The following is a 288,358-nucleotide window of genomic DNA, read 5'->3' as shown; positions in this document are numbered from 1 at the left end:
GAGATTAATTGTAGTTTTCCAAGGAGAATTATGAATATCTCTTAGGATCAGGTTGGAGAAACCACCTCTAATTCGAGCATCCGATGCTAATAGGTGGGAGCTATAGGAAATGGCTCGACTCCATGCTCGTTTTTCAATTGAGGGCTGGGCGAACTCAAGTCGTAGGGCTGCACCTGAGACACATCTCGGGACGCCGGAAAGAGATCTCAGAAACATGTGAAGTGGGCGATCCAAGTTGCCTGATATTGCTGTAGTCCATACTTCGCAGCCATATAGTAATTTAGGGACAACTTTAGCATTAAATGTTGTTGTAATAATAATAATAATAAAAATAAATAAATAAATAAATAAATAAATAAATAAATAAAATGTATTTATACCCCACATTTTTCTCTGACAGGGACTCAAGGTGGCTTTCAGATAAAAGAAGAACAATTATAGTGAGGACCACCAGGATGAGGGTGGGAGGGGAATCGATCAAATTACAAGGGTGAATATTTCTGTGCTAGACTTTATTCTGATCTGAGAAAGAATGAGCATTAATGAAGCATTTGTCAGAGCTCATGTGTCTGATTTCCCCATTAACCTATGCGTATTTTATAACATCGCAGATCTTGCGTGCTTTTAGTACAAGCAGAATATCAAAGGTGACTTATAAACAAGGTACTCGATTGCTAGCTTCTTCACGTATGTGGGCGTAGATGGATGTGCTTTGCTATGGGATAATGTTCATCATTAGCACTGCTTACACAGAGGGTGGGAAGATTACACAGCAGGAGGGAGAAACACACATTGACAGAAATGGTAGGAGAAACCTGCATGACACAAGGGTTTGGGAGATATTCCTTGATTTTTATGCCAAAATGGCCCTTCTTCAGGCTCATTTTTCTTCAACTATTTACTTTTTTTCCTTTTTGGTCTTCACAGACTGACACATCTCAGCGCTACCAAGATGTTAGTTCCAATGAACGCTAGTATCTCCCAAAGTTGCAGAGCTGAACGGTACTGAAGTTGTTCTATGTGGCTCGTGGTGCATTAGGATCTGTTTATTACTGAAGAGGGATGCGGGTGGCGCTGTGGGTTAAACCACAGAGCCTAGGACTTGCCGATCAGAAGGTCGGCGGTTCAAATCCCCGCAACGGGGTGAGCTCCCGTTGCTCGGTCCCAGCTCCTGCCAACCTAGCAGTTCGAAAGCACGTCAAAGTGCAAGTAGATAAATAGATACTGCTCTGGCGGAAAGGTAAACGGCATTTCCGTGCGCTGCTCTGGTTCGCCAGAAGTGGCTTAGTCATGCTGGCCACATGACCCAGAAGCTGTACGCTGGTTCCCTCGGCCAATAAAGCGAGATGAGCGTCGCAACCCCAGAGTTGGCCACGACTGGACCTAATGGTCAAGGGTCCCTTTACCTTTACCTTTATTACTGAAGAAGGCTTTTACCTGTAGTAGCAGCAGCAGCAGTAGCAAACACACCTATTGCCCTGGAAGAGACACTGTGATGCCACTCTATTTCTTTGTATTATATAGCCACTTTATATTTATTTATTTGCCAATTTTTTTGACCAAAAGCAAGCAGTGACCAACATATTAAAACAATAAAATATACAACATTAGAAACTCCCCTGGGAGGTTGTGGACTCTCCTTCATTGGAGGTTTTTAATTAAGCAGAGGCTGGATGGACACCTGTCATGTATGATCCAGTTGACGTTCCTGCATTGTACTAGACTAGATTCCACTTGGGGTCCCTTCCAACTCTACAATTCTATGATTCTAAGTTATCCCAACTTCTCCCTCCTTCACCAGAAAGTTCAATGAAGTTCTTCCTCTGCCCTGGCCTCTTTGCTGGCAACTTCATTTTGCCCCAAACCCTACCTGAAGGAGAGGGACCTTTTGAAAGGTTCAGCACAGCACTAATTCTGTCTAGAGAAAAACAAAGCCAGTCTGAGAAACTTGAAACCTGGCTGGTTTATAATCTAGCTGCCTTCCTTTGTGTCTTTGAAACAGGTTTGGCAGAAACATGTTTTGAGTACTGTTTTCTAATGGAAAACATGCCTTTCGAGTTCTAATAGATGGAATCTAATCAAATTGTTCACAAAAACCTTTAGGTATCGGTTTCTGGAGACATTAACCAGTACAAATCACCTATATGAAAGATATTAGGAGAGGGATGTCATTTCCATTGGACAAGGCTTCCTACAGTGTCTACTTGTTGTTATGGGAGTAGTGTGACTTCTGCCTATCACACTCCATATAATTTTGATAAGTCATTTTCTCGTTGCTTCATTTTATTTCAGGTCACTTGGGTTTTTTTGGCACAGAATACTGAATCCATCCATTTTACCTCATGGGAGCAAAATCTATTGTCCTAATTATTTGCAACTATCCACTTTTCTTTTTTTTAAAAAAGACCCTTCTTTTAGCACTTATTGATCCTCGGAAAGGGACCTGCAAATTAACTCGACAACGCAACAAGCCTTCTCATAGTTGGATAATTTCTCCACTTGACTCATGGTGTGTGTGCTGAACTCTTAACCCCAGCCAAATGACCATCTTTCAGAAAGGAGTTTACTGAAATATTTGTACAATCAAGTAAACAAGTATGTTTTAATTATATAAAAAAGGACAAAGTGAATAGTGGCAAACCCTTAACATGGCAGTGGAATTCAGTGAAAGGACAAAGACAGTACTGGATTAAATGCAGTCAGTTCAATATATTTTGTGGTCTGTGAAAGAACAGCAAATGCTATTCCCACACCCAAGTCAAAGTACAATGCCCAAGGTTGGCTTAGTTATTTTTGTACCTTAGGCAGAGAATCCCACACGTGCCTTTCTCTGGCAGTAAAAAGACAATAGTAATAAATTATATAACTACCAGTTTGATGTCTTTTCATTAAAAAACCCCCAATTTATTAAAATTTCAAAATAATATACATACATTGTAATAAAAATCTAATAAGAGGAGGATGGTCAGTATTCAGCCATGCTATGTTGTTGTCAGGGTCTGTTTCCTCCTTTATATTCCTGCTTATCCATATGGCCCCCTTGGATCTGAACTTTGCTATCCAACAGGTATCACTTTTCTCTGAATGCTTAGTTGCGTGATTTCTTTTTAACATTTTACCTGTTTCGCTGTGTTTTTAGATTTTTAGTGTTGCTTTTAATTGTTTTAATGTACAGGCAACCCCCCCCCCCACTCTTATGTACATTCTACGCACGACACTGGGAAATAAATAACGAGAATCATACCCAGAAATGGAGGGAAAGAGCTGGAGAGTCCTCACGACTCGCAAGGAGACCCTCCCTGGAGCCTGAAGAGGACATCATTGTGGGCAGAAGAAGCCCTGAAGAGAGCTGTGCATCAGGGCTTTGTTTAGGCTGCTCAGCCTCCCCATCTAACAGCTGGCACATGGAGCAGTGCAGTAAAAGGTAAAGGTAAAGGTACCCCTGCCCGTACGGGCCAGTCTTGACAGACTCTGGGGTTGTGCGCCCATCTCACTCAAGAGGCCAGGGGCCAGCGCTGTCCGGAGACACTTCCGGGTCACGTGGCCAGCGTGACAAAGCTGCATCTGGCGAGCCAGAGCCGCACACGGAAACGCCGTTTACCTTCCCGCTGGTAAGCGGTCCCTATTTATCTACTTGCACCCGGAGGTGCTTTCGAACTGCTAGGTTGGCAGGCGCTGGGACCGAGCAGCGGGAGCGCACCCCGCCGCAGGGATTCGAACCGCCGACCTTTCGATCGGCAAGTCCTAGGCGCTGAGGCTTTAACCCACAGCGCCACCTGCAGTAGCAGCACCCAATTTCCTGTGCATCCTCCAACCGGTCCCAGAGCTTCAACTTTAGATAGTTTGGTCTGGATTGGGGAGAGAGCTGGAGAGCAGGGAAAAATAGGCATTTGGAGGTTTTGTAGAGGGTGCTGCCCACTTTACACGAGTTCTCTTATACAAGAGGGAGTCTGGAATGTAAACCCTGTGTAAGTGGGGGCCCCCACCTGTATGTCTAATGTAATTGATCTTGGTAAGAAAAGTGCCAACAGATATAATAATAAATAACATTGCAAAGCAGTTCTGAGCAGCATATTCTGAGAGGCAATGAAAATTTTGATACCTACTTTGGGAGGAAATATGCATTTAAATTATGTATTCTTGAGATTAACTGCCGGGTGGGTGGGTGGTGGAATGCAGATTCAGGTGACAATGAGATGGGATGGTGCTATGGGTAACACATGCACAGAAGCGATATGGACTAGAAATAGGCAGATTTGTCCATCTCTGTGAAATGGTCCTTTCCCCTTTATCTACCCACTAACAGGGTACGGAATTTTGAGAGGCCATTTGTGCACAGCTCTAGATTAAATTGTCTGTTCTGGCACTGGACTGAAAATCTGCCTGTCTGTATATCTCTGTAACACCTCCAGTGACTTCCTGCAGGCTTCTTTTAACCACTGTTTGGTTTCTTAATTTTCCATGCATTTTTCATCTTCGCTTGCCTTCCAGCCACACATGAATTTTCCAATATGTGTCAATTTATAGCCACACTTAGAGAAAAGATGTGCATGTTTTGTAGAGCTGAAGAACTGCAGGCAAACTTTTCCTGAAAAGGCTCATATGCCCTGTGGACTGTGTTCGTTTGCTCAGCAAGGCTTATTAACTGCTTTGTGTTTGTCTCCCAATCAATTCCTCATGTATTAAAAATTGGGGTGGGGGGGGAGAGAGAAGAAGTGTTTCATTAAACGTAAGTCTTCTAACTGACCCTCTGTGCTTCCTGGAGCCCTGAAGACCCCATTCCTCTGATAGGATATAAATTGCAGTCTAATAGGCAAAGAATTAGCCTGGGAGGAAAGCAATGACAAACCTAGACAGCATCTTAAAAAGCAGAGACCTCACCTTGCCAACAAAGGTCCATACAGTTAAAGCTATGGTTTTCCCAGTAGTGATGTATGGAAGTGAGAGCTGGACCATAAAGAAGGCTGATCGCCAAATAATTGATGCTTTTGAATTATGGTGTTGAAGGAGACTCTTGAGAGTCCCATGGACTGCAAGAAGATCAAATCTATCCATTCTTAAGGAAATCAGCCCTGAGTGCTCACTGAAAGGACAGATCATGAAGCTGAGGCTCCAATACTTTGGCCACCTCATGAGAAGAGAAGACTCCCTGGAAAAGACCCTGATGTTGGGAAAGATGGAGGGCACAAGGAGATGGGGACGACAGAGAATGAGATGGTTGGACAGTGTTCTCGAAGCTACCAGCACGAGTTTGACCAAACTGCGGGAGGCAATGGAAGACAGGAGTGTCTGGCCTGCTCTGGTCCATGGGGTCACGAAGAGTCGGACACGACTAAATGACTAAACAACAACAATAACAGGCAAAGATTTGCAAGAGTGACTCAATGGCAGGGGTTCTCAAATTTTGTTTCCTTGGGACCCACTGAGGTTACAGGGGTTTGCCATTCAGAAAATGATGACACAGGAGCAGGTCTTGTTGAAAAATGGTGACAGATTCAAGGCGGAGCTCGGTTGAGCCATCTGGCAATTACTGCAATCATTTTCTATTGATACCTAATCCCTATTTTGAAATTGTCTCCTTTACCAGCCCCCCACTCCATCGGCCACTTTATTCTTCTTTCCTAATACCCACCTGGCCATTTTCTCTATTTCCCTCTCTCTTTTCCCTTTCTTCTTCTCAAGTCTTGCTCTCAACTCATTCCTGTTGTACACATGTCTGTGAACGATGCCTGCATTGTGCTGCAGCTGCTGTCATTAGGCCACAGCACAACTGCTGATGGGGCAAGGGGGTTATGTCCCTGAGGCCCAATAGTGGTTCCTGGATCAGTTTGAGAAATGCTGCTCTATGGACTTGTCAAAGCAGCGTAGCCTGCCCTAAGTTAATACTGCACTGGAGGGGAAGCTCTGTTCAATTATTAAAAGCACAGAAATATCACACCCATGTGGAATCTGGACAACATAGGGCAAAGAGGGTTTGTTTTCCTGTGTCCATGAGCAACTTTAAGAGACCTCTTGGTGCAAGAGCATCTGAGCTATGGAATCTGCTGCCCTAGGAAGTAGTGATGGCTTTCAAAAAGGACTGGACTGTCGGAGCCAGCCATCAAAAGTGGTTTAGCATAGCAAAGAAAGAAGACACAATGAGGCAGCGAGTATTTTCATAATACTGGAGGGCAGCTCATTCCAGCCTTTTTCCTCCGGCAGCTTTTTATTATCTCCTTTGTTCTCCCAGCCGCATGGCCGTTTTCCAAAGTCTCCTGTTACCTCATCCGGTCAAGGCTTGACACTCCCCTCTCCATATAAGGTAATCATTGCCCAGAGGAATGTCAGGGGGCACCCTGCAGTATTTACAAGCCTCTGCCTTAGCTGTATTACTCCCACACTGGACAAATCCACAGAGGAGAAGGCTATTGCCAGCTGTTATCCGTAAGGGCTAAATCCATGGTTAGAGGCAGTCTTGCTTCTGAATACCAGATCCTGGAAACCACAAGTGCTCTTTTGGTATTTAAGGCATTTATATACTGCTTAATTATTTGCCTAAGTGATGTGGATGAGAACAAGCCATACAAACGGGATAAAAAATAATAATAAATGATCATAAAACCGAACACCGACTTAAATGCCTGCTGGAAAGTCTTAGCCGTCTGCCTGTGGTTCAGCAAGAAAGGTGCCTGTCCAATCTCATTTGGGAGGGGATTCTGCGGGCTCAGGCTCACTATACTGAATAAATAAATTAATATATTTTCAGCTGTGTTTGAGGTACACTTTTTACTACAGTTTCATGGGCACAGCCAGGATTTTTGTTAGGGGAGGGCAGGACTTTTTTTTTGGGGGGGGGGGACAGAACCGACGTGATTGGTAAGTTAGTTTAGTATTTCTATTGTTTAACTTGATGGGGGAGGAGGGGGCGACTGTCCCACTGCCACTGGTTGGCCACTGGAAGAACAGGATGCTTGACTAGATGGGCTCATGGCCTGATCCAGCAGCCTCTTTTTATGTTCTTAAATGAAACACCATGCCGAAGGCAACATTGACATTGCAGAAGTCTTTGGGTACCTTCTCTTGCAAAAATATACCGTATTTTTTGCACCATAACACTCACTTTTTTCCTCCTAGAAAGTAAGGGGAAATGTCTGTGCGTGTTATGGAGCGAATGCCTATGAATGGCGGGGGGATCTGCTGCAGTCGTGAGCAGAGGATCCATGGTTCCCCTTCCTTCCCTCCTCCGTGGCTCGCTTTGAAACAGCAAAGCGGGAGAAGAGCCACTGAGTGGGGAGGAGAGAGGGACAGAGAGCCTGCTTGCTTTAAAGGAGCAAAGCGGGAGAGGAGAGGAGCCTTCTCCTCTTATACCCCTCTTCTGCATTATTAACAGCATCCTTCTCCACCCACCCCACGCGTGTCCCTTGTCCCTTGAGTGCTTTTCCTTCCCTCCCCACTTACAAAGCATGGATCCACATGGATCCTCAAGATTTTTGCATTGGGCTACCCCAAACTCACCCTCAGATCACATGTCTGTGGCCACAGCATGAACCACAAAAATCATACACCCACTGTTTCGTTTAGAATATTTTTTTTCTTGTTTTCCTCCTCTAAAAACTATGTGCGTGTTATGGTCGGGTGCGTGTTATAGAGCGAAAAATACGATACTCTCTGTTTGCTTACTCCACTGACCTTTGATGACACTGTGCTGGGGTTGGGGATGCTCAAGTGCTGAAGAAGGTAGCCATCAATGGCACAAGCTTTTCTGTAGGGAGGTGGTGCCTTGACATTCAAACCTTTTGCTATGGAGTTGTGTTAGACTGCCGACTGCCAATTCTATGAATCCTTGAAAGGAGTAGATGAGGAAATGCCAATACATTGAATGCAATATAAACTACCTGTTCCGTAATTGGAATTAGATGCTGGGTAGAAGTGGCAATGCTCATTTACATAAGCATTATGCAGGTGATCTACTCAAAAAGAAATTTGAAATAAATGACAAGTTGAATTTCAAAATAATAAACAAATGAGAATATAAGAGCCCTGCTGGATCAGACCATAGGTTCATCGAGTCCACCACCCTGCTTTGCACAGTGACCAAGCAAATACCTCAGGGAAATCCATATGCAGGGCAAGGAGGTATTTGCCTTCTCTGACTGCTGCTCTCCAGTGGCTGGTATTCAGTGGCCTACTGCCTCTAAACCTGGAGATTTATGCAATAAAGTTGTGTAAACTTCCAGAGTATCCAAGCCACAACCATCTCACTGACTGGGTGAAAGAGGACAAGAGGCCAGCCTCAGTCCATAGCGATCTTCAGCTCCTTTTATGCCAATTGCTATCTGTTATGCTCACAAACAGTGTTGAGCATCCCACCTAGAATGGAACCAGCAGGTAGCAGTAACCAGGACGTATTGATGTAGCCTGCAGCCTGGCTATGCTGGTCTGTTTCATCATTAGCAAGGCTAGGGACTTCCCCACTGCTTCCCCCAGATTTTCATGGAAAGATCCTCAGTGACAATGGTCCTTGGAGTTCTGTCTTCTCCTATTTACAGCAGGATCCTGGGAAGCAGGACTTCTGGGTGCCATTGTTGGCTTGGATAAGAATGACCAGGGCTCGAACAGTTAATGCTAGCAAATTTGGGAAAGCTCAGCAGAACCCTTCTGCTTGAGGGCTGAAAACCAGTCTCTCTCAAAAGCAAAAATGCTTTTGGGAAATGATTTATAATGAATTGAAGAAAATGTTGAAATATACGTTTGTTAAGAAACCAGAAGCATTTTTACTAGGCATTACAGGTAATGAGATAAATAAGAAAGAAAAGAAGTTATTTTTATATGCAGTGACAGCAGCAAGAATATTGATGGCCCAGAAATGGAAACAGGAGGAAGTGCCTACGATAGAAGAATGGAGAACTAAAATGATGGACTATGCAGAATTGGACAGAATGACAGGAAGGATCCGGAATCAACGAGATCAAAGATTTACAGAAGATTGGGAAAAGTTTATCCAATATATGCAAAAACTGAGTGATAATAAAATTACGTTCGTAAGCTTTAAGGAAGCTCTGTGAGGGGAAAGGGTTAAAAGGGCAGAAATGTGTAAAAGGTAACAAAAAGAAGGAATGGCAGACAAATTGAGGGAAGTCAAAAAAGAGAAGTAAGATGTAATTAAGATGTATGGAATGTATAAATTTGTTTTTGTATTTGAAAACTAATAAAAATATTATATATATATATATATATATATATATATATATATATAGAAAACCAGTCTCTCTCTATTAAGGGCAACAGATGTTTCCCTATGGAAATAGATTATTCTGCATCTGTCTAGTGTAGGGTCCAAGTACTGTTCTCTGAAGCATCATAATGCTCCCTGCTGCCTCTGTGTGAGGCAGGACAGCAGGTTAAGTGGGTCAGCTAGGGTGTGTTTGCATGTAGAATGCCAAGGAGCCATTGTTGGCTCAGGTTTGAAGGGGGCCCCTGGTGGTTTACTTGGCAGGAATGGATTATGATTATTATTATACCTACGCACACCTGAAGATCACAGGCAGTTTACAGTATAAAAACACAAAAAATACCATTATAACAAAACAAACAAAAAAAACCACCCGCCCCCACCCACAGTTTAAAAGGCCATAGATGGTTTAATTAGCCAAAGGCATGGGAGAAGAGGAATATATTTTGTACATTCATAAGAAAATACAGGAAATGTATGCATTTTGGATAACATGTGAACATCAATTAAAAACTCAGCACTGGTACACAGGGGTGTGAGCACAGCCTGCATTATCTGCTTTTTATCTGTGCCTTGGGTAGCCTGGAAAAGAACCCAGACTATACAGGGATTGAACTAGCTGCAGTAATTTGTTTTATTCTAGCACAAAGTGTCTCAGTTTGACAGAAAACTAGAAAGGTTGGGAGATCATAGATCAACTCACTGAATTATCTTCTTGGAGAGAACAACACAAATGTAAGCCAAGTTTCCTAAAAAGCAAAACCAAGAGCAGGTGATTATTCCATTGACATGTTCCTCTCCAATACAGGCTACAGACACAGACTAGTTTTTAGTATTAGCATTCACTTCCCTAACAGGCCTCTCAATAACTCTAATATTTCCTTTTATTTACCTTCACATCTTCTGGTTTTTCATCAAGAGAAATACAATGCCTTCCTGTCACTCTTAGTAAACTCTCCACAGAAAAACAGACCTCCCATCTTTCTGACATCTAACCACCACAACGGTGCAAGCCTATACATGTCTACTCAGAAGTAAGTCATGCTGAGTTCAATAAGGTTTAACCCCAGGTATCTTCCATTGAGATCAGTGGGGTTTACTTCTGTGTAAACATGCACAGGATTGTGCTGTCAATCTGTTCATCTTTAAAGTACCACAGGCATCATTGTGGTTTTTTTTTCTATTATAGATTAACACGGCTACCTGTCTGGAATTTTAAAACCTCACATTATCTCTCCCTCTTTGTTCCCCACGCTTTCAATATTTATAAGGGTCACAGAGAGGAAAAATAAAAAATTGAACTGAGTCTTAGAATTAATTAAACTTGGTACATTTCTCACTCTGGAGAAGAAAATGGAGAGCTGGAAACAATAATTGAAATGTACCAAATCCATCAGAATGTAGGAACAATTGATTTGCATCAGAAATGCAGTTGCTTCAGCTGACAGTTCTGTAGAAACAGATAGCTTCCTTCCCATCTTCAAATTGTATTGCTATGCATTTACATGCACCCCGTTTTTCCAAGCTGAAATAAGTTCTAGGGCACACTACCTACCCAGGTTTAATTTCATTTGGAAGGCCAGGAGTAGGCTGTTTGCCTGAGCCCCCTTCTAATTCCTGGATCCAGCACAGATTCAAATCCTGGAATAGCCACGCCAGCTTCCTGGTGAAGTAGCGGCCCTCTAAGTATGGGCCATTAAGGTAACTCAGGAAGTGGTTTTGTGCCAGGTGGCAAATGGGTGGGCCCCCATCCTTCAACTCACTGGCGGTTAGAAATGCAAGGGCCAGAGTTGAGGTGTGTGAGCTAGAAGCTACTAGAAGCAGGAAGCAGACTGGAAAGCCAGGGAGAAACATGGCCCTCTTGGGATGTTAATGCGTGAATCTCTCCATCATAGTCTCAGGTTGTATATATGTGCAAATAAACCAGTTATCACAAGGACACCACAGTGTCTGCTGTACCTAATTTTGAAGGAAACCAAACACTGGGTGAGTGCCTGGAACCCCTGGAATCTTGAGGTGGCATGCAACAATATGCTGTTATGTAATATTTGTGTTTAGTTACAAATACTCAATTTGAACATAGATGGGTGGAGAAACAGCTTAAACAACAGACAGTGAAATCCACTACTTCATAGAGACAAGTTGGGACATATTCTGGTGGGTAGGAAGTGATGTGAGAGTTTTGCAAGGAGTCAAGATAGAGTGCCTGGGAATCAATGTCAAAAACTGATTTGAACTGACCAAGACAAATCTTTGAATATAGACCTTCTAGATTGTTTTGGACCACTGGTCTGTTGCAAAAGAAGCAACACAACCTTCTTGTTCCATTCAGGTTCCATTTGGATGTCACACGTAGAAAGGCTTCTACAGGGATTATTATTACTCTGTTCTGAGGGATACAAACCAAGGGCTCAGTGAGTGCCTCAATCTATCTCATGGGCATATAAAGTCATTAGCTTCCTGGGCACTGGAAAAAGAACTGGATTTGCAAAGCACCGCACTTGGATGTGATATCATCACTTACAGTAATGAAAGGTTAGCAGAAAATATGTTCTGTGGCTGCCCTGTTGGATCACTTCTTTCCTTGTGGGGTTGTAGCTGCTACTAGTTTAATTGCCAAGTATTTTATTGCTTTAATAGAAGTTAGCTAAGTAATAACATTCCCTCCCCTTCCCGGTTCTCTGTAAAACGCTTCCCTTCTGGAAAGCAAACTCAAATCGGGAGGTTTTATATTGTTGTAAATTTGGCTGCCTTGATTACTGTGATCAAGCAACTCACGGGTGGTCAGAGACGTAACAAAAGGGAACATTTAATGCTCCTTCATGACTGGAAATCTCTCTCTCTCTCCTTTGGAAGGTAACACTTTTCAGCTAGTGGGAGGGACAGAAAAACTAGCTTGTAGCTGTTTGAGTTTGGACACAGATGGAGAGAATACTGTAATATGTTTAGCTGGACTGGAAGCAGCCTGAGGGACTGAGCCACACTGTTGGTTTGGGACTCTGATTCAAGATCAAAATTGCTGCTTTCTTGTCTATTTGGAGCTGGGGATCTGTTTATGGGCTGTCCGTTCTGGAGCAAAATGTGGCACATCAGGGCCGTCTTACCCATAGGCACTAGGGATGTGGGGCACCCAGGCGCCAGGCTCTCAGGGGCACCAGGCTGAGAGTCTGGGGCCTGAGAGTTGAGTTCGGAGAAGAGCTTGCCTGTTGGTCAGAGTGCCACGGCGGGCTCTTCTGCTGCGGGCGGCTCTGCACTGCGAGTTTGGGGGCGACCGAGCCAGCAAGATGCTTAGGCAGCCGACCGGCTCCGCCCTCCTGTGTGCCTGGGACTGGGCAACCTGCGGGGGGGGGGGGGCATTAATGTAGGGGCATCCACACAATGTCCTCTCTATCCTCGTATTGTCCCAGACCTTTCCCCACTTCAAATACAATCCTGGCTGGTCATTTCAGACTTTCCAAGGATTAGAAAACCTGACATTTAACAGGGGAAGGGTCCAGAACAACACTGTGAAGAGGAGAACATCACGTGAAGGTCCCTTCATTAACGGGTGCAAATCCACATTTTGCTCCAATATAGGGAAGCCCTGAGATAAGTAAAGCAGAAAATTGCAGGCAACTTTTCAGTGAAAGATTCAAAAAGTAGTTTACAACAGTGAATACTAACAAATAAAGCAGCAAGACTTTGTCAGCATTTCACTCCTCCATTGCTGGATGTGTGATTGCTATATCATATGTCTGTGTTTACTTTCCAGGCTTGGAAAGTGTGAGAACAGAAGCCAGTCTTATCTCACTTCCGCTTGTACTGTACTTTTGTACTCTCTCTCTCTCTCTCTCTCTCTCTCTCTCTCTCTCTCTCTGAGAAGAAGTGAGAAGACGCCATGATTGCTTTGTCCTGTATACCAGTATATTGCTTAATATATCACTTAGAATGCTACACTCACGCTCCACAATTGTTTCTGCTATACAGTGGTACCTTGGGTTACAGACGCTTCAGGTTACAGACTCCGCTAACCCAGAAATAGTATCTCGGGTTAAGAACTTTGCTTCAGGATGAGAACAGAAATCGTGTGGCAGTGCAGCAGCAGCGGGAGGCCTAAAGTGGTACCTCAGGTTAAGAACAGTTGCAGGTTAAGAACGGACCTCCGGAATGAACTAAGTTCTTAACACTGTACTGTGCTGATTGAGCGTGCACATGTCTTTTGATATGTGTCGCTGGTGCGCACTGGGATTCACTAGGAAGACACCTGGAGAGATCTGTGTCATTCTGGGGGCTGCGTGTGCCTCCACTGGCATGTTCCGGCAACCTGACCATTACAAAAGCCAGGACATACCCACAAGTTACCCACTATAAGCAACAGCTTAATAAGTAGGTCTTTGAGACTTTTTAAAGGTGTCAGGTTTATACTTTCTGTAAGCTTTACCTCTGGATCTGTCAAAGTAGGTTTCTCCTGCTCTCTCTCATCCAAAGGAAACTAATTCCTGGAGCTTTGCCTGTGGAATTCTCACCAATTGGGAAAGAGTTAGCAATATGCATATGCATTTCAGAAGCAGGAAAAATGAGGACATGCTCTTCTTTGTTTGCTCAGGTCTTGTTTTGTTTTGTTTTCTTGCCTTTGCCTGCTTGGTTTTTCTCCTGACAGCTCTGAAGGTCTTCTTGATGGAGCAAACTGGTCTTGTGCGTTGTGTTAGGAGCAAGAGAAGCAAAATTAAATCCAGGCAATTTAAACAAGCGTATTACAAAGCTGCTATTGTAATGGAACAAGAATGGGGGATAATTTCTTCGTTTAATTCTTTCTTAATGGCTGGTTGGCAAGTGTAATCACAGGCTTTTAAGCTTCAGATAGGTATTTCTGCCCACATAACATCTGGATGAGCTCTTAACTCATCTCCCTTGAATTACAAAGCAACAACAGAGCCTCTCAGGGGATTTGTACAACAGGGGTAGGAGGGACGCTTCAGTTCTGGGGGGGCGGGTAGGTGTCAGAAAGAAAAAATGCGTCAATGGGGTGTGCGCGTGTGAGAGAGCATGATTTTCTTGTGTCCTTTCTGGATATCACCATAGTTAATCACAAAAATCCAATTCTCTAGGAAAATATTGCTGCTGCAGAACTTTATTTACTCAAAGCCTCTCTCCCCACAATCCATGACTGTAAAACACTGTTTGCAACACATATGAGCACATGATGTTTTGTGACCATGTATTGTCAAAGGATGGGATTGTGTGTGTGACTTCCCTGGAACCTGTGACGTTATTAGTGATCACTTTTTACGCCATGGGAAAAGAGTTTTGTGCATTTTTTCTAATCTTTAGAGCTTTGAGAGGCCTCCGCTGTACTGCAGCACCGGACTATAATTCCCATCATCACTGACCATTGTCCAAGTACGCTAGGGTTTATGGAAGCCCAGCCCATCTTTTGGGGTCTAACTCTGGAGGACAGCTCTGGGACACTGCCCCGACTCCTCTTGCACAACCAGAAGCTTCTTAATTCCTCCTTGCAGCTGTCCCAAAGCTTGCTAAACCACTGCTTAGCATTACTTCGGAACCAGCTCTCTGTCTTCTACCTTTCTGAGTCTTTCCACTCTGCCTTATTCTCCCTCATTCCTCTTTCTTCTGTTCATTCTTATCCTTTATTGTTACCTTTCCCCTAATGTGTTTATGGAGCAATATGATGTGTTTTTGCAACTTTAACAAAACTGTAATTTATTTTTACAATTCACTTGAGAATCTGGTGTGGTGTTCCAAGAACATGCCCTATTTTGTTTTGCAAAAGTTCAACCATAAATAAGAAAAGAAACCAATGTTGGTGGCTCAGGCAACAGAGAATGAATCATTCTCACTGTGAAGAATTTCCCCTTTATGCTAGTTTTAAATCTTGCAGATACTACACACACCTCGGAGCTTGTTCTTAAAGGAGACTAACATCTTGGGCCAATTAGTAAAAGTTTCACTTGGAAACCACTCCATTTCACTGGATTCATATATATATATATATATATATATATATATATATAGGCCCATTGTATACTGGTTCTACAAAGAACAAGTGTTTTTGTCATGACTTTCCGTTAGTGGAGCAGCAGCAACCAAGACCGAAAATGTTTTTAAAATTCTGTTCAGATTTGCAGGTGGAGGCTAAACCAGGAGTGGGGAACTTTTTTCAAACCTGGGAGTGGCATTCTCTTCTGTACAACTTTAGGGGGGAGGGAATCAAAAGTGAATTTTGCTTTTATGCACACACTCACCACCCACCTGTAGCAAAGCAAGATGCACAATCAGAGTTCAAGGAAACCTACTAGCCAGGCAAAAGTGCTCAGGGAGGGTGTGATTCAGGACCATTAGGGGTGTACGGCTAGGAATGGGGCGTCGTTTGGGAAGAGTCCTCCTGAGGGCCAGATAGAGAGCCACATTTGGCCCCTGGGGACCAACCTCTGTGCAAACCCCTCTCAAACATAGCCCATTATCCAACTTCATTGCTTATTGTCCCTAGTTCCTTTTTTGGAGCTGGACTTACAAACCCCTCTGTGGTCTGTGGACAAAGTGAGATGCTTAGTCTTTCAATTAGCCACCAATGTGCTGTGTCCATAGCTCTTGTACAACTTGAGGCGGGAGGGCTGCACAGCTGTAGAATATCTGCTTTGCATGCAGAAGGTCCCAGGTTCAGTTTGGGCACCTCCAAAGAACCCTGCTTGAAATCTAGGGGAGCTGTTGCCCGTTAACTTAGATCAGAAGTGGTTAACTTGTAGCCTGCATATGCCATCCTGATTTTTTTTTTTTTGCAGCCCTCCAAACCCAAAATTTTCATTTTAAAAAACATTTTTTACTTCTTCCATAGATGCCACGATGGCAAAAGCTTTCTTGTGCCCCCATAATTCCCCTCTTTTTAAACCCACAACTGCTTCTATGTTTTGATTCCACTGTGATGCCAAGACACCACCCCTGAGAAGCCACCCCAATTTTACCACTGAAAAGGGATTCTTTAAATTACTTTAAAAATTATGGGGAAATTTCCATGTGCTTCCATGAGCTCATTTTGGGAATCCTAGTGTGATAAAGTCTAGGCATCTTCAAGCAGCATGGGAAAGAGAGAGCTGTCAGTAGAACAGACTGCTGCAGAATCTTTGCCAGACCATTGGCTTCACTTTCTGGTTATTTCACAGAATCACAGAGCTGGAAGGGTCTTAAAGTCTCATTAACCCCCTGCCTTGAAGCAGGGCCTCCTTAAAGTACTCCTGTCAATGCCTACCCAACCATGCTTGAAAACTTTGAAGAGGAGGAATTCCCACAGCCTTCCTAGGCTGCTTGCTCTTAATAATGAAACAAATGATTGGCGATGAGCTAAACTGCAAAAACTGGTTTTCAAGCTGGGTTCATCCCACTCTCGTACTGTTTCTTGGTGTTTTAACTGCCTCTCTCAGCATCCCCTTAAGGGATGCATCCTAAGTATGACACAGCTTGTATCAGCAGTGGCTTTCCCGTTGGGTAGAAGGTACCTTGCTTTGGCATAGCAGACCTTTCATGGAGTAAACACTGCATTTGTTCATTGCATCATAACATGAGTTCTCATAAAAAAATATATTTTAGAATGAGTGTTTCAGTGACAATAAAGAGGAGAGGGCCATTTCTTGCCCAGCTGAAAAATGTGCCCATATTTGGGGACATTTTCTACAGTTTTCTATAAAATTCAGGTGTCTCTATGACCTCTGCTTAGCTCCTTGGGCATAAGGAGCTAAGCTGAATTTTTAAAGACTGCAATCCTATACTAACTTACATGAGAGTAAGCTTCATTGAATTCAAGGGGACTTAATTCTGTATAGGATTGCAAAATCAAGCTGTCCCTCTGGTTTGTTCAGAAAGTGGAAAAAGATGATGAAATAACAGAAACTGAAGGTAGCACAAAGAAGATAAGAGGTTCTCTACCACCTAGTATAAGCCACCCTGATTTACCAGGCTACTAACTTATTTCCTTGTTGGCCAGTCTCTTGTCTCAACCTGGGTGAGATAATGACCGCTCCCCGCTTATAACGGGGGGGCGGGCGCCCTTTGCGTGGACGCGCGCAACCCCTGGATCTGGAGCAGCTCCATCAGCATAGGCTTGGCTTTGCCTTCCCTCAGGTGGGATACCTGGAGGTCTCCGCCTACCTCAGTCAATTGTCCAATCCCATCTGGGGGAAGCGTTGCCAAGGAGACCAGGCCAGGTAGGAAAGGGATTACCTGCCCACACAATAGAGGGAGGATCTTACCTGGGAATCCTCACTTGGCTCCAGAGCTTAATTCTGTATAGGATTGCAAAATCAAGCTGTCCCTCTGGTTTGTTCAGAAAGTGGAAAAACATGGTGAAATAACAGAAACTGAAGGTAGCACAAAGAAGATAAGAGGTTCTGTACCACCTAGTATAAGCCACCCTGATTTACTAGGCTACTAACTTATTTCCTTGTTGGCCAGTCTCTTGTCTCAACCTGGGTGAGATAATGCCTATTGCAACCTATCCCTTGTAACACAAGGCATTCATGGTTCCTGCTCTAAAGAGCTTGTAATGTTACCTCTAAAAATAGACCTTCCATCAGAGGTCTTTCCCAGTCCTGCTACCTGAAATCTTTCATGGGAGATTGGTCTTTTAACTGCAATAGCTAAATGGGACCTCCTTATGAAGAGGCAGTGTTCCAAGGAATTCTGGGTATTGGAGATGGACAACACGGAAGGGCTATCTGCATGCTTGGCATTTGGGCTTCTCAGTGGCACCAACTGGCCAGAGTTGGAAACAGAAAGCTAGACTAGTTGGACCCTTCATCTGATCCAGCAAGGCAATTCCTTGCTTGGCAGGGGGTTGGACTCGATGGCCCTTGTGGTCTCTTCCAACTCTATGATTCTATGAATTCTATCCATTTGCATTTCCTGTCCAGGATTATGTAGAGCAGCTGCTACAAAACTGACGACTTAGAAATGTGCGTTTCTAAATGAATGGCAGTTTAGATTGAGCAGAAAAGAATATTTTCCCCAAGGAACATTGTGTCAACAGTCTGTTGCAAATGACAGGGCTTTGACTTGCCCACTGGTGTGCTAGGTCTTCATATATATATATATACAGAGAGAGAGAGAGAGCATACAAGAATTCCAAAACCACAATCTTTACATCCTGACCACATAACCTATTAAAACAAAAAACAACCAAACTTGGTAGTGCACTGAATGAAACAATGTTTCATCACTTTTCCGGACAGTTTCAATTACTGACTTGGAATCTGCAATTATTTCCATGCTTTGATCAAGATGGATGGTGTTGTTGCATGAACTCATTTCAATTTGCAATAACATAATTGCATCTCGAGCCGGCAAGGATCTCATGGACACTTGGCCGCATACATGCTACTGGCTTAAAACGCAGCAAGGTCGTTCTTCTTCTCAGTTTGGATAGAAACTGGTTTGGGAGGGGACGTTATCAGGATGCAGTATTTCAAAAGAAACAGCATGATAGATACAGGGCAGTTCTAGACTCCAGCTAATGTCATCTGTACACTGCTTTCCAAACCAGCGGTGAGAGTGCACAGGCCACAGAGGAAATGGTAGTGTGTACACAGACAAAGAGAATTTTTTTGTCACACAGATTGAATTTGATGCTGGGGGCTGGGTGAGTTTTATGCAGTTAGCTTCTACTCCTCAGGATAGGACAGAGCTTTACAATGCAGCTAAAAAAGAGGTTTTTCAGACACAAATATTAAGCTTATGCTGAGCAGTTTCTTTCTTTTTTAAAAAATTATCCTTCCTACCAGAGGCATTGCTGTCTCTCAGGGCCCATGGCGCAAATTTGATTTTGGGCAAATTACAATGGTGGGTGATTGGGACTTTGCCCACACTGTGATTTGTTACCCTGAAAACTAGGGTTGAAAAACTTTCCCAGCCTGAGGGCCGCATTTTGGGGGGGGGGGTCACCTCCCAGTGGTGGGCAGGGCAGGAGGCAAACATGGGCTGAGCAATGAAGCTAAATGTTACCTTTGCAGACAGTGCCAGATTTACATATAAGCTAAACAAGCTACAGCTTAGGGCCTCACTCTCTACATACAGCAACAGTGTTTTGTGTTGTGTAGGCTCCTATGATGTACATATTTTGTTATGTGCAAATGGCTTTAGATACCTATTAGGTCCATAAATTACCATAGATTCAACTAAAAAAACGGTGACAATTTGTTGTTGACAAAGGACAGCTGGACATATAAAGGGCCCTATTACCTTCAGTAGCTCAAACCTAAATCTGGCCCTGTTTGCAGAGTAGGCTGGTTTCTACACACACTTGCACACACCCTTAATCATCCACATGGACAAACAAGAGGCACTGTCAGAATTCAAAGACAAAGGCAAATAAACCCGGGATGCAAATAGAAAAGTCTTGTCAATTTCAATTCTCTGATTTTGACAGAAGTCATAACTTCATAGCAAACCATCCTTCTCTCCCATCTATTGCCTGCTATGTGTTCTGGAAGGAGAATAAATGAATGTACATAAGAGGCTGCTGTATGCTTTGGTGAATCATGTGGATAAGTCCGGCTTCTTATCGTGCTCATAGAGATGCCATATAAATTCTACAGAGGTACTGGGCTCCCTCCAACATCTTTTACTCACAGAACAACACGACAACATCCAATGAGGAAGCCTCCTTTTTGTCCAGGTCATATGCTGAAAAATTGTGAAAGCATTCTCCTTCACAGTGGCAGTTTCAGAAGAATTTCTTGCAGGATGAATCACCAAGACCATGCAGATTTGCATGCTGAAGAAGGCTGATGTGCACATAGCTGGTAATAATGCATAATGTGAGATGATGATGATGATGATGATAATAATAATAATAATGCATAATTTGATACAGATGTGAATTTGCATTCCCACCCAGCACAATTCCTAGTGGTACACGACTTAACATTGCAACTCCAAACATGCCTACTCAGAAATAAATCTTGCTAAGTTTAAAAGGACTTAACCCCAGGTAAAGTGTGCATTTAGGATTGCTTGCACTGGAGCAAATGAATCCTATGCATATTTTCACTCCCTGGGAAGTGTTATTAGAACTGCAGCCCAAAAAACTTAAGCATGTCGCAGAATGTAAATAAGCTATGCTTGCAGACTTGCACTGTAAAATGCAGAAAGCAGGAAAAGGAATGACATGCAATAGGGCAGGGAAGAGACAATGGAGGAGTGATGTTCAGGGGTCAAATGTCTGGTAAACAAAAGGGCCCTTTAACCATTGCTTGATTATAATAATGGTCAGGGCAATGAGAGTACAGCAGGTTTATCTTGGGAGACTGAAAGGGATTTTAGATGTAGTCAGAGAGATAAAAATTAATAATTTGATTTTAGATGGCACTTAATTATCAGATTATTGGTTTGATTAGTGAAGGGCAAAACTTGGAACCGGCAGAACTATATCTAGGTGGCATGACTTCCTTCCATTTGTATAATCCCACAAGTGCAGAAATTGGGTGCATTCAAGTAAATCTGCTCTTATCTCCATGACAGATACCTAGTGACCTGGAATTAGATGCTATAACCATGGCAACAAATAGGTGATGGAAGAAAATTACTGCTATTAACTCAAAGATAGGGGTCAAAATAAATAGAAATTACCAATTATTATCTTTTCTGATGAAACAGAGAAGCCTATTATTAACTCCCTTAATTGGTCACTTAAACAGATTACATGCTTAATAGCCAGTTAAGTTTTCACAATGCAAATGAGCCGCTTTTGAGTCACAATCTCCCCTGAATAGCTCAATTGAAGAAGAAGAAATGTGAGGCTGACTGAATACCTAACAGAATGGACAAATCCATTAAACAATCTATGAACTAGGGTAGGAAGCAGGGAGGGGAGATTAGAATTCCTTACTTGCATGCAGCAAAGCCAATTACTCACATTTCGCTGTTAGCATAACCTAGGTAATACTGTCTAGGTAAGTGTATGCTTAGGTCATTGACACAGAGACAAAATTTCAAGTGATTGTGCAATAATTCCTACTGACTGTCACTTATGGTGACTGTGCCTTAGGACAGTTTGCCATGGCAAAAGATTAGACTTTCCAATCTGAAGACTTTCACATCCGTTAGTCACTTTTGAATAATCTGAATTCCTCAAAGTTCAGTCTTGGGAGAGCTTCTGGACAAAGTCTTGATCCTGGATGCTGAGGTGGCTGCTGTGGCCAGCAGAGTGTTTGCCCAGCTTTGTTTCGGGTGCAAGTTGCTCCCCTTCCAGGATAAGGCGGGTCTAGCTACTCTCATGCATACTCTGGTTGCATCCATCGCAAATCAATTTATGTGGTACTGCCACTGAGATATGCTTGGAAGCTTCAGGTGGTACAAAAGCTGGCAAGATTCTTGGAGCCTGACCAAGATTCACTGACCATATGCCAGTTTTGTTTCATCTGCACTGGTTCCCAGTTCAGCTCAGCTCAGTTCAAAGTGCTGGGTCCTACTGAGTGGTAAGATGTTTGGAAGAGGATATTTGAAGCACTGCCTGCCTATTGTGTTCAGCATCAGAGTATCCCTCTGCTTTCAGCAGCATGATTATTTGGGATGTGAGACAAACCTTTTCTACTCTTAGGTTGTGGAATTCTCTTCCTAGAGAGGTTTGACTGATTTCCTCCCCCCTCTCCTCCTTTTTTTATTATACACTTTTGGGAACTCTCAAAGCTTTCTTTTCGCGTAGCTTTTGGGTTTGGGTTAAAGTTATTTCTCTCCTCTTTTTATGGCTGAATTGTTTTTATATTGCTGTTGGTTTTGCTGCATGCAATTGATTTTAGTTGGTGTAGGTTGGATTCTCTTAAAAAATATTTTATGTGCTTTATATATAAAAAGAATATAACCACTTTCCAGCTTATTTTATAAGAAAAAGTAGCACACACATTTCCAAACACATACACACACACGTTAGTCTTGCTGGACTTCTCCCCTCGCTCCTAATTATATTTGTGAGTTAATTTTATGCCAGCAATGATTTTCTCCAATTAAAAAAAAAAAGAATATGCAATTTTAAACATTTCTTTGAAACTTGTTTTATTTTAAAGTTAGTTAATATAATTCTGTGTTCCCACTCCATAGATTAGTTGAAGAGTTTGCAAAATCATATATGCGATTCTATATATAAACACGGCATGTTCCTATTCTCAGAGCTTTTCTTCCCATTGGACCCTTAAATTACATCTCCTTTCTCCTGCTGTGTAATTCTACAATTCTTTCTCTCTATCTGTGGCCTGGGAGTTTGCTGTGTTTAGCACACCCCATGCAGGTCTGATTGCTATTATCCAACTAGAAACAGAAGGAGCAAATATATATTTATTGCTAACTGAAAACAAGCAGCTTACGAAACCTTTGACATTCCCTTTTGCATTCGCTGAGGACAATGAAGGAGACACAGTTCACAAACATGCTGCATTGAGCAATACTGCAGGGAGTAATTTTAACTTTGGTTATGTGTTTAAAGATGTCATAACAAAAGGCTCCCTTGTATTATGGGGAGAGGAAAAAAATGCCCTAAATACAGCAATCCCATTCAACGGAATCTTTCTCTGTATTTAGCGGAAAAGCTCTATGGAATAAACAGGACAGCCCACATCAGAACCAGCATGTATGCTGCTGTCTCCGTGCAGTGATCCCACATTGCCTCTGTAATTATGGTCATATGGTTGTTTATCATTAGCGTAGTCCACTGGTGAGAACTCTAGCTGCTTGAAAGTTCATGTGCGCTGCAGCCTTGAAGGGAAGGGAAAAGGGGGTGGGGTACTCAGCAAAACTTAACTGCCATTAGAGCTTTGTGCTTGGTAGAAACTTAGGCTGTCTAAGCAGCAGCTTCAGCCCCAGTGCATTCCCACCTCTAGCATTTGAAGCCATGCATGGATGATGTTAGCCACAACCCACAGGCATCCTGTAGTTTCTTGACAAATATTGCTGTTTGGTGCACTTTCCCTCAAACCACCCAATTTGAGAAAGTAAGCCACATTCCCTTTGCAGTTAAGATGTGGTGTGTCCACTTGAGACAGCCATTGTGGGTGCTCATATGACAGCTTCATGGACAGGAGTTCAGGGTGTGGGGAAACAAAACAGGGAATGAGCATTGGGTGAAGATATCCACACACCCCTCTCTGTGGCGTGGACAGCAAATGTGACTTGAAATTGTGTGTGTGTGTGTGTGTTGTGAAACTGCATTTGTACGCAATTGTTTTAGCCTTTGCATCTTTCTCCAGGAGAGTTCAGCAACACGTTTCTCACAATGACTTGTTTTGCTGAAAAGAATATGGCGAATGATCGCTCGACAGCTGACAGACTCAGTGTCCTTGGAAAGCATTCCTGACCACCACCCCTCTCCTAGGACCGGGAGGGCATTGAGGATATTAGAACAGAGAGCTCAGAGAGCTCAATGGGGCAACTCTTTGGTGCAAGATTAGCTGCAGGTCTCTAATTGCCACATTCCCCCCTTTTCAAGAAGCTTAGGAACTGGTTTACATGTTCCTCAACTTAAACACCTGCTCGTTGAACTGGAGACCTGTCAGCACTATATCTGGGTCCTTTGAGTAACCCTGGAATAAAACACATGTCTGCTACCTTACGTGGGTATACATAATAGAAAGAAACTTTGGTTCTGTGTGCACCAAACATTTGTTTTGTATGTTCTACGAAGACATTTCCATATACCTGGAGGGAAAGATTCAAAAACACACTTGATTATAATAAGCATCATTCTGGGAGTCTATGGACACCTAGGAGTTGATTCAATCCTATTGGACGATCAGGGGCTCTTAGCTTAGTAAATATGCAATCTGTCAGTTGCTTGCTGACTGGGGTGACTAAATGCACAGTAACAGGCCCGTTGGTATAATACACATGCACAATAAGCATTACTAACTAAGCTTTGATTTTCACCGAGATCAGTTACATTGTGTTAGTATGCATGTTGGGAACTTGTGTTACGTGTAGCCATTTGCACCTTGTATCAACTTATGTTCTAGCTTATGAGCTATATCTTTGCGATTTACATATTAGCTGTCCTGTCCCAGTGAGGGATGGCGTCTTGCAAAATCATCAGTTTCTTAAAGCAACAGGTTACCGTAACGTCTCTATTAGAAGCATATTCAAGGGTTTATTTACAGATTGTCACCTAAAGTTGGTACAGGGTTGGTACCATTCCATTTAGCCAATAAGACCGGAGCCATTCCCCCTACCAACATCCAAAAATGTATATAATTGCCATTGCCCTATTTGGATGGGGCCACTAATAATAAGGGAGTCTTTTTAGATTTGGAGGTTAGGGTCAAAGAATCCTCAAGATTCCCCTTCTGCGTAGAGCAAACCAGCTGCCAGAGTGTGGTTGCAGCAGAGGGCCGTTGTCTCGTTGCCCGTGGCCAGGTTCTGTTTCCAGGTAGACCTGACGCAGGGGTTCTGTGTTCCTTTGTTCTTCTCATGCAGCAGCGTGGTATTTTCCTTTCAGCATTTGCAACAGCTACAGTGACATGGTGTTGTCCATGGAAGGAGTTAGTGCAGTATCAGGATGTTGATTTTATATGGCTGAGGCTGCATATTTGTACATAGCTGGTATTTGTACATAGCTTTAGTGGCACACACTCCAGCGAAGCTGCAGCAGGGAGTTTGCTTAAGGGATAGTTCTATCCCTTGGGGAGGAAAAATTCAAAGGTTTTATGCCACTTCAGTGAGATGACTGGAAAAGCCCATTATCTCTGTGGGTCTGGATTCTAGATTTTTTCTGTACCATATTTTGTCTCTAGCCTTGGCGCAAGAGGATTTTGATCTGATCTGAAAATACATCATTCAAAAGCTTGAGAGCACATCAGTATGTGTGGCGATGCAGAAAGGAAGTTAGCAAGTCACTCCACAAAAATATTGGATCATTTTAGCGTGCGGCTAAAATCACCAGAGCCCCAGCAGTATAACTACTCATTCTGGAAGCAAGAGATGAGACCAACTCCTAATGCAAGAATTAATGTTGCCTTTCGGTGTACTTTTACAATGAGAAAAATTTCATTTAATCAAGTATAATTTGGCAGGTGTTTGGACCATGTCATTGCCTAACTCAGTAGAGCATAGTAAAGGGTTGGAGATTCTCTAAGCTGCCACACATACACACAACACAATTATGTATTTCAAGAAAGACTGAGGGTGGCTTAGAGTCAAAATAAAAATAAATGGTAGGAAAACATTGAGGGAAACATCACATTCGAGAGCAATGATGACACAACCTCATGGGTTGCGAGTACTGTAAGTTACAGAAATTGACTTACAGAAAATCTTTTTCCAAAACCTTTAAAGATTATTTACGGAAATACTGTAAAATTAATGAATGCTAGAAAAATGTTGGAATGAAGTTATATGGCTTTAGTAGAAATGTTATAAGGAATTAAGTATAAATAGATTAATAGAGTATTAAAGGAAAAATAAGGTTAGAATGTGCTAAGATAATTATAGGATAGAAAACAGAGGAAGATGGAAAGGAATTGCTGAAACAATTAACAGAAGTGGAATACAAAAAGGGAGATGTGAGGAGGTTGCGGAAATAAGTGAATGAAAGATAAGATACTGAAATTATTTGATGTGTTTTAAACTGTTTTTGTTTTGTTTTGTTAGTTTAATGTGTTAGTGTTATGTAGTGTTTTTGTATTGTATTGTATTGTATTGTTCTTCTTTTTTGTAGTGTTTAAATTGTTGGAAAAGTAATAAATATTATTTTTTTAAAAAAACAAAACAGAAAATCATTTTCCAAAACTGATCTGCACAGTCATTTCTGACCAGAATGGCGGTGGTGAAATTCCATTTAATGTAGTTTAGTTGGGAACATTCAGGCAAAAAATAAAGGCATTATACAGTGGTCAATAGGTCAGAAATACATCACCCAGATCAGGTATTCAAGAGTTCATGAAGTCAACCCTCAGACAGTCCTAAGAAAAAAAGAATAGTACAATCTCAGAACCTGACATTTCCAAGGGTGAACCTAAATGAGATGGTAGGAGATTCATGAGTGGGTCTCCCACACTTTTTTGTTGGTTTTTTTAAGTTTAAAAGCAGGTGTGGAGGACCCAGACCTCACACTCTGTGGCTCCTGGTCATTGTGTCTATTCTACCTCCAGGATCAGAGCAATGTGCTTCTGAATCTCAGTCACTGGGCAACAACAGTGGGAGAGAGGTTTTGCCATCATGTCTTGATTGTGGGCTTCCCATAGACATCTGGTTGGCCACTGTGGGGGACACGAAGTTGGACTATAAGTCTTTGGTGTGATCCAACAGGAGTTTATTTATATACTTAAGTGGGGAGGTTAACCTCATGCTGCTTTCTAAATCAAGAATCCCCTTCCTCTGGTTTCTCTTCAGCTCATATAAATCTTCCGCCTTTTACTAAATAATTCCTTTCCTCCAAAGCAGATATTTGTCCTGTGGCTGAACATGCATTATATCTGTGTATTTTCTCCTGTGAGGCAGGGAAAATTTCAGGGGACCTGGGGAACATCCCATCCCTTCCCATACCTCACAGCACTGTGGCCCTGACTCTGATCTGGGATGAATCACAGACTTTTTAAAGCTTTAAAACAAACAATGGTGGGAGATCTGATCATTGATCTGACATCTTGTCTAGTTTGACATGTCTGGATAGCAGCTTGTGCAGCCAAAAATTGGTTGAAGACCCAACTTTCCCCTTGAAATACATCACCAAAGGGACCATGCCAAATACATTTTAAAAAGTAAAAGATCTGTTATGGTAAAATAACAAAGTATCCATTAATGGAGTGAAATATTTTGTCATTGTCTGCTACTGAAAATGATGGTCAATGCTAAGTTTTCTCCATGGAAAAAAGCATCTTTGCAGCCTGATCTGCCTTTCCAGTCACAAAGCTCACCCACTCATGCATGATTCCTCTTGGATTGGCATTAAGACAAATGTCACTGCTTTTCTTTATTTGTTTCCTTCTAGGAATTGTTGGCATTTGTAGCAGTGAATGCCATTCCTCTCACTAATCACAAGGAAATGGAGAGATGGGCTGATTTATTGATCTGAGCATCAACATTCAGATGGACAAAGTGGATCTAAGATGCACAAGTCCCTTGCAATTGAGCTGCCTTGCAGGCCAAATTGAATTCACAAACGTGATTAAACAAAGCTGTTGTGACCTGAAAAGCTTGTTGCCTATTTTCTCCATGACAAACAGGGAAGGTTGCAGAGAGATGCTTCCTGGGTATTGCTGGGAATAGAAAATGGCTCATTCATTCTACACAAGGAAGCTGAATTGGAAGGCAAAAGACCCTGAATATTAGCTCTGCTACACAATGGAAAGAGAAAAGCATGGCTGGGGATTGTGGCAACCATGAAGTTGATGATTTTCTATGTTTGCCCTTGGGTGTTTTTGGTTGATGCATAAGCAATATTTGTACAAAGATGAGAACCTTTCTGCCGGTCCTTTCCACACTGGCATTATTTACCGTAATTAAAAAGCAACAGTACCCAACTTTTAGCAGTTTTGGAAGCAGTCAGCCGCAAAGAGTAAAATATCAATTAATACAAAAACAGTACAATAACAGTAAAAGAGAAGCAAACAAAGAACATGATAAAAATGAAGAACAGCACACGCAAGCATATAAGTGGAATGGGAATAGCCATTCTGGGGAAGTTTCTGAAGGGCAGGAAGTAACTCGTTAAAACAAAAGAGGAGCAAGATGTCGATAAAAGCACAAAAACCAGAGCAAGCAATAAAAATAATTAGTTAGAAACCAGAGAGAAAAGCAACAAAAGGTAAATGTTAGACCTTACAATAACAGTGCCAGTAAGGCATAAGAACGAGCTCCTATGGGATTAGGTCCATTCACCACCTCCCATAAAATATTTGAGGCTCCCCTCCCCCAGTTGATGAGCATTGCCATTCAAATGGTGATCAATTATGTGGGGTGGGGCTTACCTGCTCCCCCCAATATTTCCTTCAAGTTGGCACCCCTGCAGTAAAGTGAGAAGGGTGTTCTGCCCTCTGGGGTCTCGCTGTGAAAGTGGATCTACCACTGGTCACCATCCACCTCACTTCAGATGGGTGGAGCACCTGGAACAGAGCTGCCAACAAAGATCTCACTGCTCAGGAATCTTCATGAGGCAATATCTTCTAAGAGTCAAAAGGAACCACCATATTGGCCCTGCTCTGAAGTGTTGAGACAGAGAGTTAACACTGGAGTTTTACTGATCAGCCCAGATCCTGCTCCCAATGCAATTTTAACGAGGCTCAAATAGCCCGAGCACATTTTAATAAAGAATTGGTAGGAACGTTTGTTCACAATTTCCTTTCCTCTTTCATTCCTTTATATATAGGGTTTATAATCTGCCTTTTGAGAACCATGCCTCACAAAGCAGTTCGCAACATATATAACATCTAATCCAAGTCCAAATCCGAGGCAATATAAAAAGCATTTTATATATCCATTTCATAACACTAAAAGCTTAACAACAAGCAGAGGCCATTGGAAAGTGGGGGAAATGCTAACTATGCTTTTTCTTGCAATTTTATCTGCAAAAAATAGTAATAAATAAAGAAATCATTTTTTAAAATGCACCCCCCCCCCGAGTGGCTACAGGCCTAAAATAACGCCTTAGGAATCAATCCCTTGTGCGCATGCTGACCTGGGAGAAAGCTCAGTTGAACATAAAGCCACTTCCGACATCAGGAGGAGGTGGTGTTGCAGGCTCACACCCCCAACACACGTGCAGAGGCTGTCTTCCAGCTCCACACAAACAGGGGAATCCTCGGGGCCGCATCATTCCCAGAGCCAGCCAATTGGCTGGCTCTGGGGGTGTGGCTTGCCTCATTTAAGGCAAGTGCGCCCCTGGGATCTTCTTCTTCGGGTTCGCTCAGCTGGTAAGGTTTTTCCCACCTACCCACCCTTTAAGGTTCCCTTTTGACCTTGCTATGGACCTCAGTTGGTCGCTGTTAAGGGGCCTGGTAGGAATTTTTTCCACTTGGCAAATTGGCACCGGCCATTTGGTTTTTCGCCTACCTCATAGCAAATTGTCACAACTCACTTGGTATTGGTGGTTAGGCATTGGTAGGGGTATTGTTATGCAGATCTGTTGGGGGGGAGGAGCGCCATCACCTCCCCCAAATATTGAAGGGTAGTCTGGTAAAGGATTCCAGGGGCGTAGCCTCGTCCAAAGCCTATGGAGACCAGGGCATAAAGCGTGCCCCCGAGCGGTGACCCTGGGGGAGTCCCTAGTTGATGTGCATCAGCAGGGCTCTCTCTCCCTGCTGGTGTTAACCCTTCCCAGCTTTCAAGCAAGCAGGCTGAAGCCAGATAGTCTGATAGGACCAATGCCTAAGCCAATACCTCTCTTTACCTGTAACCAATAAAGTTATGGCCTAATTTCGCCCATTAACCTTAAATATCTGTGTCACGTGTCTTTATTTCTACTGGTGGGAGGCGGGAACTCGCCACGCAAATGGGATTTATGCAATAATCAGGCCAGATTAAGATTGGTTGAAACTTTATAACTGTAGTAAGGGGGGAGGAGGCAGAAAAACATGGAACTTTGCAATACAAAGGTTTACCACTCCACAAGAATGGAGTCTGAAACTGAAAGCGTTTTCCTATACCAATAGTTTAGGAACTTTTACCTTTTGTAACCAAGCTACGTTTTACTGCCTGTGCAACTTTTTATAACTGCTGTGCAGAAAAGCAGATGACTCTGACCTTGGGAGAGTTTGTAAGTAAACCATTTTTATAACTTACCAAATATGTGGTCTATCTGTGTGTGAGGGGAAGTGGAAAACTTAGCAAGTGGGGTACTTAGCAATTCACTGGAAAGGGCCCATTTTAAGGTTTTATGGCCTATAATTCCACACTTTTTTTAGCTGCTTGTAGGGATGCAGGCGGCACTGTGGTCTAAACCACTGAGCCTAGGGCTTGCTGATTGGAAGGTCGGTGGTTCGAATCCCGTGATGGGGTGAACTCCCATTGCTTGGTCCCAGCTCCTGCCAACCTAGCAGTTCAAAAGCACACCAAAAAGTGCAAGTAGATAAATAGGTACCGCTCCAGCGGGAAGGTAAACGGTGTTTCTGTGCACTGCTCTGGTTTCGCCAGAAGCGGCTTAGTCATGCTGGCCACATGACCCGGAAGCTGTATGCCGGCTCCCTCGGCCAGTAAAGCGAGATGAGCGCCACAACCCCAGAGTCGGTCACGACTGGACCTAATGGTCAGGGGTCCCTTTACCTTTACCTTTTTATTGCCAGGTTAAATCTCTGCTGGGATTCTCTGACCAGAGAATTCTTCACCCAAACTTGGATCTTGGCATCTTGATTCTCCAACACATTGCTACTTATATTCCAATATGCCCCTGGTTAGTTGAACTCACATTCCACACACTTCTAACCATTCTCTACTTTTCAAACTCCTTCACTGCTTTGCCAACTGTATTTTTGTTGGATTAATGTGTAGTAGTGAATCTTTTGTGTAGTAACATGTACCTTACTTTTGCACATGAGAAAACTGGTTCAGAATGAATAGATGTTAAGGACCATTATTTTTGCAGGGGTGCAACCATATTCTCCTTGCCCCATGGTACGGCCCACTAGGGATGGGGAAGAAATTTGGTTCGGTTTGCATTTAAAGGTGAACCTACCTAATTCACACTTTCTGAAGGAAGCACAGGCATCCTTCAAAATTTACACTTCTTGAATTTTTGCAAAACAGTTCTTCAGCCAAATATGAAGATGGATATACTGGGATAAAGTGTCCTTATAAATGCAGGTATTTGTAAAAAAGGAAAATGCAAAAATATATTGTTTGGGGGGGAATCATTTTGAAAAAATATGTACATTAGGCAAAACTGCACACAAAAACGTGTGTCAGGAGAAATTTGCATTAAAATGCTGATTACTTTTCACAGAAACTTAAAAATCAATAAATCACAAAGTGACGTGGAAATGTGGAGAACTGAACTTAAGATTGGAAAACTGAGGAAAACTGAGAAAAACCAAATTATCCAGATTCATCCATCCCTACTGCCTATAGGATTCATCCAGCAGCTGTGGAAATCGTTTGGATTAACATGATAGCAACAATGCCTTCCTCCAGCTGTTGCTCACATGTACTGGCGGAGAAAGGGGGGTGCGGTGGGTGTGGTCCGCCCCCGGGTGTCATCCCTGGGGGGGTGACATCACCCCCCATCCCCAGGATGCTCACCATGGGCAGCACCTCCCTGGGACACTTGTCCTGCCCCCACGGGTGGCTAAGCCCGCCCCCGGGTACACAGCATGTGCACCACTCCAGGTGCCAGAGCAGCTAGCTCTGCCTCTGCTTACATGCTCCCACTCAGGATCATGTGAGAGGGGGAATCCCAAGATGCTGTTTGTCTTCCAGCATTAGTGACCCTCCCCATGCCCCCAAGTCAAAGCACCCTCAGCCCCACTGTTGATATCTCACATAGAATCATAGAATCATAGAGTTGGAAGAGACCACAAGGGCCATCGAGTCCAGCCCCCTGCCAAGCAGGAAACACCATCAGAGCACTCCTGACATATGGTTGTCAAGCCTCTGCTTAAAGACCTCCAAAGAAGGAGACTCCACCACACTCCTTGGCAGCAAATTCCACTGTCGAACAGCTCTTACTGTCAGGAAGTTCTTCCTGATGTTTAGGTGGAATCTTCTTTCTTGTAGTTTGGAACCATTGCTCTGTGTCCGCTTCTCTGGAGCAGCAGAAAACAACCTTTCTCCCTCCTCTATGTGACATCCTTTTATATATTTGAACATGGCTATCATATCACCCCTTAACCTCCTCTTCTCCAGGCTAAACATGCCCAGCTCCCTTAGCCGTTCTTCATAAGGCATCGTTTCCAGGCCTTTGACCATTTTGGTTGCCCTCCTCTGGACACGTTCCAGTTTGTCAGTGTCCTTCTGGAACTGTGGTGCCCAGAACTGGACACAGTACTCCAGGTGAGGTTGTCCCCAAATGTTCTGGTCCACCGTTTGAAAATATATGACTTATTCCATCAGTACGCTCAATGAATAAGAGAAGTGAAAAGTGTTAAGTTGTGATAGACTCTTAAATGTTCAGGCTTCCCGCACACAGCATTCTCTTCACCTTCATGTAGGCAGCAGTCAAATGATTACTATTCATTACATGATCACAGATGCTCCTAAATAGCACTTGGTCTGAATTCATGTTTCTGTCTGAAAAAGAGCTCCATGGAACATGACAGGTTACAATTCACAATTCATTAAAACCCAGGCTGGATGACTTTTGTACTCTTGAAATATCATCATCCTCATCATCCTCATCCTCATCCTCATCTTCCTGAACTATTATTGACAGAACCAGAGAGGTCAACCCAGGCCTGATGATCACTAAATGGCCAAAGCTGCTCACTATACCATAGGGACAGGTAGTTGAAATGGGATTTTAATTGCTATCCCTGCAATTATGGTGAAATTACTTCTTCTTAAAAAAAAAAAAAAATTCTCAGGAATATGCCCTTGGGTCCTTTTGGTCCTGCTGATAAGTTTTCTTGAACAGACAAGATGTATTACTTCACCCTCTGGCTCCAGAAGTATATATAAGTATGTGTTTGGATTCTGTTTGTGAATATTTTTCTTTGTTTTAGTACCAGGAAAGTTTCAAATTGAATTGTGAGCACAGAAACCCCTTGGCGGGGAGTTAAAGGCTGGGAAGAGTTTTCTAAGAATAACTGTAATATTACACCTTTATTATGCATATATGACAAACAGTAACACCACCAGAAAACCCCCGAGGAACGTCCCTTCTCTTAGCAAAGAGCAATAGAGATCACCCTTACACAGAACATTACTGAAGAATTGTGAAAGTACACAACATGATGAAAGGGTGGCTGTCTAAACGAGTTTCATTAAGATGGCATACACAAGACATAAAGACTTCAGCATATTTTAAGGGCCATTTATACATGATGGAGGTGTATAACATTGTGCATGGTGCTTAGAAAATGGCTAGGCCTCTCTCATAATACTAGAACGGGGCAATCCCATGAGGCTGAATGTTGGAAGGTTCAGGACAAAAGAAAGTACTTCTTCACAAAACACAAAGTTAAACTTTGGAACCTGCTCCTACAAGATGTTGTGATGGCTACTGGCTTGAATGGTTTGAAAAGAGGATTAGACAATTTCTAGGCCAAAGAGGTGCCAGAACTCACCATGAACACTGCCCTCATTCTCTTAGAATGGCAATGGGGGCCAATGGCTCCCGAGAGGGGCAGTTAAAGTGCATTAAACTGCTCTTGCACAGGAACCCCACTCCCACCAATAAGATTTCTTGTGGAAAGGGGAAAAAAGGTAAAAAAAAAAAAAAGGTAAAGGACGATTAAGTCCAGTCAAAGGCGACTATGGGGTTGTGGCGCTCATCTCACTTTCAGGACAAGGGAGCCGGCGTTTGTCCACAGACAGTTCTCTGGGTCATGTGGCCAGCATGACTAAACTGCTTCTGGCGCAACAGAACACCGTGATGGAAACCATAGCTATTTACCTTCCCGCTGCAGCAGTACCTATTTATCTACTTGCACTGACATGCTTTCGAACTGCTAGGTTGGCAGGAGCTGGGACAGAACAATGGGAGTTCACCCTGTCACGGGGATTCGAACCGCCGACCTTCTGATCGGCAAGCCCAAGAGGCTCAGTGGTTTAGACCACAATGCCACCCACGCTGTATAAAGTATGGACTATTGGGAAGTGATGCATCTTCCACACAAATCAGAATTGAAGACTCAATAAACAGCAGATGTCACATAACTTCCATGCAAACAAATCAGAGTGAATACTCAATAAACTGCAGACATTACCACAACACAAGCTTTGTGCAAACATCAGTGGAAGCTTTGTGCAAACAACTCAGGATGAATGCTCAAAAACCAGTTTGTCTGGCGGTATCCCAGGGTATCTACATAAAATCAGCATGGAATAATAATCATCCTACATTTTCAATGTGTTTCTTCCATCCTTTATCACACTACAGAAAAGCTGGCTTTTTGTTAAAACTGGAAGAGCAGTGCAATCACCATGGGTTATGTGTGGGTAGCCTTTCATACTGCTCTTCAGTCTTCTTTAAGTGGCCTGCTTCAGCTGTGTACTGTGGTGTGTCAGAGTATGGGCCATATGGTCACACCTGTTTAGGGGAGCCAAGATGGGAAGAAAGGACTGCTTAGATCCCTGTATTGCTGGTGGTTGGACTAGATGACTCTTGGGCCCCTTCCAAGTCTACGATTCCACAATTCTATTATTCATAAAAAAATAACCTTACAAAAAATGCACAAGGAAATGAATAGCTAAAAGGCAGCTACTGACCTGCCTAGAGCTGGGTTGGTACGTGGATGGGAAGGTGGGAAGGAGGACTTGTGAGAGATTTTCAAATCCTTTCTCAGAGGAGATAAATGTGAGGGGAGCTTTGCTATGGAGAATCTTGGAAAGCATGGAGAGTGTTCGCTGCTTTGCAGGCTCCTTCACAGCCTACTGTTGCTATGCATCAAGTCCCCCACCTGACTCCCCGGCTCCTTGATCGAAATAGCTCAGCACCAGTCAAGTGCTTCCTTGCCTCACCTGAATCAGGGAGCTCAGAGGGAACCAAGGCACCTTTCTCCATCCTCTGGACCATGGAGGGTGTTTGGGGAGAGCTCATGATGGAGCAAATCTCCTGTCTCCCACCCCAATTACACATAAGCAACTCATATGCTACGTTTTTAAAGATCCATTCCAGTTCTTCCATAAGCTCCCCTGCTTAGCCTTACTCCCCTTTCAAAAGTCAGCACTGGGAAGAGATTGGATAAACCCCACAATGCTCTTTCCCTGTGCTGCAGAAACTCTTTTATAAAAATCACACATGTTCGCTTTGGGGAAACCGTGCAAATAATTAGATACTGTCATATAAATATGCATTTATAATAATTTTTAAAACGGTAACGTTCAAAACAGAGTGCTGAAATGGCACTGAGAGCAGGAAGGAGGAAACTGCTTCAGGAAACAATGAATTGAAGCAGTCACATCAAATGTCAGGAAAAGGGGAGGGGATGGAAAGCCCACCAGGGTTACAGGACAACACAAAAGTGACACAATTTTTCGGTTTCAAGTTAGGCCGCCTTTCCCACATCCTTTTGAAGAATTAACTAAAGCAGTGGCTTCCAAATTAAACTCACCATGAATGGTGGTGGAAAAGAGAGGGGACAAACTCTGCCCACATGGCTATGTTGCACCCACTGTGCAGACTGAACATAGTAAGATGCAAACATCAATCAATCAATCAATCAATCAATCAATCAATCATGGTACATCCCCTGAATTACTGGAGTTATTTTTGTACTTAACTGCAGAAGAACCATGATTGGCTAACAGCAGGAGTTGTTTATCTGGAAGCACCTTTGAAAGAGGGTGAAAAATCAGAGCCCATAGACCAAGATCCAAAGAGCTATTTGTGGACTTGGGCACACACCGTGACAATTTAGAATGAAGGTCCTCATGCCGTATCACAAAAAAAGAAAGAAGATTGATTGTGCAGCACAGAGAAGTAAAACATTTGATAAACACAATGTGTCCTGTTCTCACAATCCATACACCTGGCCGAGGGTAGTTCATTAAATACTTCAAGGCACATCATTATGCTACAGACAATAAAATTCATGTCTCTAAGAAACTGTGTTTGGACAAAGAATATTTGGAGTTAAGGTGAGGACAATGGTATATCTTTATTTCCAGTAATAACAGTAAGAATTCCAGCATAACTTGACAGCACCCCACATTAAGCCACTACAGGTCCTCTTCACTGATGTCTCTTAAGCCAGGAGCACACATGCTCCATGTTGTTGTTGTTTAGTCGTTTAGTGATGTCCGACTCTTTGTGACCCCATGAACCAGAGCACGCCAGGCACTCCTGTCTTCCACTGCCTCCCGCAGTTTGGTCAAACTCATGCTGGTAGCTTCGAGAACACTATCCAACCATCTCGTCCTCTGTCGTCCCCTGCTCCTTGTGCCCTCCATCTTTCCCAACATCACGGGTCTTTTCCAAGGAGTCTTCTCTTCTCATGAGGTGGCATTTCCCATCTGGATCTAATATCACTTTGAGCTTTTTGAGAGTGCTGCATAGTTTGGAAGCAACTGTTTTTAAAGGCAAAGAAGCCACATCAAGGGCTGAGATCTCTGGGAAGTTACAGAAAGATGAGGGAATCTCAGTACACAAAGCATAAAAGATTACAAAATCATTGTGCGTTACAAAAGTGGGTGTGTGGAAAGAGATGAGTTTGAAAGCTTTTGGCCTTGTACATTTGGATAATTCAGATTCAACATTTGTAAGTGAAGTGCTGCTATACTCAAAGGATCTCAGCTTACAGCTGCAAAACACTCCCCCCCCCAAGTGTGTGTAGGAGGTTCTGTAGCTCTCCTCTCCTCATAATCCAGCTCGCTACACTTCTGGTCCGACAAACCTTTCTTACAGTTTGTTTTCTGGGAACAAATTGTCCTCAGCACAAACTTAGCTATCATCTTACACATATCTGCCATGCACATGAGAAGCTACCTAAACCTCCCCACAGACCACTGTAAAAACGTTCTCAGGTTTGGAGGAAAAGTGATCTTGGTGATGATTAATTGCTGATTTTTTGTTTAGCTCTAGTATAACAGGAATGTAGAAACAGCTGTAAAACAGCTGGGGTGATGGTGGGGGAAAGAAGAGATATTTCAATTGTGTCAATTTCAGAAGTGATGCATACAACCATCTAAAGGCTCCATAAAACCATTAAGTCCAAGGTCTAAAATGGTCTAACTGCAGCATTAGGGACAAGGGAAACATGGGGTTTAAGTATCTTCCTTAATACTGTTTACTGGAACGTGCTAATCATTAAAATATACCAATCTGGTGGCAAAGTTTCACATCCAGCAGATATAAAACAGCTGACCTCTGTGATTGTGCTTTTACCAGCAACTGCACGTGCAGATACTACAAGGCAGCACTGGGCTGGGTGGGGTTCTATGCCTGCCTTCCAAACACCAAGTGTTGCTTCCACTTACTAAGAGATTTAATAAGGATTTGGTTAATCAAGATATTGGTAGCAAAGCAGCCAAAGTTCCTGTGCCTGAACTGACTAGCAAGTCATATTTTTTAAAGTGATATTACAGCATAACTCTCAGAACAAGGACACTGGAAACAAAACAGGAAAATAGCGTTAGAGAGAAGGTCGCTGAACATGCTCTGCTCTCATCCCTCAGCCCCGTGGGGATAAAGCACTTTCACGCTGCCTTGTAAAATTCCTGCAAGAACTCCGGCACCTGGCTGCAGCACAGGCCATTTCCCCTCCGTAACGACCCAGCGTTCTCTTGCATTGCAAGGGAAGATTAGAAGTTATCATTCTTGGAAGCTTAACAAATTTAAATAGAACAAGAATTCATTTTCAAATCTAAGCCTGGGAACACTTACAGATAATTAATGAGCTATAGCAAACATAAGGAAAATATTAATTATATCTGTCTACTGTGTTCTATGAAGGAGGTGATTTAATTTGGAGACATTCTCTGCTTTCATTTCAAGTCTTACATATTTCTAGATCCAATTGCTACAGCAGGAAAGCACCTCGTTTTATTCCCTGTGGCCTTATATTCAGGTGCTACTAAACCAAGCACTTCCCTAAGTGATTTCCATGGGGAATCAGCACCATTTGTTTAAAGAGCTTCATTCTAAGAGGCATCCATTTATAGCTATAGCTGTATGAAAAGTATTCACGGAGGACTCAGAAAGCTTTTTATGGACAATTAGGCCCTCCCCCAAGGAAGGGTTAAAGGATTGTGCCTAGGACACATGTAGAAAACCTGTGGCCCTCCAGATATTGTTGGAATCCAACTCCCATCAGCTCCAGAAAGCATGGCCAAGGGTGGGGGATGACGGGAGTTTGAGTCCAGCAACATCTGAAGGGTTATGGGTTGCCAATGTTCCATTGCCCCTGCCCCATTTATAGCAGCCTGGTGCGCAGAAATTTAGTGACACTTTTTGTCACTATATCTGTGCCAGAAAAAGCTGTACCTGCTTAATCTCTGCATGCTAACCTGCTAAAGGGTACTGTAATAAGAGTTTTAAGGTCTTAGATATATAATAAATGTCCATAAATGTATCAAGCAAATACGTACATAAATATATAAACCACATGTCTGAAGCAGCACAGGAAGACAGTCCTGAAATCATTTTGACTCCCAAGCTGACCAAATGTTTCTCTGCAAGGAGGGAGGAGGTGAAAAAAAAACTTCCTTGTTACAGGAATTTAGTAATCACCATTTCAAAGGGTGACAGACTACCTAGAGAGACAATCAGATAAGGCATTATTAGATAACCTGGGAGACAGGAAAAACAACAACAGTCAAATTTCTGTTGTAGACCACCTTTTCTGTGATGTAGGTATGATGTTTGTGGGGGGTGGTCTTGGGTTACACCCCTTCTGTGATGTATGTATGATGTATGGAGGGGTGGTCTTGAGCTCCAGGGCAGGGAATTTAAAATGTCTATATAAGGGCAGGCACACCTTGGTTCTGGATCCTCCTCCTTTCCTGCATGTGAGGGGAGCACCCTGTTACAACAGATCAGGCTTATTAGCTGCTTTGCTTCTTGATATTCTCTGGTTGGCCTCTGTTATTTTCTCCTACCAATAGGGAACCCACGTAAGGACTCTATATGGGCCCTTGGATACCCCATAAGTGAAAAAGGGCAGATTTTTATTGTTTACAACAGTGCTTAAAAAGTAGCAGGGCTACTAAATAAATGACCCCTATAGCTGCACTGTGCTAAGGACTGCACCTCAGGAACACAGAAACAAAGGAAGCTGCCTTATACTAAGTCAGATCATTGGTCCGCCCAGTTCCATATTGTCTGCACTGACTGGCAGCTGCTCCTTAGGGTTTCAAACAGGAGCCTTTTCTCAGCCCTGTTCAGTATAATTGTTTAATTGACACTGAAATGCATAACGTCTAAGCATTGCTAACATTGGGGTTATTCCATGGCAGCATATTGAGAGCTCTCTGAGCTCTAACGAGTTGATAATTAACTGTGAACGTTATCTGCTCTGATACTGAATGTTTGAACATGTGATGAAGATGTTGAATTGGAAATTCACCATCTTGGAAAGGTAGTGGCTGGAGCCTTTTGTTCCCAGCCAGAATGAGAGTAACATGTCTCTCCAGGAGCTGTATAACCTTGGGGCTGGAATGCAGGCTAATGGAGCCTGAGAGAGAGCGAGAGAGAGTGAGAGCGCGCGCACTATGTTCGTCAGCTCAGATTTTGTTGTTGCTGTTTAGTCATGTCCGACTTTTCATGACCCCATGGACCAGAGCAGGCCAGGCACTCCTGTCTTCCACTGCCTCCCGCAGTTTGGTCAAACTCATGCTGGTAGCTTCGAGAACACTGTCCAATCATCTCATCCTCTGTCGTCCCCTTCTCCTTGTGCCCACCATCTTTCCCAACATCAGGGTCTTTTCCAGGGAGTCTTCTCTTCTCATGAGGTGGCCAAAGTATTGGAGCCTCAGCTTCACGATCTGTCCTTCCAGTGAGCACTGAGGGCTGATTTCCTTCAGAATGGATAGGTTTGATTTTCTTGCAGTCCATGGAGTCTCCTCCAGCACCATAATTCAAAAGCATTAGTTCTTCAGCAATCAACCTTCTTTATGGTCCAGCTCTTACTTCCATACATCAGTACTGGGAAAACCATGGCTTTAACTATATGGACCTTTGTTGGCAAGGTGATGTCTCTGCTTTTTAAGATGCTATCTAGGTTTGTCATTGCTTTTCTTCCAGCTCAGATTAGTAGTTATTTTATTTCTTGTAAGGTGCTGAGCCTGTGCTGGACATGCACAAGATATTGTATGGAATTATTAGGACGTACCGTATCTTTGATGTGTTTGTTCTATCTTGAAGAAAGTTCTGCAGGTAAAGCTTGGATTATACCTAATGGGTCTGGGCAATGTTTATTAAAAAGGAGTCCCCTTCTTATGCATCCAGTTGCTTCAATATTAATATTTGCAATAAGTCTACCTGGAGATGTTATCAGGGATTGAACCTGGGACCTTCTGCATGCAAAGCAGGCGCTCTCCCACTGAGCTTCCCCATCACATTGCTCAGCGTGCAAGCTTGAGCAATTCTGGAAATGCCATAATGCACCACTGAATTCCACATGTACATAGGGGCCAAGCAGGGATTTTTTTTACCATGCCTTAGAAGAAGAAGGAACAGTCTGTCCATAAAGGGTTTTGTCTGTGCTAATATAACTGCTGATTTGCAGCAACTACACTGGAAAACCTCTTACAACTGACATAGATGGCAATCAAAATTGAGCTTGCCTCTGCTGGCATTGTGAAGTACTGGCAAAACATGATGAAGTTTTGGAAAAAAACAACATTTAACTCACTTTCACCCCTAAATTTACAGTTCAGCTCCAGTGTAAGTTTGAAAAGAGGGAAAAAACATTTTCAAGTTGCACACTTTGACCAGGAGAATATTCCTGCCAAAACATGACAAGGTGTAAAAATGTGTTGAAATAGAAATGGTGAGTTAATGCTATACTTGACTGCCAGGGCCAGCTCCAGGTTTGAGTGGACTCTTCATAGTGCCATCCTGTGAAGAGCGATCGACTGTTAAGTAGGGTTGCCATATTTTAAAAAGTGAAAATCTGGACAGAAAAGTTGTTTGGCAAAATTGCAAAAAATGATGTTTTTGAGCTTTTTTTAATGGAAAATCAGCAAAAATGACACTGTCAACATGGTTTGCCATTTGTCCAGATTTCCCTGGACAATTTACCAATTTCTGCCCGGACACTGCTTCTGACCACAGTATTCCAGATATATCTGGGAAATTCCAGACGTATGACAACCCTACTGTTAAGCCACTCTGAGAATTGCAGCTCTGTGAGGGGAATACAGATCTCCTAATACAGTCAAACCTCGGTTGTTGAACATAATCCATTCCGGAAGACCGTTCGACTTCCGAAATGTTCAACAACCGAGGATCAAACCGAGGCATTTTTGTTGGGGATCGTACAGAAAGACCTGCCAAAAAAGTTGAAAAACATCTTCATGTATGCGACAACGGCTGCGAGAGTTCTGATAGCACAAGGATGGAAGACTGAAGAAATCCCAACTAAAGAATGATGGCAAGAAAAATTGATGGATTATGCAGAACTGGCAAAATTGACTCATAAGCTACGGATAACTGTGACTTTAAGGATGAATGGGAACCTTTCACAAAGTATTTGAAGACGCAACAAAGCGAACTGGACTCCTTGGCAGGTTTTGAATAAACATCCACAATTAATTTTTTTTTTTACTGATAATAATTAGCTAAACAGTTGGAGGATATATACAACTCTGTAACATGCAGAAAATAGCATTATTGAAGAAACCAAAGACTGGAACTGAGGGAAGTCGGGGGGTGGGGTGATGGGTTTTGTGGGGGGGGGAGGAAAAATGGGGAGGGAATAAGGATATGTTTTGGGAAAATATGTTTTGTTATAACATTGAATAAAAAAAATAAAAAAAACAACAACTGAGGATCAATGGGTGGTCAGCAAAGTCAATGGAGAAGAAACAAACACTCCCTGGAAGCTGTTTGGCTTCTGAAAAACCAAAAACTGAAGCATTTACTTCTGGGGTTTCAGTGTTCGGGAGCTGAAACATTCCAAAACAGAGGCGTTCAGGAACTGAGGTTTGACTGTAACTCTCAGTACCCTTAACAAACTACAGATCCCAGAATTCTTTGGGGAAGCCATGGCTGTTTAAAGTGGTATACAAATGTCTTTTGACAGCCTGGCCACTATTTGGCATCCTCCACAATGCCTCAGATTTAGCATCGTTCCAGGGTGCCACCAAGAGACAGACAGAGACAGACAGAGGGAATATTTAGATAAAATTCTGCAAAGTGGACTTTTTCCATGAGACTGAAAAAGAGAGAGAAATATTCTTAGAAAAATGTGCTCAGAGAAACTTCAGCTCGTCTCTAATGGAAACCTCATCAATGCTCAAATCCTCCACAGCATACAAGACATAACTACTCTTACATTTCTTGCTGCCGATTTGATAGCTGACTGAGACCTAATCACCAACAAGAAAAACAGTTTGTTCCCTCTTGGGAAAACCAGAGATGCAGCCAGCTAATTTTTCAGCTGGGGACACAATAATGCCTGTTATTTGCAGCCGGTATGGACCGCTTTGCCTCCATCTCTTCCCTGCATTTGCGATGGCATTCTTGACATGGTCTTGAATGAAATTGCTTAGCTGTAATGTTTTATTTAAATTATCTCATGGAAGATTTCCTTATTTCCCCCTTGAGAGGACCAGAAGTAATAGAGCTTTGGCTGTATGATTTTAAATGGATTTCTGTAGCAAGGCACCTAGAGAAAGAGAGAAGGTTTGAGTTTAGGAGGATGGCAAAAAGAGCCCTGGGAATGGGAGCTTCTGGTTCACTGTAATGATTTGTTAGATTAACCCAGCTTTCAAATGACAGCATTCACATGACAATGCTCTGCGAAACAATACTGTGCCTATAGGGAGGATGGATTATGGGCAGTTGGCTGCCCAATGAGTGATTAAAAAAACCAAACAAGCAGGCGAAAGGAAACTTGCATTTTGTCGGGTTGGTTGGGTTATTGAAATGAAAGCTTGTTGTCTTGTAATTAGTCCCTTGTAATAGGAGAAGTTTTTCTTGCCAGAATCTCTGCCTAATTCTAACTATGCTGGAGAAACTATGGAGCATGCTCCTGAAATGGGGATGAATCAGGGAGAAGCTGTTCCACATTCATCTGGAAGGAATTTGCTGTGGCATGCAAGCAAGCCAACTGGCATTGAATCCAGAGATTCCAGACAAATCTCAAGCCATTAGTTTGGTGCTAATAGCGCTGGCCCTCGGCCTCTTGAGTGAGATGGGCGCACAACCCCAGAGTCTGTCAAGACTGGCCCGTACGGGCAGGGGTACCTTTACCTTTAATAGGAAATGTGGGGACTAATTTAATAAATAGTCCATCTCTGTGAGAATGTCAGGTTTAGAAGAGGTCAGGGCTCCTGCACCTTTAGTAGCCATGTAGAAGAGAGAATTTGAGCAGGTGTAGTAAGTTACACAGCTGCTAAAGATACAGGAGACCCACCTTCTTTTTAGTTTATTTTTTCAATTTTTTAATTGATTTTCCATTTTTTTTAAACAAACAAACAAACAAACAAACAAACATACATCTTGACTGTACTTAATCGAATCTTAGTTGCATTGTTAAGTGACTTCCTCAAATCCCCCTGGCTGAGTTTCAGTGTATATCATTGTAACAGTTTTCCAAAACCAAATTTCTCATAAAATTAATCAATTAACATCTTTCTTCCATTTCATTTTAACTTTAAACATATTAGTCTCTAACATCACATATTTAAATCCTAAGCCAATCTGGTATTTGCAAGTTTTTCCAATTAAGTTATCTTAGCGTATTTAACTAAATAGCCTTTAAATTTCATCCAAACCTTCTGGTACTCCTCCTCCTTCTGGTCGTGGACTCTTCCAGTCAGGTCGGCTAGCTCCGAAAAGTCCATCATCTTCATCTGCCATTCCTCTACTGCTGGGACTTCTTGTGTTTTCCAATTCTTAGCTAACAAAATTCTAGCTGCAGTTGTGGCATACAAAAACAATCTAACATCTTTCTCGGGCAATTCCAGACCTATTATTCCAAGAAGAAAGGCCTCTGGTTTCTTAATAACCCCACCTTCTTTTTAATTTGGCAACTTTATTTCCATGTCAATCTCTGCCATTTCCAAATACGTTGTTTCTTAGCATTGCAATTCTATGCATGTGTACTCTAAAATAAGTCCCACTGAGTTCCGTGGGAATTCTTAATGTAAGTGTGCATAAGATAGCATCCTAAATCTATTTTTGTTTCTTAGAGGCAAGAAACATGCATGCATCGTGGTATGTCTCTGAATACCAGTTGCTGGGGGGAAAGTGAAAGAGGGCTATCGATCTCATGCCCTGTTGAAATCTCAGAAAAGTTCACATAGTATACAGGGATTACCTGCTACAATCTGTTTGTTTTGCTGATGCTCTGGGTATGTTGCTCAAAAACCGTGGTCAAAAACAGTTTTCTTAGCGTTCAGATGTGTTCCTACTTTGGAACAACTTAAGTATGACAGCTAAGTATGTGTTTTGTTTGACGAATTTACTCAAATTTGTATAATCTGTGTAATCTACTCAAAGGCCTTCGTAATGGCTTTGATGTCTCTTTTCCATGGACAATGAATACACTCTTTCTGTGTGCCTTTAATAAGATATTGCTTGAAGCATCTCATTATCTGGTCTTTGAATCTCACAATTACACTGGAGTCAGTTGTGATTTGCTGTTGTTCCAAATATTACAATTGGCAGCTGGAGCAAAGACATACTGAGTACTGTGTTTATCCCTCTAAAATGAACAGCTTTTCTCATGGCTCTAGAAAATGTCATGGCCAAGGCTGCCAAAGGCTATAGAGAGAAACGGCTATTCTGCTATATAGCGCTTAGTTATGGACTAATCTTTCCTCCTTCGTTACTCTGCTGTGAGATTTACTTCTGAACGTGCATAGGGCTGAGGTGTTTGAGTTATTATTTTTCAACGTTTAGAATTTTTGAAGGGGAAGAATGCCCACATTTTGGAAAACTGGAGGTCTTCTTACATATTTGTTTCCAGCGATTTTTAAACCTTTCCGGGATGGGTGAAAACCAATTCTAGGGATTCGATACTGGCTCCTGGAACTGTAACATTTCCAGGAGCCCAACTTTTCTCCATTGTAGCTGGATCTCAGATATTTGATGTCTGTGCCTGAGGATGGTTTAAGTATCCAATGTTTATTTGCAAGGGAGGAGGATGGGGGGGGGGGACTGAGATGACTCCACCTCCCGTGACCTCCTGACTCCTCGGCCTCAGCTAGACTGGTAGAGGAAAAGCGATTTATATGTGTTGTATATGCGATATAACATTGTGCCACCAGAGGACGATGTGGAGTCCCATTTTTGTCTACCTGTTTTCCCTGTTTAAATTTACAACACTTTAAATTGAAACGCTTCTTTGATGTGTCTAGATCCAGCCCTCCTCTCATTAACTGCCTTGCCCATTGCCCCAACAGCTCTGCTGGGCTGTGTACACATTTTACCAGGCATCCCCAAACTTGGCCCTCCAGATGTTTTTGGACTACAACTCCTATGATCCCTAGCTAGCAGGACCAGTGGTCAGGGATGATGGGAATTGTAGTCCCAAAACTTCTGGAGGGCTGAGTTTGGGGATGCCTGCACTATACCTTTAAAGCACAAAGCACATTCTTTCCCTCATGGAATTCTGGGCACTGTAATTTACCCCTCACAGAGTTCTAATTCCTATCAACCCTTAACAAACTACAGTGCCCAGAATTCTTTGACTGGGGTGTTTCGCAATGTACTTTAAAGGTGCAGTGGGGACACTGCCTTAGTTTCTAGCCACCCCCGTTTCTGAGATTGTACAACAATAAGGTGTCATTATGGTTATTTCCATGGGTGTAGCCAAGCGGGGACAGGGGGGGCAGCTGCCCTTCCCAAATCAATGAAAATCTGAGGTCCTGCCCTCCCCAACAAAAATCCTGGCTACGCCCATGGCTATTTCTTCATTAATGATTGCCCAGTGAGATGGTACATACTGAAATCAGCATGCAGCCTGCCCCATGAAACAACAACCATATATATATATATATATATATATATATATATATGAGAAGATACTCTAATGATTATGTTAGCTTTCAGCAAACTCCAGGAAGCTCTTATGAGCCCTTTTATGGATGCGGATGCCATTAAAATGTTCTCATTCCATTGATTTAGAGCCTGTCTTTTAATGAAAAATGCCATCTTTAACTGTCTTCTCTCTCTATATATATACATACACGTACATATATATCATTATCATTGAAAAGAAAACTACGGACATATTAATGACTTATTTCCATCCTACACTGCCATCTGAAGATTAACTCTGTGAAAAACTATCATTTGTAACCATGTGCCAATGCCTGATTTAATCTTTCATGATGTCTTTTCACCTCCGCCAGGCACCTGTCGGGTCCTTATGACTGCTGGGGATGATGATTCAATAGCTCTGGATGAAGCAAGCAGTGATAACAAAGCGACTGGATATTCTGGCACTGAGGTTTGGGGATCCTATTGCAGATCATAAAATTAAGATGCAAGTAATTAAAGAATCCCTGTGACGGGGTGAGCTCCTGTTGCTCGGTCCCTGCTCCTGCCAACCTAGCAATTCAAAAACATGTCAAAGTGCAAGTAGATAAATAGGTACCGCTCCGGCGGGAAGGTAAACGGCATTTCCGCGTGCTGCTCTGGTTCGCCAGAAGCGGCTTAGTCATGCTGGCCACATGACCAGTAAGCTGTACATTGGCTCCCTTGGCCAGTAAAGTGAGATGAGCGCTGCAACCCCAGAGTCGGCCACGACTGGACCTAATGGTCAGGGGTCCCTTTACCCTTTACCTTAATTAAACAATTGGGAAGGAGTGGGGAACAAGATGTGAATAGTTAAAAGATTGGGTGGGGGGAGTGGAAGCTGAATTTTCAGGAGAACTATGTGAGATAACCCCATATAAAATCAGTTTCACACCCTGCTACTAATAGTGCCATTTCTGACACTGACTTCAAGTGCTTTCATTTCAGCATTCAGCTAGAGTTATATTCCTCTCCACCCTACTCCACATGTCTGTGACATTTTTGCATGTCCTTTTGACATCTGATTCACAGGATAATGTTGGAATACTTTTCTCACTCATGAGAATTATCTGCACGATCCACTGTTAATCTGGAAGTAAGTACCATGGTACTCCATTGGGCTTACTCCCAGATGAGTGTGCATAGGATTGCAGCCTACGTGGAATACTGTGTACAATTCTGCTCATCTCAACTCCAAAAGGCATCTGTTTGACCACTGTCAGAAGAAGATGCTGGATTAGAGGGGCATTGGCGTCACCTAGCAAGCGCTTCTAATGTGCTTGTAACTTATATTGGCCATAGCAACTTCCATGATCTCCAGTGTTTCAATCTCTGCTGCACTGAGAGAAATACTGTAGCAACTCATCTATGACACCAAGAATGCCCCAAACAGTTTCACTGGCTATTTGTTTGAGTCCATGCCAAGCAGCTGACCTTTAAAGCCAAGAGAATACATCTCTCCATATAGTTCCACCTGCCCTTTAAAATCTATGTAAAATCCCTGAGAATGAGCATGAAGGCCTTTTCAGTGATGGCTCTGACATGTAAAGTGCCATGTGAAGAAAATCTAGTCTGAGGCCAAGCCTAGAAACCATCACTGCAAACATTTGCATTTGTCTTCAGTGGGATTGTCGGATTTTGTTGTAGACATGACCTGGCTCTGATAAATTCATTTGACTGTTCTTGGTTTCTATGAACTTCATTGTTTGCATTTCGCTTTTGTGCAACGTGAGCTTGATAATGTAACTGATCAGCATGTAAATGTACTAAACGAAATAACATCCTGAACTGTGAACATTGCATTGCTTTCAGAGTTACATTTGCAATAGCCGCTGAAAATAAATCCACATAAAGATTCATGGCACATAAGTGTAAAAATATGCATTTGTAGACATTAAGAAATGGACGCGGGTGGTGCTGTGGGTAAAACCTCGGCGCCTAGGACTTGCCGATCGCATGGTTGGCGGGGTGCGCTCCCGTCGTTCGGTCCCAGCACCTGCCAACCTAGCAGTTCGAAAGCACGTCAAAGTGCAAGTAGATAAATAGGGACCGCTTACCAGTGGGAAGGTAAACGGCGTTCCATGTGCTGCTCTGGCTCGCCAGATGCAGCTTGTCACATTGGCCATGTGACCCGGAAGTGTCTCTGGACAGTGCTGGCTCCCGGCCTATAGAGTGAGATGAGCGCACAACCCTAGAGTCTGTCAAGACTGGCCCAAACGGGCAGGGGTACCTTTACCTTAGACATTAAGAAAATGCACATCTTTCCCCCCAGTCCTTCACTGGGACACACCAGCTCCCATAAAGGAGTACTGCTCTAGTCATGGTTGTTTTCTAGCCCAAATAAACAGACTGGCTATTATATTCATATAATAAAAGTCCTGGGTTCCTATTTTCACTTTTGATTAATGTTGAAGGATATGTTTGGTTTCCACATATCCTTGCAAAACAAAGCGTTATCTTACTGAGATGGAAAATTATAGGGCTCTCATTGGCCTCCTTTACCAGGTCCAGGAATGGACATAATTACTTTGCCACCTACAGCCAGTCAGCAGGAACGCAATTATCCCAACTCCAGATGCAGAGCAGTTCCAGAAACCCTGCTGAGAAAAGGCAAAGAGCCTAGTAATTAAAGTCATCATTAGATAAAGCAGAGATTACACAGCAGCTATCAAAAGCTCCCGGCTCCCACAACTATCTCAGTCCCATTCAGGCGCTGGTTTCACTCCAAACTCTGCTGGATTTCACCACCTTGATGGCTGCTACCCCCAGGAGTCTATAACCTGAAGCGTATGTAACCTGAAGCGTATGTAACCCGAGGTACCACTGTACTTTTAAAATACCAGACATTATAATTCTACAGCAAACCAAGTTATACATGATGCATTTTATGTCCCTAAAGTGCTTTTTGATATGTAGAGTGCTAAAAATTTCAATTTTCTTTTCAATTTTTCTGGAAAACTTATTTTTTTCTGGTAAATCTCTGCAGCCCCATGACAACTAGCAGTTGGAGAAGAGTACTCTTCATAACAGAGTTGGGTGGAGTGGAGCAAATTCCCTATACTTCCATCTCTGGCTGATGGAACCATGATTGGGGCTCCTAATTTTTGTACAATGGAACATAGGAAGGTACCCTATACCAAGTCAGAGCATTAGCCCATCTAGTTCAGAATTGTCTACACTGACTGGCAGCAGGGCTGTCTTAAGCATATGCGGCACCGGGGTGCAAAGATCTGCCCAGTGCTCCCCCCCCCAGTTGCCCAGTCCCAGGCATGCAGGGGGGCAGAGCCTCAGTGGCTCATTGGCTCAGTCGCCTCCGAACTTGCAGCACAGAGCCCATTGTGGAGCTCTGCCTGACTGGTGGGCTCTTCCCTGAACTCAACTCTCAGGCCCCGGACTCTCGGCCTGGTGTCCCTGAGAGCCCAGTGCCTGGGTGCCCCACACCCCTAGCACCTATGGGTAAGATGGCCCCGACTGGCAGCAGCTCTCCAAGATTTCAGGTAGGAGTATCTCCCAACCCTACCTGGAGATGCCAGGAATTTAACTCAGGACATTCTGCTTGCAAGACAGACACTCAACCACCGACCTATCAGTAAACAATGATGTGAAAATAACTGGTAAATACAGAATGAGCCTTTCATACAGATTACATTCCAGGGAGCAGCTCTCTTAAGCAGCATAAAAATGATTCTCTAGTTAGTTAAAGCGATCAGTAGTAGAATAAAATGATTTAGCTCATTTATGAAAAGGAGATGCCTTGTATCTGAGCAAAACCTTCCCTGCTCCACAACCACTGATTTAATTAAAAAATCAAGAGTCATTTGGGATCTTCTCCTCTCTCTTATTCCTTTCCCATCCCTGATGGCAGTAGAATTTATTTATTTTAATGGAAAAGCGTGAGAGCACTAATAGAACATTTAGAAAATGTTTTTCACCTCAGTAGCAATTAGCAATCTAGAAAGTGTTTACACCTGTGAACTTGATTTGTAAGCTGTTCCCTTTGCAGAGGTTTCCTGTAGCAAGTATCTTGAACCTTTTCACGCCCAGGATCCACTTTTAATCCAAACATAAATTTGGGGACCTAGTTCTCAAACAGTTATGGTATATTTGCATGGTGGTAGTGCTCCTTTTGCAACCATCCCCACCTGTGGGTCCCAACCCACCTGTTGAAGACCAGTACCCTATAGTATATGTTTGTGTGTGCTTGAGTGCATATATACTCAGATCATATCATGTGATCTACCATTCGTTCCCATCAACCACTAGATAATACTATACAATCCAGCTTTACTTAGTACCTCACCTAAGATTAATCCCTGGCTTTGCAAAGCTGAAAGACTGCAATGGTTCATAACAACAACAACAACAACAACTTTTTTGTACCCCGCCCATCTGATTGGCTTGCCCCCGCCACTCTGGGTGGCTTCCAGCATATGTAACAACATAGTAAAACATTAGACCTTAAAAAGCTTAAAAATACAGTGGAACCTCAGTTTTCGAACATTGCAGAAGCCAAACAATTCAAAATCCAAATGCCAAAAACCCGGAAGTAATTGCTTCCATTTTCGAATGTGCCTCAGAAGTCGAACGGTTTCTGAGGCACGTTTATCCATTTTTTTCAATGGATTTTGTCGACTGCCTATTGATCCTTGGCTTTCAAATGTTTCAGAAGTTGAACAGCCTTCCGGAACACATTACGTTCGAAAACCAAGGTTCCACTGTACAGGGCTGCCTTCAGATGTTTCCTAAATGTTATATAATTGCTCATCTCCTTAACATCTGATGGGAGGGCATTCAACAGGGTGGGTGCCACTACCAAGAAGGCCCTCTGTTTCTTTCCCTGTAGTTTCACTTCTCTCAGTGTGGGAACTGCCAGAAGGCCCTCAGTGCTGGATCTCATTGTTTGCGCTGAATGATAGGGTGGAGATGCTCCTTCAGGTTTACAGGTAAAGGTAAAAAAGGTATACAGGTATACAGAGTCAAGGCCATTTCAGGCTTTGAAGGTCAGCACCAACATTTCGAATTGTGCTCAGAAACGTACTGGGAGCCAATGTGGTTTTGGTGGCTGCTCCTAGTCACCAGTCTAGCTGGCGCATTCTGGATTAATTGTAGTTTCTGAGCTCTCTGCCTACCCCAGGAATCTGTGTCTTTTGTTTAAGGAATGGGATAGATTTGGGTTACAAAGCCACAGAAGCTTACATTTCTTCTTTAATTCAGAAATTCAGATGTGTTGCATGCTATCTGTAGTACAGTCTGCAATTTCCAACATGGAACTGTGGCTACTTCCAGATTGTCACTATTCTGGGATCACAAACCAGTAAATTCAGGTTGCGATGTTAAAGTTGGCTTGAGCTCTTACACGACAAACCTGCTTGCCTCCCAAACTGGACTAGCAGGACTCGAGAGCAGGCAGGTGGAGTGGTAGTACTGCAAATCACATAGTGCTCTGGAGCATTTAAAACAGTGTTGGGGAAACACATCAGATGTTGTTTGATTGCACCTTCCATCATCCCTGGAGCATGGGCTGTGGTAGCTCGGCCTGGTGAGAGTTGCTGACAGGAATCTAATAAAATCCTGAAAAGTCTGCCCTGAGAAGAAATGTGTATTTTTGGGTGTGCTATTGCTATAACCATAGAGGCCAGCTCCTAGGGGCTGAGGGAACTTTGTCCCCCAACAAAATATTTGAGGGGGTTGTCCCCCCCCCAGTTAATGGGCACTGCAATTCAAATGGCATGTGTGCACTGTGTCATGTGGGGGCTTACCTGGCCCTCCCAAATATTTTATTCAAGTTGGCACTCCCGGATGTAACTATCCATTTTTCTTGTTTGATAGGCTGCTCCTGATGCTTCTTGCTTTTCAGTTGACTCAGAAATTGTGGTGCCAAAAGCCTTCCAATCAGTAGTAGCTGCTCTTAGTCATCTGACTCCAATTCTTCCCACCCCCTAAGTAGTATTCTGTTGACAAGTACCATTTTTCAAGGACTGCTACACTAGTAACCTTTACAGCTGGCTTTTCATCTCCCACCTTGGAAGCTTACCTAGCATACCGGTAAGTACCGGTAGTCTACTTAAAACTTTTCAATTCTGTACTTTCAGCTCCAAAGAAATTACAAGGTGGCTGACAACAATTATTATTTTTGTTTAAAAAAATCCATTTTTAATTAAAAACACATATACAACATAATAAAAATATCTACATTTTCAAAACATCATCAAGTAGCACAGCAGGACTTAAAGTATAATAACAAGCAATTGAATTATTTAGTTTTCCAACTTCAGTAAAATAGTATTGTGTTCTCATGACTGGCGACAAAACAGACTCTCTGGACATCTTCAGTCAAGGAGTTCCAGGAAGCCTGGGCATCTTGGCAGAGAAAGTACTACCAAATGCATTCACCTTCACTGGTGGTGTTGAAACAGGAATGAGAACCTCCCCTTGGATCATTTGGATGGGCAAGATTATGAAGGAGGATGTAATCCTGGTCCCAAACTATTTAGGTTGCCAGCATGCTGAACTGGATTGAGATTAAGAAGAACCCTGCAGGATCCGGCCATTTAGCCCAGCATCCTGTCTCTCCCACACCAGATGCCCACGGAAAGCTCAAAGCGGGACATGGGTGCAATAGCCTCTCCCACTCATGATTTCCAGCAACTGATATTCAAAGGCATACTGCCTCTAATATTGAACCTACTATGACCATCCTAGCTAGTAGGCTTCTCCTTCTTTGTCTGATTCCCTTCTAAAGCCATCCATGTTGGTGGCCATCACCACATCCTGGGGTAGGAAAACCCACAGTTTAACTACACGCTGTGAAGAAGTACTTCCTTTCCTCTGCCCTGAATCTTCCAACATTCAGCTTCACTGGATGACCCTGGGCTCAGGAACATCCTACTGTAGGAGCTAATGAAGCCAGCATAGCAGTGGAGCTACATGAATTGAAAAATACGAAAACCCCCAAACCCAGCCCCAGTTAAAACTCTCTGCTGCAATTTACACCAATTCAGTTCCCAAACACTTTACGAAGGCAGTTTCACATAAGCGGTGTTGCAGTAATTCAGTCTGGATATGATCACAAAAATATTTCCCAGGAGGAAATGTGGCCCTAAGGCCGAGAAATATTCCCCACACATGATTTGCATCTGTCTTCTGCTGGAAAAGTCACAACTGGCGTACCAGCCTAAGTTAGCCCTGCAGCTACCTGGATATGCAGGAGCCGTGGGAATTTCAGAACTCCCAAACAGTGAGTCTGCTTCTTCAAAGAGAACACAACCACATCTGGAGGAGGCTGTATGCTGCCCCCTAGAGTCATCCTCCAACTGACCAAAAGTTCAAAGAACAGGCAGAGAAAATGCAAGTATTTCCATATCCATTCATAACAAATGCTATTAGTAAATCTGTAAATGCTATTAGGATTTGGATGGCTCCCCCTCCCCCTCCCACCACCACCGCAGGTTTGACAGGCAAGATAGTTCTAAAGTTCATGTATACTATAGCCATAATTTTATAATTATGTAAGAAAACTGTTACATAAGCCGAATCACTTATTGACATAGCTTCTAAAGAGGGAATAAATTACTTTACCCTTCACAGTTACTCTTACAAATTTGAATCTAGCACTTCAGCAGATGAGCAGATGGAAGGAACTGATGTTTTGGGCCTGAATTGCCATAAATTGAGTTAGAATTGCTTCCACTGCACACATTTCTTTAACACATAGCAACTAGCTTAGGTGGCTTTTAAAAAAGGACCCAACAAATTCACAGGACGTAAAGCTATCCATTGCTATTAGACATGAACCTCCATAGTTAGCAGAGGAAAATGATGGAGCAGCCAAAACATGGTGGAGGGCTGAGGTCTTCATGTCCACTCCTCGTTGTGGGCTTCCTGGGACTGATCTGGCTGGCTACTGTGGAAAACATCAAGTTACTGCTGTAGATGGATCCTTGACCTCGAACGGAAGCATATCACACCATCAGACATTGCACAAAAGCAGAGGAAATGCTTTTCCTGCTTCCCAAGAGCTCATGTTCCCATGCAGCATGCTATCATAAAGCAAGCAGATGCCATTGCAATTTCAGACTCTTCATATGTGGCAATATAGGATATGTGTGTGTAAAGTTTTTCTTCTCTACATGCATATTATGAAAATGCTGTAATGTGTGAAGTGGACCTGAAAAATCTGCTGTAGTTGCATGACTTCGTGCCTTTTCATATTGCAACCACAACAGAGTGGTGGATATCGTTTCGACCTCAAGCACTTATTCCAGTGAATAACTCTGTTCCTTTTAGCACTATTTCATGCATTTGTTCAGCACGCAACTCAAAGGTCGATGTAGATCTGCTACAGTGGATCTTCCCACTAAAGGGAAGTGTCCTCTTGGTGACAGATCTCACCCAGCAGAGCCAGGGGGTGGCTTTGTTTTGCCTCAGTTAGTCAGATTTTAAAATAGATTTCTCTGCAGAAGTAGATAGGAAAGGGCATATGAGGACTCCACATTATTACCACACAAGACGAAAAGATAGCTGAATAGAGTCTCTGCCCTGCAAGTTTCCCCCCAAAATTACATCATTAAGAGTTATCTTAATTATTGTGTTGTCCAGTCAGTTCGGTTCTTGTTTTCCTATGAGTGAGCTGTTGTCACTGACAAATGTTAAATAAAGGTAGATGAGTAATTTATACTGCCTTGGGCTTCTGACTTTTCCCAAAAATTTAACACTCTTCAGCATACCTTTTGGGTGGCTTACCCTTTGTGGCCCTTTCAGATCTGCATACTATACACTAGTCTTCCATGCTAGGCCTCTCCTCTTTAGGAGAATGCTGGGCAGGCCGGAGGCCTGGGCAGGGTGGGTTGTCCTCTTATATACCTGCTGGGATTGACAAGGCATCTGACCCTCCCCTGAATCTCATAGCTCTCCTGTAGCTGCCTCTGATTAGTTATCATTTAACTCTTGGGGGAAATAATTAGCATCACACATCATGTGCATGGAAGTTGCCAAACCAAGTAACCAACTAGAAGGATTACTGTTAATAGCACCAGCTTTCCTATAACTTGATATTGCTGGCTAGTTTTGATGAACTGCAAAAGCATTTTTAGTTTGCTTTCTGTTACCACCCTGGAACTTTACTTTATTAGTGCCACTTTGTTTTGTATGATTCCTTGCAAACGAAGGAAAACAACTTTTCTGCTTGTATATGTTGATAATATAATTTTGGTTACTGAGGACAAACAAGATTGTACAAAAACAAGATTGGGTGCAGGCCTGGCCAAGACATAGGCGTCCTGACTATGAGAAAGGTTGCTTGCTTGATTAACAGCTGTTGGGAACTTCAAAGTCCTGGCTCTCCCTTCTTATGGTCTTTGTACTGGACCTGGAGACTCCAGTAGAGAGCATTCCATGTCAAGAAGGAGGGCAAGTGGGCACTCTATCAAATGACAGGGCAGGAATTACATGGAGCAGGGCCTTTTCACTGGTGGTGCTCATTGTATGCCTCACTCTTCCCAGACCTGCTCTCTTTGGCCTGTATTTTGGAGCTTTATAATTTAGGAAGACTTTGGAAGAACTGGTTGACAAGTCTTATCAGTTGCTGACGTATGAGTGGATTTTATTTGCTGCTATTCTATGCTTCTGGTGCACCAGGGTTTACACCAGCGTAATAAAGTTGGCCAGGATGCCAGAAGGGATACAATTTATGAGCTTTCTCCATTATCTGCAAAGCAGGGGGTGTTCAGTCAACAGTGCAAAGGCTGAGCTGAAGCATTCCCTGCTGGTTATCTGCTTTCAGCAATAGGGGTCGCTGTTTGGTAGTAGTACCCAATTGGTTAGTTGCCAGATTCTAGAGCTCCCTATTGGTGGCTCTTAGGTAATTCACAAAATACAGAGTCCATTCATAAAAACAGTGTACATTCATTTTTATTTTTTTAAATAATATTTTATTTTTTACCAACCACCAAAACACAAATTATTTGTGCTTCCTAATTTTTTTACAGTTTTGTTTTTCTCTTGATATATGATGCCTTTTCTGTTCTGACCAGAAATTTAATTTTAAAGGTCTTTTTACAGACAAGGTTGGACCCTACTTTTCCATTCAAGGCAAACAATGTATATATTTTGTAATGCGGTGTTGCCAGAGATTATCCTATATATTAATAGTGAACTCATTCTCTCTGTGGGGTCCTCCTTATCTAGTCAAAATGGAACCATTCATTCACAAAAGAGAGGTATGGGGGAAATCTTATGAGTATGGAAGCCTCCATGAATATAAAGGAAGGCTGAGCATGCTCAATAGTCGTGTTTCTGCACACATTCCCTTTAATCATATACTGGCAGGGACTGGACTGAAGGGGACGAGATTTAGGAGGAATGGTGGAAGGCAGTGGTTTGAGGAATTACAGCAGTGGTTTGAGGAAGGTGAACCTCAGAGAAAGGCGAACAGAAGAGTTGGGAGGTGTTGGGAAAAGAGAAAGCAGAGACAGCGACAGAGCAGCCAGCTGACATGTTATCACTGGAGAGTATATCTGACCCCCTTTCTCCCACAACCCAACGTTCATTGAGAGTGTAAGAGCAAAGGACTCATAGACAATTAGCCCCTGGAAGCCACTGTAAGGGGAAGGGCTGTTGTTAGAAAGGGAGGGGGAGGAGCTCAGCTGGAGCGACGCCATTAACGGGAGGCAGACTGCATTCCTTTGTTTCTCGCTGTGATTGAATAAACTCATTAGTAAAAACTCTTCTCTCGCCCCCCTCTGTTTCTTGCTGCCACCGGGGGAGGGATAGAATTCCCTGAAGCCTGACATATACTCAGTTCTGGAAAGAGCTTAATGTATAGGTTTTTACCAGCAACTTTTCCTGATATTGAGGATACAACCACATGGTCTCTGGCCTCAGAAAGGTTATTCAGGCCTCAGGTGAACACAGGATGCCCTGATAAATCTATAAACAAAATATTAACTGGTGGGCTACACTACTTGCAAAGTTTTTTACTTTTATTAATGATTTTCGTAAAATCATATCTGATTGGGAATCTAGTATTGTTATTGCACCCATTCCTTAGAAAGTTGCCAAGAGTGATCCCAAGAATTATTGCCCTATACAATTTTTGGTTGTGCAGACCTGGGCAGACCACTCAAATATTACTGTGGATTTTGCAAGCTGGATTTTGTAAAGGGAAGCTTCAATTGTAGGGTTGCCATGTGTCCTCTTTTTCCAGGACATGTCCTCTTTTTCAGGGATAAAGTGTGAGACAAATTGCATTTATTTGCTTTGAACGGCTGTCATAGCATCACAGCGTCCTCTTTTTTGCTCTTCAAAACATGGCAACCCTATATTTTTCTGCCCTTGTAGGAGAGTTTCATACCATTTGTATTTAGAAAACAGTAGGCTACCTGCTAACTAGGCAATTTAAAATCTGCAGTGAAAGAGGCATACCTATTTTATTTTTATTATAGATTTTAGCAGATGTTAGATTGACAAGAATATTTAAGGAAAAGGGACTTGAAAAAACGTCATCAAAATAACAAACAATATTTACTGGCTAGCAAGATATGGCATGAAAGCGTAGAACATGCATACAGAAACAAGCACAAAATTGGTCACTGTAATAAACAAAACTACATTTCAACAGCTTTCTAAGAATTCTGACATATCCAGCCTTTCATTAAAAGAAGTAACTCCAATGATCTCTCTGGGAGAAGAGAGAAAGCTATAAGGAATTAAGACATCAAAAGCCTCCTGAAATTTTCTCTGAACTGGGCTCTAATAGATATATACTTAAAATGCATGAGCTTTGCTTGTAACATCCATCTTGAAAAGGTATATGATAAGCATTTTTAACATGCAATTATTTAATACATGTTATTAAATTATATTTGCTTCATTTTCATGTCTCTTCCCTGATTATGTTAACCTGCTTGAACTTTAGAAATATTTTAGTTTTTATTTCTCGAAGTTACTCTTAAACAACGAACTCTCTGAAGTTCACATAAACACACACCAACATTTCCAGACAATAAGTTTCTACAGGCTGAATCTTCTAAAAGAGGCCACGTGGAACATGTGTACTCTGTATCCAAGGGGCCTCTTTTAAAGGACTCACCCTGTAATAACTAAATACTTGACTTCAAATCATGTTTGAGTTCCCTACCTGTGACTCTCAATATAACTGTTTAGATGATCCAGAAAATATTTCCGCTAAATGTAAATTTCCCTTAATTATATTTTGGGCTCTTAACATATTCATGTTCTCAGTAAAAAAAACACCCGTATTACCGGTATTTTAAAATAATAAAAACAATCTAACTGGTGTGGGTTTTTTTGTTTGAAAAGGATAAAAATTTATTAGGGGTACTAAAGCTGTCATAGTTTCATAAGGGGGAGGTTAAAGGTGCAGAATCATTTAACATTTATCTTTCTCTGCTGGTGGCTTTGGTTAGTTGTGAGGAAAAAGGAATAGAAAGGGAAAACAAAGAAAATCCTTCTCATGGATATCAGGATTTCAACCTATCTGAAATTTCTCTTGCCTGGTAGAAGCAGATGTATGCAACTTGTATTCCCCACACAAGCCCTATTAAAAACAGTCTAAATGTGAGTAGCAGAGTAAATAAATGTGTGGAGTGAATACACATGTGTATTCAACTGCCTAATGTTGTCCACGTCACCCAGAAGATCTCAGCTGCAGATATAGGTAAAGAAGAGTCATTCCGTTGTCTGGAGAGATCACTTCCTGGTTTGCATGGAGAAGCTGTTTTCTAAGGATCCCAGTGACGGAAGAGTGCAGCTTTATTGAGGCACCCCTGGTGTTGAAATTTTGTGTCCCTAACAATTTTGCTCCCAGGGCAACCACCCCTGTGGCCTTCCCCCATGATACACCACTGTGAACACCATATTGCATGTACAGAACCTGTTCATGCACAGAATGAATGTGCAGATGCTCAGCTGCCAAGATGTTGGCCTTGTTTCAGCCCCAGAACATCTGAATAGTACTATGAATGTTGCCACAGTTTTCAAGGTAGAGTCTTGCAATACTGTTAGCACTCTTGTTTAGGCTTACTATACAAAGTATAACTCCTTATGGGTCATTTGCATTCCCCAAAGAGATCTACCCTTTCCTCTTCCTCCGATTTCTCAGAACACAGCAGAGGCTGTCCTTCCCCTCTGGGTGGTTTTATTCAGCTTTCCAAAGTCTAGCGGACTGTTTCATATGAGTGGATATCATTTGCTTCTTAACCCAATTCTCTTTGCCTTACCCAGAAAGGTCTCCCATCCACCTCATTAACACAACGAAAAGGCTCCCTGCTCTGGCTTTAATAATCAACTTTAGATCCCCAATTAGACAGAATAGTCCTGCTTATAGCTGCCCTTGTAGGAACTGAATCAGCAGAGATTTCAACTGCTTCATCCTAACTGCTGCTTAAATATTTGCTTCTTTGATAACAAGGCTTCTTGTAGAAGCTGTGCCAGCCGTTAGATTAGCTTAAGAGTATCCATGTGAAATGCCTTTTAAGAGGGCAGTGGGGTTAACATCTTTCTCCTGACAGAAATCCTGTGCCTTTAATGTCTGCAAGGCAAGCAATAATGTAACAGATCCAAGAAAGCTGAACCTGTTGGATTTATGTCTAGACAGCAGTTGCCAAGAAAGCACAGAGACACAGTTTTGATCATAAGCAGTGGCAGCTCAAGAGTGTATGAAAGTTGTGACATGTAGCAGATTTGAAACAAAAAGATTGTTTTCCATATCTGGTCTGTAGGAACCACAGTGTTTGCTGCTGTTGCGTGGCGATACCCGCCCCCCCCACAGATGAAATAAATAAAGACACCGGAGACCAGAATTAAGGTTGATGGGCGAAAATGGCCACAACTTTATTGATTACAGGTAAGAGCGGTATTGGCTTTTTAGGCATTGGCCCCTAACAGAATAACCGGTCTAACCGGGGAGGGTTAATCACCAACAGGGGGAGCCCCCCAGATGTACATCCGTAGGCGCTCCCCAAGGGGTTACCGCTCGGGAGCGCGCTTTAGGCCCTAGCCTCCGTAGGTTTCGGACGAGGCGACGCCCCCCGGAGTCCTTTAACGAACTACCCTCCAAGCATTGGGGGAGGTGATGGCGCTCCTCCCCCCCGACCTCATTTGCAAAACAATACCCTGGCCAATGCCTAACCGCCAAAACCAGAAAGTTGTGACGTTTGCTACGAGGTAGGCGAAAAAACCAAGTGGCACCAAATTATAGCCAATTAGCCAAATGGAAAAACTCCTACCAGGCCCCTTGCGGCGACCAGCCGAAGCCCATAGCAAAGTCCGGAAGCCTGCCTAAAGGGTGGGTGGGTGGGATATCGCTGAAGCTGCCGAGGAGGAAAAGGGGCGAGCCTAGGCTGCCCCGACCTTAAGTGCCCTCCCGCTAGTCCCGCCCACGGCGCTCGCGATTGGCTGGTGCTGCCAGCAATGAATATGCATGAGGCCATTAAATCCCGCGGGGCTGGTAAAGCCCCGCGATAATGCGGGTGGGGGCGTGCGCCCGCAACCCCCCCCCCTCCGTAGATCGGGAGGGGCTTTGCGTGGCGATACCCGCCCCCCCCACAGATGAAATAAATAAAGACACCGGAGACCAGAATTAAGGTTGATGGGCGAAAATGGCCACAACTTTATTGATTACAGGTAAGAGCGGTATTGGCTTTTTAGGCATTGGCCCCTAACAGAATAACCGGTCTAACCGGGGAGGGTTAATCACCAACAGGGGGAGCCCCCCAGATGTACATCCGTAGGCGCTCCCCAAGGGGTTACCGCTCGGGAGCGCGCTTTAGGCCCTAGCCTCCGTAGGTTTCGGACGAGGCGACGCCCCCCGGAGTCCTTTAACGAACTACCCTCCAAGCATTGGGGGAGGTGATGGCGCTCCTCCCCCCCGACCTCATTTGCAAAACAATACCCTGGCCAATGCCTAACCGCCACACGAGCCCCGCTCGCCGCCAATACCCTCAAACCTGTAACCAATCCCTGATTCCCTGGAAAATGTCAGCCAACCAAATGTCGTTGCCTGCGTCGGAAAGGTGCACGCCATCCTTCCGGTAAAGCGCTTCATTGCTAAACTGGATGCAAGGGTGCTCAATGACTCGCCCACCCATAGCAACCACTCTACGTGCCACCGAGCGCTCCAGGATCCACCTGGCTCTATTCACAGCCAACGGTTTAGCTGCATCCCGCCAGCAACGCCTCTGGAGCAGAGATGACCAGATTAGTGTAAGATTAGGATGTAAAACCCGCAACTCCTCCAAGTCATTGAATATGTTCCACTTCAAGTCCAGACCCTTTGTATAAGCCAGATCGTTCTCGCCCAGCTGAATGACCAACGCATCAGGTGGGCCTTCAGCCGCGATTCTTTTTGATACTACTGGGAAAAATTTGGCCCAGCGCATACCGCGCCGCGCAATCCAGGATACTATGACATTTTTTGGGAGTTGCGAGCCCCCGAGCCAGCCTCTGGCAAATGCGCGTTGCCTTGCCCAATGCACGATACTGTGGCCAACGATCCAGAGGCGCACCAAGCCAACACCTGAAGGAGAGAAAAGGAAAACCGGGTCAGGAAGATCACGGGGAGAATAAAGAGGGGGGTTAACGGGATTTCCGGATGTAACCCCTGTATGCGTTTGACTTCCACCGCCCCAGGTCCATGATCCTCTCGGCCGGTAAACCCATGTGGACGGCGGTGGTTGCCGCCCCGATGCGAAAGGAGTGCGCGGCATACTCCTCTGGTGGGAGTCCAATGGCTGCAATTGTCCTGCGCATAACCCTTGTGAACTGGTGCTTTGACAAGTGAGAGCCATCAGCGTGTATGAAAAAAGGGCCATTTACTTTTGGTCTCAAGCACATAAATTTTTTAGCGTCCTTTACCGGGCACGGGCCGGAATTCTGAGTTGCTTGCAAGCGAATTAAAGCCCCTCTACCAAGTTGATCGGTTTTAGAACTGCGGATTTTTAACATCACCTCATCGCTCCCCAAGGTTACATCCTCCAGCAGGAGACCCTTAATGATGGAAGATGGCTGGTTATCGCACACCACTTCGCCTATGCGCAAGGCGCCAAAAAATGCGAAGGAAAACGCTGTGGAGAATAGCCTCGCTTCGTACTTGGACCAGCAGATCACCCTAAGCTTCTTCCGGATCTGGGTGAGGATGTCGAACGTTATGGGCCTTCTGCTGTCTAAGCTAAGGGGACGGGACCTGCGCCAACCCTCGAGCATCTTTCGGACCACAAAATGAGAACAGGGATCAACAGAGAACAGGGCTTTTGAGAAGAAGGATATTGCTGCCGAATGAATATTGAGGGTTTTTGGGGCCCGCCCGAGGTCACGAAGATGTACCAGGTATTCTATAACCTCGGGCTTCGAAGGTGGCCTGCCTGGCCTCAGCTGCCCCTTCTTTTGGCGAAACGAAGCAAAATCCAACCAAGCCTTATTATACGACCTTAAAGTTGAAGGTGCTATTGCGGACAATACTCCCTTTATAGCTTCTCGTTGCCAATATTCCAGAGGTGCTCCGGAAACGGCTGCGGCAGCTGCTGCGCATCCGGCGCCAATGAGCGAAAGCGATCCATCTGGAAACGAGATAGAGCATCCGCAATGTTATTATCAATGCCTGGAACGAATCGAGCCGATGCGAACAGGTTCAGCCGGAGGCAAGAAAGAACAAAATACCGCAGCAGGGATGCTACTCTGGGTGAACGTGCTGATTGCTTGTTAAGGACCGACACTACAGCTTGGTTGTCTGTCCAAAAACAAATCCTATGATCTCTAAATTGATCAGCCCAAATGTGGATAGCGACCACGATGGGGAAAAATTCTAAGAATGTTAGGTCACGCAGAATGGGTTTTCCTTGCCATGATGCGGGCCAACGTTGCGCACACCACTGACCTCTGAAGTAGACGCCGAATCCCAAGGAACCTGCAGCGTCGGAATGTACCTGGAAATCCGACTGCAAGGCGATGCTGTCTTGCCAGAGTGAAATACCGTTATAGCTTTCCAAAAACTGCCGCCAAACCTGAAGATCTGATTTCACTGCCTTCGAAAGACGAACTCTATGATGAGGAGAACGCAGACCCGCTGCTAATCTCCCCAGCCGCCCGCAGAAGGGTCGACCTGGCGACACGACACGGCATGCGAAATTGAGGTGACCCAACAGAGATTGAATTTGTTTTAAGGTGACCTTCCTTAGGAGCAAAGTCTGATCAATCAGACCTTTTAGGGCAACTAACTTGTCTGCGGGTAGACGGGAAGTTTGGGCTATCGTGTCGAGTTCTATGCCCAGGTAAGTCATTACGTTGACCGGGCCCTCCGTCTTGTCGTTCGCTAAGGGAACGCCCAGCTCCCCAGCCAAGGACTCAAAGGCTTGCAGCAAAGCCCTGCAGTCATTTGCCGTGCTTGAGACCAAAATAAAGTCATCCAGATAATGCCCGACCCCTTCAGCACCGGTTTTTAATTTTAGCGCCCATTCTAAGAAAGTGCTGAATGTTTCAAACGCAGCGCAGGCAATCGAACACCCCATGGGCATCGCCTTGTCTATGAAGAATGCACCCTGAAATTTGAAACCCAACCAACGATAGTCATCTGGGTGAACCGGGAGGAGGCGAAATGCCGACTCGATGTCGCATTTTGCCATAAAGGCACCCTTCCCGAAACCCCTGACTAACTTCACTGCCTGGTCAAAAGAAGCGTACTTCACTTTGCACATTTCTTGGGGAATAGCGTCGTTAACCGAAGCTCCCTTGGGGTACGAGAGGTTGTGTATCATCCGAAATTCACCAGGGGCCTTTTTTGGGACAATGCCAAGGGGAGATATGTGTAACCCTTCAATTGGGGACTCAAGGAACGGACCAGCCACCCTGCCGGCCACAATCTCCTTTTGAATCTTCTTCAAGGCAATGTCTGGCCTCTCTAATACTGACTTTTGATTGGGGGGGGAACCCGAATTGGGGGCAAAGGACACTGGAATTCTAAACCCTTGGGAAAACCCTGCGTCCAGGAGAAAGGCTGCTTGTCTATTAGGGTATTGGTATAACAAGTTTCTAAGGGGTTGGAGCTTGACCGGAGAGAAAGCTAGGTCCAGGGACAAATTAGTAGCGATTTGCTGCTGGCCCTTGGGCCACTCCTGTGGAAGCTGAGGGGGCACCTCGATTTCCTTGCTGGAGATGACCCCTGCCGCCCCGAAAGGGCTGCTGTCTACCTTTGAAGCAGTTAACGGCCGAATGGTTGCCCATACACTTGTCGCATTCATGTGCATACTTACATGAAGCGCGCTGGCAGGCCCCTCTATTGAAATCCCAGCATTGTCTACGACGCTTGGCCTCAACCTTACCGGATTTCGCTTGGTCAAGTGTTTTCTTTTCGATGTTAGGCCCCACATGCTCCATCCAGCAGTTATTGTCCTTCTGATCCCAGCGCGTTGATGACAGCATTGAGGCATTCCTACGGAACTCCTCGTCGTACGAAATGGCAGCCTCATCACCTGCTAGCTCGCGAGCCCTCCTCACATGCGCCAAGTAAGATGCAAGATGCAACCCGCGTTTTGGATAGCCCCCAAGGACTATTCCCATAAATACTTGGTAACCATTGAGCCAATTCTCAAACGTACGCTCAACCCGAGGGGACCTGTATCTTTTCTTACCGTAATACCTCCTTTTCTCTCCTTTCCCCTTTACTTGGACCGGCGGCAGCAATGTAAACATGTCTACGAAATCCCCGTTCAGTATCTTATCCCTTTTTTTCTTGGAAAGGTGGTTTCCCAAAATAAAATCAGTGGGTGAGTGAGTAGAAACTTTTACGTCCTCCACAAGTGCCCCGTCCTTCCACTCAAGAGTGCCATTAAATGTTTTACGGTGCGAGTTGGCCCGCCTCTCGTGGACCCACAAAGGGGCACCTGTCTCCTCGCCCTCCCCCCAATACGTCTCCATGGGGGCATCACTCTCGTCCTCGGAAGAAGAATTACCTGTCTCGTCCTCAGACTCCGATGTGTCCCTCCTCCTGCTCCTTTTGGATACGTGCTTCCTCTTCGCTTTCCGCTTTCCGCCTCGGTCGCTACTTTCTTGAGGTGCCGGACCGGTGGGAGTTGGTGCCGCCTGCTGAGGTGGCAACTCGTCATCCGAAGATGACGCCTCTGAAGGGCACTGTTGGGCTGCAGAATCCTGAAAAACACTGGGGACACCAATAGCCTCCTGGCTAGCGTTAGAGTGAGCGACCCGCGAAGATCTGGCCCTCTGGGTGCTTGCCCTAGACTTCCCTGCGCCGGACCCGGCCTTCCGGGCACCAGACTTAGATTTCTGAGCCCTTGCAGTTTGCAAACGTGTTTGGGGCCGATTGGTGCCCTGGTGCGATGTGCCAGCTACCGCCGACGAGGGCCCTGCCTGGCCCTGTTGGCCGGGGGGAGTGTCAGGTATGTAATCTTGAGATGGTTCCATTATCGAAGTCGTTGAGGCAACCGGGGGATTGCATTGCTCGTAAAATGATTGCAGGGCCGAGAACAGTTGCGCCAGGGCTTGAGGGTTGCAGGGCCCAGCAGGCATTAGGGCGCCGCCTGAAGCGGTTGTTGCTTGAGCTCTCGCCCTATTCGCCATGAGTGCGGCCTGCCCGGATGTGACGAAGTGTGTGTGTAACTGTGTGTTTATAACCCCCCCTTTTTTTTTTTTTTTTTTTATTTCAGTATTATTATAATTATTATTTATTTATTTATTTATTTATTTATTGCTTATTTCTTTGTAAAAGTTTATTTATTTATTTATTTATTTATTTATTTATTTATTTTATTTTGTTCTATTTTGTTTAAAAAAATTTTTTTTTTTTAAATTATTATTATTATTATTATTATTATTATTTAATATATATTTATTTATTTAACTATAATTAAATTCAGCTACATGTGCGTTGTAACTGCAAAAATGCAATGCAAAATGGTGCGGATACGCGCTAGATCCTAGCAGATAAGCTGACTCTAAATTGCAGTGCTAGGCCAAGCAGCCAGGACTAATGGGTGCCCCTTAAAGTTGCCAAATGACAATCCCACGACTAGTGGTTAGGGCGGCGTGATTGCAGCAGCAAACCTAAATTAGAGAAGCACCGAACAGCAGGCGCTCTGGCAAAACCCAAGGGACACTCCTCTCTTCCTTGAGCTACCATACAGCAAGGCAACAACGCTTCTGCAAGCAATAAATCAACTTCACTTATTTGCACCAAAACGCCCGGAAGTCAATGAACTAAGCCACCTAAACAAGCCACTGATAATCCCCTTAAGAGGCTGGGCGAAGCCTAGTTGTACAGCCGGCAGTTCGATCACAGCGAAGAAAACAAAGAAACAACTGAGTAATTTAGCAAACCATGATATATCTATATATCTATATATATATATATATATTTTCTTTTAATTTATTTATTATTATTTATTTATTATTATTTTATTTTTATTTTTATTTTTTTTTTTTATTTTTTTTTTTTTTTTTTGCGAAGCCGGCGAGCCGGCAGTGAGGACGCCTGCAGCGAGGTTATGCCTCGCCTAAAATGGCCGCCGCTGGGACCACGTGGCCAAGGCAAAATGGCTCCCGACTCCCCTTTGTTGCCCAGGCAACCGTGGACGCCCGGCAATAGCTCCGCGCACCGTTTGAGTTAGTCAAGCAGGAAGTAAGAACGCTAAATTAACTAAATTAGAGTCAAGCAGGAAGTAAGACACTACAATAGAGCTAGCAGTCAATACGGCCCACCGCCGGAGCGACCGCGGCAGCGTGTTCCCTGCCCCAAAGCGGTTGCGGCACCACCGCCAAACAGCTGATCCTCCCGCCTACCAGCTGATCCCCCCCCCGGCTCCCCGAAGGCTGCTGGCTGCTGCAGCGCTCCTAAGCTGCAAGCGGCACCCCCCGATCACCTGCTGTGAGCGCTGAGGCAGCTCACGCGAAAACGCTTCTTCCAGGCAAAAGGTACCAGGTGCGGCTGGGGAACGAAGGAGCGCGCGATCTCCAGGGGCGCCAGCGACGATCCTGCGTTGCACGTTGCAGGGGGTGTCCCAAAGGCTAGAGAGCCAGAGGAAGGGAAAGGCCGGGCTGGTTAGAGAGAGGTCCGAGAGCGCTAAGGCTGAACGCTGAAGCTGAAGCTAATATCGCTGAAGCTGCCGAGGAGGAAAAGGGGCGAGCCTAGGCTGCCCCGACCTTAAGTGCCCTCCCGCTAGTCCCGCCCACGGCGCTCGCGATTGGCTGGTGCTGCCAGCAATGAATATGCATGAGGCCATTAAATCCCGCGGGGCTGGTAAAGCCCCGCGATAATGCGGGTGGGGGCGTGCGCCCGCAACCCCCCCCCCTCCGTAGATCGGGAGGGGCTTTATAATAATGTCAACAAAATGTTGGATAAGTTATTGCTGAGGCTGCAGGCAGGGCTGGCCCAGGATGTTTCACCAGTTGAGGGAAAACAGAGAATGCCACCCTCACCTTCATCTCTACAGCTCTGCCTCCTCCTCCTCCTCTGCAGCTGCTGCCACCTGAGGTGACTGGACGTTGCCTGGGGAAGCCCCAGCGCATTGAAGGTCGCTGGGGAATAAATGAAGACCAGACAGGAACAGGCAGTGGCAGGTGGCACTGGTGGCCAACAAGCACAGAAGATGGTGAGCAGGATGCTTCTCGGATTCTGTATCGGCCATCTGAGGCAAGGGCCTCATCATGCCTCTTGGCTAGCCTGGCCCTGGCTGCAGGCAGTTGTATACACAATATCAGGGTGTTTCCTGCTTGGCAGGGGGTTGGACTCGATGGCCCTTGTGGTCTCTTCCAGCTCTATGATTCTATGATTCTAAGGGGGGAAAAGTTTTGGAGTAGAACGGAGGCCAGCTTGGCCCTGTGGCTGTGGGTGCCCGGGGCTGTGGGCGCCATGCAGAATGCATGGCACTGGCACCAAAATTTGTGGATGCCCAGCCCCTTCATGGGGAATTTAGTGGGTGCTCAGGCACCCAGGGCTCCAGAGAATTGGCACCTATGCAGCCTTCAGAGAACACCATAAGCTGTTTTTAAATGTATTTTTGCAATGTGTGTTCCTGGGTGGATTTGTACACCTATCTCCTTAAAAATCTGTCTGGAAATGGGATGGGGTGGACTTAGTCCCATCCCCTCTGAACATTTCAATGGGTTTATCCATCCCTACCTGGGACATCCCCTTCATGGATCACTGCCTTGCCGTGGCGAAGGGGCTTGAAGAACTCAGAGAAGCTATGAACTATGCCGAGCAGGGCACCCAAGATGAACAGGTCATAGTGGAGAGTTTTGACCAAACGTGATCCACCTGGAGGAGGAACCGGCAAGCCACTCCAGTATCCCTGCCAAGAAAACTCCATGGACAAAGACAACAGGCATATAAAAGTTATGACGCTGGAAGATGAGCCCCTCAGGTCGGAAGGCGTCCAACATGCTACTGGGGAAGAGCGGAGGGCAAGTACAAGTAGATCCAGAGCTGATGAAGCGGCTGGGCCAAAGCCGAAAGGACGCTCAGTTGCGGATATGCCTGGAAGCGAAAGGAAAGTCCAATGCTGTAAAGAAAAATATTGCATAGGAACCTGGAATGTAAGAACCATGAACATGGGTAAGTTGGAGGTGGTCAAAAATGAGATGGCAAGAATAAATATTGACATCCTGGGCATCAGTGAACTAAAATGGACGGGAATGGGTGAATTCAGTTCGGATGACCATCATATCTACTACTGTGGGCAAGAAACCCGTAAAAGAAATGGAGTGGCCCTCATAGTCAACAAAAGAGTGGCAAAAGCTGTACTGGGATGCAATCTCAAAAATGATAGAATGATCTCGATACGAATCCAAGGCAGACCTTTTAACATCACAGTAATCCAAGTTTATGCACCAACTACTGGTGCTGAAGAAACTGAAAATGACCAATTCTATGAAGACTTACAACACCTTATAGAAGTGACACCAAAGAAGGATGTTCTTCTCATTATAGGGGATTGGAATGCTAAAGTAGGGAGTCAAGAGATAAAAGGAACAACTGGCAAGTTTGGCCTTGGAGATCAAAACGAAGCAGGGCAAAGGCTAATAGAGTTCTGTCAAGAGAACAAGCTGGTCATCACAAACACGCTTTTCCAACAACACAAGAGACGACTCTACACATGGACATCACCAGATGGGCAGCATCGAAATCAGATTGATTATATTCTCTGCAGCCAAAGATGGAGAAGCTCTATACAGTCAGCAAAAACAAGACCTGGAGCTGACTGTGGCTCAGATCATCAGCTTCTTATAGCAAAATTCAAGCTTAAACTGAAGAAAGTAGGAAAAACCACTGGGCCGGTAAGATACAATCTAAGTCAAATCCCTTATGAATACACAGTGGAAGTGAGGAACAGGTTTAAGGATTTAGATTTGGTGGACAGAGTGCCTGAAGAACTATGGATGGAGGCTCGTAACATTATACAGGAGGCAGCAACGAAAACCATCCCAATGAAAAGGAAATGCAAGAAAGCAAAGTGGCTGTCCAATGAGGCCTTACAAATAGCGGGGGAGAGAAGGCAAGCAAAATGCAAGGGAGATTGTGAAACATACAGGAAATTGAATGCAGATTTCCAAAGAATAGCAAGGAGAGACAAGAAGACCTTCTTAAACAAGCAATGCAAAGAAATAGAGGAAAGCAATAGAATGGGAAGAACCAGAGATCTGTTCAAGAAAATTGGAGATATGAAAGGAACATTTTGTACAAAGATTTCCATAATAAAGGACAAAAGTGGAAAGGACCTAACAGAAGCAGAAGACATCAAGAAGAGGTGGCAAGAATACACAGAGGAATTATACCAGAAAGAAACGGATGTCTCATATACCCCAGGTAGTGTGGTTGCTGACCTTGAGCCAGACATCCTGGAGAGTGAAGTCAAATGGGCCTTAGAAAGCACTGCAAATAACAAGGCCAGTGGAAGTGATGGTATTCCAGCTGAACTATTTAAAATTTTAAAAGATGATGCTGTTAAGGTGCTACACTCAATATGCCAGCAAGTTTGGAAAACTCAGCAGTGGCCAGAAGATTGGAGAAGATCAGTCTACATCCCAATCCCAAAGAAGGGCAGTGCCAAAGAATGCTCCAACTATCGCACAATTGCACTAATTTCTCGCGCTAGCAAGGTTATGCTTAAAATTCTACAAGGAAGGCTCAAGCAGTATGTGGACCGAGAACTCCCAGAAGTGCAAGCTGGATTTAGAAGAGGCAGAGGAACCAGAGACCAAATTGCAAACATGCGCTGGATTATGGAGAAAGCTAGAGAGTTCCAGAAAGACATTTACTTCTGCTTCATTGACTATGCAAAAGCCTTTGACTGTGTCGACCATGGCAAACTATGGCAAGTTCTTAAAGAAATGGGAGTGCCTGATCACCTCATCTGTCTCCTGAGAAATCTCTATGTGGGACAAGAAGCTACAGTTAGAACTGGATATGGAACAACTGACTGGTTCAAAATTGGGAAAGGAGTACGACAAGGCTGCATTTTGTCTCCCTGCTTATTTAACTTATATGCAGAATTCATCATGCGAAAGGCTGGGCTGGATGAATCCCTAGCCGGAATTAAGATTGCCGGAAGAAATATCAACAACCTCAGATATGCAGATGACACAACCTTGATGGCAGAAAGTGAGGAGGAATTAAAGAACCTTTTATTGAGGGTGAAAGAGGAGAGTGCAAAATATGGTCTGAAGCTCAACATCAAAAAAACGAAGATCATGGCTACTGGTCCCATCACCTCCTGGCAAATAGAAGGGGAAGAAATGGAGGCAGTGAGAGATTTTACTTTCTTGGGCTCCATGATCACTGCAGATGGTGACAGCAGCCACGAAATTAAAAGACGCCTGCTTCTTGGGAGAAGGGCAATGACAGGCCTAGACAGCATCTTGAGAAGTAGAGACATCACCTTGCCAACAAAGGTCCGTATAGTTAAAGCTATGGTTTTCCCAGTAGTGATGTATGGAAGTGAGAGCTGGACCATAAAGAAGGCTGATCGCCGAAGAATTGATGCTTTTGAATTATGGTGCTGGAGGAGACTCTTGAGAGTCCCATGGACTGCAAGAAGATCAAACCTCTCCATTCTGAAGGAAATCAGCCCTGAGTGCTCACTGGAAGGACAGATTGTGAAGCTGAGGCTCCAGTACTTTGGCCACCTCATGAGAAGAGAAGACTCCCTGGAGAAGACCCTGATGTTGGGAAAGATGGAGGGCACAAGGAGAAGGGGGCGACAGAGGACGAGATGGTTGGATAGTGTTTGCGAGGTTACCAGCATGAGTCTGACCAAGCTGCGGGGGGCAGTGGAGGACAGGAGTGCCTGGCGTTCTCTGGTCCATGGGGTCACGAAGAGTCGGGCACGACTAAACGACTAAACAACAACAACACCTGGGACATGGGCTGACACCCTTAAGGCTCTTCCATAGAGCTGAACAGAGGGTACCTATCTCCACTACCTAGGACCCATTTAAAAAGACTTTGAGCGGTGCAGAAGAGTGAAACAAACATCAGAGTATATATTACACAGGAGAGATTATACAGCAGAAATGAGATTAGTCTCTTCTTATGTTTTCGGCAGCTAAGTGCTGACCTATATGTGGTCCCTTGTGATGCTTGTGGAGATGCTTGTTTCTGTCTCTTTGTGTTTAATTCTCCTGCATTATGAAGCTTTCCACTCTTTTTGTGGTCATTAGTATATTTTGCGCGTCTTGGAGGTGACCTGAAGCATGTCCTTCGAATGTCTTACAGCACTGTTTGTTCTTGCTGATGTGAGATGAAAGCCACTCTGGAATTTCTAATTTCTGCTTTTGGGATTAAAATGCATCGTGACAAGGCACTACAATGGTGTTAGACATTGTAGTAATGGCTGAATAGAATTCACTTCAACACTCTTATTCTTCCCACTTCATTTAGAATCACAGAATTGACTGCTATAGAGCATGGGTGCTTTTCAGTGGGGGTTTCCTCAGAGCAGACCCACTGCAATTAGTGAACATGACTAAGTTAGGTACATTAATTTCAACAGGTTTTCTCTGAGTAAAACTTAGTTGAATACCACTGCATGCCAGCATCAAGTTAGTACTATATTAGCTTAACTCTTAGTATGGCGGTTAATATTCCATGAATTTTTCTAGTCCTAATTCTGAATTGATTTCTGTATTTCTTTAGTTGTCATTTATTTGATAGTCAGTATTGGTATTGGGACGCAGGTGGCGCTGTGGGTTAAAGCCTCAGCGCCTAGGGCTTGCCGATCGAAAGGTCGGCGGTTCGAATCCCTGCGGCGGGGTGCGCTCCCGTTGCTCGGTCCCAGCGCCTGCCAACCTAGCAGTGCAAGTAGATAAATAGGGACCGCTTACTGGCGGGAAGGTAAACGGCGTTTCCGTGTGCGGCTCTGGCTCGCCAGAGCAGCGATGTCACGCTGGCCACATGACCCGGAAGTGTCTCCGGACAGCGCTGGCCCCCGGCCTCTTGAGTGAGATGGGCGCACAACCCCAGAGTCTGTCAAGACTGGCCCGTATGGGCAGGGGTACCTTTACCTTTACCTTTATTGGTACATATAGTTAGTTAACCAAGCCAAATTTAAAAAATCACCCTATTATGGATACCATGAGCTAAAAAGTAGCTGGCACATGGATTTAATAGAGCAGATAGCATTTCACCAATGAGAAGCAAGGGTGCTTCTGCTAGGTGTCTATTTTTAGGTGGGATTCAAGCACAAACTGGAAAATTCAGATTGCACGGTTATAGTCAAATGGAAGTTCTTGCACATCAAATCCACTTCCTTTCTTGGTTTATTTCTTGCATGTAGTTTTATGGAAATTGTTGCTTTTTGTTGTTAATTGTTGGTGCCTTAGAGATTTGGTGCATCAAAAAGCCAGGTGCAAATATTTCAACAAATAATTAATGTATAACTGTTACAATTCAGCTGCAAACATCTCCCTTCTTGTTCCATCTGAAATTTGCTCCATGGCTGTCCCCCCACTCCCCCCAAACAAGGACCAAAGCTAAAACTATGCTCAAAGTGGCTTACAACATATACAAAATGGCATAACTACAAACATAAAAAGTAGGCATAAACAATAAACAAAACAACAAAAAGTACACAACCTAGATGAAAAAATTCCACATAAATTATAAGATCCGAAATAAAGATGTAAAAAATTAGCAGCAGCAATAGCAGCAACACCCTGCCAACAAACACCCCCAAACAATACCCTCGCTTAATTTTCTTTTCACAGCCTCATCTTTTGCAGCTGGAGTCAGTCAGGGACCTGCTTTCCCAGGCCAGGTAGAGAAAGGTTTCCAAGGCTGGGAGGAGGTCTTCCAGGACTCACAGCCAAGATGCCCTACCATAGGAGGAAAAGGCAGAAACCGATATATGGACTCTGCTTGTAGCTTCTAAGAGAGAGAATAACAGGGCCTTGGTGCAAACTTTCATGTGGACCTGGGAAGAAGATGTTTATAGCTGTCTGCTGAGAGGAAGTTCATTCCTGTGAAGTGGAGATTAAAAACTGAAGCTTTCTACTGAACGCCATGTTTGTTTCAACTATGGTAAATCCCAGATTACAAGAGAAATGGCAATAAGGCAGAGATTTCGCAGAGAACAGATCCAGTAACCTTGCAGCCCATCAAGGAAAGGGGAGGATATAAAAGGATATAATTAATCATTTTAGTTGGCAGCATCTAGACAGACTGCTAAGATTAGACATGAAGCTTCTGTGGGGGCTGGAACACCCTGAGTGGCCTCATCTGCCAAGCAGTTTGCTTTTACTAAATAATCAGAGATGTTAGATCAGTCGATCTTGGACTCTTTGATGCCTTGGGTGGGAGAGCCATCCAAGGACATGACGCCTTCAGGAAACTCTTCAGAGGAACTGGGATGTGTGCATCAGCCACCTCAGCTGGTGAAAGCCCAAGAGGCAGCACCCATGTGGGTGCCCAGCCCACCCTGGCACTTCTGCTGCCGGCAGAGAAGTGGCAGTGGCGCTGGCTTCCTGAGATCTCATGAAAACTTGTCAAAATCCCACCAGAACCTGTTGTTGTCGTTGTTGCTTTGCAGGTGCCACTGCACAACCCAGGTAAGAGAAGTCTCAGCGGGGGGCAGCGGGGCGAGGGGGGGAAGGGCAAGGTGGCACCTTCCCATTTTGTTTCAGGCAACAAACAGGACACACTGCCTCCAGATGCATGACCATCCCCTGGGACGTACCTGTTATTCAGGGGTTGGCAAACTATGGCCCCTGGGCCAGATTAGGCCCACCTGGGTCCTAAATCTGGCCCGCGCCGCGAAGATGGAACCTGCCACGAAGCCAAGACTCCCAGCGATGGCGACGGAAGAGGCTGAGCAGTGGTGGTGGCTCTGCCAATCAAATGCCGCACCTGATTTACCTCAGCGTGGTGCGGGGACATCTCTGCCAATCAAATGCTGTGCCTGGTTTACCTCAGTGGTGTTTGATTGGCAGAGATGTCATCGCGCCACTCTGAGGAAAACCAGGCATGGCGTTTGATTGGCAGAGATGCCGCCACCATTTGGCCTCGGCCTCCTGCCACTGCCACTGCCCTGGTGTTCCTGTGGGCCAGAGAGCAGAGTGGATGAGCTCGCTCTGCCTACCCGCTTCACGAGAAGCAGCGGCAGCGGAGGTGGTGGTGGCAGCCCCTGGGAAGGTAAGCACAGTGCCTTCTTTCTCTAGGCGGAGAGGAAGTCTGTTTCACACCACCACTGCCAGCTCTTTGGTGAATGAGGCAGGCGACAAACCGAGAGGTGGCTAGGGCTGGGTGGGGTGGGGTGGGGGGGAGGACTACTCACCCCCCTTGGTGTGTGCATAGGAATTCATTTTTTAAAAAATAAGAATAAAAAATAGTTTGGTCCTCCACAAGGCCTGAGGGACTGTGGACTGGCCCCCTGCGGAAAAAATTTGCTGACTGCTGCTGTTTTTCATGGCCCAGCAAAATTCAGTGTTTGTATCTTCACTGCAGACATACTAGCAAATCACAGGCTCCCACATGGATGACAAAAACTTTTACTATTAATTCCACCATGCCCTGTGGCAAGATCCATCTGCTCTACTGTCCTGGAACCAGAGAATCCAGTTCTTTGAGGTGTCACCTGCATTGATCTCAAACAGACCTTTAGCAAGGGAAACTTTCCCCACCAATTTATCGCCATTCCAGGAGATGCCACCCTTCCTAAATTAATCGATTGATAAATTAACCACCTCCCACATATGTCCCAAGGTGATGCACAAAATATAATAAAAGCAACTAAAAACCAGTTACAAAACAGCACAAAAATAACAAAGGATAAGTTTTGAAAGAGTACAAAATGGAGACCTATGGAAGAAACCTATCGTTCCAGCTGAGATAGGTATATATATGCAATTGTTTATGAAAAGCACAGGTAGTGGGCACCTGTTGTACCTCAACAGGCATGCTGTTCTACAGAACAGGCACAGCCACAATGAAAGCCCTGTTCTGAGTTACTGTGGAGCATAAATTTATGCATTTCATACAGCTTTAAAAGGCATAGGAGCTCTGATCTGTTAGAAAATACGGATGTGTAGGATGAAGGAACCGTTGAAAGCAATACCTCAAATTTCCCCTTGTAGAGCTCCTGGTTGGTATTTATGTTTTCCTAAAATCTACACCAGGCATAGGCAAACTCGGCCCTCCAAATTTTTGGGACTACAACTCCCATCATCCCTAGCTAACAGTACCAGAGGTCAGGGATGATGAGAGTTGAAGTCCCAAAACATTTGGAGGGCCGAGTTTGCCTATGCCTGATCTGCACTCAAGTAGGATTGAATTGAAATGCCAAGATCATTCATTACACAAATGATAAGCCCTTTCAGGCATTTCTCTGCTGACTGTATTTTGTACATTGTATATCCTTTTAATGTAGTCTTATTGTATTGTTCATATATTAATATTAGAAACCTCAGTGGACTTTTGTTTTGAATGAAGGGAGGTATTTAAATATTTTTTAATTAAAAATAAAAATGGAGTTGGGAAGTAGTTCAGAAATGCTTTTGAGACACTTCTTAAAAAACAGTGGTGTTTCCTTTTCTCTTCGTGACAGTCCAGACCGCTACAGAGGAGCAACACCATTATACATAGCACACATGGTGCAATCTCAACTGTAGCTTTCATCTTGCTTTCAGCCTGGCCTTTATTCAGTGGGCATAATGCTTCCTTTAGCAACAGATGGCTATATCACTGATTCTATAAAAAATATACACAACTGCTGAAGACAAGCGATTCAAAAAAGTCATTTTATTAGATTGATGCTCCTGTTGCATGTGGCACATACAGAGAAAATTAAGACACAAGGTGTGGTGAGGAGCAAGAACAAATTAGTCTATCACTGAACAAAATTTCCCTGCAAAGTTATATACACGCTTGGAAAGTTTAGATCAGTGAATCAGAACATTAAGGTTGAAGTAAAGGGCGTTATTGTTGTTCAGTTGCTGAGCTTTGTTCTCAGTCTAGCTGAACAAAAATGTACAATGGCAATTTATGGACACTTCGGCCACTCGAGGCAATATTGTTTCAAGTCAAAAAGCAAAATGAATCCAAATTATTACTTGAAAGAAACAGTATTGTTTGAGGTGCTAAATGTGAGGTGAAAAGCATTAAAAAATCCTTTAAGAAAGAAGCTAGGCTGCAATCTATGTAATAGTTAGGTCCCATTGAAATCAATAAGCACAAACATGGATGACAATGTGGTTGATTTTGTTGATCAACTGATGGCAACTGAATTTGGCCAGTAACCACTAGACAAGTAATCAGTGTTTTCAAGTCTGGTCACATTGATCATCTACTCGTGCATGAGCAACTGAGTGCTGGATACCAAACACACACACACACCACCACCCCGGAAGCACAAGGGCTGGCCCAAGACATTTTGCTGCCTGGTGGAACAGCAAATGTTGCCTCCATTATACCTCAGTCAAGGTACACAGTACCCAAGGCTAGCCAGCTCAATCTGCTACCTGAGGCAGAAAATCCCACAAAGTAAAATTACAATAACCATACATTAAATAACAAAGAATTTGCTGCCCTTCTGTGACACCTAATGCCAGCTGCCTGAGGCAACTAAAACCTAATGTGAGGGACAGTACCTTTCTTGTCTTTGACGGATCAGATCCAAAATGGTGATTCTTGCATAGAACTTTGCTTCCAAGCATGGATCACCTTTGCTGGATTATATCAGTGTGTGGAAATTCAGAGAAAGCACGCACACCTTAGTTCCTGTTGAAATCAGTGGGATAGTAAATTTTACCAGGGCCACTCAGTTCCACTGATTGCAATTAATGCTAAGTGCACCCAACTTTCTCTAGCTAGTGCTCCTGTCTTTAAAAATTGCTATTGACCTGGATATTTATTATGTGCAATGAAAAACTGATGAGAAATTGTAAACCTTTTATTTGGAATCAGCTGTATTGGAATATTTTAAAAAATTAGGGTAGGATTCACCTAACCAGCCCTGTCAGCAGAAGCCCTGCGTAAGGACTTCTGTTTGCTCTTTGGGGATTTCCCCCATCTCCCCATACACACACAGAATTGGCTTGGGGGGGGTTAGGAGAACCCCCACTACAGCACATAGGAGCCATTCCACCTGGCAAGCTGAAATGCTTGTGCAGATTGAATAACTGGAAGAGTGCAAAGTTGAATTTCACCCTTAGTTGTTATTTCCCCCACCAACAGAACAAAAAGGCTACATCTAAGCCAGATCCTCTCATGCTCTTTCAACCCTGTTGTTGTCCACATTGACTGTTTGTCATTGGCCAGTGCTGCAGAATATGTTACCTGCAGACTGATAATGCTAGGTTTGGGAATATTGTCACCACTACCCTGCCTATTTGATTATTAATGCTTTTCTGATGTTACAAGCAATGGCTGTTACCAGAAGCTATGCCGCAGAGGTTCTCATGTTGTTGAAGGTAACGAATGTGCCAGTCTTTTGCTGAAGTAAATTGAATAGCATCTGACTTTCAGTATTTGCGCTGAAAAAAGCACTTGCTAACACTTCTTGCAATCATGCTGTTTGAGTATGGGAAGGACTATGCAGGTCTGCAGGTCTCCTGAGAAATGGAAACATGGGAAGCTGACGTATACTGAGTCAGACCAATAGTTCTTCTAGTTCAGAACTGGCAGCTGACTGGCATTGGCTCTCCAGGGACATTCCCCGCCTTATCTGGAGATGCCTGCGATTGAGTCTGGGACCTTCTGCATGCAAGAGAGATGCTCTACCTCTGAGCTATGGCCCCAGTATATAAAAAGGCATTTGAGGAGGAGGACAAGGAAGTTCCCAGAGATGCCCATGTTAGTCTTGAATAATCCATATGGATACTGCATGTGGACAATAAGAAATAAGAACACAAGAACTAGAGGAAGTAGCAGAAGAGGAGAAAACTGTCAAAGGCAAACACTTTATAAGCTATGCAGGTCAAAATGGCACTGGACTGAGATTGCCTGCAATGTAGACATGCCATTATTAGCACCCTCCACATCAGCCCAAGATTAGTGCCACATGACACAATCTTGTGATTTTACAAATAAAGGAATTAGCATTGGAAGGAACTATTTATTTTTGAAACATTATCAGAAAATAAGTAACAACTTTCAACATTTCCCCCCAACAGGGGACCCCCCCATTCCCCAAATTCAAGCAATAAGTTAATTTTAAAAATACTCAAAATGTTGCAGCTTTCAGTAATTTTGGCAAATGATTCATCTTTTTTAAGTACTGTATATGACAGACAAAATCAAAATGCTTCTAGAAAAACCTGCTAGACAAAATAGTTTTGCAAATCACAGACTCTCAACAAATATAGCTGTTTTCACTACTCTCACGAAGAAGAAATATGGGTGTGAAATAGATCTAAATAGATCTTTAAAAAAAAAAGAGAGAGAGGAGATAGAGATTTTGTTAAAAATTGCAAAGCTGGGACCAGCTCTAAACTGCAGCAAGAATGAGCTGCACCTTAAGCAACTGCGCTCATGCAAAAGGTTCTCCAGAGAACATAAATACAGAAAAAGTGTTATTTTTTTCCCTGAGGAATTCGTAACTCTGTAAAACACATCAAAGGGCAGGCTGGGTTACACACAGCACAGACTCCATGAACATCACAGTATGAGTAAGAATTTTTTTGTAATGTATCGCTGATCACAATAACAAGGGTTGTTCACATGTCACGAGGAGTCTAATCAAGGCCTTTTCACTTGTCAGTCTCATCCCCTCCAATTTCTTTTCTTAAATCTGCATGGCTATCTGCAGAATGTCAGTGCACCTCCAGACACGCACAAATATCTATTTTACAGGTTATTTTACAGGCCAGTGTTCTGGCCTATGTCACACTCCTCCAACTTTTCCCCCATCCCAGGCAGCCATGTCCAAAAAGTGAAAACCACACAGAACATCACCTTGAGAGACATAAATAACTAAGACAAATATGACCACAGAACAGTTTTGCTGCCTTTGTCATTGTGGGAACAAGTGCCCTCACTGTCTAACGTCCACTTCTCCTTCCATTCAGCCATAGAATCGCTGTGGAATTCCAGACAAGTGGCAAAGAATCAAACGGAAATGAATCGAAAAAGAACTTGGTTGAGTCCCGCTGAATTCACCACTCGATGCATCATGGTGTTGGAGGCGGTTTGGGAGAGGGACAGGAGCCCTGGCTGTCAAAGCTGGCTGCTCGGCCATGCCACTGAGGAAAAGAAAAAGGCAGCAAGTTAGTGAACAAAGTCATAAACAAGCAGGGCATAAAAATGTACTAGCACCACTAATCCAGAGGTGTATGTCAGCTCAGGCAGAGATGGAACTCCAGCACTAGTGGGATGTCCCATTCATTTAAATGGAGGGATGCACAGTTGTACTCTCCATTTAGATGAATGAATATGTCCTTCACGTGCACACATGAGCTTTCACAAAAGAGTCTTAGAGCTGGGCCAACTGTGCATGCGAGCAAATTTCTTCATCACCATCAGCTTTGTCCTCAGCACCATGAGATATAAATCAGTGTCCTTTGAAAAACTCAAGCATTGATTACAAAATGGAAGGGGAAGACTTCCAAGGCACTCAGATGGGGTAACAAAATGGGATAGATAACAAACTGAGCTTGAGCAATCAAAGAGCAATTTTGGATTTTAGTACTACTCTATGTGATACCACGTTCATTGTGGTTGTTCATCATGTTTACAATGATTACGCACATCTAGAAGTATTCCTGCCATCTGCTTGAAATCTAGTGAGATGGATGAAGACAAAAGGAACAGCAAGAGGCAAGAGGAATCGGGGGGGGGGGTCTATGTTAATGGAAAGAAGAAGACAAACAGAAAGAAACAGAAGCTGAAATGCACAAAACTATCAGAACAGGTAGGTAGCCGTGTTGGTCTGCCATAGTCAAAACAAAATAAAAGAAAAGAATTCCTTCCAGTAGCACCTTAAAGACCAACTAAGTTAGTTCTAGGTATGAGCTTTCGTGTGCATGCACTCTTCTTCAGATACATCTGCATGCACACATTTCGTGCATGCACACGAAAGCTCATACCTAGAACTAACTTAGTTGGTCTTTAAGGTGCTACTGGAAGGAATTTTTTTTCTTTTATTTTGTTAAAACTATCAGAAATCAATCATACTGCAAAAAGAGAGAAAATATCCAAAAGAAGAAAACTGACCAACCAAATATCTAAGGGAAAAGAGTCCCATAATTATGATGCAGCAATCGAGAAAGGACATTAGCCGTTGAGAGGATGAGCACATGAATTAGGAGGTTAAACATGTCTAGTCAGAAGTAAATGCCATTGAGTTCAATGTGGCAAACTCCTCCTAGAGATGAAAGGACCTTTCAATTTTGGTTCTCTCAGTTTCTCATTTTTCCAATCTTAAATTTGATTCTCAACATTTCTACAGCGATTTGCAGAAAATTCTTTTCAAAAACCCTCCTGAAAATTATTCAACCCTTTAATGCAAATTTCTCCTAATAAACATATTTTTGTATGCAGCTTTGGCTAACGTATCCTTTTTTTCCAAGCAATTTGTCCTAATATAATGCAGCTTTGTATGTTATTTTCACTAATATATTCATCATTAGGCTCACTGTGACCTAATATAATGCATATTTGTAAACACTGTAAGCACTGCAAAATTCAGATAAGTGTAAATTTCAAAGGATGTCTATGTTTTGGTTCTTACATTGTTTCAGAAAGTGCAGATTTGATCAATTCAGCTTTCAATTTGATTCAATTCAGCAAACTGAATTGAATTCTTCCCTAATTCCTATTTCTACCATCTAGGTAAGTGGGTCTCAGATTCCAGTTTAAGTTAGTATTAGAAGAACAAAGGACAAAAGGAGGCCAATAGAAAGAAATCAAGAATAATAACATAACCTATTCATTTTTTGAACACTGCAATTCAAAGGGGGGTTGGTGCATTGGGAAGGATTCAAGTCAAAGGCAGAAATGGATAAAAAGTAATTGTAAACAGTTTCAAAATATGCCAAAATGAATTTTTTACTCTGGATGTTCACCTCATAAGTGGAAAAGTAACGTAAATTGAGCCTAGAAGAAGAAAGTCTGTCAGATGTTAAATGCCAAATACCAATCTCAAATATTGACAGAGTTCCAACAAATGTTTTAAATTCATTATGTTACCATTTTCTTCCACTATTCATTGTCAAACATGAAAAGCCATTAACATTGCATATCACATACCAAATGCTAAATACAATTGCATACCTGCCAGTTATCAATCAGTAATATGAAATACTGACATTAAATAAATAGCTCTGGGTGTCAGAAACTGAGGATGAATAGCAATAGAAGATGGTTTTGTGAAGAATTTGAAGGGGCATGATTTAAGGCAGGGTAGGATACCTCAGGCCAGGGGGCCAAAAGTAGCCCTCCAGGTCTCTCTCTTCAGCTCTTGAGGCTCTCCCTGGGCAGTGCCCCTACCAGGGAAAGGCTGGGTTAGATAATCCCACAGGTCCAGACATCTTTCTAACATTCCCAAAGCCAGCATATGGGTTAATTGTAGTGTGGCAGTTAAAACCATAAACTACGTGCTGTGGTCTTTTTGGTTCAAATCTCAGCAGAGCCATGAACTCGCTGGATGACCATAGGCAAGTCACCATCTCTGAGCCTCAGTAATCATCTCTTCTGACCTATGATATGGGGATAATAAATAATGCTGGCCTACCACAAAGGGTTATCGTAGGAACTACTGAGATAGTGTTTGTAGAACACTTACAGTATTGGCCTGTTTTTTTTTTTTTAAGTTTGTGTTTATAAGCTGCTTTAGGAGGCCTTTGCCTTGAAATGTGGTATAGTGGCAGAGTGCTGGACTGTGGCCTAGAAGACCAGGATTCGAATCCCTACTCAGTCAGGAAGTGTACTGGGTGACTTTGGGCCAGTCACTGTAACTTAACCTAACCTACCTCACAGGGTTTTAGTGAGGGTCAAATGGGGACAGGGAGACCCGTGTTCACCTTGCTAAGCTCCTTCAAGGGAATGCTGGATGTAACAATAGTAATAATGATAAGGACATTCACTACGCAGGTGCTAGTTTTTAAAATAGTTTTAATTGCATTTAATTTTTAAAAGTACAATGCGCTTTCAGGTGTAGATTAGAAGGATTGCCCTCATCATGTCATTTATTTAAATAATATGAGAAAAAAATATAAAATAACAGCCCTGACATCAGTGAAGGCTGGCCTATGAGGGTGAATGGGGAAATGCCCCACCAACCTCAATTTGCCCTCAGCCAGACCCCACCTGCCTGCCTTCTTTCTTACAAAGAGTAAAACTCTGCCTGTGATTGACTCTGGCTCCACCTACTGTTGACCTCCCCGTGTTCCACCCTACCACTTCCAATGGCCACAAGTCACCGCACCCTGCCATAGCATAGATTGCTTAGATACTATTATGTCTTCCTCATATTAATCATGATTGCTAATGCAATTTTTGTTTGTTTTGTAAACCAGCACTCTGCTGTCAAGCCTTTGATCACCAAACGCATCATGAAAAGTAAGTACAGCCAGCCACAGTCAAGCGTGCAGGATAAGCACATTTTTAGGCACTTTAGATTATAAATTATTGGCAACGTGTCTTCAGGCTATGAAGTGCAATTTTAAGCATGCTACTCTCAGTTCTAAATTCTTGCCTTCTGACCTCTGGTGTTGTGTTAGCATTCAGGCAAGTGTCAAGCTTGTTCTATGAACACACGGCTTGTTCTTGATGTAGAACTAGGTACTTCAAAGATGTATTTGGTATACTATCCGAAGCCCTGTGTTTGAATGCATTAACAGCACTGTTCTCCCACATTTCATGCAAACCCATGAAAGAATTCTAGAACTGTAGAGTTAGAAGGGAGTCCAGGGGTCATCTAGTTTAATCCCCGCAATGCAGGAATGACAGCTAAAGAATCCCTGACAGATGGCCATCAAACCTCTGCTTAACAACCTCCAATGAAGGAGAGTCCATCACCTTCTGATGGAGTCTGTTCCACTGTTGAACAACTCTTACCACCAGAAGGTTCTTCCTAATGTTGAGTCAGAATCTCCTTTGTGTTTTGAGACCCCCAATGCCCCCCTCCCAAAATGAAGACACAGTGACATGGGATTTTAGTTTAAGTTACTGGGCAAAATTTAGGCCACAACTTTATTGAATACAGAATGCGAGTGGTATTGGCTTAGGCATTGGAATCATCCAAACTGTATCAGACTCCCACCCGCATTGTGAGGAATCTGATAAAAAGGGTGAAACACCGCTAGAGGGAGCCCTGCTGATGTGAACCAACTCGAGCTCACCCCCGGTGCCCCTGTGGGGTCCTGGTATGGCCCTAGCCCATACTGCGGGGTTTTAGACAAGACCCAAGCCAACCTCTGATTCCTTTAACGGAATACCCTTGAGCTTGGAGGGGCAGGTGATGGCCGTACCTCCCCGCCTGACACATTGCTGATCCAATGCCTAACCGCCAAACCTTACAAAGTTGTGATGATTGCTACATGGTAGGCGAAAACCAAATGGCTCCGCCAGTCTGCCAGATGGAAAAAATTCCTACCAGGCAAAACAACGTCCATAGCAAGGCCAACACACCAGATAAAGGGGGGTGGGGGTGGGCGGGTGATCCGCTGTGTGAAGGCAAAAAGGTCCAGCAAACATCATGCAGGGGTTAAATAATGTTTCGCAGTCACCCCCCCAAGCCAAGCCATTGGCTTTTGGGACCAAGTGATTGCCAAACAACCAACTGGAGTGGAGCAGGGCGTAGCTCTGCCCACACCCAGGAGGTGGGAGATGCCTGGGGGCCCAAGCGCAACGCGTACCCGCCTTGAAGAGGATCCGATTTCTTCTAACTTGAATCCATTGGTTTGGGTCCTACACTCTGGACTAGGAGAAAACAAGCTTGCTCTGTCATCCATGTGACAACCCTTCAGATATTTGAATATGATGATATATCACCTCTCAGTCTTCTCTTCTCCAGGCTAAACATATATAACTCTTTCAATCTTTCCCCCTAAGGCTTGGTTTCCAGACCTTTGATCATCTTGGTCACTCTCCGGTGCACACGTTTCAGCTTGTCAATATCCTTCTTAAACTGTAGTGCCCAGAACTGGATACAGTACTCCTTGCCTTTCTGGGGCTTAAAGTTTGCTTCATACATTATGTGGCAGCAAAACCAGGTTCTTGCACCCACACTATATTTCCTAAAGCATACGTTCCCCTACAAGCACAATATGTAAAATAGACTGTAAAGAAAGGCACTTGCATCACAGCCCTCTGTTCTGTATCTCTGTCTCTATTAATGGCAGACTTCTACATAAAGGAACATGAATTTCCAAAGGACATTTCTAAACTCCCCCCCCAACCCCCCCCCTCCAGTAACAAAATCAACCTCTCTATCTATTATTCATCACTGATATAGGATGTTTGAATTGTGGTCTGTTTTTAAACAGCGATTCAATTTTTCTCACCAAGTTGCAAGACTAAAGAGAAACATTGGTCTCTTATGATCTTCCTTAGACCTGGCTTTAAAGAAGGCCCAAATAACTCTAGGCCTGCACAAATGAATCCAGAGTGCATTCTGATAACTTCATAGATCCATGTGGTTAGGTTCCAAACCATAGATAAAGGGTGGGCAACTTCAGGCCCTAGGGACCAAATATGGACCTCTGGGCCTCTCTATGTCACCCCTGGGACTCTTCCTAAACCATGACCATTCCTAGGGCAATCATGTTCCACGCTCTTCTCGGGGTCTTTTGCCTGGCTGGAATGTGTCCTTGAATTCTGATGATGCCTCTTCCTTGCCTGGATGGAGAGAGATGCGTGTATAAATGTCTAAGTTACAGCCATTTGCTTTTGTCTCTGGCCCCACCGGCAGCTGGCAGCTGGCCCCTGGAAAGTCTCCTTGGGCTGACAAAGTTCCCCAACTCTTGCCATGCAGAATCAATTTTCCAAGACAGGGGAAAACTGCAAATATGGAACCTGAACATCTGATACCTCGATGCTGGCAGATTATAGAACAAATAAAGCCCTTTAAAAACATCTAAAAACCAATTTTAAGCTCTTTGTGTTTAAAGGGAGCTTGAGACGCTGACAAAATATTGATTCCAACTGTGACAGATTCTCCAGAGAAGTTTCATTGCTCTAAATACACAGATGGAATTGCTTTTGAACAAGCCCTCTAGGGTGTCACCTACACTCATTAAGTACCTGATGTATTATTTTAAACAAATAAATGTCACGGTCCCCAAAGACTGAAATGGCCTTATTAAATTTTAGATCTATTTTATTGTAACGAGCTGATGATAATATGAGTTTGCAATACCAGATACAACCAAATTCATCCTCCGGAAATCTCTGCTAAGCCCTTTCCCCATCAGTGTCTGCAAAAACAAAACAAAAAAAACAAAAACAAAAAACAGGCTGCTGTTGTTGTTGTTTTTATCTCTTTGTTTAATATTTTTGTGTAAAATGATCCTTGTCTGATGGATACCTTGGAATATTTGGAGTGAGACAGCATCACAGGAGAAAAGGAGTGGGATGACTCTGCTACAGGGATCACTGCCTTGGGAGCGCTCAATCCAGGTGCTGGATTTTGCTGTTGGCAGAAATAGATAAAGGGTCATTGGCGGATGAATTATAGGGTACGTTTGTGCTAAAACAAATTAGCACTAAGGGGCTGTTTCAGTTTGTGTATTTAAAGGGCATACCTAAATAGCAGTCTTGAAGAGTGTCAGACACGAAGTCATTGTACATCCAGCCCACATAAACCAGCAGTAGCACTCTCACCAGCTCTACACTGGGGAAACCCAGCCAGATGGGTGGGATACAAATAATAAATTATTATTATTATTACTCTGCAAAATGATGGTGAGACCAGTGCAGGATCATGTAGCCTGCCACCCAAGTTACTGATGCATGCATATTTTCTGCGCTTAACACCACATGCACGACAAATAGAAAGTACAAGCAGTTGCAACCCGAATATCGCTTGAGGAATTATATTTTGGTTTCTCTCCTGGGTAAGGAGTGCAATTTGGCAAAGGTTGTGGCTCAGTGTTACATGCATGCAAAAGGTCCCAGGTTCAGTCCCCAGCAACTCTAGGTAGGGCTGAAAGAGATTGTTCTTTGAAAACCCGGAAAGCTGCTGCCACTCAACATGGAGACCACCATCATGTTTGGCAGGTGTGTGGGGCCATCTAGCTTTCAGTCGCCTGATGTCACAATGATGTCAGGTGATGATTGTTGGGGCTTCAAAGCACCATTCACTGCCCTCTGCAAGCATGGGGAACAGCCATAGCTCAGCAGAAGAGCATCTGGTTGGCATGCAAAAGGTCCCAGGTTCAGTCCCCAGTATCTCCAGGTAAGGTTGGGAATGGCGCCTGCCTGAAACCTTGGAGAACTGCTGCCAGTATTGAGCTAGATGGACCAAAGGTGCAACACAACTTCCTTTGTTCCTGTGATGATCAACTGATATCAGGTGTAGGGCAGGTAAGTTGTGGATTGTACAAATAGCCTGGCAGGTCAGATGGGGAGGCCCGAGGAGGCTAATTGGGATTATGGGCTGGAGATTTCCCATCACTGGTGTACGCAACAGATAGACCAGGGGTCTGACGTGGTATAAAGTAGCTTCTGCAGATAAAGGGCAGGTGAAAGACCACAGAAGGAAGACACTCAGGGCTTTCCCTGCCAATCATAAGAACATAAGAAAATCCCTGCTGGATCAGACTAACAAGCCCATCTAGTCCAGCATCCTGCTCTCAGGTGTCTATAGGAGCATATAAGGAGGACCTGAATGCAACAGCACTTTCCCCAAATGTACTTGCAAGCAACTGGTATTCAATAGCATGCTGCCTCTGAGAGAGGAAGAAAAACATAGTTATAATGGCTAGTAACCCCTGCTAGCTTTATTCTCCATGAATTTGTCTAATCTTCTTGATTAGGCAAGGATTGAACCACCTCCAATGAGTAAAAGAAACTAGGCTTTCAAAAATCCAGAATTCTCTTTCTGCGCCAGTTACTGAAAATAATGGTGAGATTTAGCAACAGCTGCCTCGTACATGCTCATATAAGTGGCCAGATGTTTAGCAATGCCGCACGTGTCAGATGCATGTATAGTTTTATTTTCGGCAAAATTGGAGCTTGCCGTTTTCTGAACAAAATAATGACATATGCTGAACTCAAGGGAACGCTGTTTTCTAGAGATTCATAATTGGTGCCCATCAGTGCTGTAACTGAGCAACCACCAATTGTGCATGAGGGTGTAATGGCCAACGTCTGTAACATCTGGTTCGTATTCTTCTTCATATTCTCAAAGGATCTGTAAGCTCTGCAGTGTTTGGTTTAGTGGTTCGAGGCTTTCACTTATTCATTTATTCACGAATGCTTCCTCACCCAGCATGACGCCCAGAGTTTGCCTTAGCAAAAGCAGATCAAAGAAGTACATTTTGTACTTGAACCTAAAGGTGGAGGCTTGTGATGGTTATTAACACCTGCGAAAGCTCACATTCCCCCCCCCCCCCGAAAGCTCACATTTAAATGAAGTCAAATCCTGCTTTGAGCCTGACTAGGCTCTATGATGCTTCTTGCTCCTCTCCAGGTGGTCTCGCTGCATCATGGGCAGCCTGGTTCTGGTTCCCAAACTACACTTTAAAAAACATGGTTTAGATTCTGGGATATCCTTCCCTCTCCTATATGTGAAGCAGCAGCCATGAGCTGCTTCAGACATATTCTAAAAACTGATCACTTTGACTTGGCCCTCCCTGACCATAAGACTGGACCCAGTTTTATGTACTTGAATCACCTGAATTCCTGTTTTTATAGGCTTTTATGGGCTTGTCTTTTTCTTTGCTTTTGCCTATAATTTTGTTTTAATGATATTGTTTGTTTTTATATTTCACACTGCTTAGAGATTTTGAGAACATTAACTGGTTTATGTATATGCTTTGTAATAACTAAATCCAGCCATACTACATGGAACCTTAATGTGCTGAGATTGAAAACTGGGGAAGCATATTGGAGCTGGAAATGTGTTGAGTGGGGGTAGGGGGGAAACCTGCCTACCTCTTTCCCTTGGAGTCTTGCTAATAGCAGTACAATACACAGATCCAGACAGCCATAGATTATATTTACAGAAGATGCCAGAGCAGGGTGCCATGAAAGGGTGTGTGTGTAATATTCTAGAGCTGTTTTTGGTTGTACTGAATAATCCTATCAGCGTTGCAGAACCTACTGATTTAATGCATCCTTACAAAAGTGGATTAGAGATCACATAAAAATTATTTAGTAGCATCAGAGGCTATCGGATGACATGAATTATCCACCTCTCTTATCGAACAACGTCCCCTGATCTTCACTGTAACAAATTATCAGTTCCAGAGCATACTCTCTACCTTTGCCTGGCCATGTCTATACTTGCTTTTCATGGGCTCAGTCTTCCAGTTAACAAACTTTTCCTGAGCAAACATTAGAAATTTCTGTAATTCATACATTCTGTCTATTTTTAGCCTCTGAATGGAATCCAAGGCTATGGCTTTGGGGACCCCACTAGACCCCTAATGGGGAAGCAAGATTTGTTGGGAGCGCTAATGGCATGAGTCTTTCTATCTGGTGCACAGGTTGCATATATGTGTAAATAAAACCATACATCTTAAAGAAAAGTCTCCATTAACCTTCATGCGTTGGGACCTGCTGGGAGACTGGCTGCACACAACAATACCATGGACTGTGACACTGCCTAAGCTTGCAGCAAGATGCGCTGTGGCTATTGAAATAAGTACCTGCTGGTGACCACATGCTCCTATCCAAAAGAACCCACAGGACACCTGGGTGGCATGTGTTGCACTAGAGAACCATGGTTGAAGCTTTGGAAATGTTGCTTACAGTCTACTGAGAAGCTCAAAGAGATCTGAGCTTAAAAGCAAAAAACAATCTGTGGAAACAGATCCAAAATACTCTCTCTCTCTCTCTCTCTCTCTCTCTCTGTGTGTGTGTGTTTGTCTCCCCACCCCCACACACTCACTCTCATCTGGAGAAAATATTTGGTTCTCTGGGACAACAAGGTAACTTGGTATCTGTGTATCTTGTTTAATGGGAGTTTTTGCTCTTGTTCTTGTTCTTGTTCTGCTTCAGTTAAGGGTTTCCTTTCCCCTTTAGAATATGTTCCAAGCAGTTTCTTGTTTGCTTTGTTTACTTTCCTACCAAAACAAAACAAAACAAAACAAAACAACAGGGAACAAAACTTATTGGTGGATGCATAGCATACATGTACTTGGAAGTACTTGTTCTAGGATCACAGCAGCTTCTTGTCCCTGATGGAATTGCTCAGCTTCAGAACAACAAACAACAAGGGGAGAGAGAGAGCATGGGAGGGAGATGAGGAGGAACATTGGTGTGTTCTCTGCTGAATCTTTTTTTTTTTTAAAGAGTTAACATTAAATTGATAGTGGCAGAGCTAGTGTATCAACCAAATAGACATCTAGACACTGGCATCCTTCTTTGCATCTGTATCTGGCTGTACTTTACGACTACCAAACACAATGACCCCATATCGTAGTAGTCTAGCTGATTACAGGTGAAGTTAGCCAAGCGCCGTGAATTTTCCTGTGTTTTGTCTCAAGGAGACAGTTTATAGGGGGTTCAGTGTCAATCTGTGGTTTCATTGGGTCCTAGATGGATGGTAACCCAGGCTTCATTGCTCTTCCTGTATTCCCTTGCATTGCAGCTAGGAACGTTACTGAGTCATAATTGTGGATTTTTTTGTGCATGGATCCTGCAACTGACTGAGCAACCCCAGATGTCCTGTCTATTGAACATTCACCCTAGTTTGCTGACACAAAACTTACATGGAGGTTAGATTATATCCAGTCTTTACTTTAATATATTTAATATATGCATATAGTTTTACTTCTAACAATTTCTGCTTGCTTTTTATGATTGTTTTAAAAACGTTTTAGCAGTCCTCATTTTTATATGTAAACCACCTTGAGTCCTGTCAGGAAAAAAATTGGGGTATAAATAAACATTATAATAAACATAATAATTCATTCTGATTTGCTCGCTTGGTGGTTATATGACTTTCTATTAACCAATTCTTTATGTTACACTTTTCAGTGCATTTCCTCATCACTTTTCAAACCACAAAATGCCAGGGTGGGCTTTTTGTGGGGTTTTTTTAAAAAGCAGATTTGTTGCACTGGTGCTTTAATTTTGCAAAGCTACATTTCCTGGTATGCACCTGAATCCCTCCCACAAAATACTGTCAGTTGAAGGTGTACCTCCTGCTTCCTTTGCTTCTTTCTCCATTTGGGGCAGCACAATTATTGGTTTGCTTTGTTGCTTAATCTGTTGATGGAAGCCTTTGAAGATGGTATGGAAACGGCAGCTGGTGCAGAATTCAGGGGCCAGGTTGCTGACTGGGTCAAGAGATGGTCTGAACACACAACACCACTCCCGGCACAACTGCATTGGGTACTAATCAATTAGGATAGGAGGGTGGTGCCATAAGAAAGGGCCTGCTCAGTGGAATGCTCTCCCCAGAGAGGCATGCCTGGTGCCATCTCTATCTGTTTGTAGGCACCAAGCAAAACTGTTCTCATTCATCCTGCCTTTGGATCTTAATTTCTATTTATCTTTTAGAAGGTGAGGTTGAATCGGCTCTGCTTTATACACAGTATAGGTGCGTTTTAGGTTCCTTTACACTTGCTTTTAATGTTCATTTTGTAAGCGGCTTTGAGTTCACCTTTCTGAAAAAAGTGATTAAGTAATAATAGTAGGGTATTTCTCCTAGAAGCTGGCCACTAGAGCATCGTGTTCTGCAGATGTTACTGTAGATATCATATTAGATTTTGAACAGTTCTGGAGGCTGCAGATGACTTATGTACTTCTGTTTCAGCAAAGATCAGCTCCATTAACTCCTTCCATTTTACTCAGTTCTCTGCTTTATTCCCAGCTTCAAAGTCTATGGAAGAAGGCACGTTTTGTGCATTGCTCTGAAATTAAAAAGGATTAAAGCTGCACATTTGAGCTGGTTAAAATAAATTGGTCTATTAACAAGGTTCTGTGCAAGTTGAAGCCGGGCCAAAATGCTTAAGGACTGCTGCAGGTTTCTGGAGCCAAAACATGGGTAGGGAAGTGTGCACGAATACAACACAACCACACCAACAGTATCTGTAAACTTAACTCTTACTTTGATAGTATAGCTACAAAGCCTATCATTGGGTAAGGTGTTCTTCAAAATTCACAAGGTACAAGTGCAAGCTTCTCCAAAAATAATCTTGGCCTACAAAACATACATTCAAGTTATTAAATACTTTACATACCTCCTTGAAGGATTTCTTCACCTCTACTAGTGGGTGCCAGTGTGCAATTGGTTTCCGTGGGTAAGCCAGCATTTCGTTCCAGTGGTCTCGGCCTAGTCCCTCAGCATTGTTTGCTACACGGCAAACCCCAATAATCTCATTATGGCCGACTCTGAAACACACATGGAACATGTTTTAGACATGCTTTCTTTTGCCATAGTGACACATTTAAACCCGTCCCTTCTGCTTCTTCCACCCTTCTTGCTGAAGCTACAAATGAGAACAGAATTTTAATACAGCATGCCTCATAGGCAAATCAGACACATGTCTGCAAATGGGATAAGGACTGTCCCTGGTAAATAGGGAGTGTATGCTGTCATTATCAAGACTTATCTCCATGTGAATCTTCAAGCATGAACATGATTTATGCTCCTGTCCCCATCACCAATGGACTTCACAACTTCAGAGGAAGCCAGAGTCATGCTCTTTCCAGAGCCAATTAAATCCTAGGAACATGCCCTGCTGACCCAAAGGGGAAATACTTGAGAAGCAAGAAGTGCAGCTTGATATTTCTAATAACATGACTTGTCTCTTGCACAACCCAGTCACGTAATCAAGTGAGTCACACCATGGAAACTCAAGAACGAGGAAATGGCTCGAATGGGATTTAAGCATTACAGAGATTCCCTCCTACCGGTCGTAATCCATAACAGAGATAAGCAGGCTGACTTGGTCCATGTTCTCTGGAGGGATATCAAAGATTATTGCCTCATTGTAGTTAGGATTAAGTGTGTTTCTTTTAATGGTAGTTTTCTTCTTCTTTAGCCTCCTTCCATCACAGAGCAAGGACACCTTGACGTAAGGATCTGGAGAGCAGGAGAAAGGGAAAATGACAGCATTGATGAAAGGCCTTTTCTCTTCCTCCCAGTATCCATGGGATCCCTGCTGCTCACATGACCAAATGGAATATGGAACATGTGGAAGCAGGAGTTTGTCTGGGTTTGCATGCACCTAGCCTCTGGGCAAAAAGAGCACATGGGATCATGGATTGCCATCACAATCTCACTCCTTCTTCCACATCTTCAGTAGTATCATGTTTGATCATTCAAACACAACTATGGTTAGTTAACAATGAAAACTGTGTGCAAAAAAGGGGATTCAGAACATAACATTACCTTTATGTCATATTATAAACTAATATCCTATAAACTAACAGCAAGCTCATTTTCTGAGTGTGGACCCACATCAAGACAAAGCAGCACTATCCATGCACAGTAACAGAAGAAGAAGAGTTTGGATTTGATATCCCGCTTTATCACTACCCAAAGGAGTCTCAAAGCGGCTAACATTCTCCTTTCCCTTCCTCCTCCACAACAAACACTCTGTGAGGTGAGTGGGGCTGAGAGACTTCAGAGAAGTGTGACTAGCCCAAGGTCACCCAGCAGCTGCATGTGGAGGAGCGGAGACGCGAACCCAGTTCGCCAGATTACGAGTCCAACGCTCTTAACCACTACACCACATTGACTTGGGGAAATGTACAGATATTTTGCAGGGGAGAAGAGGGGCTCACCAAAATAGCCCAATGAGGGGCTGAGCATGCTCAGTGGCCACAGAATGCTGAGTGGCCATTGGAGGGGATGTGAGGGGAAAGGCATAGAATATTTGTGGAAAGGACGCAGCTGGTTGGATGGCTGGAACCTGGAAGCTGAGGACTCCAAACCGCAGCACTTTGCTACAGGTCCAACATGTAACAGTCTAGTGATGAACACTTCCTCAGGTGTGCCAGATTTCTTAATCTGTCAGTTTTAGGGATGTCATAACTATTGCTCCCATGCTTTGCAGCAGGGAAATGTTTACGGGGTGGGGTTGTTGTTTTTTTGTCAACAAAATTTTTGTCTACAAAATTCAATGGAGCACATTGAATTACATGGAAGACTAGAAAAGTATGGGTTAGAACAAACATTTTTTTTTTTGAACTTTTTTGAACTCTCCTGCTGCTGCTTGCGTGAGTGTTGGGAGGACCGCTCCCTCTCCTGCCAACTCCATCCGGCCTAGAGGGCGGGGCCTGCACTCGCACCCACAGCATAAGAGGCCTGAGAGAGGCCTCCGGGACACGGCTGCTGCTGCTGCTGCTTGCGTGAGTGTTGGGAGGACCGCTCCCTCTCCTGCCAACTCCATCCGGCCTAGAGGGCGGGGCCTGCACTCGCACCCACAGCATAAGAGGCCTGAGAGAGGCCTCCGGGACACGGCTGCTGCTGCTGCTGCTTGCGTGAGTGTTGGGAGGACCGCTCCCTCTCCTGCCAACTCCATCCGGCCTAGGGGGCGGGGCCTGCACCCACTGCCACAGCATAAGAGGCCTGAGCAGCTACCGGCAGCAATGGACAAAATGGTTTTAAATGTTTTAATCGCTTTTAATTTGCAGCACTTTAAATGGTGGTTGTTGTTTTTTATAATATTATATTATTTCATTATTTTATTTTTGCTTGGGGTGGGATAAGCACTGAGTCAGCACTATTGTTCCTTGTTTTGTTTTGTTTTGTTTTGTTCTGTTTTGTTTTATTATTATTATTATTCTGTTAAATTATTATATAGTTTGTATTTTGCCTTTTAAGGGGGAGGGTCATGGCTGCCTGGGAGTGGGCCTCAGCCAATAGATTGGGTGGGGCAGGTTCCACAGGGGGAGATGTATTGGGACACCCGATCTCAGTGATCACGGGCAGCAGGAGGAGTTATGCTAAGACCAGACCATGTCATTACCGAGGAGGCAGGTTTAGTCGTTGTTTGAGGACTATCCCTGCCTCCAGGTCTGGTCCTGACCGGAAGGATACAGTAATCAGCAAGGGAAACCCACATGACCTGAAAGTGTTGCTGTGCAATGCCAGGTCAATGATGAATAAAACCACTGCCATCCACGACCTGATTGTGGATGGAGGATTTGACCTGGCATGTGTGACAGAGACCTGGTTGGATGAGGCAGATGGGCCTGTCCTTGCCGCTGCCTGCCCACCAGGTTTCTCTTACGCACAGCAACCCAGGTCATGTGGGCGGGGAGGGGGGGTTGCAGTGATTTTTAGGAAGTCATTAGTCTGCACCAGGCGTCCTATTGGGAAGACCCAGTTTTCTGAGTGCATGTTCTGGAAGTTGGGCAATAGGGGCAGTACAGGATTCCTACTGGTGTACCGACCTCCCCGCTGCACCAAGGATTCCCTGCCCGAGCTGCTTCAGGTCGTGGCGGATATGCTCCTGGAGACACCTAGCTTGGTTGTCCTGGGGGATTTTAACATCCATGCCGACACGACCTTACAAGGGGCAGCTCGGGACTTCGTGGAAAGCATGGCCTCCATGGGGCTGTCCCTGAATAAGTCTGGCCCAACTCATAGCCACGGACATGCCTTAGACTTGGTGTTTACCTCTACGGATGTTGGTGATCTGACATTAACTAAAAGCGAAACAAAAGAAGTGCCATGGTCAGATCACTTCCTGGTGCAACTGGACTTCTCCGCAACCCTTCCCCTCCGCAGGGAGGTGGGACCGATTCGGATGGTCCGCCCCCACCACTTAATGGATCCAATTGGCTTCCAGAGAGTGGTAGGGGATGCTTTATCCCAAGTTGATGGCCTTTCAGCTGATTCCCTGGTGGCACGCTGGAATGCGGAGTTAACCAGGGCTATTGACTGTCTGGCTCCGAAGCGCCCTCTCCGATTGCATGGAGCCCGGACAGCCCCGTGGTTCTCCCCGGAGCTGAGGGTGATGAAACAATCGTTGAGACGGCTAGAGCGCCGGTGGCGGAAAACTCATTCTGAATCAGACCGGACACGGGTTAGAGCTCAACGTCGAGCCTACCAAGTGGCAATGGCGACGGCGAAGAGGGCCTTCTTCGCCGCCTCCATTGCATCTGCAGAAAACAGCAGCAGGAGACTTTTTCAGGTGGTTCGCAGTTTATCGGAACCACCTGTACCACCGGGGCCTGGTAGGGACCCCAAGATCTCCTGCAATGCTTTTGCAAAGTTTTTTTGCAGATAAAATCGCTCAGATTCAGAAGGAAGTAGACTCCACAGTGGGAGCAGGGCCAGGGCGGGAGAGTGCTAGAGTTCTGTCTGGTCCTGTTATATGGGATCAATTCCAATCTGTTACCTCCGAGGATGTGGACAGGCTGCTTGGACGAGTGAAACCGACCACCTGTCTTCTTGATCCTTGCCCATCCTGGCTGATAAAAGCGAGCCGGGAAGGGCTGGGCGATGGGCTTTGCGGGGTGGTGAATGCTTCCCTCTGTGAGGGAGCCTTCCCAGACCCGCTGAAAGAGGCGGTCATTAAACCGCTTCTTAAAAAAACATCTTTAGACCCGGCCAATTTGGCCAACTATCGCCCAGTCTCAAATCTTCCATTCTTGGGCAAGGTGATTGAGCGGGTGGTTGCTGAACAACTCCAAGCACGCCTGGAGGAAACGGACCATTTGGATCCCTTCCAATCGGGATTCAGGCCTCACCATGGGACTGAAACTGCCTTGGTCGCGCTGGTTGATGATCTCCGGCGGGCTAGGGACAAAGGTGAGAACTGTTTCCTAGTTCTGCTGGATCTCTCAGCGGCCTTTGACACCATCGACCATAACATCCTTCTGGACCGTCTAGAGGGGCTGGGAGCTGGGGGCACTGTTATACAGTGGTTCCGCTCCTTCCTCCTGGGTCGTGTTCAGAAAGTGGTGGTGGGGGATGAGTGTTCAGACCCCTGGGCCCTCACTTGTGGGGTACCTCAGGGTTCCGTCCTCTCCCCCATGCTTTTTAACATCTATATGAAGCCGCTGGGAGAGATCATCAGGGGGTTTGGACTGGGTGTTCATCAGTATGCAGATGACACCCAGCTCTACCTCTCCTTTAAATCAGAACCAGTGAAGGCGGTGAAGGTCCTGTGTGAGTGCCTGGAGGCTGTTGGAGGTTGGATGGCGGCTAACAGATTGAGGTTGAATCCTGACAAGACAGAAGTACTGTTTTTGGGGGACAGGAGGCGGGCAGGTGTGGAGGATTCCCTGGTCCTGAATGGGGTAACTGTGCCCCTGAAGGACCAGGTGCGCAGCCTGGGAGTCATTTTGGACTCACAGCTGTCCATGGAGGCGCAGGTTAACTCTGTGTCCAGGGCAGCTGTCTACCAGCTCCACCTGGTACGCAGGCTAAGACCCTACCTCCCCGCGGACTGTCTCGCCAGAGTGGTGCATGCTCTGGTTATCTCACGCTTGGGCTACTGCAACGCGCTCTACGTGGGGCTACCTTTGAAGGTGACCCGGAAACTGCTATTAATCCAGAATGCGGCAGCTAGACTGGTGACTGGGAGTGGCCGCCGGGACCACATAACACCGGTTCTGAGAGATCTGCACTGGCTCCCAGTACGTTTCCGAGCACGATTCAAAGTGTTGGTGCTGACCTTTAAAGCCCTAAACGGCCTCGGTCCTGTATACCTGAAGGAGCATCTCCACCCCCATCGTTCAGCCCGGACACTGAGATCCAGCGCCGAGGGCCTTCTGGCGGTTCCCTCATTGCGAGAAGTGAGGCTACAGGGAACCAGGCAGAGGGCCTTCTCGGTAGTGGCGCCCGACCTGTGGAACGCCCTCCCATCAGATGTCAAAGAGATAAAGAATTACCTGACATTCAGAAGACATCTTAAGGCAGCCCTGTTCAGGGAAGTTTTTAATATGTAATGCTGTATTGTTTTTAACACTGATTGGGAGCCGCCCAGAGTGGCTGGGGAAACTCAGCCAGATGGGCGGGGTATAAATAATAAATTATTATTATTATTATTATTATTATTAAATCACCTGTCAATCCAGAGACCATTAGTGGTATTCAAGTAAGTTGTACTCAGAGTAGACCTATTGGAACTGATGGATCTAACAGTGGTGTCCATTAACTTCAGTGGGTCTGCTCTTGAGTAAAACTTACCGTAATTGAATACCATGCCATGTATGTATATGTGGGTCTGCTTTTCTGTAGGGAGGTAGTGATTTTGTAATTATGCAGCTCTTCCACAGATCACTCCTTTTCCAACAGAGTCTTCTGGACCTGTTTCCTGTGCTCATTGCTAAATTTGTCCACCAGTCCATTTACTATTCTTTAATATGAGACAGATGTTCTTCATGCATGAGCATCCCTCCAGTTCTTTCCTTGTGCACCGTTTCTGGTAAGCTATATGTCTGTGAACTATTTTCAAGAAATGAATTCATGTAAGAAGAAGAAGAAGAGTTTGGATTTGATATCCCGCCTTTCACTCCCTTTAAGGAGTCTCAGAGCGGCTAACATTCTCCTTTCCCTCCCTCCCTCACAACAAACACTCTGTGAGGTGAGTGTGGCTGAGAGACTTCAAAGAAGTGTGACTAGCCCAAGGTCACCCAGCAGCTGCATGTGGAGGAGGGGAGACGCGAACCCGGTTCCCCAGATTACGAGACTACCACTCTTAACCACTACACCACACTGGGGTTTTAGCAGCTTTTTGTCAATGGAAACAGGGGAAAGAGAAGGGAAAATAAGGCAGCAATACCTCCCTAGCTGCCCCAGAGATTGACTTCGGCAAATTGCTTCTGAGTTTCCAACATAGTTCGAATTCTATGTAGGCTGCTGGAGAAAATCGCTGCGTATTTAGAAGTTCCAGTAACTATATAGGGCATCACTGCTGAGCTACTGAGCTGTTTTCCCTCTGAACCATGGATTTGCAGTGATTCAACCTGCATCAAATGCCATCTGAGCAGAAATGTTTGTCTGCCCCAACAGTCTCTGCCGTTGCTGCTGTAGATTAAAATGTTTGCCAGCAATACACAAGACACTGATATGTGGAAATCTGGGCCATTAAAAATAGTTGTTATGGCAGAAACTCAACTATCTGCACAATGAAAGTTCTCAAAAAGAATTATATATGTGTGTGTGTTTATATCAGCTCTATCATTTCCCAAATAATCCATGTGGCAAATCTACAGGGAACAGAATTTGTGGAGAAGTTGCAGTGTTAATCCAAAACAGCAAAAAACAAAACAGAACAAAAGAGTCTTGTAGCACCTGAAAGATTAAGCCCATGAAATCTTATGAATTAGAAGATGTGATTAGTAAACCCAACTGATGCAATCTCAGTTTGGGGTTAGCTGAGCTTCAATCAGTTCTGCAATCAGATCAATTGGATTGACCATTGGCTCACTTCTCCTATTGGTTTGCTCCACAGCTGACTGGGAAAGTAGTGGAGGGCAGTGGCGTAGCGTGGGTTGTCAGCACCCGGGGCAAGGCAAGTAATTTGCGCCCCCTAACCCTGGATTTGCACCCCCTAACCCTATCCCTAACCCTAACCCCCAGATGTTGCGCCCGGTGCGGCCGGCCCCCCCTGCACCCCCCACGCTACGCCACTGGTGGAGGGTATAGGAATACATGGTGCGATCCTGCAAAAATTAGCCACACCTTAATTCTATGGAAATCAGTGTGAAATTATTGTTTTATCCTTTTTGTTGTAATTGTTGTTATGCTACCAATGTACATAAGGCAGGGCTCTGCCCTGAGGGCTTTCTGGCTAAAATCTGACACTGTGAAAACAACAAGAAATAGGGAGGGAGGTGGAGTAAAGGGGAAGAATAAGATATTTCAGTTACACATCATTAGGTCTGGTTACAGTAGAGCAGCCCTGCCAACCTGGTGCTTTCCCCATGTTTTGGACTCCCATCAGCCCCATCTTTAAAGCCTGCCTAATGCTCCCTCTTTCTCTACTTAGTTCTTGGATTCTGACCTAGCTCTAGTGATGCAGTCTCAGGCTTGCCAGAGCAACAATGCTTTCAAGAACTTCCTCTGACCTGCTCCAGCCAAAATCTTCAATGCATCATACTATTGTTTGTGTATGGATGGGAAGGAAATACTTCTGTTTTGTTGATGGCTAGTTTGCAAATGAATGGTATCCATATAACAAAGAAACTCATTGTCTGATTATTAAAGCAAGACAGTGGCACCATTCATACCTTGGAACTCCCTGCCTATTGACTGTACTCTTTTCTGTGCCTGCTAAAAGCATTTTTGTTTCAGCAGAACGTTGACCTATGTTTGAATTTGGTTTTCAGCTTACTGATGATTTTATGGTTTTATGCTTTTTGTAAACTGGGGTGTATGGGGTGTTAGATGGGGGACACGTCATGCTCCTTCTAGGGCAGTTTGCCCACCTTTGGTCCCCACCCTGTGCTCAGCTCCACCTGTGGCTCCTAGAGGCTGTGAGCATACAACAGCAGCCACAGCCTGGGAAAGGGCTTCGACTGGCAGGTTGAACCAGGTGTGGTAGCCAGTAGGTCTCAAATCCTTGGTGAGTTAGGGACTTTCCCTGCATGTGAAGACAGGCTCTGGCAGATTGAACAGACAGGACCGATAATGCACCCAACAGTCACCTAGGTGGTTATTGCACATACTGTAGAGGGAAATGAGGGGTAGATGGAGCTTGTCAACCTGGGAAAGTAGCCCATCTAGGAGAGGGAAAACTCTGATCCCAAACCTCTGCTGCCTTGCAGGATATCTTCAGGAGAAGAAAAAACCAAGAAGTGAATCCTAAACAAATCCAGAGAAGAGTCCCTAAGACAGTTGGATGGTGCCTTGTATGCCTCCTTCTGGCCACTCCTGCAGCTAAGCTGGTGCCTAATGTATTGCTCTGCTTTCCTTTGAACCACATCAGGGTGGCTGAGGGGGGGGTCTTGTCATCTGGGCAGTGCAGGACCTCCATACACACTGCCCAGGCTGCACCCTAGGGAGGTCACTTCAGTGCTGCTAATTCAGCAAAAACAGTGTGGGAGGCAGCAGTTATGAGTTACTGGTCTCTGCAGCCACTGTGATTCTACAGCAGTTTCACTTCATCCCAAAAGGTGCACTCCATTGTCTCTTGAGACAGATGGAGGCAAACAACAACAACTTTTTGTTACACACTTTGAGGTTTTGTTACACTCTTGTGAAATAAATAAATGAAATAAATATATCACCACAGGAGCAAGATCACATATAGAAATTCCTTGCTCTGAGCAAGGGAACACTCACCTGAGTAACCAGTTATGTCCATCGCTTTGAGATTCCTGCATTTAATGACTGTTAAAGTGAGGCGACCTGCAGTTGGCAGATAACAAAGGGAAAACATGATCTCCCCCAGGTCCACACTTTCCTTTAATGAAAGAGAAAACACAGAGCATTAGAAATGGGTAAGAAGCAAACGTAGCCAGGGCCGGCCCATCCATGAGGCAAGCTGAAGTAACCACCTCAGGCTGCAGGATCCACAGCAGCAGCTGATCCTGATGTAGGTCTTTATTTTCCCCTCCCCTTGTTCTGGATATAGATCCTCACTCACCCCTTATTCCCTAGTGGGGAGGGGAGTGCCATTTTGTGGTTTGCCTCAGGTGCCAAAATGTTGGGCCGGCCCTGAACACAATAATAATAATAATAATAATAATAATAATAATAATAATAATTTATTATTTCTACCCCGCCCATCTGGCTAGGTTTCCCCAGCCACTCTGGGCGGCTTCCAACAAAATATTAAAATACAATAGTCTGTTAAACATTTAAAGCTTCCCTAAACAGGGCTGCCTTCAGATGTCTTCTAAAAGTCTGGTAGACCAATATTTTTCTCCTTTGCATTTTCTCTCTATCTTTTCCAGATCCTTTTAACTCCCACCTCCCCCAAGGCAAGGCAAGGCAAGGCAAGAGGAAGCAAAGTAATACCACTAATACCACTCTGAAAATGGTGACAGGTTGAGAAACTCTGCATTAGGCTTCTGTAACTGCGGAAAAAAATGTGGTGTGAATGGAGTGGATGCCAAGTCACTGTTGGCAGACATGTAGCCATAATTTTGACTATATTTAAATAATCTTCTGGAAGTAAGTTCTGATATCTGCAGTGTTTGCTGGATGGCCATCTGTCAGGAATTCTTTAGCTCTGATTCCCGAATTGCAGAGGGTTTGACTAGATGACCACTGGGCAGATCTGTAGCTAGGTGATCTTGCACCCCTGGCAGAACCGTCCAGATTGCGCCCCTTAGCTCTTCTTTCCACCTCTCCTCCAACCCCCCCTCCACCCATTCAATTCCTCACACACTAATCACTATTTTTATTTATAGACATATATGTCCATAAATATGTCTATTTTGCGCACCCCCTTGCCTGCACCCCTGGCGGGGGCCTTCCTCGCCACCCCCTAGCTACGAGCCCTACAATTCTATGAATCTTCTCATTAACTTAGAACAACTAACTTAGGTGTTCATCTTAAGCTATTCTGAAACAGGAGGAGGAAGAGAAGGGAAGTAGGACCATGCTCTAGGCCAGGCATGTTGAAAGTCCATTTCGGGGGCTTTATCTGGCCCACTGGTCGATTTAATCCGGTCCCCAAGACAGTATATGTCCTGGGGTAAAATTGTAAAAAGAGCTCAACAACTTTGGTTGGCCCTTACGCTTGTTCACTTCATCAAATCTGGCCCTCTTTGAAAAAAGTTTGGGCACCCCTGCTATAGGCCCTGCTGAAAGACCAGCAACTTTTGTCTCCTCTTCTCCTGGAATGACCGCTCCCCGCCTAAAACGGGGGGCGCCCTTTGCATGGACGCGTGCAGCCCCTAGATCTGGAGCAGCTCCAACAGCATAGGCTTGGCTTTGCCTTCCCTCAGGTGGGATACCTGGAGGTCTCCGCCTACCTCAGTCAGTTGTCCAATCCCACCTGGGGGAAGCGTTGCCAAGGAGACCAGGCCAGGTAGGGGAGGGATTACCTGCCCACACAATAGAGGGAGGATCTTACCTGGGAATCCTCACTTGGCTCCAGAGCTTCTCCCACCCTACCCACCCTCAGTTAATGTCTTATTTTGCAGGTTAACTTTTCTTCACAGGTTTTGCAGGTTAACTTTTCTTCACAGGTATGCAGGCGCTGCTACATTAAGGTCGCTGTTTAAGGGCCGGAAAGGAATTTCCCTGCATTGGCAGGTTTCGCCTTTCCCGTAGCAAAACGTCACAACTTTGGTGGTATCAGGCCTTGGGCGGAATCCTTTAGTCCATCTTCCTCTTTGCGGCGGCAATACCAGGGTTCCCCGTTAAAGGGGTTTCTGAAGGGAGGCTTTGACCATACGCCGAAAGGTCATCATTGCTCTCCCCTGTGGCGGCGGCGTAACGGGGGCGGATATCTCTGCTTGAACATATGCTCTCCAGAGCCGGCCCATCCCCCCCCCACATACTGGATAACCCTGATGCTCCCTAGGTCCCCGGCTGGGGACTGGGGAGGGAGAACGCCCAATGCCTGAGCCAAGGTCTACCCACATTTGAAATTTAATAAAGTTGTGGCCAATTTAATCCCATAGCACGTTGTCTTGAGTCATTATTCCACATGACGGGGGGGACCGCGCGGGATCTGGGGACTCCGCCTGTCCACGCAATGGTCTTTCCATTTCAACTGGCTGGTATAAAAACTTCGTAACTAGTGCCTGATCATTCTCCCCATCACCCCTTCCCATCCCCTTATCTTTTGTGTGATGTCTTTTAAGCCTGAAGGCAGGCTTATCACTAAACTTGGTAAGCCACCTTTTTTAAGGGGGGGGGGAGGTTCTTTACTGGGGTAAAAATCCTCCAGATAAATAATTACAGGAGAAAAATAATTGTTCTAAAAAGCAAACAATACTTTATTCATTTTCACGAGATGCACATGTGTTGTAACCGGCATCATCTGATGTGGGGCTTTCAGAGCAGGGGCTGGTCTGTACTGGTGTTGGTAGGGCAGAAAGCAGGAAGGCGAACAGTATGTGGAGCCATAGCAAATGGCGTGTGGAGCCCCTTTCCCTTCTACAGTTCTACAAAAGCAATGCTGAGTCTAAGGGGGAGGAAGCTGACAGGCAGTGCCACCCGCTGCCCTGGTTTTAAAAAGTTGGGTAGGTGGGCACTTGATGGAGGTACATTCGCCCTAATGGACTGGCCTCCAGGGTGCTTTTAGCTCTCCTCCCAACACGCAACAAGGAATGTTTCTTTTAAAATGGGACTAGTCACCTGCAGCTTTTACAAACATTTATAAATGATTAATTTTTTTAAAAAAAACACATTTAAACTTCTGCTGCCCAATTAACTGGAGGAGAAACATTTTTGGTCTGTCAAAAAGTTTTAAGAGTGATTAATCTATTCAATTAAAACACTAAATGATGTAGCCCTTTTAAGAAACACTACACAAATAATCTGTTTATAAAAAGGACAGCTCCCAGGGTTCCATCACCGGCTAGGGCAAGGGTGGAAGATATTTTTGGCCCAGCAAGCCAGATCCCAGTGCTATCATCAGCACTGATTTTGGGCAACATCGTGCTGATTTTGGGTGAGATCTTGCCTCAAATAAATTTGAGATCTTGTACCCAATTTCAGGTGAGCTCTCACCCAAAATGGACACAGTCCATTTTGGTGCTTCTCCACCACTGGTGGAGGCAGCAGGGCATCTGTAAGTGTGCTGCCTGCAGGGCTTCTGCCGCCTGAAGCAGTGGCCTCACCCTGCCTAATGGCTGGGCCGATTCTGGCTCATGTCCTCTTTGCGGGCTTCATTGACATCTGATTGGCCACTATGAGAACAGGATGCTAGACTGGATCCAGAAGGCCTCTTCTTCTATGTTCTTATCTCAAACAAACTGAACTATCATAGAAAATGCAAACTTAAGCCAACAAACCACCCCACCTTGCCGTATCATTGTTGCTCCTTCTACAAGGTGGCACCATGAAATATATGATTAGAGGTATATTTTCCAACCCACAATGGGCAATTTCAGTTCTAAAATAATCTCCTTTGTCCTCTCCTTGCTCACCTATCTATTTACTTGTCACACCTCTACCAAGTAGGAATGTGCTGTAAAAATGACCTTTGCAGGTGTTCTGGCACCCTCAACCCATCATTGTACCTCTGCTAAACACCAGAGAATGCCTGATGCATGTCAAATGTGGCTTAAAATAACTAGGATTAATTAGGGGGTTTCATCATATCTGCATGTGTGCCCTCATGGAAGCAGGTCAATATTTAGCCTTTGCTTCCCAAGGAAACGTTTTGCAGATTACTGACAAGGTCAGAATTGCTAAGTGATGAGTGACCTACGTTCACAAACTCTCCCTGAGATGACAGAAACTGGGTTTTGCTGCAACTTCCTGCAAAAGCTACCTGTGTTATACCTTTAAAGAGTACAGTGGTGCCCCGCAAGACGAACGCCTCGCAAGACGGAAAACCCACTAGACGAAAGGGTTTTCCGTTTTGGAGGCGCTTCGCAAAACAATTTTCCCTATGGGCTTGCTTCGCAAGATGAAAATGTCTTGCAAGTTCCTGCGGGGTTTTTTTCCCCTTTCCCCCCCTTTTCCTAAGCCCTAAGCCGCTTATCAGCTGATCCGCTAAAAGCCGCTAAACCACTAATAGCGCTAATCCGCTAAGCTGTCAATGGGCTTGCTTCGCAAGACGAAAAAAACGCTATACGAAGAGCCTCACGGAACGGATTAATTTCGTCTTGCGAGGCACCACTGTACTTTGAAAATGGAACTTTATTCGATGTTTCCACAAAAGATGTTATGCCTCCTCCTTGAGAGGTGCAGAGGGTGGCAACACGAGAACGGGCCTTCTCTGCAGTGGCTCCCCGTCTGTGGAATGCTCTCCCCAGGGAAGTTTGCCTGGCGTCTTCATTACTCACACTTAGGCACCAGGCAAAAATGTTCCTTTTTAACCAGGCCTTTGGTCAATCTGTTTGATATCCTATACCCTTTTAAAATATGGCTCTTTTCTGGGTGGGTGTGGGTGTTATTGGGTTGTTTTTATTTTGATCACATATGTTGCGATCTTTTCTGTAAACCGCCCTGAGACCTCCAGGTATAGGTTGGTATATAAACTCAATAAATGATGATGAAGATGGATTTCAGGAACAAGAAAAGGCATGGGGCATCTCTTTGGAATGCTGAGGAAGAGATCTGGACAAGATTGTGTTCTTCTAAGCTTCCTCTATCTCTAAAAGCTTTTCCGTTTTTGTTTTCTTCACAATTGGAATGGGATGGTTCATTGTGGCCTTGCAATAGTATGATAGGTTATGCTATGACTGCTGTGGAGAACCATTTAAGTGAGGTCTTCTCTATACCTCTAGGTGGCACCATAGAACTTTTCTCATATGCGCTGTCTCTTTCTCCGGCAAACTCAAGAGTGAGGCTGGGACCTCCTGGATGGCTATCTCATGAGATATTAAAGCATCATCTTTGCCACCACTATTCCTCATAAAGATTGCTTCACAAACAAGATTTCTCATAAGTCATCGATTCAGAAATTTCAACCAGATGCTACTATCACACCAGCGTGATAAACACACCTTGAAGATGACCAATCAAGAATAAAATAGCAGCCATCCCATAGACATTTTCCCTTCTCCACTTGGGGGTGAATATTAGGCACAAGTGTCTAGTAAAAGGAACATGGAAACGGATACAGCAGCTTTATTGTCCAGACTCTTCACACTCATCTCATTAACTTCACAACTCCTTAAATGTTTCTGCATGTGTGACTCAAAATTGCCTTTGGCCTAAATGGGTTTTGTAATGCAAATGGACAACCTATGCTGAGGCTAATGTACATTTTATTTCTCTTCTGTGTGCTATACCATATTAACCAGATGCACATGTAACACACAAAATGCAAGAGAGACTCAAAGGCACATCTAACTTCCATGTGTGATAACTTATTGAGAAGAGTGCTGTTTACTGTGCTTGGCTGCCAGAATGAGACGTACTAGATCTCAGATCTTTCCCACCCCTTGTCTCTAACCTTGGAACTTGGTTTATGGAGGCAAGTTTTGAAAATTCAGGGATAAAGAAAATGGGGCTTCGGACACATTCAGTTGCAGTGCCATTATTTTCAGTCTTCCAAGCATGGTGTTGAAACCAAGTTAGAGTTCCGAAAACACACACTCTATAATGGCAGACCTGAAGCATTTTGATCATAAAAATTATCCCAAGCAGTAGCCATTGGACTGCATCTACTCTGGGGCTTTGGTTATCCAACTTTTCTAGGATGCGACAGTGGGTGTGTGAATGTGCAGACAAACAACAACAACATTATTTACTTGCATTATATATGATCATGTTCAGACTGCAATCTGACTGTACTATGCGAATAAGGTAAGAGGCAAAGTTTTCCACAAGCAGCTTAGAATTTCATGAAATACACATAGAAAGAGAAGAGAAAACAGATTGGGGTGATGCAACACACATCAGTGGCAGGGAACCCCTGACCTGAACCCTGATTTCTCAGTATTCAGTATTTGCAAAACATTGTGACTGAATTGCAATGACCCTTGTGGTCCCTTCCAATTCTACAATTCTATGAAATCATTCTCTTTGATAGGAAGTTAAACCTGTCAGTCACAAGAGAGCTCTCCCTCCCCCCCTCTTCCCACCCTTGTGTTTCAATTTTTGCAGACACACTGCACAACTTTTTTTTAAAAAAAACCCTGCATCGCTCCAAATCATTTCAGGGCACTTTGGAGAGGCCCCCCTGTGGCTTGGACAAGCCCCCAAATCTGTGCAAAGTGGTCCAGCTTTGTTCTTGATTTGGGAGACATCGAAATCTGATGCACACCCCTCAGACTGGAGGCTGAAAATTCTAATTTCTTTACAGGATAACTGGATTGCTCTGGTATACAGTATTTGTTAGCGCATACCCACGTGGTTCAAATTTAGGGGACAGAATGTAATAGCTAGGCTTCTCGGTGTGTGCTGCTGGGCAGAGCCATCCACTACGGAATTCCATCAAATCCTGATGAGAAATACTTGAGCTTAATTGGGACGAGCATGTTAAAGGTTCTGTCTAAGAGATAGCATTCCTGAAACACATCTCATAGCCCAGTGGTGATAGCTGCCAGAGCAGTTCATACCTAATCACTGCTGCAATCAGGCTCTATTATTAATGCCTGGTTATTTCCAGATAACCCTTTGGAAGTGCTGCCAACATGGCATAAGCATAATTTGAGCAACGTTCACCCCTGCCTTCTCCTTCATTTATTGTATGCTACATTTCCTCCCAGAACTAAGGCCAGGAGGGTCTCGACTAATTTAACCAGAGACCTGGGAAAGCATATACCAAGTAGAGAATTGCAAAAGGAGCACACGGTTAGCACCCACTTTAGTTTGATGCCTAGGACCTAGTCATTTCTATATAGTCTTTTCAAACACTCAGCCAATTAGGAGGTGGTGTTATTTTACCAGCTTTCACATAAATTGTAGTTGCTTTGCCACTCAACTGTGTGACAAACATCTAGCCACTTTAATCCAAACCACTTGCTTGGTATAGGTCATGTGAACATAAAACAGAAGAAGACTGGATTTGGAAGTGGGAGACCAAGATTCATATCTTTGCCCAACCACAAAATTGCATTGGTCTGGTTTGGACATAATGCTGAATGATGGTTTAGTGTTATGTGCATGGATTCATGTGCCTGCACTCCCCTGGTGTGGCTGTTAAGATGAAGATTGGAAGCTTTTTGCTTCTGTGTTCAGTTAACCACAGTTTATCAATACATGGGAGCCCTAATCATAACAATGGTTTCGGGAAACGAGCCAACTTCACAAACCACCATCTGAAGTTGGATTGTTTCCCTAAGCCATAATTAAGAGTAAGCAAAGTTTTTCCAGGTTTTGACAGAATGATAAACTGTCATTATGTCAAAAATAGAAGTGAAATCTTCCAATTTTCTCCTTGCAGCTGTACCTGATGACAGAGCAGAGCAGATTAACCCAAGGCTTGTTTACATACTGCTAAACCATAGCAGGGGACATGGGTGGCACTGTGGTCTAAACCACTAAGCTTCTCGGGCTTGCTGATCAGGAGGTCGGCAGTTCAAATCCCCGCAACAGGATGAGCTCTCGTTGCTCAGTCCCAGCTCCTGCCAACCTAGCAGTTCGAAATCACCCCAAAAGTGCAAGTAGATAAATAGGTACCACTCCATTGGGAAAGTAAATGGTGATTCCGTGCGCTGCTCTGGTTTCAGTGTTCTGTTGTGCCAGAAGCAGCTTAGTCATGCAGGCCACATGACCCAGAAAAACTGTCTGCGGAGCGGACAAACACTGGCTCCCTTGGCCTGTAAAGTGAGATGAGTGCCGCAACCCAAGAGTCGTTTGCGACTGGACTTAACTGTCAGGGGTCCTTTACCTTTACCTTTAAACCATAGTTTAGCATTACACCCAAATGCAGTTTCATTTATGCTGCCCTGGGAGTTACATATATAGAGGATAATAAGTTTGAGAAGGGGGAGGGGAGAAATATTTAATTTTTCAGTTATAGTAGCATATACAGTACATGCAGGGATTCAAGTAGCAAAAATTCAAAAACAGAGTTTTCTGTTGAGTTTCTGAGTTATAATCTATTCAGACGTATTTGTACTATGGGGGCGGGAATCATTCCCCCGATGTTTCCAAATATAGGGAAGCTGAGGTTTAGCTCACAAAGGATGAAATATTGCAAAAATCCATATACAGCAGGAGTACACAGTTCCCATTCATACAAGCATAAGCTGGATGCTGGTTCATTGAAAACAAATTTTGAAAGGGCTGCCTGGGTTTTCAGATCAGTGTATGGAAGTGATGAAACGGCAACATTCAACAATAATTGAGATTTAGTGATAAGCATAGATGGAATTATCACCACATTCCAGAGTTATGTGAGCTGGAACCATGCTGCATGAACAGCATATTTCAGATAGCTCACACTTTTCAACACTTGTTATCAATCCACACCTGCACAACACACCTTGCATCAATAGCTTCTGTTTGTCGTTTAAGCCATTGGCTTCCTGTACTATAGAAATTCCAGAATGGCAATCCCGGCCATCACTTGTTAGTATAATTACCTTGGTTTCTTGCTGCTTCTGAAGCCCACAAACCATAATTTATTATTTTCAATGGGATTGGGGGGGGGGAGGAGTAAACCCTGCCCAACATAATTCATCGTAAGACGTAGTACATGCATATCATTTGGATGGCAACATCTATTAACTTGGGGGGGGGCTGGCCCCCTCAAATATTTAATGGGGTGCATGTTAATGGACCTTGGCCCCTAGGAGTTGGCTTTTATGAATGGGATGGAAGCATCCACTTAGAGAGTTTGCATAGTGGCAATAAAGCAATATCCACAGGACTTTATTTATCTGCACTGATAGCCAATAAACTGGGGTACGTGACACAGAGGGAGGTTCATATGATAACAAAGAGAAACACATGCTCCATCAGCAGTTCAACGTTTTTGACAAGACTTCTGAAGAACTGCCTGTTTGGAGCTTCCAGAAGATAATTCCCTTTTAAAAGACTGTTGCTCCTTTCTAATGATGAGAAGAAAAACCGGTTCCAGGACAGTGTTGGAAAGCAGTTTGCTTATTTGGCACCAGCATTTAATTTCTAAGATGAGAAGATCCAGGAATTAGAAGTCTGCTTGGCAGCCACGTCATCTGCCTCTTGAAGACCTTTACTGTAATCCTGAGTCTAGAGGGTCGGGCAGCGGCCATCTCGTGATGCGGGAAGCGAGTTCCACACATGCTCAAGAAACACTTTTTGTTATGATTTCTTCACGTAGCCTGGGATACAGACCCTGGATAGAGACCCTGGTGCTGAGTCCTGGTACCAAGTTCCTTTGGTCATCATTTAGCTGTTTTTACTTGGCATTGGAGGGTAAAAAGAATAACCCTGCAAAAACATGCAGCCATAGTTTTGCCGGTACAATGTCTTACTGGGGATACCATATAGGAAAGAAACATGGCTGACCACAAGGGTCCATGGAGGCAGCCATGTTTCCCACCCCTGCTATATAGGCCAACTGTGGCATGTGAGATGAGCTGCCACCTCTGCACCACCCTCCTGACTGCAGTGGCACTGCAGCTTGCCAGGACTGGGATAGGGTGGGGCAGTGGCAAGGGCAGGGGAAATGCCAGGTTGCCAGCAGTGGAGGGTGGGGGGAAGAAAAGAAAGTCAGACCTTGGAAGTCCAGAACTGGCAGGAATTCCAAAGCAAGCCCACATCTGACCCACACATTAATCCATCAGGTGGCCACTTAGCTGAGCCTGCTTTGTGATTCAGATTCTTCAGAGTCCTCCCCTATCCAAAAGGGCTTTCCTTCATAAGTCTCTCTCCCTTCCAATCTCCCCCTTACCATTTGACCTTCGCTTATTGCATCTCCTGCAAATAAGTTTGATGTTTGCTTGTTTACAATCAAGTGGTGTATAAATTTTATGAAAAAATAAATGAACATGATTCCCCCCAAGTAATTAAGCCAGCAAATGGGACTACTGAGGTCATTTAACAAGCCAGTCCAACTTTTTGGGTGTCTGGCCAATTAGGTCACTCTCTCTACCCCCCACCCCATCAACAGATTGGTAGGGTGGGGGATCAAAGCAAAATAAAGCTGCCAGCACAATAATTGGGGGGGGGGTGTAATCTCATTCAGGCATCTCCCCATTTACACAGAGGTTGTGTTCCAAGGCACTGCACAAGTCAGTAGGACCTGTGCAAGCCTGCCCTCATGTGCACATCAGCAGATGTATACATGCTAGTCACATGTAAATGGGGAGTTGCCGTTGCCTGTGCTTCTCTCCTGTCTCTTTCACTTTCAATAGCCCCTGTAACAGGGAAGATAAAAACTGGGGGAGGGGGAATGTGATGGAGTGGTTGAAACCCTGAATGGAAGCACCACACACTGCAACATTTTGATGCAGGGTCTCACTTGTTTATGGCAGTATTTTTACTTCTAGGGTGAAGAGCGCATGAAATGTCTGCTGGAGTGCAAGAATAATGTGAGCAGCCTTGGGGCACCATGGAGCTTGACTTGGCTGTGGAAGGAGTACAATTTGCTGTTCCACAACAGGCATCAGAATGTCTTGCTCTGGTGAATGTGTCTCTACAGCCAGGGCACTGCTGAAGAAGATATGTTCATCTGTATGCAGCCTCAGCTACTGGTTAACAGAGCTGCCTCTACTCAGGAGAAGTGTGCTGAAGAATGAAGACCCTTTTTTGCTCTCGAGACACAGTTACAGCATATAAGGAACAGAGCATTACCAGAGGAAAAGCTGAACTAGAATATGAATTGTAGCAGATATGGGTATGACCTAGCCAAGGTTAATTGCTTTGAAGTCACCCTGATACAAACGGGAAAGAGAGCTAAGCATGTGCTTAACTCTCCCAGCAAAATTTTATAACCTGATCATGAACAATCAGAAGTCTAGCGAAGCCCAGTTGGAATTCCTTTCTACTTGAAGATGGCAGCCTTAGACATTATTAACTCAGGTTAGATCCTGCCCCTTATTACCCTTATCATGAAAAAGAATAGGAAACACTGCTGACCTAAGTTCAGTGTGGTTCATTTCAGAACAATTCCCAAAGTCATCATGCATCAAAAATATATAGTTAAATCTCTCCTGTATGGATTTCTCTGTATGTGGGTTGCCACTTGGAGTCCTTCTATTATTTAGACCAATTATTTTCAATCTTCCTACCGTCAAGGAACCATTTCCACATTGTTTATTCTTATAGTAGCTATGCCTCTGGAACCATGTTGTGGCAGGGAAGCAGTTTTTGGTGGTTGCAGTTGAACAGCAGCACGTTGGGAAGGGCAAGTACTGTATTCTGTCATTGCATCGGCTCTGAAAATCTGGTTCTGCTTTTCACTGAAAGAATAGGCCAACAGGATTCTTGATGGGCTGAGGTTTTTTAATACACACACACATACACAATTCCATACACTGTGTCATTTGGCCTTGAAGAACTCTTGTATTACAGCAAATTGGATGTGCACGTGCATTCTAGGGTGCATAATGCAGTGGTCCCATATGATATAAGGACACACTCTAGAGTACATCCAGCACTGTCCTACAGCTGCAGATTGAAGGAGAACCTCAGTAATGATGAGCATTGATCAAGAGTACAGTGGTACCTCTAGATGCGAACGGGATCCGTTCCAGAGCCCCGTTTGCATCTAGAAGCAAACGTAACTAGCGATGGCACGTCTGCAGGACGCGCACGCCGCTTTTCACTGCTTCTGCGCATGCGTGTGATGTCATTTTGAGCATCTGTGCATGTGCAAGCAGCGAAACCTGGAAGTAACGCTCTCCGTTACTTCTGGGTTGCCGCGGAGCGCAACTCGAACACGCTCATCCCGAAGCACATTCAACCCGAGGTATGACTGTACATTATTGATCCTGTCCTTGAGGAACCCCTGAAAAGCTTCCAAGGAACATAAGAACATAGGAAGAGCCTGCTGGATTAGGCCAATGGCCCATCTAGTCCAGCATCCTGTTCTCACAGTGGCCAACCAGATTCCTGTGGGAAACCGACAAAAGCAGGATTCGAGAACGAGAGGACTTTCCTCTCCTTTGGTTTCTATCAATTGGTATTTGCAGCCCCAGATGTCCCAGGGATATAGTTTGAAAGTTACTGATTTAAACAGTTGCCTCTGAGTGGTTTTTGTATGTTTGTTAGGAACATAAGAAGAATCCTGCTGGATCAGAGGAAAGGTGTATCTATTCCAGCAGTCTCCTCTCAGAGTGGCCATCCAGGTGCCTATTGGAAGTCCACAAACAGGAAATGAGTGAAATAACACTCTTTGTGAGGAAAAAAAATGGTGGCTATTTTAAATGTGTCCGTGTTTAAATGAACGAATGTACAGAAATGGAACATCCAGGATTCTGCATGTGGAGAGAGAAAGGGGAAATCACATAACTCTAACTCTTGACAATGTCAAGACTGCATCCCAGCCAAGGAATGCACACAGCAGGGAGTCAACTCTTTATTGTCAAAGAGAACACAGCTCTGGAGAACTACGCAAACCAATCTAGTGTCTAGGCAGCTGTTCCCAGGTCTCTGTTCTATGGAGCAGCTGCAGCAACTGGGAGACAACCCTCCCTCCACCAGTTTATGTACCTTCCCTCAATGAGCTGCGCATGTAGCCAGAGCCTAGGCTTGCATGGAAGCTGCTTCTGCTCTTCCTGCTTCAATTCTATGTTCTGGGAAACAGTGGTGCAGGGGACGATGGGGAAGCAATTGAACTTTCATTTGGCTCCAAAATTGGGACAAAGGCAGCACTGAAGCCCTTGGACCAACTCTCTCTCTCTCTCTCTCTCTCTCTCTCTCTCTCTCTCTGTCTCCACATACACATTTCCCTTTGAAATCTGCCTGTAAACATGATATGACAGCCTTAACTTCATACCCCACATGTAGACCAGATTTTAATGGCTCCATCCATTCCTTTCTGCAAGTACAGTCGTGCCTCGCAAGATGAAATTAATTCGTTCCGTGAGTTTTTTCGACTTGCGATTTTTTCGTCTTGCGAAGCATGGATTTTGGAAAAGCTTCAAAAATCACCAAAGTCTTCAAAAACCTCAAAAAAGGCTACCACACCGCGTGCTATAAGTTGCTCCTTGAAGTGAATTCACGGTTTTAAGAAAAAGGAAACAAACTTGCAAGACAAAGGAAACAAACTTGCAAGATGTTTTCATCTTGCGAAGCAAGCCCATAAGGAAATCCGTCTTGCGAAGCAACTCAAAAAACGAAAAACCCTTTCGTTTTGCGAGTTTTTCGTCTTCCGAGGCATTCGTCTTGCGAGGTACCACTGTAGACATTTATAGGCCTGAGGGCACAATGGCTGCATAGTTTAAACCAGAGTAGTACAATATATGCTGCAAATGCAATCATAGCCTAAGTAGGCAGGATTAATACATGCAGCAAATTGTTGAATGGTTTCTTTAAATGTAAAGGTTCATCATTGTTCCACCTAATGTGTATGTCTTTAAGGGGCCAGAGCAAGGGCCAGAGCAAGATAACGAGACCCAGCTTTACAGCTGTGAAACATAGCAGGTGCTGCCGAGTTGCATTGATTAAGGTGTGTCAGCATTTGCATGTAGTATATAAGGAGCAGCACCTAGCTCTCCCATTACCCTGGGGGTTGGGTTGGTGGTTGGGTCTGGTTTGTTGTTAATGTATTTAGTGTATAAGGAGTTTTTGTTTTTTGTAATTAAAACCTTGCTTAAGTTATTTTTGAGTCCCTTTCTTTTTAATGCATGGTCTCCCCAGCAAGCTCTCTGCAGCGCTACCATACTGCAAATAGCCAACATCTTTGGTTATGGGCCCAGCTGCTGAGTGGATGACTGCATATTTTTGGACTCTGAGAAAGGTTTGAAAACTCCTTCTCCTGTTAGTGTTGTTTTTGTGGGTCTGGAAGATTTCCAGAATGGTTGACCGGGTTCCTGAAGCTGAGAAGGCTCTGGTCTTCCCACAGCTAACAGATGAGAACTATAGTTTATGGTCTTTTCGGGTAGAGGCGCTTTTGACCTCTAGGGAATTATGGACCTATGTAACTGAAGACCCTCCTGACCCTGTAACTAATGCTTGGTCGAAAGGAGATGCTAAAGCCAGGGCGATAATTAATTTGGCAGTCAGCGACCAGCAAGTAGTTTATATAAGAAATAAGAAAACTGCCAAAGAAATGTGGGACAGTCTTGCAGCAGTGCATGTTAGAAAAGAGTCAGCGTCTGCATTGACGTTTTTCAAGCAGTTGTACCAGACTAAGTTGCAGCCTGGTGGTGATTTGGCAGCACACTTGAGACGTCTGGAGGCAATACGCAGCGAATTAATTCGAAGGGACATGGACATACCTGATATTCAGTATGTTTTTATCATTCTTTGTTCCCTTAACGAGGACTTTGATGGTATAGCTAGCCAGATATCTGCCGTTCCACCAGCACAATTAACTGTGGAAGGGGTGATGGCAAGATTAATGGGCGAGTTGGATAGAAGGGAGGCTTGTGCCATAAGCACTCCTATTTCCAGAAGTAATGAGGAACGCCATATGCAAACTTGTGGTGATGCGACTGCATTTAAAGCTGCAAAGCGTTGTTGGTTCTGCAATAAGCAAGGACATTTTGCAAAGGACTGCAGATCCAAAAGAAAGCAAAGTACTCCTAAGCCTGTTTCTGTTCGTCAGTCACGGTTGTCAGCCCAGCAGTCGACATCGTACCGTAAAGACAGAAACGAGCCGCGAGCTTTTCACGCTCGGACTGCAGATCATAAAAGAATTAAAGGTGCCAAGTGGAAGTCTTTTATTGTGGACTCAGGAGCCTCTCACCACGTTTGCAACGATCGAAGTTTCTTTATTTCTTTCGAAGAGGAAATTGGTAATGTACATTTAGCTAATTCACAAGTCTTGCAGTCGCTTGGCAGGGGTACTGTTAAACTTGACTCTTTAAACATTACAATAGCAAACTGCATATACTGCCCATCAGTGGACAATTTATTATCAGTAAGGTGTTTTGCTCATCAAGGCATAAGTGTGCGTTTCTTAAATTCAATGTGTGAGTTTTTTGAGGGGAACAAACGTCTATTGTATGCCCGGGACTCTGATGGTTTATATAGACTGTATTTTCGCACCTACTCCCAATCGCCTATAAATTGCAGAGCAGCACAGTCAAGCCAGGGGTTGAGGAATGTAAGGCCTCATTCCGGGTGTGTCCATGAGGCGCACAGAATTCTGGGACACTTGAATTTTGCTGATGTAATTAAGACAAAGAATATTGTTAATGGCCTCAACTTAAAACCATGTAAATTCTTTATGCAATGTTTATCTTGTTGCAAGAATAAGATTAAGGTTGCACGCAAGGGTAGGTGCTCAGATAGGAAAGTAACTGAGCCATTTGAACGTGTACATTGTGACTTAGTTGGGCCACTCCCACCATCATTAGGAGGTTCTAAGTACTGGCTTACCCTGATAGACCAGTATAGTAGATACTGTTGGACTTATGAAATAGCCGAAAAGTCACAAGCATTTGAGAAGTACAAAGTTTTTTGCAACTGGGTAAAAACGCACTTTAACAAACCAATTAAGAACCTGTTTTCTGACCGGGGCGGGGAATTTGTTTCTGAGGATTTTGAGAAATTCCTGGAAGCGCAGGGGACTACTCATGAGTTATCTTGCCCCCGAAGTCCCTGGCAAAATGGGCTTGTTGAAGTTGTGCAGCGTGACTTGCAGGCAGGGGTTAAAACTTATCTGCACGATGCTAGTCTGCCCAAAGACTTTTGGGCTGAAGCGCTTAATGCATTTTGTTATGTTAGAAATCGCAGTTATCATTCTGATTTAGATGTCACCCCCTATGAGAAGCTGTTTAAAAAACGCCCTAATCTGAAATACCTACGCATTTGGGGTTCAGATGTAATTATGCATTACCCTGCTAAGCAGAAACTGGGTGAGCGTAGTGTTCAGGGAAAATTAATGGGCTACCAGCAGGGGGCGTACAGAATTTACATACCAGCAACTGGCAAATTTCATATTACCAGAAGCATGATACAAACTATAAATTGGAATGGAGTTGCTGTTTTCCAAGATACTGACGGTATAGATAGTACTGAGGAAGAAGAGGAAGAAGCAGCAGCAGCAGGAAATGGTGATTCTGAATTAATGGAAAAAGACAAAAAGCCTGTTGAATCTGATAATTTGTTTGATTTAAAGTCACAGGCACCTGAGGGGAGGTTAGATTCTCTTGATTTTTCTGACCGTGAGCTTAGCCTACAGGCACCTCTTCAGTCTGACAATGATGATTTACAACCTGAAACTAGTGGTTCCCTTAGTCCTATTAAGTCTGAGGAGTCTGACTCTCCTTCCGGACTGAGACGTTCAGATAGAAAGAGGCAGAAGCCACAACGATTTGCAGATGAACATTTTAATACTGTGTATGCCAATAAGGCGGTTTTTGAGCCAAAAAGCTACAATGATGTTCAGAATTTACCTAAGCACCAAGCTGCAAATTGGTATAAAGCTATGAACTCTGAGATAGCTTCTTTAAAAGAGCATAACACTTGGTCTCTTGTACCACAAACCCCAGATATGAGACTTATTGATTCAAAATGGGTTTATAGAGTTAAAATGAACGACAAAAATGAAGTTGTAAGGTACAAAACAAGATTAGTTGCTAGGGGTTTTCAACAAATTCCAGGCGAAGATTATGATTTGTGTTATTCACCAAGTGTAAAATATGAAACAGTTAAGCTTTTGTTAAAAGATGCATCACAACGTGGACATTCTGTTTATCACCTAGATATAAAAACTGCATATTTGTTTGCAGATTTAAAAGAACAAATTTTTATGCGTGTCCCTGAAGGCATAGAAGGTTTGGTATGCTGAAGGTTTGGTATGCAAATTAAATAAATCCCTTTATGGTTTGCACCAAAGTGGAAGGAATTGGCACCAAACTTTAGCAAAAGAATTGCTGGATATTGGTTTTTCACAAGGAAAGGCAGACAATTGTGTGTTTATAAAGGAAAGGGCAAACTCTGTAACAAAAATATGTGTGTATGTAGATGACGTGTTAATTTCTACAAAAACTAAACAGGAATATGAAGAGGTAGTTTCACAGTTACAGAAGAAATTTGATGTGGTGGAATTAGGCATAGCTAAAAATTACTTATCCATGCAAATTGAGAAAGGCAAAAATGGATCTTTTCTGGTTCATCAAACTGCAAAAATTGATGATCTTGTTGAAATGCTACGTTTAGAAAATGCAAATGGGAAGGAAACGCCTATGGTGTGTGGTTTCACCTTTACAGGTGAAGATAAGCCATTCCCTAACAAAACTTTGTATCGTTCTGCTATAGGCAAGCTAAATTTCATTCAAAGAATCTCAAGACCAGATATAACTTATGCTTTTCACTTTCTGGCAAAATTTGTGGAAAAGCCCACTACACAATGTTTCTCTGCTCTTAAGAGAGTGGTAATGTACCTTAAACATACCAAACATTATAGGTTGCAGTTTACATCAAGTATTGACAAAGGTTTTGAAATTTTCTGCGATGCATCTCATGCAGTGGAACAAAATAATTGCAGGGGGGGTGTCTGGTATGGTGTTTTGTTATAACAGTTGTCCATTTGAATGGAAGTCCCAGACACAAACCATTATTTGTCTCTCCACAACAGAGAGTGAATTATGTGCATGCGTTCAGGCCACTCGTGATATAGAATGGTATCTGCAAGTATTTGCAGACCTACAGATGCAAGTAACACTACCAGTAAAAGTTTACCTTGATTCCCAGAGCGGCCTTGCTATCCTGTGCTCAGAGACCAATACGCAGCGCACTAGAGTCTTAAGGTTACGTTTGCAGTTTGTAAAGAAACTAATTGCTGACGAAATGATTGTATTTGAATATGTCCCAGGTGATAATCAAATTGCGGACATTTTTACAAAAGCACTTCCAAAGGTTACACATGAAAAACATGTACAAAGTATGCTTTATGTTTTTGTTACACAATGATGAACCGCAGGGGAAATGTTGAATGGTTTCTTTAAATGTAAAGGTTCATCATTGTTCCACCTAATGTGTATGTCTTTAAGGGGCCAGAGCAAGATAACGAGACCCAGCTTTACAGCTGTGAAACATAGCAGGTGCTGCCGAGTTGCATTGATTAAGGTGTGTCAGCATTTGCATGTAGTATATAAGGAGCAGCACCTAGCTCTCCCATTACCCTGGGGGTTGGGTTGGTGGTTGGGTCTGGTTTGTTGTTAATGTATTTAGTGTATAAGGAGTTTTTGTTTTTTGTAATTAAAACCTTGCTTAAGTTATTTTTGAGTCCCTTTCTTTTTAATGCATGGTCTCCCCAGCAAGCTCTCTGCAGCGCTACCATACTGCAAATAGCCAACACAAATATCCTTGTTTTGCTTCTAATAAACCTGCTCAGTGTAGAAAAAGGAGCTGTGTTTATAAGGCAGCTGGCTGCAAATCGAGCTGTTGAGAGCTGTTGCCAAACCTGTGTTATTTGCAGCTCCACCAGATAAATCTCTTTGCCGTTTCCCTAAGAATAATAATTGAGCCAACAGGCTAAGAAGAGGACTGCTGTGAGTAATATTCCTTCTCAGTGACCATCTGGCTCCCAGGGGCTTTCAAATTGGTATTAAGAAGAATTGCAGAAACCTGGGCAAGATTTATACATGAACTTTTAAAGAAACGTGGTCAGTAAATCACAGAATTATCAGAATGCCCTTTAAAGGCCTGTAGGGGCAAATCCCACACTCACCCACTCCCATTCCCAAATGGGCAAGTGTCATCCATTTTCTCCCTCACAAGACTAGTCAGCACAGGAAGTTACTCCTTACTCTTTCACCATTTGTCTCGTCAGGCCTCTTGTTTGTCTCCAGTTTTTAGAAGCACATAATACTGCTCACCCCAAAAGATTGTGGAGAGTGATTGGCTACTCTTTGCAGAATGCTTTGAAACACTATAAAATATGTGTGAAATGGTGAGGCATTTGGGAATCTCTAACAGAAAGTTATGATTAAATGTTTTGCAGGGTTGGATTCTATTCAGTTTTCCTGAAATGGGCCTGCATCATTTGTTGCAGTTTCTTCAAGCAGAGGTGGGGGATATTTTTCAGCCCAAGGACTGCATTCTGTTCTGGGTAACCTTCGGGGGGGAGGTCACATGTCAGTGGTAGCAGGGCCAAGGGCTAAGCAATGAATATCAATTCTCCATTTACACAGAAGGCTAGTTTCTGCACATATTTGCAGGCAAGTAAGAAGCGGATGGCGCTGTGGGTTAAACCACAGAGCCTAAGGCTTGCCAATCAGAAGGTTGGCAGTTCGTATCCCTGCGGCGGGGTGAGCTCCCGTTGCTTGGTCCCTGCTCCTGCCAACCTAGGAGTAGGTACCACTATGGTGGGAAGGTAAACAGCATTTCCGTGCGCTGCTCTGGTTCTCCAGAAAGCAGCTTAGTCATGCTGCCCACATGACCCAGAAGTTGTACGCCAGTTCCCCAGCCAGTAAAGCGAGATGAGCACCGCAACCCCAGAGTCGTCCGCGACTGGACCTAACGGTCAGGGGTCCCTTTAAGAAGCAAGTAAGAAGAATCCCCGCGACAGGGTGAGCTCCCATTGCTCAGTCCCAGCTCCTGCCAACCTTGCAGTTCAAAAGCATGCCAAAAAGTGCAAGTAGATAAACAGGTACCGCTCCGGCAGGAAGGTAAACGGCGTTTCTGTGCGTTGCTCTGGTTTGCCAGAAGTGGTTTAGTCATGCTGGCCATATGACCCAGAAGCTGTCTGTGGACAAACGCTGGCTCCCTCAGCCTATAGAGCGAGATAAGCGCGCAACCCCAGAGTTGTCCGCGACTGGACCTAACTGTCAGGGGTACCTTTACCTTTACGTTTTAGAAGATTTTTCAGCCAGGCCAAAACACTTGAGGTGTCGGTGTGTGCAAAGTAGAGCTGGTGAAGGATGCAATTACGAGAGAAGGTGTATGGCCTTGAGAAAATCCTGAGGACCAGACAGAGATGCCTAGAGGGTCACATTTGGTCCACTGACTTGATGTTTACCTTGACAGCCAGGTCCTTTAGACTGCCTGGCATGAGATGTCTCTAGGGAGGGAATACCTGGGGCACTTAGAGAGCTGGAGTAGTCTAATAGGTAGAGAATTGAACTTAGTTCTGTGTTATGGCCACGAATCAGATCTCCATGGAGGCAAAGTGCTCTGGCAACTGCAGCTCTACAGAAGAGATGGATACATACCGTGGTCCATCCCATGTGGACCCCCTTCCTAGAGCCTAAGGCAGAGCTTTCCAAACTGTGTGTAGTGACATGTTAGTGTGTCAGCTGCAGTGCGTAGGTGTGTCACATGAACACTCCCTAAGCTCTTCCTGGGGCTGGAAAGGAGCTAGCTTAAACTCCAGTTTGCTAGTAAAACTGAATTACTGTATCACGAAATGATGCATGTCTAAAAATTGTGCCGCCAACATGAAAAGTTTGAAAAGCTTTGGCCCAAGGAGATACCTCTGTTGCCAGAATCTGATGATCTTGAGAACCCTGAGGAGAGATCCTCACAGTTGAAACCCATTACTTTGAAGGAGTCAACAGCTGCAGAAGGAGGCATTGGCCTTCTGGAGGTGGGGATTCTAGTCAATAGCTACATAGCCCTGCTATAAAATTCAGTCATTGCTTCTTGCTGAGACAACTTGGATGTTTAGCTCATAGTTGGAGCACTATCCATGGTGCTGAACATGCACCTTGATCTCCAGGGTGCCAACTTTTGGATTGCCCTGCCTTACAACCTTGCTGTACTGTCTGTTTGTGGAACCAGGAACTATTGACCACCCATTGCTTCGACTATCGCCCCATGGATCTCCATGGATCCTGATATTCTGGAAGACCTTGTTCCAAGCCCCACCCATGCAATTAATTCATTCTGCAGCGTTGGGGAAATCATTAGGATTGTGCAGATGTTACTTCTGAAGAGACTGAATGTGCAGACATAGGAACTAAGAGGTTGCCTTATACAGAGTCAGACCATCAGTTCATCTAGCTCAGTACAATTCTACACTGACTTGGGAAGGGCTGTTGCATGCAGAAGGTCCTGGTTTCAGTACCTAACAAGCTAGAAGTAGTTTATGAAATGAACATATAACACCACTCTTTTTGAACCTTTTGGCAACCGTGACCTGCTATATCTAGCAAATACCTAAACACTCCAAAATCAATGTTAAGTTGCACTCTATTATATATTTTTTCCATGCTGCTAAGCAATTAAGAAAACATCCTTCTATAATAGTTGATGATCTCTGATTTTACATTTTAATGTGGTTTTTAATGTACTGTATATATGTATGGATGTTGTAAACTTCTTTAACCTTTTTATGAAATAGTGATATGCAAATATTTTACATACATACATGTTTGTTCATATAACTGGAGAAACTCAGGACTAAACTAGATGTTATATGCTGCTTCCCTAAGCCCAATCATTACAAGCATGCATGAAAGGACTAAGATATTACATGCATCTTTGTATACTGCGTAAACTTGCCCACAGCCGTGTCATTTTCAGCCTGGCTGAGGAGTGCCTTTCTTGCTCCAGAAAGCAAAACTGTCTCCATAGGCAGAATGTGCACTGGCAATGCTCATGTCCATTTATTTGGAAATTGCAATACTTTTCAAAGATACAGATTGGCTTTATTTATTCTGAAAGTGCATCCCAGCAACATGAATTAGAAAGGAAAAAGAGAACCATGCTGTCACCAGAAAAGGGGATAAAAAGATGAATTGAATCAAATGCATTCTGAAAAGTGTAATCTAATAATACCTAGATAGAATTCGGTGATCTGGGCTATAAGAGGAAGAACAGAATGCATTATTTCATATTTCACTTTTTGACCTTCTGATTTGTGAATATATGAATCTTCAAGAAGCTCAATCTAATGGGCACAGCCAAAAGTCTTTGGATGGGGAGATGAGCAATGCTTTCTAGACACCACACACTTGAAAGTGTCAATCACTTCTCCTACCTGGGTAGTTATCTTTCCACACGGGCCGACATTGGTGCCAAAATCCAGCACTGCCTGAGCTCTGAGAGTGCAGCTTTCTCCTGATTGAAGTGCAGAGTGTTTGAGGATCAGGACATTTGCAGGGAAACCAAAATGCTTGTTTACAAAGCTATTGTACTACCAACCTTACTATATGCTTGTGAAACATGGACCACTTATAAACAGCATATACAACTCCTCGAAAGAATCCATTAACGGTGTCTCCAAAAAATTTTACATATCACTTGGGTAGACAGGTGAACTAATTCCAGTCTACTGGAATAAGCAAAGATCGCCAGTGTCGAAGCAATGATTCTTCAACATCAACTTTGTTGGACTGGTCATGTTGTGTGGATGCATGATTATTGTCTTCAAAAGCAACTACGCTACTCCGAACTTTAAAATGGTAAGCATAATGCTGGCGGTCAACAAAAAAGGTTTAAAGACTCTCTCTTTCTAACAAAATGTAGTAGAAACACTGGCAATTGGGAAACACTGGTCTGCGAGTGCACCAATTGGAGAACAGCCTTTACCAAAGGTGTCATGGACTTTGAAGACACTCAAACTCAGGATGAAAGGGAGAAACGTGCTAAGTGGAAGGCACATTTCACAAACTCTCATCATGATCAACTCCTGCCCAGAAACCTTTGTCCCCAGCATGGAAGGACATGTGGATCCAGAATTGGCCTCCACAGTCATTTATGGACTCACTGTTAAGATTGTGTTCTACTATGTGTGATTGAAGAAGAAGAAGAAGAAGAAGAAGAAGAAGAAGAAGAATTTCAATCACATAGTTCTTCTAATGAGGTGTGCCCTCCTCTCCTTTAGGTGGCAGATACAAACTGCTGGTTTTTTCCATTATACACGAATTGCTGGTGCATAAGGAGAATCTTATCACTATGGAATAAGGTAAAAATCTGAATTCAGTTATACTACTGAAGTGGAAAGAAAATCTGGCCACAGCCCCTCTTCAACTATGTTAGGGTTGGCAGCAAGATGTGCCCTGACCTTACCAGTGTCACCAAGTCTGCCACTCAAATCTCTCCTGCAAAAGCTAGTGTTGGCCATTCTCAGTACAACAGTTTTGCAATACCTGAAAGCTTGAATATTCACTATCCAAAGCAGGTTAATGACAGGCTACTGTGTAAATAAATAAATAAATAAAACGCTCAACCTTTACAATATATGTAGTAACTCCTTTTGTCTGACCTAACACACATACACTGTAGGCAATCTCACATACACTGTGAGATTGATTACCTATCACAAATGAGTACCAGCATCAGGTCATGTTATCATACTGCCTCATTTGTTCCCTTTAAATGTTTGCACAGAAGTAGGAAGGTGAGGTGCGATTTCCATAGAAAGCATATTTTGAAATATGTTTTCTGCTTGATGAGGTTTCAGGCCTCCTAAATATCTGTTCTTTCACGATTCTCAAAGCAGTGATTGCACATGAAATTGAGTCTTTATAGACTGGAGGGGAAAATATATATTTGTGTTTTTTGAACAGAGCATACAATGGGAAGAGTATTGATATGCAAGGCAGCTGGCAACAGAATTTTCTGTAAGCAGCCATCAGAGATTCAATCTTCCCAGTCTCATTCAGGCTAGCACAGCAAAGAGCATATGTTTCATTGTAGTTTTCAGGCAACCTTCTTTCCCTGCTGCACATCCATATTTATGGCCCCCCAAATTCACTTAATTTAATTTAATTTAATGAGAATTTATCACCTCAGTTAAGGCATATGTTTTCAGTACAGCTGGATATGCTTTAAGCAAATCTGATATTTTATGAAAGAGATGAAGAAAACAGAAAGACTGGCAGCGAATTATACACTGATATGCATGTATTTCCATTACTGCAGTGCTGGGGAGCCTCTGGCCCACCTCAGATATTGTTGGACTGTAACTCCCATCAGTCCCAGTCATTGTGTCAGGCATAATAGGAGTTGAAATCTAACAAACATCTAGAATGGGGTAGACAATGTGGTGCCCTCCAGATGTTGCTGGACTACAAGACACATCATCCCTAATCACTCGGCAAACTGGCTGGGACGGATAGGAGTTGAAGGCCAACAAGATCTGGAAGCCCACCAGTTCCTTAGCCTAGGATTCCTGAATTGTTTATGATAATACAAGCTCACGTCAAAGTGCTTGGTAGCTGCCCCTCAAGTTACCACTAATATATTGACTGCAAAGAGATGACTGATTGTGATCACAAAATGGCACCTCTCTGCAGATCATCTCCCCTCTCATTCTTTACCTAATACAACTTTTTCTGCTTGGATATCAGGTCATTATCGAAACTCAACATGTCGCCGGCAGACAGAATTTGCTGTATGTCTTCCATTACCTTTGCCTTCTTTTCCTTTCTCAACATCAGTCCCCAGTCTTAGCAAGTGGGCATTATCTCTGATCGCTTTTTGTGAGTTCTCTCTTTAATATTTTTAAACTTACAGTGCAATCCTATGCCTGCCTCCTCAGAAATAAGTCCCCTTAAAGTTCAGTGGGGTTTACAGTGCAATTCCAACCATTCCTCATTTGGATGGTTGAGGGGTTAGGATACTGCATAGGATACTGCGTAGTCCCCTCTCTGCTGGCCTCTCTTGGTAGAGAGGCATGCCACCTACTGGGTGGGGAGGCATTGCAGTAGAGGCACCACCTTTGCTTATTGTTTTACCACTACACCACCTGGAGCTGGAGAAGCAAAACATCAGAAAAAGGACACCCACACCCTGCATCTTCCTGCATCCTGGCCAGAGGGAGTTGACAGGGTTTAGGGATCCAGCACTCTACTCTGCCAGGGTTAGGATTGTTCTGCTTGTCCCAGGGAAATGTGTACAAAATTGCAATCTGAGTTCTGTCTTGTCTACTGATCGCACTAAAACCCTTATTCAGACCCTCATGCTATATTTTTTACATCACATTATTAAAATGTATTTCACCTTAAACCTATTATCTCTGCTCTCAACTCTCCTCCTTGCTTAATTTTTTTCTTCCCACTTTAATTATCTTACAATTCTTCACTGTTATGTTATCTGATATCTTCCTCTTCACTGCTTTCCTCTAGTATTTCATATTATATAGCAGTTTCTTCTAACCTTTATGTCTCGTCTTCATCATACTTTCTGTTCTTATCTGTCTTCATAGCTTCTCTCTGTTCCCTTTGGTCCTGCTGTTAATTGCCTTTTAGTAAGGCACACCCTTGTGCTTGTTTCTCATCGATGTGCTTTTGCTCTCGCAACTCATCATGCATGGAATGCTTGTCCTTCAGATATTTGTCCACAACAGCAGTGATGTGCTGGGGTAGAGACACAGGGTTATCCTCCCAACACAACTTACCAGGACAGGGCTGGGGTAGGGTAACGGTAAACTGAGAGCTGCACAGATGCACTAGCAGAGTCAATCTGATGCTCCCACTGGTGCATCTTTGCAGGCCAAAATTACCACCACCATGCCTCACCCCAGCCCCACCCAGGGAATGAACAGGTACAGCTGAAGGGATGCATACAGTGTTCTCTGTTTGCTAGCACAAGGGCTCTTGTGCTAGCAGACAGCTGAGTTTTAAGGCTGGACAACAAGTTGTGCTAATGGCAACTTGTTGGGCCACAGATTGCGCAATCTACTGTGCAGCAAAGTTAGCAGCAACTTGCTACTGCATTCTTTTGCACAAGTATGTTCCACTGGTGCAAAACATTCTGCCAGAGGAACAAGTATACCACTAACTATGTTAATTTTGTCAGTTTGCATTTCTTAGTGCAGAAAGTATTGATCTGATGTGTAGAGATCGTTCCTATCCTGATTAATACATGAGGATTTTGGAAGCTATTGGAAGCTTCTCTGTATGAAAGAAGCTTCATGATTGTTTGGGTTATACCTTCTGGGAAGCTGGTTGGAACTGGTTCTCTTATCTCAGGATGGTTCAGATTTTACTTTCTTTTTCTATCTCTTTTCCTTTTGGTGTGGTGTTCTGTACATAGTATGCTTAGTGTTAAGGTGTAGTCTTGTTATAAGTTTTTAAGTTTTGTAAGTGCTGCAACAGGATTTTTTATGGACTGTGCCAATCCTGAATGTACTAGATTTGTGACCATTATGTTTTTTTTGCCTTCAGTAGCATGTAAAGCTCTGCTGGATGAAGTTCAAATGCCTCTGGCCTATTTATTTTTCTTTGAATCTCTGCTACATGTTTAAGTTTTTTCCTCCACATGCACGATAAATTTATCACTATATTGGACACAATCTGAATGAAGAAAATTGCTAAAAAACAAACTGTTTTTAAGAGTCTAACGCCATAGGTTGCAACCCTATGAACACTTATATGGGCATGAGCCCCATTGAATGCAATGAGATATACATGCATCAGACCACACTATTCATTAGCTAATTCACATTAACCTGAGCAGTTGTCTTCTATTCAATTCAACATAGTAAACGTGAATTGCCATTAAGGCTACCTTTATGCCTGAGAATATAAGACACTTCAGCATGGGATTTCATATTAAGGCCTTTCATATCACTGAAGGAGAAAACCTTGTTCAGCGAAGAAACTTGAAATGAGACACCAGAATGCTGCCCCCAATGTGCCATTCTTTGCAAAGCTCAGAGAGCATTGCCATGCGCTAAATTGTTCAATAAAACCCGGCACCCCTGCAGGATCTTTGGAAGGAATGGCGGCAGAATACAATTTTGCTTTCTCATGCCCAGTATTCCTTAAAATACTGGAAATGTAAAGCCCTGCATTGACTGTAGGAAATACCATCTAGTCTTCAGTTTCTCTTGTAGGGACAGAAATAAGATTATTATTTTTTTGTAATCAGCGTGTCCAATTCATTACTTAGGTGGAGAGGGCAGTGAGAATTGTCACTTGCCATCAAGGCGAGCCTACTAATCAGGCAAGGTGAGCATTGTGCCTCAGGCAGCCAACTGAGACAGGTGGCAGATCAGTGCCGGTCCCCCAGCCCACCCACCACACTTTCGAGCCTATAGCCCTCATGCACCGCAGCATTGCCTCCCACCCACTGCCATTTTTCTGCTGCTGTGGTGGTTGCCACCAGCCCCTTCCAAGCCCAGCAGCCACTCCTATAGGACTATAGGAGCACTGCTGCCACTGCATAGCACACAGCAGAGGGAGAGGAGCAGCAGTTCAGTGGTAGAAGCAAATGCTTTGCATGCAAGACAAGAGTCCTAAGTTCAGTCCCTTGTTTCTCCAGTAAAAAGAACCAGCAGGTGATGGGGAAAGGCCTCTGTGAGCTGCTACCAGTCAGAGGAAACAGTGCCTGAAAAGTAATTGCAGGGAATTGCAGTGCTATTGCAGTTACTTCTCAGGTGAACCACCTGAACTATGTGATTTTTTCGATTAATATTGCAAAAACCACATTACTCCCGTGGTGCATGAGTCTGGGCAGTGATGCCTCTGAAAGACAAAGACCAAAAGGAAAAGGAAAACAACAACAAAGGTATAGAGCTAAGGAATAAATCATCCTGAGACTCCAACTGAATGAGAATCCCTTGTGGGCAAAACACTCACTTATTATGGTTACATTAAAGATATAAGAAGACCCTTACTGGATCAGGCCAAAGGCCCAGCTAGACTAGTATTCTGTTCTCACAGCAGCCAAGCAATGCAAGTACCAGTAGCTTCCCTTTTCAATTTTCTCCCCCCACCCCATGTATTCTTTTCAACTCATGCACTTGTCTTTTTTCCACTCTGCTGCTTTCTCAGGAATGAATGAAAGTAACAGCAAATGCTAAATGAAAGTGATTATGGAAATTATACACTGCCCGCCTATGCAGGGGGCAGTTAGCTTCCTTTGCTAAGCACATGCCAAAATGCATTATCCACTTTACGCCAAGAATGGAGCACAGGGAGAAATGCAATATACCACAAGGAACAGGATGTTATGAAGTTCATGTGGGAATTGTGTCCCATAAATCATATAACTTCTGGGCAATTTGCAGATTTTCTTAATTAAAAAACCTCTTTGAATCGTGGAAAGTAAACAAGCTTCGGACAGGTGCAAAAGTTGTTCACTTATTTTGTTAAGACGATTAATGTGTTTTCAAATTCCTTTAGCGATATAAATGACCCTAGGGACAAGCTTAAATTTGTGTACTGTTTTCAATACTGGGATTGAGTTATGGTATACGTGAAGTAATAAGGAAAAGTGCCTCTGAACATGTGCAATGTGCTTTCCTCCATACACCGAGCCACTCCAGCCTCTCTCCAAATGCTTAGGATTAAGGAACAGGACTCACAAAGTATTCAGCCCTTGTTGGCAGTTAATACTGTAAGGGATGAAGCTGCTGCAGGCAGCTGGAGCTGTGCATCAGGCTTCACAAAAATATGCTGCACAAAGCATCAGCAGCAGGGGAGATCTCTCTAGCATTGAGCTACACAGACTCCTTGTTAAGACAGAGCAAAAAAACTGCAGTGGCAAAGCAAAGGCGAGAGATAAACTTTAGAAAGAAAACCAAAAAGAAAGACAGTAGATGGTAAACATCAATAAGTCCTAATAATGAAAAATACCTTATGATTTTTTTAAAAAAAACAACCCTCATGGGAATAGGTTAGAACTTGCATAGTTTGAAAACATTGTGCATTGGCTGCTTAAATTTGCAGATCTGAACTGTTGATCGCACACTAGTTGAGAAAAGAGAAAGATTCACCTGTTCAGATTCCACGGCGATAGGCTCAAGGGACATGAGCCATCGGCATCCAATATGGCAGGTCTGATCTGACCTCTTGGGCAACTGACATCTGCTCCAAACAGGAGCAACACTTTCATCCACTCTAGTCTCATGTGGCTTTACCTGAATGTTTTTGCAAAGCTCAAAAGCGAGAGAGAAATGGTGGCTTTTTTTAAATGACTTTCCCAACTGGAAAAGAAAATCAAAATGCATGGCTCTTTGTGCAAAATACTAATTTAACAAATTCACTGCAGTGAATGAATTAGTCACAAAGGGTCTCTAATATGTGGCTATGGCTTTTTTGGAGAGCTGGACCTCACCTGGTCCCTGCTGGCACACCTCTCTTTGTGCATTCTGGAGGCCAAGCAGTGAAGCCAGCCGGCGTGACAGCAGGCAGCTGCCTTTGTAAGCAGGCAACAGAAAGTCAATAGACAAAGCCCTTAATAGAAATGAAACTGCCTGTTTACCTAGGAATAGTAAACATCCAGATTTCCCCTCTGGTTACAGCATTGAATTCAATCAACTTTTTAGTTCTTAATACAGTTCAGCAGGGGAATAGAGAAGAGGGTGGGAGCCTAGGAATACTCGTGGCAATCTAAATAAGGAATGGCTCTCAAAATGACAGCCGAACATAGATTAAAGTGGCAGAAAGCATGCTCTGCCCGGCTGGAGGCTTGAGGGCCTTGCGCCTTGCTTCTGTCCATGCTGTAACGGCAGTCTCTGATGCCTGGAAGAAAGCTGCCTACATCTTACGAAATGGGAAAGGAACCTAAGGGAACCCGCCTTCAAGAAAGAGTTTGCCTGAAGGGTTGCTATGAAAAACTGCAATGAGGCTCTCTCTCTTTCTTGCTCTCTCTCTCAGGATTTATCTCAGGGAGACAGTTACATTCAAGAGCACCATGACTAGCAGAATTTACTATAGCAAACAAAGCATCAGTTTCAGATCCTGCAGTACAATTCACATAACTGAGTTCAAACACCCAGGATGCCACATACGGTATCTGAATAAAACAACTGACCTATGCACACATTTTAAGAACAATAAATCCTAAACCTGCAATCTTTATTTTTAAAAATGGAACAGCCAGTCACAAAGCACTTCAGTTCAGATAGTCACAGCCTCTCCAACACGATCTATTATTGCAATAGGGATGCCATCTGATTGAAGAACTTTGGAAACGCAAGAAAAGTTCTGGATACCATAACACCAAATAGCCTCAGTCTGGAAAATAATATCTGATATCACTCAACATCAGCAAATGCAACACTTCTGAATATTCCATCCTCAGCGCTATAGAAATGCCACCTGGGTTACAGAATCATTTTATCAACATTAGAGCAGCTGAAGAAGGAGGAAACTCAAACTTTAATCTCTGTGTTTTGTTAATCACTGTATATGTATATATATAACTGTATCTTGATATATAGGGGTTCATCCAGATGACCTGTTGAGTATTCATCACAATTTGCATTCACAGAGCTTAAACATATTTATTGAGCATTCATCCTGATTTTTTTGCATAGTGTTTATACAACATTTGTGCACCCTTCACACTTCAGTGTTTCCCCCCATCACTTTCCTAACTGCAAAAAAGTAATTTGTGTGTGTGTTTTAAAGCACATTTGTTGTGCTAGGGTGACAGAGCACTTTAATCCACTTTAATTGCACAAACCTAACGTATGTTTCAACCACTCCTTTAAAATAGCAGAAAGGATAATGAACAATTCAGCTTAGTGCTCTGTGATGAAGGGAAGGAATTAAAGAGAGAGTGTGTGTGTGTGTGGAAGAAACAGTATCACAAAGCATAACAAAGTAGGTCTTAAAATGCTAGAGAGCTGGCAGTCTAAGTTGAACATTGATGGTGCACCCCATTTTAGAATACAATTTTCAGTTCTTATCATCATCAGTGCACAAAGCCAAGTATGGCCACAGGTTTCTTCAGCGAACCTTGATGATACATGTGAACGATGTTTGCGCTCCTTTTCTAATAGGGAATGTCTTCCTTGCAATTCAGGTGAACCCCCTCCAGTCATTTTAATCTTCTGAAAACAGCTCGCAGTGCTACTTCCCTCACATTGTTTTCCCCTAGTTACAAATGAAATCAAGCAATTTCATTTGTCACAACAGAAGGTAGAAGTACAGAGATCAGCCACCCAGCTGATAGCTCCTTCTCTGCAACACTAGTAATTACACAGTTCAGAAATAGCAGCTATCTGTTCCACAAGGTACTTCATAAAGGTGCTGAGAAAATGCTAGCAAGGATCCACAAGACAGGGAAGTTAATCAGCTGCTAATGAAATGTGTGCACTTCTAGAGCATAACACAGCACCAGTACAACAGTGACAAGAATAGGAATGAAATCACACGTGCATTTTAAAGTGCTTGAATGAACTTCCTCCACTTCAGTTAATGTGTATTATTATTACTATTCAAAAGTTTCCAGCTTTAAATGTCAACACATCCTCTACACTGCAGGTAGGGCTTCTAGATGCGTACCCTACAACATTTCTCTGATGAAAATAGGGATGTCCTATATAATAATAATAATAATAATAATAATAATAATAATAATAAATACCCCCCTCATCTGACTGGGTTGTCCTAGCCACTCTGGATGGCTTCCAACATAATAAAACATTAAACAATAAAAATCTTCCCTCTACAGGACTGCCTTCAAATGTCTTCTAAAGGTTATATAGTTACTTTTCTCCTTGGTCGCATAACTCCATACCCTCCAACATCTCTCTGATGAAAATAGGGACGTCCTTAGGAAAAGAGGGACGTTCCAGGATCAGATCAGAAACCAGGATGGCTTCTGTAAATCTGGGGCTGTCATTGGAAAATAGGGACACTTGGAAGGTCTGATCCTGTTGGACCAGTCCCAGATAGGTCAATGATTGGGGATGATGGAAGCTGGAATCCAACAACATCTGAAAGCCCACAGATGCCCCACCTAAGGAATGGGTGAATCTGTCAAATTTGGTTTCTCTTCTCAAATTTAAGTTCAGCTCTTTTCAGTTCTACACCAGTTTACAATTTGAAAAAAAAGAATAAGTCTTCATGAACACCCACCAGCTTTTTAGTGTGAATTGCTCCTAATATTGTACAAATTTGTGTGCGTGCATTTCCCCCTAATATAATGCATTCTGTATCTTATTGTCACTAATATATGCATTCTTAGACACACATTAGTATATGCATTTTTGTACACATTATGTCGTTGGAGAACTGTAAAATCTAGACAAATGCAAATTTCTAAGGATGGCTGTGTTTTGGTTTGAATATTGATTCAGTTGCATATTGCTTTGGAAAATACAGATTAGGTAGGTTCACCTTCAAACTGAATATAATTCCTTCCCCAGGCCCGCTCTGTAGGAAAACACACACCCCTTTTTTGCTTCGCTTGGACTTCCCTATAACAAGCTTTCGTTGGGGGGGCCCACACCTCTACTATCCAGTGAAACCAGTAGCTTAAAACCTTGACAGTTTCACAAAGGCCCATTCCAGTTCTTTTTAATTAAAGTTAATTCTGTTCATACCAATACTGGCTGACATACATTTCATCTTGTGTTTTTAAACTGAAAACCCCTTTTAAGCAGAACACATTTTTAAATTATAATCAACAATAATAAAACACATCAAACAGCACATTTAAATCCAATGAATCTTAATTAATGACCAAAACATCAGTACATCGCCATGTCTATCCAAGCATAGTCTGCTTCTATTTTTACTCCTATCTATATATACATGCACTTGTAAATTCTAAATGTCCCTTATTAGTCCTACTCTAAATTAAACTAGCTTTGTTCATCCCAGAAAAACCTTTGCTTTTGAAATAACCCATCAAGCTCCCCCATCCCTTCTTCAAAGCAGCAGCAGGAGCATTTGGGAAAATATGTAGATAGTTGAAACTGACAAGGCTTTCTCCCCTGACCAGAAGCAAAGTACAGTGTTGAGGGAAATCTGTATTGGTGAAGACAACAAGGCTCTCCCCGCCCCTGTTTCCTTCCAGGTATGAAAGGTTGAAATATGATGGAAAGCTATTCTCACATATGTGCAGCTCTCTCTCTCACTCTAGATATAAAACAGTGCCACTGGAGGACTAGAAAATAGCCTTCAAGCAGGAAACATCTATCTGTTCATAGTTGTGGCAGGAAAAAACCCAACCAGAAAGTATGAAATGATATTGTAAATTCCTTGGTGGCTAACAATTGATTAAAAAACCCCATCTGAAATGCATTTAAAGCTATATTTCCATCTTCCACACATTCAGATCAACAGTGGGAGAGAAGCTTAAAATCACTTTAAATGGCATGTGTGAAATCTTGCTAATGTTCCTATAAGAAGCACATTCTGTCATTTTTATTTTCCAGCACATCCCAGCCCAGGATGGGTTAGCTAGGAAGCTGAGTGTCCTCAGGATTGTTTTAGATTAAAATAAAAGATGCACTGCTAACCATATATATCAGACTTTATCTACCCTACACTGGGGGAATGAGGAAATTGTTCACAGTCACATTCCTCTCTCCTCTCACTCTACACATTGTTATATCATCAGCACAGACTTACTGGTAGCATCCTCAATTTTTCTTTTTGAATTAGGAGTTCAATGCATTCACAAAGTGATTATGTACCATTCTGGCATTTGCAAAAGCCTCAAGCAAAGGAACTTTCCCTCCTCACTCTATTTCTCTGGGCCTTAATATTGTGAATCACATATTTCCTGGGCCCCACCTTTGTGCACATCAAATATCTACTTAAAATTCAGGGCTTTTCTTCTTCTTGCACCCACTTTTTATTCCATTTGCTGTGAAAGTACAGACACTGCCAATGGCAGCAACACAATTCCATAGAGAGAAAGCCCAAGAAACTGAACATGTGTGAGTCAACACCAATGAATGCAAAAATCAAAGCCACTCACATTTTAAATTTTCAGCTGCAGCAAACATTTATTAAGACCAGGAAATTGGGCAGCAACACCTGCCCACCTCCCAGCTCCAAAGTGTGAATGAAGCCTGGACGCTGAGGTCCAGCGCCGAGGGCCTTCTGGCGGTTCCCTCATTGAGAGAAGCAAAGCTACAGGGAACCAGGCAGAGGGCCTTCTCGGTAGTGGTGCCTGCCCTGTGGAACGCCCTCCCATCAGATGTCAAAGCGATAAATAACTACCAGACATTCAGAAGACATCTTAAGGCAGCCCTGTTCAGGGAAGTTTTTAATCTGTGATATTTTAGTGTATTTTTGGTTTTTATGGAAGCCGCCCAGAGTGGCTGGGGAAACCCAGCCAGATGGGCGGGGTACAAATAATAAATTATTATTATTATTATTATTATTATTATTATTATTATTATTATGAAGGCTGGGGTTCAGGTTTCCTGGAGAGTCTTGGACTATCTCACCAGCCTATCCTGCTTTGGATCAGGAATGAAGAGCAGGCTAAGGAAGGTTGGAAGCTGCTGCCTGAAGTAACTCCAAGCATCTTCAGGCAGCAGCATCCAACCAATCACTCTGTTGCCTCCCATTGTTGGAAGGTTGTTGGGTTCCTCCAAGCAGTGGTACCCAACTGACCATTCTTCTTGAGGTAAGGGGAAAGGTTGTGTGTGTCATTGCCTGAAGGCACAGTGGTACCCAGCTAGCTGCTGTCAGCACCAGTCTTTTCTGTGGTTGTGGAGGCTTGTATTCTAGGAATGTGATATTGAGGGCCAGTTTCCCACAGTTCCTCCCCACATGTTATCACCACCCACCCACACTTTCCCTTTCATTCCAAGCTAGTCATCTTGTATTATTATTGTAATCATCATAAACTTAATCCTATCTTTCTCTATATATACATTGACACACACACACACACACACACACACACACACACACACACATCTCCCCCAATTGCAGCTTACAAGAACAACATGCAATTGTAAAGCAAATAAAACAAAACTGTACTTTTAAAACAGAAGGAAAATACTACAATATAAAAAATATACAGTATAAGCAGCAGGAACCATTTGACAACCCACTCAACCCACTAAAAATATCCTTAAAAATAAAATGAAGCAGCTTCAAAGTTAAAGAATAACTAGAAATATTTTAAACCATTAAAAACATGGCAGGACAGAAATGTCTTGATGTCATTCCCTCAACCATGGATGGCAACTTGGTGACAGAGCAAGAGGAGCAAGCCAGGTGAAAGGGGTCCAGTGGTGGACTGCACAGGACCTGGGCCCCTACTGCTCATTCCACCACAGGAGGAAAGTGCCAGTCTTCAGGTTAGATACCCCGGGAGGACAAGCATCCTTGCACCAAGGGTCTCACATTCCCAAGCAATACTGGCAAGAAGTGCATATGGTGGAGATAGAGTGCTGGGCCCTAAGGTATTTACAGAGGATTTATATACAGTGGTACCTCTGGTTAAGTACTTAATTCGTTCTGGAGGTCCGTACTTAACCTGAAACTGTTCTTAACCCGAAGCACCACTTTAGCTAATGGGGCCTCCTGCTGTCACCATGCCGCCGGAGCACGATTTCTGTTCTCATCCTGAAGCAAAGTTCTTAACCTGAAGCACTATTTCTGGGTTAGCGGAGTCTGTAACCTGAAGCGTATGTAACCTGAAACGTATGTAACCCGAGGTACCACTGTATTCTGTGCGCACACACACACATATACCCCACACAGGTATGCATTCTGGAATGCAAGTAAAAGTGTGACATATCAGAAACCCCTCAGTTTGTCCTTAGACAGTCATCAACACAACCAGGAATTTAAAAACAACAGTCCAACCTTATCAGTTTATATTTTTTCAACAAGGTACAGTCTTTTCCAGTTTTTCTGAAACTACACAGAAAGAGAAACTTATAAAAACTCCCATACCTTAAACTCTCATGCCTCAAACACAGTCAAACATTAAAAAAACACCATGCTTCTCAGTGACACATTTGGCACCATACCTAGTTTGGCCCTTCATGTGAGAAAAGAAGAAGAAGATGGTCACTGCCAGCCCTACAGTTGGGGAGAGTGGGACAGTTAAATCATGACACCAATGCTGGGAAGTGGCAGGGAGCTGTAGGAGAACAAAGGTGTGTGGGTCATGTGGCCTGCCTTGCATTGACCAAGCTAGCGTGTTGCCCCTCGGGAGAACATTATCCCATTGCCAGTGCTGATTGTCAGTCCAATCGGTTTCTATATGTGGAAATGGGTAGCAAAATGACCTGGGCAGGCCCTGCAGATGGTGTTGATTTGAGATTAATTAACTCTAAATGGTATGAATGTGTGATCACAATCCAGAATGAAGAGAAACATAAATTGAAGTTTGCTTATTTAATGTCAGAGACTCATTTCCACAGCTTAGCAATCCATATGGAGAAAGGCTCTTTGATTCCTTCAAGTGAGATGAAACACTTCCTTGAAGAGTAAATGTAGCTGTTAGTAATCAAGCAGTGGAGCCAGCAAGACACGTAGAGACATTAAGGGAGTTTAAAGCATCACTGGCATAGATCTTGTTGATGCATGAGAATTTTGCCCAATGATCTCCTATTCAGCCCTCAGTAAAACAAAGCATTACACATTTATACCACAGAGTTGTCCAGAATACTAATGCGCAAGGTATTAAAGGTGTGCTTCCACACAGAAACTTCACTTGCTGGCAAATAAATTCACAAGGCTTTCCAAAGAGACAGGGAATGAAGCAGTGGATGACATAGCATGAATCAATCAGTCCTGAGCCAAAACTCATAAGTGTGTGTGTGTGTGTGTGTGTGTGTGTGTAAGTAACTTACTTGCTCTCATGAAAATTGCCCCGTTTTCAGCAACTTTCTGAACAGGGATGAAAATCTACCCCCTCTGAACTGCAGTACTTTCACCTGCACATGTATTCGGATGTGCATCTTGATGCAACATCAGAATATAGGAAGCTGCCTTATACAGAGTCCGACCACTGGCCTATCTAGTTTGTCTACACATACCAGCAGCGGTGCTGTCTTTCAGACAGGGGTCTTTTCCAGCCCTATCTGGAGTTCCTGGGGGGTTGAACCTGAGACCTTCTGTATGCTAAACAGTTGCTCTACTACTGAGCTACAGCACTGATAAGGTGTGCCAAGGAATGTAACTTCCCTTCCTCAGGCAGCAGACCACAATGGTGGTGACCAGGATGCCTCCCTTGCAGTATGTCTGGCTGGGGGAGACAAGGATGAGGTTTTTGAAGGGCAACCCCATGATACTGCTTTGTGGAAGCAGATGTCCTGCTGTCAGACAGCTTCCCATTTAGTGTGATGGCACCCAGGCTAGCAGCAACAGCAGGGTGGTGTGAGGAGCCCATGTCTGCCACTCATGTTGCCGCTCCTTCTACAGTCTGGCCCGTGAAGGGCTCAGGCCACACCTGTAGCTGCAGCTCCTGATGCCATGTTGCTGCCATACCTCCTTGTCCAACAGGCATGGCACAGGTCACACCATGTTGCCACTTGTCATCCTACCTCTGAGAGCTCACCCCAAACAACCCCATGCTCCAGAAGGTGCTCCTGGGGTTGCATCACTTGGCCATGGGCACTTCCAGCAGGACGTGGACTGGGGGGGGGGGGCTTGCCCCATCTCCCAGTCCTCCACCAGCAGGAGCCTGCCAGCCTTCCTGGGTGACATTGGGGACCCAACGAAAAGAGTTCAACCAATTCCCACAGCAGGCTTCAATGTCATTCTGGGGGCCCTGAGTAGCACATTTGTCCTAGTCTTTGCACCTTCAAAACAGCCTCATGTGCATCCCACAAAAGCCTGCCTTTTGTCTTGAAACTCGGGCATTGTGAAAATTCGTAGTAGCACCACCCTAAGTCTAAAGAGACATATTTACAGAAATCACTGTAAAAGAGTTCACCAGACAACTCTAAATTCCCTGTCCTCATGAATTACATTCCAGATCATAACAAACTCCCCCCACCCCACGTGGATTTAGGACACCTTGGCCTAGCAGCCGCAATCTCCCTGCCAATGTTTTGTGATGAGATAAGTGAAAACAGCAGTTGTTACCGTTACTCAGTATTTTTCAGTGCCCCATCCCAAGTACACACTGATGAGTCTCTGAGGAACTATGCTGCCTAGCTCCAATGAATATTAATGAGAGACCACATTAAAGTATCTGAAAAACTCTGTGCGTACCATACAGAGCCTTTGCCGTTTCTGAGTCCTGGGTGAATTCCAGCTAATCCTATTTGGTGAGATGAAGCCGTCAGATAGCTTAGAAATAATAGTTGCTTTTGAGTCGGGCTGCTGGTCCCAGAGATCAAATTTGAATGAACAATATTGCAGCATAAGCGCTTAGGAACGCAAAGGCATGTCGATCATTCCCATCCCAGATACTTTGTGCAATAGAATCATCTGCATTCAAGCAGCTGGGGCATTTGACTTACGCTCTCCTCTTCCTTCCATTCAGTCAGTGTTTATATCATTACCATATAATGGCCCTGGGCTGCATTCTACTAGCTAGGCTGATCTGTGGTTACACTTGTGCATTAGTCATACTTTGGAAGAATCACTCATTACTGTAACATCCCCAGATTCACAAGGAGATAAAAATCTGATGATTGCTCCACAATTTATTTTGTTGTTCCTTTTTCATTATTAACTAGATGCAGAAACTTTGGAAGCAAATCAGAATACTGATGCTGGCTTTCCTCGAGGCCCTTTGCCCAGAGTCTCGGAGCAAAAAATGTAGAAAGAGGGGAGGTGCATTCTTAACCCTTTGTGCAGATGACACACTGCTGCAGTTTATTTGCAAGTAAACTGATGCATAACGGAACTACAGGGTACTGTGTGGTCTCTGACCAGATGGGGCAATGGGAAGTCAGTGCCAGTCTCATCCTTTACTTAACAGGCATAAAGTAGAGTCACGGGGAAGATCTGGACACTACAACAAATATGAAACTGATGTTGTCCTGTGACTGCTTCTTTGCTCTTCCTGTTAACATCTACAGATGCAGCATTCCAGTTGGGCCCAGTGTTTCTCTGCCCTTGTTAGGCTAGGAAAGAAAAACACATGGCGCAATGATGCCACAGTAGTGGCTGTGTTGTGCAACACATTATCGGAAAGAGGGTAAGAAAAAAGCCATGGAGCTGCAGCAGCTCCAACATTGCCCCAATACATTTTTCTTCCAAGAAGCTGATAGCGAGCCAGTGTGGTGCTGTGGATAGGCTGTTGGAATGAGACTTGGGAGACCAGGGTTCAAATTTCTACTCAGTCATGAAGCTCACTGGGTGACCTGGGGCCAATCACTGTCTCTCAGCCTTCCTACCATGCCTACCACGCCTTGAGCTCCTTGGAGGATTGGTAGGAGAGAAATTTAATATTAAATAAACATAAGCCTTCATCTGCAAGACTTCTTCTCTATTCAGCAAGCATATTTGTGCTTGCGTGATGAATATCCTACATTAACTTCCACACCAGAGAAATTTTTCTTGAATTCTTTAAACAAGGCCTGCTGAGGTTTACACTTTCAGAGCAACAATTTTGAAGTCAGTGTGATGTTCTGAAAAGAATGGTTATGGTTTTAAATTTCAGCCAAGTCCAAAACTTACTCGGTTGCGATTAGTAATTGATTTCCTAGTTTGAACTCATTTTTACTCTTATTGTACCCTGTCTCCCAGACACCACTTAGAGATGACTGTGATTAAGCAGTATACAAATCACTGAAACAACCAGTGCTTTTTTTTCTGAGGGTACACAGGGGTATGCACACCCCTAAACATTTTGTGAATCTTTGTACTTTTGTCCATTTCGTGTATTTATTTTCCCCAATTTGAACTATAAAATGGTATTTTCTTGAGTCAAAATGAGAGCACCCCTAAACATTGTTTTTAGAAAAAAAGCACTGGAAATAACTAACTAACTAACTAACTAACTAACTAACTATTATTTCCTCATGTTAAATGTTGAGGAGAAGTGAGTGAAACACTGCAAAACACTTAGAACTATTTAAAACATAAAGCCTGCTCCTGAGGTTTTCTACATGTAATGGGTCACCAAGAAATGAGAGGCAAGCAGTGGCGTGAGGTGAAAATTTTCATAGGGGAACAGTTAGGGCCTGCGGTGCTAGCTTGTGAAGGTGATTGGGGGAGGGGGTGACGCCATGCGCATGACATATTGATGTCATCACTCCTCCCTCTCCCCAAGCTGGGCAGAAGCTTCCCAGTTTGAGAAGGAGGTGCCAGGGGATCCGGCGTACAGCTTCCGGGTCATGTGGCCAGCATGACTAAGCCGCTTCTGGCGAACCAGAGCAGTGCACGGAAACACCATTTACCTTCCCGCCAGAGTGGTACCTATTTCTCTACTTGCACTTTGATGTGCTTTCAAACTGCTAGGTTGGCAGGAGCAGGGACCGAGCAATGGGAGCTCACGCCGTCGCGGGGATTTGAACCGCCGACCTTCTGATCGGCAAGTCCTAGGCTCTGTGGTTTAACGGACAGCGCCACCCGCATCCCAGAGGTAACATTTGGGAGAGGGCAAAACTTGTTTTCTACCTCCCATGACTGGATGGATGGGCTTGGTTCACACGGACAGAGCTCATGCAGGAGAATACAGTGTATATTTGCATGCAGAGATTATTTCACTTCTTTGTGGGTCCCATCAGTACACCTGTTCTCTCTTCACCTACCAACACTCATCAGGATGATAAATTCTTTTGCGAGTGATAAACGATAATAGGAACCCACAGAAGAGGAAACCTATGGCACTGATGCTTTAAAGTTCTGTAGAGAGCTGCAATGACAGGATGATTTAAGCAAGATGGATATGGTGTTCCATCTCTTTGACTAATAATGCCCAACTTTCATTTTTGCTCTGGTAGATAAAAAATAAAATAAAAATATGAGTGGCTCTGTTTGCCTGGCATTGCCTGGCACTGCAGAAATCTTATTCCCCATTTAAATATTTCCTTCTATGAAGGCAGCTGCTCCCTAGAAAAGTCAAGATCGTAATAAACACACCACTGAACAACAGAAAGTGATGCTACTTTGTAAAGAAACAAGTCATTAACACACTAAAGAGAGACCGTAAAGATGCCTGGATGTTCACTTGCTACTAGTAAGATTAACTAAAGCTAGATACCAGAATCTTTTGGAAAACATAAAAGTTGGCATTAGAATAGTACCCTGACTATGAGCTGCCAGGGTAAGAGTTGTCAGAGTAATCCTCTTAGTTTTTACAGCCCCCAATAACTCTTCCTTGGGTGTATGGTCCACAAACCACATTCCTCTTTTTACTAGGCTTGTCAAAAATGCAGAGATAAAATTCTGTTTTCCCAGCCTCAAGCTGTGGATTTCTGTAGAACATTCATCTGCATCTCTGAATCCCAGCCAATTCCATTTGTGTTGCCATTCCTTCAGATGTGATCAATTTCTCATTTCCATGCAAGGCCCGAAATGAACATGTGTGATTTGCTTCATGCTTGCACTGCTCCTTACGTTGTGAGACTAAAAATGCTTTGATTTCTGCCAGCTTCAATATGATATTAGAATGTTCAATACTGAATGTTTTACAGAAAAGTTAAAATGGAAAGTATGCAGAGATTACATAAATGAGCATCACATATTCTCACAAGCATGACTCATAAGCACATTAAACAAAAGCAATGACAAGTTTAGGAATGTCTGCCAGAATTTGCAGATCAGAAGTAACTGCTGAATATCCAAACTGAATTCTGCTTTCAGTACTGGTAGTGCCTTAACAATTCACTTTATTACTTTATTACTTTGGAGGGGAGGCACAATCAGATACGTGCCTCTGAGCATATAGAAAGTGATGCTGTCTCATCCCTGAGCAATTTCATCCTCCACACAGGTAACACAAAAATGTGTTCCCCTCCATAAGTGTCTCCTCATTTTTCATCCATCTTCATTTAAAGAACAAAACTAATTATTGTTTGTTTCTTATAATTCACCCTTGCAGCCTTATTGTGGGCATGAAGGTCTCTTTGTCTCTTCATCCCCATTATATAATTAATGCAAGGTTTCTGCTGAAAAGTCTGTTTTCAATACTAAGTCCTATAATATGGAGAAAGTACCTCTGAGCATGAACAGAGTGTCTTTCCCTCACCATTGAATAGCTGCAGTCTCCATACGTACCAGTGGAATGTTTTTAAACACGTTCTTTTTCTCCCACAAAAAAATCCCACTCCTGCTTTTTCAACATCTCCTTCCCTAATCAGCCCAAAATATGCCTGTTTAAATTACCAGCCAAGTAGCAATTTTCATTTATTAACATATGTATCCTGGTGTTCACAGATGGTTACAAAAAGCTGAAACAATTCTCTTTACTCTGAAGCTCTTCCTGTTTGTGGGTTTCTCACACACATCTGGTTGGTCAATGTGAGAACAGGATGCTGGATTTAGAAGGGCCAAAGGTCAGATCCAGCAGACTCTTATTCAGTTCTTATAGGATTCAATCACATACTGGCAAGGTTACATTGATTCATGTTCTTGGGTAATGAATCCTCTTCCCTCCAGAACTGAACTTCTTGCAATAAGGAAAGTGACAGGGAAATGCAGGGTATTCCTATTAAATTTATTTATATCCCAGACACAATGTCACAGAACTTCTCCGTAAGCCAATCATAATAAATGTCCACTAAAAGTCAATGTTGTCTAAACTCCCTGCAAACTTTCTGCAAACAAATCAGGATGAATGCTCAAAAACATTCAGAAGGCTGGTGGCTTGAGCCCACCCAGGGATGTCTCTTGGGGTCCCCTTCCAACTCTACAGTTCTATGATTCTATATAACAGATCACATGGACGTGACCTGTTTTGGCTATTTTGGATTCTGTTCACATACAATCCCTTCTGGAAATATGGACAACAAATCAATGAAAATCTAGATGGACAAAATTTTTGTTGCCATGTCTAGCAGAGCCACAGCCCTTTTTTGCCTTTGCCTTTGAGATTGGAGATGAAGTGAACCATTTGGTGCCTCACTAAAAAAAAGGGGGGTAGATGACCCCACGATATCTAGAACTGAAGATGATCATAAATACATGCGGCTAAAACTCTCTTGCCTGCAGAAATAGGAAACATATTGGCAGTCTTGCAACTAAAGGGCAGCTGTCCGTTCTCAAAATTTAAGCCCAACGTGTGGGAGAAAAAACTGCTGGGAATCAAAACCCACCAGAATCTGATTGGCAATTGAATTAGTTCTTAAGCAAGTTGTGTAATATATTCTGTGCAGCTTCCCATGCTGAGGGCAGTGAAGAGGCCCTCTGCTGCAATTTACTCTTTTTTACACAGTATTCATACCACCATCAATTAATCCCAAGTTATCTAAGTGACTCACCATGTCACAGCGCGGTTGACTATGAAGAAACATGAAAATGTGTCTTATTAAATTGGCCACCATGCTGGGCAGGCTTCAGGGAAGGCCCTGTTTGACAAAATCTGTGAGAACTTATTAGGGATGGGGAAGAAATTCAGTTCAGCCTGCATTTAAAAGTGAACCTACCTAATTCACACTCCCCCAAACAATGTGCAAATCAAACAGAACCATTATGCTAATTCACAGTTCTCCAAATTTTGCAGTGCAGCTCTCCAAGCAAGTAATGTGTACTAAAATGCATATGCTAGGGCAGAGGTGGGGAACTTCAGGCACAGAGACCAAATTCAGCCTCTCTACCTGACCCTCAGAACTCTTTCCAAGACACCCCCTCACTGTTCCCGCTTCTCCCACCAAGTGCTTTTGCTGAATATCCCTATTTTCTGAGGAAAGTTGGAGGGTATGTGTGGCTGGAATGGGTCTTTGAACTCTGATAATGCCTCTTGCTTGTCTGGATGAAGGATAGCGAGGAGTGTTTATAAGAAACAAGCCTACTATACAGAGGTAAAATTTACACTTTGTTGCTCCATCCTCTTTTGCCTCAGGTCGTGCCAACCACTGGATTATGGCCATTGGGAGGTTGCCCAAATGGGAACACGACCCTCAGTCTAAAAAGGGTTCTTCACCCCGGCACTGCGTAAATTCTGCACATGTCAATATAAAATAATATACCAAAAATGCAGTATATTAGTGGAAACTGCCTGCAGAACCATATATGCTGGGCAAATATGTAAACAAAAATGTGCATATTAGAAGAAAGTTACCTTAAAATGCTAATGAATTTTTCACAAGGACTTTAAAAAAAAATCATAACCTGATGTGGATCACTGGAGACTGGAAAAATGAGAACCCCAAACTGGAAAATTTGCCTATCCCTATGGACTTATGATAGTATGTCAAGGCGTAAATACTTATTTCAAAATAGAAAGCTTGAGCACAGCAGCTGGTTATCCAATAGCAGCAGTATTATACTGTGACAGAGAAAACAGCCTAAAATGTAAATGTTCATCACCAGCCAGATAGAGGACAAACAATAAAAAAGGTTTATTTATACTTCTTTGTTCTGCTTCATTAGGTGCTAAATTAATAACAGGCATTCATTCTTTTTTCTCATTTATTTTATCTTTTCTTTTCTTGTCCTGGACAAGACATCACTAACAATACGAGTGGAAGGTTTTGCTTCTGAAAAAAAAATGTTCAGGTGTGAAATCTGGCAGTCTTTCAGGTTGTTTCTTTGCTATGGAACAAAGACTAAGGATGCTCAGGGATTTTGTCCAGTCTGCCTCTGCAGGTAAACCGACCATGTTTGCATTTCCCAGACTAAGATGTGGATCAGGATGCAGTAACCCTTCAGTTTTCATATTTCTGCAGATTTTATGATGCACTTCTGAGAGTAAAACATGCACAATGTGTAAAATGTGCAAAAAATGTATACCTTAGCATAAACATTTAGAAAGAACTGCAGTTCAGTGGTGGAGTATTTGGAAGAGTGTGATGCTAATGTCCAATGCCAAGATGAAGGTCTACCAGGCTTGTGTGTTGAGCATGCTGCTTTATGGAAGTGAGTTGTGGGCAACTTCACAACCATCAGGAGTGACGCCTCAATGCCTTCCACATGATGAGGATTCTGGGTATCAAATGGTAGGACAGAATTCCAAACAAAGATGTGTTCTCCCTTGCCAAAAGTTCCAGCATGTTTGCTCTCCTGTCTCAGTGACGTCTACACTGGCTTGGCCATGTCCACAGAATGGAAGATGGCAGGATTCCCAAAGACGTGCTCTATGGGGAGCTGTCTTCCAGCACCAGGCCAGTTGGCAGACCAACTCTGTGTTACAAAGATGTCTGCAAATGCAACATCAAGGCTGCCAACATCAATCCTGCCAGTGCCTGGGGACAGTCAGGTCATGCATCCATAGCAGTGACCAGAGAAGGAATGACCGCTGGGAGGAGCACAGAGAGAAGAAACACAATGGTGCATCTGCAGCAGAACAACTGCATGCCGTCGTCTGCCCCAGCTGCAACGAAACATATCTCTCCTACATCAGTTTCCACAGCAGGCTCTGCAACCTTCCAACAGTTTGACTTCACCCACAAAGGTGCACTCCTCCATTGTTTCCCAAGACAGATGGATGCTGGCAGCTTTTGTGCAACATAACTCCATGCAGCCAATTGAGAGGTGAGGTTTTGTGCAGTGTAAAAGCACCAGTCGCTTCACTGTACATATCTGAAGCAGATAAAACTATGTGGAATACTTAAAAAAAAAATCTCTAAAATTTCCAGAGCATGACAGAGATTCCTTTTGTTGTGTTGTGCTATGGTTTCACTTGGAGGATCCTTATTCAAGGCCACAAGTACCATGAGCGGCTAGTTCTTTCTTTTTACAGAAGCGTTTCAGTTTTCCTGTTTTTTCAATTAACCCAGCAGCCCATGTCATTACGTAATCCATATACATAAAGATGATGTGAGCACACTTTAATCTGCATACACACTACAGTAATCAAGGAGTTGAAACAGCCTATGGGGAGCCCCATGCCAAGTATGAAGAAACTGCCTAATAGTCAATAGCTTCTAAGAGAACTGAAAGCTGCTTGAGAGACATTTGATTTCCCATGGTGTATATACGTAATTATTTTGTTCCTCTGTCACCTTAGCTCAAACAGGTTTTGAAGACTTTTGAAACAATGCAACCCCCCCAAAAAAAACCTGTTTCTCAGCGGAGGAGAGAGGTTGAGCAGACACATCACAATTGGTGGTCCCTCTTGGAAATTGACCCCAACTCTCTCTTTTGTGTGTGAGAGTTTTGGTTTATGCTGGAAGCTGGTGACACAGAGGCATGTCTTGCTCTGTGCTGGTCCCAAGAGCTGTGGTTTGGGGGCTTCCTTGAAAGCCTCATGAGGAAGCAAGACCTGTGGAGTGTTAATGCTGTGAACCCCTCCATCTTTTGCTCAGGTTGTGTATATGTGTAAATAAAACCTTATATGTTAAAGACCCCCACAGTCTCCGTTGACTTTCATTTCAAGGAAACCAAACCCTAAGAAAAGCATTTGGAACCACTGTAGTCTCTCACCACTTTGAGACTGTGTTACATGTGACAGTACCTTCCCTGCCATACCAAATGCCACCCGAAACCTAACAGACCCATATTTCAGTGCCTGCTAATTCTTCCCACATTCCTTCTCCTGAGTATGAGCAGACTCCATGGCTCCAACTCCCCCCCCCCCAGCCCGATTTTGTTTACCACCTCAGCTAATCCAATGAAAAGTCCTGGAGGACTCAAATGTTCACACCCTATTTGGGGACATTTTGGCTGGTCTAATCAAGGCATTGCCCTAATGTAGATTTTGGAAGAAAAACTAGGTTTGACTTTCTTGTCTGCAGCATTCCGAGGAGGCGTGATTAAGAACTTCATTAGGGCCAAGCATTAGCATCCTTGGGTGAGGTCTGGCTAAGCCTTAATGCATATTTATGACGCCGATTAGGAGGGCTACTGCTTGAAACAAATTAGCAGCATCTGCTAAGGATCTTACTGTTTTCCTGGGCTGTTGGCAATCACAACAACATTGCAGAAGTGTTTGCAAACCTGTGAGACAGTTACACTATTAGAATGATAAATGGGGAGCTTTGCATGGGAATAATGAGACTGCGCTCCTGAAGCATAGCAACAACAGTGCTGCTTCTGGGGTAAGTACAGCACCGAGGGCTTAGAGGGCAAGGATGCAAGAAAGGCCTTCAGGCAATGGCACTTCTGGGACTAATTACATGCTCAGTACCAGGCCATATACCCCACTGCACCATCATCATTTCCTCCTGCCCAAAATATTAAAACTTTCCCCAGGCAGCTAGCAGCCTTAAAGCTCCAGTCCCATGTTCAATTCCCCAGGTTCGGCACTTCCGAGAGGAAAAATCAATTTGTCGGATTCTGTAACTTCTCATTTAAAGCAAATTTGTTCAAACTCTTCTGAAGAAGATTTGATTGGAAAGATCTATTAAAAAGGAAAAAAAGGAAAATCTATAGAGATGATTCTCAAAGTTGGGCTATATAAAGCAAGCTGATCAACTTCCTTCTAGGGCAGTATCTTGGACAGATTAGATAGAAAAATCTAGGTGAGGGCATGGGGAAATCAAACAGCTGTATTAAGGTCTGGAAAGCAATCTATTTCACAGTAAGAACATAATTTTGGAGCACAGAGTAATTCCTTGGAGTAATAGAAAGGTAGGAAACATGAAAGGGACAGGAGAACATTTGATTGTCCCAAGACCAGAGCACAGTAGCCATGCTAGTCTGAGCCAATGCACTAGAGTTCCTCAAACAAGCCTTTCAACTCAACCAGTCCATAAAAAGGTAAAGGTAAAGGTACCCCTGCCCGTAACGGGCCAGTCTTGACAGACTCTGGGGTTGTGCGCCCATCTCACTTAAGAGGCCAGGGGCCAGCGCTGTCCGGAGACACTTCCGGGTCACGTGGCCAGCGTGACATCGCTGCTCTGGCGAGCCAGAGCCGCACACGGAAACGCCGTTTACCTTCCCGCTGGTAAGCGGTCCCTATTTATCTACTTGCACCCGGAGGTGCTTTCGAACTGCTAGGTTGGCAGGCGCTGGGACCGAGCAGCGGGAGCGCACCCCGCCGCAGGGATTCGAACCGCCGACCTTTCAATCGGCAAGTCCTAGGCGCTGAGGCTTTAACCCACAGCGCCACCTGCGTCAGCTACCTTCTATCGATGCAAAGCTATTGCTGGCCAATACGAGAGCTAAACTAGAGATGACCCTGGACACATCCTTTGATTTGACATTAATTTTAACTGACAGTAGCTGCTCCTTCAAAATAAGTGCAATAAGACCTGCACCAGCAGCTGGAAGTGCCAGGGGGCAGGGACTTGCCATCATTGCTGTCCTCAGTATTTTCCTTTTGCTGTTGTTGGCCTCCCCTGGCCTCCCCTGTTCCTCCAACTTGGGACACCATTTTGGGAGGTTCCTGAAACCTGCACAGAACTACAAGACCTTTTTTGTTCATGCTTCTGGTTTTCAAAACAAGTTGCCAGGAGGAAAAGCTTTGCCAAGTCCCTCTTGGTAATCGGCAGGAGCTCTTGGCTTGCCAAAGGTATTTCCATGCAGAAGAAGTCCCCAAAAGCTCTATCCTATGACCTTTGTCTGGGTGTTCAAGACTAAGTCACCTTATCTAAATATTAAATCTGCAAGAGTTGGAACAATGAAAGGACAATGTTTTGGCACCACCTTCAACTTGCTGGCTTCAGCAAGCTGGCTGTACCCAAGTACTTGTCATAATTTTTCATCCCATTTTACAAGGACACAGACTTTCACCCTCCCTGTTGAGGTGTTGAATGACCTACCTCTATAACAGTGGTAGGGGGATCAAAGTCTCTCCTTAGCAACTTCCCAGGGCAATCATTCCAGTGGTGGGTGGGACCAGAGGCAAAAGTAGGCAGAGGAACATATGTGCCTCTTACCTTTTGTACAGTAGGCTGAATTTCAGTCACACAAATGCCAGGAGTTTCTATTCCCACCTGTGCTCCTCTGCCTGTGCTGTATCCAGGCAAACAAGAGGAATTATCATAGTTCAGGGACACATTCCAGCCAGGAAAAAAGCACTCAAGGAAAACATGAAGCAGAGCCTTAGGAAATGGGATGTGGTATTGGGAGAGTCCTTCGGACCAAACAGAGAGGTCTGGGTGCCACATTTGCCCCCCCGGCAAAATCAGTCCTCAGGCTTTAATCATGGATATGCTTAGTACTGTCCTCAAATACCTAGAAACTACCATCTGTTCTGGTTATCTTTTCTTCCATCTTATTCAACTGGCAGAGACACATGGGAGCATATGGGTATAGACTCCTTCTCAACAAGGAGCTCTGACCTGGTATGGTGTTAAAATGGGAATGATGCATCCATGGTCTGATGGAGATCATTAATTTTGGACCCTATCTGATCTCAGTGCAGAATGTGGATATAGAGTAATGCACTGTTATGGGGGGGGGGGAGATGCTTATAAGGAGAGACAAAGAAACTTGAATAACTGATTCAGCAAATCAGACTTAAAATGTATGGGAGGAACATTCTCTGTTAAGATTTGTCTGCTTCAATTGCCACTCACTAACCCTTATTAACAACTGAGAATTCAAATAGTAATGAAAAGCTCAAAGTATGGCATGTAATAATATAGTTTGGCAGCTTCAGCATTTTTTAAAATAAAGCAAATGTCTAGATTTCACGGGTTGTAATACTGAATATGAGTTGGCAGTTTTGCTTAAAATGCAAGTCAGTGAAACCCTGAGGGTGGACCCCAGTCCTTGCGGCAATATTCTCTTCCACGTACAACTTTCCCTGTATTTCCAGCCCCTCCCGTATAATTAAAGTGCAATATCCCAAGGACAAAGAAAGACACTTAAAAACAATTTATAGACTATGCAAATTGCAATGGTGATGTATTGTGAGCAGTCCCCCACCTTTTACCGCCAAAGCTGTCAGAATTTAAAGCACAGAACAGATCCTACAACCAGGAACCAGTGCACTACTGTGGCTCATGGAGAGGCCTGCCCTTGACCTTGCCTATTTTTTCAACAACAAGGAAGTTCTCATGTTTTGATTCCCTGAAACAGACATAAATCTACCCTGATATCTACCATTAGATTGCATGAGATGGAGCTATCTCCAGCTACACAACCTGCCCCACACACTCTAACACAGCCTATTGCCCTCAGGTGTGGTGGAGAAAGCTGTGCCATCGCCGGTGTGAAAGTAATCTACCAGCATCTGTATGTGGCATTGTGGGGGGAGGGGGGCACCATATTTTCCTTTGCCTTGAGTAGCAAAATGTCTTGGCCCAGCCCTATGCCATCATCTTCATTCCTTGCCACAATTTGACAAAACCTGGGTGTAAGTACATCTCACCCAGGATTATCAACATTGGCCTAGAAAGACCTATAAAGGAAGTGGGAGTATTGTCATGTAAATCAGACCAAGATTTTGCAAAATGAATCTCTGTTGGTGTGAACTGTGGTACCTTCACAATATTACTATTTTTAATGTAATCACCCATAACCTAGATGAATGACTGGATGTTTGAATGGATGTTAGTTCTGCTTAAACTGTGCACAGCTATTGATGGCTATCTCAAGTAACCAGGACTTTGCTGCATGAAACCCATTGTCCACTTCTAGGTCCTCCTGGCTCTTCTGCTCCTTCCCTTCCTGCTTGACTTCTTCTCTGTGAATGCATGCACAATGAACACAGCGAGGAGCAGCATTCCAAAGAACAGGGTAAGTGAGGGGGCAGAAGGAAGGAGAAGCCAGGAGAAGAAGGGACCCATGAGGGCCCAAGGAACATTTAACACCCGAAACTGACACTGTATCATCCACACCTTCAAAAGAAGAACACTTGATGGTCCTTCTGTGCCAAAGCTCTTATTTTAAAGTGCAGCTTGGCCTACGGAGCTACGGCAAACTCATCCAAGCATTGGTGTGCTATTGTCTCTCCACACTAATGGCAAAAGCCGCCTACTCACCGTTGTGGCATACTGAATATCCTTCCAGATGGAGGTCTCCCGAGAAAGATCCGAAGCCTCAAAGAGGTTCTCCAAGATCACCTCACCAATCATGTCATGCCGAGAAAACCTGTCAAAGTCAAAGACGCTAAGATGAAGCTTCCTATTGGTCAGCTCCTCATAGGGCACAGGAAACTGAAAGCTCTCGTCAAAGGTGGGGTTGAGTGTTTTCCTGTGCACACGGGTTTGGAACTTGCACTTCCTGTCAGGCAAGAGGTAGATCTTGACGTAGGGGTCGGAACTGCCACAGAGGTCCTTGGCAGGCAAGTCAAAGGCCTTGAGAATCCGCACAATCAGGGTCTCGTTCTCATAGTCATATTTCAAAGCGAAATTTATTTTCCCACAGTTTTTTTCTGCCTCTTTTTTAGGGTCCTCAGAGTCCACGGATTTCTGCTTGTACAGCTCTGGCTTGATCCGGCCGATGCAAGTTGGCTGCTCCGCCGCAAGTGGTAGTTCTGTACCATAGTCCACACTGGAAACATGCATCTGCCTGGGCAGGTGCCTCTTGAAGGAAATGTGCCTGCAAGAGATAAGAAAAGGCTAGTGTGTTGTATGTTGGGAGAAGATTGTCCTGGGTATCTGGCTCCACTTAAGAGATAGGATGCAAAATGGGGAAGGGCAGGGAGAACGTAGGAAATATGGTACTCTCCTGGGCCCAACTACACTATAAAGTTCCATCATACCACTTTAAACAGTCATGGCCATGATTTCATGCAAAGAATCCTGGGAACTGTAGTTTGTTAAGGGTGCCAGGAGTTATTAGGAGACCCCCATTCCCCTTGTAAAGGTATAATTCCCAGAGTTCCCTGGGATGAGGGTGTGATTGGGAATTGTAGCTTTCTGAGGGGGAAAAGGGTCTCACAACTTTCACACAGTATTTTTTAAAGCAGCCAGTTGAGAGGGAGTAGGAAGTTTTCACAACAGTGATGTTACAGGCAGTAGGCACCCCTGACTAAGCGGGTGAAACACGAGACTCCTAACTTCAGAGTCCCCACATTGCAGGGGGTTGGAGTAAATAACCCTTGTGGTCTCATCCAACTCAACAATTATATAATTACTCTACGACTATAGTGCTGACCCTTGTAGAGCTTCTGAAGGCTTTGTCATAAATGAACTGTGTAAGCGCAAGGGAAACTGGTTTCTCGATAGCTATCATGCAATGGAAGATAAAGAAGTGCATCTCATGCTGATCTGTGAAAAACTTTGAAAAGAACAATGTTATGGTCTTCCAGTTCTAGGAATTAAGATCCATACCAAACAGAACGCAAGGAGCCATTCAGAAGCAAAATATTTGGAACAAGTGGTATCTTTGGCCTTGGAGACAACATAAAAGAATGTAATTATAGTTTGTGGGAATAGGAAACACAGCTACAAGGGGCTGGTTTTACTAGCCAGAAAGGAATAGCAGCACCCCTGAGAGTTCTGAGGTCTGTTTAATAAGCCCCACGGCTTGCTGTTTATGACTTACAGGAGAGGAGAAAGGAACTGCTGACCAGTGATCCAGAGTTATATGCTGCCAGCTGGGATTGCCACATATTCCAAAACCATAAAGCATTACTGCCTTGGGGAAATACTGTGTTTAAGGACTATGGGTCAATAGGAGTTTGGGTAAGCTACATTTTTTGTGCTATGAGCCCTTAGAAACAGTTACCAAAGAATCCCTGCTATTGCTGAAAGCTTCCTGTCTACTGGATTGCTTTTTCCTGTTGCTGATATGTTTACATTGAAATAAGTAGAAAAGGGAAAGGAAAGGATAATAGAAAGACAAGAAGAGAGAGAGAGGGGCACACAAGGTTTGCACACACTGTCTAAGACTCAATTCAATTTCAGTTTCCCTCATTTTTCCAATTTCAAATTCAGTTCTTCACATTTCCACTTCAATTTTCAACAACAACTGAACACATTTTTGCAAAGCAATTCCCCTAAATATCATGCAGTTTTGTATGTTGCTTCCACTAATATATGCATTTTTATGCACAGTTTACCACGACACATCCATTTTTTTTGGTACACATTTCTTGGCCGGAGAACTGCATTGCAAAATTTAGAGAAGTGCCAATTTTGAAGGATGGCTGTGCTTTTAGTTCACATGTTGTTTTGAAAAGTCCAAATTAGATAGGTATGCCTTTATATGTGAATGGAGCAAAAATTCTCTCCCATCCCTAGACCAAGAACCCTTCTCAGCTGCGGGAAGGGGAGTGCTTTTATATCCCCCATATCAGAGAAGAAAGAAAAGAAAAGGCAATGACACAAAGCCAACCACATACTTATTTTGCTGGTGCACCATCTTTCCCAAGATATAGCTACCTGATTGAGGGAGGATGTATTTTGATCTCACCTCTGCATAGTTCTCGTAACAGCAGGACTTCTTTTCTATAATTCATATGTTCCAGCTGAACTTTTCTAATTGAGTTTGCCCAAATTACACTTATCTTCTTTCCCTCCTTCATAATGCCTTCTGTGAGTGAGCTTAATGGATATGAATGACTAAGGAGGTTTGAAACAAAGAGTGGCAGGCATACATCTGCCAATGGCACAAAACATCAGTCTCTCTCACAACTTTTATGACAGGACAGTTTTAGACATGATTTGCAGCCTTCATGGCTATGCATGAGCAGAAACTGAGAACAGGGCATGGGCCAGCCTGAGCTCAGTGACATCCTTATACTTCTCATAAAGGTATTTTGGGGTCTTTGTATGACCACCGGACCATATCTTTCTCATTGCTACTTGGGTTGGGAGTAATGCCCATCTTCATTAAAGCCACCCTGCTTTCTTTGGCAAGTTTTACCAGATACTTTTGTAGCAGGTTGCAATTCGTTTGTTGTTGCATTTATCTCTCTCTTGGCCCAAGGAGATCAGAGCATCATCATGATCATTGCCGTCCTACCGCTATCTCACCATCAGTGCAAGAGGAAAGCTCCCTGCCTCAAGGAGCTTACGATCTAACACTCAACACAGAAGGAAGAAGAGAAGAAGCAGATGGTTGTAGAGTCCAGGGGTAAAACAGCCTTCTCATGACTCAGCTAAGAGGCAGCAGCTTGACCAAGGACATCTGGTGAGCTTTAAAGCTGAGCAAGGATTTGAGCTGGAGTTCCCCAAAAGTCAGTCCTCACACACTCTAGCCACTATAATACCACTGTACTCAGTAGGCTGGAGGATATGCAAGGTACTCAATTTACATTGCATATATTCTTACTATCAGAACTCCATTGCAGTGAGTGAAAATGGCTACCCATTTGTCATTGTGTAGTTAATGGCTCATATTCAGTGGGAAAACACTTCATTAAAACACTCATTAACACAGCTAAGGCGCACAATTAGTTTAAGTGCAATGAGCACCCAGGAAGCAAACGTGTTCTCTTGAGACTAAGATGGTTGACCTGGAGAGACTGAGAAAAGCAGAAGACACTGTAGAGATCTCCAGTTCTTATGACAGCAAGGAAAGGTCTTCTGGCAGGAGGGCATCATACCAAGGCAATTAGAACACAATTACTTGGAAAGACCCATCTCCTGAGAGATGCATCTATATCCTCTGGGGCCTTGCTGTAGTGATTCAAGTATTTGTAACATTTTAGTTGGACTAATATTAATATTGCCTAATGTGGATTTTGGATTTGGCAGAAGTGTTTGTGGCTTTCTTCTTCAGAATAAATATTTCTAAGGGGAGGGGAACAAGAGAGACATTTAAAAATTACAAATGGTCAGGAAAGAGTAAATGGACCGATTTTTCTCTTTATCTCATAATGTTCTAAACTGGGCATTATCCAGTAACATCAGTTGGCTATAGTTTCAGAACAGACAAATGAAACGTTTGTTTCATACAATACATAATTAACTATGCCATTTACAACCATGGGATCAGGTAGTTCTATCATGATGGCAAAATAGAACTTTCGTATTCAGAGGCAATGTATCTCCAAAGCCCATTTGTTAGAAGACTGGCAGAAGAAAAGGACTGTTGCCTTCACACTTCTATATAGGCTTCCCAGAAGCTAAATGCTGGACTAGCAGTGGTCTTGTGGAAGGAGAAGGCAGGGGATCACAGTTCTGGGACCTTTTATAGAGCAGGAGGAATGGGATCAACTGAGATAGTATGATCAGGAGAAACTAAATTTGTTTGTGACACATTAGAAACAGACTCATAGAACTGTAGAGTTGGAAGGGACCACGAGGGTCATCTAGTCCAACCCCTGCAATGCAAGGATCTTTTGCTCAACATGGGTCTCGAACTCATGATCCTGAGATTGTGTCTCATGCTGAGCTTTCCCAGTCAAAGAATGAGAAAAATAAGCAGAGGATGGGTACTTCTTTCCCTTTTTTTGGAAGGCATTCCTACTTCACGCCAGCAGTTTAATGGTAACATTTCTTCGCAAGATTGCTTGAACTAATTAAAAGCTTAAATGTTGCATTTCAGCTGACTGAAAATCTTGTGAAAGCTCAGTGTGTTTAAAAATCTATACAGTCATAAGCACCACTAAGTTCAATGGAGCTTACTCCCAGATACGTATATCCATATCCTATTATGCCAAAGATATACCTTTGGGACGGTGCATTTTGGGATGGTGGGTAGCAGGGTCCCCACAGTGAGATATTCAGGCATTTGGAACATATGTTAAGTATTTGTAACATGCTGGTCCTAATAAATCAGACAATATGCTATGTGCTGCTGCTGCTGCTCCGTGTGGGTGTGGGTGTTTCAGGGGATCAAAAGAGCTACTTGCATTTTTTACTCCTTTAGCAATGGGGCCTGTCACAATGAGTTCCTGCACTTTCGCATAGTTATGAATTTTCTTGATTTTACTCCTTTATCTTTTGTAACCCACCTTGAAGGTTTTTGCAATCCAGCGGTGTATAAATGTTATAAATAAGTAAATAAAATGTGCCATCTCGCTACTATAGGACTAGACAGACTCTTGCTCTGAATCTAGAAGGCTCTTATGTTCCTGTGCCTGAAAGCAAAGGAAATGAGCAAAATTGAGCAACTCCTGACCTCTACAGCATGGTAGACCTTGTTCTGATCAACCATGATGCATGGTAAAACATGGATAAAGTCACCCACATCTTAGCTGAAAAGACTGCCTGTATTAGAAGACATTCAGGTCAGTGGCCCATGGGTTACCAGGCTGTCTTCCACCTCCAGATCCTTGCAGACCCTGCCTTCCTTTGTCATGGATCCTCATGCACGGTCAGCCTTCCATCTGAGGCTACAGTGGCCCTGAGGCAGTGGCTGATCTTGAACACTGAGATGCAGCTCCCTCGAAGCCAGTGCAGTGAGTGATATGTCAATTCCGTTTATCTAATTATTCCTGCTTTGAGCCACATAAGCAAGAAAGAGAGGAAAAGGCTGTAATTCTATCTGACAGTTCGCCATGTCACTGATATGTCTCCCTGCCTCCCTGAGTCCTAACAAAATTAAAGTGGCCACAAGCATATTGACAGCTTGACACAATGAGGTCAAGTCACCGTAACAGGGTTTGAATCTTTTGGCTAAGATCAAGGGCCCACGGGGAGACTGGGGAAATATGTCAGCTGGTTCACTTTCAACTCAACCTTCGGCAGAGACCAGCATGTAGTCGGGAGAGTATCCTGCAGCTCCAGGAGGTGTATGCCAGCCAAAGGTTTAGCGTAATATCCCTTTAGTGCAATTGCTGAATGATGTACAAGTGTCAAGAACATATTTAGAAAGAAGAGAATTGCTGCTGACGTCTTGATGAGTGGTGGCCCATCGCATCAAACATAAACGAGAGCCATCTTCAGATGTGGGTGGGCTTAAAGAGAGGAGGGGTCAGGGTGCACATGCAAGCCATGCCCCACAAATCTTCATGTAATCAAGTTTAACCCCATGTAATAGGGTTCCTGAGGGATGCGGGTGGCGCTGTGGGTAAAACCTCAGCGTCTAGGACTTGCCGATCGTCAGGTCAGCGGTTCGAATCCCCGCGGCGGGGTGCGCTCCCGTTGCTCGGTCCCAGCGCCTGCCAACCTAGCAGTTCGAAAGCACCCCCGGGTGCAAGTAGATAAATAGGGACCGCTTACTAGCGGGAAGGTAAACGGCGTTTCCGTGTGCTGCGCTGGCTCGCCAGATGCAGCTTGTCACGCTGGCCACGTGACCCGGAAGTGTCTGCAGACAGCGCTGGCCCCCGGCCTCTTAAGCGAGATGGGCGCGCAACCCCAGAGTCGGACACGACTGGCCCGTACGGGCAGGGGTACCTTTACCTTTACTAATAGGGTTCCTGGTCATGAGGAGGATTCTGACTGCATTTCAAATCCATCTTCAAATCTTCCTACTCACTAGTCCCCAGTCCAAGGGCCTGAAGGAATGTTGTCCTACCTCCCAAAATATTTCTGCTTCTCCTCAAGTGCACCAATTTTGCAAATGGCAACAAAAGGGAAGAAATTCAGGGATGGGCAGAGATGTTACTTATGGGAAGAAAGATATGAGTGCAATAGCACCCTATCGTTCATAACTCTCTGCAAGTGGTATTCAGAGGTATTCTGCCTCTGGGTTGTATCTGATTGGTGTCCCAGATTTCTGTTGCTCTTCTGTTCTTGTTTAACAGAGACAATAAAGTTTGTCTCCAGTCTGCACACCATTGTGTCCTCTAAGCCATGACATGACAATTACTCAAACAAATCTAATTACTCTAGAACACCTTGATCAATATACACTCCTTGATGAAAACAAAAAAGGATGGGGGGGGGGAGAGAACTTAACAAACAAACCAAAAACATAAACTTTATTTTGAGCATATACAGTGAGCAATGAGGAAGCTCTTCACTTCATTGCAGGGGATACGCCTGTGGTTTGAGGCTGTGGGAACTTATTTGAATGGACAAGTAATAGCAAGAGAAAACTGGGCGTGGCATGCGATGACCTTCATCAGCGCTCCCTTCTCCTCATGGAGAGTTTTCCCATCTTCAGCACCTCTGTAAAATGACCCATATTGTCTGATCCAACAGATGGCAATTCAAGGGATGCTCTGTACTCACCTGGTGGACGATGCAGGCTCTGTTGTCTGCCTCTGCATCCGTGTGCGTCTCATAAGGTGATCCTTCATGGACATCTGGACTTCTGCGGGAATATCCGGTGACGTGTGACTGATTTTCACAGCTGCCTCCAAGAAGCCCAGAGTCCCTGTGTCCTTTAGCTTGTCAGCCATGTTCTCTTTGTCGTGTTCCGCTGAGTTCTGGGAGGCGGGGGTGTTAGTCGAAATGGCCTTGTTCCTCCAGGGCACCCAGCACAGCTTCCAAAAGAGAAAGAGAAAAACTGCCACCAGGGCCAGTCCACATACAATAACTATCACGGCAAGGAGGCTGATGGAGAGCTCTAGAGGTTGGGAAAAGGCAACAGTGACAAACAGGGGCAGGAAGGATCAGAGAAGAGATGTGGAAGAATGGGTGGGAAAGCAGGAAAGGAGGGAGGTAAGGGAGAAAAGAAAAGAAAAGCCTGTGAGAAACCTGAAAGAACAAGGACAGGTACATTCTGAAATAGCGTCTGTTCCCTTTCATATGCTCTGCTCATGAAAAGAAAGTGTAACAAGATTCCTCATTGAAACATTTATCCAGAGTAGACATTCTTAACTATCCACACACCCCAAACCCTTCTGTTTCTGTTGGAATGTTGTGATTTCCTAAAACTATTTCATTACAGTTCTTGTGATGGTCTTGTTTGATATAAGCATTATAATTTTGGGAAGCTCAACTGAAATGGCCACCCAAATCACACACCAACATCGTTTCTCCTCTGATCAACAACTTCTGGCAATTCTTAAAATGTTAAGAGATCTGACTACAGGACAGACAGCACTAATGATTAGGTTTTCAAAATGTCTGGTGCCAGTGGGGCACCCTATTGGGAATGGATGCTTCCTCACAGACCTATTGACTATTCATTCCCAGTCAGGGTCTGATAATGTGAGCTGGTGCCCTGGAAAGGATTCATGTCCGCTGCTGACTGCATTGGGAGTTTGTTGGCAGAAGTAGTTGGCTAGTTGTTTGGTTGGGTGGCTGGGAAAGGAACAGATCCCAGCTCTACTTATTGTGGTCCCAGTCCCAGTGCTGCCCTCCCCCAGGCCATGGTTAAATAAGGGGTGGTAAGATGGATTCTGGCAAACAACCATCTGGATTAAAAATGGCCATAGCTTTATTGATTACAGATACAGGTGGAACTTCAGCTCAGGCATTGGGTGTAAATTCATTCCACGCTTCTTCCAGACGGCTGGAACAATTTCAGGGTCATGTCAAGGATTATGCCCCCCCCCCCCTCACTGAGTTGGGTCCATATCAGGGGAAGGAAACATCTGACACATGAGGCAAGTTAGACCAGACCAATTACATCAGTGCAGTCATTTTTATCTGGCCACGCCCACCTGCCTGCCACTTGACATCAGAAAAAAAATACCAAGATTCCTAGAAAGCTGATTTCAGTAGCCACCACTACACTCTTCAGCTTCTGAGGCATCATAGCATTCACTTGGCCATAGCTGATTAAAAATAGCACCTGAAACTTCTTAATCCTAGAAAACATGTCACTTGACACAGCCCGTAAGCAGATGCCTTTGTACTGCTCTGAAACAGGGAAGGCTTGTAATATTACAAAAGCAAATATTAATACAGTTCTGTACAGATCTGTCAGGTACAAAGAGTATAACACTGTTAGGCAATCTTTGGAAAACACACAGCCATTGTGCTTACGCTAAGATAACTGAAACAGAGGGGGTAAGTAGAGTTTAGGTCTCTGTTTCTTAGCTGTCTCTTGTAATCCACCTTGATCCTATAAGAAAGGGCAGGATAAAAATTTTAGTCATAGAATTCTGAAGTGGGAAAAAACAAAGTCAACATGTCAAATAGATCCTGGAAACAAGATGCCTCCATATGGAATTTTTAATTATTATTTTTTTAAATTGCTGAAGTACCTCTTGGAAAAGAAGTAATGAGGGGAAGGTTGTCATTGAAAGATTAGCACTTTGACATCAAATAGTGTTTTCTATCTTCTAAAAAGTAGTGATGATGATGATAAAACTGAAGTAAAGTGGATTTTTCTGTGTTAGAAAATGTTGGTGCAATTGGGGGAAAAACCAGTCCTCTATGCAAAAAAGCAAATATACTGTTGGAAGTGGCTGGCTTCCTCCCAGGAGAGCACATGATTTGCAGGTCCCAAGTCCCAGGTCCAATCCCTGGCGTCTCTAGGTAGGGATGAAAAAGCTCCGGTCTGAAGCCCCATTGCACAGCTTTCAAGACAGTGTAAACGATTCTAAGTTAGATCCAAAGTGTAGGTCAGGTTCCTCTGTGCACATGCTTCCTAAATTCCTATGCAATCTGAAGTTACCTGGCATGCAGCAACATCAAGGAAATGGATTGGGGCAATAATACAGAGAAATACAGCCATATTAGCTGGCAAAAGCCAGTTCTCCGGGCCAATCCCACTACTGGACAATGCAAAGCAGTTATTTCAAACGGAAATTGTTTGGTATCATTAAGGGTAGGCAAATGTCAGTTATTTAAGTTATGATACTTTCCCTCTCAGGAGACACCATTTTGCATTTCCACTGGATGAGCCAAAATATCTTGGGCCAGTTCTGAGGTCTGGGCCACACAAGCCACAGAATGAAGCACAAATGGAATTGTTGATGGAATTGAATTCCCGCTCCATCCATGAGTAAATTCAGACGGCAGGTGGGGAACACCACTTCTTTAAAACAAGACATGGAGGAATATTCCCCCATGGAGTTTTCTTTTTTAAACAAAAGCTCTCTGCAAATAGATAACACTACCACACCAGGGGGAAAGGTCCTGAGCCATTTGCTCAGAATTTTCCATCTTCTTTCTTTATTTCAGAAGGTATTCTAACCATAACTGTCGAAAAATCACAACCTTTTCTTGTCAGCTGAGTGCAATACCACAGCTATTTTCTGACTTACTCCTGATGCTTGGTTCCTGGTAAATGTGGCTTTTAATTAATTACCAACCTTCCTTCTGCAGGAGACTCAGTCAACCAGCATGAATCTTACCACACCTATGTTTTATTTGTTGTGGGATATTTATAAACCACACTGGGGAGGCTGATTACCCAATGAACGGTAAGATACCCATTTTACAAATTGATTCATTAACTAGAAGCCAATGCACAGAGTGACCCTTACAAACCCTCTACACCCAGGGTTAATCAATTTATGACTCTAGGCAGATTCTCCCGAAGGACTCTGAGCTATCTGTTCACACATAGCCATATGGTAATGGTAGTAAAGAAGCACTTTTAGGACTATAATGATCTGCTGTATGAGGAAGATATTTTTCCTTAATTTACTTATGTCTCGAACTATAAATATGGATGATCTTACATCTGTTTGCAAGGTGCCTGGGTCTTATTCTTTTAAACAGCTTCCTTGTGCACTGAAAAGTGCTCCATCCTCCTCAGAACAGCAATTTAAAAAGGAACCACTCCAAATCTATCCTTATTAGATAGCTGAGCCTGTATCAGACTCTCTAGGCAGCTCACATCTGTTCTTCATTAGAGCTGTTATGAAAATAACCTTTGAAATATGCTTTTCTTTTCAATGCAAGTATTCCCTACCAGGACTGCTCCATTTGATCACAGGTTTCATTTAGGAACTAGCTATAATTAAAATATTAGCACTGAGTATTGAAGAAAGCGATAGAAGACATAACATGAACTTTAATTGTCATCTTAATGAACATAAAAGCCAAATTTCTTCATTACCGTAAAGAAGTGACAATAGATCTGGTTGGATTGCTTGGTTTTGATCTGAGATCTGGCAGGATCAGTAACACAATCCATGTGTTACAAGCCAGCTTGGAGAGGGCTTGTTTTTCACTTCTGGCTCAGAGCACAGTCTTGGCATAATCCAGTCTTATGAACAATTTACCATTAGCAGAAGCTAGACAGAGAAATGTCAGATTACGCTTTGCACCAGTCCTTTGAGTTCATCCACTGGAGAAGAACATGTATCCCCATTGTTCAGTTAAACACCCAGGGTGCCAGCTGTTTTCTAAGTATTTTCATGACTAGCTAGAAATCAGAAGATGGAAGTTGATGGGTACTTTTGTGGCTGAAGACTTGCACCAGCTGTTGCTTTCTTCCGTTAGACCCATATAAATGCCCCTATTTGAATACAAGCCCCTTCATCTGCACCACAGCCTGGGGCCACCTCAATGAGAGGATGTCTTTTTGTTGCCTCATTTAATAATGAATAAGACTGCATAAGATAAACAGTGGAGGTTCCCCAAGAGACTTGGCTAATTGCATTCTCAGCATAGCACAGGCACCACTTTCTGCTGCATGGAGAGCTAAGCCCTGGAAGGGTTCCCAATGTTCTCAGTTATCAAATACAGCTTCAGTAGAACTTGGATGACTTGAAAGAGCAGCCTGATCCTCCCTGTATTTTTCTCTGCAAAAAAGTTACTGGGAAGGGGGAAATGTTTTCCTCTGCCAGAAGTCTATGGCTCTGAGATCTAATGCCAGAGGAAAAAATTATACATATGCACATTAATATTAGTGTCAACCAAGGAGTTTTCCCTCTCCCCATCCCCTCAATGTGTGTCCCCAGAAAGCATCTATATTCTTATTACAATTAGTCATGTAAATAGTGACACAAAAAAACAACCCCAGAAGTCTGAAGGGGTAAACAATGCTAGACATTTGCTGCTGATGCAGACATCAGCACCTGGGGCTGAGCAACTATTCCAGCCTATAAGGGAACATGTAGGGTTTACTGACTGTGTCTTCCCAAGGCTCATCCCTATGGGCTGGATTCCTGACAGGAGTTCTCTTTTCATCATTTACACAAAACTCAATAGGCCAGGAGCAAGCCAGACAGCACTGCATCAAATTGGCAAGTTAACTGAAAGCGAAAAATGGCCATCTTAATGGCATTTGTTGTGCAAGAGATGATTACTAACACAGGTCAGTGTTGGTTAGCACTCCCTTATGTGCAATCTAATGTGGAACAGATTATCTGCCTTGCAACATATGGGAATCTGCCGCGATACTGTAGAAGTGTGTCTGCAGAGGGGGCGCTCATGTTACAGATCAGCTCTCAGATTAGGAACTAGGGCAACAGCAGGTAAGTCTATGAGCCCTCTTCCACATGAACACCGATGGTAGCCCCTGGACTCATATGCTGGTGCACCTTCCACAATTGTCCCCATCCACCATGTAGTAAGGGAGCACTTGCACAGATGGACACTTTCATAGCTGCCAAACCCCCAAACAAACCATGTGCTGGTGTGCCCAGAGGACCCCATCATGAAAACTGCACCACTCTTTCTGCGCCTCTCAAGCATGTTACTTTCTCAGCAACCAATCAATGCTTCACCCCATCCAAGTGCCCCTGCTTTAAAGCTAGATGGTGCTGACTTTATTACAGAGCTGGACCATCCATGGAGGGGTAACATCAGCCTCTGAGTGTGCAAAATCCTCACAACCCCTGTTCTAGATGTTTCTTTGCCTTTTCCTGCAGCATGTGGAACAGCCCCCTTTCCTGAATCCTGAGTCACCTTGATGCATCTCACCAGACACCCTTCTTGTCCCCTAGATGTACTGATGTTCATGGCCCCCATTCTCTCCTGGCAGCACACTATAATTTTAGATGACTGCAGGCTGCAATTCTGTGAGTTTTAAATTTGTACACACAGTAATTGCACTGGATCACATTCATGCTCTCTCCTTACTACCAGTCCCTTTCATTTGTTTAGCTTTTGTGCTGCACCACATGTTTTCAGCAGGGATCTTCTGTTTTAATGCAATCTCATAAAATGACATAGACACTGATGATGCTATTTGAATAATTAATAGCAATTTGATCACATTACCCATTCTAGCTGCAATCATTCTATCTAGCTATACATTCTTGATCTTGCTGAATTCATGGTCTTGGCCAATGTTCTATAGCATCAAACTACAAGCAATTCATAACAAATGATTTAATGTGCCTCTTGTCTCTTTGGTCAATTAAACCTGAACTGCAACTGATCTGAGGGCCCCTACAAAATATGTGAGATAGGGATTCTCTAGGTCTATGAGGATTTGACACAAAGAGATACTGTACCCACTTGTGCTTATAAAGGTAAAGGTAAAGGTACCTCTGCCCGTACGGGCCAGTCGTGTCCGACTCTGGGGTTGCGCGCCCATCTCGCTTAAGAGGCCGGGGGCCAGCACTGTCCGGGGACACTTCCGGGTCACGTGGCCAGCGTGACAAAGCTGCTCTGGCGAGCCTGCACCAGTGCAGCACACGGAAACGCCGTTTACCTTCCCGCTATAAAGTGGTACCTATTTATCTACTTGCACTTAAGGGTGCTTTTGAACTGCTAGGTGGGCAGGAGCTGGGACCGAACGATGGGAGCTCACCCTGCCGCTGGGATCTGAACCGCTGACCATATGATCGGCAAGTCCTAGGCACTGAGGTTTTACCCACAGTGCCACCCGCGTCCCACTTGAGCTTATATTAACATGCTAATTTGCTTGCAGACATTATGTAACATTTCCTTAAATGCCTCTTCCTTTCCTTGTTTCTACTTCTTTTTCTCCTATATCAGTCACCCCATTTTGGAATGCAGATTACTCTAGTTGTCCATTGGATCTCCAGCCTTTTTAAAGTTTGGTAGATAGAGCTTGCCGGGAGAAGGTCTGGATCAGAACCATGGTGTTGGGAGTTGGGTAACAGTTTTCCCCTGCTGTTTTCTCAGTGAAGATCACCTCTCCTCTACAAGTTGCTATTTGTTCCTTGATAGGAAATATATGTGTAATGTACATAGTTGTGCATGTAAGTTTTCTTTAATGGAACACATAGCAAATGGGAGGGCATTTACTATACTAAGAAACCGGGGGGGGGGGGGCATTAAAGGATTAATCTCCCACCCCAGCACTGCAGTCCTAGTCCACATCAAGCTCTAAAATTGCTGTTTGTCAAAAGACAAGAAACTGGTTATTTGCTCACAGATGTTCATTGTATCATTTAGTTTGTTCCTGGCATGTAATAGGCATTTTGGCCCTAACTAGTGTGGTGAGGGGGGGAGTCATAGATAAGTGAGTATCCAAATAATCCAAATAATCCAAATAATCTGCAGTTTCAGAATGAGGAACAAGGTACAGATTGTTTCTATTGCAGAAAATGGAAAGTAGACATTCTGAGCACTCGCTGAGAATACATCACTCCAAAAGAAGTTGCTGCGTTGCATGAAACATTTTGCTAAGCCTTTTCTATTTATGCCATAGAATTACGTAGCATGTCGAAAGGTGCTAGCTTGCACATTATACCTTTAATGAAAAACCTTCAGAAATGATCAATTGAGGCCTCAGTGAACCGCGGTGCTGATAAGAGATGGGTCTCAGCCTCTGCTGCCCATTTATGTACCAGCATTGGCAGCAGTCTGGACAGGATTTAGGGGCCTCCTTATGCATGAACTCCTGATTTCCATCTGGCACTCCTCATAAAACATGAGAAGATCAGGAGCTAACAGAAAAAGTGCCTGTCTCAGAAGAACGCTCATTTATAACAAGATGATATTAAATTATCTGGCACTTAACTTGTCTTTTCAAACTTATGGCTGCTTTCAAATGTCCTCATAAAGAAGGAGGCAACCCGATGTAGAAGACCTAGCATCCTGCCCAATACTCTACATGTTGAAGAAAGCTATCTCTTTCACTTTCTCCAAGTAGGAGTCCTTATAGCAGACAGAGCAAACAAATTATCTAAGGTTTCCATATTGAAATGGAAGTATTATCATTATTATTAAGAAATCCTCCTCCCCCATCCATTTTAGCTTGATAGAATAGAATAGAATAGACTTTATTTGAGTAGCCGACAGGCCATAGCATCAAAGGACAAACACCGACAAAAATACATTACGAATATAGTTACCATAAAATCTTATGACCTATTAAAACCCTAGGTAGAACCCTCTGTCCCATGGGTGGCGGCCTTTTCTCTGATAGATTGTTCCAGGTCGGTTAAGATTGAAAGATTATAAATATAAATATAACCTCGGAGGGATGGTCAGGACAGGGAGAAAGATAATAATAACCAGATGGAGATGGAGATAAATTAATAATCTCAGTACTTAAAACTTGGCAGAGGTAATAAAATAATAATAATAAAACGTAATTATAATAATAATAAGATCCTAGGCGAGGAATCCGGGTGACGACCCTGATGTCATTCAGATAGCAGCTCTCAGTCTCATTGCTTTCTCGATAAATTTGGCAACCTCGAGCTGTTCTGGTTGGCTAGGAGTGAGAACAATTTGGCTTCACAAGAGCGGCCCGGGATGGCAGATAGGAGCAGCGTGATGGTCTCGTCCCTGAGATCTTTATATAGGGAGCAAGACAAGAGAACGTGTGACACAGTCTCTACGTAGCCAGCTCCACAGGGGCAGAGCCGGTTCTCGAATGAAATGTTTTGATATCTACCTTCAAGAATAGCTGAGGGTAACATATTTAGTCTGGCCAGTGTAAAGGCCCATCTGAGTTTTGGAATGGTTAAGGTAGACAAATAAGGTGCCCGAAAATCAAAGTGGGAGGGGGGCAGATAAGCGTACCAAGCACTAAATTTCTTAATATAGGCCAGATTATTCTGCTGCTCAATATCCTTCATGCGCTGGTCAATAATGGTTTTTGCCTTGGGGAGACCCATTTTCAGGAGATGCTGTGCTTGGAGGCCACATGTAAGTAGTTTTTGATGCACTACTTTGGACCACCGACTTCTATGAGCATCTTGTGCTACTAGAGGTAGTAGCCCGGATGGGTTTAAATTTAAGCGAAGCCAATAGTTGAATGTTCTTAACCAGGTCCGGGTTTTGACGGAGAGGAGGCCAGTCTCCAGCCGTAGGGCCACATTTGGTGCTGTCAGAGCTGCCTCCAGGTCCCAGCTCACTGAGGACCAACGCTAGGCTGTAGTTATGTACAAAAGTCTTTATTGAGGTTCAGTTTCCATTTTAAAGCCGCAGCGTGCAGCTCTACGTCTCGACCTTAGACCGGCGAAGTCCCGTCTGAGTCTCCTCCCCTTCCACACCAGTTTAAGACTCTCGCCTTGCTCCACCTCTTCCTAAATTCCTTTCTCCTCTGGGCCCTCCTGCCCGCTAGGGTTTCATCCTTCCTGGACTCCTCTGACGCTGACCCTGATGATTCTTGCCCCTCCTTCCGGCGGGCTTTAGGACCTGGTTCCCTATCCGGGCTACCTTCTGTGCCGCTCGCCTGTACATTTGAACTTGGCGCGCCCAGCCTGCAACTTTCCTCTTGACCGTTAACTCGCTCTCCGATGGAGGCGTGGTCAACCCTGACTCATCTTCTCTCGCTGGTGGTGCATATGTGGGCTCTGACACCTGGGACTCCTCCCCCCCACTACGCTCTGGTGGGGAAGCTGGTCCTGATTTCCAACTGCTGCTCTGGGAGTCCCCGCTGGCCCCTTGCTTCTGGGGTGTCCCCCTTGGGTCGCCCCTTGCCCTGCCCATCGGCGCCCCCTTCTGTGAATCTTCCGATTCGCTGGAGAGGCTCGTGGAATCTATCGGGCTGCTGTCATCTTCTCCTACGCTGCCCTCGGATTGCTCCCCCTCGCTCTCCATCTCCTCTCCTCCCTGCGCTCCCGCTGAGTCCCTGACAGGTGCGCATGGTGGAACGGCTAGAATCTGTATTAAAAATTTAGACTGGACTGTTTCAAGTGTGCGGCAATGATTTCCCGTCCAGATTTGGGCCCCGTAGAGTAATTGCGCCAAGGGTTTTGCTTGAAAGACCTCCAGAGCTGCTGGGATATGTCTGCCCCCCTTCGTAAAGCAAAAGCGAAACAGTATTTTGGCGCTTTGAGATGCTTTTTCCCTAGCATATTTATGATGGGCCTCCCAGGCCCCTGTTGACGGGAAAACTACTCCGAGGTATTTAAAAATTTTGACCTGTTCTATTGGCTGATTGTCCATCTCCCATCTGTGATGTCTGTGTCTCCTAGCGAAGACCATGACTTTGGTTTTTTGGTGATTAACCACCAGTTGATCTCTCCTGCAGTAGGCTGAGAATTCTCTTAGTAGCCTTTTGAAGCCTACGTTAGTTCGTGATAAGAGAACCACGTTGTCCACATAGAGGAGCGCTGAAATTGATTTTTCGGCCAATTTGGGGGCATGAAACTCTGGGAATGTTAGGTATTTGACCATGTCATTTATATATAAGTTGAATAAGGCCGGGGCTAAAATACAGCCCTGCTTGACTCCTTTGGTGACTGGTGTGCTAATACAAAGTAATGGTCTATTGTTGTTCTGCCCTGTCTGAAGCCGGCTTGCTCCTCTGCCAAAACTGCCTCAGTTTCCATCCAGTCAATTAGTTTGATGTGGAGGTGTTTGGCATACAGTTTGCTGGGGATAGTAAGGAGGCTAATGGGTCTATAGCTTGCTGGATCTGCCATAGGACCCTTTTTATAGATTGGAATAATTACTGCCTCTGTCCAGCAACCAGGTATTATGCCTGTTGAATCGATGTATGTAAATATTGACGCCATTATAGGAGCCCAACAACTGATATTGTTCTTCATGAGCTCTGCTGGAATGTGGTCTATGCCCGGGGCTTTGTTGTTTTTCAGTTGGGCAATTAGTTTCCCCACCTCCTCTATGGAGACAGGAGGCCAATATGGTAAATTCTCGGAGTAGGCACTTGGATCATTGTGCTGAGCTTTGTCATCATAGAAGAGGGTTTGAAAATATTTCATCCACTCCTGGGGTTCTACAGCACATGTGGGACCAATCCGCTCCTGGCCCAGGAGGCCCATAATGGTACGCCAGAAGGAGGCTGAGTCTTTCTCATTCGAGGCCTTCACTAAATTACACCAGGCCAATCTCTCAGCTTTTTGTTTTTTTACCTTTAATAGCTGTTTGTAGTTTCGTCTTAAATAGATGTAAGCCATAAATAGCGAGGGTGCTCCGGTGTTTGTGTAATTCCGATAGGTTGATCTCAGACGTTTCCTTGCTTGTCTACACTCCAAATCAAACCATCTCTCTTGATCCTTTGCCCGCTTTGTAACAGAATTAAGTATCTCAGTTGTTAAGAAGGTCTTTAGTCTTGCTAATAACTCATTGAACGAGTCCATGGCCTTTTCCCCGGTATTAGCTGATACAATGGCTGAGTAGATGGTCTTCACGTCTTCCGAATGGAGGAGATAAGTTAGCTCTGTATTGAGCATGGGGGTCCATTTAATTCTTCTGGGGCCAGTGATCCCAGATTAACGATGGGGGTGTAGTAAAGGTTAGCCGTGGGTTTGTTAAACGATGGGCCATTGAGCGCTAAAATTAGTGGGTGGTCGCTTTCGGTGTTATGTCCCACTTGAAACTTTGACACAGAGTTATAGGCGAATCTTGATATCAGAATATAGTCTATCACACTTCCTCCCATCTTCGCCTCCCCTGGGCGATCCTCTTCCTTACTACCGTTTAATATCATCAGTTCCCTTCTTTTTGCGACCTGGGCTAGACATAGCCCCGAGAAGTTGCATTTATTATCTTTAGAAAGTCGTGAAACGCCTGCTTCGGTTGGACTTTCAGGGTCCTGAATCTGATTATATTGGCTGTAAAGACTGTTATCATCAATTCCAATACGGGCGTTGAAATCCCCCCCCCCCCGATTATAATTGGTGTAGAAGGGTGGGAAGATTCTATGGAGTCTAGGAATGCCTCTAACTCTGCCCAGTTAGCTTTCACTATAGATTTTTTTTGGCAGGGGGGCAGATAGACATTGACCACTACCAGTGCATCTCTCTTCAATTTGAGTAGGACTGTCGTGGCTAGTGAATTGCAGTTTGGGAGGGCTTTTAAGGAATGTTCAAGCTCTGTGGAGATAAGGCTAGCTAAACCTCCGCTAGGCCTACCTGCCCTCACAGATGGAGTAGCAAGTAGGGAGTGACAAGAATACCCATTGAACAGAATGGGGTCGCTGTGCCAGGTCTCCTGCAGGAGGATGATATTGAATCGCTTAAGAAACATTGCAAGTTGTTGGTTGTTTTTCTTAGCGTGCCATCCTGCAATGTTCCAGGACAGCAGCTTTAATTCTTTGTCCCTCCATGGTGTAGATTTGTTGGGTCCACGGTGTCCAGTGACCCCTTTACGTCTAAAAAAACACTCCCATTAAGTTTGTCAATAGGCATCTGCTGCATAAGGGAATGATTATCCATAACTCTTGGGGACTTAAGGGGGTGATTTGGACTTGGGGGAGTAGCTATTTCATTTGGGGAGAGTTTTAGATAGTTGAACCAAGTACTCGGAGATGTGACAGTCTGTTTTAGTTTTGCCTTACCATACACCAGCGGGGGCTGCGATTGGTCTTCCGAATCTACACATTTAAAGGCACCTCCCACCGTCCTCTTGTCCACTAGGCACTTGGGGGATATAGGCCGTGTGTGAGAGCCTTCCGTAGTCTCAACATGGGCCTCCTTTTTGGTCAGTCTGCTTCTCAGGGTGTCCAGTCTAACCAAGATTTCCTTTTGGGCTGGCATCTGCAGTGACCAGAACCAATTTATTAGGGCATGTTCTTCTATGGAGAAAAAGTCCTCTCTGTCGTTCAAATGAAGTTGAGTCTCAATAGGGGCTATGTTTTCCTGCTGGTGTACTAGGCTCTGGTTTTGCTGGTTTTGTTGCATATGCACTCTATCGTTTTGTTCCTCTGTTCCTGGTCTCCCTTCCCCCTTGGCCGCCAGTAGGGAGGTTAGCGGAGCTCTGTTTTCAAAGATTCTTAATAAATCTATTCCTTTCTTTAAAAATAGATTTCTTGTTATTATTTATTATTATTATTATTATTATTATTATTATTATTATTAAAGATGAAGTTGACCAGATTATGATCTGTGAAAGTGATCAGGGCACGGACTGAATGTCCATCTTGATATAGGTAGTCTATACTGTCTATGTCGGTTGCTTTAACTGCCCCAGGTAGAATGTTGTATAATAGTCAGCAGGTGCCTCACGCGGTCTGTCCCTGTGTGAGGACCCAGTGGTTTTGGATAGTTCATGAATACCATCTTTTCTGGGCTTAGGACCAGGATCCATTCTTTCTTTCTACTGGGGGCTTGGAGTTCCCGCGGGTTCCCGTCTATATTGGAGATCCCCGACTTACTTCTGTTTGCAGTTGCTACAGGGGTCCTAGGTGGGTTCAAGACAGGAGCATCCAGCTGTAATTTGGTTGCTTTTGTCAGGCTGGGCAAACATAGGGGGAGAACGGCCGTGGGGGGGCTTATTTCTTTAAATGTACTTGGGGAATTATTTTCACATATGGGGAGGGGTTTGGTCTTTGGCGAGTCTCCCTTGTCGATCTCTTTGGTGCCTTGAGCTTTGATTTTTTTTGTAGATATAGGAGGTGATGATAATAAGTTGAAGAGTTTCTGCCACTGTTTTTTGCTGATGTGTTGGATTTTTCTAGACGGCTTAAATTTTTTGATGTTTTTAGTTTTCTTCGTCTTGGGTTCCGGTTTTCTTTTGCGTGAGTTTTAGCTGATTGTAAGCCTGAGATCAGAAAGTGACTTACTAGTGATCCTATAAGGCACTCTGGGAGCCTTTTTGACAAATGAGAGGGGTAAAAATAAAAAATAAAAAATTCAATACATACATGCATAATCATTAAACACCTAAATAAAAACTAGAAGCCGTTCAATACATACATTTTAATATTAAGCTTGTAGAGTTATTACTCATCTGTATGTGAGTAGGCACATGGTAGGGGGACAGTGAAGGCAAGCATGCTGAACTTTATACCCTGTTCTGTTCTGATTACCCTCCAAAAGCTGGAAGGAGATCTTCTGCAGCAGGATTATTTCTGCAATCATAGAGACTCCCTGCACATATTAGAATCCTGAAAAAAATCATAGGTGTGCAGGAGTTTCCCTGCTTCACAAGTTTCCCCTTGTCCCACTTTGGGAGTTCAGAGTTCTCGTCCCTGCCCGGCCACTGAGACCTGTTTATTCACAAACCGCATGCCTGAAAGTGGCTAAAATGCATCTGAGTAAACACATATAGGATCATACTTTAAGAATAGTTCTAAGTGAGTTAAAAATCACATGGAGCAGTAGAGCAGGGCTATTCCCACTGCCCCCACAGTTGGACATGAGCTGTGATTCCTGCATTGCAGAGGGTTGGATCCATAGCTGTCAATTTTCCCTTTTCTTGTGAGGAATCCTATTTGGAATGAGGGAATTTCCCTTAAAAAAATGGAAATGTTGACAGCTATGGTTGGATCAGACGACCCTTTAGGTCCCTTCCAATTCTATAATTCTCTATTATTCACTCCTGTCCCTACATTCAGGGTGAATGTCTGTAGAGGGGAGCTTGCTGTGCATACATAGGTTCCTCCGCCCCCTTACTGCGGAACTCCCAATAGCAAGTCTTAATTGTGTGAAGACACAAATCAGGCTAAAACTAAATTTCAGATGTCCCCTTCCCCACATTTATTGCAGCCAAATTAGTGAAACACGGGACTCTTGTCTTATACATACTCATATGGTCCATCTAGGTCAGTATTCCTTACACTGACTGGCAGCGGCAGTCCAAGATTTCAGGCAGGGTTCTGTTCAGGGAAGTTTTTAATATGTAACGCTGTATTGTTTTTAACACTTGATTGGGAGCCGCCCAGAGTGACTGGGGAAACTCAGCCAGATGCATCTGAGTATAAATAAATTATTATTATTATTATTATTATTATTATTATTATTATTGACTAGTCCTACCTGGAAGATGCAGGGAACCTTTGACATGCACAGGAAATGCTCTAGCACTGAGCTATGGTCCCTCCCTAAGCGAAAAACTATTTTTTTTTTTTTTAAAAAAAACATTTCTAAAACAATATAAACCATGAGCAGTAGCAGACAAAATGCTAACTGTTAGGGTTACGGTTCATTTTCACTGGTTTGAGTATTGCACCATTCCTGTGCAAGCCATGGCAAAGAAGACCTCTGCTCTACAGCAAGGTTGTTCACTGCCTGCTTTGGATCACACTCACAAACGTCTCTCCCTATTATTAAACTAGCTGGTTCTACATTTTTGTCCCTCAAAGAGCACAGAGAGATGTGCCAATCGTTTCATTTTTAAAATCCAGAAAACACAATGATATTGAATGAATGGCTGAATACACAGTGAAGCAATCACCATGCACCAAAATATCTTGCTCCATCCAGTTTGTCACATTACCAGACTACTGCAAAAGTTTCCGAGAGTTGAACATGGTAAAATATCAGCCTACTAATTATACACACACACATACATGTTAGAATTCCTGCTCCATAATTGCAGTCATGGGATTGTCGTCTTTCACATGACGGTATATGTTTTGACTCCACAGCGTGGGAAATGACAGAGACAGGATGTTTGTGTTACTGTGTTCCGTGAAGTAGGAATATTGTCCTTTGTTCTTTCTTTCTTTGATGTCTGATGCTAGAGATGCAGTGCTCCGTGTGTGTTTATATGTAAATAAAGTAGATTAGCCAAAATGCTGAGTTGCTGAGGTCTGTCATGCGAACTGCACAGACTCTGCGGATCCCTAAATGTGCCAGTGTCTGTTGGCATCCGTCGCGGTGATGTTCGGGCAGAAGAAAGCTTTTGAAGCTCCTGAATGATCGACCAGGAGGGAGAGAACATGCCAATCAGGCATGTGTCTCTGTCAGGGTCCTACATGAGTGTAGGACGAGCTCCTAACAATACAGAGTTCCCATTTTTCTTTTCCAGCTGCCCCGCTTCAGTCCTCATTCAGTCCTCATTGGGCTGGGGTGGGGGGTGGATTTTCATACATCTGCAAACCCTGGGGTTCTCCCAACCTTCCAGATACGCCCCTCTTCTTCCTCCGTGGCGTTGTTCTGACTCTAATCCCTGTCAGCACTTGCCACCTGAGCTGGCTATTCAGCACGATTGATACAACTGGATCATTGCTTTGAAGCTCAGCCCACATTTGTTCAAGTCACATGCTGTTTCAGGGCTGTGTGCTCAGCGCACAAGAAGGACATGACCAGGATCATGACAGTGCATTGATGTTACAGAACTTCCATTAAGTGGGACCTGCGCATGGCTAGGAAGCAGTGCCTGGTAGATCAGCTTACAGAGTGGCAATTTGCAAACACCCCATGCTAAGCTGGTTTCATTGACCTTGCTGGGAGTGTAGAATTGCAGTCTAATACAACTCACAAGCTCTTTCAGAAACTGAACTGCAGGATAATGCAATTAAAAATTGGCACTAATGAGGCAAGACTCCTCCTGGCAGAGCATATGCTAATTATGGAGATGCAGAAACCATTCAAGCAATGTGATCTGAATCTATCACTTCCTGATTCTCAGCAAGCTCCCTTATGTCATCACTTCCTGGGGAGGAAACAGGTGGGAGTATTTCTACATGAAAATTCACAGCTTCCTTCATATCCCCCCCCCCTTTGCAATGACAGTAAATTATTAATTAAAAGCAAATGTCTTATCTGCCTCATTGGCATTTAATAACCAAGGAAGCAGGAATGTGCAAACTCCAGGGTTGTCTCAGCAATTCATCATCAGAAGCTTATCTCATTTGGTTAGCACTATGTCTTTTTTCAGGCAGCTGGGAGGAGGGAAAACAATGCACCTATTTTATAAATAGAGAAAATTATTTTACCAACTCTCAATTAAAAAAAAGATAAACAGTGAAAAGATAGAAGCTGTAAATGCAAATGTAAAGTTACAGCATTCTAATCTTCCTGTGTAGGCAAAACACAACACAATACACCAGGAACCCAAGGATACTCAAGAAATCCTGTATGTATATATATACACAAACACAAATACATATGTACACAAACACAACAAACACAATTTTCTGTCCCTTACAGCTGAATTGTTAAGAAAAGGCTTGGGGGGACACACACAAATAAGTTACACAATCCTGATATCTGGAACATTCCCCATTCCTTACCTGCTCCCAGGACTCCACGTTTGCGTTTATTTTGCTTCTCCACTATATACAACAGATTTGTTTTAGGTTTCCCTTCCGTGGAAAGTATCTTCTGACAGTGTGGTTATTCCTTCTTGACTAAGCATACTGAAAGTACCTTACAGTTTGTCCACCCCCACCCCCCTGCTTCATGCAATTATCCTAAAATGGACACAGAACGAACTAGACTCTGATTTAGAGCCATCTGCACGACTATGCAAGTGTGGGAGAAAACTGAGGAGATATTAATTAATTAGTGTTTTATTTAGAATGACTGTCGCATGCATTTAGAATACGACACATGTAAACTCTCCGGGACTATGAGGACTTCCTGGCCCCATCTGTACAATATATTTAAAGCAGTATAAAACACTTTAAAGGCTTCCCCAGAAAATCCAGGGAACTGTAGTTTGTGAAAGGTGCTGAGAGTTGTTGGTATACCCCGTTTCCCTCATAGAGCTGCAATTTCCAGAGTTTCCTGGGAAGAAGGTTTGATTGTCACACACTTTCCCCACCCAAAACAGACCCAACAATGATAGAAAGCTTTAGCTCTAGATGGGGAACAGCAGCCACATAATGGGGTTTGCAAATAACTTAATGTCAAATGATGCTTGTCTTGTAACGCAAGTGTTAAGAGCATTTGCAGATGACACCAAGCTGGGAGGGGTAACTAATGCTGCAGCAGATAGAATCAGAATTCAATATGACCTTAACAGAGTGGAGAGGTTGGATGGCTAAAAAACCTCCAAATGTTGCAACCCCTTGATCATTTCAGTGATGCATTTCATAACCTGTTTCAACTCTACAATATCCTTTTGGAGGTGAGTTAACTTGAGCTGTTCTTCACCTCAGGTAGTAAAATGTCTTGGGCCACCCCCAGCACAGTTGGTTTGGTCTTCACCAAATACCTTTGAGCAAGTAGGCAACCTAGCATCCCTCACAGGACATGGTAAGGAGAATAATGAGATGAACTCAGGTATGCTGTCCTGAGCTCTGGGGAGGGTAGGAGGATGCAAACCTCATTATAAATATTATGCCAACAACAACAGTGCACAGTCAGTTCATGTGAAGCAACTCCCTAGATGACTGGCAGCCCCTGTTCAGAATTAGATTTATTCCCCTGCTTTAGAGATGGGCCATTTAGCTTATGCAGCAGAAGTTCGCTGTGCGGTAATTAAAGTGTGAAAGCTTCAAGTTTTAATCCTCTCCTGTCGATTGTGCAACCAGAGTTTATAAAAGTTACATGAGAACCACAGAAACCCAGAAACCGGCAAGAAATAACAACAGCATACAAAATGAGAGGGGGGGGGTTTCTGTTACTTCTCTGCACTGCCACCCCCCATGCCTTTATGCAGACAGAAAGGAGGAGAGAGAATCCAAGCCCTTGGCAGAGTCAGGTAACATCCTGAGGCTTCTGCTAAATGAGTGTTCTGTCCTCTCATGCAGCAGGAAGTTGAGTTATATTGTTATCAAAACAATGAGGAGGAAGCTGACAGGCAGTGCCATCCTCTGGACCACTTGTATGAATGAAGTCAGGCAGGTGGAGGCTCTCTAAGGCCAGACTGAGGTTGTTGGGGCAGAGCCTCATTTGCACAAATAGAACAGCCTCAAACTGGTTCTAAAGCAGTTCATAAGTTTTCAGTGTGGTTCAGTTCAGTTCTAAGCAGGGAAAACCTGGCAATTGAAGGAACCTTGAAGGACCCTCTTGACATTACTAGTGTGTTTTCACATTTTTAACAGGTCTGAGAAGCTGGGATCATGTTACAAGTGAAGAATCCATTGCGGCCATTTAAAATTGTTAAGGTGGTATCTAGTGTTCCTGTCCCTCTAACGTAGCTTTTATCAGTCTTGGATCCTGAGATATTGTTGGACCCAGTGCAATTTTTCTAGGAAAAGAGGTGCCGGAACTCACCATGAAGGCCTCCCTTGTTCTCATAATGGCAATGGTGCCCACCTGAGAGGTCACCTGAGTTCCAGTAAGTTCTGGCAGAAAAAAGCCCTGGTTGGACCACAACTCCTGTCATCCTTGACCACTGATCCTGCTAGCTAGTAATGATGGGAGTTATAGTCTAACAACATTTGAGGACTCAAGGTTGAGAAAGGCTGTTCTAGCAAAAGAGACTTCTGCTTACAGAAAAAAAACTTCCTTTTCTCTCCTGCAGCCCTCTGCACACCCTCCAAATCAGCTGGGTGGGGTGGGGTGGAGTACCCTCTAGAGCAGATTGGGGTGGTGGTGGAGGAGGAAAAGTCCTGTTGGGCAAGTGATGTTCTTCTTGTGGAACATTGGGTACAACCCTATGTATGGTTTTGCCCTGAAAGACAGTCTACAAAATGAAGCTCCTAAGACGGTGTTTGGGTCTAATAGTTACTACAAAAGTCTGTTCCCTTCACATTTAAATTGCAAGGGATTTTTCTCTGAAAGCTCTGCAGTGAAACTACTGAAGCAAAAGACACACACACACAAAGCAAAAGGAGGGGGACAAAGAACAGTTTGGAGGCGTCGTGCTCTAAAACAAGAAGCAATTTGATACTGTGCTCAGGGAAAAGAACCGCCTTTGTTCGGTCTGTCAAGATGTCCTCTCTTATCGTGGAGTGTTCCAAGGTTTGTGAGAGCAGCTCATTAATGAAAGGCTCCATTTTGTTTCATCTTGGATGGAAATGCATGAGGAGAATATGGTGTAATTAAAATTCAGTTTCTCCCTCCCTTGGTGATTTGAGGCAGCTACCCGAATCTGAGTTACCAATAGAGATAATTAGCAGAACCCAAACACAGAACGAATAAATGCCATGGACAAAGCTGTATTTTTGATGGGCTATTTGCCACTAGACAATACCATGCTAATTATGGCAACATTGACTTTTATTACTCAGTAGCAGTGTTCTCAGCCATTAAGAAGATTCATGGATAACTCTGACCCCACTGTGGACAGTTCTGTTTTAATATATCAAAAGGTTCTTTCCCTCCAGAGATAAATTGGGCAGTTCTTACAATATTGTAGTAACTGGAGGTCACTCCAGTCATATATTGGATTTAAAGCAAGGACACAGTGAGCCCTTCAAGGAAATAGGCAGAAAGCAGAAGTCTACACCCTGTTCTTCTGACTTGTTCTGCAGAAAGGAGAGAGAGAGAGAATGGAAGGGGGGGATCTTTTAGATCAAGGAAATCATTACTTGTCTTGTTGTTGTTGTTTAGTCGTTTAGTCATGTCCGACTCTTCGTGACCCCATGGACCAGAGCACACCAGGCACTCCTGTCTTCCACTGCCTCCCACAGTTTGGTCAAACTCATGCTGGTAGCTTCGCGAACACTATCCAACCATCTCGTCCTCTGTCGTCCCCTTCTCCTTGTGCCCTTCATCTTTCCCAACATCAGGGTCTTTTCCAGGGAGTCTTCTCTTCTCATGAGGTGGCCAAAGTATTGGAGCCTCAGCTTCACGATCTGTCCTTTCAGTGAGCACTCAGGGCTGATTTCCTTCAGAATGGATAGGTTTGATCTTCTTGCAGTCCATGGGACTCTCAAGAGTCTCCTCCAGCACCATAATTCAAAAGCATCAATTCTTCGGCTATCAGCCTTCTTTATGGTCCAGCTCTCACTTCCATACATCACTACTGGGAAAACCATAGCTTTAACTATATGGACCTTTGTTGGCAAGGTGATGTCTCTACTTTTTAAGATGCTTACTTGTCTTGCAAGTGGCCTAATGAACAACTGAAACAACAACAAGGCAATACCTGGGGAAGGGCCATAGCCCAGTGTTTTTGCCTACAGAAGGTCCTTGGTTTAATCCCCAGCATCTCCAGGAAGGGTTGGGAATGATCTCAGTCTGAAAGCCCAGAGTCGCTGTTAAGTCGGTGTAGACAATATTGAGTTGGATGAACCAATGTTCTGACCCATAAGGCAGCTTCCTTCATTCCTACCATTAGGGTGGCCATGGAGCCTACTTTGCAGAGGAAAGTCCTCTGTATGAAATACTGTCCAGGACAAGTCCATATTAAAGATAAAGAACCATAAGAAGTGAGACCAGGGTCGTTGATGTTGCACACGGATGGTTAGCATTTGGGAGCTGATTGAGGCACTCCTCGCCACTGCAGACACCCGAGTTTCCAGTGTCAGCTTTAAATGGAGTGCTACCCCCCAAGCTATATGCCTGTTCCTTCAGAGAGAGAGCCATTCTTTCCAGAACAGGCTGTCTCCCTAATTACTGGACCAAAGAACCACAGCTCAATGGTACTTCCACCTTATTGGAATTTATTTTCCCTTCATTTTCTCTCATGCAGCCCATCATTGGATCCAGGCACCAGTCCAGCACCAATGCAGCCTCTTCAGATTCAGATAGACTGGTACAACTGAATGTACCAGCATATTGATGACACCATGCTCCAAATCTCTGCATGGCACCTCCCAACGTTTTAATATAGATGTCATAGGAACAAGATGGAACCCAGCAGGACCACACAGCAGAAGTGTCATGGGGCCAAGCAGAAGACCCCAATGATATTTCCTGGCAGTCAGTCTGCAGACAGATGATATGTATTGTATTTCAGTCTTAAGTAATTATTTCTAAATTTGTGTCTATACATATGTATTAGCATATGCATATTTTTTGCAAATTGGTGCCTGCTTTGGGAGGGGTGTGTGTGCATAAGCGGCCACACCAGATGTACTTGGCAACTTCATTTAACATCCACATTCATGTGGAGAACTAGATCAAAACCACTTTAGACCAAGGGGGAGACCAATAGATTTTGCCCTTTTTATTGCAAAAAAAAAAAAAAAGCCAAAGGAACATGACAGACATTTGCTTTGAAAAACCCTGCATCTGTTAGCAAATCTGAAACATCCCAAAACTTGCTGATCAACTGCAAACTTGACAGGTTGATTTTAGCACTGGGCCAAAGTATTTGATCCAGCAATTTGTGTTAAAAAAACCAAAACAGTTGGGGAATGGCCCCTAATGATTAGATTCTTCTTCAAGGAGGTGGTAAATTACAAGATCTTTTATATTACCTTTAACGGGAGGTGGCCGACATTCTTTTCTTCTTGTTGTCTCCCTCTTTTATATAGACAAAAAGCCTTCCTGCTGCTCATTTCAGTGATGTCTAAAACTTCAATGTTGCCTCCGATTCTAATAACATTGTCTAGTTTTTTTCAGTGGCTTTCTCAGACAAGCCTAAAATATAAAAGTTGCTTCTTGGAAGAGATCACAGCTCAGAGGTGCAGTAAATGTGTATGCTTCCTGTCCTGGCCATAGGAGACAATACTGGGCTAGACTTGATAAAATGCAGTTTCATATATGCTAGGATTGCCATATTTCAAAAAGTGACATTCCAGACAAAACAATTTGTTGAGGTGGTGTTTTTTTGTGAAATCCTATTTTTAAAAAATATATATATTAGTATATATTAATTTAAAATGAAATTCACCAAAATCTACATTTCCAACATGGGCTGTCATGTATCTGGATTTTCCCGGACATTTCAGCAATATTTGCCCAGACACTGTTTCAAATCCTGGGTATGTCCAGGAAATTCTGGACGTATGGCAAACCTAATGTTGATGCTTCAATGTGGCCATTTTGCATGGTATACCAAACTCCAGAGTTCTTTGTTTCATTTAGCAAAGAGCCTGAACCACTTTAGAAAAATAATAATGTCAGATGTGGGCAGAGGTTGCAGACAGCGAAAAGGCATATATATTTCACTGATAGTTCCTGGCAATTTTTTAAAAGGAAATAGGTCAGGAAGCAAATTGGGAAAGGGCTGTCGCTTCCTCAGTGAGACATTATGTCATTTTGTGTGCACTAATGGAGGAATACAGAATAGCAGCTCAGCTTTTTGTAGCTACTGTGCAGCATAAATTTGCCCAACATGCATATATTTCATTCTTACGGGTCAAACTAGATATGACATAAATTCCATGCATGCAGTAAACATGCACATTTTTAAAAATTATGCAAATAGCAGCCTAGTAATAGTGGGTGGTAGGGAGTTTTACTCTTTCTCCCCTACCATAGTAAACACCTCCCTGAAGCTGCTATTTGCATTTCATGGGAAACTCCCATTGATACCAATAGAAACTTTGAGATGCAACTGCAGAGAGTCCAATTTTCCCTTCTCTTCAGCCCTATGGTTCAGAGACTTCTGAGGTTTCCCATGATAGCTGTTTACAAAATAACGTGCCCTAAAATGCAAATTGATACATGGCTTTCATTCTTCTCCTCTTCCACGTCAAGGAAGAAAAGTGGAAGTGTATCGTAGAATCATAGACTCATAGAATTGTAGGGTCATCTAGTCCAAGCCCCTGCAATGCAGGAATCTCAGCCAAAGCATCCATGACAGATGACCATCCAACCTCTGCTTAAAAACCTCCAAGAAAGGAGACTCCACCGCTTTCAAGGGGAATCCATTCTACTGTCAAACAGCTCTTACCAGCAGAAAGGTCTTCCTCATGTTTAGTAGGAATCTCCTGTCTTGTAACTTGAAGCCATTGGTTCAGGTCCTACCCTCTGGAGCAGGGGAAAACAAGCTTGCTCTATCTTCCATGTGACAGCCCTTGAGATATTTGAAGATGGCTATAATATCTCCTCTCATTTTCCTCTTTTCCAGACTAAACAAGCCCAGTTCCCTCAATCATTCCTCATAAGGCATGGTTTCCAGACCCTTGGTCATCTTGGTTGCCCTCCTTTGCACACATTCCAGCATGTCAATAAATTGTGTTACCCAGAACTGAACACATTACTCCAGATGGGGTCTGACCAAGGCAGAAAGAGAGTGGTACTATTACTTCCTGAGACACTATACTTCTGATGATGAAGGCTAGAATAGCATTAGGGTTTCTTTCTTTCTTTCTTTCTTTCTTTCTTTCTTTCTTTCTTTGCTTTAGCATCATACTATTAACTCATGTTAAGCTAGATCCTTTTTACAAGTGCTACTGGTAAGCCAGTATTTATGCAGCTGGTTATTCCTGCCTAAGTGTAGAAGCTTACATGCTGTGATCCAGTCACAATACAGTGGTACCTTGGTTTTCGAATGCCTCCGTAGTTGAATGTTTCAGAACTCAAATGCCAAAAACCTGGAAGTAAATGCCTCAGTTTTCAAACACACCTCGAAAGTCAGACAGGAAACACGGCTTCCATTTTGAGGCTTGTGTTTTGAGGCTTCTGCTTTCGGTTTTTGGTTTTCAAATGTTTTGGAACTCGAATGGACTTCCGGAATAGATTATGTTCGAAAACCGAGGTACCACTGTAATCTATACTATGGGTTAGTACCGATTGTACTGAACCTGGCCACAGTGACTAATAGAAAATAACTTCAAGAACTGCTTGTATTGCTACTCAGCTCTTAGTAGACAAATTGTAGATAACAACAACAAAATTTTCAGTTGTAGAATAGGTAAGGAAAGATACGTAGTGCTTATTTGAACATCACTCTTTCTACTTCTGGATACATTTATGACAGGGTTCTATGAGACCTGGTATTAGTACATAGAAGCAGCAGCTGCAACATCGTTTTACTGCATGGTTGGTTACTCAAGATACACAGCACAAAATCAGAATGCAACATATCAGTTCCATTCCAGACGTTTTTTGCTGTATGTGGATGTGCCATTTATGATGTCTTGATGTAGTTAGGGAAAGATTTCCCCTATTTCCAAAGGCATTACTATCAGCCTCACTGGGTGCAGTAATGAACCCGAAATTGACAGGCCAAGGGCTTAATTAAAAAGCCACCTCTTAAAAGTTTAATTTGCCGGTAAAGCAGGAATCCATCGATGGCAGTGTTTCCCAGAATACAAAGCTTCTACTTCAAAGGCAGGGATGAATTGGAGGATATTTTTGAGAGTAATTATATAAGATTAGGGAATCAAAAACAGCTCATTATTGCAGTCTGAGCAGGGAAGGCTGGCTGCTTGCTACAAAGAACTCCATGGGAGTCAGCAGCAGGCTCTCCCCAGCCTTGTCCCACTGCCCAGAAGCATGGGAAAGTTCACCCATAAATGCAAATTAGCCCCCAGCTCTGTCATTACAAGGGATGCTTTCATATGATGCATGATTCATGGAATCTCTCTTGAAGTCCTCCACATATGGCAGCGCTGAAATAAACTTCACGAGAAGTTTCAGAACTTTCCTTTGGTGTACAAAAGGGTATCCATTATTCATTGCTCCCAGCTAAGGCTGAATGTGAATTGATTCATTCTACTGGCTATTTGTCCAGGTGCACAATTTATTATTTGCAATTATTCTACTTAATTAACTCCATTCTTCCAATCTCCAGGCATACATCTTGTAACCCAATTGAACTGGCACCCCACAAAAAAGCAAATAGTGAAAGTAAACACTCCTCATTAAAAACAGAACAGGAAAAAGACCCGTGATCAAAAGCTTTAGTGCGAGCACCACATCATTGCACCAGCAATAGGGTACGCGTGTGTATATACATGGTACACACTCCATAAAAGTGAACAATCCCTTGTACCAGGGGCAGGGACTTTCTCAGCCTGAGGTCTGCATCGCTTCATGTACAACCTTCCAAGGACCTCCTGCCGGCAGCAGGTGCAATTTGTGTCAAAATTAGGCAGAGGTATGGATACAACTCTTCCTTTTGCCCAGCAGATTGTGTTCCACCCATGCAAAACTGAGTGGTTTCTACACCCCACCCGTCTCTCTTTCCTCCATCCAAGCAAGAAAGAGGCATGACCACATAGTTGAAAGACACATTCTAGACAGGCAAAAGCACTTGAGGAGTATGCAGAGGGGGGTGGGTGGGTGAAGGGGGTGGTCTGAGGAGATGGCGTCGTCTGGTGAGGGACAGAATCTAAAGCGAATCCTGAAGGCTGGATAGAGACACCTGAAGAGCTTCATGTGCAGGCCTGTGGTTTCTCTCTACTGCCTTACAACAGGCACTGACGCAAGGGAGCTGAGGCTATTTGGGCCCCCTCAATCGTTTATTTTTTTTTAGGAGGCCATTCCCCCAGTTGTTGAGGCCAAACATGGAGCCAGGTGTGGAACATAGCTAGGACATTATGCAACATTGTGTGCACAATGTCATAACGTTGTGTTGGGCCTCTTCAATGTTCTTCAGAAGGTGGCATCTCTGTGGCTTAAATAGATTGGGGAAGAAGGGGAGACTCCTCTCTCCATATATCACACCATATATCCCTTTGCCTTTCTGTGTTGGGACAGTCCTAAAATGATAAGCATTATTTATTAGCTACTCCCCTATGTCACTGGGTGATTTTCAACAAAAGCAAATAGATTAAAAAATACATAAAATCAGTAAAAAAACAAAAACACAACGCTTTAAAGCAGCACAACAATTATGAGCAAGAAATACCAGTGGTCCACCTTTTCTTTGCTGACGGCATCAGAGAGGCAGGGAAGGCCAATGTCTCAGTGACAATTCTGTGTTTATTAAGAAGGCTCCATGTTCTGTTCCTTTCATCTCTGACCACTGGCCATGCTGGCTGGGCTTGATGGGAGTTGGAGAGCAACAGCAACTGAAGTGTCACAGGTTCCCTATTCCAAAGGATTGTCTCAAATAACAGGGCTGGGGAAGATCTTTGCCATTGCCTAACAGAATTACAGGATATACATTGTCTCCATTCCTGTTCTGGCAGTGAACTGGCCAACGCTGGCCCTTTGTAGGAAATTAAGCTGAACATTGTAACTTAGCTTTGCCATATGGCACTTGTCCCCAGTCACTTGCAAGCAGTACAGCAATTCATTACTTTATACTAAATACAAGCCAAGAAGCAAAACTGGCATATTTGTACAGTTAAGGATGTAAACACAGAATGAATGGAGACTCCCACTTGTTTACATTGAGGAATAAACTGTGGCAATAAAAGCACCTTGTCAGTCCTGGTAAAACCCAGAGTTTGAAGACAAGGATAGTTAACATAAGCTCTCTGTGTCTTCCCAGGAAAGTTGGGCACACCACAAAGTTGAGAAGCTGCAACCTCTCAGACGGCAGAGCATGAGGAGCTTGTGTAAGCAGCTTCAAGCTTTCTCAAGGAAGAGTGGGAGAGAAATGTTGCTGTCATCTATGCACAATCTTAAGGTATATCAAGGGCAGCCTTCGCCATCCTGGTGGCCTCCTGATGTTGTTGGACTACAACTCCTATAATCCAAGGCCAGCTGGCTGGGGCTGATGGGAGTTGTAGTCCAACAACATCTGGATGGCATGGTCTAGTGACGGCAGATTTAGGGAATATGCCAGAAAACCATCACATGCAAAACATCACATGGTAGTCAAAGATGGAGAATGTACCCAGCTTACAGGGAAATCCTGCTGCGTTTTATGCAACTTCCATTTGCAAAGAACCAGCAGTAAAACAACTGCCACACCTAAACATACTGATTACCACATTCCCAAAATATAGAGAGCCCTGCCAGGAGAGATTTAGCAGAGAATCTGAGGGCTAGATTCCACTGTTCTACCTCCAGTGTCGGTGATAGTATGATTCTAATACAGTTGTACCTTGGTTTTCGAACAGCTTAATTCTTGTACGTTTTGGCTCCCAAATGCCACAAACCCGGAAGTGACTGTTCCGGTTTGCAAACTAATTTTGGAAGCCAAACATCTGATGGGGCTTCTGCAGCTTCTGATTGGCTGCAAGAGCTTCCTGCAGCCAATCGGAAGCCATGCTTTGGTTTCTGAACGTTTTGGAAGTTGAACAGACTTCCAGAACGGATTCCATTTGACTTCCAAAGTACAACTGTACCCATTTCTGGAAACTGCAGGAGGGAAGAGTGCTGTTGCCCTCAGGTTCTGCTTGCTGGCTTCCCATTGACATATTGTTGACCATTCTGAGAATAGGATGCTGGACCAGATGAGTCACTGGCCTGATCCAGCAGATCCTTCTTATGTTCTTAAAATAGGCATTACATTATATCCATCATTTCATTGAATGTGCATGGTTTTGTTTTGTTTTTTGCTTTTTAAAAATCCAAATAGCATCAGCAGGGGAGGCTGACAATAATTATTAGGATCATAGCAGGTGTGGAAGGGGGAATTTAACCTCAGATCTGAAAAGAATCCCTCCTCTGAAGGTGCTCCGTGTCCTGGGGGTGAAATTCCAGTTGGCAGAAATGCAGGATTCCTCGCCCCAAAAGAAATACCAGTATTTTCCCTGAGGACCGCAGTAGAGGAGGAAAGAGTTACATCTCCATTCCATATCTTCTGAGATTCCAGTAATTATTACTCCCCACCCCCACAACACACACATACCAACTATAGTGTTTACATTTAAAACAACAACACTACACTGTAAATGCAAAGATGCATTTATAATGTCGATTCTAGTTTGGCCCTCTAAAGTACTCAAAAAGTCCCTCATAATAGGAAAGAGAGTGCAGATTCTCAGCAATGTGTTAGTCACTAAAGCGTAGCTTTAAGGAGCTTTTGAAATTGTCTCCTGTCACCCAACCAACCCTCGCTATTGTGCTGTGTTGTTTCCAAAAATGGCTGTACTCGGAAAGGTTAATGCAGCTTTCCTAATAGTGCATTACTAATAGAGTGAATTAAAAAGCAATAAACAGTGCTGTTCTTAGGAAAATCCTTAGAGCCTGGATAAATTCATATATGTATATGGATGGATGGGTTTATATAACCGCGTTCCCACAGAAAAGGAAATGCAGTAACGGAGAAAGCAAACATTCGTCATGCCTTTAACAGTGACCAAGCCTAAGGAAATGGCTTGCATCGGGTAACAATTCATCAGTTTCATCAGGTGGAGAGAGGAATGATGGACCCACAACAAGAGCCTTCCCCCCAGCCTGGGTGCCCTCCAGTTGTTCCAGAATACAGCTCCCATCAGCGTGGTCTGAAATATCTCAAGGGCACCATGTTGGGGAAAGCGATACCATGGATTCAAAGGGCTGGAAATCAGAGAGGAATCTGGTAGGCATGAGGCCAAATGTGACCACTAGAATGAGGAACCAGTCAGAATTTGGGGACCTGGCCACTGGTGGATTGGAAGGGGAAGGGCAGCCAGCTGATGCAGAGGGCAATGGCCAAACTGAGTGAGACAAGCTGTGGTACATGATGGGCTGTCAGGTTCAGGAGGATTTTAAAGTGCCCAAATGCCTAACAGCAGCTCTGTTTGTAAAGCCGCTTCTGAAAGCTCAGGTTTTTATCATAGCTGCTGCTTCATCCCAACACATGCTGATGTCATCCTTGAAGACACACAATTAAAGGCACACCCTGTACTCTTTAATGCAGCAAGCAAGACAAAAAGGACAATGCAAGGAGATGGATGAGGCACTTTTATTTTATTTTTCTGCAGCACTGCTTTTGTCTGGCCCATCCATGGGGCACAATTTGTCCAAGCTAGGACCTTCTCATAAAGCCCCTCATGTCATTAAGACACGGCGCACGATGGATTTACGAGTCTGTGTGTCTGCCTCTAAATTACAGAAGCAAAGTATGTGTGTATCTTTGTGATGCCCTTAAGGAAGACACTGTTCTTGAATCAGTATCATCTGCACTACAAGACTGTATCTGCAAAGGGCTTTTTCTTCTTCTTTGTTATCTGCTTAAACATAGAACAAAGGCAGTTTTGAGACCAGCAGTCTCACTCTTTTGAAACATAGTCTGGCTAATTAACATTCTATGGCTTTTTTTAATGTGTTGGCAGGAGGGGGCATTATTGGTTTGCTTTTGCTTTATGATGTATCTTGTATTCTCATTTTGTATTTTCTGTTGTGAACCATCCTGGGATCTTCAGATTAAGGGCAGTATACAAATTAATAATAAAAAGGGACGCAGGTGGCGCTGTGGGTTAAACCACAGAGCCTAGGGCTTGCCGATCAGAAGGTCAGTGGTTTGAATCCCCGCAACAGGGTGAGCTCCCATTGCTTAGTCCCTGCTCCTGCCAACCTAGCAGTTTGAAAGCACATCAAAGTGCAAGTAGATAAATAGGTACCGTTCCAGCAGGAAGGTAAACGGCATTTCCGTGCACTGCTCTGGTTCACCAGAAGCAGCTGAGTCATGCTGGCCACATGACCTGGAAGCTGTGCGCCGGCTCCCTCGGCCAATAAAGCAAGATGAGCACTGCAACCCCAGAGTCGTCTGCTACTGGACCTAACAGTCAGGGGTCCCTTTACCTTTTAAAAATAATAATAATAATAGTTTTCAAATGAGAGGAGGCAGGAACACAGACTCCTTATATGGAGTCAGACATTGGCACCTCTGGCTCAGTTTTGCATACCCTGATTTTGCATACCCTTTCCAGAGTTTCAGTCAGGGCAACAGCCCTACATGCAGATCCTGGGGGTTGAACTTGGGACCATCTGCATGCAAAGCTGATGAGCTGTGGCCCTGTCCTAAACAAGTCAAGTGCTTTTTGGCTTGCTTGAGTCCCCTACAATCTCTATTTCCTGCCATGTACCTGCTTATTGCTGGTGTGACAATTGGGGCTATATGGTAGGATCTGTGTGGGGATGGGACAGATTCACAGCAAGGGGCTGGAGAGGGTTAGAGGCCTTCTCATTCCCTTCAATGACTGTGATTCTATGCCCTCCTCTGGCAACTAGATTTACTAGGAGGACAAATTCACCTGCCTCATATAGTGTTAGGCCTTTGGCCCAGCACCTTGCAGAAGTGTCACATTGATCACATCCATGATCACAGATGCTGCTGCCTTCACACATCTCTGGTTTCTGAGCTGATAACTATGGGACCAAATTGTTCTCTGAGTTGGGGAGGGGAAAGATTTGGCCCATGGGCAAACAGTTATTGAAATCCTGCTCTGTGTCTCTAAAAAGGATGGGACTATTGCTTGCCTATACATGAAATTAAGAGTTGTACATTCAAGGAGGAGTCAAAAGGAGGCAACATGTGTGGAACATGAAGATGCATACAGAGACTTAGCAGCTGGAGGAGATGCGGTGAAGCATCTGTCTTCTCTTCACTGAAGTAACTCTTGGCAAGAGAGATTTGGAGGAACAGATGGAAATTCTGGATTGTTGGAGAAAAGATGTGCACTGGGGAAATTAGCAAACAGGTGGCATTTGGAGGACTCTTCTAGTCCAACATATGGAGACTATCACAGTCTATTAGCATCCTAGCCAACATCATCCATAGATCAGCAAAGATCCAAGAGACATCTCCTGGCACATCCTAGGCAGCACTGTGATGGACACGCCTTGGGTCATACCCCTAGAGATCCTGCAGCCAATCAGGACTGGGCAGAATGTCAAGCAACCCAGAGGGAATGGAGAGTTAAATAAGGAACCTGACAGTTTGGGCTTGGAAAGGGCTTGGAAAGGGCATTAGCTGTATGGTTAGGGAGTTGCTAGAAAGGGCAAACCAGATTATTTCCTTCAGGGGAAGGAAAAGATCCTGGAAATAGGGTGGAAGTCTTCTGTTGGCTTATTAGCACAAATAGCTGTTCTTGGAGGAAACAGTTTACAGTATTTAGAAACAGGTTTAAAGCGAAAGTGATAAATAAAGTTCTTAATTACTTTTGTAGAAGCTATTTTGATTGCAACAAAGTGTTGTGACTTATCAGAGTAACCAGTAAGCTTTAACCCTCTTTGAGTGTGTATTACTAAAACTTTGTTTTTGTTTCCAATCCAATGTGCCTTATTTTTACTTTGTTTTTAAAGGGATAAGCAGTCACAGTTAACATGAGCAAACAATACCACAAACAGAGAACTTGGATCTCTCAAGTCAGGTTGGGTGTTAAGCAGCCAAAATCTGGTCACATTACTACCACAGTCACCTTTATTGAGGGCATTTGCCACAAGCACAAGCCATGCATGCAAAGGGAACTTCAAGGAAATGGAGCACAGATTTTTCTTCCTAACGAACTTTGCAAAAAAGAAAGACTCAAACAAACAAAGCATAAAGCTTAAAGTAATAACAAAAGTAGTCATAAAAGCAGGGAGAATAAAATGACAATATAATAAAAAGCTTTCAAAATACAGTGGTACCTCTAGTTACAAACTTAATTTGTCCGGAGGTCCGTTCTTAACCTGAAACTGTTATTAACTAGAAGCGCACTTTCGCTAATGGGGCCTCTTGCTGCCGCTGCACCGCCGGCACACGATTTCCGTTCTCATCATGGGGCAAAGTTCTCAACTCGAGGTAACTCTTCCAGGTTAGCAGAGTTTGTAACCTGAAGTGTTTGTAACCTGAGGCGTTTATAACTCGATGTACCACTGTATAGCTTTCAAAAGAAAGAGTGAGGTTCCAACTCACAAAGCAATTCCCCAGCCCAGCCCTGCTTGCTGCCCTTTTCGTTCTTTCTCACCTAGATGCAGCTATTGCAACCAGCTCATCCCTGTGAAGTGCTCAGCAGAGCACTAAAGTGGCCATCTGGTTTTCATCTTCAAAGGAACTTACCTGACCAGTTCCCCAACCTCCCCCAAACTTATATCAACACAAAATGCTTATATTGGGAGTACTGTGCACTAAAATGTGGGCCAATTTTAATGATTACTTGAATAAAAAAGATTCAAACCAATGCAGAAATGAGGTAAACTGAACATAAGATCAGAAAAATGAGAAGCCTGAATTGAAAGATCCATACATCTCTAACCTGCCTTTGCACAAGTACAGAGGTTGTTATGAACTTGCTTTTCTCCTCTCCTGATAGCTCCTCCCCAAAATTATTATAGGAAGCATGTCAGTTCTGTTCACAAGGCCATCCAGGCTACTAATGTTTCAACTTTAAACTTTATGTAAGTCCAGCAGAAGGCAAGCCGCTCCAGTATCCCTGTCAAGAAAACTCCATGGACAAAGGCTACAGGGATCAATATATTCTTACTTAACTTTCATGGTGGGCTATCAAGTATGTGATTAAACATTATCTAAGAACTGAGCCAAAAATACTAAGTTTTTCATTGCTCTTTTCAGTGGTGCTGAAAAAGACCTCCCCTTTACAGCACTCATTTTAAATTTTTTTCCTTATTTACATTTCTCTCACTATCTATGCCTCTGGGACTGGAATACATTTTATGAAAGACTGAATATGGCTTTACTCCTGAAGTCTGTAGGTGGAGAATCTTGAATTTAGCATGTGAGTCACATGCCTAAAGCACTGAGGAGAAAGTGTGTGAACCACTGGAAAAGCCACAGTTTGCAAATTCATAGCTTAATGAGTATTAAGGTCAGGGCATTTAGAAAATTTCATTAGTCTAGCTTTCTGCCTAGCAAAGGCTGGCAGAATCCCCCCAGAAAGCCCTGCACCAGGTTCCAACATATTCTTAAGAAGTCCTGGGTGGCTTTTAAATAGGAGACTTAAAATGTACTTTTAATTCCCTTTTTGGAATTCACAGCATTATACAGAGTATCATTACCATCATCATTATTACTAAGAATTTATGTAGCATCTACAACTAGCACAAAAAAGAGCAAAAGGAACAGGACACTCTTAACTGTTCAGCCTTGAAAGAATAAAGAAAGGAATTGCTAGGGAGTTGGAACTGGGAAGGCGGCACCCAGAACAACTCATCCAGTATGGCAGGTGAGGCAGAACCAGACCAACCAATGGTCTCCCAGCAGGAGCATCACTGCCAGTGACTTGGACAAGGAGGGATGGGAGGGCAGCAAGGTCAGAGTTGCACAGGTGCAGCAGCGGAACCAATCTAGTTTCTAATAGCGCTTCTTTTATTTGGTATCATTCTAATACAAGAATTAGGTCACTGAAGAAATGTAATAAACTCAGGGAGCAAAGCAAACAAAAGGGATTATAATGCAGCACATCCATGAAACTCAATGTCACAAGATGGTGGCATTTAATGTATTCTACTGCTGTGCCAAACATTTCTCCTATCATCATCATCATCATCATCATCATCATCATTTTTATTTTACCATTCTCCATCAATTAATAAGTAAGAAATTGCATTTGAAATTATCAAAAAAGAAGGATTTTGGGGGTGAAATTCTTATGGATGAAATGAAGAGGTGTGTGTGTGTGTGTGTGTGTGTGTGTGTGTGTCCACCTTACTTTCAAGGTGGCTGAGGGGTTTTCGTCATTGTTCTTTCATTCTAGACACATTGTCTCTCTGCTGATCTGTGCTCCACAGCTTTTGTGGGTATCCACACTTCAGTTAAAGCCCAGGGGAAGACATCATGAGATAAGTCTTCTCATGGGCTCTTTTTCAGATCAGGAGGTGCAGACATCCAGGGAGGCTACAGAGTGCAGGGAAAATGTTTAATGGAAAGGAAAACATGCAGGCTACCTTCAGCCATCTCACAGCTACTGTAAGGCAAGCTCAAAACTCCGCACACACTGAAACAATAAAGAAATCCTGAAGCACCTTGATAATGAAGTAGAAAAATGGAGGCCATTTTTACCAGGGATGGAAACATTCAAGAAACTGAAGGCTGGATCTATGCAGCATTAATATATTTTGGTTCAAAATTCATGGAGAATGGGAACAACGGTGACTTTTGACCAAACAAGCAGGAAAGCATATGCATTATCATGATTATGACACAGCCAGCATTTTTTTAAAAAATGCATACTCTATCATTGTGACATTCTCTTATAGATTTTCCTCTTGCATCATCCATAACTGGATGCACTCCCCCCCCCAAAAAAAGGCAAAGAGCACAGCTTGGGGGGTGCTTCTGGCTTTAAGAAGGTGCCTTTTATCAGCTTCATTGCCAGGACTGCCTTTTATTGGCTTCTGCTAATTCATTAGGTGCTTCCCTAAGTAGCGGGGGAAAGACCCTGCTACAGGTATTCATCCCCTGGGCACATCCAGACTGGACTACCATAATATGTTATACGCAAGGCTGCCTTCCAAGATGGTTTGAACCTCTGGTTGGTGCAAACTGCAGCTGCTTCATTGCTTGTGGAGTCTAAGTGACCAGAGTACATAACGACAATTCTGCGTGGTTGGTGATTACCTTTTGAAGCCCTAAACAGGATATTTCAAAGACTACCTGCAACTACCTCCTTGGGCCCTAAGAGATGATAGATAGATAGATAGATAGATAGATAGATAGATAGATAGACAGACAGACAGACAGATAGATGATAAAGGTAAAGGTAAAGGTGCCCCTGCCCGTACGGGCCAGTCTTGACAGACTCTGGGGTTGTGCGCCCATCTCACTTAAGAGGCCAGGGGCCAGCGCTGTCCGGAGACACTTCCGGGTCACGTGGCCAGCGTGACATCGCTGCTCTGGCGAGCCAGAGCCGCACACGGAAACGCCGTTTACCTTCCCGCTGGTAAGCGGTCCCTATTTATCTACTTGCACCCGGAGGTGCTTTCGAACTGCTAGGTTGGCAGGCGCTGGGACCGAGCAGCGGGAGTGCACCCCGCCGCAGGGATTCGAACCGCCGACCTTTCGATCGGCAAGCCCTAGGCGCTGAGGCTTTAACCCACAGCGCCACCTGCGTCCCAATAGATAGATGATAGATGATAGATAGATAGATAGATAGATGATAGATAGATAGATGATAGATAGATAGATAGATAGATAGATAGATAGATAGATAGATATCTTACTATATAATATTGTTATAAGGAAACAAGTTTGCATGACCTTTGCTACAAAGCCACAGGAACTGCAGTGTGACACAGCAGGTGGAGCTACTAAGCAGGCAGACTAGCAGTGCCAATGAGCAAGCCTTACCCTTTTCCCCATGTCACCCCCCCCACACACACACCTGCATGCAGACACAAAAGGGCAAGGGAAGCCCAGAGTCCAAATGGGCAGGTGTCCTAGCGGTTCAGTGGCCTGCAGGCTTTCATTTATTCCCCGTGACTATCATTGTCACTGCTGCCCACCGTGTGCCATGAACTCCCCCCCCCACTCCCAATTCACCACAATATCCCATTCATGGAAGAGAGGGGACTGATGAGGCACAAGTGTTTTTCCTTTGCCCCATGCCACTACCCATTTCTTTCTGTTAGCAGCATGGAGAGGAGAGAAAATGAGTGGCAGTGGCTGTGCAAACTTAGGACTGATCTGTGAGGGTTGTGGGTGAGGGAGTTTGGAGCAAACTGTGGGGGATGAAGGTTGGCAATGGGGTGGGGGTAGCAGGGGTTGAAGGAGCTGGGAAGGGATGTGGAGGTTTAGATGAGATATAAAGGGTTTGCAAGTGGTTTAGGGGTTGGCAATAATGTGGGAGGTTTGGCAGGCTTGTTGAGCAACATGAGCAGGGATGGCAGCCGTGTGTGTACTTGCATGTGTGTAGATATATGCAGATAGATATAAGTATATAGCTACAGATGAAAAATGTGGATTGAAGGGGTTGTTTGTCTTGCAAGGTGGCACAAAAGCATTTTAAATAAATAATGGAAAGAAATAAAATAAGAACAGTCTTAGTCAGAGGCAGGAGCCCCTGTTAATTGCATCTGTCTGAAAAGTGCACTAGATGTGCTTATTGATCTAACCCAGTAAAGCTGTTCTTATGTGTCATATGACCTTATGCAACTGTTATGCAACAGAAGATGAGTATGCGTGTGAGTAAGTTAGGGACAGCATCCAAAAGAATATCTCTGTGTGTATGTGAAAATCTCTGCATGATTCTCTTGGTAAGAAGAGGGGTAAGAGTTTCACAGCCTATTGGAAGGAACACACTCTCAAATGTTTTAGTTATACAGCTTCGAATTAAGCAAGTAATTTGCCCTGGGAAATAAAAAACTGCAGCTCAGTTATATGCCAAACACCAATAAATGTGAAGTGGGAAGAGGGGAATTATGGAAGGCAACAAAGCAATTTGCAAAAAGGGGCAATTAGATTATTTCTTCAATAGATTCAGTGTGCTACCGCTACAGCCTTTCACACAAACTTTCCTGCTCAATAATATTCCCCTCTAGTCCTTGCATTATTCTAGCTAAAGACCTGAACCACAACACCTTTCCAATCATCACACTGGGCCAATGCCTCCTTCCAGTGTTCTTCCCATCTCATTCCTGCCTTATGAATGTCCCTGCTTTGTTGCTCCCTCCCCACCTCCAGAGCAAAAGAAAAAAGGGTCTCCCCCCCCCCCCCTGTGTAGCACACACCTGCTTTCTTTTCAGTCTGGATTTCTACTATTGTAAGGAGAAGAATAGAGCAGCAAGCCCACTAAACTGTCTGCCTGCTCCTATTTAGACACCATAAACACACCAGCACCTGAGGGGGCTTCTTGCCAACCAGCCTTTTGTATTGAAGCTTTTTTTAAAAGAAGCAGCAGCAGTAGCAAATAACAAATTTCAGGACAGCTGAAAAGGAAACACCTCAAGAAAGCTTGAAGATACTGTAGGGACAGTGGTTGACTAACTCATTATGATTAATAAAGAACTGAACCAAGGGACAGGATAGTCAAGAAGAAGAATCCACTCTGCAGGCGAGCTGTTTACTGAGCATTCATCCTGATTTGCGTGCACAAAACTTAGACAAAGGCTAGTCCACATCAACCATTTGTTCTGATTTGTTTGAGGCAAAGACCATTCATCCTGATTGCTTATATGTCTTCCCATTAATCATTTTTCATCCCATACTTTTCAGTGCCTTTCCCATCATTCCCCCAACTGCAAAAAGTCATTTTTAAAAGGATTTGTTGCCCTTTAATCCTTTTTAATTGCAAAAACCTAAATTTCTGATTTGTGCTTGAATTCCTCCTGGAGGCAACCTGGAGTCTGGCCCTAGCAGAAAGGATTTTACTGCAAGGTGGCCTCTTTCAAGGCACCTGTAACATGTTTGGAACCCAACTCCTGCTCGGACATTCTGCTTGCGTGCAAAAACAGCAGGCTGAGTTCTGCTCCCATTGTTGTCCCTGTCACCCTCCATGAGTTGGATGGTGAACTTCTGAAGTGGGGACCCTCTTGTATTTGTGCAGAGGCCCCCATCTGATTTACAACTAGGATGGGAGATAAATTCAAATCAGTTCACATCTACAGGCAAACCTACCTAATTCATACTTTCCAAAACTATATGTGAGTTGAAACACTGCCATCCTTTGAAATTCACAGTTCTCCAAACTTTACAGTGTAGTTCTCCAGTCAAGCAATGTGTACAAAAATGTACATGCTGGGATGAAGTGTGCAGATAAATGCACGTATTAGTGAAAATGGCATACAAAAAAATGCATTATGTTAGGGGAAATGGCTTGCAAAAAAAAAGCATGCATTAGTAAAAACTGCATACTAGAATGTGTATATTGGGGGGAAGCACATATGAGGACTTTTTTTAAAAAAAGTTGCACACTTATCTGGAAATATGGAGAACTGAACTTAAGTAGAGTTCAGGTCCATGGAGAACTGAACTCAAGATTGGGCAAATGATAAACTGGGAGAAACAGAAATCGACAGATTTGCCCATCACAATTTAGAACCCTCATCTTAACTGCAAAGGAGCTTCCATGAGTCCAGGAGGTTCCCTGCTCCAGAAATTCACTCTGCAACTCATGGAAGGCTTAAAGTTGCTCTTGCATGCAACTGGAATGCCTGAAGAGAACTGCCGTTTCCTTAAAGGGTTCCCCACAGGCAAACCACAGCTGAAGAATCCTGAATGCCTAATCAGGGATCCAGCAAAGCAATATTAGCTCAGAGTTGCCACTGTAATTATGCAGCAGAGTTAAGATGCATGAGGTAATGGATTATTCTGTACAGTATTGTATTTTTGTGCTCCTAGCCTCTCACAGAACCTTCAGACTGGATGTGGCTGACAGCTGAGAAAAACGGCATTAGAAAGTTAGGCTTTTCCTCCCCAGGAGGGCTCATCCAATTTGGCTTTTAACAGCCACCATGAGAGACAATCTGCACTCTTCCCTTCCAAGGCAAATCATTAATGTCGTTACACATTTCATCCCTGAAGTGGGAAGCAAGAAGACCCTTGATAAATTCCTTATTCTCTCCACTTTCACTTAGGAATCTCCTACAGACAGGGGGTAACATTGATTGTCCTCTATCTTCCCAGTGATAAGTGTGATGTACTTAATCATATGCCTACAATACTCCCAGGGGGAGACAACTCTGACTGTCTATGACTAACTCTTTAATTGAACCCCTGCATCTGTAAGAAAAAATATTGAGATTGGTTTTATGACATCTGTTGTTCCTGATGTAGATAGCCCTGTAGATGTGGGTGTTTCCTTCAATCACAGGGCCTCTTCCTTTGTCCTGGCTTTGGGATCAGCACTGACCATGGACTGACTGAATGTATTTTAACTAAAGATGATATCTTACAGGGGACTTTCTACATGGGAGGTGGCTGCAAAAAAGTCATTTATTCCCCTCCCACATACACCTTACCTGTAACTTCCTCCATCAGCAGCCTCTGGAGGATCTCAGTCCCTTCCATGAATGGAATGGGCACTCTAATTAACCTTAGATTGTAAGCATACTGTATTCATTTCCTCCCAATCATGTTCAGCAACATTGTTTCTCTTGGCTGCTGCTTCAGATCCCTAAATTAGTCATAAGGGTGACTCAGTCCAGTCGTGTGAGTTAAGGGGACCATATCATGTGCCTGATGTAATGCTGCTGCTAAATAAAAGGGGGCCCAGACATTCAAAACAGGCCACGTGTTCAAGTCATTAGCCACTGCCCAGTCCACCCCAACCCCTGTTGCAGCAGCGGTGGGCAGGGATAGCTCACATTGCCCCCAAACTCCCCTACCTATTCTTGGAACATGTGATGAACTCCCCCTGAGATCACAGCAAATCAGATTTTGCATGTCAGTGAGGTCAAATGAGGGCAGGTAAAAGCAAGGGCAAGTGTCAGTGATTGTACTGAAAAAGGCTTATTCAGTTAAATTACCATCAGTTGCCCTTGATCTTATTCAACAAGCAACCAGTTTCATAAGGCATGGCCAATATTGCTTTCATGTTTACAAAAAAATAGTGTGGGACTCCTGTTTTAAACATAATGTAGAGTAAACAGTTACCTTTTTTTTAAAAAAAAAGATAAAATAACTCTGCCTTTATTCTCAAGGATCTTCATTAACCAATTTGAAACTCTTTTAATATATACTGTATGTGTATGGTAGGAAGGGTGTTTAGGAATGCAATCCATTCCTAAAGGATGTTTTGCCTTATATTGTCCATATGGCACAGTTGTTGAATTGCTCTCTGTCACACAGAAGTTCCCATCATAGGGATTTTTGTCAGGAAAGAGCTCAAGTGTGCTCAGGTTCCAGAGATAATCATCCCAATAGATCTAGTTGACTGATAGTCTCACTCATTGTTGTGCCTAGTAAAAGGCAGTATTGTGCTTTGGTCTCTTTCTATAGATCACTACACTACGACCGGTAGGCAGCACATCTTAATGTGTTCATATAAACTCTATATCACATCATGGGTGAGGTGGAAAGAAAAAGAAAGAAGAAAATACTCTCAGATTTACTGGAGAAAGAAACCCCAGGCTAAAAAATTTAAAATCCTCCTATCCAAATACAAAGTGCAAAAACAGGCAGCAGGATGCAAAATAAACCATTTATCAACTCAGCAGAATATACATTTGTAGGGGGGTGGGGGTTAGAAATGGGATTCATAAACCTATTATTGTACTTTGCATCCAATTAAATCCCAATGAGATCTAACGTTGTTCTTGGTATGAGGGATAGGAAATATGATGGTTCTCAGCTTTTTCCTTAGCCTTTTGGCTCTGTTCATATGCCTATAGCTTCTGTAAGGACTGGAAAGCAATTACTTTCCACATGCAGATATGGATATTGAGCTAGAAATTTAAATTTAAGCAAGTCAACAGCCATGCTATAACACAGTGAATAGCACCACGAACACCTGGCGCTTCTCTGAGCATTGTTCAAAATGTGGTGGAGACCTTCCTTCTTAGAGAATGGAAGCATCATGCTCTATAGAAGAACAGTATCTATCTATCTATCTATCTATCTATCTATCTATCTATCTATCTATCTATGAAAGCCAGCTGTCAACGTTCCATCCCATTCATCTAACATTTTGTCTGACTTTACAGAACCCAGGATGGGACTGTGCAGACGGAAGGAGGTAGAAGCTGAAGTCACCTGGGTAGAAAAGAGCTTCATTCCCTCTCCCCAGTGTTGTCCCAATGGTATCCCTTTATTTTATTCTACAAACGTGAACATTTGCCATTCACACTTACAAGAAAAGTAAAGTTTAGCACTTGGGGACCATGTGACGGTGAAGGCAAAGCCTACCTTTCATTCCTGATCCTGCAAGGCCTGACTCTCCCTCACAGAGATCCCTCCACAGGGTGCAATGTGTCTCTGTGCACCTAGAGGCTGGTAGACTGAAGCCCACAAGTCTTCCTTTCATGCACACTTATATGCTCCCATTCCACCCATCGTAATGAAGGGCATTTTGCTACTAATAAATAATATATAGTGTAGCTAAAAAAATCAATCTCATTATGGCAAGGCTGAAGGCCAATTTTCGCTTGATTTTTTGATGAGGCAAAGATCTGATCCAGTGCCTTGGCTATGTCACATTGTGTTTGTGAACGATTGTTTTCGTTGGTATGCTACTATTTTGAGTCTCTCTCTCTCTCTCTCTCTCTCTCTCTCTCACACACACACACACACACACACACAGAGAGAGAGAGAGAGAGAGAGAGAGAGAGAGAGATATGATCAGTGCTAGGGTGCAATGAACTTGGATCAAAGACATTTGCTTCCCATCCTTGAGCCAGGCCTCTATAGCCTCTGACCATTCCCTGCCCTGGGCAAAAGGGTATTTGCCTTTTGCCGCACACCAAACAACAAGCTCTCTATAAAAAGCAAGATGGCAGAAATCAGTTTCCCCCATGAGAACCCAAATTCCCTTCATGATAATCAGGATGCTTTGTGCCTTAATCAGTAGCTCTCTGGGGCATTATAAATGTGGTAGTAACAGTTGTCAATGCTTTACGCTTAACAGATGACAATCTAATAAGCTATTATAAGCCATGCTGAGCATAATTATAGTTTGTGGCTGTGTGCTAACCTCCCGACATTTTGCCATAATGCATTGTAGCAACATCTGTAAATGACTCAATAATGATGAATACACATGGCTCAATCCCTGCCGGAGTTAGACAGCTGCTTCCAAATTGTCCACAGATTGCCAGCACCTAGCCAGCTTAGTCTGGTAAACTTCTAAGAGGCTGACTAACTTTGAATGCGGATGTTTAACTCCGACTGCCCCTCCCACCTGCCTCTTCATGGCAAACAGGCCTGCATGTAGCTGCGTCCTCTGGGACCAGGCTGACATCAAGAGCATTCAAAAGAAAGCAACCCAGGCTGATGGAAGCAAAGAGAGATTTCCCATTTCTTGTGCTGATCTGTCTAAGGTTTCATTTCAGGAAAGGACTCAAAAAAGCTGTGTGCAAATTGGAGAACAGCAGTGTCGCCCGCATGTCCCCCCATTGGGGGATTCCCATTGTCATCTGGCTGGTGGTAGTGAGTAACAGGATGCTGGATTAGAAAAACTTTTGGTCTGATCCAGAATGGCTGTTCTTATGGCATTGAATGAGGACAATTGCAGTGGCTCCCAACTGGTGCAGCACCAGTGGAGGTTTTCATCTCCCTGCCTTGTGCTGTAACAAAGAGGTGCAGCTAGTTGTGTAGTCAGCCCTGAATCTGGGCACTCAAGCGCCATGCATCAGGCAGGATGCCAGGATCCCTGCAAACCTGCACAGTACAGCTATGCGGGGTGGCCACCTCCTTCCAGTGCTATTGGGTAGAGTTCTTATTTTCCCCTCCACTTGCTGTAATTTATTTATTGTTACATTTCTATCCCACCTTTCCTTTCCGAAGGAGCCTGAGGTGGTCTACATGGTTCTCCTCCTGCCCATTTCATCCTCCCAACCTGTGAGGTATGTTAGGCTGAGAGAAGCTGACTGACCCAAGAGCTTCATGGCTGAGTGAAGATTTGAACTCATGTTTTCCAGACCCTAATCCAGCACTGTACCCACTGCGTTGACACCATTTCTCTCTTTTGTCACTGATTCTAACCAGTTCTGCTCCAACAGGTGGACTTCATACATGCACTAGTCTTGTTGGGGGAGGTTTTAGGCTCTTAAAGAAGCCATCTATACAGACACCCTTATCTTGTCGATGAGTGGCTTTGTTTCAGTGCCCTAAACCTTGTGGGGGCTGCCTGTTTCTCCTTCTCCTTCCTGACCCCTGCAGCTGCCTGACTGCCCCACCTCCTGACAGCTCCACATCACTTTGGATGAGCTGAGCTGAGCTGAGCTGAGATGACCTGGGTTGATCCGGGGCAGTCAACTCAATCCAGCCTGAGCCTGAAGCGGCCTATTTCAGTCTGGTTTGGGCCAAAGCTAGGATACAGCCCTATTGCTGGTCTGTACAGATTTACTGTCTTTGCAATTAGAGGGAATTATTACTATGAATTCATTAATGCCTCAGTACTATACAATTTGTGACTCAGGATCAATGATTTCAGTTCTTTCCAGTACTGTACCTCAATACAAGATCTAATGGGGTTTAGCCACCAAAGCTCACTCTTTCTTTCTTTCTTTCTTTCTTTCTTTCTTTCTTCTTTCTTTCTTTCTTTCTTACATTCCCAGCACCAAGCCTGGGAACCTAACCCCAATCCTACACCCCAGAGTTATATGAAAGCTGGAAAGAACTTTTGGTTGTCCAGAGTTATTTGTCCTTGAAGGGCTTTTTTGTGCCTTTAACAGGTGTGTGGCAAGTTGAAATCCCGAGTAAAGCTTTTCCTGGCCTGGCAAGGAGGTGAATTATGTGGAAAGCTGTCACGTTGCTATGAAAGGCACCAAACCATTGCTAAGAAAGAAGAGACAGGAAAGATGATGAGCCTCAAAGGTGTAATTTAGGAAAGACAGGGGGCAGCCCTCACACCACCTGTGATTACTCCTCCAGAGCACTTGTCTTTCTGGTTCAAAACTCTGACTATTATAATAAATGCCTTAGGGGTGTATGCCAAAGGCATAAGTTTCTGTTGTTTCTAAACAGAGAGTACCCATTTATCCTGCATTGCTAACATTGCTATAGCTCTTACACTGATTTTTCTTTTGATACTGTATTGAAGAAATCTTTAAAACACACTGGGGTTTTTTTTTAATAGCCTAACTGAAGACCTATCAGTATAACTGCAGTCTGGGAGAAAAGGTCAACCAACCAGGCAATGTTGAGCAGCCAAGTACAATGCCCATAGTGATAAGGCATCCTAGGGGTAAGGCATTCACGGTATGTCTTCATCAGATTTAACTGATCCTTCATCCTGTCTGTCAAATTCAAGAATCTCCAAGGTCCTAAGAAGTCAGGGTTGGCCCAAGACATTTTGGTGTTTGAGGTGGAGCAGCAAATGGTTCCTGCCTCTCCAAAGTAAGGTGTAACATCAGCTAAATTGTTTCGTCACCTGAGACAGAAAATTCTACAAGTGTTTTGTAATAATACTACTGACAACTTGTCCATTTGCTGCCTTTTCATGTCTCCCATAATCAGCTATCTGAGGTGACTTCGTCCCTTTGCCTAACTGTAGGGCCGGCACCGTGAAAAGTACTCACTGGGTCAGTAGAGTGATCAGGTGTCTAGAGAAAAACAGCACATCAGTTCCTTTAGAAAGAGTGCAGAAGAAGATGTGTCAGCAAGTGAAGTTTTTCTTACCACTGACTGCTAAAATCCCATCTTCTGCACAGCTAATAAAAGGTGCAGGAGCCCTGCCCTCCTCTGCTACTGTTCTCTCTAGGGAACAGCATCATCATTATTTAAACTGGCTTTTTGCCATCCATTGATGGGGGAAAGGCTCCACCCTCCATGGGAACTGGGGGTGGCACTTTCCTTAATCCCTTGTTGCATCTCAAGCCCTTAAGTGAAGAATCATCATTGCGTGCCCTGGTAATGCTCTTTGTCTGTGAAGCAGAGCTGGAGCTGTCACTTGAGCTCAGCTGGATGAGCGAGGAGGAGGCTCTGTTCCTGTGTTGTTTGGTATGCCTTTTGTCTCCATTAGCTTGCAAAAAAAGGAGAGGTCTCACCCTTAGAATGTAATGCACAGCAACCATTTTCACAGGCATGCATAAGTCTCTGATCCCAGAGATTTTGCAGGCAAATGGCAAGCACCTTCTCCCCCACCCCACACCCCCGCCGCCTCTCCACCAATGACCCAAGTCACAGAATGCCATGCACCATAAAATCCCATTAAACCAAACAGCTACAGTGATCAGGTTCAACGCTCGGGTCAGGTAATTCTGGGTCATGCATCTGACAGAAGGGCTGCACCACTTGATGGGGGAGGAGGAGGAGGGGGGAAGGAAATTTAAGAAAGCAATTGATGGACTGGTCTATTGATTCAGTTTAAAGTGCAGATCTGCATCTCCTTCCAAGTTTACGAAGAATAGGCGGGGGGATTTTATATGGTCAGATTCCTAAGCACTTAGAACAGTGTAGAATTTTTGCACTTCACCTGGGGAACAAACACCCTGGATTCCGTCCAGAGCAATATCCTGAAGACCGCTTGTGCTAAGAGCTGGGCTCCTGGCACCCAGCCTGCCGTGCTGGCTGCTCAGTTTTCTACAATGTTGTCAAACACTAACATGCTGTAGCATAACAAATGGAACTCAATTTCAAGGTAGCACCAATTAGCATCCGCTGGCTTCCATGCGCTTACCACTCCCGAGAGAGTTATCTCCAGCCCATGTGAAATCTCTTCCACAATAGCTCCCCCCTTCCTCCCCGCTTCTCAGTCCCAACAGGATATGATTTTGCAGTGTTTAAGTATAATTAAGCAGAGAGCGTGCAACAGACAAAGCCCTATCTTTCCCCAACCCAGATTATGATTATTATTGTTGGCGATTATATCCATGAGTTCAACAAAGCAAAAGGATTAGATCTCTTAAATAAGCAAGTTGGGGGCTTCCACAATTCCCAGATAGAAATTACACTGATCTCAGGGTCTGATATGGAATTGCGGCGGGGGTGGGAGGTGGGGTGGGGAGAGTAGAAACATCAGAGCTTGGCAGTGCGAGAAGGCACACAAAGAAGGCAAAAAGAGAAGTAGTACAAGATAACACCCAGAAATGTAAACAGTGAAAACATTAAAGCGGAGGGGAGTATATGAAAGGAAGCATGGACTCAAACAGAAAGTTAAATGAGCAATCATATGGGGAAATGAGATTAACAGGCTCACATGTGCACATCAATCTATCTGTGACGAGAATTACACACACGCTGCTCCAGCAGTAGTTTTGCGAAGCAAAAAAAGATGCTAAAGAGCAAACATCTGCAAAGAGGGGAAATCAGCAGCTTGTCAGTTGCATTCTGCAAAACAATGGAGAAAGCCTTTGCTCTGGTTCGAAGAAGTAGGCATAAGCACATGCTGGGTGTCTCTGCCTCGGTGAAAAATATCTGAAAGCAAAAATCCACGTCTCAGCCCCAAAGCTGCACCAGCTTCTGAGGCACAGTCAGCAAAGGGAAGGAGAGGATTCTTATCAGCATGAAAGGGAAACAGAAATAAAGAAAGCAACTTTGTGAGCTTTCACTTACCAGGCAGGCTTCTGTTCCCGAGCCCAGCTCTCTGGCACCTTCCTCAGTCTGCTCCACATATGCAATTAGCAGCAGAGATAGGGACTGTGTGTTTCTATGGAGTTTGAGATTCTGTTCCTCGACTAGGCATGAGGTGACTGCAGCTACACTGGAGTCGGCTCAGAGGTCCACATGCACAAAAAGTCTACAAATCTGATCAGCCTCTCTGTACACTGCAGCCAGCCAGCTTTCAGCTCACATCTGGGCATAAACGCGCATGCACACACATTTCTGTGTGTGCAAATGATTTACACAAGCTCACTACCTGTTTTCAGCACAGTACTTCTATTTTGTCTTGATACTCGCACAGATATTTCTGTAAGTTAGGCAATAAAAGAACTGCTGCATTTAGAAGCATAATGTTGGGTACTGGAATTGTGCATTTATACCATTTTTTGAGAGGACTTGATTGATAGCTTTTACACACAGCCAGTTTCCAAAGACACCTTCAGACATGTGCTGATTATATCAGAAGCCACATTATTGGCTCTAAATACTGTTTAACACTTTTAACATGTTTATACTGCATACCTCTCCTGGTTACTCACTTGTCATAAGTCATCATTTTATACACTTATTTCTAAAAATATAATTCCCTACAACTAACCCTACAGGTCCCATTAGTGGCTTCATTCTACTAATGTATTACAGTGGTACCTCAGTTTATGAACTTAATCTGTTCCCGAAGTCCATTCTTAAACCGAAACTGTTCTTAAACTGAGGCGCACTTTCCCTAATGAGGCCTCCCGCCACCGGTGCCCTTCCACCATTCGGATTCCGTTCTTAGACTGAGGTAAAGTTCTCAAACTGGGACACTATTTTGGGTTTTGCGGAGTTCGTAAACCGAATTGTTCTTAAACAGGACAGTTCTTAAACCTAGGTACCACAGTATGCCTTTTGTGGTCTTACAAATAAGTTCTTTTAATGGTATGACTTGCAAGTATGTAACTAATTTCCATCCAAGACAGTCCACAAAACTTGAACCTGAACAGCAAAAAGGAAAGTCATGTATATTAGCCAAATCATTTTTTGGCTCTATTGCATCCCCTGACCTCAATTTTATGCAACTCATGAGGGCTGCCAAAGCTCCCTCATTTTCCTATCCCATCCATTTCCTCCTTATTTCTCCTGGCTTTTAAAAGTGTGCTTTCCTTCTATGTAGTATCAGAAATTGAAGGGTTCCCCGCCCCATTGTATGATTTCTAGAAAATAAGCTATCTGAGAGCAAATTGTTGGCCTTGGCGGAGGTGTGAGTGTGTGTAAACTCAGAAAGGAATTCTTTTCACATGTTTGCCTCAGCAGTAGCTGTATTGGTCTTTTGTACTAAAATGAACCTCCATACATTTACTTGACAGAAACCCCAACAAACCTAGTGAGGCTGACTTCTGAGTAGCTGTTCATAGCTGCTGTTCCATTACAGGTGTATGTAGCAACATGTTGTTGACTCATTAATAGTGAATCTCTATTTATATTTGTATTTATATTGGACTTTATCAGTAGTTCTGTGGTGTTGCCCCCAAGGCTCCCACATTATTGCATCCAACTGCCCATTCCATTGGCCATGTTCCAGCCATCTCCAATTCCCCTCCCTTGCCCCAACTCCCAGTGTAAGTTAGTTGTGCTAAAATTCACTATTTTAGCTTTTATATTCAGACTGTGGTTACTGTGCTATCCCAATGAACCCTAGAATCATAGAATCATAGAGTTGGAAGAGACCACAAGGGCCATCGAGTCCAACCCCCTGCCAAGCAGGAAACACCCTGGCTTCTCAAATCCTAATCCAACCACTGTAGAGTGTGTTCAACTGATGAAACCACAGCATTGGCTCCTATATATGATTGCAGACCAATAATCATGGGTGTCAATTTAAACCTCAAGTGGGAAAGTGCAATGTTCAGAAAAAAGACTTTTGGGAGCCTTTATGAACCCTGCAGCTGCAATGCCACAGGGCATAAGGAATGTGCTTGCAGAGGATATTAACAGAAAGTCATTAACTCAGCTCAGTCCACCCAGAAATGACTGTCTTGTTCTGCAAACAAGCTGATTCACTTTTAATACTGCAAAAAAAAACTTCCCTCCACTGGTCAGAACAAAGCTTAATATAGCTCTTGAAAATAGTGCCTAGCTGGCATTTCAGGGTGATCCCTAAAAGGAAATTCCAGCATTCGGTCCTGGAAGAGTGAAACGGAAACATGCCATAAACAGAGTGAATGGTAATGAGGCAACATCTTTGGGCATTCCAGTGCTTGGGGGAGCAACTCACAAGACCAAACTAGCACATTGAGATTATGGGACAATCCATGCAGCATTTGGTGTGTGTAAACTTAAGCATGTTTGTTACATGTGGCTGGTTACCCCACAAAAATTAAGCAGGTTCACATTAAAATGCAAGCCAAAGCAAATTTCTCCCCTTTCTCTTGCAGGAACACAGCCACAAATCCCTGGGAAAGGGCTTACCAAAAAAAAAAGCACTGCTTTTTACACATTGAAGACCTATGGAGGGGGTGAAGAGCTTTTTGTAGCTTCAGTAATCATGCAAGCCAATTTCACCTGAGGACATTTTTGGCTGGGCACTGGGCACCTTTTAGAGCATAGTTGGGAATCCTTCATCCCTTTGTCTAATTTTATGCAGCTTTTGGCTTGAGGTGGGCAACTCTGTCAATTTCACTTTCTCTCAGTTTCTCACTTTTCCAGTCTTAAATTTGGTCCATATGTTCACATCACTTTGCAAACTTCTTTTTTTTTAAGTCCCCGTGAAAATTCAGCATTTTAGTGCAAATTTCTCCAAATATACGTTTGTTTGTAATGCGTCTAAGTATACATATATTTGCAAAGCAATGTTTCCTAAATACATTATTTTCACTAGTATATACACACTTTACCTGAGTATATGCATTTTGTACTTATTACCTGGTGGGAGATCTGCATTGCAAAATTCAGAAAAGTCTGAATTTCAGAAAATGGCTGTTTCAGTTTGTGTACTGTTTCAGAAAGTGTGAATTGGGTAGTTTCACTTTTGAATACAAACTGAATTAGCCTACTTTGGCCCTCTGCAAGTGAGCAGTCTGGACCTTTGGCAATACTGTTCTGTCCCTTTCCCAGCAGCCCACGGGTGGTCAGGAAAAGAGAGACAGAAGAGATTTTCCCACTGTTTGCTCTAAGCCCTCCTACTCCTGGCTGGAGCTCTGTTCACAGCCGAAATGCAGCCCCTGACAGATCTCCCCCCCCCCACTCTCACACACACACCAGGGAATGCAGTCCTTGACAGAACAAAATGTTGCCAGCCCCTGTTGTAGAGCCTTTCTTGTAAGGTAAAGCTCTGAGTCTAGCAGTGTGCCTAGCATTGCACGAGGCATCCAAACTGCAACAGGAGATGCAGCAATAAAGTGTGAAATCAATAGACAATTATTGTCGGTACAGAAGCCGCCTATCAATCCAGAGCATCACTTTGGCCACTGAAGAGAGCAATAGGAGTGTAAAAGAAACTTAAATGACCACAGAACAGCTCCATTCTGGGTAGTTTTATAGAAGGACCACGTCTGCACATATCAGACCCCCAGAGAGTAGCTCATTATCTGGAATGGAAGCAGGTACCTAATCAGAATGTAAAAGCTGGTGCTCAGATCAATCAGCATTTCCCATCAGTGCTCTTGGCAATGCCTCAGGAAATGGGCCTCACACACCGTGGCAGCTACATACCAAATGCTACATGTGTGACTGATGACAAAGGAAACAGGCTGGCTTTTTGAACCATCCTTCAGAGACATCGTGGAATGGAGACAGGGCAAGGAACAAGCATCCCCGAGGTCTCCTTTACATACCAAGTACATTTCCATGTTTGAAATATCAGAATGAATTTCCCTTTACATTTTTCTGGAGGTAATTTGTAAGTATACTCTGCAGCCACGATTATCCATTCATGTTACCTGCTATGTTTTGGATGCTTCTGATATTAGATTTAAGGACACACACATCACATCCAGAGTATGCCTACAGTGGAGGTTTATAAAATTATGAATGCAGTGAAGAAAAAGAATAAAGAGAAGTTCTCTCTCTCACACACACCCCTCAAATAATACTAGAACTCAGGGTCACCCAGTGAAACTGAATGGCAGAAGATTCAGGAGTGACAAAAGGGTGTACTTTTTTGCACGAAACGTAAGTAATTTATGGAACTCGCCAGTGCAAGATGTGCTAAGGGCATGGTAATTTAGATGCTTGTGAAAGGGGGTTCATGGAGGGTAATTCTAGCAAGATATGCAACCTCAATGTTCAAAAGCAGCATGCTGCTGAATATATCAGTTGCTAGCTAGCAACAAAGGAGAGCATTATTGCCTTCGTGCCCTGCTTGTGGGTTCCCTGGCGGCATGTGATGGCCACTCTGGGAAGCAGCATCCCCACCTAATCATCTGATTGGCCACCATGGGAACAGAAGGGCTCTTCTTAGGGAAGCCTCATTTCTACAGCTTTGTCCCATGCAAACCGTAGTGTTTAGAAGTGGGACCCATAAGCGCAGGACCAATGGCATGGGTCCCACCCACCAGTGCTTGAATTAGAGAGTGGGAGGTCCAGCCACCTATACTTTGTGATGCCCCAGCTACTGTTTTAGAAGGCTCTGGGGACATAATTTGTCACTACACACTGTTGGAATAAGTAACAACACCGACTGTGCAGAGAGAAAAACTGCCACTAAATAATCCCCCCCCCCACACACTTTCTGTATAACAATCCTGAGTTGTTTATCGTAGTTTCTCTTTCATTTTCCTCACTGGTTTGAGTTGTATTCAGAAACGCCTGGTGCTATTAAGTAGAAGATTCAGTTTAACATTTACAGCCTTGTCTCTCTTCAGCGTGGTCAGCCAAAATGTACTCTGAAACGCACACAGTATGGCTACGCTATAGTCAAGGAATGATATCCAAATTACTATACAGAAGACGCAAAGTGGACTATAGTCCATGTCAAGAGCTTCTGCTGTAATAAACTTGCCAGTCTTTAGGGTGCCACAAGATCCTTTGGCTTGGACCCAGAGCTGCACTCAGTGTTCTTTCACTGGTGCTGGGTGAAGAAGGCAGGGAAGCAATCCTTTCCCTCACGTCTCCTGAAGGTCTGCTCTAGATAGTTGAGGGACCTTCCAGAGCAGCATGAAGTGATACAGTGTGGGAAGCGGGAATCTGAGACGTTCACCCCCACCACCTTATCTCCAACAGAAAGGTCCACTGGATCTCAGTGAAGGGAAGAAGCTTTTCCATTTGTGGAACAGGCAGTCTGGATTCCATCACACAATATAGCTCCATCGCAGTTTTTTGCCTGGGGAACATCATCTCCTCCTGAAATGCTGAGCCTAAGGCTAAAATGAATCAGAATGATTCACTTTGATGGTCTAATGCCATTCATCCCAGGCCTGCTGCTTCGCTTGTCAAAACAAAATCCCCAAAGATAGGGCATATCATGTGCTGTGCCAGTACATCTGGCCCTACAGGATATGGTGAAATCTGGCTAGACATAAGACTGTAATACTACAGAGAAAGAAGTATATGGGGCTATGAGGAGGGGGTTGAGGGTTCAGATTGTTGCTTGACATGCTATTTTACATCACAGTTTCGGAAGGTTTGCAATTGTATGCCTGTAACGGGAAATTATGGATGGATCCTTGCCACCAGCAGTCTGCAATCTAGGCTGAGAAAAGGATGCTCACTGGGCCTTTGCTGATCATTATGTTATAGTGGCCTTTCGTCAACCTTGATCACCTGGACTCTTCAGAAAAGAAATTTAATCTACTTGTGCTTTTTATTTTAAAAAACAGCAACCAGCTTTACCCCCTGAAGATGGATGGAAGAAAGCTGCATGAAAGTGAAATTAATTTCTGCCTCTGGCATAAATTACACCATCTAGACATTTGGAAGAGCCAGTCTTCTGAGCTACCCTCTGGCATTATGTCTTTAGGTCCACATGGCATGACTCAACTAGACAGATCACTACTAGGCTACTTGTATTCAAGGTTCATGCAAGTTAGAGAAGACAGCACTAGAGGAGGCACAACTTTAACCAGGAAGCATTGCATGATCAAGATGGTAGAGAGCAGCTATTCCTGTTTTGCAGTGTGCTGTAAATGTTGATGTTCTGCAGGCATTGTGTGTTGACAATAGAATAATACATTGTGCTATAAAGCGGGTGGGGCACCATTCCTGGTTTAAGCAGAGCCACCATTGTCATAGATGAAATAGTGACATTATAAGAAGTGATATGGGACATAAAAGAGGATATGAAGGTCAAATTGGGGGTGATTTTCCTGTAAGCAATCTAGAGGCTTTCTATCCAGACATCACATAGCAGATGTCCATACAAAACAAAAACTAAGCATTTGAAAAAGAAAAGGTGGTCAGCAAGGGGAATGACAGAGGCCCTAAGGAAGAGGGAGGAGGTAACGCAAGGCATCAGGGCAGGCACCAGAAAAGTAGCAGAAACAACATTCTTTGCCCGATTGTATAACTCTAATTCTGGCATGACTGCACTAGCTACCAATTAGTTTCAGGACTCAATTCAGGTTTTGACCTCCAAAGCTTTCTGAGGTTCCGAAGCTCAATACTTCAAGGATCACCTCTTTCAATATGAACCAACCCAGACCCTGATATTTGTGGCCTCTTTTGTAGGACAAGATCTGAAAGTCTTTTATTTTGTAAAGATGTGGGGTTTCTAAGGTTTTTATTGACTATATTTGTTTTTAATATTTTTATGGTGTCTGTAATTTGATTCAAGTCATTTTCATGATTCAAGCAACTTAATAATAGTAGGTAAAGGACCCCTGGATGGTTAAATCCAGTCAAAGGTGACTATGGGGTTGGGGTGCTCATCTCGCTTTCAGGTTGAGGGAGCCAGCGTTTGTCCACAGACAGCTTTCTGGGTCATGTGGCCAGCATGACTAAACTGCTTCTGGCTCAATGGGACACCGTGACGCAAACCAGAGTGCACGGAAATGCCGTTTATCTTACCACCGCAGCAGTACCTATTTATCTACTTGCACTGGCATGTTTTCAAACTGCTAGGTTGGCAGGAGCTGGGGACAGATCAACGGGAGCTCACCCCATCGTGGGGATTTAAACTGCCAACCTTCTGATCAGCAAGCCCAAGAGGCTCAGTGGTTTAGACCTCAGCGCCACCTGTGTCCCATTTATAATAGTAACAACAACAACATTAGCTAACAGAAGAGTAGTTTAAAAAGAATGACAATTAAAAGTCTCTGTCTCTCTTTCAGAAATGAATCCTAATCGACAGAAACAAGAAACACAAGTTTGTGCTAGTGATGAAAATAATTTTTGGGGCTGAGTGCCCTTTTCTTTAATTCTAAGTGTAGGTTTTCTCCACTAGGCCATCATGCCAAACACTTGGCTGTACTTGGTGGATCTTGGGAATCTAGTCAAAATACACACACAGTAGCCCCCATAAGGCTATAAAAATGGTGTCTGTAGAGTCATGTCAGGAATTTACAAGCTCTCACAGCTGTAACTGAAACAGATACATTTTTTACTAGTGCAAAGAACATTATTCCATGACTCTGATCCATTGATTTGTGTATGATACTACAACACAAGGAATCGCTGAATCAGCATGCAAGCCTACAATTTTAACACAGGAATAATTGACCCTAGTTCCAAGCTAGTAATTGGGGCCACATTATATTAAGTGGTTCGTGAAATACAGCTTTAGCATTAGTTAATTCCCTCTGCAACATGCTTGCCGAAATGTTTATATCAATAACTTTCTCCCATTAAGTGCCTTATTTTGCTAATTGACTTAATTATCTGTTTAGAGTAACTAGCAACAGCTTGACACTTACCTAATCTAAACATTGCTGCTGTAAAATCCACTAGAAAAATACCGCAGCAAAATTAAGGTGTCATAGGCAACAAATCTGGAATCTGCAGTAGCGCGTTCCATAATATTGTAAATTCCTTTTGGCCTTTTTTCTTCTAGTAGTTGTTGTTCTATGCTAAGAAGGCTCATGATGAAGTGTGAGCCTTACAAAGAAGTAAGGTTCTTATAACTGAATTTTTGCCCCATAGTCCACACAGTGATTTTTCAAATTAGTTTCACACCCCGAATTTCACATGTAGGCAGAAGTAACGTCATAAGATCAGGACTGCTGGACCACTGTCTGCTTAATTTTCTTCTCTAAATATTTTTATTGGTTGTCATAGATGCAATAACAACTATGTTTAGTAGTCAACTAAACATAATCGTAACACCCCTCCCCCCCAATCTTGCCAGTTACCAGATAAGTATTTGTGTCTTTGTAATATTCATTCCTGTTTTAGTTTTTCTACAGGATTCCTCAATCTTTTCCTTTCAGGGTTGTTTGGAAGTATCCATCCACAGCTAAGTCCTCTCCTCCAATTGCAGTATCAAGAAGTATACATGGTCACAACATCCAGATTTGTAGCGATGCCGCTGGTAACATATTCTGCTTTATTTTGATAATTTGCACAACCCAGTCCTAAACGTATGACATGGAACTGAGTCCTGTTGCACAATATCAGTGGGACTGATGCCCAAGTAATTTATTTAGACTGGGCATGAACCCATACCACTGCCTCAGGGCAATCCAAAGGTATTAGCAAATGCTGCATCCAAGCTACCCTAATTTTGGTACCTTATGCTCAATTTAGTCTTCATACAGGACTGCCAGTTCAGCACTTAAAATTGCAGTGATGAGTCTGGTGAGGCTTGTAAGCTTCTAAAACAGATCAATAAATTCAGAAACTGAAAACACCTTTTGATTTATTCCTTGGTTAATAGATTTGCCCCAAATATATCAAACTCCACTGAGTGAAATGGCTCAATACCTATTGTTATTAGAGACACAGTCAATCTTATCTCCACAACAACAGGTAGCCCATTAGACATAGACCTGCCAGCTGCTGTTGCTCCATTATGGCACCAACCATTTTTTTAATTACAGTCTGGAGTTTATCATCTTTGCTGTGTGTGCTGCAACCTTTCATGCAGCAGTGAGGTCTGACTCACTTTACACACAGAGTTGCCTCTCGCTCGGTTGCCTGCTTCAGAGAATCAGTGACAAATTGCTATGCATGGGCTTAAGTAAGCAGCAGGGGCTACTATTTCCATAGCAAATGGTAAGCTGCACAGCCATTCAATAAGGCAACAACCTATATAACAAGCTGATGCAAAATGCTGCAAGCAAGAGAGGTTAGTCTGAAATCCTGGCCAGTGCCACAGGTTTCCACTGAAGGTGTAAATAAGAGAGCCCTTTTTAATAGAATAGGTGGCTTATAAAGAGAAAGGCACACTCCCACATACACCCAAGGCTCCCGGAATTTCTAGCTATGGGCTTAATGATTAACCTTTGGTAAGCCACTTGCCCATCTGTAAAATGGGAATGATGTCAGCTACTTTACATGAAGTCTGGGAGGATAAGGGTACTTAAGCTTTTGATGCCAGTTCTGTTCTCCAAAGTTCTTTAAATGCTGATGTTTTTTGTCTTCAGGGCTTATGCACAATTACGTTTCCTCTGCATTTTCCAGGCAGAGGTCTGCACTTTAACACTATTGTGTCTTTTTTGTGTTTTTTGCTCTGAGCTTTCTCTGTGAAAACCCACTCTTTAAAGCTGAACCGGAGCCAACGTCAATTTGGGCTTTATGCGGATTGATGTTTGCTCTAAGCAAAAAGACAAATAAAAATCACAGATTGTGCCTGGGAAGAGTGGAGGAAAGGTAAGTGTGTATATTTAATTTTATTGTGTACTATCATATTTGAATGGATTATTGAATATTACTTTATTTGATATAAGCTGTTTATGTTTTTATTATGACATTTTTGTATTGGACCAGATTGTTATAAGGTTGTGATCTTTGTTGTTTCTTCAGTTTGTAAGCTGCCTTGTGTATAGTAATATAGAAAGGTGGTGTACAAATTGAAAGTATAATGATGATGATGATGATGATCCCTCAGTTGTGCTTTTCTGGTTTGGTGCTGTATATTTCAGACCATTTTGTGCTTTCTTTTTAATGGAAAGATACTAACACATTTAACATATAAAAATAACAGCAGCAACAACATTTCACATTAATATGAGAAGAATATGCCCACTGATCAGCCAGTGCTTATACTGAAAAGGACAGCTTTCACATTGCTGCTGCTTCTGTTTTAAAAAGCATCCTGTGTTATACATCATATTGTATTTCAAAAATCTGCTACAGGTGAATTGAAACTTGCACTGATGACCAAGCTGTGTTTTCTTTCCCTTTTGTTCCACAATATGCATTAGAAAGCGCCTTCCAGCCCAAAGTGCATTGATGTGCACATCCAGTTGCATCACTGATAGCACACATCTGATAACAGACCACTGATGTAAACCTCCCCCCCTCCCCCCGATTGTCTTTCTTGCAGCCTGTTATCAGAGGCATCTTATTCTTGCTGCAATAAGCAGCTTGGATGTGACAAGTCCATATTCAATCCCACCCAACATTCTTGGCCTCCCTGATGTTCTGGCAGTGAGTGTCACAAGCAAACAGCATGTATTTTGCTCAAAACCTGTTACCTCGCCATTTCACCGGGTGTCGTTTGCTTTTGTGTTTTGACAAAGAGCAGACTGAGTGTTCACTTTGCCTGCATTGCACCAACTGCTATTTTAACATACCTCGGTTTTCCTTTCATCTTTTCCCTGGAAAGTGGCTCAAGCTCTCAGAATTTCCTTCTGCTCAACTCCACCCCAGTCTGCAATGCATGATCACTTGTTCTTTCCTGATTTCATTGACTTCCACCTCCCAGAAGTCCCAGGAGAAGGAAACACCAAAGGGCTGTTAAGGCTGTTCAAAAGCTTGTGTTTGGACATTCTTGGTTCTGCCGCTTCCTGTCCATGCACCCTATAATTAGCCTGTCTCTCCCACCACTCCCCCACCTCCTCCTTCCCTTTGCCTTGGGCAAGTTCAGCTTCCAGTGAACTCCTTTCCCAAGCCTCTTTTTTCCCTTGAAGGCTATTCAGTCTTTCTTCCTATTCCCTGCCTATGTTTGCATGATCACAGATCTTCCCAGACATAACGCCACCTATGCCAGTTATATCCAGTGGCACTCCCTGATAGCAGCATTTTAAAGGGGTGCCTATGGTGTAGTTCATCAAAGCTTAAACTTGCCTAGAGTTGGTTTTCTAGGCTAGCACCAACTTTGTATTTGATGATCTAGTTCTTCACGTTTGTATCAAAAACAAACCCTTAATTAGGAATATCAGTGGGTTATCAAGTGCCAAATAGTCTGTCTCAGTGGTGTTCTCTTCTTGCAATTGCTATGTGTTTTTAAATGCACTTCATTATGCAGAGAGATGTAGATCAGTGTGCAAAACCCATGCTACCAGATACCCCAAATTAATGACAGAAAGTGAACAGCTAAGAAAACAGGCACAACTGAATAGGCTGTTACTTTAAAAAGAAACCCTCACAACTAATGGATAAAGGCAGATGTGGGAAAGGCAATGTGACAGCAGCTGCCAACAGCTGAATATGGAGTAGGGATGTTTGAGGAATTTAATCTTTTCAAATTCCTGTATGAAATTACCTGATCCACACACCTCAGACTAATTTACAAATTGGAACTTTGCTACCTCCCAATTTTGCACTTCTCTGGATATTGTGACCCAGTTCTAGGCAGTATGAACGCATCAAATACACTTTTTATTTTAAAATTTGTGGATTAAATACAGAATTGTGGGTAAAGACAAGTGAAAGTGGCATGGACCAGAAACTAACAGATGCATGGAGTTCACTCAGAAGTTGTCCTCAGTGTATTGTATTGTTTTGTGCTGCACTGAATTGATTTCATGAGGTTATCTGCGGATGTACCACATTGTTATGTTATTGGTGGGTAGGTGTTTAAAATCAGTGTAGGCCAAAATAGCAAACCAGTAAACGTGCAGGAATCATGAGATTATACAATCGAATATCATGTGTTTTCACTACCAAGCCACATCAAACGTGTTTAATTGAAGTCAGTGAAAATGAGTAAATAGTTTGCCTCTCCTCTAACCATGTTGTATTATAGTGGGGAACACTCGCTCCCTTAAAAAAAAAAAAGAAGATATGACTACTCCATGTCAAGCACAGGTTTGGATCCAGAGCTATGTGAGGGAAAGTCCAGTTGGACAATCTGACATTTTTTCTGCCTCTTCCTTCCTGACTCCCCCCTCAATTTTCCTACTGACATGGTGGCCTATTTCTGCTGAAATTCACCCCCTTCCAGTACAGTCCTGGTGCCACAATCTGAAGTATTCCAGAGCATCCCTTGACTCTTCAGAGCAGCTTCTCAGTGTTTGCAGGAGGCTGCAGTGGGGAGGACAGGGTGGGAACGCCACACTATGAGTGCACTTCCATGGCTCCAACCCCCAGTTTAAGAACACAGGAACCTGTATTATACCCGGTCAGACTGTTGATCTATCTAGTGCAGTGCAGATCCTTACACTGTTTGGCAGTAGCATCCCAAGGTTTCAGACAAGGTACTGCCATACAAGGAGATTTTAGAAAGTGAACCTGGGATCTTCTGCATGCAAAGCAGATGCTTCATCATTGAGTTATGGCCCTTTCCAATCGTCCTAAGCCAACTCTGAGATTCCAGTCCAATTGCTATTGGCCATTGATGGGATGACCAACTTCTGCTTGGCAACCACTGAAACTTTGAGCGTAGACTAACTTTTGGTTCTTGCTTGAGTTGTACAGAATATTTTTCCAGACCTCAGAATTCCTTGGTTTCCTCTGCTGTGGTCCACTAAACCTTCTGCTCTGTCTGATTGGCAAAAAATACAAATTTACAAGTGTTACAAGGTTGTAACACATGGGAAATTACCAGTGCAGAAATATGCTGCATGCAGGCTCAGATAACACAGAGAGACATTAAGGCATCCCGGAAGGAAACCTCTTGTTATCATAGCAAAAGTGCCAGGCATATGTTGGCTGGTTGCACTCAGCCCATTATACAAATGTTCTCATTCTGCTCTCCTGCCTCAGTTGTGCAGTCAGGCATTCTGGAGTCATCAATATTGCCTATGGGAGTCTTACCTGTGAGCATTGCCTCAGGACTGATTATCGGGGACCACAGAGAAGAAAGTAGGCTAGCATGGCATGGAGCTCTCCAATAGTTCCAAGAGAATTTCACTGCTGTTCAAAGCGGCAGGAGGGTTTTATAACTCTGTGTACTAGTAAGCCATATTTTCCTCTTTCATCCTCTCAATTTGTCCTATCATCAGCTTGTGTTTTATACAATATATGGGCATAAAAATTATGTGTAAAGTATAAAAACTTGACTTTTCAAGTCATCACAAGCCTAGATTGTTTGACAACATACAAATTCATGTATGTGCTCATATAGAACATGTATGAATGGCCTATTCTCAATGCATACTGCGGAGTGGGGGGCAGTATTGGGTGGCGAAACAAAGAATGGTCATCTAAAGTCATTCATAAGTCATGGAGTCATCTAAACTCATTCATAAGTCATGGAGTTTGAAGCTACTAGCCCAGCCTTCTCTAACCTGATGTCTTCCAATCATATCTGACTGTTGACCATGCTGGCTGGAGTTAACTTTGGATTTGCTTCTTTTTATGATTTTCTAGATCCATTTCAATCAGTGTTTAGGCCTGGTTTTGGCACCGAAGCTGCCTTTTCATTAAAAAAAAAATTATACACCACTTCATTGTAAAAAAGAAACACACCTTAAGGCAGTTTACAAAAAAACAAACCAGATTAAAATTACCTCAACTATCTAAGCATCTTTCTTTCAACTGTGCTGTTTTGAATCATCTAACAGAGGGCCTTCTCGGTAGTGGCACCTGCCCCGTGGAATGCCCTCCCATCAGATGTCAAGGAAATAAGCAACTGTCTGACTTTTAAAAGACATCTGAAGGCAGTCCTGTTTAGGGAAGTTTTTAATGTTTGATGTTCTATTGTGCTTTTAATTCTGTTGGGAGCAGCCCAGAGTGGCTGGGGAAACCCAGCCAGATGGGTAGATTGTAAATAATAAATAATGATGATGATGATGATGATTTCAGCTTCCTAGGATGTCCCTGAGTTCTGATAATATGAGGGAGGGGGAAATTATTTGTCCATTTCCTCCTCACTATGCACAATATTATACTCTTCTTACTTACAAGAGAAAAACACACCAATATTCAGAGGATAGGTTGGATTATTCACTGCTAAAATAGGAGCAATGATGTTATCAAAGTACAAATTTCACTGTTTCAGTATATGAATATTTCCAGATTGTAATGCTCAATTGCATTATACATTAAGCACTATTCCCCTAAGAAGGACTTATCTAGCTCACATTGTAAACTAAGCTTCTGGACACATGCATATACTGGGCACCAGGGGGAAATGGAGTTCTTTCAGAGTGTCCTCCTGGTAACAGCTACTGCCACTGACCTCCTGAGAAGTGTGATGGGAAGAGAAGAGGGCATAACTCATGAGGGTGAGGTCTTCAGGTTTGTGAGGGTGGGGGAGGCATTTGGGCCATATCATACTGCCAATAATCTCCTTGGATGTGCAGTAGGATTTCTGAATTGGACTCAGAGTCATTTGCTGAGCCAAATTCCAGACACCCTTACCTTTTGCCCTGTGCTTTCTAGACAGAGGTCTGTGCTTTCCCAGTCTGTGTCTGAGTGCCTTCTCTTTTTGTGCCTTGCCACTTTCCAAGGAAAACCCACTTAATGCTGAACTGGAACAAATAGCAATTTGTTTTTTTCCACAGACTTGTTGTCAGTATTAAAGAGCGGGTTTTTGCAGGGAAGGCTCTGAGGCAAGCAAAACAAAAAACACCACTCAGACACAGAGCTTTAAAGTACAGACTTGTGCTACAAACACAGCGCAAAAGGAAGTCTGGATGAGCCCTGAGCCAAAGGGAGCCCATCCATTACTACCAAGAAGAGCTCAGCGCAAATCTCTACATCAGTCATCCTCCACAAGTTCCATGTTTCCCATTCCTTGCTCTGATTGTGCTGTGACATCTACAGATCTTTTTTCTTTTCTTTTTAATTGATTTATTTGGTTTTTCAAGTTAAAATTTTACAGAGATATATCAAACATAAATAATAAAAACAAGATTCCAGGTAATCTCCTGGACTTCCATCCTTCCCTTTGTTGGTCCTATTATTAAACATTTCCTCCTGCATCTTTTATGATGGTCCAAATCTTTTACATCTCCATTGTGTACAGAATTTACCCTTAAACTACAAGTGATATTCCAATCCTACTCAAGATTTTAACTGTTTACCATTGTCTTTAAGACGTTATAAATTTTCCCCATGCCTTATTAAAATTTTGGTCTTCCTGATTTCTGATTCTTCCAGTCATTTTAGCCATTTCAGCATAGTCCATCAACTTCACCAGACATTCTTCTATAAGGTTCTTTAACACAAAGACTCAATCTTATGTCTACTGGGATCTAGGATCAATCCATGGGAGCATAGAAAGATGCCTTACAGTGAGTCAGGTCATTGGTGCATCTAACTCATCATTGCCTACACTGAACTGGAAGTGGGTCTCCAGGGTTTCAGACACGGAACGTTTCCAGTCCCATCTGGAAATACAGGGAGTTGAACCTGGGGTGTTCTGCATGCAAAGCAGATCATTTCTTGCAATACACTGTAAGTCTTGAGAGATCATCTGAATTCTAGCAAGCAGCAAATACTTCTGATTTATCAGGGAAACACAGTATGGACTCAGGCACCCTGAATATTTGCACTTCCCTGGCTCCCTGGTTCCTGGGAAACTGTTATAGCAGCATTCAAAGCATCAGGGCTGGATGGAGATGTGCCAACTTGGATTAAGACCCAAGCCAGAGAAGAACTTTTAAAGAAAACGGCACTTGCTTCATAATGCCAACAAATCTTCTAAGCGAGATATTCCAAGATAGGCAGTTATGAATTTCAGCACCATCTCTAGTAAACGGCACGAGGTTGCTTGTCAAAATCAGGGCATTGTTTGCGCTCTGCTGCGAACAGCAGGTCGATGGGCTGCTTTAAAGCAATAGTGAAGCTACCTCAGCAATCAGGTAATCCCCGCTGAAATCACAGCATCCATCCCGATAGTCAGCCGTTTGCAGGGATATAGAGCAATCAACCAGAGATGGGTTCAGGTGAGCAACTCTGAAATGTAAAGTTTTTGTGAACTGCTTCAGAGAAGCAGTTTATTATTTCAGAAATGTTGCTTGCCAGGACCCCTCTTGGTGCCTTGTGAACAGGGTTTATTTTGTACCAGGGTTCAGCTCTGGGTCCTGATTTGAATGCCAAATGTCTGTTCAGTTATCCTTCCACATTCCAAAGAAAAGAATGCTAGGCAAGTAAAGTGCAAATCCCATAGCAAGGAGAAACAGTCAGAAGAAAACACAAACACACACACACACACACACCTGGGACCAGGGACAGGGCTACCAGTCTGTGGCAGATGTGAGTCCAGCTATCTCTCTCTTGCTTTAGAAACTCATCTGCACTCATGAAATTGCAAAGACTCAACTTTCCACTTGGAGCTTATTTGTTGTCACACCAGGAAAGCTGCAGCAAATATCCAACCTGCTGCCCTCCAGATGTTTTGCCAACCAGGTGCCCTCCAGCACGCTGGCTGAGGCTGATGGGAGTTGTCATCCAAAACATCTGGAGGGCACCAGGTTGGCAAAGGATTCCATCAAGCAACAAGCAAAGACTTCCTGTTCATGAAGGCGTCCTGTTGGCTTTCCACAGTCAGGAAAGTCTGGCCTAGGATAGTTGATTTTAAAGCAAACCTTCCCTAAGGGCATGTCAAAGACAATTCCAGGAAGCAGCTATGATTTAGACCAGTGTTCAAGCCCTGTGGTGATGAATGTTTCAACAGGCATAGATTGGCTCTACTTGTGGCTGGAGATGGCACAGAACTCTCCCTGGTCCTGTGGGGCACATGGGTGTTGCTGTGCATCTTAATATAAAAATGGCAAGGCAATATAAGGAAGTCTGTGTTAAGAACACAAAAGCAGACCTATTGCACGAGACCTGCTGGATCAGACTGATCAGATTCCTCTGAGAAACTCACAGACAGGCCATAGAAGTAATTGTTGTTTGGCCACAGCATTCAATAAAGGGCAATATTCAGGGCTGTCTTAAGGATATGCGGCGCCGGGGTGCAAAGATCTGCCCAGCACCCCCCCCCCCCCGTTGCCCAATCCTAGGCATGCAGGAGGGCAAAGCTGGCCGGCCACCTCAGCATTTTGCTGGCTCAGTCACTCCCAAACTCCAACCGATGGGTGGGCTCTTCCCCGGATTCAACTCTCGGGCCCCAGACTCTCATCCTGGTGCCCCTGAGAGCCTGGCACCCAGGTGCCCCGCATCCCTAGCGCCTATGAGTAAGACAGCCCTGGCAATATTGCTTCTAGTCTGAATGTCCATTTAGGTATCACAGCTAATAGCTGTTAAGAGACTCATCCTCCTATGTCTACTACTGCAGGATTTAAAGCACTATTTTAAACAGGTTTTGACCCCGGGTGTGGGGGGGAGCATAATATCAACCCTAAGAATACTCCTACTATCTAGCATGGAGTTAAAATGAGATTCCTTGATGGCTTTTACTGCCACTGGAAAGTCAAGTTTAACTCAAGTGTCTGAGCTTTTCAATGCAGCACTGCACCCAATTTACTTCTTTGATAGAAGCTGCACTCAGTTAATGAGTAAAATGTACTTTTTTCTCTCTTTTACTGCTAACCACAGAGCTGTCAAAATGCAAGGGTATCCACCACCTTGTGCTAACTAACAGGTGAAACTCTGAGATCTCAAAGTACACAGACTGAGCTTGATTTCGCTAAAAGACTTCCTAAAAATGGATGCACCCCGCCCTTACACTCTTTGAACAGGGAGGAGGTGTTTCTACACATTTTCCCCTGCTTCCTTCCAGTTATTTTGAATATTCTTTCACTTTGAGTATTCTTTCACTTAGCAAACATTACAAGAACTTGCAGTTTCAACAGGTTTCTTCGGACTCCCCCAACAACACACATCTGCAGAGGATTTAAAACGAGATAGAGGGAAATGCCTGGCATAAAGGGGGCATTTGTACAAGCTTCACCTCCATGGTGACCTTCTTCTCCCATAGCATCATGTGAATAGGAGTCAAGGAGCAGTTAACAGGGGAACAGAGGTCACTGTACCTGGCTCAGGGCTGCTCAGGTCTTGAAAGAGGAGGAACTCCTTGCAGGTATCCAAGTCCAACTGGGGCAGGCTCTTCTTACGGCAAAGGTCGGTGACAATCCGAGCTGCCGTCTGACACTGGCTTTCCTCCTTAGCGACGCTCATTTCCCAAGCTGCATCTCCCTTTGCCTCCTACCTGGCTGATTTGGAAAGATCAAAGTAGGAGGGCAGAGTCCCAGTCCCAGTGCCACACACCCCGGGACTCAGGACTCCACTAGCGCCTGCATGCCATCGCAGTTCAGAGACAAACCGTGTGGCACAGGCTGAGGTCAAGGCTGAGGCTTGACCACTTGAGGTCACTTTTGGCACACCACGGCTCGCTGCAAACCAGCCCGTGCCTTCTGATGCTCTTGTTGCGTTCGATAACACAGAGCTGCATTTACTGCCAAGGCGTGTTCTGCACAGGGATCCTCCTTCTCCTCCTCCTCCCCAGTTCAGTTTGATTCCCTCCTTGCACACTTTCAAAGCCTCCTTCCAGAGAAGCTATTTAACCCCTCGGTGGGTGTACCTTCTGTATCAGGTGGTGGAGGAGACATTGCAGCTACACGTACAAAGGAGAGAACAGGAATGCTGAGATCTTACAGCACGGAACAGCTTGTCACAACACAGAGCTGAAGCTGAGCAGCACCATTGGTTGCTACACATGCAGCTTCCAGCACAAGGGAGGGAACAGGTTTTATTTATTGGCTTAGCCCAGCCCTAAGATGCTAAGCTGCAAATTGCTAATAGGGGGCCAGCCCTGTTTTGTGTACGGTAATTAGATCACTGTTTTAATTTACAGTATCACTTCTGGGTTCCCACTGTCAGACCAGGCTGTGCAACCAATCCGCACATAGAGAAAGCGCCAATTGTCAGGCATGAGCAACGATCGCATAATGGGCAATTAATACAATACCCTGTAGAAACGAACTCAGGAGTGGAAGAGGAGGAGGAAGAGAATCTAACAAAAGAAAAGAAAAAAACCACGCACAAAAGATATGCCAAGGAGTTTGCAACCCCAGTCTCGTGGATCATAAGAAAGTGGGTGTCTGGAACAATTCCACTGCACTTACAGTGTCAGATAATTACCTGTTAACACAACTTTGTATAGCTGCGAGACAAATCTCTACAAATGATTATGGAGATTCGGCGTGCTATGCCCTCAAAACATAGTCCTCTCTAATTCCAGGTAGGTGGGAATCAAGTCTCCACGATGCCAAAGAAGAGTCGTGTATAAAGGAAGAGAGTTCAGTTGGGGGTTTCAATTGCATGTTGGTGTGCTGTTTTCTACTCCTGGCATTAATATTACAATTCTACAGCCATTGTAAAATCATTGTTAGGATATGTTGTTTATATAGAATTCCACTATGATTTAACTCCTCCTGCTTTCACCTCTCGCCTCATTTGCCTGCTTCTGATGAGAATGCCTTGGTAAGGAGAAATATGGCAGCTGTCCCATACAGGTGGCAACCATTTCGTACGGGGCTTCCGGTCCCCATGCACATCAGCAGAGCATGTATATATGTGTTATGCCCCGCCCCCATTCTACCCTCTTCCAGTTCCAAAAGGACCTGAATGATGGTGATTGATGAGCCTAAAATGGTTGTCGCCTGTATTAAAGACATGGGGAACCTGTGGAAAGATCAAAGCAGGAGGACAGAGTCCCAGTCCCAGTGCCACACACCCTGGAACTCAGGACTCCACTAGTGCCTGCATGCCATCACAGTTCCTCTCTGCCTATAGACAACCGTGCACCACAGGCTGAGGTCAAGGCCACTTGGCCACCTGAGGTCACTTTTGGCACACTATGGCTCACTGCAAGTAAATCCCATTGAACTGAAAAGGACTTACTTCTGATAAGGTATGTACACAATTGCATCATAAAATGATGGTCCAAAATTTTGTGTTGTTCCTAGATTAATTTATTCATACTGTTCTGGTTGCCTCGTCAGGTTGCCTCATAAAGCTGGAGAAGGTGCAGAAAATTGGAACCAGAATGGCCGAGGAGAAAGCATATTTTCCCTGTGAGGAAATGGAGCAGCATTTCTGCTTTTTCAGTTCAGAATAAAGATGACTGTAAGGCAGGACTTGCTAGAGGCATATAAACTTATGCATGGAGGAAGGGTTTTTTTCTGCCTCTATTATATTAGAACTCAGGGCCACCCAATTAAATTGATTGGCTGAAGATTTCTCACACTGTTCAGAACATAGGAAGTTGACTTATGCAGTCAACCCATTTGTTTCATCTAGTTCAGTATTGTCTACATTGACTGGTGGCAGCTCTCCTAGGATTAAGAAGGAGTCTTTCCCCAGCCCTACCTGATGATGGTAGGACTTCGAAGGAGTAAAAGCCCATGGAAAAGCCTACATGTGCTTTTTCTGATATGCAATGCCAAACACAGGTTGCTCCTTAATTTCAGTGGGCAGTGCTATGGTTTCAGCCTCAAATATGCTGGACACAATAAGAAAATATTAAAAGAAAACAAAGATGTGAGCTGGGGATTGGCTCAAGTTATTTGGTTTTGAGGGGGAAGGCAATATTGGCAAATATTCAGTGTTCCTATCCTGCCTTACTAAACCATATATCCACGGAAAAGAGGAGTTTCAAGTCAGTCCTGGCACAAATTAAGCCTCCATTCACACACCAGAAGCAATCCCCTTGTACAAATCTTCCACCCATTACACACTAAGCCCAAATATGTTTTGTTTTTTCCTCCCATTGCTTGTTTGGTTTTCTCCAAGTGTCTCTGATTTCTGAATACTGTACAGCTGCTCTGGGATTTACAGGAAAAATTAATGATGGGTAGCTTTTTAATGACAATATATATGGTATCTGATTACTTAGTGGGTGACTAAATGCTGTGTGGTTAGGAGCTTACAGTGTTTATAGCTGCAGAAACTAAGTGGAGGAAGATAGTTTGGAGACAAATCATTGAACACTTAAAGCATCCTCTTCACACTGAGAACAGCTCACACTTCCCAGAATAAAGGAAGACTCACACCACAGCATATACCCCGTCACAGGTTAGGAAGTAAAGCGACAACTTTTTCCATTCCACCCTGTGTCCCTTGCATGCAGTACTGTTTCTCTTCTGCTGCAATTCTTCTTCCCTCTACATTATTTGACTCACTGTTTGCTGTGGTGAAATTGTGTAATTTACATAATTTATGTAATTAAGTATGGAATTACGTAAATTACCTTGCTATTATGTTGCTGCTTTTTATTTATTTAAACCAAGTTCAAAGAGAGATAAATGCAACCACACCATCACCAACCACCACAAAATGGTATTATTTATTTTATTATATTGAAAACTTTTATACTTTTATACACATGTGTCTCAAAGCCATTGCAGAATATGGAGGTGGAAGGACTAAAAGTCATTCATCTGCCCATCAGCTTTAAGCAATAAGATTGCAGAGTTGCAACTGACAAGCAATGTAATAAATCAATTAACACTACTTTCTGAATGTTAGGTGCCACTATAGCTATATTGATGCAAACCACTCTATGCATTCATCAGAGTGTGAGACAGGAATGGCAAGATGCGATACGCCAGTATTGCACCTACCTTAAGAAATCAGTCTAGGGCTTCAGTCCTAAACACATTTGTGAAGGAGTAAGCCCTATTGAACACAATGAGCCTTCCTTCTGAGAAATCATGCATAAGGGTGTGCTATAATTGCCTATCACAGATGTGACTATTGACAATGACTGCACTATAACAACACGGTTTCCTTGTTACCCTGAAAAAAGAACAGCATCCAAAGCCATCAACTTGAGGCCATCACCTTGTTGAAGCCAAGCAGTTCTGGGTGTAGTCAGTGCCTGAATGGGAACCCCATGTACAGCTAGGTTTCATGATGGTAGGAAAGGTGGGCTATAAAAGTAAGAAAATATTTCTTAAAAATTTGTTTCAGTTGCAGGGTCTGCAAGCCTATGCGATGCCCATTGCTTCTCACCATTTCTCTTGGTCTGAAGATCAGTTTAGAAAGCGGGGTACAGGGAAAAAATAATTCATCTGGATTGAACATCAGAAATGACACCGAGGAATCAACTTGTCATTCTGAGTGAAAGGTTATAAAGGAAGAAAAAAATTCAATCAGCCACAAAACATAACCAAGACTAGAATAAAATGCACAATAATATCCCAGAATGTCAACTTAATGAATCGCTTCAGAGCACAGGGAGAAAGTTCTGCCTAGTGGAAGAGGCAGCCACACCAGGCAAAATGTGCCTTTGTCATTCAGCTGCATTCAGTGGCCCTGGTGAAGGTCCCTCCATGTTACTTTACACATAGCCTCCAAAAACTAGAAAAATAAGACATGGTCACATATGCATTGCATATGTTTAGTACACTATATGTAGTTACCTATACGTTTTGTATTGTATATTGTTTTATTATATTTGAAGGTATTATTGTTTTTATATGTGTATGGGTCTTATGTTTCTGGTGTTTCTCCTGTAGGAGAAGACCTCTAATGCAGGCATAGGCAAACTCAGCCCTCCAGATTTTTTTGGGACTACAATTCCCATCATCCCTGACCACTGGTCCCGTTAGCTAGGGGTCATGGGAGTTGTAGTCCCAAAACATCTGGAGGGCCAAGTTTGCCTATGCCTGCTCTAATGTGTATATATTTACACATGACCAAAACAAAACTCATTTTATATCTTGTATTAGAGCCAACAATTCTAGCGAATGAGAGATTTCTCTAGTTCAATTCTCTGAGGATGCATACATTTAAAGCATACAACTTCCCCCAAAGAATCTTGGGAACTGTAGTTTCTTATGGTGGTTTGCTGGGAATGAGTCATGTGCACCTGTTTCTGATGTAAAAGAAATAAAACCCCACCAAGTGGCATATCATTTTTCTGATTTCTCTCTTCAGTTTATTCATTCAGAATAAATTTATTCAGAAATGGACAGAGTCTACAGATCTTTTCTCAGAAGGGTGTCTGGAGATTGTAATATTTTCAACTTTCAAGGCACAGAGATCCTGGCTGCTGCCAACACCCAAGTCAAAAGCCCCTTGGAATGAAAAATAATTCCTTTGATCATCCCATAAATTAAAATGTGGAGAAGGCTGCACAATACACTTAAATATATTATATATGTCTTGATACACTTCATTCCATATTTTATTCTTATACACCTTCATTGGTTTAACAAGGTATTTTACTAGAATCTCTCACTAAAAATTTCCCCATGTGCCAGAATTCACAGTCAGTAAGCTACTTCTTAGTTTTAAGGATAGTTTCACAAGGTTCTGTTTTGCACCCTCTGGGATTTGGGTATTTAGATCTAAAGCTCCTTTTTTTTCTCTCTTACAGGTTTTCTATACAGATTTTCTATCAGTTAATTCCCATATTGAGTTTTGATGCAAAAGGTGCATCAGTGTACTTCAAAATAAGCAAGAAGAATTACCTTTTGATAACACTCACCACTCTGCACTATAAATCAAAATCACCACCCCATTTCTTCCAAAATTAAAGTCCATGCACAATGTCCTCTGGGCAGCATAGAACTTATGGTGCACTGCTATGTTGAGATGTTGCCTTTCTGATAGGCTACAAATTGAAACCAGAGGCAGCAGAACTATTTCCTCAAATTCTTCTCTTCATGCATGCCACCATAATAGGTTGTAAAAGAGCTACCCAGCAAATTTGCCGTAGTATGGCGCAAATGCCTTACTAAGCATTTCACTTTCCAAAATTTCAGTTGTCATGACAACATGATTGAATTCTTTTTTAAAGAAGGAAATGCTCTGGGATTAGGTCCCAGCAACTCTACTTTTTAATTAGCTGTAGACCCCATTGCCCATGCAATATAAGCCGCCGTTGCAAATGCTTAAGGATAAGTTTGGGATCAGAGCAGTAATAGTTCGCCAGGCACAAAAGTAATATTATTGGCCTTGACAACCTGCTAGGGTACAGCCCAAAAGGCTTTGCAGCTACAGCAAGTGAAAAAGTCAAATTTCACAACGTGAGAGGCCACAACAATTTATGCACATTCAACACATTACTAAATACTAGTAATAAGACCCTGTCCATGTAATAGATTTAGCTGTCTCTGTCGCACATCCCCTAAATCAAGGATGGCCAGTGGTCAGGGGTGCCACTGACCTGGTGTCATTTTGATACTGTTAGACTACAACTCCCATCATCCCTGACCATTGGCTATTCTGGCTGGGACTGATGGGTGTTGTACTAGAAGCATCTGGAGGGAACCAGGATGTGGAAGGCTGTCCTATTGAATCTCCCAATGCCAGAGACTACACTTCATCTTTTACCACAGTTTAAATCCGCTCAAAGGGATGCTGTGCCGCTCTTCAGCAAAGTGCTTCTCCTCTCCTATTTAAGTGAAATGCATTCCAGGAGGTCTTCTACCAACTGTTCCATCTTTGGGGATTGTTTGGCCTTCTAGTGCTGCAGCACCAGCTGTTTCATCAAGAAAACTGCAAGCAAATAATTTATGATCAAGTTTGCAAAAATACAAATTAATAATGTGGCCAGATTCAGATTTAGGCTGCTGTTCTAGCTCCTTTTAGGCATTCAAGACCATTGGACAGGTAAAAAATATATTAAGTGACCCATGTTTTATTTGGCTGCCTATGTCTCCAACTCCATTGTCCTCCTGTATTAGACTCAGTTTATAGCAATGCTGGGCATGATAAAAGGCTTGCAGTAGAATGAATCAGATTTAATCTGAAATTCAGCACAGAAATCTTAATTGCCTACAGAACTCCTTTCTGTCCATTCACCAGTATCTCTCTGCTTTTCAACATCATTAAACTTTTTCTTTGCTGAGTTTACAAGTCTTTTAAGAACTGATTATGCATTACTATCAGGCAGTGCTTTTTTCCCTAAAAAAATGTTTAGGGGTACTCTCATTTTCCTACTCATATTGAAATACTGCTCCTCAGTGAGGCCAAACTTAGATTCACAAAATGTTTAGGGGTATGCGTACACCTGTGTCCCCCCAGGGGAAAAAAAGCACTGGTATCAGGTAAAAGATGCTTGTTCTCCAATCCCAATCTTTGGGAAGTGGCAGTATTGAAACAAAAAGAAGAGGAACAGGATTCACTGAACAAGATCTGCCAGTGGAAGCCATGTACAATGACTTCTGCTGGCACAACAAGGCTTTCCACCCCCTCTACTCCCCCTCCCCCCACATGCCCCCTGAGACTGACTCTGGGGGCCAGGAGAAACTCCAGAACAGCACATAAGGGGGATCATTCCACCTGGCAAGCTGGAATGGGATGTTGGGACAGTATATTAAATCTGATGTGGTGAAGCCAACATAAACTGACATGGATGAGCTACTATAACAGAGAAATAAATGTTCACCCAACTTCTCATAACAAGTGCTGGGCAATTTGTTGGTATGGCAGCTGTAGCTATATGTATGTACCTTCTTGTCAACTCGTCATATAATTATACAATAATTTCCTGTGCTCTTTGTCTTGCTCATGTATATTCTAGGACCCAGAAAGTCTCCAAAGTCAGCTCAGATAATGACAGCATGCAAGGAAGAATATATCAATCAAGCATTGTTGTTTCAACATCCATTATGACAGGTTTACACATCAATGAAAATCAGACATTTCCATCCCAAGGTTAATTTAAACAAAAGCAATTTGTGTCTCATATATGATGCTACCAGAATGGTAGGGCTTAAGCTACAAATGGTTCTGTGTACGCCACAGGGAGGCCTTATAAAACTACAACCAGCATTTTATTCACACAAACAGTTAAATGCCATCTTATAAACTCATAAAAGGCCATATATCAATGGTAGAACAATACTTTGTATACACAGGGTCCCTGGATTAATCCACAACATCTCCAGATAAAAATAATGGACCATCACTGGAAATGACCACTACTTAAGACACTAGAGAGCTGCTGTTAGTTAGAGTGGGCAGTGCTGGGCTAGGAGGAAGAATGGTCTTGTGCTATATAGCACAGCCTCTTATATTTATATGCATTTTTAAAATCCAATAGTAATTAGGTTGCTTGTGAAAGGTAATCATATTTTCAATCCTTCTATTGTTTTAAGACACCAGTTTAGGAACTGGAAAAGATAAGCTCAGTGGTTTCCAATTGCCTCTCCTTTCCCTAGAAAGCACAGAAGGAACAGAAATGTAAACCATTTGGGATAACAACACATTTTAGTTGTTTTAATGGTTTACTGTACACTTCCAGGACCTGAACAGGACATCTCCACATCCAAAGGCACTCACAACTCATACACATGTTGTTTGCATCTTGCAGTCTCTCAGTGGAGCCATGTGGGATATTGCTGGGAGCTGCCAAACAGGTGGTGGTGGCCACATGCCGTTCGACAGGATGAGACAAAATGTACAGTCTAGATGAGGGATGGGGAATCTGTGGCCCTTCAGATGCTGTAGGACAACTCTTGTCTTCTCTGACCATTGGCCATGCTGGCTAGGACTCATGGAAGTTTGAGACCAGCAACATCTGGAAGTTTACAGTTCTCCCATTCCTGGTCTAAACAATATTTTACTTGATGGCAAGGGACTTACTCCATAGTAAGTGTGTTTAGGGTTGCAGGACCATGAAAGCCCTAACAAGAAGCTGCAATAAGGTATCTGAGTTTGTCTAAGTAAATGTCTCACATACATCAGCTCAACTGCTTCTGTCCTAAGAACCAGGAAGAACCAATGTATCTTCAAAGCGAGTCCAATGAAAAGCCTTGCAAAAAGCTGGACTAGCCTGTAACTGAAGAAAGATCAACAGCCAAGTTTGTTCTTTGGGAAATTTGAGAAGGTAATTTGACTTCATCAAGGGTGATATCAAGAATTCAAAAAGTCACCTTGGGTTAATTAGTCCCCTTCATTTCCATATCACAGAAGCTTCAGAGCTTTTCAGGTCACAAGAAGAAGGAGATAGTAGCATAAGAATTATTAGGCACCAGGATTTATTTCTTTGGCTACAAAGAGAAAAAGAGGGTGGGGGAAGAGATAGGGAAGTTACTCTTCTCTTGACTTAGTACTTGTGCTATGTCCTGATATAAAAAAAGAACTTAAAACACAGATCAACATTTCTATAATGCAGCTAAACCATCTGCCTTTCTCAGTGCCAAAGATATGTATACAGTACTTTGTTTTGACTTAAAATTCAAGGCGGGGAGGGGGACTGATCAGGATTAAGACTGCAGTGCTTGGGGAGTGGGTTAACCCTGCTCTCTCTGCAGTACAGTCCCAGAGAAAATGACTCCCTTGGAGTTGCTGTTTCTCAGGAGGGAAGTTCCATTGTATTGGAACAAATTGCAGCCTCCCTCTCAGGGCAAATATTTTGTGTGTGTGTGTGTTGGAGGAGAAAAAAGATTTTTATCAAGACCACTGTACAAGGAGGGGGGAAGGTATTTTTAAAAAGCACCTTCCCACACAGTGCTGTTTCAGCCCTGATTTTGAAAGGAAAGACAAGACCCATTAAACACACACTGACATTCAGCCATACTGAATATAGAAAACATCAGTACAACAGGTGATGGTGGTGTTTTGCAAAGACTGCATATGCCTGTGTGCTTATGGGAATCACATAGTTCTCACAATGGCTATGAGAAGCCAGTAAGCAGAAACTGGAGCTACAGCACTCTCTCAATTTGTGATTCCCAGCCTTACTGCTTCCAACAGTGGGTGTAGAGTATAGCTATTGTGGCTGGTGGCCACTGATAGACTTTATCCTCCACTAATCTAATTCTCATTTAAAGTAATCTAGGGTGGCTTTTAAAGCTTTTTAAGCCATCCAAGTCAGGACAGGCACCCAGCCCCACTCCGCTTTGATTGCATTGACCCCATCTTGGAAGTAATGTGTGAAGAGGTAAAAGGTAAAAGGTAAAGGTAAAGGTACCCCTGCCCGTACGGGCCAGTCTTGACAGACTCTAGGGTTGTGCGCTCATCTCACTCTAGAGGCCGGGAGCCAGCGCTGTCCGGAGACACTTCCGGGTCACGTGGCCAGCGTGACGAAGCTGCTCCGGTGAACCGGCACCAGAGCAGCACACGGAAACGCCGTTTACCTTCCCGCTATACAGCGGTCCCTATTTATCTACTTGCGCTTAAGGGTGCTTTCGAACTGCTAGGTGGGCAGGAGCTGGGACCAAACGACGGGAGCTCACCCCGCCGCAGGGATTCGAACCGCCGATCATGCGATCGGCAAGTCCTAGGCACTGAGGTTTTACCCACAGCGCCACCCGCGTGAAGAGGAGCCGCTCCCAATTCTGAATCATCTCCATTGTAACCCTTATTATTATTATCACAGGACACTTTTAGCCAGTCTGTTTTGGCGGCTGTCACTCTTAATTGGCAGATATGTATGTCTGGTGTTTATCCAGAACATTGTATAATGAATTATTGTCTAACCCTGGAAATTTGTGTCCTTGAAGAATTATCTTTGGCAAACAATATATATTTTTCTCCCCTCAGGCTTCAAATAGGCATTTGGCAGTGGATCTTAAAAGTGAAAGTCAAAGGTGCAAGTCAAAGTACCGGTAATGGGCAAATGACTCATGATGACACCACACTGGGCAAAGGACAAACCAAAGAGTCAAAAATTGCTTCTTAGCAATGCTGCTTTTACTTGGGTCAATGTGTAAATATTAAGAGGCCATCTACCAAGCAAATGTCTGAAGAACGGGGCACATGTCCATGTGATGCAATCCACACCCACCCATATATGCTCATATATGCCTGAGGGAGTTCATCTGAAGGTCCCTACTGTCATTTCAGATCAGACACATTTTACAGGTTCTTGAACCCTACTGTCATACATGGGAGAAGAACTACAGAGTGTTGTGTGTGCAACCATAATGGCCAGCTCCTGGCAGGGTGGGGGTCCCTGTCGCTTGACTCACACTTGTGTGGAAAAACTCTCTGTTCTCTGTCTTGCCACCGGAGCATGGGGCATGCATGTGAAATCTTTTGCAAATGTTGTCTACATTGATGCCTATTTGGTCTTTCATACATTCCCCTTGCTCTGCCTCGGAACACGACTCCTGCCTAACCCACACACTAATGTCCTGATTTACGAGGCATTCAAACTTTTGACAGTGCTGAGACAAACTAGTCATCCCTAGGATCTTGTCAGACTGACACATTTTCATTAATTCCTAAGCAGTACAACATACATATAATGCCTCATCTCCACTGCACCTGTCCATGCTTGCACTGAGCTCAGAATATTTACCTGCGCTGAGAAGCATCTCTTTTCAAAAGACATATCTGAAACTAGAATTCAGTTCTCCCGCACAGAAGATGCATATTAATGTCTGCATCACAAAAATCAGTGAAATGGCAACAGCATATGTATAAAATCATGCTGGGTAGATTTTTCGACATTGCTCGAATTAAAATGCAGTACAGTTGATTTATTTTTATTTTTACTGAATGTATATCCCAACTTTCTGTACCGTCCAGCATGCTAATGCAATGACAATAAATAAAAGGCATAGGCGCATTGACAGCAAAACATTAAAAAGAAACCTATAAAATAAATAGCAACAATTAAATATGAAATAAGCAGAAAAGAAAAGAAAAAGCATTTGAGCAAGGATGCAACCCAGATGTTTTATTTTTTTTATAGAATATTTATTAAAGTTTTCAAAAAATAATACAATGTAAAATAAAAAGAAAAAATAACAAAAATACAAAAATAAAAACAATTAAAAACACATAGAATTTCCATTACTTATTTTCTTTCAACTTATTTTCCAGACCTCCTCATACCTCCCTTTCTTGTATTCCAATTCAAATTGTTAGTTCAGCAAATCCTCACCATTAGTTTTTACTTATTTCTAGACCTTTTTTTTTCATATCTCTTAAGCACTACAGCTGGAAACCACTTAATTTCTGTCCAACATCATTCTAACATTCATTAATTTTACAGTATTTCTGTAAGTAGTCTTTAAATTTCTTCCAGTCTTCTTCCGCCGACTCTTTTTCCTGGTCTCAGATTCTGCCAGTCATTTCTGCCAGTCCCATATAGTCCATCACCTTCATCTGCCATTCTTCCAGAGTGGGTAGATCTTGTGTCTTCCAGTATTTTTCAATAAGTATTCTTGCTGCTGTTGTGGCATACATAAAAAAAATTCTGTCCTTCTTTGGCACCAATTGGCCGACCATGCCCAGGAGAAAGGCCTCTGGTTTCTTCAGGAAGGTATATTTAAATACCTTTTTCATTTCATTATAGATCATTTCCCAGAAAGCCTTGATCCTTGGGCACGTCCACCAAAGGTGAAAGAATGTTCCTTCAGTCTCTTTACATTTCCAACATCTGTTATCGGGCAAATGATAATTTTTTGCAAGCTTGACTGGGGTCATGTACCACCTGTATATCATTTTCATAATATTCTCTCTTAGGGCATTACATGCCATAAATTTCATACCTGTGGTCCACAACTGTTCCCAGTCAGTAAACATAATATTATGTCCAACATCCAGATGTTTTAGACCCAGATGTTTTAGATTAGAACTTCCATCATCCCTGACCTTGGTTATGCTTCCCAGGGCTGATGGGAATTAGATTCCAAACATCGCGAGTGCACTGCGTTGCTAGCCTTGCATAATAGTAACTTTGACTGGATGAGCGAACAAACCAACCAAATTCCAGCTTAACTCATTGCTTTCTCATCCTCCAACATGCCCCCAACACCAGGAGAAATTTGCACCAAGTCAAGGGATGGCATAAATCAACCCCTGCTTGAAAAGGATGACTGGCTACAAGAGCATTCCTCCACTCTCGCATCCACCCTGCAGGCAACAGGCTGCATAACCACCTTGAGATTTGCCCCCACTCCATTCTGGCCATAGGATTGCACAGCTAAATGACAACTGATGCTGTGTGGCATATTTTTTACACATTCACATTTGCTGCTGAGCTGCTTATGAATGCATAACCAGGTATGTTTTCGCTGTAACATTTTTGGTCACGTATAATTGTATTACCCATCTGGTGAAAGCCTAACGTTTTAAGAAAAACACTCTATTTTGTATGGTTCTGAGAGGAGGTCTCTTTGATACTCCATACTTAATGTCTGAAGAGGGGCTGGCAGAATTTGTTTATGCCTATTTGAAAAAGAAGTATCACATTGTTTATTCCCTCAATTAATATGGTAATTGGAAATGGCTCAAATTATTCATAGCTTCTTGTGGAGGAAAAATCACTATGATCTGGGGTTTTTGGCAACATCAATGTGGCAGCTGTGTATATATTTAATATGAAATTTTGTGCACCTGCAGATACTACTTTGATGTGCAAATGTCCTTTGATGGACACTGACCATGCAGAAAGACAGCAGAAAAGTATCTTCATTCCTAGGTTTGTATTATCTATTAGATCCTCATTATAACCATACCATCCTGGATATCTCTGCAAAAACTATGCCCCATTTGTGATGCAAAACTAGATTTGCATTGTAAATCTACCTATATTTTATTACAGTGGCTCTGAATAGCTTCCATTTCTGATTTTCAAGCCAAATGTAGTGGTGAGGTACAAATATGTCCCCAAAAAACAATTTAGTTTGTGAATATCTACCCTTTTTCTGTCTTCTTTGGTGGGATTTAGATTAAATTATTTTACATTATACTTTAATTTATATGCTGCCTTTCCACAAAGGAAATTGTGTTCCAAGTAGCTAAAATATACAAAGAAATTAATCTGTGGGTGAGATCCATTGTTAGTCCTACTCAGAGTAGGCCTGTGATACCAATGGGCCTATCTGAGAATGTCTTGGCTGGATATCATGCAATAATGGTAGTACATAAAAATAATAAATAAGCATTTAAATAACACTGCCTGCAAGAAAACCTTTAATATTAAGTATCAGCATTTCAGTAATGTCTTAATAGTAATTCATTAAGTATCCCTCCGTAGGCAAAGACTTTCAGAAAGAAAACTTCCTTTACCTGTTTTCTAACACCAGATAGAGCAGATAGTAAACACCTCTTTCATCAGAGACTTCCAAAACTTGGCAACGTGGACTCTGACATCTAAGTGACTTACAGTTCTATGAGTCTATATGCTTCCTTGAATGCAAGGGATCCAGGTCTATGAAGTTCAGGTCTATGAGGTCCTCACTATATCTCCTGCACAATGTGGAAGAAATAGTTAGATCTCCTGGATCCTTTGTGCCAATGGATTTATACTTCTTTGGTTAGCACCTCCTACACTGTTTAGGGTGAGGAAAATGATCAACAATCTATTATGTGGGCGTATTCCTCTCATTTACCTGTTTGATAGTCACTACAGTTGCCTTTCTGCACAGACCATAGGCTGGGCCAGGAATTCAGGCAAGGAAAATACCATGGACAGCTCTGCCGTGAACAGGTTTCAGCCTGGATGCAGGCATTGAAGGGCAGCAGACCAGTTTGTGGCTCCAGTGAAGATTTGGAACCAAGTAATGTTTTCAACATGGGACGTAGGTGGCGCTGTGGGTTAAAGCCTCAGCACCTAGGGCTTGCCGATCGAAAGGTCGGCGGTTCGAATCCCTGCGGCGGGGTGCGCTCCCGCTGCTCGGTCCCAGCGCCTGCCAACCTAGCAGTTCGAAAGCACCTCCGGGTGCAAGTAGATAAATAGGGACCGCTTACCAGCGGGAAGGTAAACGGCGTTTCCGTGTGCGGCTCTGGCTCGCCAGAGCAGCGATGTCACGCTGGCCACGTGACCCGGAAGTGTCTCCGGACAGCGCTGGCTCCTGGCCTCTTAAGTGAGATGGGCGCACAACCCCAGAGTCTGTCAAGACTGGCCCGTATGGGCAGGGGTACCTTTACCTTTACCTTTAATGTTTTCAACAGTACAGAGACAAGTCAGAGTTCCCAAGCCCACACCCACTTAGGGTGCCCACCATGTCTTAAAGGGTCCATGTTTGATCCTTCAGGTGGTGCTTTGGGGAAAATCTGTTGAGGCTTTGGGGAGTCTAAGGGCTGTATAGATGGTAGCAGCACTGGTTCCTTTTGTTCTTCCTGTACTGAGGATTCTGGGAGAGTGGCATCTTTTGCAGAAAATTCCTGTGTGCAAGCTTTCTCCTATTTCTAGCCTTCCCCAATCCAACCTGAGGGTCTAGCCCCCAGGTCATCACAAATGGCCTGATTTGCACAATTGCCACCAAGATTCCAAATTTTCTGGGAAACCACTTATGTGACTCAGCTCCACTAGTGCCATTGGGTTTCTTGACCTGTACTGATTTGGAAGGATAGGCTAGGGAAAGTTGGAAGTAATACAGGCTATATAGAAGAAGTGCCAAATTTCCTTACTCTCTGAATTAGATCCTATGAGTTTTGGTTATAAATAAATCTGTTGGTGTTGGCATCCCTTGACATAGGGCTCCCTCACTCATTTGTGGTCAGATCTACACACATCAGGGAGATGTACATTCACACCCCCGCAAGCAGGCAGAGAAAGAGGGAGGTACTGTTATGATGAGTAGAAAGTGACATGCAACAGCTTCTCTCTTTTCCTCAACCTTCCAGTGACAGCTCAGTCCACCATGCTCCACATCCTTTGGTGGGGTGAAGGGGAAGAAATTTCCCACTTTCAGAATCCAGCCATTTTCTCTTTGGTGACTTTATTTAGAGCCTATTCCACCCTATATGCAACTGTCGAAACACAATGGCTTGGCCTGGCATTGAAATAAACAGTGACAAAAAGGGGGTTTTCATGAAAGCTGTACCCTGAAGCTACAGCATCTGGAGTATGCTGGGAGCAAACTGTTGGATGTGAAATTTATAGATAAATATATCATTCATCTCCTTGGCATAGCACAAGGGAACCCTGCTGCAGACATAAAGGCCAGGATTATGAGCTAGCAACATGGAGTCCTTACCGCAGAGATTTGCCTTTAACATCAATGGGAAAGAATTGCTACGGCTTTCATTTATGAACCATAAATAGAAACTGGGGGTGATCACAAGAAAGAACCAAGGTTTAACATGAACTAAGGTGGACCAGAATTTAGCTCCACCTGTTGTCTTAATAAAGTTTTAAATTTGGAATTCAGGATCTAGCTGCACCATTTTGATCAGCAAGAAATGAACACTGGTCTAAGGGGAGGTAATCAGGCTGAAACTTGCTCAGAGATGTTAGTGTTTAGCTGGCAACAGATCCCCCTGCCAACTAAACTCACAGCTTTCTGTCTTCCTGCCTACTCAAAGCCAAAATAGACAGGAAGGTGGAGGCAGTGCTCCTTTTTTTAAAAAAAAGGGTTCATATCCCACTTCCTGCTTTGCAGAACTGTCAAACATATCCCTTCACATCTTCCCACACTTGCCAGTGGTCATTTGCCATTGTTTTACTTAGATCACATAATCCTTATGCAGGGCTTAATCTGGACTCAACCCTCATTATACTTGCTTACCGGCTTAAGGAGACTAACAGAAGAGATCGTAAAGGAAAAAGAGAAATTATATGAACAAGATATGATGTGGAATCACCAAGATAAGACTGGATAGAATTATGAACTTTGTGGACTGATTGGAACTGATTTGGACATTAACGCAGTAATAAGAAGATGATCTGAATCTCCCTTTGGATCTTGAAGTATGGGTTCCCCCAACAAAATTTAAAAATTTGGCTTTGTAATTTGTAATTTATGTGATGTGATTTAATTTGATGTGATTGGCCAGTTAATAAAAATTATTTATAAAAAAAATAAAATTAATCTGGACTCAACCCATGAACTTGTTCCAGGTGCCAGAACTCAATGAAATAGTAAGATGAGAGTACCTCTGAGCACCTGCAGAATATGGTTTTATCACAAGAGGTATGCCCTCATGCATGCATGATCAGGAAAGAGGGATCCAAGGTAAGCTTGAGTTTCACTGCCTCTTTAAATACATCTAGCATCAAGCAAGGAAAACAAACAAATCTTTTTTGTGATTTTTCTCACCCTTCGCTACAGTACATTGCACAGACCCTGCGGTTGTGGCAGACAAGTTAGGATGTGAGCCAAGATGACTGCTTGCTGTGCCTAAAGTGCTCATTTTCCTGCGCTGTCATCCCGCCTTATCGGATTGTTCCATCCAACTGCAGTGTCTCAGGGAGATTATAAGCTTTCTGGCACGGGCAAGAGCTTTCATAGACTAAAGGGTTGGTCCTGGGTATTATAATGCTCACCCCTATCTGTAAGAGCGAAATTGGCACCCACACATCCTCAGGCAGCATGGGCAAGGTCTGCTTCTGCTGGAGCAATGCAAAATCAGGAGGCCTTGGTGCTCTTCTCCCTGCCTCCAAATAAGTGGTGGCATAGTGTGCCAGAGGTGTGTTAAGAAGATGAGAACATAAGAAGAGCCTGCTGGATGAGGCCAATGGCCCATCCAGTCCAGAAACATGTCCTCACTGAAGCCATCCAAATGCCTGGGGGAAACGCACATGCAGGACCCAAGCACAAAAGCACCCTCCCTTTCTGGTGGTTTACAGCACCTGTCATTCAGAAGCATCTTGCCTCTGATTGTGGAGGTAGGACTAGTAGCATGGATGACTAGTAGCATGGATAGCCTTATCCTCCATGAATTTATCCATTCTCTTTTAAAGCCATCCAGGTTGGTGGCCATCACTGGCTCCTGTGGAAACTACAAGATGTGACCGGAAAATTTGGTGAATGGTGATAGAAATCAGACAGCAAAAAATATTTGAACATACATACCGGTACCTTACAGGCTTTCAAAGTAGCCCCCCTCTGATACAATGAATCGTTGACAATGTTCGTAGAACTGGGTAAGTCATCTTCGATGGTTTGCCGCCCTTCACGGAAATGCTTAAACTACTCATACACTTTTGAGTTACAGCTTCATCTCTGTGCACAATTGTGATTATTTTGTGGGTTTCCGATGCCGATTGTATGTTTGAATATTTCTTGCTGTCCGATTTCTGTGACCATTCACTGAACTTTCCAGTCGCACCTTGTACATTCCGTAGTTTAACTATGCAATGTTCAACCAGGGTACTTAGTGGGAAACCTCCACCAACATCTTATCTCCTACGTCCCAAAGCACTCAGGTCCCTCCACCAGCGAGCTAGGCTATATGAATCTAGGGTTACCCACTAAGCTACAGTGCTGTGTAGAGATGGTTAGCTGACCTCAAAAGGCAATGGCGACACCAGTCCCATAGAGCCTCTTTTTCCAAGTCAATGCCTCAGGCTGAGTGATGAAGTAGAAACTCAGTTTCTCTGGTCCAGCTCTACCTAATCTTACCTGCCAATCTGGGACCTGACCTCCTGCCCATTCATGACCCACTTGACCCTTACCCATCTGTACTGGAATCAGGTGTCAGCCACAGTTTTTGCAAAACTATGTTCCAAGCCTGGCAGCTTGTGCCAGTTCAACTTCATTACAGTCTTCATCTGGAGTCAATGAACCAATAATTGTGACAAGCCTATCGTTAACAGGATTTCTAAAAGATTATCAGCCATGACCTCACAGAAGTATGATTATGACAACTGAAGATGACAACCATTAATATACGTGCAATCATATGTCCACAGAACTGTTTCTCAGCAGTGTTGATGACAGAAAATAAAATAAACAATATTATATTGCCTTTATAGACATCAATTGTGCATTCACACTTGGAAGATTGTATGCAGTCTGTGTGAGGCACCTTAAATATTTCATAGAGCTGGAAAAAGTATAGAAAAGGCAATCAAAATTTTCCAGGGCCAGGAGCATGTCCCCATTGCATAAAGGTTACCCCATTTGGTGTATAACAGAAGTCTATAAAACTATGTACAGCAGGGGCACCATCTCCTAGGAGCCGAGCCCTTTTGCCTCCCCCCCATATATTTTTGGGAGAGGGCTGTGGGGCCCCAATGTTCAAAAGCAGTGGAGGAGGCTAAGTGCAGAGCCAAGCATGGTGCAGCTTCAGTGGCTGGCTCCTTTTCCTCCTGCTGCTGCAGATGAGAAGGAGCAGGTTAAGCAGTCCCTGGCCACTGCTGCCGGCAGCAACAGCAGGAGGGGCAGCTGCGGTTATTGAAGCCAAACATGCCAACACACTGCCATGTTTGGCTCTGCCCCTGGCTTCTCCGACATCCTGACATCAAGCACACAAGATCGGGACGTTGTTTGTGCAATGTCACACACCATGCGACATCAGCCTATGTGCTTCATCTACCTGGGTGAGTGGAACCACATCCCAAACAGGGTGGGTTCCACTCACCCAGGTAGATGAACCACTTGCCAACAGGACCTCCATCTTGTCTGGATTAAGCTTGAGTTTGTTGGATCCCATCATTAGTTTGTTGGTATCTGCTTAGCCTAGGAAACAAGAATGCAGGATCCTACAGTTGAAATGGCATCATAATCCACATAGATGTGTGTACATTTTACTTACTTGTCACTAATGGAAGAACATAGTAGAAAGGAAGATGGTGAGGCAAAAGGGAGTTTGCTGGCTGTCTGCCTTGAAAACCCTGAGAAAATGTTGCTTGATTCAGGAAGCTGTTTGAGTCTCATTCTCTTTGTCATGCACACTGGCACAGATCATTTGCTACCTCCCTTTCCAAGAATTGCTCAGTGAGCTGCTTTAGCTGCCAGACTCTAATGGGACAATAAAGAATATCCTCCTACACTTCTAATGTTCACAGTATGAGATAGACCTCTGTTTAGAAGTACACACAACTGCTGAGAGCAGTATGGCTTTCCAGTAGGAACTTCTTCTAAGCTCCATTCAGTGGTTGGTTGGTTGGTTGGTTGGTTGGTTTGATTGTTTGTTTGTTTTGGTAGAAGCATCACACTATTTTGCTGCAGTGGGTCCCATCTGTTGGGGACCATAAAGCATGCTGCTGTATATTCACTGACTTTTACACCAACATACCTGCTTCTGGTACCTGGGACAGAAGTGAATGTCTGCTGGATGCCTGACTAGCTTTTGACCAGCTAAGACAAATACAGTTTTTTGGATGTCTTGGCAGCCCATACTGGTTTTCTGCAATCCCAGGAAGGTAGCAAAAGCAGGAGGTTAACTGAGATCCTGGTGGGCCACTGCACTTAGGTGGGTTGCATTCCATTTGCTTCCTGAATCACATGTTGTGCACTTGGCCCGACTGTGTGATCTTAGTTTGGTCTTTGTGTGGCTAGTTCAGGGTGGCTAGCCTTTTTGGCTCAAAGACCATATTCATCCTTGGCCAACCCTCCAGAAGCTGTATGCAGGGGGGTGGGTACACAGTGGGCACATTCTCACATACTCACACACAGCCCCCTTCCTAAGGTGATCAGAATTCGCATGGGAGATCCAGCAACCCCTGGGCTGGGGGTTGGCCACCATTGATTTGAATATAGCATCTGACACATGCAAGGCATGTAACAAAGGCAGATTATTTGGAAATAATCCTATCAAATATTATAATTTCACTAGATCTAACATATACCAGGTGATCTAACATATACTAGGGTCAGTGAATACAAGGAGGTATGAGAAAATTAAACTGTACTTCTTCCCGCTACATCGTTTATCATTGTAAAAATCATGCTGAAATTACTGTTAGCTGAGAGCTATTTTGTATCGTGAACTGAATTAATGAAATTAATTGCTGTCATTCCTTGCTTGTCAACAGCATGCTTTTTTATGACAAAATAGTTTGAAATGTGGCTGCAGGTTGATGGTTACCTTGAGCAAAGTTTAGCATACACACACACACACACACACACACACACACACACACACACACACACACCAAGATGTAAATGGATCCCTTCCTAAATAAACAAATAAACACAACTTTACAAGCTCACTCAAATTCTCCATCCTGCATACACCACACAATGTTCTAGCATTATGGCATCATTTGTTTAAACAAGGTAACATTTTCCCTAAAGCTGACAAATGCTGGTGTCAGAGCATGGAAGATGGATTGTGGGTTTTCTTACTGAGTAGAATTTTTAAACGTTTACTGGTAAAAACTGCTTTTAAGCTTTCCTTATTCAGTATTGCCCAGCAAGAAAAGAGCATAGAACATTTATAAGACCATAAGAAGAGCCTGTGGGAGAGAGATTCGTAGTTCAACTATGTGCCATGTGAAGAAGTGATTTTTTTAAAATCTGTCATGAATATTCCAACACTCGCCTTCATTGGATGGCCATAAGTTCTAGTGTTATGAGAGGGAGAGAAAAACTTTTATCTATCCACTTTCACCATGCCATTTCAAATACCAATGCAGACATCCTCCTGTACTTCCAGAAATCCATCAAAAAGCTCAGTCCTTAAGTTTCACACTATTGACTTGACTTCTTTCCTTCCTTCTTATTGGGGAACACTCATATGCATGTGCTTTGTTCAATCTTCAGAACTGTAAGCTATCTCATGCAAAGCTCTCGTCAATGAAAGCTCTGAAGTGGACAAATAAACAAGATCTCCACTGGTTATGTCATAAAAGAATAGGATAAGATAACTACATGCATATAACAGAAAGTTATTATCAACAGACCATCTAGTAATAATAATAATAATAATAATAATAATAATAATAATAATAATTTATTATTTGTACCCCGCCCATCTGGCTGGGTTTCCCCAGCCACTCTGGGCAGCTTCCAACAAAGATGAAAAATACACTAAAATGTCACATATTAAAAACTTCCCTGAACAGGGCTGCCTTCAGATGTCTTCTGGATGTCAGGTAGTTGTTTATCGCTTTGACATCTGATGGGAGGGTGTTCCACAGAGCGGGCGCCACTACCGAGAAGGCCCTCTGCCTGGTTCCCTGTAACTTGGCCTCTCGCAGTGAGGGAACCGCCAGAAGACACTCGGAGCTGGACCTCAGTGTCCGGGCAGAACGATGGGGGAGGAGACGCTCCTTCAGATATACTGGACCGAGGCTGTTTAGGGCTTTAAAGGTCAGCACCAACACTTTGAATTGTGCTCGGAAACATACTGGGAGCCAATGTAGGTCTTTCTAGACCGGTGTTATATGGTCTCGGCGGCCGCTCCCAGTCACCAGTCTAGCTGCCGCGTTCTGGATTAGTTGTAGTTTCCGGGTCACCTTCAAAGGTAGCCCTACATAGAGCGCATTGCAGTAGTCCAAGCGGGAGATAACCAGAGCATGCACCACTCTGGCGAGACAGTCTGCAGGCAGATAGAGTCTCAGCCTACGTACCAGATGGAGCTGGTAAACAGCTGCCCTGGATACAGATTTGACCTGTGCCTCCATGGACAGCTGTGAGTCCAAAATGACTCCCAGGATGCGCACCTGGTCCTTCAGGGGCACAGTTACCCCATTCAGGACCAGGGAATCCTCCTCACCTGCCCGCCTCCTGTCCCCCCAAAACAGTACTTCTGTCTTGTCAGGATTCAACCTCAATCTGTTAGCCACCATCCATCCTCCAACCGCCTCCAGACACTCACACAGGACCTTCACCACCTTCACTGGTTCTGATTTAAAAGAGAGGTAGAGCTGGGTATCATCCGCATACTGATGAACACCCAGCCCAAACCCCTGATGATCTCTCCCAGTGGCTGTATGTAAATGTTGAAAAGCATGGGGGAGAGGACACAACCCTGAGGCACCCAACAAGTGAGAGCCCAGGGGTCTGAACACTCATCCCCCACCACCACTTTCTGAACACGGCCCAGGAGGAAGGAGCGGAACCACTGTATGACAGTGCCCCCAGCTCCCAGCCCCTCAAGACGGTCCAGAAGGATGTTATGGTCGATGGTATCAAACGCTGCTGAGAGATCCAGCAGAACTAGGAAACAGCTCTCACCTTTGTCCCTAGCCCGCTGGAGATCATCAACCAGTGCGACCAAGGCAGTTTCAGTCCCATGATGAGGCCTGAATCCCGACTGGAAGGGATCCAAATGGTCCGCTTCTTCCAGGCGTGCCTGGAGTTGTTCAGCAACCACTCGCTCAATCACCTTGCCCAAGAATGGAAGATTTGGAAGATAATTGGCCATTGTGGCCGCATCTAAATATGGTTTTTTAAGAAGCGGTTTAATAACTGCCTCTTTCAGCGGGTCTAGGAAGGCTCCCTCACAGAGGGAAGCATTCACCACCCCATGAAGCCCATCACCCAGTCCTTCCCGGCTAGCTTTTATAAGCCAGGATGGGCAAGGATCCAGGAGACAGGTGGTTGGCTTCACTCGTCCAAGCAGCCTGTCCACATCCTCGGAGGTAACAGATTGCAATTGATCCCACACAACTTGACTAGACAGGACTCTAGCACTCTCCCGCCCTGGCCCAGCTCCCACGGTGGAGTCTACTTCTTCCCGAATCTGAACGATTTTATCTGCAAAAAACTTTGCGAAATCATTGCAGGAGATCATGTGGCCTGTACTGGGCTCCGATGTCGCAGGTGGTTCCGCTAAATTGTGAACCACCTGAAAAAGTCTCCTGCTGCTGTTTTCTGCAGATGCAATAGAGGCGGCGAAGAAAGTCTTCTTCGCTGTCGCTATCGCCACTTGGTAGGCTCAACGTTGAGCTCTAACCTGTGTCCGGTCAGATTCGGAATGAGTTATCCGCCACCAGCGCTCTAGCCGTCTCAACGATTGTTTCATTGCCCTCAGATCCGTGGAAAACCGCAGGGCTCTCTGGGCTCCATGCAATCGGAGAGGGCGCTTTGGAGCCAAACAGTCAATAGCCCTGGTTAACTCCACATTCCAGTGGGCCACCAGGGAATCGGCTGAAAGACCATCAACATGGGATAAAGCATCCCCTACCACTCTCTGGAAACCATTTGGATCCATTAAGTGGCGGGGGTGAACCATCCGAATCGGTCCCACCTCCCTGCAGAGGGGATGGGTCGCAGAGAAGTCCAGTTGCACCAGGAAGTGATCTGACCATGGCACTTCTTTCGTTTCACTTTTACTTAGTGTCAGATCACCAACATCCATAGAGGTAAACACCAGGTCCAAGGCATGTCCGCGGCTATGGGTTGGGCCAGACTTATTCAGGGACAGCCCCATGGAGGCCATGCTTTCCACAAAGTCCCGAGCAGCCCCTTGTAAGGTCGTGTCGGCATGGATGTTAAAATCCCCTAGGACAATTAAGCTAGGTGTCTCCAGGAGAACATCCGCCACAACCTGAAGCAGCTCGGGCAGGGAATCCTTGGTGCAGCAGGGAGGTCGGTACACCAAAAGGAATCCTGTACTGCCCCTATTACCCAACTTCCAGAACATGCACTCGGAAAACTGGGTCTTCCCAATAGGACGCCTGGTGCAAACTAATGACTTCCTAAAAATCACTGCAACCCCCCCTCCCCACCCACATGACCTGGGTTGCTGTGCGTAAGAGAAACCTGGTGGACAAGCAGCGGCAAGGACAGGCCCATCTGCTTCATCCAACCAAGTCTCTGTTACACATGCCAGGTCAAGTCCTCCATCCGTGATCAAGTCATGGATGGCAGTGGTCTTATGAATCATTGACCTGGCATTGCACAGCAGCACCTTCAGGTCATGTGGGTATCCCTTGCTGATTCTAGTATCCATCTGGTCAGGACCAGACCCGGAGGCAGGGATAGTCCTCAGACAACGACTAAACCTGCCTCCTCTGTAATGACATGGTCTGGTCTTAGCGTAACTCCTCCTCCTACCTGTGATCACTGAGATTGGTTGTCCCAGTGCATCCCCCCCTGTGGAACATGCCCCAGCCATTTTGTTGGCTGGGACCTACTCCCTGGCAGCCCTGACCTTAAGGCAGCCCTTAAGAACAAAATAACACCTTAAAAAAAAACAATAAAACAATACAAACAATACAAACAAAAAACAGTAATAATTACAAAAACATAAAATCAAACAAATTCCCAGGCCCAATAAACATCCATCCCACACCCACACCCACATACAAAAAATTCAAAAGAAAAAATTAAAAACATTTTAAAAGCACTCTGCACCCCTCCAACAGTAACAGCAACTGTCCTAGTGAGGCCCGTCAGGCCCTGCCCTGGGCCAGGTGGTGAGTGGCAGGAAGGAGCAGTGCCCCCAGACACTCACACAGGAGAGTCCTCCTGGGCAGCAGAGCACAGCAGTCCCTGTGAGGCTTCAGGCCCCGCCCTGGGCCAGGTGGTAAGTGGCTCTGTGTTCTCTGCATAGGTAAATTCAGAGAAAATGTGCCAAGAATTATGGTGTAAACCACTTTTGCCATTCCTCATCATCTTTGAAAAAAATGGGAGGTCACTAAAACAAAAATGAAGAGGGTGTTTTTCAGTCTAGGAACTCATTGCCAATTTTAAATTGAACTGCTGACCACATTCTCTCTCTTACACACTTATTAAAACATTCCAGAAGAGTATCCTAATTGATTTGTTGTACAGGAGGGGAACAAAAGATCCTGTGGCACCATAAAGGTTAACAAATGTACTGTGCCATAAGCCTTCACACATACATACAAACATACATATAGACACCACAATAGAAATCCATTCCATTGGCTCCTCTTCTCTGGTGTTTTTGAATAGCAAGAAAAAGGAATCTTTCTCAGGTTGTGACTACTAGTGCCTATTCTTCCTACCATGTGCTCTGTCCATGGTGCTGAATCATTCTTAAAAACACTTTGTCCAACCTGGGACTTGCCATGCCAGAAACCTGGCCATTTTTAAAGATGCCAGATGTCTCCTTCTACATGGGGCAGCCAGGCAAAGCTTCTCCATCTGTGCATGGCATGTTTAATACATCCTTACAGGAAACAGCACCAGGCAGAAAAGGTTAGAAGATGAAGATGCTACATCCCTGTGCGACTAGTTTGGACTTCGAATTATCATCCGTTTCAGTCAAGCAGAAGACAAATGGAATGTATTTCATCAGTGTCCTCAGCAAGGGGCAAATCATTTTCTACCACATAATACTGATGAAATTATGTGTTGCCTTTGTGCATCGTTTTCTTCCACTGTTGCTAGTAAAGGCAGAGCTTGGGTCTCTGAGAGGCAGATTGCTAATCCTTACCAAAATGGAGAATGTGTTTACCATTGCTCTGGCTTTTCATAGTAATCTTACCTAGTGAGACAATTTACATGATATTGATAATAACACGATTAGTCATCATTAATCATCTCTTTCCTTATGCAAGAGAGCTAATCCCAGATGACAGACCCTCTTAAAGGTGTCATTGTCATCAGTAGAAAAGATGTCCTCCACCTTATTCTCATTGCAAAAGAAAGAGTCAGTGCTTCAAAACAAATAATGCATCTTATAAGAAGAGTGAATCTGTGAAGATACCTGAGCAGAAGAAGAAATCAAGTTTTCCTTGTAGTGTATTATAGCGCTGGAATTATAACACAAGAAGAAGGTGGACCCACTTAGATGATATGAACACTCAACACATTTGCCCTATAGCAAATCTCTTTCCCTTGCCTCAAACTACCTGGAGGAGGAAGGGTGAGATAAAATAAAGACACCTCTGCTCTCATGTTGTCAGCTTTTTCTGTACTGCAAGCTGTACTGCAAGTCCCCTTTGTGAGGACTGGTCAAAATCATGATGCTGGTCTACTGGTGCCTGCAGGTGATGTGTTATCCATAAAAGCCTGGAACAGAAATGTTGAAACATATTAAGAGAACACTGGGATGAAACAACAAGAAGAAAGTATTTGAAAAGGATAAGCATGCCTCACTGATATGAGAAAATCAGAAGTGTTGCTTGCTTGATTCCAAGTAATCTCACAGGCAAAATTAGGGAAAGCACCAGGACCGGATGGCTTCTCAGCGATATATTATAAAAAGTTACAAGATTACCTAATTCAACCACTAAAAGATGTTATGAATAAGGTTTTAAATAGAGGGGATGCACCAGATTCATGGAAGAATGCATATATAACTTTAATACTGAAACAAGACAGTGATCCATGTTAAAAATTATAGACCAGTATCTGTTGAATAATAACTATAAGCTTTATGCTGCAATATTAGCAAATAGACTGAAAAGTGTGATAAAAGAGGTAATCCATTAAGATCAATCTGGGTTCCTACCAAGAAGGCAAATGAAAGATAATATGAGAAAAATAATTGACATAAGAGAGTATTTAGAAGTGAGAAATGACGAACAGGCAGCATTAATGTTTCTGGATGCTAAGAAAACATTTGATAATGTCTCAAAGAAAATCAATTTGTATAAAGATAATTATCTTAAAATATGGGAAGATATTAAAAGGAATTTGCAGATATGGAATAGAATGAAACTTTCATTGTTAGGCAGAGTGTCGACCATTAAAATGAATGTATTACCAAGGATGTTATTCCTCTTTCAATCAATACCTGGTAGGTGCTGAGACAGCAAGACAGACTCTTCCTTAAATGGCAAAAATATATTTCTAAATATATTTGGCAAGGGAAAAAAACCAATAATTAAATATAAAATATATAAGAGAGGGGCTGTTTTACCCTACCAGATTTGAGAATATATTTTGAGGCAACCTATCTGCGTTGGTTAAAGGATTGGTTGACATTAAGGAATTCATATATTTTGGATTCGGAAGGACATGATAACAAATTTGGTTGGCATGCACATCTGTGGTATGAAAAATCAAAAGAACATAGAGGGTTTATGAGTCATATGATTAGAAAAATATAGAGAGTGTGGGATAAATATAAGAATTCACTGGAAAAGAAGACTCCACTTTGGCTTTCACCATTGGAAAACATAGTGGTGATAAAAAAAGTTTACAGCAAGTTATGGCTTGAGGGGAAACTATATGAAAATGATGTATAGATGGTATTTGACACCCAACAGACTGGCAAAAATGCATAAATCAGAATCAAACATATGTTAGAAATGTAAAGGTAAGGAAGGTACCTTTTTCCATATGTGGTGGGCTTGTAAGAAAGTAAAAGCCTACTGGGAGATGATATATAATAAATTGGGGGGGGGGGAAATGTTTAGGATAACCTTTATTAAGAAACCAGAGGCCTTTCTTTGGGAATTATGGGATTAGAGTTACCTAGACAATTAAAAAAATTATTTATGTACACAACCACTGCTGCCCAAGTGAGTTTTGCCCAAAATTGGAAAGAAGAAAATATCCCAATGAAAGAAGGATGGCAACAGAAGTTATTAGAGTACTCAGAAATGGTGAAAAATACCGGAAGAATAAGAAAACAAGATGATAAGCTCTTTAATGCAGAATGGAAATCGCTTATTGAATATTTACAAAACTATTGAAAACAAATTAAGACATTAACAGGATTAAAGTAAAAATGTGCAGTGACAGATAACATAGATTATCTGGGATAAATAATAGTTAGGGACAATTTGTAAATGCAGGGGGGAAACCAGTATAAGTGTAAGAAACAGAAGAAAGCGGGGGCAGGCAGGAGAGTCGAAATATGATGTGGAATAATTCAAATTTATGTGTTTTGTGTTTGCTGTGAAATGAAAATTATTAAAAAAAATATCAAAAAATCAGAAGTGCTGGTTGTCTCAGCACCTACCAATTTTATTCTGGTTCTTGAGAATGTAAAATATGTCTTGCAGTCCACTTGCTTTTCAATCCGTTTTTCAGTAAGTTATCAGTGTTGGTATTCCAGTAAAGAGCATCCGTCATAAAGGCACTCACCAAAAGCTCTTAGCTGTCCTTTGGGACTTCAGCTCAGAACCAACAGCAGCATAGCAGCAGCGTAGTGAGTAGTATTGCACTAACTGATCAGACTCCTGTTTTGATGATGCTAGGAATTTCTCCTGACTAAAAGGTTTAATGGATCTATTTAAATTCTGTCTATGACCAGTTTATTATTTATTTCAGTTATAAATTACTTTGCATCCATGTTTAAAGCATGGAAAAGTAGGCAAACTGTCCGCAGCCACAGCCACAGCCCCACTAATCCCCCTGGCTCACCACCCACTATTCCATGACGCAGCACAAAACCTCCAGATACAAACCTGCCAGGCCAAAGGCCTACACCACCTCTACAAAAATATCAAAGCCATATTGACACAAGACAAACTAGAGGACACCCAAATACCCTGAATAGCACCACCAACTACACACCTTCTTAAACAATCCAGCAGTAACATCAGCAGCCACTAGGCCCTTGACCACCTTCGAAAACCTTCTCCTAACAGCAGCGGGACACAGCAAAGGGATGGTATCCGCAATACACAAAATGCTGCTCCAAAATCCCACAAACCCCTTTGATAGAATCAAAGAACAATGGGAGCATGACATAACCTATGAAATTAACCCCACCCAATGGACTAGAATGTGGTCTAAACCTCCCTTTAAATCCATCTCAGGCAAAAGAAGGGAACTCATTCTAAAACTCACCTACAGGTGTTACCTGACACCATGGAAACTGGTGCTGATATGCACAGGAACCTCACGCAAATGCTGGAAAATTTGCACCTCCACAGGCACATACCTCCACATATGGTGGGAATGCCCCACCCCCTAATTCAACCCTTCTGGACAACAGTCCTACAAGAGACATGCAAAATAACTAAGCAGGTATTAGAACTCACCCCAGAACTGGCCCTACTGAACATTTTCCAAAATCATAATGACTACTCACATTATAAAGAGTTTATAACCCACCTGCTCTCAGCAGCCAGAAGCCTCATAGCCAGACATGGGAGAGACCTGTCAGGAGTAAACATGGACCGATGGCATCAAATTGTATGGGAAACGGCCTTACTAGAAATAGTAACCAATAAACTGAAACTGACACGAGGACAAAAAGAAGATGACGCCTTCACCCTCGTATGGCTCCCCTTTATCACATATACAGGCCAACAAGTCAACAAAAAGAATCCACTGCAGCATATGAATCAATATGGCTAACTTGACTCAACAACAACACCCCTCACAAACAAATCTCACTGCAGGCAACCAAGGATGACGAACCATGCAGTAGGCCACCCTCAACCTCTTGCGCTACCAAGGAAATATAACAAGTGATTGGAAAGATAACCTACACAAAACCTACACAAAACCCCACATATACACTAAGTGGAAGATTATAAGTTTTACTACGCTACCCACCACCTCTCCCAGCTCTTTTCTTCCCAACTTTATACTGCATACAACACTAATGTCTCACAACAAATGTAACTGATCTGTAGAAAACACAACCTGAAAAGAGAGACAATGCACATACTTTTATAAACCAAGAAAATCTGGAATAAATAAAAAATTCTTCACATGAAATTTCCAGAAGCATTTTCACAATTACACACACACACACACACACACACACACACACAGACACACACACTGCCTTATATAAAAACTATTTCAAATCCAAAACCCAAACCAATGTGCTGGAATTTTATATTTTAAAAAATGATACTCTGAACCTGGGCAGCAGATAACCATACACAAGACAGAAATGAAAGGGATTGACTGCCAACCCAGTTTAACCTAAACAAAAAAAATTCCTTCCAGTAGCACCTTAAAGACCAACTAAGTTAGTTCTTTAAGGTGCTACTGGAAGGAATTTTTTTTGTTTTGACTATGGCAGACCAACACGGCTACCTATCTGTAACCAGTTTAACCTAGACTGACTTCTTGGGGGAAGAGAGCCCTCAAGTAATAGGCAGCTGGGCCTACTCATATAACCAGGTAGGCTAGGCCCACCCAAGCTTCCTCTAAATTCCCAGGCACAGCACTTTTCCCATGAGCATGTTCACCTTCTTTCTTGTCACACCTCAAATTCTACATTTCAGCACTTGCTCCTATGTTGTAAGGCTAGGCAGCTCTTCTTTTCAGATTAATTGCAAGATAGAACATTCTTAAAATAAGAACATTTATGCCTACCAGAAGTAGCAGAATAAAAGGCTTTCAGTAGCAGAGGTGGTAGTAATAGTAATAATAGTTGGACCAGGGCCAGGATGGTGCACAGCCAAAGCCTCCCAGTGTCTCTGTAGGTCTGCTCTCAAGGGGAGAAAGGGACTGTTGTTATATTAAAGCAGGCCCTGGACCAGACCACACCCTAGCTGTATTCACTCAGCCAGCAATCAAGCAATATTCCACACCACAATTAGATTATTTCCGCTTTGCTGGTAAAGAGAAGACTATGGGGACCAGCACATAGCTTATTGAATGGGAGCAGGGCAGGAAGAGAAAAAGAAAGCTGTCTTGTCTTCTGAGCATTTATATACAAGGGAAAAAAGGTTCTTTCCTCAAAACGGAGGGTCCAAAACAATCAAAACATAGGTGAAAAGAATGGTAAGCAGCACATCTTTTGAAGGTAATCGGCTGTCATGCACCACCAACAGAGTCCCAAAGGAGACAGACAGAAACTTTTTTTGGATTACAAATCCCATCATCCTTGACCATTGGCTATGATGGCTGGGGCTGCTGAAAATCAGAGTCCAGGAACATCTGGAAGGACACATGTTATCCATCACTGGGCTACACTCACTGAAGTGGCTCTCCAGTGTTTCAGGACAAATACTGCTTTTTGCTAGTGTGGATGGAGGATGCAATGTGTGTATGTATAAAGGTAATATTAATATTTTTTTCACTGGCATGTGGTCCTGGAAGGTTGCCTAGAAAGGAATGTTGACCTTAGGCTATACAAGGCTCCCCCACACTGGAATAAAACCTTTCCCTATTGAGTAAAAATAGAGCCCCTTGAGCAAATACATAAAGTTCAGAATTCAGGGGGTTATGCTGGTTCAGTGCTAGTTCCAAGTCTGAAGTGGGGACTTTAGGTCAAATGCTTTCTGTGTGGGCCTCCCTCCCTGAATGGACCAGCCCTTTGTTGCCACTGCTGCCAGTGTAACTGATGCCCATTTGTTTGCCTTACCCTCTGGGCCCAATTTGTGTATAATGATAAAGCCATTGATACACCTTTATTCTATATATTGGCCGAACTGCCATTCCAAGCCATCATAAAGTTCAGAACTTTGTATGCAAGCCACTAGGAGAAAACACACATACACACCATAGTTAAGCTGTGCATGTCACCCACATCCCAGACCGAAATCCTGTAGCTTGCAAGAAATATTACACTAGCGTCTTGGCCCAAGTATTGCCTACAACATGAGCTCGATGTGCTTTTTGCTGGCTTCAGATTCCAGTTTCCATAGAAATGGATGTAGCATAGGATTGATTACAACTTGAAAGGGTGCCTGTTTATCATCTATCTATCTATCTATCTATCTATCTATCTATCTATCTATCATTAATGGACTTCAATGTCTGTACACTAATGCGCAAAGCATGGGAAATAAACAAGATGAGCTTGAGCTCTTGGTACAGCAAACTAAATGTGACATAATAGGCATCACTGAAACCTGGTGTGATAAGTCCCACGACTGGAATGTAATAATGGAGGGATACAATCTATTTCAGAGAAACAGACCAGACAAGAAAGGAGGAGGAGTGGCGTTATATGTCAGGGATGTGTATACCTGTGAAGAGATCCAAGATTTAGAACCTCAAAGCCAAAGTGAGAGCATTTGGGTCAAAATTAAGGGAGAGAAGAATAACAGTGACCTCATTGTGGGAGTTTACTATAGATCCCCAAGCCAAACGGAAGACATAGATGATGCCTTCCTGGAACAGATGGCCAAGCATGCAAAAGGAAGGGGGATAGTAGTAATGGGGGACTTCAATTACCCGGATATTTGCTGGATGTCAAACTCGGCCAAGAGCATAAGGTCAAACAGATTCCTCACTGGCCTTGCAGACAACTTTGTTGTGCAGAAAGTGGGAGAAGCAACAAGAGGAACAGCCATTTTAGATCTGGTCCTAACCAATGTTGATGACCTGGTTAGTGGGGTAGAAGTGGAAGGATCATTAGGCGCGAGTGATCATGCTCTTCTGAAGTTTACTATACAGCGGAAAGGAGCAGCCAAGCATACTAGGACTCAATTTCTTGACTTTAAGAAAGCCGACTTCATAAAACTTAGGGAAGTGCTGGGTGAGATCCCATGGACAGTAATACTAAAAGGAAAGGGAGTTCATGATGGCTGGGAGTTTGTTAAGAGGGAGATAGTGAGAGCACAACATGGAAGGTGCCTAAAGAAGCCAGGGTGGCTATCTAAAGAACTTTTAACTGAGTTAAGATTAAAAAAGGATGTGTACAAAAAATGGAAAAGGGGGGAAACCACCAAAGAGGAATTCAAACAAATAGCCAGCACGTGTAGACACAAAGTCACAAAAGCTAAAGCACAGAATGAACTCAGGCTTGCTAGAGAGGTTAAAAGCAACAAAAAAGGCTTTTATGGGTATGTTCGTAGCAAAAGGAAGAACAAAGAAACAGTGGGGTCACTCAGAGGAGAAGATGGTGAAATGCAAACAGGGGACACAGAAAAGGCTGAACTCCTCAATGCCTTCTTTGCCTCAGTCTTCTCCGATAAAGAAAACAATGCCCGACCTGAAGAATTTGGAGCAAATAATTCAACAGAGGAAACACAGCCCAGAATAACTAAGGAGATAGTACAAGAATACTTGGCTAGTTTAGATGTATTCAAGTCTCCAGGGCCAGATGAACTGCATCCAAGAGTATTAAAAGAACTGGCAGATGTGATCTCAGAACCACTGGCAGTCATCTTTGAGAATTCCTGGAAAACAGGTGAAGTCCCGGCAGACTGGAGGAGGGCAAATGTTGTCCCTATTTTCAAAAAGGGGAAAAGAGAGGACCCAAATAATTACCGCCCAGTCAGTCTGACATCAATACCAGGGAAGATTCTGGAGCAGATCATTAAGCAAACAGTCTGTGAGCACCTAGAAAGGAATGGTGTGATCACCAATAGTCAGCATGGATTTCTGAAAAATAAGTCATGTCAGACTAACCTGATCTCGTTTTTTGACAGAATTACAAGCCTGGTAGATGAAGGGAACGCAGTGGATGTAGCCTACCTTGATTTCAGCAAGGCATTTGACAAGGTGCCCCATGATATTCTTGTAAAGAAGCTGGTAAAATGCGGACTTGACTATGCTACCACTCAGTGGATTTGTAACTGGTTGACTGACCGAACCCAAAGGGTGCTCATCAATGGTTCCTCTTCATCCTGGAGAAGAGTGACTAGTGGGGTGCCACAGGGTTCTGTCTTGGGCCCGGTCTTATTCAACATCTTTATCAACGACTTGGATGATGGACTCAAGGGCATCCTGATCAAATCTGCAGATGACACCAAACTGGGAGGGGTGGCTAACACCCCAGAGGACAGGATCACACTTCAAAACGACCTTGACAGATTAGAGAACTGGGCCAAAACAAACAAGATGAATTTTAACAGGGAGAAATGTAAAGTATTGCACTTGGGCAAAAAAAATGAGAGACACAAATACAAGACGGGTGACACCTGGCTTGAGAGCAGTACATGTGAAAAGGATCTAGGAGTCTTGGTTGACCACAAACTTGACATGAGCCAACAGTGTGACGCGGCAGCTAAAAAAGCCAATGCAATTCTGGGCTGCATCAATAGGAGTATAGCATCTAGATCAAGGGAAGTAATAGTGCCACTGTATTCTGCTCTGGTCAGACCTCACCTGGAGTACTGTGTCCAGTTCTGGGCACCACAGTTCAAGAAGGACACTGACAAACTGGAACGTGTTCAGAGGAGGGCAACCAAAATGGTCAAAAGCCTGGAAACGATGCCTTATGAGGAACGGCTAAGGGAGCTGGGCATGTTTAGCCTGGAGAAGAGGAGGTTAAGGGGTGATATGATAGCCATGTTCAAATATATAAAAGGATGTCACATAGAGGAGGGAGAAAGGTTGTTTTCTGCTGCTCCAGAGAAGCGGACACGGAGCAATGGTTCCAAACTACAAGAAAGAAGATTCCACCTAAACATTAGGAAGAACTTCCTGACAGTAAGAGCTGTTCGACAGTGGAATTTGCTGCCAAGGAGTGTGGTGGAGTCTCCTTCTTTGGAGGTCTTTGGTGCTCTGATGGTGTTTCCTGCTTGGCAGGGGGTTGGTCTCGATGGCCCTTGTGGTCTCTTCCAACTCTATGATTCTATGATTCTATGATCTATAGTGCTCCCCAATAGACCATCACTGTGTTGCCTGGCAAGAAGCCAGCTAAAATGCTTGCTGCTAAATTTCAGCTGCAAGCTCAGCCGTTAAAGGTCTGATGCCTTGAATGCAGTCTATAGCATTCAATGATTCTGTACAATGATGGATTAATTTAATCAGACCTGGGCAATTGGCATGTTTGCTTTCTCAGGGCTTTCAGTGACCTGGCTGCAGCCCAGCAGGGCCATGTGAGGCTAGCAGGTTGGGGGGAAAGATCTCGCCCAGCTCAGAGTTCTCATTCCATTATAATTGTAAATCAGAAACTGAGCAATAGAAACGCTTAACAGCACGACTGCATTTTCTAAAAACTCATGATTTAAATATTTATTTTTATATCAGTACTAACATGAGGCAGACTTAAATGAAATCATCAATAAAAAAGTAATAGCGCAGCTCTCTGTGTATGAAGCTATTTATTGTGAAATGTTCGTTTTTTAACATTCTGAACCTCACCTGTCTTCTGTGCACAAAAGGAAGAGGCAGAGGCTACGAATAGAAAGGAGATTGCTCTCAGGGCTTATGTGATCATTCAAAATATAATTTACTGGAGCCATATATATGCCAGAGCCGGAAACGGAGGCTGCAATTCTATATTGCCCCATTGAGTGTGTGTGCATGTAGGCTTTTACTGCAAGTTTCAATTTCTTTATTTCATTCAAAATTCCTTATGCAATAGAAGTGACACCCTGTCAGCATATAACTCCTCCTCGGAGGCCTGCACTAGTAGCAAATTTACTACAGGGCCAATTTTAAGGTGTTACTATTTGTATATAAAGCCCTTAACAGTTTTGGAACCACATCAGTGACAGGATAGCTCAGTTGGTTTGAGTATGGTGCTGATAACATCAAGGTTGCAGACTTGATCCGCATATGGGCTGCATATTCCTGCATTGCAGGGGTTGGACTAGATGACCCTCAGGGTCCCTTCCAACTCTACACTTCTAAGATTCTAAGTTGTGAGATCGCCTAGTCCCATATCCGCCCACTCGACTGCTTCAGTCTGCAGAACTGGCACTGTTGCAGTGCCATATAACACACAATCCATACTTGTAAGACATCAGTCTGTCTCACCCAAACTTTGGAACTCCCTACCTATTGACAGGCGTGTAGAATTTTGACATGTATTTCGGGGGGGGGGGGTTGCGATTACTGATTTTCATTATTTCTGAATGTTTTAAATAGTTGTTTTTAACAGGTTTCCCCTGATACTTTTCTTTTCTTTATTCTTTTTTTTTTTGCAAACCCACTTTGAGCTTTTATTACAATCAAGGGACATATAAATCTTGTGAAATAAACAAACACGTGTCCAGTTCTTTGGAGCAACATTTACATTTCTTTTAAAAAGTAACCATTAGCTCTCAGAGCACAGAATGTCGCTTGGAAGCCACTGTCCCCTTGGATTAGAGTCCCGGGAACAGCTCTGTGACAGCCAGCTACTGTGGAATTGAGTTGTCATATCTGTAGACTTCATCTTCCCACCCCTCCCTGACTGACCATGAAAAAGCTGATGCTATTACACATTCACCGCACTGGCTGGGCCTGAAAGGATGCCAACTCGGTGGGTATCCAGAGGAGAGTTAGATTGATTATAATTGGGCCGGAGAAGATTAAGTTGATTTGACAGGAACATGATCAGGAGGCAGCATGATGAAGAGAGTCTGATTTGATGCAGAAAGGGGGTGGCAGTAGGTCCTAGGGCCCAGTAGGAAAGTATCTCTGCTGCCTAGGGCACGAGATGAGGCAAGAAAAACGAAATCCAGGTAAAAAGGATTCTAAGGCTCTCCGTAGAAAATACTGTTGGAATATACTGACTCAAACTCCATGTTCCTTCCTAAATATTTATCAGTTCTTTGATGCCTCAAACCAATTTACATACATTATTTCAGTAATCCCGCAAGGCAGACCAGTATTATCATTTCAATATTGCATATGGAGGACCTGAAGGATTGTCTAAGCCCACCTTGCAAGATCGGGACTGAAGTAAGATTCTTATTGCCTCACATCTCACTCTCTTAGGAAATTCCATCCTATTCCTCCCCACAAATTAAGAAGCAGTAAATGACCATTTTCTTTCTTGTTTAATGGGTCTGTTTGTCTGTCCTTTGTTAGACTTCTTCCATTCAGGAATAATTGCAAATTTCACTGAATTCTGTCAAAAGGGGAGAGGCAAAGAGTAGTAGCTTTTTATTTTATTTTATTATTTTAAATCAATGGTTATTGTGTAAACTACTTTTTGAGGTCTGGCTGAAAAGAGGTATATAAATACTCTAAATAAATAAATAACATTGAATGAAGTAAGCATGAAGCTTTGCTTTCTGAAACAGATTTTGGACCTGAAGTAAGTCAAACAACCTTCAAAGCACTTCAAAGTCCAGGACCAAACTGGACTGTTTTCCAAGCCATAGTCTGAACTGAATTGGCACAGTCCAAACTCTCAATACCAGTTGCTAGGGAACAAAAACAGGAGAGAGCTATTGCCCTCCTGTCCTGCTTGTGGCTTCCAGTGTGGGAAACGAGATGCTGTGCTAGACAAAGCTTTTGGTCTAATCCAGCACAGCTCTTCTAATGTTCTTGTGTAAAACTCTTTTGAAGGATGCCCATCCACTGCCTTGCCTGAAGAGTTCTAGGCATCAGGCCCAGACCTCCCTTCCACTGCCAGCTTTTAATGATGTGTGTGCGCACACGCGCTGAGGTTTTATGTATTCGTTTTACCATTTAACCTCAGTGCTTCTTCTTTTTTTTATATTTTTTTAAATATTTTTTTATTAACCGGCCAATCAAATCAAATTAAATCACATCACATAAATTCCGAATTACAAAGCTGAATTTTAAATTTTTGTTGGGGGGACCCATATTTCAAGATCCGAAGGGGGATTCTGATCATCTTCTTGCTACTGCGTTAATGTCCAAATCAATCCAAATCAGTCCAAACAGGGTTCATAATTCTATCCAGTCTTATCTTGCTGTTTCCACATCACATCTTGTTCATATATTTTCTCTTTTTTCTTTATGATCTCTTCTGATAGTCTCCTTAAGCTGATAAACACCAATAATAATCCTGTGTGAATTTTTCCGTTCTTCCAATCCTCAAATCGAGATGGTTTCCATATATCCTCGCCTTCATAGATAACAGCGCTCTTTCCATCATTAATTACAGAACTGTCATTCTTAAGTTCCACTGAGGAGTTTCACCCACAATATAAAAACAGCTCTATTTCTCTATTTCTCCTCTTAGACTTAAGTCCTCCGACAGAACTTCCCAATATGGCAACGGCATTTTTAACTGCGTCATTCCAAAGCTCTTATACATTCCACGCTCTTCTTAAAACATGCTTTGGTTCGAAAGTTTATCTCCACACAGCCTTAAATCCACAGCTTAAGTCCTTAAAATGACATTTCTGACTCGTGAGGGGAGGGGATTCTTGTTTAATCACATAAGGAAAGAAATGAAAGTTTTTTCCCCTCCCCCATCAGTCATTTGCCATACCGTGTCTTGGCGTATCTTCTCATGATTTAACCTTGTCTTGTTTTATCAGAGATCTCTTCTGTTAGCAGTCTTTTACTCCCCCTCCTTCCTTGAAATATGTGCATTCCTTCATCCAAATTGTTTCTTTTGAAGTTCTTGCAGCTAGTGGCGTGGATCAGGGACGGCGTCCAGGAGCACCGGAATCCCACAGGAGGGCTTTGTGCCTAGTGCCCCCATCCCCACAAATTCGGGGGTGGTATAGGGCACAGAAGGCAAGGCAGTCCCCCCCACCACCATCCTGGGGGGGGGTAGGGAGGCTAATTACTCCCATCATAGCCTCTAAATTACCTCGTGTGGGTCGGAGAGATGTTATTGTCAGCCATCTTCTGATGCGCCCCCTAGTGGCCCCCCAGTGCTTCTTCTTTTGCAGTTTTGTTTTTTATATAATGTACTTTAATATGGTTGCGATGCCGTTATGATTTGTGTTCTAACCTATCTGTGCAGCCTGTCTGGAAATAGTGGGTCATAAGGGAAAGCAATAAGCACCCCCAATGTACTTCTTTCACTCTGGGTTGACATAACTAAAGCATGGAGCAAGGATAACTAGCCTGTAGCCCTCCCAACTTCCATGGCCAACAGTCAAGGAGAATGGAAGATGTCGTCCAGTAACATCTAGAGGGCCACAAGTCAGCCATCCTTGACATAGAGACTGATACCGTCGTGAAATGTGTTATTGCAGCATATTATAAATGTGGATCATTTCTCTATAAAATTATTATCCCTTATATGTGATTCCTGGACTTGGATGCAACAGGTTAACTTACCATCTATATTTGGCCTTTGTTCTCACTAAGAGCCACGGGGAACGTGGATGTTGAAGGCACTGTTGCAACCCAAAGGGTTCCTGACACCTAGGTTTATCATCATCGCATATTGCCTTTGTCTACAGCCCAGGCGATGGCTCTTATTTTTGAGGACGCTCAAAGAGTTTTGGCTGCCTGGCTGCTGAGGCTTTTTGCCGTTTCCCCGATGAAGAGGTAAGTGGCTAAAGTGCCAACATTAATTACAATGGCGAAGCTGGAAAGGCCCCATCTGGGCTCTGAAGTCTTAATTGCTGATTTCAGTGGAACTGCAAAACACTCGAAGGCAAAGCAGCTGCCCAGCGCGGCAGGAAGGATGCCCGATTAATGTAGAAGGCTACCTCCAGCGGCCTGTGTGTCAGAGTGATAGAAGGCCACACATTGCAACAGCAGCTCACTCAGCAACTGGGGGGCACTGCAAAGTGTGAACGTCAGGCATAGAAATCCCAACGCATCTATGCATATACAACAGTTATGTCCGGAAGTGCAGCAATAGCACGTTGTATGAGCAGCTTAAAGAAAGACAGAGAAATCTCGTAAGGAAGCACAGGAATATTTCAGGCTTGCACAAGCTTGGCAAGTTTTAAACCCATCACTTTTGAGGGTAAACCAAACATAATGTAGGGAGAGCCACAATTAGGACCTCTGGCAGTTTTGGTTTTGTTATTTGGCATGAAGGGAAAGACAAATCGGTTTGTTTTCAGTCGCTTTGGCATAGGATCACTCATCAGCCTGTTTGTATCATTTTACTTTAATTGGCAAATACAAATAAAAATCACAAATATCAGCATGTAAATACATTTAAATGTCTGTATACCCATTTTACTTAAAATGTCCATATACTTTCCTTCATTAGAATTGATATTTCAGGGTGATTTCAGAGAACTGGGATTTCAGAATTTATTTTTAAAAAAATAGTTTCTCTGCATAAAACATATGCTAAGCATACAAACTTGTACTGTAATCGTAAAACAATATTAGAAAGTAATGGCTTCAGTTGGTAAGATATTTAAACAACAAGTTCCATCAAATCTTGCTTTGACATCAGCTGCCAGCTTGCTTCTTGGCCTCTTATGTAGCTGTTTCTCATGTGAATTTCTTTACTTCTGCTGTAGTAAGTATGTAATAATAAGCCTCAAAGGAGGCTTATACACCCCATCAGATCAGTCTAGTAGCTCCAACAGGGACAAAGCACTGCGGCTGGTGGGAGGTGTCTTCCTTGGACATATAGAAAGATATCCCAGTGTGCCATAATCTCCACCCCTCAAGTCATTGGTCTTTTGGACACCAGCTCTCTCCTCCTCACCGTCATCTGAGCACAAGAGTGTCTGAGTTATCATTTTGCTGAATGTTTACTATGCTGATTTGGTAAAACAGCATCCACTGCAGCCTTCTTTTACAGCCTAACTCACTGCAGCGGGAACAAGATGTGGCATGGGCCTTCCACCCAAAAGTGTTTTACAGTGGTTCCTCAGGTTACAAACGCTTCAGGTTACAGACTCCGCTAATCTGGAAGTAGTACTTCAGGTTAAGAACTTTACTTCAGGATGAGAACAGAAATCATGTGGTGGCGGCCCGGCAGCCCCATTAGCTAAAGTGGTACCTCAGGTTAAGAATAGTTTCAGGTTAAGAACGGACCTCCAGAATGAATTAAGTTCTTAACCAGAGGTACCACTGTACTTTGATGTTGAACCAGCAGGAGTAGTATAATAATAATAATAATAATAATAATAATAATAATAATAATAATTTATTTATACCCCACCCATCTGGCTGTGTTTCCCCAGCCACTCTGGGCAGCTCACAACAGAATATTAAAAACACAATAAAACATCAGACATTAAAAACTTCCCTAAACAGGGCTGCCTTCAGATGCCTTCTAAAAGTCAGATAGTTGTTTATTTCCTTGACATCTGATGGGAAGGTGTTCCACAGGGTGGGTGCCCCTACCAAGAAGGCCTTCTGCCTGGTTCCCTGTAACCTCACTTCTCGCAGCGAGGGAACCTCCAGAAGGCCCTCGGAGCTGGACCTCAGTGTCCAGGCTGAATGATGGAGGTAGAGATGCTCCTTCAGGTATAGTACACACAAAAATGTATTCCACTATCAGCCTTAAGATGCTGAGGGATTTAAATTTAAGGTCATGTTTTGAAACCCATATGTGACAAGACCTGCTTGCTGTTGTTCACCACCTTGAATGGCTCACTGGACCAATTTCATGAAGGGCCAGAAGTGTGGGGAGTTTTCCTGACCTTGTGGCCTGTGTGATCTGATACCAATAAGCTTGATCATAATAATGCTGTTCTGTGATGATGCTGGGGAACTGCTGATTCGAATTGTCTGCTTTCAGCATAGCTTTAGTTGTATCTTCATGGCCGTCAAAGAAGATGCAGTCAATCTGACCCTTCTGACAAAGATAATCGAATTCCTGATCCAGGGATTTCATAACTTTCTTGGGCCATCTTGACTTTATTATGATCAACTACAAGTCTCTTGTGTTCTTCAGTGATCCAGCCACCATCCATAAAGGCAGCAGTGGTTATGGCAGTGATGGCATGCAGGCCAACCACTATGTATTTCTAATGTGTTGTACTCTGTCTTTTTATTAGAAGTGGAAAGAGTGTTTGGTTTTCCTAATGTCAATTCATAACTTCCATCGTTTCCATCTTGGGCACCAGCTATTGGTTCTTCATTTTCATCAGCAGAGAAAATTATTTCGTTTGATGGCGTTGAAGCATCCTGCTTACTTCTCTGCTTATATTCAGAAAGTCTTCTCTCGTCTTCTTGCCACTTTGGCTTTTTGACTTGTCTGTTATGCTCAGACACATCTGGCAAGCCAGTCTGATGTGGTCCTTCTCTCTCTGACCTTTAATGAAAGCAAGTTCCTTCACAGGGATCTTCACCTCCTTTGGATATGTACAGTTAACATGAGCTTCCTTTTTGCAGCAATCAGTACGTATAATAAAAAATAAAAAATAATATCAATATGCTATCTAACTGCAAAAACTTGAAAATCATTTATTTTTATTACACTAACAAAAACGTCACCAACATAGTGAGCAAGCTTTTGAGTTTTGCAGAGCTCTTCATCAGGCGGGATGTTAAATGAAGAAAAGTAAATTGGCTTGGTGTATTAAGATAGTAAGACTGCATTGGTCTCAATCCTAAAATGGAGTGCAGGAAGAGGACATAGATTCATCCATGAGTTAGACTCTTCTTGGTTCTATGCAGATTTCAGACTGCATCTAAGGATGCTGAGACGAAGAAAAACACTATGCCAGTTCCCCATTTTTGAAAAAATAAAATCCAGCATTTCTCTAGATTTGTCTTTAGCCTTAAGGTTTTTTGTGGTGGACAGATGCAAGTAAAGATCACAATGGCAATTTTTATTTTAACAAAGCCAGATATTGAATTGTAGGCAGTGCGTACTAGGTAACAAAAAAAAAAAAAGGCAATAGATTGCAAGGAGAACACAAGCAGCATCTAGTGGTCAGACAGGCTTGGCTCAAATGACTATTTCACAGGCACACACAGAATTTCCATTAAGTGAGCACCATAAGGATCTAACCTTGTGAAGCTATCAGAGGGTTTACCAGCTCTGTAGGGGGAAGGGGTGATTGTATTGATGGGTTTGTTTTAAAAGTCTGAATGGTTTTGTAAGGCCTTATCTAGTATAGAAACCCAACAAATGATTGATTATAACAACTACTCCCATTTATTTGTTTAAAATTATATAACTTTGTTGTTATTTTTATTTATAACTGACTTTTTGGTCTAGAGCAGGCATCCCCAAACTCAGCCCTCCAGATGTTTTGGGACTACAACTCCCATCATCCCTAGCTAACAGGACCAGTGGTCAGGGATGATGGGAATTGTAGTCCCAGAACATCTGGAGGGCCGAGTTTGGGGGTGCCTGGTCTAGAGGATTCCTTGTCCAGTGGCTTACAGTAATTTTATTTGATTTTTTAATATTTATTACCTTTATATCTTTATATCTTTATTACCTTTATATCTTTATATCTTTATCTTTATATCTTTATACCTTTATGGGGACGCAGGTGGCGCTGTGGGTTAAAGCCTCAGCGCCTAGGACTTGCTGATTGAAAGGTCGGCGGTTCGAATCCCTGCGGCGGGGTGCGCTCCCGCTGCTCGGTCCCAGCGCCTGCCAACCTAGCAGTTCGAAAGCACCTCCGGGTGCAAGTAGATAAATAGGGACCGCTTACCAGCGGGAAGGTAAACGGCGTTTCCATGTGCGGCTCTGGCTCTGGCCAGAGCAGCGATGTCACGCTGGCCACGTGACCCGGAAGTGTCTCCGGACAGCGCTGGCCCCTGGCCTCTTAAGTGAGATGGGCGCACAACCCCAGAGTCTGTCAAGACTGGCCCGTACGGGCAGGGGTACCTTTACCTTTACCTTACCTTTATATCCCATCTTTCCTTCAAGGAGCTCAAGGTGGCATACATAGTTCTCCTCCCCCTTCCCCATTTTATCCTCACAACAACCCTGTGAGGTTGGTTAGGCCAAGATTGAGTGACTGGCCCAGTGTCACCCAGTTAGTTTCATGGTGGAGTGGGGATTTGAAGTCGCAGGTCCTCATCCAACACTCTAACCACTACACAACACTAGTTTAATATAAAACCTTCGTGGTGGAACAGCTAAGAGAAATAAGGGAGACAAGGGGAAGAATTGCATTAGGCTGGAAATTGCATAACCCGGTGCACTAGCAGAAGACAGCACAAGGAATCCCTCTGGCACAATAGAGATTCTTCCTCTCTTCACCCCCATGCCTTCCCCCAGATCCACTCTGGAGGGTCAGGAGAAACCCCAGAACAGCTCAGGGGGAAGACAAAGGAGATGGTTCCATCCAGCAAGCAGAAATGCTTATGATAATGGAATAATTGTATTAGGATTTCATTGTGGGTCCACTCACGATGTCAAAACCTCTTCTTGTCTGTCTGGTGTTCATTCCTCAGCCACTGCTCTCCTCCTGGGACCCAGGTAAAATTCAGTATAAGAACAATTCCACAATAGGAAAGGAATAAGAAGGGGAAATGAAATGACACACAGACACACATCTACTTAGTTATTTGTTTTGTGGGATTTTAGCATTAGGGGGCTTTCAGTTTAGAAAAAAGGCAACGGGGGAACCATCAATGAATGGACAATTCCACACAGACAAAAGAAAAAGCTTCCTCACACAGTGCATCATTAAACTACGGCATTCACTTCCTCAGGATGTAATGATGGCCACTACCTTGGCTTTCAGTTTTAAAAGAGCATTAGACAAATTCATGGAGGCTACTAATAAAAACTAGCCATGACGGCTAAATTCTGTCGGAAATCAAGCCTTTATCAGGAGAAACTGGCAACTCTCCCAGGCACCCGGCATGATTCCCTGTTGACCTCCCTGGCTGCATTCCCCAGCAAGATCCAGGCTAGGTCGCAATAGGCGATCCTTCTCAGCATGAGAAAAACACACCCCTCTTTCCTGCCCCCCCTGGCAGGGGAAAGAGATAGACAGAAACGTATTTACATGCCTTTATTTCTGTCTTTGCAGCATTACAAAAAACATGACTGCTCTCTTCAAACTCCAGCAGTCTAGTGACAAACACTTCCTGGACAGGAACAAACGGAAGAGCTCATATTACACTCTGAGCTAATTCCGGTGCTTCGCAGTGTGAAAAGACTGTCCCTCTGTTTCCCACGGACAGTCCCAACATTCCCATCATGTTTACTTTTCAAGCTATCACTTTGCAGCTGCATTGCATCCATATCGTAACAAATTCTACCTCTGTTATTGCTGGAAATCACAAGTGGGGAGAGTCCTGTTGTGCTCATGTCCTCCTTGCAGGCTTCCCATAGACATCTGTTTGGCCACTGTAAGGAAAGGATTCTGGACTAGATGGGCCACTGGCTTGACACAGCAGTGCTCTTCGTATGTCCTTACTCACTTGCTAAGTGAAAACACAAGGCTGTGTAGAAAAATTGTAGCATAATATATTATAAGAAGTTTTTAACATCAATGTATTGAAGCCAAGTTATATGCAAGATATTACTTATTGGAGATTACTAATGAAGGGATTACTAAAGGAAGAGATTACTAATAACAGTTAAAAAAAACTTTTGAAACCATGATCCAGAAAGTGTTTGATATTTCTCATGAAATTTGGGAGGAAAAATATCAATGTTCAAAACAAGAATCCACTTTCTAGCTAAGGTTGTCTTGGCTCCAGGTGGACCTCAGACCCTGAGGGACCAGGCATTGGCTTTATGATGGACTTATCAGCTGACTCTACCATTTATGATGGAATCAGGTTTTCCCAAGGAGTGCTATTATGTGCTTTGGCATTCCTGCGCTGGTAACCTGTGTAAACAGTGGCAAGGTTGCTTCCCAAAATAAGTCCAAGTACTTGGACTCCTACAGTGGGTTATTAAGGGCAATGTGGCCCAAGGAGAGGATTCTGCAAGAACCAGATGACAGATGCTGTAGCTTACTAAATTATACACACTCTTCCTGTTCCAGTGAACTAATTAGATCTTCAATTGGGAGACAGTTTGTCTTCATTTAAGAGGCTCTTATTCCTTCATTTAGAGGCAGATATCAAAGACACGGAGGGGGCCCCATTCAGCGTTTGGAGGATATGTGAGCTGCCAACTTTTCTTAGATTACTGCCTGGATGAGTTTTCAGGGCCACGGTGTTCTCATCCTGACACTTGTGTGCCACATGCTAGCAACAAGATGGCAGAAGTCTAAATTAGGACTCAATGAAGCAGCATTAGAAAGGATTGATTAAGAGTCATCATTAGTTGGAGAGCACTAATCTGAGATGTACATGTGGCAGTCCTGGCTGAAAATGGGGTACCTGGAGGACAGGGCGACATCATTAGCCCAGAGCTGCTCAGAACCTAACTAGGTAAGATGAATTTGGGACAGCTCTGTGACATGTTAAAGTGGCCTTTCATTAGGCATTATAATTTACAATGCCCTTCTGGGTCACTTTGGCTTAATTTCTTACTTACATAGTTCCCATAAGGGATCATAGCCAAGCACTTTGATTTAAGAGACTGGGCAATAAAACTGTCCGGAGAGGCTTATACATTTTATACAGCCTCATAAAAATGATACATAATTATGCCAAAGTATAAGAGGAAAAAGCAAATGAAAATTAAAGCCAACCATAAATAACAAAGGTGTTTGCTGCTCCTTGATATATGTGGCATCGCAACATGCTTGAGTAGCACAAGTGAAGAGAAAGCTGCATTGACATGGGGGAAATATATTCCAAAGTAAAGAGCTATGACTTTTAATGAGTGCTGGAAAGTTAAAAGAAATCAGGGGGTGGAGGGCGGGGAGAAGAAATGACAAGGCAATACAAAGCTGGGAATGTTTACCCCGATTTACCCATATGAATTGTAAGGACCTCCGGCAGGGTCTTGGCCCCTTGCACTAACGCTACATTGCTAGCACTAGAAAATCAATAAATGATCATATAATACAAAGCTGGCAATATTTCCCCACAAAGTTAGCTTGGATCATTAAATATTCATCTTCAAATTATTTCCAGCTTCTTTTGAAGCAAGAGATCATTACACAAAGCAAGGAGAATAAAAACAGGATAGGACAAAGTGATAGCAAAAATTATCCAGTTCTGTCAGCAGCAGCAGCTCCCTTCAAGCAAAGCGCAAATCAGATTTAACTTCTCCTTGCTTCTTCTTGCAGTCCACCAAACCACAGTTTCTGTTCTCTAGCCCAAACAAAAATTCTAAGCACAACTCTGTAGCCTTGTTCAGACAGTACAATAAGCAATAGTTTAGCTTTCTAGGAACAAGTTTCCTTGGCTCTTGGGTTCATCTCTCCTTTTCCTCAAGTGTGGTCAAACGGAAAGAGGTGGAAAACATCCACTTCCTGGTTTAAGCTAACTACAGTTCTATAGCCAAACCAAGAACTGTGGTTAGTTGCAACACTGTGATTTCTTGAAACAAGGATTGGATTGGAAACCACAGGATGATAATGGCTTGTTTAAACCATGGTCACCAACTTGATAATGGCAGGTATAAGTGCCTGCAGGGTTCCTTCCATCTACAGAAGATAGCTTTGAAGAGCCTTTTGTTGACTAAACTAGAAGGTTAATTCTTGCCTCCACACTCTCCAGGAAGATCACCCTCCCCCCACAATATCAAGTTTGAAAAAAAGTTAAAGCACTTCTTTCAAGCCTAGTTTCTAGCAAGGGAGAGTGTGTGTGGCCATCCAAGTGTGTTGTTGCTGCCTATGCATGGTGCTCTTTATAGTTTCTCTTGTTTGAAAATGCAGTCAGAGGTCCAAAATATTTGATGATTCCTGGTTTAAACTAACCAGTGTGGCCTGGCTCAGAAATAACAGCAAACTGTGGCTTGCTTGAACTAGGAAGCAGATGGTTCCAATCTCCTCCTTCTAGCTATATCAGAAGAGGGTAGGGGGAAAACTGATTAGTTGACAACTCAAGAGAGTTGCTATGATTAAATTGGCACAGGATGTTGGACATAATATTATGTTTGCTGACTGGGAACAGTTATGGACCACCGGTATGAAATTTACGGCATGTAATGCCTTAAGAGAGAATATTATGAAAATGATTTATAGGTGGTACATGACCCCAGTCAAGCTCGCAAAAATTTATCACTTGCCCGATAATAAATGTTGGAAGTGTAAAGAGACTGAAGGTACATTCTTTCACCTTTGGTGGACGTGCCCAAAGATTAAGGCTTTCTGGAAAATGATCTATAATGAACTGAAAAAGGCATTTAAATATACCAGAGGCCCTTCTTTTGGGCATGGTCGGCCAATTGGTGTCAAAGAAAGATAGAACTTTTTTTATGTATGCAACAACAGCAGCAAGAATACTCATCGCTAAGTATTGGAAGACACAAGATTTACCCACTCTGGAGGAATGGCAGATGAAGGTGATAGACTATATGGGACTAGCAGAAATGACCGGCAGAATCCGAGACCAGGGAAAAGAATTGGCGGAAGAAGACTGGAAGAAATTTAAAGACTATCTACAGCAGCATTGTAAAATCAATGGACATTAGAGGGATGTTGGATAGAAATTAAGTGGTTACCAGCTGTAATATAAAGGTTGAGTAATAAGTTATAATAAGTTATAATAAGTTACAATAAGGATTTGCTGAGTTAAGAATTTGAACTGGAATACAAAAGGGGAAGGTGAGAGGAGGTCTGGGAAACAAGTTGATGGAAATAAGAAATGGAAATTATATTTGTTTTAATTGTTTTTTAATTTTGTATTTTTGTATTTTTGTCATTTTTTGTGTAATTTTGTTTTTTGTTTGTTTTTTGTATTAATTTGGAAACTTTAATAAATATTTATTAAAAAAAAGAAAACTCAAGAGAGCTTATTCCATTAGAGCAAGTGGCCCATATCGCTGCCTTAAATACAGATCTTCCTTCTCCAGGCCCACCTTTGCAGTCCAGAGTTAAAGTAATACACAATCTTTACTATGCAAAAATTACACAATTACCTCTTTCTCTCCCACTCTTCAAACATTCTTTGCAAACTAATCCTAAGGCTCAAGTAGTAAAAAGAAGCAATATATTTTTATCAGGAGTGCTGGGATAGTGCTAAAAAGAACTGTGGCATTATAAAAGCTCCCTCCCACCAGTATTGAGGATTCATTAAACTAGGAAGAAATAAGGACTTCACACATTTCTTTGAGTATTGATACTGGGAGGGCAAGCTCAGCAGATACTTTTAAGTACATTTGAAAGTCAATAGGGATACAAAATATCTCTCTGTGTGTGCGTGTATGTGTGTGTGCGTGCGCGAGCGCACGCGCGCATTTGGTTCTTTCTTCCTGTTATCCCGAGAGAGCAGATTGTCCAAGTTTATTTCTAGTGGAGTCCATTTTGGATATGGTATTGATGACTTTGAATGAATACTCTAGATCTGCTGCAATGTTGTGAAAGTGTGGGTAGCTGCAGACCTCACAGGTGGAGAAATGTGTGACTTAGAGGGAAATGGTGTAAAGAAAAACCAGGCTAACAACATTACATAAATTATAACAGCCAACCAACCACCTAGTTGAGGCTCTTTCAAACCCAAAGAGTGCTCACTAATGGTTCCTTCTCATCTTGGGGGGAAATGACAAGTGGGGTGCTGTCATGGGTTCTGTCCTGGGCCCGTTGTACAACATCTTTATAAATGACTTGAATGAAGGGGGTGCTCATCCAATTTGCCAGTGACACCAAACTGGGAGGGGTAGCCAATGCTGCAGAAGACAGAATCAGGATTCAAGGTGACCTTAAAAGAATGGAGGACTGGGCCAAAACTAAAAGAAGAAGAAGAATTTTAATAGGGCCAAATGACATGAACAGCCTAATCAGGGGCTGGACTTTCAAACGTGTATCAGCAAACCACATCTACCCTTCTGATGGCAGGAGCTAGAATTAATCTAGATTAAAAGTAGCATGTTGAGGCTGAACATGAACAAATCTGGATTGAGGAAAAACTACATTTTTGTGCTATAAACTGGTTAATGTGTACACAGCCAGTGCTCCTTTGTATTTACAAGTCCTGGATGGGAGTTCTTCTTCAGACAATTTTCAACCCTCAGACTTATATTGCAAAAACACATTCTGTCTTCATGTCCTCCCTAGCATACAATCAAACCTTTACAGCCAAGAGGAAAATTTATACCTCCCAGAGAGGTATGCTGTGCAACCAATTTGTTAATCAAGGCTTTTTCTCATAAGCATTTGTCTTTGATATTTTGCATCCGCTCATTCAGTTATTCTGTTTTCAGCATTCTCATTTTTATTCAGTGTTCTCAGAAGGCTATCTTCTTAGGAGAACATAGTAATAAAATATTATTTAATGGCTATAAAATCCTCCATGTTCCTACTCCTTTTGATTGCCGTCACCTCTCATTTATCTAATTCTACCACCTCCGCATTTATAATGGAACTAGAGACAAGACAACACTCAAGGGTGGGTTGGGAAGGTTACATAATGGGCCTAAAACAAAAGTTGTGTGCGAAATTTCAAATATGTAACTCGGTGCAACTAGTTGCAAATGGTGCTGGCCCTAATGATCTAGATATATTGCAGCATTTGTTAGCTGACAAGCAATAGTGTTTAGTACTTGACAGAAGGGATTGCTGATATACTATTGCCTATAAACAGGGCCTTTCAAACTCTCTACCTTCAAGGAACACTTTCCACACCAATGGCTGACAAATAACTTGTATGTCTGCCACACAGACCCCCCTGCAGATAGGAAGCTGCTCTAGACCAAATCTAAGCATTGGTCCATCTAGCTCAGTACTACTCACACTGATCTTTCTCTGATCTACCTGGGAAAGGTAGTATGACAAGGCTGTATATTGTCTCCCTGTTTATTTAACTTATATACAGAATTCATCATGTGAAAGGTTGGGCTGGATGAATCCCAAGCCAGGAATTAAGATTGCTGGAAGAAATATCAATAACCTCAGATATGCAGATGACACAACCTTGATGGCAGAAAGTGAGGAGGAATTAAAGACCTCTTCATAAGGGTGAAAGAGAAGAGCACAAAATATGGTCTGAAGCTCAACATAAAAAAACCACGAAGATCATGGCCACTGGGGCCAGCACCTCCTGGCAAATAGAAGGGGAAGAAATGGAGGCAGTGAGAGATTTTACTTTCTTGGGCTCCATGATCACTGCAGATGGTAACAGCAGTCACGAAATTAAAAGACGCCTGCTTCTTGGGAGAAAAGCAATGACAAACCTAGACAGCCTCTTAAAAAGCAGAGTCATCACCTTGCCAACAAAGGTCCGTATAGTAAAAGCTATGGTTTTCCCAGTAGTGATGTATGGAAGTGAGAGCTGGACCATAAAGAAGGCTGATCGCCAAAGAATTGATGCTTTTGAATTATGGTGCTGGAGGAGACTCTTGAGAGTCCCATGGACTGCAAGAAGATCAAACGTATCCATTCTGAAGGAAATCAGCCCTGAGTGCTCACTAGAAGGACAGATCGTGAAGCTGAGGCTCCAATACTTTGGCCACCTCATGAGAAGAGAAGACTCCCTGGAAAAGACCCTGATGGGAAAGATTGAGAGCACAAGGAGAATGGGATGACAGAGGGTGAGATGGTTGGACAGTGTTTTCGAAGCTACCAGCATGAGTTTGTCCAAACTGCGGGAGGCAGTGGAAGACAGGAGTGCTTGGCGTGCTCTGGTCCATGAGGTCATAAAGAGTCGGACAGGACTAAACGACTAAACAACAACAAAACCAAGGATTGAACATGGGAAATTTTGTATGCAAAGCATGCGCTCTACCGCTGAGCTGCTGCCACTTGCCCTCTGCACATTGCAGAGGATTCCGGGGCAGGTTCCAGAATGCACATCACTCCCTGTTAGGTAATATTAAACCTCACCACTGCAACTTGAGGTTGGCTGTGCGTTGCAGAGAAAAACCAATGGCAATCGGCAAATGGTATCTTAGTTATTGTTTTTGCTGAAGAACGATAAGCTTCAAAAGAACAAAGGACTACCAGAAGAATCATTTTGAAACCACTTTGTATATTGCATTTGATAAGAACTTTAGTTAACATAAGATAGTATTTGATAGCTGAAATGTAGAGATATTTTATCCAATTGCATTTGATTGATAATATGCAATGTATTTCATTTCTGGCTGCATTTGAAAGAAAATGTGCGATGCAACATATAAAGTTGCCTTACAGCAGATAAGACTATTCCTCCACCCAGTCTGGTATTGTCTCTTTTTGCTGTCTGAGGCAGACCTGCAAATGCTGCATTGATGCCAGTAAAAGTGCATAGAACCGACCTGATGCCAGTCATGTTTTTAGCACCTGGAGAATCCAAGCATGTAGTTTTATCGTCATGGCACTAGTTCTCTGGAATTCCTTCCCCTAGAAGTGAAGCAAGTCCCAATATTATTACGTCTTTGGCCTTCGTTGGAAACTTCTGTTTTTCCCAAAGCCTTGCCAAATTAGTCCATTTTATTTCCGCAGCTTTTAGAGTAATTCTTGTTGACACATGTTCTTAGCATTTTTGTGATTATGTTTTATATCCTGTTTTTGTACACCACACTCACATAATTCTTTGAATGTAGACCCATTTATAAAAACTGAAATGAAAAGAAATAATATAAAATCCCACAAGCACTTCTCCCACACCCGGCACCAAAAATACAACAACAATAAATAAAAGAACAGTTTGCTGCCTGTTCATGACCCTCCCAACCAGCTGTCTGAGGCAGACACCTCACTTTGCCTAATAATAGGGTCGGTCCTACCAGGCTTCTCGATCAGAGGTTTGTCACATCATCTGCCATCTCATTTTCAACTGGAGATGTCGGGAGTTGAACCAGGGAAGTTAGACCTGCCACCAAGCAACCAAAGCAGACACTCTGTCTCTGAGCTACAGCTCCTCCCCTGGTCAACCTGTCAAGGACACATTACCATTCTTATGAGATTAATGAGATGCACAGTTGAGACCTTCTCAGATCAGAATAACTAAAAGTCACGAATAATTCTAAAGCACTTGAATTTTGAGAATAAAATCTTCCCATTCAAAATGCAAGTTCAAATTTTGCCTGGAACATTTTCATTAAAACAACAACAACAACTGAATTGTGACACTTGAATATTCACCAAATTTCCAAATATTTGTAAATATCTATTGCTAACTATCTGAATGGAGCATACAAGGGTCTCACTGTGATCCAGCCTTCCAAACTGGGCAAGACTTCCCTAGTTACAACCCAGAGCAACACATTATTTAAATTCTTCAGTGTGGCAGAAGATGAGACATTCGTGGCTTCTCCCACCTCCCCAGGTACTTGTCACCTGCCCTCTCCTGTCTACTGTAATGAGCAGAACTCTAGATGTGCTGGACATCAGGTGGGAGATGGCAGACAGCAGACAGATGTGGGGAATGAAGGGTGGGAGCAGCTATAGATGCCTTGACTTTTGCCTCATCGGGGAATTTTACAGTGCAGTTCTCTGGGTTGCAACCTGGCAACCATAATCCCACCACAACAACAGGAGAGGAGTAGACTCCCTTTCCTGAGTTCTCTCAGTTACTTTTAATAAACACTTCAAAAAGAACACATCTAGCAAACGTTGCTTCCCGCTCATAGTATCTGTGAGTCAGGGTTTTGCTTTAGTCATGACATTTAAATCACAAGCAGCCCTCTAGCAAAGTTGCTTGAGTTGTGTACTATGAGTAAATAACCTTTTAGCATAAACTGAAGCACTATTTCATGAACACGAGTCCTTCTGCAGCAAAATTTTATCCATTGTTTCCTGAAACAAGAGAGAGTTGGCTGCTGTAGGAAAAACACTTTTCGGAGCAGCTAGATTTCAAGCAAAGAAGCAAATGGTTTAGCCGGAGTGAAAGAGTTGCCCCAGCAGTTATCATAATATGAATCCCAAACCATATCCCACAATTCCCATGGTTTATTCTGGAAGTTGAACCCATCTATTAACTATAGCTGTTTCTCACAATATGTGGCAATAATTTGAGCTTTTTGAGCCATGATATTCAAGGTTCAGTAAAGACTTACGGCGTTACTCTTTAGCAAGGCTAGAGAAATAGATGATGATGTTGGATTCCAACTCCCATTGATGGCAAATAAACTGTGATGCTATGAATTATAGCCCAAGAACTTCTGGAGGGCCATAGGTTCTCCACCTGTGGATTGCCAAGACAGAACTACCTATGCCTCCCTGAGGTAAGCTGTCTCAACCTGCCTAATGGTAGGACTGGGATTGAGTTGCTATTATGGCAGGTCACTTGGAGACCTGCCCACCACAGCAAGTGAGAGAGCTTTGTGTCCTCCTTAGATGAAACCATTAAAAGTTATAGCTAGAAATATGGAAATTATAGAAATGTGTCTTGTTCCATGAAGCCACTTAGATGTTAATCCATCCTGATCACGGGGCCCCCATGTGGAACAGCCATTTGACTTGCTTCCCTCCCATGCTGCTTAACTGAAGTGTGTACAGGGCCTTGAGTGACATTTAGTGTTAGTCTAGTAAAAAACACAAAGGCGCTCTGGAGAAGAAATCTCCTGCACACCACAGGTATATGCAATCTGCTTCCTCTAAGCATCAAGTCCTCGGCAGTCCTGGAATTATCTGGAGGGATATCTCATGAATGATAGATGCTCAACCTTTCTGATTTCAATTAGTGCTCCAGGGCTCACCGGGCCTTCAGAAGAGGTACAGTTTGTAGCCTGACAGTTCTATTTTCCTCATGGAATGAAGCATGGATTTCTCTTTGGGGATGTGGGAGGAACTGACCAGGCAACTGGACCTGGCAACCTAGTTGTGACAAACTAGGTCTAAGAAATGAACACTTTGCTTCACAAGTGTTTTCTTTAAAGAGAGAGAGAGAGAGAAATATGATGCTGATTTGCATAAGAATTGCATATGCTAATTTGAATTGATGCAAATTTAGACATGATTGCTATAATTTAAGTAGAACAACAATACATCTTACTATAGTGGATTTGTTAGCAAATTCAAACCATACAAATATACTAGGAGTTGTTAGGAGATCCCTCACAGAGCTAGTTCCCAGCACCCTTAAAATACTGTGGTTCCCAGGATTCTTGGGGGGGAAGCCATGACTGTTAACATGGTACAGTCATACCTTGGTTGTTGAACTTAATCCACTCCAGGAGTCCGTTTGTCTCCCGGAACCATTCGCCGTTTGAAAATCAGGGTGCGGCTTCTGGTTGGCTGCAGGAGCTTCCTGCACTCAATCAGAAGCCACGTCAGATGTTCGGCTTCCAAAAAACATTTGAAAACTGGAACACTGACCTCCGGGTTTTTGGCCTTCAGTCGCCAAAACATACGAGTATTCTCGAGAACCAAGATACGACTGTATTGTGAATAGGGCCTCTAACCAGATGCTAACCCAACTTCAAGCCCTCTCCTGCTTGAAGTAATAGTAGTATTAATACTGCTCCATCCCAGCCTTCACATCCAGTTGCCTGCATAATGCACAATTCATTCAACACATAAGATTTACCTGGTTTTTCACACCCACATAAAAGAGTTGACCTTTGCCTGACTGAGCAACTACACTGCTTCACAAAATAGAAAACCTTGGGAGCAGGAGGGCTACAATTAAACACTGAAACCCATAACTAAGGGGATGTCAGAGATATTGGACCAAGAGGGGCCATGTGGCAGGTTCTTTTGCATTCAAGCCCTCCATGAATATCCCACATGTATGGTGTTTAGGCTGTTTAGCAAAGATATCCGAAAATTGCTTTCCATTAATCAAAGTTCCAGCAGCTCAAAGAGCTCAATTTCCAGGAGCTGCTGCCTCGGCTGTTCAAACAAAGCGGAAGAGATTAGAAAAAAACAATTCTCACTCATAGCCACTGTTTCATATTTTAGGAGAATGAATTTCACCACATTAGCCAGCCAGCCTTTAAATACACCTCTCAAAGACTAATGGACATGGGCTGCTTGCTAACTGGGATTATTTGAAGTGTTTGGTTTGAACCAAAGGACAAAATTTAAGCAAAGAAAGGAGTGTGTACCTTTTTTGATACTGAATTTCACCAAGTGCAACCCCAAGAGTGTGATAAAAGAAGTCAAGACCTGCCAAGAGTGGTGGGGCTCAGAGGCAAGGAAGGCAATCTGGGAGCAAAGCTTTTTCTGCCACTGCATATTGTAGAGGATTCTGGGGCACATGTTGCGCTCAAGGAGAGTCTTGGCCAGGGCCTGTTGGACATCGCTGGTGTGAAGAGAGAGCATGCTTGCAGCACTTCAGTAGCAATGGGCAAGCTGTGTGCCAGGAAAGTTGGTTCCCCTTTACTGATCTTCTCAGTAAGAAAACTGCAAGTCTTCCGATGAACCGTATGGTTTCCAGAAACCACTGCCATTGTGGCTTTTTCTGCAGCAAATGCAAAATGGTGGCACTTCCCTCGAAGAAATGCTTTTGCTGCAGTGATGCTGTACAGACATTATTTTCCAGTGCAGGATAAAAATGTGTCTATTTTTCCACGAGGATGCCTTTTGTTATAGCAAGCGCTGAATGAAATAGGGTGGTGCAAGTGTCATTGGATGGTGTCTGTGACGTTAATGGGATCCTCATAACAGAGGGTCCTGGTTGCGCGCGGGAACCAAGAGCTCACCTGATAGGGTTAAAATGGGGGGAAAGGAGCAATAAGTCCTGGCCATTCCCCTGGGATCACACCAGGCGATTTTAGCCAATAGCCAGTGGGTGGCGTGATCCCAGGGGCTTTAAAAACAGCGGTGTGGTCAAGGAGAGGCACTTGCTTCACACTGTTGAACACCTGTCCACCCTCCCTAGTTTAGTTAGAGTCTCCTGGCCTTGCTTTGGTTTGGGTCGCCTGTTTTGGAACAGGGGCTGGGTAGGAATTTTTCCATTTGGGAGATTGGCTTTAGGCATTTGGTTTTCACCTACCCCTTAGCAAATCGTCACAACTTGTAAGGTGGCGGTTAGGCATTGGCTCAGTTGGATTGTGGGGAGGGGAGGTGCGGCCATCACCTGCCCCTCGAGGAACTGGGTATTCCGTTAAAGGAATCTGGGGGTCCTGGATCTCGTCCGAAGTCCGCTTGAGGGCCATGCCAGGACCACAGGATTTTTATTTGAAGCCATGCGCTGCCCCTTCCAATATACCCCTCTCTATTTCACATCAACCTTGATTTCTTCTTAGAACAAGCAGAAGAAGAAAAATGTCCTGTAGCAAGATGCCTTTAATCCACTACATTCGATGCGGCACCAGGCTGCCATACTACAAGTACTACTGTGAATGTAGCACAAAGAATGAAACCTATAATTTTTATATTTTGAAAAGTGTCCTAAAATTCTTAAGTATAAATGTTAGAGGAGGAAAGATGAGGTCTTAAAAAATGAAGCCACTATGCACTCACCAGGCTCTGCAAGGTCATCCATCACAGCCTGGTCCCACTTAAAAGCAGATGCCTGCAGTTCTGGTGCTGCCCTTTTGGCTTGAAGTCCACAAGGCTGCCTCGCTTACTGATAATTCTTGACAAGGGCCTGGTCCTGCTGTTCTCGTAGGTTCAGCCTGTCACGGCTAAAATGGCCGCTGTTTCTTTAATGCAAATAAAGCTGGGTCAGCATGACTCAGCGGCCTGCACCAAGTTGTATATATAGAGTGAGAAATGTTAGTTTGCTGAGGCTGGTGTTTGGGTTGGTTGGTTGGTTGGTTGGTTGGTGGGTGGGTGGGTGGGTGGGTGGGTGCTGGTGTGTATAGTTGTTCAGTCATGTTTTGCACAAAGACTTTTAAGAATAAAACTCTGCAAGGATATTCTCGTGGACTCTTTTTGTGTCGACAAGGAGACTGAGGAGACAAAGGGAGGTCAGAACCCTTTCCTTCTTTTTTTGCTTTTTACAAACACTGCCAGGTTATGGGCCCAGTGTTTCTGAGCATGTGCAGAGTGCAAAACGACTGACAGTATCTCAGCAGGGAGCTGGTGAGTCCTGGTGGTGTATGGAGCCAGTGGCTGTGCGTTGGAGCACTTGGTGGCAAGCTGTAACTGTCTGCAGTGACGCTGGAGCAGCTAGGATCTGAGGATCAGGAAAGCACTCAGCGTCGGCTACTGGAACAGTTTGAACTGCTAGAGGACCACAGTAGGCGACTCACAGAGCGGCTACACCAGTTGCAGAGCCGGGTGGGACCTGAGGGTCAACAGAGGCAGCAGCTAGAAGCCGGTGAGTGCCAGCCAGGACTGTCCAGTCGGACTCTAAAGAGAGAGTCAGGAGAGATTTCTGGAGGCCCCACAGAAGGGGCTCAGCAAGCACCAGCAGAGATGGCAGATTTCCAGTCTTCCCAAGTTGTAAATATTGGGGGAGGCATCCCTTTTTAACTTCTCTCAGAAAGAAACTGGCTGAGTTGGTCAATTAAAATGCAGCAGTTGTTAAGGAGAGATGGACTATGGGACTGTGTTGAAACTGAGGTTTTGAAACGGGACTCTGCTGAGAAAAAACGGCTGGATGAAAGGGCTCGTGCCCAAATTATGCTGTATTTGAGCAACTCTCAGTTATTGCATGTAGCAAATGCCAGCACAGCGTTTGAGTGCTGGAATTTATTAAGGGCAATGCATGTCAGAGAAACTGCTGGAACTATAATTTCTCTGACCAGAAGGCTGTTCAGGACTGTTATGAAAGAAGGTGAGAGTTTGGCAACTCATCTTCAAACGCTGAAATCTCTGTTTCTTCAACTACAGCAGAGAGGTAAGCGTTATGATGACACTGACCAAACCTACATTATCCTTTCAAGTTTGCCTGAAAGCTGGTTGCCTGTGGTTAACAGCATGGAGAGTATGCGCCCCCGAGATCTGACCCTTGAGTATGTGGTTGGAAGATTGACCGAAGAAGCAGAAAGAAGGTCAGATAGACAGGCTGAACTCCAAGAGCGGAGGAGTTACAGCCGAGGGGGCCAGCAGCAGAATCTGCCAATGGAGCAACGTCAAGGTTTGGACTTGGCCATGGCGGTGAGGAGGTGCTATAGATGCAACCAACCCGGGCATCTCCAACTTCAATGCAGGGTGAGACTTCCACAAGACGACGTGGAGCAGAGACAGCAATCGACGCAGAAACATAAGCAGAAGGGGTTCTCTTCAGGGAAGAAGAACACGCGTTCTGCTCAGTTTGTTTCTGCATTTTCTCGAGAGGAAAGGAAGATACCTCGAGGAACATGGTTGCTGGACTCTGGGAGCAGCAGGATTATCTGCAACAGTCGGGAGGACTTTAAGACCCTGGGGAAGCCAGCCAATGGAAAAGACTCACTCTATCTTGCTGATGGTCGTAGAAGCAAGATTGACGGCCAGGGAACATGTTTCCTACAGTGCTTGAACACTACTCTACCAGACACTCTGTTTGTCAGCAGTTTGGACTATTGTTTACTGTCTGTAAGCTGTTTGATTAATGCAGGGTATAGTGTTAAGTTCACACAGGATGGCTGTCTGATAAAGAATGGAACTCAGGTATGTGGCCATGCAAAGTTGGAAAATGGGTTATATGTAATGCAGGACAAGCCTGTTAAAGCAGCCCAGGTGGTTCAGGATAATTTGCCAGTTCATAAGGGGTGTGTACATGAACTGCACAGAAAACTGGGTCACGCCAATTTCCGTGTGCTTTCAGAGATGCAAAAGGTGTGCAAGAACCTAAAAGTAAATAGCTGTAACTGTTTCCTAGATTGCAATGTATGTAAAATGGCCAAATCTAAGAGGAAGCCTGTGGCTTCTAAAAGTGACAGAGTATCTAAAGAGGTTTTAGAACTTGTCCATTGTGGCGTGATAGGCCCTTTTCCGCAGAAGACTGAAGCCAGATATGCTTTTCTGGTAATTGATGATAAATCACATTTCAGTTGCTTGTTTTTGTTAAAGCAGAAATCTAAGTGTTTCCCCACATTCAGAGAATGGGTTGCCCAAGCTGAAAAGCTATTCGCTCGGCCTGTTGTGCAGCTGCAAACAGATAGGGGCGGAGAATTTCTGAACAAACAATTTGGGGCATGGTTGCGACCTAAGGGGATCACTCACCGTTTGACTAACCCTTATAGCCCTGCTGAAAATGGTCTGTGTGAAAGACGTGGGGCTGTAATACAGTCAGTAAAGGACTGCCTGCTAGTGGATGCAGGATTGGGTCACAACCATAGGCTGTGGGGCGAGGCTTTTCTGACAGCGAACTTTTTGATTAACAGAACCTGGTCTAGCTCTATAAAAGATATTCCATATTGTGTGTTGTTTGGGAAAGAACCAGAGTGGAAAATGCTCCATAACTGGGGTTCTTGGGCACATGTAAATATCCCCAAAGCTCAGTGCCAGAAAGGGGGCGCTAGAGCGCAGAAACTGTGGTTTGTGGGATATCAGTCCTATGGCAAAGGGTGGCATATCAATTTACGCCCAGGACGAGTGGTTCTGTCACGAAGTGCAGACTTCGCTGACCAGGACAGATGGACTGCGATCCATGCCAACCCAGATTGCCTACTGCCCCTGCAAGTAAGAGAAGAGGCTTCTTCTCAGCCATTGGCAACACAGGAGCAGGATGAGGAGGAGGCACAGATTTCCCCAAAAGATGTGGCAATAGATAATACTTCTCTAGAGGAAGAGGAAGAAGAGCCAGAGATAAGGGGGGAAGAAGTAGTAGTTGTGCCTAGGCGCTCCCAGCGTTCAAACAAGGGTGTACCTCAACGTTTGACCCTAGGAGGAGTGAGAGTATGCAATATGAGTTGTGTGGAACCACAAAGTTATAATGAAGTCTTAGACTTACTCCATGGGGAACGTGCTTTGTGGGAACAAGCCATGAAAGAAGAAATGGACTCTTTTAAACGTAACAAAGTGTTTGAGGTCATAATGCCGCCACCTGGTGGCAGAGTGGTGTCATGCAAGTGGGTTTACAAAAGGAAAACCCTTGCATCTGGGGAACCACGTTTTCGAGCCAGATTAGTAGCCAGAGGGTTCACTCAGATTAAAGGGGAGAGTTATGATGAAGTGTTTTCTCCCACTGTAAAGAGTGAAACTTTTCGTTTAATGCTTTCCATTGCTGCTGTAAGACAACTAGAAGTGCACCATTTTGATGTTGATGCTGCATATCTGCATGCAAATTTAGATCATGAAGTGTTAATGAGACAACCCCCTGGGTTTGAAGAAGGGAATGGTGCAGTCTGGCATTTGAAAAAAGCTGTTTACGGTCTCAAACAAAGTGGCAGGGAGTTCCACAGATGAGATCCAGAAGCTCACAAGTCACCTGGAAAAGAGGTTTAAGCTTAAAGTCTTAGGGCCTGTAAGCAATTATTTGGGAGTAGAAGTAAGGCAGGAAGCAGATGGAAGCTTCCTATTGAGTCAGAAAGAGAAAATTCTTCATTTGATAGAGCAGTTTGGCATGGAAAACTGCAAGCCAGTTCAGACTCCCATGACACCAGATTTCCCAAAGACAGTGTGTGATGATGAATTTGATCAGCCTGAGTTGTATCACTCAAAAATAGGATCACTGTTGTATTTAAGCCAGTGGTCAAGGCCAGACATTGCATGTGCTACAAATGTTCTGAGCCAACGTGTATCTAAACCCAGTACTGCTGATTGGTGTGCTTTGAAAAGGCTTATCAGATATCTAAAGGGGACATTAAATGTATGTTTAAAGATATCTAGTACACAAGATGAAAAACTAGAAGTATTTGTTGATGCGGACTGGGGAAGCTGTGTAGCTACTAGAAAATCTACAGGTGGAATGGTTATGACGTTTGCCAATTCCATAATTGGATGGAGGTCAAAGAAACAAGGATTTGTTGCCACCTCATCCTGTGAGGCAGAATATGGGAGCCTATCGCTAGCATGCAACGAAATCATGTGGTTTATACAGATACTAAAAGATCTAGATTGTAAAGTTGATTTGCCTATCCAAGTGTATGAAGATAGCCAATCATGCATTGCATTAGCGAGCTCGGAAATAATGAAATCCGCATCAAAACATATTGCTATCCGTCATGCGAATGTGAGAGATTGTGTACAGAATGGGGTAATCAAACTGGAGTATTGTCAATCACAAGATAATATTGCTGATTTGTTTACCAAGCATTTGCCAGCAACATGCCATAATGAATTGATGACAAAACTGGGTTTATGTATATAGTGTATGTATGTATTGTATGTATGTATCATTTCTGTTGGGGTTTTTCGCATTTAAGAAACAGAAGGGGTGTCACGGCTAAAATGGCCGCTGTTTCTTTAATGCGAATAAAGCTGGGTCAGCATGACTCAGCGGCCTGCACCAAGTTGTATATATATATGGATATTCTCGTGGACTCTTTTTGTGCCGACAAGAAGACTGAGGAGACAAAGGGAGGTCAGAACCCTTTCCTTCTTTTTTTTTGCTTTTTACAAACACTGACACAGCCCAGTCCTCCTCAAACACTTCCCCTCTTGCCTTGTTGTTGATACATGCTTCAATTTAGCTAGAATATGGGCCCATGATTCAGGAAAAGGGTAAGATCTGCTTCAGCAACAACGGAAACCTTTATTAAACTCATAACTAAAGGAGAAGATAAAATAATAAACACACATAATTTGATCACTTCCGTACTGCTCAGTGGTAACACTGCATCAAAATGATGAGCAGGAATATTATTCACCATTTAAATGAGCTGAGACACAAACAATCACAAGCATTCCTAGCACTATTGTTAAATATTTGGGGTACCAGAGTTTGGGGGTGCAAAAGCATACATAATTCTAAGAAGTTAGTGAATGTTAGAAATTACTGAATGCTAAATGTTACTAAATGCTTGGAGTATTCCCCTGGGTGAGAAACAGCTTACTGGTGTAAAAATGCAGACAAAGCTTGCATTTCAGGATATCATAGGGATGGAACTTGCTAAGCATGACAAAGGTGTTGATGGGATACATCAACCAGAAATGATCATTGATTGTAGTGCTTAAAGGTACAGACCCCTTTTCTGTTGTTGTTGTTGTTGTTGTTGTTGTTGTTGTTGTTGTTGTTAATTTGTATCCCACTCATCTGACTGTCTTGCCCCAGCCACTTTGGGCAGCTTTCAACATATATAAAAACATAACGTTAAACATTGAAAAGCTTCCCTATACAGGGCTGCCTTCAGATGTCCTATAAAAGTCAGATAGTTGTTTATTTCCTTGGCATCTGATGGGAGGGCGTTCCACAGGGTGGGTGCCACTACTGAGAAGGCGCTCAGCCTGGTTTCCTGTAACTTTAGTTCTCACAGTGAGGGAACTGCCAGAAGGCCCTCAGCGCTGGACCTCAGTGTCTGGGCTGAACGATGGGGGTGGAGACGCTCCTTCAGGTATACTGGGCCAAGGCTGTTTAGGGCTTTAAAGGTCAGCACCAACACTTTGAATTGTGCTTGGAAACGTACTGGGAAACATGCTCAGAAACTTTTCTAGCTTGCCACTTGGCAGCCGCTTTGTCACAACTGCTTATGCCAACTTCCAACATGAAGTTTGCTTTAAAACATGAGTTGTTTTATTCATGGCTGTATTTTTGTGCAGTTTCCTTAGTTTTGTTTTTTTAAAAAAAAAAAAATATTTATTAACATTTTAAAGACTACAAAAGAAAGAAAAAAAAGAGTTAAACAAAACAAAACAATACAATACAAAAATAAAAACACCACACAACGCCAACCCCAAAACATTAAATTAACAAAACCAAACAAACACAATTTAAAACACATCTAATAAGTTCAATATTTTAACTTTCATTTACTTGTTTCAACGACCTCCTCACACCTCCCTTTTTGTATTCCACTTTAATTAACTGTTTCAGCAATTCCTTTCCATCTTCCTCTGTTTTCTGTCCTGTAATTTATCTTAACATATTCTAACCTTATTTTTTCCTTTAATATATAATTGTCTTAACATATTTTAACCTTATTTTCCCTTTAATACTCTAATAATCTATTTGTACTTAATTCCTTGTAACATTTCTACTAAAGCCATATAGCTCCTTTCCAACATTTTTATAACACTCATTAATTTTACAATATTTTTATAAATAGTCTTTAAACTTTTTCCAATCTTCTTCCACTGACTCTTCTCCCTGGTCCCGGATTCTGCCAGTCATATCCGCCAATTCCCTATAGTCCATCAACCCGGTGATCTTCTGTCCGATGCTCTTAACTCTTTTCCAAGTCCCTTCTGTGAGTCTTCTTCATATTTATACATGAACTTTACTTTGTCTTCCACTGATCTTATTTTCTTTTTCCTTCCTTTGAGGCTAAAGAGTAGATCTCGGGAAAACTCCCACCTAAAAATGATTTTATTCCTTCTCGACAGGGTGACCAAATCTCCGTAGTTAAATTTAAGATCCAAAAGGTATTTCAGGACGTCTTTCAAAATTTCCACTCTTGACTGTTGTTCTTCTAAGTTCCTCTGGTAGTTCCAACAGTCTCTTATTTTGTTCTTCTCTTTTTTCCCTCCTCTTCCAAGTCTGAAAGCCCTCACAGTTTTAATCTCTTCTTGACCCAAGTCCTGGTCCCAAAAGTCATCAAATTCCTGTGTGAGGAAATCTATCAAACTTTCCTTCTCCAGTTCAGGTAGGGCTCTGATCCTCAAAATCTGATTTTCTTTAAATTCAATCATAGCAGGCATCAACTTATGGTCATCAAATTGCATCTGTAAGGCTGGGACTCTCTCTCTCTCTCTCCAATTGTGTTACTTTAGGTTCAACGGCAATAACTTTCTCCCTAGCCTTCTCCGCAGTTTGCCATGTCAAAGTAGATTCCTGTGTCAGTTTCTGAATAGTTTCTATATTGGTGTTCACTTTTTGTCCCAAATTGTCAATTTTGGTAGTTACCACATCCACCTTTTTATGAAGTTGTTCCAATGAGTCACTTATCTTACATAATACAACCACTAAGGCCTCTTCTGTCAACATTCTTAACCGATTCAAGGTCCCAAGAATCTCACAGGTTTTTATCTTGCAGCTGGAAATTCCCCCAGCTCAACTCTTGTGACAGTTTCAAAGGCTTCCTCTAGAGGGAAACAGTTCCTCTTGAGGGAAACAGTTTCTATTTGTATTAGTCCTTTTAAACTCAATTCAAACAGTAAAGTTAGTTTCAATTTTCTGTTACTTTTACTCCTTTTTAAACGCAGATGGAGACAATGGAAACAATGTATTCCTCTTATTTAACTAACTGTCAGTGAAGGTTCTAATCATGGTCAATCCTGTTGGCAGCCCGTTTCCAGGATCGGAGCGATGGTATATTAACTCTGTTCACTCTCTCCTGCAGATATACTCAGTCCAAAACTTTCTTCTTTTTTTTTTGCCTCTTTTATTTTTTTTATATATAATATTTATTAATAGTTTTTTTTAAAAAAATTATAACATAATAAACAAAACATACAAAAAACATCACATTTCATAACATATTTTCTTATCCTTTTTGGACTTCCTCACATCTCCCTCTCCTACATTCCAAAATATAAAAATTAA

General features: G+C 43.4%; 1 protein-coding gene across 4 annotated transcripts; it reads right to left on the bottom strand.

Annotated features, from left to right (window-relative positions):
* Nucleotides 1-76,191: 76,191 nt before the first annotated feature.
* On the bottom strand, nucleotides 76,192-223,768 carry SYT6 (synaptotagmin 6). Of its 4 annotated transcripts, none has more exons than XM_079979412.1 (8): nucleotides 223,148-223,768; nucleotides 158,616-158,952; nucleotides 151,587-152,145; nucleotides 100,766-100,886; nucleotides 92,431-92,602; nucleotides 91,758-91,908; nucleotides 85,931-86,035; nucleotides 76,192-79,646 (listed from the first exon to the last, which is right to left on the bottom strand). In XM_079979412.1, exons 1-8 carry the CDS (start codon nucleotides 223,290-223,292, stop codon nucleotides 79,575-79,577), a joined length of 1,662 nt encoding a protein of 553 aa, XP_079835538.1. In that variant the 5' UTR covers nucleotides 223,293-223,768; the 3' UTR covers nucleotides 76,192-79,574. The 4 variants fall into 4 exon arrangements, with proteins under 4 accessions (XP_079835538.1, XP_079835540.1, XP_079835541.1 ...); XM_079979414.1 differs by lacking the exon at nucleotides 223,148-223,768 and adding an exon at nucleotides 204,939-205,148; XM_079979415.1 differs by lacking the exon at nucleotides 223,148-223,768 and adding an exon at nucleotides 204,939-205,148 and having other exon boundaries at nucleotides 158,616-158,869.
* Nucleotides 223,769-288,358: the final 64,590 nt, after the last annotated feature.

The sequence above is a fragment of the Podarcis cretensis genome (genome assembly GCF_951804945.1).
Source record: "Podarcis cretensis genome assembly, chromosome: 6".
NCBI lineage: Eukaryota > Metazoa > Chordata > Lepidosauria > Squamata > Lacertidae > Podarcis > Podarcis cretensis.
Note: the sequence above shows the minus strand (reverse complement) of the source record. Positions and strands in the feature narration are given on the sequence as shown.

Bases quoted from the DNA above. Each gene is read 5' to 3' on its own strand.
- SYT6 (XM_079979412.1), bottom strand. From the start codon at position 223,292: ATGAGCGTCGCTAAGGAGGAAAGCCAGTGTCAGACGGCAGCTCGGATT. The intron at 152,146-158,615 runs GTGAGTACAGAG...TATCTCTTGCAG, and splicing joins GAGCCTGCATCGTCCACCAG to GCACATTTCCTTCAAGAGGC. The intron at 91,909-92,430 runs GTAGGAGGGAAT...TGTGTGTTTCAG, and splicing joins TCTGTTATGGATTACGACCG to AGTCGGCCATAATGAGATTA.